General features: G+C 40.1%; 4 protein-coding genes, 2 non-coding genes and 1 pseudogene across 6 annotated transcripts; 5 read left to right on the top strand and 2 right to left on the bottom strand.

The window, feature by feature from the left end:
* Nucleotides 1-15,883: 15,883 nt before the first annotated feature.
* LOC135272164 (small nucleolar RNA U13) lies at nt 15,884-15,987 on the bottom strand. Its single transcript, XR_010340255.1, has one exon. It is a non-coding gene; the product is annotated as a small nucleolar RNA U13 (small nucleolar RNA).
* Nucleotides 15,988-23,459: 7,472 nt separating this feature from the next.
* CLDN24 (claudin 24) lies at nt 23,460-24,122 on the top strand. Its single transcript, XM_012472540.1, has one exon. The coding sequence runs from the start codon at nt 23,460-23,462 to the stop codon at nt 24,120-24,122; it is 663 nt and encodes a 220-aa protein (XP_012327963.1).
* A 1,471-nt stretch (nt 24,123-25,593) lies between these two features.
* Nucleotides 25,594-27,837, top strand: LOC105731009 (claudin-22). The gene has a single exon (XM_012472559.3). The coding sequence runs from the start codon at nt 25,671-25,673 to the stop codon at nt 26,331-26,333; it is 663 nt and encodes a 220-aa protein (XP_012327982.1). The 5' UTR covers nt 25,594-25,670; the 3' UTR covers nt 26,334-27,837.
* Nucleotides 27,352-237,781, bottom strand: WWC2 (WW and C2 domain containing 2). Its single transcript, XM_012472558.3, has 23 exons — nt 237,423-237,781; nt 145,390-145,499; nt 130,858-131,061; nt 129,945-130,021; nt 104,516-104,595; nt 99,162-99,291; nt 95,809-95,955; nt 94,678-94,751; nt 90,729-90,971; nt 85,045-85,134; nt 83,213-83,832; nt 79,641-79,767; nt 78,978-79,058; nt 78,795-78,881; nt 75,379-75,571; nt 73,312-73,473; nt 66,951-67,096; nt 64,761-64,959; nt 63,234-63,398; nt 61,278-61,370; nt 57,605-57,847; nt 33,356-33,483; nt 27,352-30,198 (listed from the first exon to the last, which is right to left on the bottom strand). The coding sequence occupies exons 1-23, from the start codon at nt 237,551-237,553 to the stop codon at nt 30,132-30,134; spliced, it is 3,597 nt and encodes a 1,198-aa protein (XP_012327981.1). The 5' UTR covers nt 237,554-237,781; the 3' UTR covers nt 27,352-30,131.
* On the top strand, nt 70,391-70,494 carry LOC135272169 (small nucleolar RNA U13). The gene has a single exon (XR_010340262.1). It is a non-coding gene; the product is annotated as a small nucleolar RNA U13 (small nucleolar RNA).
* On the top strand, nt 162,863-163,045 carry LOC135272216 (small nucleolar RNA U3; annotated as a pseudogene).
* LOC105730996 (threonylcarbamoyl-AMP synthase-like) lies at nt 205,133-205,986 on the top strand. The gene has a single exon (XM_064364959.1). It carries the CDS (start codon nt 205,133-205,135, stop codon nt 205,928-205,930), a length of 798 nt encoding a protein of 265 aa, XP_064221029.1. The 3' UTR covers nt 205,931-205,986.
* Nucleotides 237,782-288,358: the final 50,577 nt, after the last annotated feature.

Raw genomic sequence — 288,358 nt, forward strand, 5'->3', positions numbered from 1 at the left:
AATTTAACATCAGGAATTCAGCCGATGGTCATTCCCTCTGCAAAGTCTCCATGGAGTCCCGTCTCCCACCCCAGCCTGATTGGGTGTCCGTCCACCTTGCTCCCCCAGACCCCGAGGGCCGCACAGGTTGTCTTGCGTGGTTTTCTTGCCCATCTTCCTTACTGGGAAAAGGGGCCACGTCCCTGCGCTGGATCATAGCAGGCGTTTGATGGCCATCTCCCCAACAAGAGACACCATGTGGCTGACTCCTGCGTGCCAAGCCCTTCACCTGACTCACCTCCTAGTCCTCCCATCAGTCTTAGAGGGTGGGGACTAGTAATAGCCACACTTTTCAGGTGAGGGAGGTAGGCATAGAAGGCTAGAGTAACCTCCCCCATGTCAGACATGTGGCCGGTAAGTGCTGGGGCCAGGCCTGCACCCGGTCAGCTGGACTCCTGGGCTGAGCGAGTAAACGCACGAGTCAAGGCATGCCAGGCAGACAGCTTTCCTGTTGTTTCCTGAGAGTGGAAGGAGGAGAGGAGCCCGTGGGGTTCTTGTTCACACACCCTGGAGTGAGGGTGAGCCTGATGCCCGTGTTTGGCGCAGGCCGGGCAGGTAGGGGCGGGGCAGGTGGGCGGGAGGGAGACGCTGCTCCTCCCCTTCCAGGTCTTCTTGCCTCACGGCTGTCTTGCCAACCCCTTGCTGTAGGGGTAATAGTCATCGATTAGAGGAGCGGACGTAGCATATTCATTGTCCTCAGCTGTCAACAATACGCCCTACTTGTCATTATGACTGCCCCTCAAACATCAGCATCTTAGAAAAAATGCCTCCTCCCTCCAGATCTTCTTCAGACTGAAACTGGACTGCAGGGGCCTCCCACTTGCACGGGGTCTCAGCCACAAGTCATCAGAGGCAGTGGCTCCACAGCTGCCCCCTTCAGGGGTCTGAGGACAAGTCCCTTAGATCCAGGTGGGGATGGAGGGAGAGGTGATCAAGAGGAATGGTGGGAACCAACCCGGTGGGAACCAACCCGGAGGGGACTGAGCCGGCAGTCAGGCTCCAGCAGAGCTGTCCTTTGCTTGTCCAGAGAGAGAACCGCTGCTGGACATCCCCGAAGGGGCGGAGGGGCGGGCTGCAAACTGTGCCCGTTTGACTTGTCTAGTGCTGCGGCCTGGGGCTGAGTAGGCTCTGTGTTTGCCTGTGAAGATAAGCAGGAAGGGAGAAGGGAAGGCAGGGAGAAAGGAGGGAGGGAGGAGGGAAGGAGGAGGAAAGAAGGAGGGGGGAACAAAGGAGGGAGGAAGGAAGAAAGAAGAAAAAGGAAAGAAAGGAAAGAGGGAAGGAAAGAAGAAGGGCAGGAGGAAAGAAAAAGATGATGTGGATGGGAACTGGAGTTCTGAAGAAATGTGCCTGAGACGTGGGGGAGAAAGAGCCTCCAGCCATGGTTAACGCAAGGCAGGCTCACATTTGAGGGTAGGCATCATCCACGTTTTCTTTTCAACATCACTTTCCCACAGTTTGATTTTGTAAGACCTTGGATACACGTTAATTTTCCTGTCTGCAGGCCTTAGACTTTATGAATGGACCAGTTGCCCCACTGGGATCCCGAATGGCCCTCGCGGTCACCCAGCGGCTCAGGGACAGACCCGTTGGCTAGTCCTGGCTGTGTGTACTCACTCCGAGTCTTGTGGTTCAGAACTGCTTGGTTGCCGCTTGAAACATGAAGCTAGTTTGCAACAGTTATGTTTTAATTTTAGGTATAATTGCTTTTTGAATAGAAGAAAATGATTCTGAGATTACAACATAGGTTCCAGAATTAGTTCACTGTAATTCAGTTCCCACAGTTTCACCACAAAGGCCTCCTAATGAGATTAAATCTAAGCATTACACAGTTGCCCATTTATTATTTTTCCTCGGCGTGCCCAGATAGATGGTGATGACTAACCTGAACTCTGATTATTTTACCACAGTAAGGTCAGCTCATTGAGAGCTCATGGCGGAGACCCAGAAAATATCATAACTCACTCAAGATAAGGTCTGTGTCACGGAGTAAATCACAAACTCTGCTTAGAACAACCCTCCCATGTACGCTGATGGTCACTTTCAGCCGCGTTCTTAATCAGCTCTTGCACACAATGCATTCTCTATGTGAAGGGTTTGCTGCTTTACTCCCAGACAATAACGGCCATTCACTTACTCTCGTCCGCAGCTGCCTTCTCGATACTAAAATTCCTTCACTGGAATCCCCCTCTCATTGACCTAAACCATTCATTACAAAGTATTTCAGACAAGCTCTCGATAACCCTGGAGTAGAGGCGGCACCTGTCTTTCCTTCATTTACAATGCTTTTCCTCTCCAGAAAGCTCCGGTTGCCACTCAGAAAGATTTCATTTCTCCATGTTTACAATGAGCAGCTTTGCATGCAGTAACAAAACCCGAGACCACCAGATCTTTGGGTCTACTTACTTATCCAACAAGGTTGACGAGAGCTGGCATGAGGAAGCAGGTATTCTCCATTCCTGATGGGAGTGAAAGGTGATAGATCACTTCTGGAGAGCAATTTTATCATATGTAGCAAAAGCTTTAGAAAAAAAATTATTAATAAAGTATTAATATTAAGTAATTATCCATTACTATTAATAATATCAAAAATTAATTAATAGTTCTAAATTACTTTGGGAGGCCGAGGTGGGTGGATCACGAGGTCAAGAGATTGAGACCATCCTGGTCAACATGGTGAAACCCTGTCTCTACTAAAAATACAAAAATTAGCTGGGTGTGGTGGCGGACACCTTTAATCCCAGCTCCATGGGAGGCTGAGGCAGGAGAATTGTTTGAACCCGAGAGGCAGAGGTTTCAGTGAGCCAAGATCATGCCACTGCACTCCAGCCTGGGCAACAGGGTAAGACTCCGTCTAAAAAACAAAAAGAAAAAGCTGTGAATACTGACAAGCCCAACAAATTAGCTTTTACAAAAATAAGGTATGTATACTTTACATACCTTATTTCTACTTTTTATTTATTTATTTTTTTTTGAGACGGAGTTTCGCTCTTGTTACCCAGGCTGGAGTGCAATGGCGCGATCTTGGCTCACCGCAACCTCCGCCTCCTGGGTTCAAGCAATTCTCCTGCCTCAGCCTCCTGAGTAGCTGGGATTACAGGCACGCGCCACCGTGCCCAGCTAATTTTTTGTATTTTTAGTAGAGACGGGGTTTCACCATGTTGACCAGGATGGTCTCGAGCTCTACTTTTTTTTTTGGTAAACAATATATTGTGGCTATTCATCGAAGCCAAAACTTAAAAATCCATTATCTTTTAAAACTATTCCAGAGACTTCCATACTATAATTTAATTTCATCAGTCCTCTGTGAATGAGATTTACATGAGGCTTATGTTTTCCCTTTTACAAAGTAATTCTGCAATGAACATCCTTGAATAGTGATCTTTGTAAGAATGTCTTCAGAATCAATTTCTAGAAGTGGAAATTGTGGGAACAAATGGTTTATGTATGTTAAATTCTGAGGGGTACTTGGGCCACCTTTTGATACTGGTGAAAGCTTTGGGAAGTTATGAAGAGAAGCGATGGTGGAGGCTGGGTGCAGTGGCTCACATCTGCAATCCCAGCACTTTTGGAGGCCAATGCAGGCAGATCATGAGGTCAGGAGATCGAGACCATCCTGGCTAACACGGTGAAACCCTGTCTCTACTAAAAATGCAAAAAATTAGCAGGGCATGGTGGTGCACGCCTGTAGTCCCAGCTACTCAGGAGGCTGAGGCAGGAGAATTGCTTGAATCCGGGAGGTGGAGGTTGCAATGGGACAAGAACGCACTACTGCACTCCAGCCTGAGCGACAGAGTGAGACTCTGTCTCAAAAAAAAAAAAAAAAAAAAAGAGAGAGAGAGAGAGAGAAGCAATGGTGGAGTCAGGCCTGGGGCTGCTGTGGGGGGAGGAAGTATTCTCCCTTATTCAAAATGTTCCTCTCCAAGAACTGGAGCATTGTAAGTTAAAAGTCTAAAGAATTGGCCGGGTGCAGTGGCTCATGCCTGTAATCCCAGCACTTTGGGAGGCCGAGGCGGGTGGATCACAAGGTCAAGAGATCGAGACCATCCTGGTCAACATGGTGAAACCCCGTCTCTACTAAAAATACAAAAAATTAGCTGGGCATGGTGGCATGTGCCTGTAATCCCAGCTACTCGGGAGGCTGAGACAGGAGAATTGCCTGAACCCAGGAGGCGGAGGTTGCGGTGAGCCGAGATCGCGCCATTGCACTACAGCCTGGGTAACGAGCGAAACTCTGTCTCAAAAAAAAAAAAAAAAAAAAAAGTCTAAAGAATTATAAGTGGCATATTTACAGAGTTTATACATTTCTAAATCTTGAACTGGATTGTGATAGCAATATAGGAGTTTTAAGTTAAATTACATTTATATTACATTAAATTTTCTCAAAAAACCAGCACAAAATGTTTCCATGGGGCCGAGGTTGGCAAGTCTTTGGCATATGATCAATCAAAGGAAAAATAGATAAGTTGGACATCATCAAAACCAAAACTTTTTGTGCTTCAAAGGATACTATGAAAGCAGTGACAAGAAATAACTGGGAGAAAATATTTGCAAATCCCACATCTGATACAGGGCTTGCATCTAAAATATATATAAGTAATTGTTCCAACTCAATAATAAAAGACAACCATGTTTAAAAATGGGCAAAGGATCTGAATAGACATTTCCCCAAAGAAGCCAACAAGCATACGAAAAGATCCTCAACCTCAGGCATCCTCAGGGAAATGCAAACGAAAACTGCTATGAGATCCCCCTGCAGAGTGATGAGGACGTCTAGAATAAAGACAGATCATAACGAGTATTAGCGAGGGTGGGAGAAGTGGGAACCCTCATACACTCCAGTGGGAATGCAAAATGCTGCAGTCACTTTGGAAAACAGTTTAGCAGTTCCTCCAAAGGCTACACATAAAGCTCCCACGTGACCCAGAAGTTCCACTCCTAGGTATGCACCCAAGAGAAATGAAAACGTACATCCACCCAAAAACTTGTGCATAAAGGTTCATAGCAGCATTCTTAATAAGAGCCTAAAAGTGGATGCAATCCAAATGATCAGCAACTGATGAGTGGATTAATACGATGTGATCTCTTCATATAACACAGTATTATTTTGCCATAACAAGGACTAGAGTACTATCACAGGTCGCAACCTGGAGGAAACTTGAAAAGATTATGCTAAGTAAAAGAAGTACAGAGATCACATATTGTACCATTCCATTTATATATGATGTCCAGAACAGGAAAATTATAGAGACAGGAAGTGGATTAGTGGTTGCCTAGATGTGGGGGTAATGGGAGGAGGATGAGGGAGTGAGGGCTAAAGGGTCTAGGTTTCTTTGAGGGGTGACGGAGATGTTTTAAAATTGGTTGTGGTGATGATTGCACGGCTCTGTGATATGCTAAAAGCCATTGAATTATACACTTCAAATGGATGAATTGCATGATATATGAACTATATCTCAAGCTGTTCCCAAATAGGCTTTTTTGTTTATTTTATTTTATTTTGAGACAGAGTCTCGCTCCGTTGCCCAGGCTGGAGTGCAGTGGTACAATCTCAACTCACTGCAACCTCTGCCTCCAGAGTTCAAGCGATTTTCCTGCTTCAGCCTCCAAGTAGCTGGGATTACAGGCCGGCTCCACCACGTCTGGCTAATTTTTGTATTTTTAGTAGAGATGGGGTTTCACCATGTTGGCCAGGCTGGTCTCGAACTCCTGACCTCAGGTGATCCACTCACTTTGGCCTCCTAAACTGCTGGGATTACAGGCATATGCCACTGCTCCCAGCCCAGATAGTCTTTTGATTGGGACCTAATCATAATACAATGGAGAAAGGAGAGTTGGTGGTCCCTGTTTCCAGAAGCCCCCAATTCACACCAGGATTGTTGCTGCTGAGCTTCTCAGCTCTGAGACCTTAAATGTCCCAGATATTAGGTTGTTGCTCATTTTCCTCCAGCATAACTCCTTTCCATTCCACACAGCAAATGCCAGCCCCGCCAGACCAATTGTCCCAGAGGAGGTGGGGGACATCTTAGCCTTCTAAATCAAATGGAAAATTTCCAGCCTTCTTCCTGTTGCCAATTCCTGCCCGGGGCTACGTGCAGCAGGGATGACAAAGGCCCCTTCCTTTGCATTCCTCTGGACTGCGTGCTTGGAGAACAGAGGAGCGTGCACGCCGGCGGAGGGAGGTGCGCAAACATGACGTGAAGTCAGGGACACAGTCATCCGGCAAATGAACGTTCTGACAACACGCATCCCTGGCCATGCCCCCAGGGACCCCATGGTCTGGGTTGATGTCCTTCTAAAGAGACACACATCTGCTTTTGAAAACTATGCTTTGTCAGTGATGAACTTGAGCAACGAAACGAAAGGAAGGATCTAGTGAACATTTAAATTCAACTTATTTCCTGTTAGGCTATCTTGTAACGTTTGTAGAACACTTAAGCATTTAAAAAAATACAGTTACATGCAGCATGTGTGTGCTGCTTTTACATTCTATCATTGCGTCAATATTCCAGTCTGATGCATCAAGATGGTCCTTTCCTTGCTATTTCATTTCCTTCCTTTCTCTTTCTTTCTTCCTTCTTCCTTCCTTCCTTCCTCTCTCTCTTTCTTGAGATGGAGTTTCACTCTTGTTGTCCAAGTTGGAGGGCAATGGTGTGATCTCAGCTCACTGCAACCTCTGCCTCCTGGGTTCAAGCAATTCTCCTGCCTCAGCCTCCCCAGTAGCTGGGATTCCCGGCGCTTGCCACCATATCTGGCTAATTTCTATATTTTTAGTAGAGATGGGGTCTCACCATGTTAGCCACACTGGTTTCAAACTCCTGACCTCAGGTGATCCAACTGCCTCGGCCTCCCAAAGTGCCGGGATTACAGGGTGAGCCACCCCGCCCAGCCCTCTCCTTGCCATTTTCAATGGTCATAAAGCATTTCATGGCACTCCAGAATTTGTTTAGCCGTTCCCTCTATTGTCTGGTTTGTTTCCAGTGTTATATCGTGCGCAGTTACAGCTGCTGTGTATTTATTTGTACATATTAGATTTTTTCTTTGAAATTATTTTCTTGTAGTATATCCTCAAAAGCGGGATTATTGGGCCAAACAGTTCCATAGCTCTTGTACGTATTGTCTGCTCTTTCTCAAGAAAGAAAGAGAGGAGCCCCATAAGAACCCTCCACATACGTGTGTGCTTATTTCCTGAAAGGCCTGCCAGTATTGTGCTTTATTCTTTAAAAAAAAATTGTGCTAGCTTAATAGACAGGAGATTGTTTTAAGTGACATTTCTGTCATTGCTGGGGGTTTGAAATACACCAACTTGGCATGGGCCCAGATGTCCACAGGTCTGTGTGAGGATCCCAGCACAAAAGAATGCAGCCAGCCGCACCCAGAGGGGAATAAAGGGGTCAACTAAGAGGCAGCCAGCCAGCGGTGGCTGCGTTTCCCGACACCACGAGGCACTGCAGGGAGGCTGGGACCTCACGCGTGAGACACACTTGTACTTGGTCCCTGAGGGGAGACGCCAGTAATTCTTTCTATTAGTATTGGGCGTATAGACAGTAAGATCCTCCTTACCTTCTGGAAGGAGGTTGAGGGTGGCAGGCCCAGCTGGATTTTACGGAAGACTGGATTTCGATGGGATCTGCTGGTCTTCAGGGGGTACTCTGGGAAGCCTCACAGGGACTGGGAGCTTGGCTCTGCCCCTCCTTCTACTGAGGATGTGTGCTGAGGCTAAGCCCCTCCCACCTCCAGCAACGTCGCCCCTACAGCTACCTGCCACCGAGACACAGGCGAGCTGCCTGAGTTCCAGGAGGTCTGTGCAGAGGGAGGTTTTAAGCCCCAGAATTCCCAGCTGGGCGCCCCCAGACAGGAGGTGGCCTCAGTTCCGTGCACGTTTTTGATGGCGGAGATTCTCAGGGCCAGCTGAAGTTGATCCCGACTGGAGAGCCACATCACTCTGTGGATCCACAGGCCACAGATCACCTCCAAGCCTTCAGACCTGCTGTTTCGCTGCCTGGGCGCCTCCTCCACCTCACTCCTCTTGTTAAAACCTCTATTTAAACAACAGCTTTTGCAGGAAGCTCACTCCTGACCTCCCCTTCTGGGTTAGGAGCTGCCTTCTGGGCTCCCATCATAGCACCCCACCCTTCCTCTTCCTTGAGCCTGTCGTACTGGATCATGGTGGCTGGAACCACGTCTGACCCATCTTGGTATCCGCCTTAGTACAGTGCCCGGAGCACGACTTGGTTTGTGGAAAGAATGGATGAATATGTCACAGAATGAAAGGGTGAATTAATTAACCCTGAGACTTAGAGTGGCTACCAGCGTCTGTGGTTTGTAGCAATCCCGAGTTGAACCAGAATCTTTGTGAAATCTCTAAGACACATGAGCCATCAGGCTCTCTTTGCTCCAGAACCGCACCATGGAGATGGCTGAGTCGGACTCCCAAGTGGGGAAAAGGGAGGTGGTCTGGGACCTGGCAGGCAACCAGCTCTACAGTTATCTTTCAGCTTTAGTAAAATTAGAATCACTTCTTCCTAACACACGTCAGGCTTTAGCTGTTTATTCCTGCAACCTCAGCATCCCCTTATGGAATGAGGCTAGAAAAAAATAAATAAACAAGAATAGTCAATCAAAACTTTGTTGTGAGGAAGCAAATTTTTTTTTGTCTATGTTGGTCTAAAAAGACCTTACAAATATCCCTGTGTCACAATGCAGCTTAGGTCCCCGAGTCCTTTCATCACCACGCTTCATTCAGTTTAATTCACCAACAGTAATGAGCAGCTCCTCGATTCTGGACACAATGAGAGCCAAGGGTGGGGTTTCTTGGGTTAGGGGTGGGTCCAGAAATTCTAATCTGAGACAATCGCAGGCAATGCAATAAACAAACCAAAAGTGATGGGAGCTGGGAACTGTGCTGAAAGCTAGGTCTAGAGCAAGCAGGGGAAGGCAGAGGGTGGCCGGACCACAGCTGTCCAGCATTTAGTTAACAGGAAAAGAGAGGAAGGGGTGTGGGCGCTGCGGGGCAGTGGGAAGCCGCACGAAGTCTTGCTTTGGCAGCGGCCGCCTCAAAATGGTCTCAGAAAAGCCAACTATGTCAGGAATGGAAAGAGCTTCTAGAAAGGAAGAGAATATGGCCATTTCCTTCAAGAACTTCCTCCAACAGGAAGCAAGGACAGCAGACATGTAATCAGGCCAGGAGTCATAGTACCCAGAATGAACTGGTAAGAACAGATCTGATTTTCCCATCCACAAATACTTAACTTTCTACAGTGATGACACATACGTTGACAATATCTTTCTGTTTAGTAATTTGGATAAGATGCATATTAGTCTTCACTCAAGCAAGAGTTTACTTATCATGCCTTTGACATTAAAGATGGTTGCAAAAATCAATCTATCAATCTTTTAATTTTCAAAATTTTAAAGTTGCACATACTTTGTTGAGAAGAGATAAATCAATAAACTAAAAATTCTTGCAACAATGTTGTTTTGCAGAATTTATAATTGTTTTAGCCAATTTCAGATTCTTTAGAGGAATAGGTTAGGTGAAATATAAATTATAAATTAATTTTATATTTAAAATATAATAAATAAAATGTTGCAGCTGGACAGAAACGTAATAAAAATACGTTTCTTAAGTCAGTGTTTTCTCAAACTGGGGTTCACAAGCATATTATGAAAAGCCTAAAAATTATTTCTCTGTAAATTCTTCAAGTTTGAGAAACATAATACCACATTTTATCATTCAAAGTCCATTCTTGTTTTTTTCTGAGCTTCAAAACTAATGACATATTAAAGCTTTATTTCATATTTTGTAATATTTGCCTGGCATTGTATAAACTCTCTGGTTGTTAAATATTTACTTCGATTTTTCTTTTTCTTGAGGTGGAGTTTTGCTCTTGTTGCCCAGGCTAGAGTGCAATGGTGCAATCTCAGCTCACTGTAACCTCCGCCTCCCAGGTTCAAGCGATTCTCCTGCCTCAGCCTCCCAAGTAGCTGGGATTACAGACACCTGCCACCACGCCTGGCTAATTTTGTATTTTTATTAGGGATGGAGTTTCTCCATGTTGGTCAGGCTGGTTGTGAACTCCCAACCTCAGGTGATCTGCCTGCCTCAGCCTCTCAAAATGCTGGGATTACAGGTGTGAGCCACCACACCTGGCCTGTTTTTTATTTCTTAAAGCACTTTTGTTTTTCCACAGCAGGTCTTAAAATTGGCCAAGAAGTTTTTTTTCTTTTCTTTCTCTGCAGGATCATGGTTTTCTCCATTGTTATTAAAGATTCAAGTAGGAGTCTCATGAATCGCACACGTAAAATTAAATGTATCTCTTTTATTTCTCTTTTCCTATTTATCTTGTCACACAGCATTGCAGCTGCCTCACCTGAGCCACAATAGATGCAGAAGACACGGACACCTCAGAGATTTTATTTGTTCATGCTCTGAAACTCACAGCAAATCTCATCATGCCAATCTCCACTCCCAAATCCCTGTCCAAAGCCCACAATGCTTAGTGTGACATGACTCATTCATTTAACACTTCCTGAGCGCCTAACGTGTGCAGACTTGCTCTGATGGCTCTGGATTCACAGAGGTGAAAGGACGGACGCAGCTCCTGCCCACAGGAGAGAAGGACAAAGACATAAATGTGTCAATGGTCACGTTTCAGATTGTTGAGGTGATGGAATCCAGAGTGACTGAGGAGCTGCGTCGGGAGGAGCCACCTGAGATGGGACCAGGCGTTTGTGAGGCTGGAGGCCATGAAGTCCAGGAAAGGGCTTCTTGGGGATAGGAAATGGTGGGGAGGAGGAATTATGTTTTCTACTAACTTAAAACTGAAATTTAGCAGTTCCTTTAATTATGAATGTGGGCAACAAACCATGTGGTCTAGGAGCACTGCTGGTTTGACACCAACAGAAACCACAGATGTTTTCATATTATATGGCAGTTGTTGCCAATATCTTGAAACGTTTACATATTTCACCACTGAGACACCATGGGACTTGTAGACCCTTTGCTGGATCTCGCTATTTAATGTGTTGAAAGAGGGCATCTATTACTATTTTTTTTTTTTTTTTTTTTTGAGACGGAGTTTCGCTCTTGTTACCCAGGCTGGAGTGCAATGGCGCGATCTCGGCTCACTGCAACCTCCTCCTCCTGGGTTCAGGCAATTCTCCTGCCTCAGCCTCCTGAGTAGCTGGGATTACAGGCACGCACCACCATGCCCAGCTAATTTTTTGTATTTTTAGTAGAGACGGGGTTTCACCATGTTGACCAGGATGGTCTCGATCTCTTGACCTCGTGATCCACCCGCCTCAGCCTCCCAAAGTGCTGGGATTACAGGCTTGAGCCACCGCGCCCGGCTATCTATTACTATTTTTTAAGTGTTGTGATAACTGTATTTCAATGTCATTGGTTGCCTTTGTCATCCTGTGTATTTAATTGCTGCCTTTAAAGACATTACTCTGAGCTGGGCACAATGGCTCACACCTGTAATCCCAGCACTTTGGGAGGCCGAAGTGGGTGGATCATGAAGTCAGGAGTTCAAGACCAGCCTGACCAACATGGTGAAACCCCGTCTCTATTAAAAATACAAAAATTAGCTGGTCGTGGTGGCACGTGCCTGTAATCCCAGCTACTCAGGATGCTGAGGCAGGAGAATCGCTTGAACCCAGGAGGCAGAGGTTGCAATGAGGCGAGGCCACTGCACTCCAGCCTGGGTGACAGAGCAAGACTTCGTCTCAAAAAATAAATAAATAAGAAGACATTACTTTAAAAAAAGACCCACAAACCGCATTTAGTTGCACAAGGGGTTGATGGCTCAAAAAAGAGGCCCTCAGCCCAGCCCTTCCATTGCAGCTGCTGCTGGCGCCCCCGCCTGGGAATCTGCTGTGGCCTTGTGGCCTCACACATGCTGTTCCTTTCCCCTGTGTTGTCCGTTCCCTCCTCTCTGCTTGGCATTCAATTCTGGTGGCTCCCATCATGCTTTGCATGGACATGAAACATCACCAACTTTATGATGCCTCCCTGGTGATGCTGCACAGGATACATGTCCTAGGCAAGTGCTCAGTCTCTCCTCCCACTCCCTCCTCCCCTCACCCCACACTTGTCACACGGCATCGCAGTTGCCTCTTTGCTTGTCTACCTCCTTGAATGGTCTGTGAGCTGCTTGACAGAGAGGACCCCTCTTCTCCATCCCTGATCCCCCGTGTGTGACATGCTTATGACAGGCACTCAACACAAGGACGCATAATGCAGGAAGAATAGATGGAGGGATGGATGGGTGGATGGACAGATGTATGGATAGACAGACAGATGGATAGACGAACAGACGGATGGTGGACAGATGAACAGATGGACGGATGAATAGGTGGATAAATGGATGGATGATGGATGACAGATTCAGATGCAGGTGCTAAGTATTTCACATGTACAATCTATTCAGTGTTTCCCTGTTAGAAATAATATTTTCCTTCCAGCAAAGGTTGGGGGAATCTTTGTGCTGATCACATGCACACTCTTCTCCCATAGCAGGATCTGAGGGAAACTTGGCAAGAAACGCCGCCTCTGGATCCGGCCTCCCAGCCGCAGCCCCAGGTCGGGCAGGTGGGCCGGTGGCCACAGGAACCACGGTCGCTGACCAGGGTATCTGATCCTCTCAGTCTGAAGGAAAGTGAGACCTCAGCACAAACGCCGTGGATGGCACAGCGTGGGAGGGAGCGGCCCACTGGGAAGCACAGAGCACTCGCTTATGTCAGAGGAGGAGGAAGAGCGGGATCCATGGGCAGGCAAGCCTTTTCTATGGAACAAAAACCAATTATAGAAGAATCCAGTTGTATAAAGACTGGAAAACAGCATCTGTTCCACCAGTGTATTACCACAAACAACCCATCCTCAGATGAAATGCACTTTCACAGCCGCCTCTGAAGATGGGTTTGAAAAACCAAATACAAAATAAAAATAGGAACTCCCATTTACTGAGAGCCTACCGTGTGCTGTGAGACCTTCTATGCTATCCCCCATCTCTGCTGTGAATGCTGGCACAGTTATTATCACTATTTTACAGACTGGGCGATAGGCTCAGAGAAGTCATGTTGCCTGAGCCCACACAGGTTTAAATAGCAGAGTCAGAATTTGAACCCAGGTCTTTCTGATCTCAGAGCCCAAGCTCTTCCATTTGCATTCAATTAATCTTTAATGTATGAAAAAGTTTCATCCTCTTGGGGGAGAAATCCACATAATAACTCTGAAATGAGACCATCTTTATGAGTATCAGGTGAGGACTTTCAAAGTCTCTTTTACTCGACTGGGTAAAATGGGGTCCCCTTTGGGGGAGTTTGACCTGTGGGCTCTGCCATTGGGTGGGGCAGTCTGTTGCTTTAGGAGCATCCTCTGAGCTGGACACAGGATTATTACAGACAACAAGGATGGGAGGAGGCCATGACAAAGTCTCACTGCAATCCGGTGATTGCCTTTGCAGGGGAATTTCAGAAACGCCCTTCAGCCCCCGTGAGTGCACTGTTTTCGGAAAGCCTGAGGAACAACCTGTTGAGAGAGCAAGGAGCTCATGCGTCTGTGGCCCTTGGGAGGCCGGCAGCAGCAGGCATGTGTCAGCGGGAGATGCAAGGCAGGCCTCCTCCACAGCCCCTCACGCCCCACACTCAGCCATGCCGGTGCCAGACACCCTGCACTGCTTCCAGCTGGGACTTCACATCCTCCAGGCACTAAAGTATCTGGGACGCAGTCAGCTGCTTGGATGGGTCCCCAGGAAGGCTCGCTGTTCTGGAAAGGCCTGTTAAGCATGTAACCTGGGCTCCTTTAGGTTCGGTGGGTGGGTCTGACCAAAGCAGAGTTTTCCCTCCCCCAGCTTAGGAGGGATTTCCCACTTCTCCCTGGCAAGTGTCGGAGGGTAGTGACTCTGCCAGGCTGGTGGCCGCAGGTCCTGGAAGCGCAGGACGTGCATGCATATGGGTGTTCATTTGCTGTCTTTTCCATAGTTGATTTCATTTAGGCATTGGATATGTGTTTTCTGCCAAACTCTGTCACACTTCAGGCTCCATGAAGGCAGGGACGGACCATGACTGCTTGTTAACTGTATACCCAGGGCCTGACCCTGCGGCTGGCCCTAGATGCCCAGTGAACACTTGTTGAATGAGTGGCTCACACTATAGTTGATCTTTCTGTTTAAAGAGAGAGAATGAGAATGAGGGGATTGCCACCATCTTCTGTGTAAATGATGCACCCTGGAGCTGTGCAACAAAAGTGCTCCAAATAGAAGGGCAACAGCAGAGCTGACTCAGCAGAGCTGACTCAGGCAGTGGTGCAAGTTCCAGTTTTAACTTTTGTGTCCAGTAAGTCCTCGTGTCTCAACTCCTGGCTGAGGCTGGCATGGTCCCAAAGTCTTTCAGATCCTGTTTCCTTCAGGGTCGTTCTAGGAAGCAGGACCACAGCCCTCCTGTTCATGAAGTCCAGGGCTCCCCGCCGTGGTCCCTGGATTGGACCCACCCATGGCCCTGCCTGTGCCCCTGTTGCCTCTACCCAGGGTCAGGCGCTTCCATGTCACATCTTCCCCTCTCTGCCAGCTCCCAGCATTCCTTCCAGGACAGGGCAGGTGTCTGGCTACTGTTTGCATGGTTTAGTCTCTCTCCTGGAGCAAAGGGCAGATATTCTGATTGCTGGGGCACCAGCTGGGGTTGTGGCTGCTTGCTAGAACCCAGCAGCGCAGCAGAGGGGACGGATCCCTGGAATCTGAGTCTGAAGGCCAGGTCGTAGTCTTGACACTGATCCTCAGCTCACTAGAAAATGAAGGCACTGTGAGGCCTGAGGTGTCTCAGTGAGTCTTCAGACACCCACCTCTTCAGGAGCAGCTGCCAAGGCTGTCACTGATTCACAATGATTTTCCCATATGTTAACTGGAAACTTAAAGGAAACATTAGCTACGAGGGTTGGGAGCTTAGATTAATATTTAGAAAGGATTTACAAAGAAAAGAACCCAGTTAATCCCAAGATAGAGGTCTTTTCATTTCTATTTGTGTAGTGGGTGGAGACAGAGTCCCTGGCTAGGACAGTTCCCATAATCTTCCCTGCAAAGCCCCTCTGCTGTGGCAGTTTCTAACTTTACAGCCACGAAGCCAGCATGCGCTTCCCACGGCTTCGGCCCCCACTGCCGGAGAATGCATTCAGGGTTCTGACTCTGGTCCAACCTGACTCTGGGATTGCCAAGTGAGTGCCGACTTTAGCAAATAAAGCTTCAGGACAAAATGGAGAGGCAGCCATGACAGTGGCCTCAGATCACTCTTTACAGCATAAAAGATTAAGGCCTGGACTTCAGTGTGAGACTGGCTTTGAGCTATTGTTTGGCAAACTAATTGTCTTCCTTAAGCCTCAGATTCCTTATCTGTTAAATGGAAATAGAAATGGTGTGTGTATGAGAGGGTTCTTGTGAGAATACGACAGCACTAAAGCTCTTAACCTAATCCCTGGCAAGCGCTAAGTGCTCAATACATACCGGCGATTATCATTACGCTTTTGCTATGGTTTGAATGTGTCCCCCCAAGTTCCTGTGTTGGAATCATAATCCTCAGTCATTGTGTTTAGAGGTGAGGACTTATGGGAGGTGATTAGGTCAAAAGGGTGCTGTATTCATGGAGCACTTAATGCTTTTGTCTTGGGAGTGAGTCATCTTGAGACTGGCTCGTTATAAAAGCGAGTCCCTCCTGCCCTCTCACTCTCATCCACCTTGAGCCCCGGCATGACATGACGCAGCACAGAGGCCCTCGCTAGATGCCAGCGCCGTGCTCTTGGACTTCCCAGCCTCCAGAACTATAAGCCAAATACGTTTCTTTTTCTTTTTTTTCAGATCAGATGGGTAACGTGCTGACGTTGTAACAAGATTCAAGCGTGGCACATCTCACACTTGCAGGTGAACACCTAATCATCATGCTCATGAACTACAAAGGGATCAAGCCAAGTACATTTCTGATAAATTACCTAGTCTCAAGTATTCTGTTATAGCAGCACAAAACAGAGACAGCGTGATTCTGTCTCTCTGTCCCTTGGTTATTGCACAACAGGATGATCCCTTCACTACCCAGAGCCGATGTCTCCCATTATTTCTTAGACATTAGTACCTTGAAAGTTTGGCATAATATCTCAGTTAGGGCCTTGGAAGACAGAAACATGAGATAACGAGGCTTTCAGAAACACTCCAAGCCCATCCACCCAGCTACAAAAAGGGTCTGTTTCCTGCTGCTGGAAATACACGCACTCCTCCTTGCCAGTGTCCACACAAGCAGAGACCAAGTTAATATTGACCAGCATTCCCCTACTTCCTCTCTTAAATGCCATCATCTGAAACGGACGGAGGGCACCTCTGGAGCCACTCACAGCTGAGTAATTACGTGGAGGCAACACATCCTGGACGTCTTCATTCACCCACCCTCTGGATTGGGAGCTGAGGGCAGCAGCAGTGAGGCCTCCTGGAGGGGTCTGCACATACCCCTCTGGATCTAGCCTGGCGATGCTTTGCTGTGCTGTACCTCCCACCACCTGCTATCATTCCATTCACCCCCTGAATGTCCTGGGCAAAAAGGGTCAGGCCAAAGGGAGGAAGTTTCTGCTGGTGCTCCCTAAAGATCCTTTTATGTAGGAAGGCCCTGCCTGCAAGTTTAAAGTCCCAGTTTCCAGATAAGTATTAGTTTATACTTGTTAATGTATTTTTCCTTAGAGTCTCTGGTTGGCTTTTTTTTTTTCTCCAGTGGGCAAGAACTTGGATTTTTTTTTTTTCTTTTTTCTTTCCCCAAACCCTCTGATGAAAGCTTCGGGAGCACTCAACTAATAGATTGGCTGGTAATGATAAAATCAAATGCATCAATTCGAGTAACTGATAAGCACCATCAATCTAAAAGCAACATATATTTTAACCACCAACATCCTTAATGTCTGTGGGCCAAGCGGGTGGTGTTTACAGGATTGGAACAGAAAGGCATAAGGGACCACTTTACATTTCAGACAAGTCACTTGGGCAAAACAGCAAAAATCAAGAGGTAGGCACCACAGGAGAGGGGTTGGCAAAATCCAGACCAGTCTGCCCTTCTGCCTCCTCCACGGCCTAGAGGCTGAGCATCAGCTCTGGGGCTGGGCTCGGCTGAGGATTCTGAGGGGTCTCAGACCTGTGCTCGGGGCAGCAAGGCCAGACGGCCCTGTTCTCAAACTCACAAGCGTCAGTGTGTGTGACGTGCTGGAGGAGCTTGCTAACCTGCGGAATCCTGCCCCCAACTCCCCAGAACCCCCCGCCCCGGACGTGCAGTGTCTGTGCTTGTCATGGATTATCACTTGAACCCAGGAGGCGGAAGTTGTTGTGAGCCGAGATTGCGCCACTGCACTCCAGCCTGGGTGACAGAGTGAGACTCTGTCTCAAAAAGAAAAAAGAAAAGAAAATATGTACAGTAAGATTATAATACTGCATTTCCTCTGCATCTTTTTTTTTTTTTTTAAAAAAGGATGTTCCCTTCACTACCCAGAGCCGATGTCTCCCATTATTTCTTAGACATTAATATCTTGAAAGTTTGACATAAAATACTAGTTAGGGCCTCAGAAGACAGAAACATGAGATAACGAGGGTTTCACTGCAACCTCCGCCTCCCAGGTTCAAGCAGTTCTCCTGCCTCAGCCTCCCGAGTAGCTGAGATTACAGGCACATGCCACCACGCCCGGCTAATTTTTTGTATTTTTAGCAGATATAGCGTCTCACTCTGTTGGCCAAGCTGATCTTGAAATCCTGACCTCAGATGATCTGCCCACCTCGGCCTTGAAAAGTGCTGGGATTACAGGTGTGAGCCACCGTGCCTGGCCTCCACTGCCTCTTTTCTATGTTTAGATACACAAATCCTTGTCACTGTGTTATGACTGCCTGCAGTCCTCAGCGTAGTAACCCACTGTATGGGTTTGCAGCCTAGGACCAACAGGCCGTACCATACAGCCTCGGTGTTTAGGAGGCTACGGCATCTAGGTTTGTGTAAGTCCGTTCTGTGATGTTCACACAATGACAAAACTTGCCCAATGACTCATTTCTCAGCACGTGTCCCCGTTGCTATAAATAGTCACCATTATATGACTGTATTATCTCTTCCTAGCTCACTGCATACTCAGTGATTCCACATTGGTAGCCCGGAATTGGCCACAGTAAGGGTTATTGACACCATGGAAATGGGCAAAGGTTGTAATCCAGGGCTACCAACCAGTTGCTGTTAAACATTTACCGGCACACTGCAGGCAGGGGAGGGGAGAACCCAAAAATTGAGCTGGAATAAGCTCCTCAGGTGGCTTAAATGCAGAAGCTCTGCCTGGAACAACACTGTGTAGTATAGACTCAGAGGTCCAGCCTCAGGTACCTCTGTTCTCTGGGTGTATTAATGCATTTTCACACTGCTGATAAAGACATACCTGAAACTGAGCAATTTACAAAAGGAAGAGGTTTAACGAACTTACAGATCCACGTGGCTGGGGAAGCCTCACAACCATGGCGGAAGGCAAAGAGGAACAAGTCACGTCTTACGTGGATGGCAGCAGGCAAAGAGAGAGCTTGTGCAGGGAAACTCCCCCTTACAGAACCATTACATCTCATGAGTCTTATTCACTGTCATGAGAACAGCATGGGAAAGACCTGCCCCCATGATTCAGTCACCTCCCAATGGGTCCCTCCCACAACACGTGGGAGTTCAAGATGAGATCTAGGTGGGGACACAGCCAAACCGTATCACTGGGAAAGGAACTGAGGTGCTGCCTCCATGGCTCTGTAAATGACCCCATGACCTCGAGCAAGTTACTTGCCCCACTGTGCTTAGCCCTATCATCTGTAAGAGTGATGCACTCAGTATGCACCCCCATTGTGTGATTGTGAGGACTGTTAAAGTCTCAGAACAGTGCCCAGTATGTAGAAGGCTCTTGTTAATTGTTACCTATTATTACAATCTGACAAAAGAAAGTTCATTTTGTCCAGCAGATCTTTTTTCCTTTTATATCATTTTTTCTTATGAGAGTCCTACACAGTCTTTGTAGAAAATTTAGAAAATAAAAATAAAGCCAGGAAAAAAAGCATCCATTTCTAGCATGCTGTGAATATTTTGGGGTGCCTTCAGCCTTCTACTCTTTCTCCCGCACCTAAGAGATGTCATTCTTGATGCCCTTCTGGAAGGGGATGCTCTTGTTCGCTAACGTGTGAGGCTTCAGCAATACTTCCTCTCCCACTCTGGGTGGGTGGTGAGTTCAGTTCTATTTAAGTCCATTACTCATGCTCAGATACTCCAGGACAGCTGGCTTTGTCACCATGATGAAAAGCCACTGGCAATGGGAATGGCATCTATAGTGTTGGCGTTCTATATTTACTTTCATTATCATTTAGAAGGATCCTTCTAATCCATTTATTAGACAAATATTTGTTGAACACATAGTAGATACAAGGTATTGTGCTATGAGGGTTGTGGGGTTGTAAGGGTAACAGCATGTCTTTTCCTTAATAATGAGCTTAATAGAATTAGTATTATGAATTACTATTTAGTAGGATAAGAAATATTAAGAAAAAAAGACTAAATTTTCTTTTAAGGCCGGGCACAGTGGCTCACACCTGTAATCCCAGCACTTTGGGAGGCCGAGGCAGGGGGGTCACAAGATCAAGAGATCGAGACCATCCTGGCCAACATGGTGAAACCCCATCTCCACTGAAAAAAAACAAAAACAAAAACAAAAACTAGCTGGGCATGGTGGTGCACACCTGTAGTCCCAGCTACTAGGGAGGCTGAGGCAGGAGAATCACTTGAATCAGGAGGTGAAGGTTGCAGTGAGCCGAGATTGCGCCACTGCACTTCAGCCTGGTGACAGAGTGAGACGCCATCTCAAAAAAAAAAAAAACCAAAACATTATTTTAATCAGATAAAATCGTGTATGGCAAGAGGAATCCCTCATCTTCACCTATTTATCAAAGTGCCAGGGAGGCCTGTGCCTGCTAGGAGAAAGGGAGGTTCTTCCTGGCAGCATTGCTGGGTGCTGCAGAGGGGAGGCGGGAAAACCTGTGATGTCCCAGGTGTTCCCAGTGCCCTGCTCACTGGAGTCTGCTGCCTTCGGATTCAGCAGATACTCTTCCCGCAGGATCCCAAACCCAGCCTACTTCTTCATTTTGTGCTCAACCTGTGGACCCAGAGTAAACTTGCCCATTGTCAGAGAAGGCCCCAGCCAGCCAGGCTTGGGGAGAGATGTGCATTGACCTCCAGTGCTTAAGGGATTTTTCAAGGGTAATTTTGACAACGAAAGATTTGGCTTCTCCACTGACTTCAGAATCCAAAGCCTTTGCTGGACATCTCGGGCCTCTGCCTTGGTCCTTCCTCAACCCTCTCTTGCAGGGCCAGAGTCCACAGCTGCCATTGCCAGCCGATGAGGTGGGGGCTGCTGACAGCAGCAGTCGGGCTACAGTTTGGCTTGAGGTGGTCTCGTCTGTGTGGCTTTTGTACCCTACATGACAATAGAGGCTGAGCTCCCTGCTGGTAGCCTGCCCTGTGGGCGACCCACCTTGGAAAGGGAGCTTCCAGCCCCCAGTTGGGCTGATGCCACCCAGAGCAGAGACAAGTGGTCCCTGCTGAGTCCCAAGCTGCACATTCATGAGCAAAATACGTAGAAATGGCCAGCTGGGTGCAGTGGCTCACGCCTGTAATCCCAGCACTTTGGGGGACTGAGGTGGGTGGGTCACCTGAGGTCAGGAGTTCGAGACCAGCCTGGCCAACAGGGCAAAACCCCATCTCTACTAAAATTACAAAAATTAGCTGGGTGCGATGGCGTGTGCCTGTAATCCCAGCTCCTTGGGAGGCTGAGGCAGGAGAATTGCTTGAACCAGGGAGGTGTAGGCTGCAGTGAGCCGAGATCACACCACTGTGCTCCAGCCTGGGTGATAGAGCAAGACTCCGCCTCAAGAAACAAAACACACACACACATAGAAATGAGAAACGATTGCTGTTATAGTGCCTAAGTTTTGGGATGGCTTATTACGTGATGTTTATCAACCCTTGTCCTGGACTGAGGCATTCTTCAGGATGGGTGACTTTCAGTACCAAAATCCTGACAGTCCTGGGCAAACTGGGATGGTGGTCATCCTACACTTCCATCAGTCTGCTGACTTCTCCAGTTCTGTTTCTGAGATACGTGTCTACTCCTATACTGTAGATGAACAATCCTGAGACAGACACAATGTAGCCCCCACACCCTGCACGACGTGGTGGTAATTATGTCTGCCGTCCAAATTTCACTGCACCCCCGCTCTGTGAGCAACCTGTCTCAGCAGCTGATTCAGGAACTGAAATGTGGGAGTGGGAACCAGTGGGAACCCTCCCAGCGCCGCATCCAGACTGCCTTCAGGTTTTCCACTCCTGCCCAGATGCCTGCCTCAGGGTTGCATCTGTGCCTCTGCCTGGAACACTCACACCTCAGCTCTTTTGACTTCTTTCAGTCCTCTTGTTTCCTGATGGCCTCTTGCGAGAATGTAAGCCCAAAGGGGAGGGGTTGAATCCATACTGTTCAGCACTCAGTGCCTGCTTGGCAGGAGGGGCTCACAACATATTTTTTTAATGCTGAAAGAATAAATGAGTTGGGGGAGTGCTAAGAGGTGATGTAGGCCCAACTCCCACCACAGCAGAAATCCCCTCCGTGATAACCCTGGCAGGTGAGAACCTGTGGCTTAGATGCCTGTAGCAGGGAGAGCTCACCACGTCACAGAGCAGCCTACTCCACTAGGTTTTCAAAAACTGTTTCAACATGATATTAAGGATCATCTCCCTGTGATCTTGCATGCCTGCTCTCCAGGTCTTCTACCACCCCGACTGCCTCCTGGAAGAGAGCTCTAGCTTGCCACATCTTGTCCACTGGGTGATGAGACCCCACACAGGTCTCTGGCCCTCTGGATCCAGGTATCTTTTTGCACCCTGGAATGACTTATTCAGGATGGTGAGGGCACCAGTATATCCTCAGGAATTCTGAAAATTTGTAAAAATTAAGGAAGAGTTCAGCTGGTGGCATACTTTTTAAACTTAAGATGATGGGAAAAGCTGAAGGCAGTACCACTCCAAATCTAAATCTTATGCAATCTTATCCAAAGTAATTTGGATACATCGGGATCCAGGCTCTGTCTTTCTGATCTAGAGACACCATAAAAGATCATCTCTGATCCCGGACTCCACTTAACTGTTGCAACGTGATAGGCAGTGGTTCTATTTCTCCAGGTTAGAGCCTCCCAGGGCGGCGGCTCCACCTTTAGAGACCTTTCCGTCCTGTGGGCCCATCTGATTTTATCTCCTCGGAGCAGGCGCAGGATGCCCAGGGGAGAGGAGACTCAGAGAGGAGACGGTGCAGCCCTGGGAATCTGGGACAGGTGACCTCTTGTCCTGGCCTGTGAGGCCAGCCCTGTGTTCTCTGAGGGGTCACCCTCTGCAGAAGTATGCTCTCAAGGTGTGGCCTCAACCAAAAAAACAAACAAGATGAAGCCTCAAAGCTCAGCCCCACTGTGGCTATTGTGTTTGTACCAGAGACTTTTGTCTGGGAGCTGGCAGGAGTTTTGAAGCCTGGTGTTGCTGCGTGTAGGCTGCTGAACTGACAATGGGGACAGCTTCAGCTCTGGACAAAAAACACTTCCCTAGACGCTGAGACAACCTGCTTTACCCCCAAGTCCTTAACGAGGATAGAGAAAACCAGAGTGAATGCTGGAACTTCCCGGGACGTTCCCTTCCTCACTGAGTAGCCCCTGGCATCATCAGCCTCAGTCCTTTTCATTTTAATCAGCCCCATAAGTCAGCCTCTACCTTTCAAAGGACTCTGAGGAACCTTCCTGCCAAGTCCTACTGAGTTCCTGCGACACTCGAGGACGTGGGCCAGGCTCTTGTGTAGGTTAAGGAAGTCTGAGAAGAATAGAGATTATAGGAAACAGTCTACCTTTCTTTACAAGGCCTCGTTTTGCATCCCTGAAATCTCAGATTCAGCTCTTACAATGAAGTCCTGTTGTAGAAAGAGCTGGTCTTTTATCACCACTTAAAATCTAATTAATCCATATTGAAGCACAAAGATTTCTGTTGTATTTTAGGGTGAGGGGTCATAGAGCCCTCTTTGTTCATCCTTAGACTTATAATCATCAAGCATTGGGGATATAATTTTACCAAGCAAATTGGAAGGTAACAGATCAAGTCCTTATCAGAAAGCCTAACTCATAGTTTTAACAGAGTCCTTCGTCCTTTACATGAAACATTATATTCAAGAAGAACAAAAACACATTTCAGAGTGCCCAAAGAGTTAATGACCACAGCTTATATTCCAGGCAGCATAGAAACAAGATCGTCACATTACTGTCCACTGCAAAAGACAGCAGCTCCTATAGGGGCGGCAAAGTCCTAAGACTTGTGGCATGGCTTTAATCTTTAGGACAGCGATGCAATTTGTTGGACTTTTATTATCTTTCCTGGGATGGATTTTATCCATTATTACAACTTATTTGCCACACTGGAAGAACCTCAACCTGGACTTAAATGAAATGGAAAACTGGACCATGGGACTCTGGCAAACCTGTGTCGTCCAAGAGGAAGTGGGGATGCAGTGCAAGGACTTTGACTCCTTCCTGGCTTTGCCTGCTGAACTCAGGATCTCCAGAATCTTAATGTTTCTGTCAAATGGGCTGGGATTTCTGGGCCTGCTGGTGTCCGGGTTTGGCCTGGACTGTCTGAGAATTGGAGAGAGTCAGAGAGATCTCAAGAGGCGACTGCTAATTCTGGGAGGAATTCTGTCCTGGACCTCGGGAATCACAGCCCTGGTTCCTGTCTCCTGGGTTGCCCACACGACGGTTCAGGAGTTCTGGGATGAGACCATCCCAGACATTGTCCCCAGGTGGGAGTTTGGGGAGGCCCTCTTTCTGGGCTGGTTTGCTGGACTTTCTCTTGTACTAGGAGGGTGTCTGCTCAACTGTGCAGCCTGCTCCAGCCACGTTCCCCTAGCTTCGGGCCACTATGCAGTGGTGCAAATGCAAACTCAGTGTCCTTACCTGGAAGATGGTACTGCAGATCCTCAAGTGTAAGACTTCGACAAGGCAGGAGATGTATCCTGTATCAACTGTGATGACAAAGCCGTCTTTGTTTTATAGCTAAATCTGTGATGCTCACGTTTTCTCATTTAGTAACCATTTTTCTACAATAGGTAGGCCCACTGCCCCCTAAAATCTGGAGAATAATGAAGGAAAATCTTATGTCTAAAAGAAAATGATTATGGTAAGCATTACATAGGTAGAAGTGAGATGAGCTTAATTGATCTGGTTATTGAAATCAAAATGGTGGTGGTTGTCCAATATAGTCAGTTTCAAGCTTTAAAATGTAAATTTCATATTAGAAAGCGTTTTCTGTTTTTTGTTGTCGTTAGATAGAAATGATCATTAGTTTGTTTCCTAAAGAAAAAAAAACTAATAGTCTGAAAACTTTTAAGTGTTCTACATTAGTAAGACCACATGCTAAGCAACCCCAAAGTGTTATTTTCACAACAGTGACTTTTTTCTTCTTCGAACAGAAGTGGTTTGTGTTTAGGATCTTACCGGGCACTCAGTGTGACAAAATTTTATGAGGCTGAAAGGTTTTCATAACCTCTGATACTCTCAGATTTAAAATACTGACCAATCTCTTCTCTCATCCTTTCCCTCAAAACTTTCGTATTAAAAAAAGAAAAACAATTCCAAAGATATATTTCTTGATATCCAGAAATTCTCAGGTCATCTGAATGAAAACTTTCCTTTGTTCAATGAAAAATTACTAACATGGGGATATATACTTCAGTGGTGAATAAACAGAAATGCTGACTGTAACCTAGAATCCTACTGCTTAATTTTTTCTTCCGCAAAGAAAGCATATATAAGAAAAAAAAGTGTTTATGCACACAAGCATGAATGTGACAGAAAGGCATGCAGACAAGTAAGCTGGATATGTAGTTCAGTATTGCTTCATATGCCATGTGGTATATGTAGCCTGAGGAATTTCTAACACACAGGCCTGAGTTCAGGTGTAGAGAGATTTCTGGTAAGATTGATTTATTTGGTTAAGAAATACTTTTTCCTTGAACTTATTTTTTTAAAAAAATAACAGTATTACCATAACATGCACATTTGAAATGTGAGAACTATAAAGAGATGAAAATCTGACAGGTGCAATTAGTAAGATACAAAGCAGGAGGAGCTGAACCAAAACCATCAGTTAAACATTTTGTATTTAGACTTCTTCATTGTTTGACTCTTAGAAAGGCTGGGAATAACATGAAAGCCATTTTTACCTTACCCATGAAAGGATTATTATCACTTAATTACATTTCAGTGACAAACTGCTTTCTGCAAAATCCAGCCCACGGGACACAAACATGATCTCGGCCACACCTTGGCATTACTGGTTTGCGACATTATTTCCCTATCCTTTTCTGAAACCCATTCAACATGGAATCAAACAATAGCAACTCTGGCAAGAATCCTCCTATATACACAATGAAGAAATATTTCTGAGTTTCATAAGTTATAACACAAGTGTCACACTTCTTTTCACAGCAACCGAAGGGCAGGTGTTAGTTTGGCTAAAGCTCTCGGGATATTATAATGGCTTTAGTATTTAGAACTGTGGCTCAACTAGCTGGAGTTTCATTATCTTTGCTGGGATGGGTTTTATCCTGTCTTACAAACTACCTGCCACACTGGAAGAACCTCAACCTGGACTTAAATGAAATGGAAAACTGGACCATGGGACTCTGGCAAACCTGTGTCGTCCAAGAGGAAGTGGGGATGCAGTGCAAGGACTTTGACTCCTTCCTGGCTTTGCCTGCTGAACTCAGGATCTCCAGAATCTTAATGTTTCTGTCAAATGGGCTGGGATTTCTGGGCCTGCTGGTGTCCGGGTTTGGCCTGGACTGTCTGAGAATTGGAGAGAGTCAGAGAGATCTCAAGAGGCGACTGCTAATTCTGGGAGGAATTCTGTCCTGGACCTCGGGAATCACAGCCCTGGTTCCTGTCTCCTGGGTTGCCCACACGACGGTTCAGGAGTTCTGGGATGAGACCATCCCAGACATTGTCCCCAGGTGGGAGTTTGGGGAGGCCCTCTTTCTGGGCTGGTTTGCTGGACTTTCTCTTGTACTAGGAGGGTGTCTGCTCAACTGTGCAGCCTGCTCTAGCCACGCTCCCCTAGCTTCGGGCCACTATGCAGTAGCGCAAATGCAAGATGATCATCAGCAATTGGAGACGAGAAACACCAACCTGAAAGACTAAGCCAGAAACGGCAAGCATCTGCTGTGCAGGAGGAGCCAGCTCAACACTGGATTTGGTAGGATTTCCCACTATCATCTTCTCACTATGCTTCTGACTTTCTAAAATGCATTTTTTCCTGTGGCTAGTAAACTGTAATTTCTTTCTAGGACTGGTAAACCACTTTTATCTTCTACTCTGAGACCAAAACCAATCAAGACTTAATAGTAATGACACCCATTACCGTGGATGAGTTTTCTCGATTTTAAAATAGCGACTGCATAGAAGTGGTAAATAAAGCATTAAATTAATCCTTATGTACCTTTGAAGGTATTATTCATATCGAGCTGAATCATTTTGGCATTCATGTACTTCTTTCAGGTGTTTAAGGTAACCTAGTACAATAAACCTGAGGTCCTGCTGCATATTTATTTAAAATGCTTGACATCTTATTATATAAAATTATCACTGGCTCTTTAAAAGCTTTAGAAGAAAAAGGTGTAGACACATCTCCTTCAGAGTCAGAGAGCTCAGTGTCTCCATGGAGCCTTTTTCAAAAGGCAGCTGCCTTCAATCATGCCTTCTTTACTATGTCAGAAGCAGGAGGGCGATCTTGTGTTTTGGATGATTCACGTAGACTGGGCCGCACAATCGTGCTTCTGCGTCCTGTGCTCTGTGTTTGATGGGCAGCACTTCTGGCTTCCCCGGCTCTGCAGCCTAGGGGGCGCATGGCAGGCCAGGCCAGGTGTGCGGGTGGAGAACCTGGGAAGGCTGCCTCACCGTGCAGCGCACCGCCAGCCCAGACGGTGCGACAACAGAGCACATGTTCCAGAGCCTTCGTTTTATTTGCACGATGAAAGTACTTCATCCTTTTTATCAGCAATACACACAGTTCCAGCAAGAACTATTCATCACAAACTGCTGGCTGGGGGATTTCTTCATGAAATATTTTGTATTTGCTTGGTACATGGCTCAAGGAAATTCTTGTATTTGTGCCAATCAGGGAAATAAACTGAACAATAAACGACACTGAAATAGCGTGTTAGGCAATATGTATCTTTGTTTTTCGTTTTTTAAAAAAACCCACTGAATTTTTTTCCACCCACAAACACATGGAAAGTGCAGAAACCAAAGTTAATCTATGTGATGTATTTGCATACGTTTACAAACAAGACAAATTAAGACAGAAACATGTTCAGAATTTAACCTGATTAAATATTTAGTTCAGTCCTGAGCTTTTGGTAGTTAATACAATACAGATAAAGCAATAGCAAAAAAATTTAATTAATTTGATTTGCATGCTACAGAGATTCAGCTAAACTTTGCTCATTTGGCTAGCAATATTCTTTTTGTACCTGTAACACTTAAGATTCTGATATACAAAATTGTAATAATATACTGATAATTCAAACTTGAGAACTAAATATTACATTCTTTTTACCCTGTGTGAATAAATTCTACCTTTTAAAAATAGTATTTATCATATTAAGATTCATATTTGTCCATATGGTTTTGTGATCAAGTTATTAAAATGTTTTGTCACTGTGATCATTTAGGTTAGTACAAATATGAAAAGATTATTAAAAGCTGCCTATAAATACATAACACTATTGCTGACTTTTAAAGTGTAGAAAAAGGATTATATTAAAATAAGTTCATCTCTCATGTTAGAAATGAGGAAATTTTGTAAAATACAACACCCAAAAGCATCTTGGTCACAACTGCTAACTACCGGCCTGAGACAGATTTTATTCTTTAATACTTGTCTGAAACTTTTTGTATTACAAAAAGTCAACAGCTAATCTGATGAAAGACTTATAAAGCTGTAAATATTCCAATATAGTCTCTTCTGTGTCAAATATTTAAAATGGCCAGAATCAAACTATATATTAAACAGAACATAAATAAGACTGTAAATAAATAAATGAAGAAAAATAAAATTGTACGGAACAACTACACATAATTCTATAGACATTTTCATGGTCAAACTAAGACTGGAAACAGCTCACCTTCATTTACCTCTATGTTAAATAAACTTCTGCCTTTCACATTCGACCTTGACAAGGGTGAACTGTGTTCTTTTTCTAGTTTTCCTTAGTTAACTAATAGAATGAACTGAGCAGCCTTACAGGACTGTGTGCAGTCAATTCCCTAGGCTGGTTTTTGTTGAAAGTAGTGTCTGTCATGTCCAGTTATGTCTTCAGAGAAATTTGTATTAAGTGGTGGGACATTTAGGAAAAAATAAAGTTCTAGGCTCAGAAGTTGCTTAATTTGAACTTCGATTCCAATAACATGAACTTTCCAAAACATATATAATTGTTTTCAAGAAAGTAAAAATTATTGCTAGTGAGCATTCTAACTTAGGAACACATTTTTTTTTTTTCTTTAAGAGGTCCATACCTTTAGGACAATTTTGCATTTCTTAAAAAAATTGATTTCATTTGCTATATTAGATGGCCAACCCAAAATTGTTTCTGAGTGATAAGTATGGTTTAAATGGCCTAAATACTATTTATTTTAAAAGCTTTGATGCTGTCAGAGCTGCACTGAGGATCTGTTTTTTTAAGATGTGCCTGGGTTGGGTAAGCTGAAATTCTAAACTGGAAGACACATTAGTCAGTTTATATCTCTAAACTTGTTCATCCAAAATCATCTTTTTTTATAAACAACTTAGCTTATTCTTCAGATTAATAATCCCCCCAGGCACATTCTTCCCTTTGCCTCCCAACTATTTACCATAAATTATAGATCGAATCCCCTAAAAATGAGAGCTATGAAGTAATTTCTACTAAATGTTAGAAATCTGCTTGATAAACTCTTTTTTGTTTTTGGCAACTTTAATTCTATCAAGACATCGTTTCCTCTCTTCTTGGTTACACCAAATGAGTGCTGATGCATTTCCCTCCACACCTCCAGCTCCCTCTGTCCTCAGAACACAGGGCCACCACTTGGCACCATGCTTAGACTTAGGGCAAACCACTGGTGCAAGCCAGAAACTCATATTTGAACACTTATGCAAAGTCAGGCTGAGTGAGGGAAAGCAGCTGCTCATTTGATGAGCTTATTTGCGTGTGTCTCTGCATGGCTGGTGTTCTTTCTTCTCCCTGCCCTCAGTGTCATGAACCCCAAGATCTTTAGTGTAGCCAAGGGCAGTGCTGCTTTGTATTCTTATATTCTTAAGAGCATTTGGTAGTTTATATTTTAGTTTTCTTTAGAAAAATACAAAAGGACAAAAAGGAAATTGTTTTAAGAAAATCAGGTGTTCCTGCACAGGTGATGGCCATGAACGCACCACCCATTTTGAATGGACTTGGAACGCTGCACTCCAGCCCATGCTCACACTGCCCTCCAAATGGAAAGCGCTCCTCTCCCTGCCGGTGCACAGATGCCACGTGGCGCTGCTGTCATCGGCGCAGCCTACTCACAGCAACGCAAAGGAGAAGCAAAACTACCTGCTAAACCAAGTTCTTTCTCCAGTCGGCTCAACGGTACACACGTGGGGTCCTGCCTAGATTCCATTTTTACAAAAGAAAGCCCACTGGCAATACGCACATACTGGGCAACATTTGTGTACCAAATTATCCCATTTTTCTTATCAATTTTTTCTTTTTTAAGCATATAAAAATTACACTCAAGGTATTTTACAAATTAATGTGTTGAAAATCTAATGTGAAATAGAAGTTCTTCAAGAGTTGACAGTCATATTACCAAAAACAAAACAAAACAAAAAACAAACACCGAAACAAAAAACAAACAGATCTTCAGTCTTTTACCCTCCCTAAGAAAGTGAACAGATGAAAAATAATTTCTTAAGCCACATAATCACACATCATCAGCCGGCAGGGACGGGATGCTTATCTTTGCTCTGGTGAAGTAGGCAATCTTCTCCCTAGATTTGGGGTGAGAAATAAATTGACTTACATATGATGCTAAAAATTATCTAGGACCATCAAAACAATCCCCACGACCTGCAGTGGCGGTGATGTCTCTACAAGCACAGGCAAGAGCTTTTTCCCTTAAGCAAAACTTCATTTGAAATCAAGAGAGCCTCTGCCTGCTAAAGGTAGGGTATCAAGGAGAACAGCAGCTCTGGCTCACGGAAGTCACCTACGGACCAAGCCAGTAAGTTCCCTTCAGGGAACTTCCATCAGGAGACAGTTTTTAAACTAGTAGGGGTTTGGTCTAGGATGGGTGTTTCCAAACTAGGCAGTAGAGTGCTCAAAAGGCCCAAAATCCTACATGGAAACTTTTCAGTAACCTCACAGGAAAGTACATAATACCGGGAAAATCTTTAAAATCGATACCATGCAGAGGCAGGCACAACCTGAAGAGTGATACCACAACACATATGAAAGGAGGAGGAGGAACTTACTAGCTGAAAGGCAGTAACTGCCCTTGTCCCAAAGCAGAGGAGAAGCTGAGAAAGGGCAGAGTGGTTTTCAGGTGACGAGCATACTCAAAAAAAAAAAAAAAAAAAAAAAAGACAGTATGTCTATTTTCCTACAAAACTTCACACTGTTCATGACATGCAGTCAGCACATATTTCCTGAGGGCATATTACATGCAAGGGGCAAGCTGGCAGCTGAAGAATAAAGCACTGGACCTCTCTTGTGAAAGAACAGTCCAGATGGAGGAGGATGAGGTGCAGGTTAGAAACCAGAGCTGAGGCGGGGTGTTTCGAAAACTAAGAAAGGATAGAGAAGAAAACGAGGAGTGAAAACACTGTGGACACTGGAATGAGCTACCGTTGTGAACAGTGTCCTTGACATTTGCTCAATTCCGTAAGAGGGAAACAAGAACGAAACACGCCTAGAGTGTGGGCATGATGTCACTGGAGCCTTAGGTGCAGCTGGCAACCAGGGTGTTAAAAAATACCTGAGTGAGTTGCCAGTGCCTGCATTTGAGACACTTCACATCAAATTCTTGATTTCTAACTTCTCTTAAAAAATAAGAAGGCCAGGGACCATCGTGCTCCTGACTCCAGGTGGAACAAGCGGCTGGGGTGGTGCTGGGCAGAACGCCCCAGACCCCACCACCCCAGGCCAGGCAACGGCAACTGTGCAAATCCCTCGCACAGGCCGTTGTGATCATTCTCATCACTTGCCTGGTGACATAATGGCTTAGGATCCTAAGGGAAGCTGGGAATGTTCATGGATTCTTTGTATTGGGTTTCAGTAACAACTGCGAGTTGTGTGACTTTCCATGCTCGTCAATGCTGCCTACTCTCAAAGTGACCACAGCACCAAAGGCATGAATGGATTCTCCTCACCTGCAGTTCTAAAACCCAAGTAGTAGCACTCACTAAGTCACAAATGTGGTTCTTTGGCAGAAAAGAGGGTGGAAGAACCTCTCTACTACAAGATGTCACATAAAAACGAAAGGGCCGTGAGCCGACTAAGGCACCCTGCTGCAGTCGCACGGTGTGTTGCCCTGCTCTCCTGCCTGGCACTGGACCCCAGCCTGTCTGCCATAGGTGTCCCTGCTCCACCACGTGACCCACCTTCCCCAGACTTCAAAAACACTCGCTGCGTCTGGGCTTCTCCTGCTTAGCCTAAATGCTTTCCAAAGATGCGTCTATGCAAAACCAACCAAAACCAAATCAAAACCCAGTGTGAGCAAACCTTTTTGCTGAGCTCCCTCCGACGGGACCGAAACCATCCCTGGTGTGCTGAGATCCTGAGTGTACTTTTCAGTTCTCTCCATCAATCTCCTCTCCCTACCCTCCCTACCCTCGGCCCCAGGCCCCCGGTTCTCCTCTGACCTCTCCAGCCACTCCTTCTAGTATCTCTTTTGGGGTGTGCCCTTCAGTGGTTGGTGCCCACCAGGCCTCCTTTCCATCGCCTTCACGTTTTCTGGGATGTCTGCCCCATTTCCATCGAGGGGACCACGTATCGAGGATGAGCACTCCTGTTTTAAAATCTCCATACTGACCCCTAACCACGGCTTTAGATTTTTACTCCCACTTGTCTGCTGGTCATGGTTACCTCGCTGGCCTGCTGGCATTGCCTGGTGTGCCCACGGCAGAGGTCAGCATCGTCCTCATACCCCTGGTCCTCAGCGCTCTCCATCTGGAGTGCTGGTATCACAGGGCAACCACTCCCCCATGAACCTCACTGGGCATCCTTACCCATTTCTCCCCACTCACTCTCCACAATGCCTCTGATATCTGCCCCACACAGAGCCCAACTCCATCATTTACTTTTGTGCAGGGAAAGCCCTGCTGGCTCCCCCAGCATCTGGAACCACAGCTGGAAGCCTGCACAGTGTCCAAGGCCTGTGTACTTTGAGCCCAGCTCTCCCAGGCAGGCTCCCCAGCTGGCAACTCCCCATGCGCCACAGAGCTTGGGACTGACTTCTAAGGTCTGTGCCTCTATCAGTGCTTTTCTTCTTGCCTCGATGTCCCACTCCAAACTGCCTCCTCTAGGTGCCTAAGGAACTCGCAGCCACCCTTTCATGATGGGTTCTCTTATCATCTTCTCCTGCTGGTGCCCGCAGCCCCAGCACCTGCTCCACACAAACAGGCTCCCCCGCATCTCTCACAGGTCCCTCCCTATACCTTTAGTTAGCTCTTTCCACATGCACTGAATGACCTGATTACCCACCTGTCCCCGCTACAGCCCAGAACCCCCCCAGAAGAGCAGAACACACGTTCTTAGCCTCCGCATCTCAGGGCCTGACACGGTGCAAGGCTTATGGGGCTGCCCAGGGAATGCCTGTAAAATGAGTGAACAAAACTCCAAAGATACCTGGGTTTTCTGTACCTTTGTATCCTGTGTGAAGATAGCCCAGTGAGATATGCTAAGAGCTACTAAGAGCTGCAGACACCCTGGGTTCTTGGGGGGAGTTAGGCTTTCATCAGTCTTTAACTCTACCAGTCACATTTATCACCTCAGGAAGGTGCAAACAGAAAATTATATATTCAAAGTGGGGAACAGAGGATTTCTCTCTCAGATCCTAAAATTAACTTTCGCTGCACTGAGGAGAATTCCTACAAAACCAGACCAAGTGAGGACAATGCAAAAGCTGTCCTGGATGGGGCCGTTCACCTGAAGGACTGCACCTGCCGAGGCACCTTCTGGCTCTGCTCCCGGAGCCGACACACGTCCTTGGAGACTTGCCTCATCAATTTCTCTGCATTCAAACCTTGCTTCTGCTCTTCTTTTGACTGTTCAGCCTGAAAAAGGGAATAAAAATGTAAGACAAACACAAAACACTGATTAGAAATCCCTGAACATCCTATGAGGCTTGAAAGACTGTGACTAAAGCAGGAGGGCAAGGAAGGTAGCCAGTGGGCTGGTGCCCCTGTTATCACCCATCAGGGACCAACACCCACGTGCCCAACGCATGCTGAGTGGGAGCATAGGTCAATTTTGGGGCAAATTCATTTTAATCACATTTTAGAAATCAAATTTCACAGGTAATATGTGACAATTTTATTACATCTGAAAAACCTAAGAACTCTCAAAAATAAAACTGAAAATTACTCATAGCACTGTTTTCAAAAAATATCTACAGTTAATGAATGTTTTGGGCAAATATACTTTCAAACTCCTATTTATCTTTTTGACGCTTTTTTCTTACTTAGCCATTTAAAGAGCTGTTTATTAAAGTAGAATTTACCAATCAAAAAAACTGCAGATATACGTGTATAGCTGAAATAAATTTTACAAATTGAACACACCATGTAACCAGCACCAGATAAAGGGGAGAACACTCCTGTTTCCAAAAAGCCCCCCGTGGTGCCCTTCCACCTCCTCCCCTAGGGTTCCCAGCATTCTGACTTCTAATGGCCCAGGTTACTTGTGCCTCTTGTGTCCTTGGTAAGATGGAACAGTAAACAGATACTCTTTAGGGTCTGGCTTCTTTTGCTCAACTTTATGCTCACGAGAATCATACATGCTGCTATATGTAGTTGTAACTCACTTTCCTCATTGCTAAATAATATTCCGTGTGACTTTACTACAATTTATCATCTCTTAGTAATAATGAAAATTTGGATACTGTACATTATACATTTTAAAATAAAAATGGACTCGTAATACTCTATTAAGAGTTGCCTTTTCATTTCATTCTTTCACTCATATTCATTTACTCATTCATTCACCCAATCAAAAATATTGTGGACTGCCTTCTAAGGAAAGGTGGTATAAACTGATGAAGAGCAAACATTCAGGTCATACAGCCTGGGGTCAAATTCCATTTCCACCACTTACCAGCAAGTAAATCTGGGCAAGTTGCTTGACCTCCTGGTGTCTTAGTTTCTCCATTTGTAAACTGGGAATAAGTACTTACTTCAAAGTTACAAAGTTTAAATGAGTAGATATATATGCAAAGTACTTAGAACAGCACCCAACACATCATTAAATATATTATTTCAGTATTAAACTATTACTGTTCCTTATTATTATTATTATTTTTTACAATATGCCAGGCTCTGTACTAGGAGGTGGGGTTATGGTTGTGAATAAAACAGAGAAGTCCATGCTGGGAAGGCAAGGTGGGAAGACTGCTTAAGGCCAGGAGTCTGAGACCAGCCTGGGCAACATAGGGAGACACTGTCTCCTTATTTTCATATTTTAAGGAAAAAAAAAAATTAGCTAGGCATGGTGATATGCGCCTGTGGTCCCAACTACTCAGGAAGCTGAGGTGAAAGGATCACTTAAGCCTGGGAGTTTGAGGCTGCAGTGAGCTATGATCACACCACTGCACACCAGCCTGCATGACAGAGCAGGACTCTGTTTCAAAAACCAAAACAAAACACAGGTAAAGACCAGTGGCAGAGAAAAACAACACCAAGGAAGAGAAATTGTTTAATAATTATTGAAAATCAATAATATATTGTAAATATTTTCTCAGGTTAAACCTTCCTCACATAACATTAAAAAACATAGTCTATTTATTAGAGCAGTTTTAGGTTTAAAGCAAAACTGGGTGGAAAGTAGAGTTCTCTTTCACTCCCTGTCCCCACCCATGTATGACCTCTCCCCCATCAGCATCCTCCAATGGAGTGGTACATCTGTTACAATCAATGAACTTATACTGACACTTCATTATCACTCAAAATCCATAGTTTATATCAAGCTTCACTCGTGGTGGTGTATGTTCAATGAGTTTTGGCAAGAGTATAATGACATGTATCCACTATTACAATATCATACAGAAGAGTTTCATTGCTTTAAAATTCCCCTGTGCTCTGCCTATTCCTCCCTCTCTTCCTCCTAACCACTGATCTTTCCATTGGCTCTGTAGTTTTCCTTTTTCCAGGATGTCATACAGTTGGATCATACAGCATACTGCCTTTTTAGAACAGCATCTTTCACTTGGTGTATGCATTTAAGTTTCCTTCATGTCTTTTCACGGCTTGATAGATACCTCATTTCTCTTTGATGCTGAAGACTATTCCACTGTCTAGATATATGAGCTTATTTAACCATTTCACCTACTGAAGGACATCTTGACTGCTTTCAAGTTTTGGCTATTATGAATAAAGCTGCTGTAAATATTCATGCAAAGGTTTTCATGTGGATGTAAGTTTTCAACCAAGGAGTGCAACTGCTGAACTGTATGTAAGAATCTGCTTAATTTTATGAGAAATCTACAACTGCCTTGTAAAGTGGCTGTACCATTTTGCATTTCTATCAGCAATGACTGAGAGCTCCTGATGCTCCACATCCTTGTCAGCATTTGGTATTGTCTGTGTTTTGGATCTTGGTCCTCTAACAGGTGTATAGAGCTATCTCATTGTTGTTTTAATCTGCAATTTCTTATTGACATATGATGTTAACTATCTTTGCATGTGTTTATTTGCCATCTGTATATCTGCTTTGGTGAGGTGTCTGTTCACGTCTTTTGCTGATTTTTAAACTGGGTATTTGTTCTGTATTGTTGAGTTTTAAGAGTTTTTTGTAATTTAGATGACAGCCCTTTATCAGATATAACTTTTGCAAATATTTCTCCCAAAGTGTGGCTTGTTTTCTCTTTTTCTTGAAAGTGTCTTTCACAGAGAAGTTTTAAATTGTAATGAAGTCCAGCTTATCATTTATTTCCTTCATGGATCATGAATTTGATGTTGTATTGTATATGAAAAGCCATTGCTACATGCAAGGTCATCTAGATTTTCTCCTAGTGTAACTTCCAGGAGTTTTATAGCTTACATTCTACATTTAGGTCTGTGATCATTTTGAGTTAATTTCTGTGAAGGGTGTAGGAGAGTCTATGTCCAGATTCATGTTTTTTTTTGCATGTGGATAGATGTCCAGTTGTTCCAGCATCATTTGTTGAAAAGAAGATCTTTTTAAAATTTATTGTCTTTGCTCCTCTGTCAAAGGTCAGTTGAATACAGTCAACTCTCTGTTATCTGTGGGTTCCACATCCATAGATTCAGCCAACAATGAATAGAAAATATTTGGGAAAAAATGGATGGTTGCATCTGTACTGACACTGTTTTTCCTTGTCATTATTCCATTGATGACATTATTACCATATTATACTGTATTACTGTCATTAAATATAGTATAACAATTATTTACATGGTATTTAAATTGCAATAGTTATAAGTCATCTGGAAATGACTTAAGCATTCGGGAGGATGTGGGTTATATGCAAATACTACACCATATTATATAAGGGACTTGAGCATCTGTGTCCATGGGGAGTCCTGGAACCAATCCCTGCCATGGATGTTGAAGGATGACTGTATATTTAAGTGGGTTGACCTATTTCTAGGCTGTTTTTTCACCACTACCACACTGCCTTGATTACCATAGCTTTATAGTAAGTCTTAAAGTTAGGTAGGGTCATAGTCCTCCAACTTTATTCTTCTCCTTCAATACTGAGTTGGCTATTCTGGGTCTTTTGCCTCTCCATATAAACTTTAGAATCAGTTTGACTATTACAGAACAACTTGATGGGATTTTGAGTGGAATTACATTAAATCTACAGATTGATTTGGGAAGTACCAACATCTTGACAGTATAGAGTCTTCCTATACATAAACATGGAATATCTTCCCATTTATTTAGTTCCTTTTAAATTTTCTTTCATCAGAGTTTTGTAGTTTTCCTCTATAGGCCTTATACATATTTTGTTAGATTTACAAGTATTTCACTTTTTGGATACTAATGTAAATGGCATTGTTTTTAATTTCAAATCCCACTAGTGCGTTGCCAGTATATAGAAAAGTGATGAACTTTTGCATATTAACCTTATATCCTTACAACCTTGTTACAATCACTTACTAGTTCCAAGAGTTGTTTTTGTTAGTTTTGCTTTTGGTCAAATCTTTCAGGTTGTCTACATGGACAACCATCTTACATGCAAGCAAAGACAATTTTGACTTCCTTCCCAAACTTTGTATCTTTTTTTGCTTTTCTTATTTCATTAGCTAAGATTTCTAATGTGATAAAGAAAAGATGTGAGAGAGGACATTTTTACCCTGTTCCTTAGTCTTAGCAGGAAAGCTTCTAGTTTTTCAGCATTAAGTATAATGGTGGTTGTAGAGTTTTGTAGATATTCCTTAAGGTCCCTTCTATTCCTAGTTTGCTGGGGGTTATTTTTAGCACGAGCAGGTGTTGATGTGATTGATTACAATAATTGATTTTGAATGTTGAATCAGCCTTGTGCACCTGGGTTAAATCTCCCTTGGTCATGGTATGAAATTCTTTTTCTGCATAGATGGATATGATCTGCTTATATCTTGTTAAGGAGTTCTGCATCTACATTCACAAGAGATATGGGTCTATAGTTTCCTTGTCTTTGCCTGGTTTTGGTATTAAGATAATGCTGGCCTCACAGAATAAGTTGGGAAGTAGTCTCTTTGCTTCTGTTTGCCAAAAAAGATTGCAGAGAATTAATATAGTTTTTTCCTTAAATGTTTGGTACAGGCCAGGCATGGTGGCTAATGTCTGTAATCCCAGTACTTCGGAGGCCGAGGAGGGCAGATCACCTGAGGTCACGAGTTTGAGACCAGCCTGACCAACCTGGTAAAACCCCATCTCTACTAAAAATACAAAAATTAGCCAGGTGTGGTGGTGGGCACCTGTAATTCCAGCTACTTGGGAGTCTGAGGTACAAGCATCTCTTGAACCCAGGAGGTGGAGGTTGCAGTGAGCTAAGATCATGCCACTGCCCTCCTCCAGCCTTGGTGACAGCACAAGACTCTGTTTCAAATAAAAAAAAAAAAGTTTGGAAGAATCTATTAGTAAATCCATTTATACCTGGTACTTTCTATTTGGGAAGGCTATTAATTATTGATTCAATTTCTTTAATAGATATAAGCCCATTCAGACTATTTCCTGGCAGACTGTATCTTTGAAGGAATTGATCCATTTCATCTTGGTTATCAGAGTTGAGAGTATAGAACTGTTCACAGTGTTTCTTTATTATGCTTTTAATGTTCACAGGACCTGTAGTGATGTCTCCTTTGTCATTTCTGATGTAGTATAATTTGTGTCTTCTCCCTTTTTCCTTACCCTGGTTAGCAGTTTACCAATTTTATTGATTATTTGAAAGACCCAGCTTATTGATTTCCTGTTTCCAATTTCATTCATTTTTGCTCTAAGGTTTATGACTTCTTTTCTTATCCTTAGTTTGGACTTAGTTTGCCCTTCTTTTTCTAGTTTCCTAAGGTGTAAACTTAGATGACTGATTTTAGTTCTTCCCCCTTTTCTAGTATATGCATTCAATGTTATAAATTTCTTTCTAAGTACAGCTTTTGCTGCATCCCAAAATTTTTTTTCTTACAGTAGGAACAGCCTTTACTGGTTGTAATGAGAAGTAGAAGAGGAGAGGATACCATAGTTCCTGCTTCTGGGGCAATGTCCACAGACTCAGTGGCTGTCCTCCAAAAGTCATCCTACAAATTTTGATTAAGTTGTTTTTTCATTTAGTTCAAAATACCTTTTAATTTCTCTTAAGATTTCTCCTGGCCGGGCGCGGTGGCTCACGCCTGTAATCCCAGCACTTTGGGAGGCCGAGGCGGGTGGATCACGAGGTCAAGAGATCGAGACCATCCTGGTCAACATGGTGAAACCCCATCTCTACTGAAAATACAACAAATTAGCTGGGCATGGTGGTGCATGCCTGTAATCCCAGCTACTCAGGAGGCTGAGGCAGGAGAATTGCCTGAACCCAGGAGGCGGAGGTTGCAGTGAGCTGAGATTGCGCCATTGCACTCCAGCCTGGGTAACAAGAGCAAAACTCCGTCTCAAAAAAAAAAAAAAAGATTTCTCCTCTGACCCATCTGTTATTTAGAAGTGTGCCGTTTAATCTCCAAGTATTTTGGAATTTTCCAGCTACAATTATCACTGATTTCTAGTTTAATTACACTGTGGTAAAAGCAGACAGTGTAACTTACGTCCTCATGGCCTATATCTTGGTGAATGTTCCAAGTGAGCTTAAGAAGACTGTCATCTGTTGTCATTAAATGAAGTAGTCTACAGATGTCAATTATATCCAGTTAACTAATAGTGCTATTGAGTTCAATTATGTGTACTGATTTTCTGCCTGCTGGGTGTGTTAATTTCTGACAGAGGATAATAATCAATTTATCCACTTCTCCTTATAGTTTTGCCAGTTTTCTTTTTTTTTTGCTTCATATATATTTGGTACTGTTAGTCATATAGATATTTAAAAATTAAGAACATTTAGGAATTGTTAAACATCTTTATTTAAATTTTTTTTGGTCTCATATATATTTGGTGCTGTCAGCCACACGGATATTTAAGAACTGTTATCCTGGCCGGGCATGGTGGCTCATGTCTGTAATCCCAGCACTTTGGGAGGCCGAGGCAGGAGGATCATCTGAGGTTTGGAGTTCGAGACCAGCCTGGGCAACACGGCAAAACCCCGTCTCTACTGAAAAAACAAAAATTAGCTAGGTGTGGTAGTGTGCATCTGTAATCCCACATACTCAGGAGGCTGAGGTAGGAGAATTGCTTGAACCTGGGAAGTGGAGGCTGCAGTGACCTGAGATGGCGCCACTGCACTCCAGCCTGGGTGCAGAGCTAGACTCCATCTCCAAAAAAAAAAAAAGAATTGTTATCTCTTGGACAATTAACCTCTTTATTATCTGTTATGTCATGCCCTTTCAAAATTTTTTATACTGGATACATTTTTTGCTCTGAAGTCTGCTCCATCTGAAATTAATATAGCTACTCCCACTTTCTTCTGATTAGTATTAGTATTGTATATCTTTCTCTATCCATTTAGTCTATATGTGTTTTATGTTTAAAGTGGGCTTCCTGTATAAACAATACAGTTGGTTCTTTTTTGATCAACTCTGACAAACTTTTTTAATTGGTGTATTCAGACCACTGATGTTTACAGTAATTAAAGAAATAGCTGGATTAATATCTATTAAATTTGTTACTGTTTTCTATTTGCTGCCCTTGTTGTTTGTTCCTGTTTGTCTTCTACTCTTTCACTGCCTTTTGTGTTTTTATATGATGTCATTTTCTTTCCTTTCTTAGCATGTCATTTGTATTTCTCTCTTTTTCTGGTGGTTCCTCTGGAGTATGTATTATACTATCCAAATCTACTTCCAAATAACATTATACCACTTCATGAGTAGTACAAGTACCTTATAATAACAAAATGTCCCTAATTATTCCCTCCTGTCCCTTGCATTATTGCTGCAACTCATTTCACTTACACGTAACATACACAGATGTAAGTGTACATAACTGAATAGGCTGTTGCTATCATTACTTTAAACAAATTATTTATGTGATAAAGAATAAGAAAAGTTCTTATTTTACCTTTATTTATTCCTTCTTCAATACTCTTCCTTTGTTTGTAAAGATCCATGTTTCTAACATATCATTTTCCTTTTCTCTGAAGAACTTCTTTTAACAGTTCTTGCTAGGCAGGTCTACTGACCATAAACGTCCTTAATTTTTGTTTGTCTGAAAAAGTATTTATTTCTCCTTCACTTTTGAAGAATAATTTTGTATTTGGGTACAGAATTCCAGGTTGATTTCTTTTTCCGCTCAACAATTTAAATTATTGCACTCCACTGTCTTCTTGCTTGTATGACTTCTTAGGAAGAGTCAGATGTAATACTTATCTTTGTTCCTCTATAAGGAAGGAGTTTTTTTCCCCTCTGGCTTCTTTCAAAATTGTTTAATCTTTAATTTTCTGCAGTTTGGATATGCTTAGGTGTAATGTTGTGTGTGTGTATTTATTTTGCTTGTGTTTTATGAGCTTTCTGGCTCTGTAGTGTAATGTTTGACATTAATTTGGAGAAAGTCTCAGTCATTATTCCTTCAAGTATTTCTTCTGTTCCCTTCTCTTTCTTCTTATATTCCTATCACACATTTGCACATCTTCTGTAGTTGTCCCACAGTTCTTGAATATTCTGTTCCTTCCTTTTTTTTTTCAGTCTCTTTTTTTCTTTGCTATGCAGTTTTAGAAGTTTCTATTGACATATCCTCAAGAGTTCAGATATTCTTTCTTTAGTCATGTCCAGTTTAGTAGGAGCCCATCGAAGTTATTTTTCAGGTGTGTTACAGTGTTTTTGATCTCTAGCACTTCCTTTTGATTCTTGCTTAGAATTTCCATCTCCCTGCTTATGATGTCCATCTGTTCTTGCATGTTGCCTACTTTTCTCCTTACAGCCCTTAGCATATTAATCACAGTTATTTTAAATTACTGGTCTGATAAGTCCAACATCCCCACCATATGTAAGTTTGGTTCTGATGCTTGTTTTGCCTCTTTAAACTGTGTTTTTTGCCTGTTTGTATGCCTTGTAATTTTCGCTTCAAAACCAGACATAATACAGTAGGTGAAAGAAACTCTGGTACACAGGCCTTTGGTGTTGTGGTGGTGAGATGGGGGTGAAGAGGGAAAGTGTTCTATAGTTCTATGAACAGGTTTTAGTCTTTTAGTAGGCCTGTGCCCCTGGGCTATGAGTTTCACAAGTGTTCTCAGTCTTTCCCCCTCCTTAGGTGGAACAGAATTATCTAGAATGGGCTGGAGTTGGGTATTCCCCTAATTCCACATGGAAGATTAGATGGGGCTAGAGCTGAATATTTCCCTTACCTAAGTCAGTTAAGTTCTGATAATATAGTTTCTCCTGAGGGCAGAATCCTTGCTAAAAAGAACAGAATGTTCTTGTGTGTTTCAAATGGCTACTTTTTCCCTCCCTCTGCCAGAATCAGGGGAAAAGTTTTCTTTCAACATTCATCGTGAGGACCCAGTCAAGCTCCTGGAAGTAAAACTAACAAAAGTGTGGGGAGGCCCCCCTCTCATGACTGGGTACTCCTGCAGTTTTTAACTCTCAGACTTCTCTATAGTGAGTCTCCAGCAGTGTGTTAATTATAGTTTAGGTTTTCTTACTCTAGTATGGGTTCCTGCAGAGGTCACTGCTCATAGGTTCTTGCTCCAGTAAGTTGTGATTCTCTGTTCTGCTTGCCTGTCACTCCAATTTTGGGCACAGCAGTTCGCCCTATGACTTCACCTCTCTGATCTAAGAATTGATTTTTCATTTTGTTCAACTGTTTACTTGCTGTTAGATTGAAGACTTCAAACTCCTTATATGCTGAACCAGAAACCACAGCCTATAACTTTTAATGATTTCATAACATTCTACTTAGTAGCTACAGCTTAATTATCTAACAAACCCTCTACAATCACCCATTTAAATTATTTCTAGGCTGCAGTGTTCAAGTGGGATTTAACATTTAAAAGTATTGGCAAGGGTCGGGTACGGTGGTTCACGCCTGTAATTCCAGCACTTTGGGAGGCCAAGGTGGGTGGATCACCTGAGGTCGGGAGTTTAAGACCAGCCTGGCCAACATGGAGAAATCCCATCTCTACTAAAAATATAAAAAATTAGCTGGGCATGGTGGCCCATGCCTGTAATCCCAGCTACTTGGGAGGCTGAGGCAGGAGAATGGCTTGTACCTGCGAGGCGGAGGTTGCAGTGAGCCAAGATCACGCCATTGAACTCCAGCCTGGGCAACAAGAGTGAAACTCTGTCTCCAAAAAATAAAAAAATAAAAAAAATAAATAAAATCTTGGCAAATGAACATGTGGCTATATTAGATTTGGAGATAAATAAATGCAGGCATGTACTATATCGTTTAAAAAACTCTCCACAATAAGCCTACATCAGTATATTCATATACCTGTTTATATTCCTCCATTATCAGGGAAAAACTAATGTTAATTTGTGCTTTGAGTTTAAAAAACACCTAATATTGTAAAATAGTGAATAAAGCTTCCCTGATATAAAATCCAAACTTACGTTTATTTATTAGTAAGTATTAAATAGAAAGATAATCCTTTAGCTATATAAACAAACTGTGAAATAGAAAATAAGGCTTAAGACCGGGCGTAGTGGCTCACACCTGTAATCAAAGCACTTTGGGAGGCTGAGGCAGGCAGATCAAGAGGTCAACAGATCGAGACCATCCTGGCCAACATGGTGAAACCCCGTCTCTACTAAAAACACAAAAAATTAGCTGGACGTGGTGGCACGTGCCTGTAATCCCAACTACTTGGGAGGCTGAGACAGGAGAACTGCCTGAACCCGGGAGGCAGAGGCTGCAGTGAGCTGAGATTGCACCATTGCGCTCCAACCCAGGCAACAAGAGCAAAACTCCGTCTCAAAAAAAAAAAAAAGAATGAAAAGAAAATAGAACTTAAATATTTATTTTTCTTTTAAAAAAGTAAAATAAGGTTACTTGTTACTCCTCCTACATTCATATTAGAAAGTTATGTAATTCATGGTGAGGACTACTGTTATGCGGTAAAAGGGCCACGATGACTCTGTTCCCCTATTTGCTGTCCTCCACCCAAGGCACCGACTTCCTCTTGTAGGTGTACTAGGAGGCTGCCTAGTTACTAATTTGAGTTATGACTCAAGGTTTGCCTTGGTGGTTGAGATGTTTACACTGGGCCCAAAAGCTTCAGGAGGGCAAAGGATGTGTCTGTTTAACATAACTCATAAAGGCTCAAGTGCTCAATACAATTTTTGAACCAGTAGTTTATTTCTGACAACTGCCTATATTTGCAGAAGTTACCTGCAACATTGTCTTACAAAATGAATTAATTAAATCAAATGGCTGGAGACGTCATTACATAATACATATACATTTAATGAGGGAGAGTGGTCTCATCTTAAATCAGTCTGCCAATACATACTTAAAAACAGTTGTTATCTCCATCTGACAGATACACAAATCCTCTTTTTTTTTTTGAGATGGAGTCTTGTTCTGTCACCTAGGCTGGAGTGCAGTGACGAGATCTCGGTTCACTTCAACCTCCCCACCTCTTGGGCTCACGCAATACTCCTGCCTTTGCCTCCAGAATAGCTGGGATTATAGGCGCCTGCCACCGCGCCCAGCTAATTTTGTATCTTTAGTAGAAATGGGGTTTCACCATGTTGGCCTGGTTTTGAACTCATGACCTCAAGTGATCCACCCACCTCGGCCTTCCAAAATGCAGGCATTACAGATGTGAGCCACTATGCCCAGCCTCCATCTGACTGATATAGGAATCTAATCTAATTTAGTTTATTTGAGTCTTGAGGGACAGTGGGGCCTTATAAATATGTGAGTTGGCTTCTGTCAGTTTTTTGGAAAGCTGCTTTAAGAGAAGGCATTCTAAGCAAAATCTCTGGTGCGAATACAGGGTAACTTTCCTGTTCACTTTCCCTCCAATTCTCACTGGGGATGTTGGGGAAACTAAGCTAACCAGGAGTGCTGTGAGAAGCTGCCTCTTGGTGTACCTGACGAGAGAGAGACAGAGAGAGAGAGATAGAGAGAGATCGACAACTCAGGCCAGAGTTAAGCAATTGACATAAAGAGGTAAAGAGAAAACAGATTAGCTAAAGGTCTAAAGGTGGTGGGTAGCCTGCACCTACAATCTAAGTTGATGATCAGTCCCATAATTGGGATCCTTCCAGACTTGAAAAGCCAGCTGTTTCTGTTACAACTTAAGCAGTTAGAAATTTCAGAAGGAAATAAGACTGGTGCTGGCAAAAAGAGCAGTTAAGCACTTTGTTATCTCATATGCACCCACTGTTTCAGACACCTTTAAGGCCAGGAAATCAAACAAGGCCTTCAGGCTTAAAAGACATGACAAAGACAAGATTGTTGACTACAGTTCACAGACAAACTAATACTATCAGAAATTCTCCTACTACAAATTTATGCTTTAGGAATACTTGTGTGATCAGAAAGGTGCAAAAATATGCATATAAGTGTGTATTTCCACATAGTTTATAATAGAAAATTTGAGACATTGTCACTAGAATAATTAAATAATTATGATATAGCTATACAAGTGAATGCATTGAAATAATGAGTTGTAGTAACATTTACTAATATGGAAAGCTGTTCATTGTATACTATTAGAATTAAGTGAGGGAAAGAAGCAAATTTCAGAACAATTTATCTTTATGACTCTATTTTTGTGTAACTCTTCCAAATAACACTGACACATATGTGGCATAAAAAACAGCCCTCTCTTTCTTTCTTCCTTTCTTCCTTTCTCTCTCTTTCTTTCTTCCTTAAAAAAAAAAAAATCAGTCCTTAACAAAATTAAAAAAAAAAAAAACAGCTGGAAGGACACACACCAAATTGTCAACAGTGGTAACCTCTGGGAAGCGCAACTCCAAGGAGGACTTTTAGTTTTTGCTTTATATAGTTCTGCATCACCTGCACTTGTTATAATAACCATGTGTTAAACACTTAAAAAAAATTTTTAAATATTCTCAAAACAAAAATATCCTAAACTCACTTTAAATCTGTAAGTAAAAATACTGTGGCACTTTTAGAAAAGATGATATTTTACAAAGACTCTTTATTAAGCAAATACTTATAAAAAGTCAATTACATTCACACTGCTTTATGGAACGCTAAATAACCCACAATGGGGCATCCCTAGTACTTTGCTAATAATCATCTACTGCAATAAGTTTTGATTTTTTTTCATTACACTGTCTTTTTTCCAGGTATTTTTTTTTACTGCCCCCCATTTCCCACTCTCTGTTTTGAAAAATTCTGTCTATAAAAGCTGCCTATATTTGGTAAGTAACGGTTCTCTCTTGATTATTTTGTAATTAATGAGATAATTTAGTTGCCACTTGGAGCTTGTGAATTTATGTGATTGAAATACAAGGGGACAAATGTGGTATTTTAGTTACTTTGTGAAGTCCTATCTTTAGCAAACGGATAATTTTTCATTAGGTCCCAGATAAAGAACTGTTGACTTAGCACACACTGAGAAATGACTTTGTCTTGCTATGGTATATCAAATCACTAAATTAGTAAACATGCTAAAATTATGCTGGTATTCAAATTCTTGGTCAAATACCATAAGAAAAAAATCACTCTTAAAACAGATATCTGTTGACTGATTTAACAAGAGATTTATCAGGAAAAGCCATGGAAGAAACTGAGTCATGCATAGGTAAGAAAATCTAACCCACTTTTCTTACCTAGAAGTGTATTTTATCAGATGGAAAATAAGACAGGCCCCAGGATCCTGTTCTCAGTCTTTGCCACCTTTCACGTGAATGGAACACAGAGGTCTATCTTATCCCTTGCAGAGAACTCTTATGACAGTCCCTCTAAGTAGCGTAATGGCTGCTGACATTTCCAACTTCCAGCATTTCTGTGGTGACTACAAAATTACTTTGAAACTTGGCTTTGTAACACAGGAAGCTATTTCCTTCACTCCTGAATAAGAATATACTTTACTGAAGACTGTATTTGTCTTTATGTTTATATCTACATGTCTATGTCTCTGTGTTTCATGTCTATATGTTTTTATGTTTATATCTGTATCTATACCTATATCTTTCTCCAAAAATTCAGGTGGCAAAACATAGAATTATCAGCTGCTAATAATCAATAGCAAACAACTTTGCAGGTAGTTAAACCTCAATGCTGAATACTTCACTGTAATCATTAAGATTTTGTTGAATGCAGAGTATTAATATCTTCGGCATAATTTTTAAAATAGATATAAATTTTAAGAGTGTTAACATTTGCATTATTTTTAGCTTTACAAAAAGTCTAGCAGTTCTGTAGTCTAGCACCACAGAATTTTGGCATTCTGAGAGAAAAACACTCTAAGGAAAAAAAAGAAATTCCTGCTTTGTAAGGACCATGAGGCTCCTCTGGAAGAACCCCAGTCCTCTCTCAGCACGCTTCTCCCCTCACCCCAGTGAGTCATGATAAGACGCCTGGCTCACGAGGCCTGGGAGCGACTTTGTATGCTGCGGACTCCAGAAGGGTGTGATTCACCTCCAGTTTACGTGATGGGAGCCCAACCTGCAGAAAGGCCCAGTGATTTATTCACAGTTGTGTTAAGAAGACTAATGGAATAAAAAGCACAATACAGTCTTAATTTACTGTCCTGAGCTTCTTGCTCTGCTTCCTAAGGGGGTTTTACGATACACGAGGACAATAAGTAAGATTCTGTTTTTTATTCTGAGCTACAAAACAGACTTTGGACCACAAAGGAGGAAGGTTATGTAGTGTAACCCTGAGACCTGACAGTTTTCCTTGACAAGGGAGGCAGATCCAGGATCTGCTGCTGGCTTCAATTCATTGCTTTTCTGGGAACCATATTTTTTATGGCAATTGGCAGGCTCTTTGCTCATCATTAGGCACTTTATGGTCATCTTGCTGAAAACCTCACAAATCCCCAATACTACAGGGAAATGATGGAGATGAAAGGGCAGTGTGTGAGTGTGACTGTGTATGTGTGCATGTTCTGGTATACCCATGTGTATGTTAACAAATGGCTGTGGAAGTGAGGAGGAAGCAGGTGAGAGAAGTCAACAGTTATTACCAGTTTCTGTGGCTATAATGAAAGGCACACAATGGAAAGTCTGTATTTTCACAAAACTGGTTTTTGCAAATTTCAGTGGTGAGAAAAGTACACAACTCTAACAGTTTATATAACCACAGAGTTGGTAAAAATAAAAAAAGTCCTCTGCTCTAGGGAGAATCATATCATTTTGAAAGCAGGATAAATTCACCTTGTTTTGTGAGCTTTTTTCAGTGTTGCTTGATGTGAAACTGCCAGTAGCAGAAGGCAGCCAAGACGGAGGGGCAGCGGGCTTGGCATATGCTATGGTTCAAATGTCTGTCCCTCCAAAACTCATGCTGAAATTCAACTGCCCTTGTAATGGTATGAAGACGTGGAAGCTTTGAGAGGTGAGTAGGCCACGAGGGCCCCACCCACACGTGTGAGCAACGCCTTAATCAAACGGTTTTTTTGGGAGCGAGTTCTCTCCCTCCTGCCTTCTACCATCCACCATGGTATGACACAGCAAGAAGGCCCTTGCCAGCTGCAGCCCCTTGATCCTGGACTTTCCAGCTTCCAGAACTGTGATAAATAAATTTATGTTCTTTATAAATTACTCAGCCTGTGGCATTTTGTTATAGCAGCACAAAATGGAGTAAGACAGCATAGTTTCCTAAAGTGTGATAAATCTGCTCTACATAACCTATGTAAGACTGCACTGTGGATATCCTGATATGAAAAAGTTCCCAGGAATTACATTTCAGCTTGGACTTCAGAATTATCAAAGTACTGCAGGTACCCTAAAGGTTTAGTTCCTTTAGGCCATGCAGACTTCAATTTCCACAAATCTCTCTGAATCCTTATTCACACTGAAAACACATTAGACTTGATCTCAAATAGATCACAGAATTCTGTAACTAGAAGGGATCTTGGTGGCTATCTACTTCAATCCTCTCAATTTATAGATAAGTAAATACAATCATATCAGTGCATGGGAAAAACATAAGCCACAGGTATGCATTTTTATGGCATTTTATAAGGCTGATTTGTTTTTATTTACCTCTTTTTTGATGGGAAAAAGAAAGGAGTTGTGAAGGAAAGCAATGGGGAATGGTAATGAGAAAGTGAAGCCACAGCAGCATCTAAGAAGATCTGACTCTGACACCACAGGCACTCATAGGTCTCCTGGCCTTTCTGTTAGTCTTTCTCTCTTCACTGGGACCCTAAACAGGGACCTCCAGTGTATACCAATGGCTCTTTCCCTGGGTATCATCAGGCTAGCTGAAGAGTTTTGGCCCTACCTTGTGGATAAAAAGGGAGCATTTTGTATAGAAGCTTCAACTCCTCTGACAAATGAGTTTTACACTGAACTATTAACAGCATCCCCATGGTTCACAGTAGTGATCTAGAAAAACAACAGCAATGGCATGGAGAAAGCTCAATACAAATTATTAAGACTGTGAGCTTTTACTAGCCCTTAATTTTTTTAGATGTTATCTTCATGTTCTGTTAGGCCGAAATGTTCTTGGCAAGAACTAGAAAACACACATTTTCGTTCTGAATCAGAGACCTCTAACACATCAGTTCAAATCCTCTTGACTTTTCCCAATGCTCTTGCAGTCATCAGCTCTCTGTGGGTCTAGTGGACTTCATGAAGGTACAACTAGTGTCTCCCCTAGCCCCTGCCATGGTCTTTCTGTTGAATCCAACGTGTGCCATGAGATTGTCTGGCACCTATATGTTCACATGGGTAGAACAATTCTTCCTTATTTCTCCTATGAGATGGCGTTAGCACGGCCTTTGGGCACTGGTCCCAGGGGAGCAAGCAGGCAGCACACTAGAAGCCATCTCCTCCCTTGTCTCTCCTCAGCTCCCCTGGGCTACCTTCAAGGTCAGGAGTTTCAGCCTAGCCAACATGATGAAACTCCATCTCTACTAAAAATATAAAAATTAGCCAGGTCTGGTGATGCACGCCTGTGGTCCCAGCTACTTGGGAGGCCGAGACAGGAGAGCTGCTTGGCCCTGGGAGGCAGAGGTTGCAGTGAGCTGAGATTGTGCTCCTGCACTTCAGCCTGGGTGATAAGAGTGAAACTCCATGTCAAAAAAAAAAAGTGTTTATCTCAGGCTCTGCCATAATCACAAGAGAAAGCTCCTTGGTATCTTCTTTGCCCTTATTATCTTGGTATGCAAACTAATTTTAAAACCAACTAAGTGCTGGTTCATTAGATAATAAAGATCATAAATCCTCTAGGCTGGGTATGGTGGCTCACACCTGTAATCCGAGCACTTTGGGAGGCTGAGGAGGGAGACTTGCTTGAGCCCAAGAGTTCAAGACCAGCCTGGGAAATATAGTGGAACCCCGTTTCTACGAAAAAAAAAAAAAAAAAAAGCTGAGTTTGGTGGTGTGTGCCTGTGGTCCCAGCTACTCAGGGAACTGAGGTGGAAGGACTGCTTGAACCTGGGTCGAGGCTGTCATGAGCAGTGGTCACACCATGGCATTCCAGCCTGGGTAACAGAGAGAGACCCTGTCTCAAAAAAAAATCTTCTATTAAGAAATAATTTCTAAGCAAAATCATCAGTGCAACCTATGTAAGCATGATTCTAATCATTATCAGAAACTTATTATGAGGCTAGAATTATGCACAGGTATCATTTAGTGACTAAACAACTGTAAATTAATATAAAATAAAGCACTATTTTACAAAGCAGAGTTCTGAAGTGTCACTCTTTTTCAGACAGTTTCCAGTTGGAACAAGGCTTGCTTGTATCCTTCATTGGGCAAGACAAAGGAGATTCTGACCCTCTCAAATCTTCGCACTCTTGATCCAAATTGGACAGTTCCATGATCTCTGAATTATTCCTGGGCAGTTCTGAGCTCAAGTGACCAGTTTTTACACATCTAAGAGTATACTGCCACATGGGTAACAGAAAGCCTGTTTTGTGAGCAAAATACATCCAACGTAGCATTAATGTTACCTCTACTGGCAAGGCCAACTTCACTCGTCTTTGTATACAAGCATGTTGGGTTGTGTTGACATTTTAAAGAATCAAAACCCTCACACAGCTATGGTGGCACCTTTACGAAGATGCTGGCTCTGAGGCAGGCCCAGGAAGTGACAGCACCAGTCAGGTATGTTAGCCAGCATTATTTTTAGGTGGTGCCCTGCAATAGGAATAACTAAATGCCAACAATTAGGAGATGGAAGTGAAAAATACCACCATGGTTGCAATGAATGACAGAGATGACAGTTCCCAAACAGGTCACTTAGAAGGTAATTTAGTTCAACCTTATATTATGTCTGAGAAACATGCCTCCCATTCCTATCATTATTTCTGTTACTAAGAAGAGAATGATAGGTTGGCATGATAGGGATGGAAACAAACAAACAAGGGGTGTCAGGGATCTCGGCACCCTGGGAAGAACGAATTGGCCACTTTTTCCCTCCCACTGTCATTACTTTCCTAGATCATGGCTGTGAATATCGTGTGAGATGCTGGGAACAAAACGGCAGAAAATTGTTTCAGAACGTCTGTCAAAAGAGTTGACGGTCAATTTCAAAAGTCTTTAATAAATATTGATTTGATCTGGTAATATCCCTAGACCATGATATTCCTTAAACTTGGTCCCAGGGCCACCAAGGCACAGTTGGACCAAGAGCTCCCTGAGGACAGGGAGCTAGGGCCACTGACAGTACCCACCAGTCAGATTCTCATTATGCTTTAAAGGCTGTACTGATCTATTCACCAATAAGTCAGTGTATTCAACCACTACTCTAGTGGCAAGCAGGAGGCAAGCAAAACTCAAATCATGGCTGGTCAACAAGATGAGCAGCCTGAATGAGGCAAAGGACACTTCTGCCAAGGTTGGATGGAACACCTACTAAGGCACTGTAATACCAAAGAAGCAAAAGTAGCCTCATTGCTTCCCTGGGGAGTTTACACTCTAGTCTAAAGGCAGCATAGGAGTTCAAGAGGAAGGATCTGCATTAGGAGGTGTTTGTGTTTTTACAGAAAATATGTCTGCTCAAGTTTCCCAAGCAACTCCTTAATTTTTTTTCAGCTGAAAACACACACACATTCTTGACTGGCTCATTAAAGGACAAATCATTAAAATGAACATGTGTGTCTCAAACATCAATTCTTACTTGACTGCCAGTTTTCAGAGACTCTGAGCCATGTGTCTGCCCTGATGATTTCCTTGGGTTGCTGGGTTCTAGACTCCTTCTACTTCAACTTTACTTAGAGTAAATCCAAAGATAGCTTTAGTGTGGAAAGAAAACAAAAGTCACCCTATCAGCCCCTAAACCTTGAATCATCCATCAACAACAGTAAAAATCTTAGCAGAATTCTACAATGAAAGACAATAAAAAAATAACGCTCAGGAAAACAGTATTTATGATACTTTTACTTTTAAAAGAAGGTCTTAATCTTCCTTTTCAATCAGTATTACACATACTGCTTGGATCTGCCAAAGTCTCTGACTTTATCTTATGAGAAAATGTCTGACACTGGGGACTGGGATGGGAAGGAGCCTCTGGCTTTAGCCATGGTCACATATACTACTGCCACACTGTCTTTCCAGAGAACACTTTAGAAACCTTCATGGCTCCGCTATTACTCAGGCATCACACATCAATGCTCCACACAGATACCACCCACATCACAAACCGACGCTCCATACAGATGTGTCTGTTTCTGAGCTCTGTATTCATGCCATGACCAACCTCCTAATTCCTCCACAAATTCCTGCTATTTTAGCAGTTTAATAAATCCTGATTTTTTTGTACAGCAAGTCCCTCTTCTTGTTATTCTTCTCCAAAGTACCCTGGCGATTGTTTGACTTTACTTTTTCATTAACTACATCAGTATCCATGAAAAACCATGTGATATTCTGCTTGGAATTACATAGACTCTATGGTACATTTTAGAAAGAATTGGCCATCTTCACATTATTAATTCTTCCTCTAGATCAGCAGTTGGCAAACTATGGCCTGCCATCTGTTTTTGTAAATAAAGTTTTACTGGAATGCAAATACATCATTTATTTACATTTTATCTATGGCAGTGCTGAACAGTGGCAACAGGGAACATATAGGCCAGAGAGCCTAGAATATTTAACATTATTAGTATTTAATTATAATTACATTGTATTATAGTGTAATATTTGATATAATACTTAATATATGATCATTCATAGGAAAGGCTTACTGACCCCTGCTCTACATGAATGTAATAAATTCTCTATGAATTTGCTTTTACATTTCTTCTCACTAGGTTTTCTAATTTTCTTTATAATGTACTGTTTATTTTCATTAAATGTATTTCTTGATATTTGATATTGATACTATAATTTTCTTACTTAGATGTTCTAAGTGTTTCTGGTTGGTGTAAAGAAATGCAACAGACTTTTAGATATCCTTCTATTCACCCATCTTGCTAAACTCTTACTATTTGTAATAAATTACAAATTTTTTAATGTATGCAATGTGACCTGTAGATAGTGGCAGCTTTATTTCTTTCCAATCTTTCTACTTTTCTACTTTTTTTTTTTTTTGCCTTATGGTACAGTTTAGGAAATCCTAATACAATGTTGAACAGAACAATGGTGAATGTCTTGTGTTTGACTGTAAAGAAAATGATTCTAATGTTTATCTATTTATGACCACATTTACTTTAAGTTATTCTTTATCAAGTTGAGGAAGTTCTTGTCTCTAACTTACTGGGATTTTTAAACATGAAGGAACAATGACTTTTCTCAATATTTTTCTGAATCTATTGAGTTGACCAAATGGTTTTTCTCCTTAATCTGTTAAAAGTAATGAATTATATTAACAGATTTCTCTAGTATTAAAAATATCCTTAGACATTTCGACATGGTCAACATGTATTTTTTTAATACATTGTTTTCTAATATTAAAAAAACCTGCCAGGCACGGTGGCTCATGCCTATAATCCCAGCACTTTGGGAGGCTGAGGTGGGTGGACCACCTGAAGTCAGAAATTCGAGACCAGCCTGGCCATCATGGTGAAACCCTGTCTTTACCAAAAATACAAAAATTAGCTGGGTGTAGGGGAGCACACCTGTAGCCCCAGCTACTCAGGAAGCTGAGACAGGAGAATGGCTTGAACCTGGGAGGTGGAGGTTGTGGTGAGCAGAGATCGTGCCACTGCACTCCAGCCTGGGAAACAGAGGGAGATACCATCTCAAAAACAAAACAAAACAAAACCTCTGTACAATTCAACATGGTCAACATGTATTATCTTTTTAATACAGTGTTGGAATCTATTTACTAATACTTTTTAGTCAGAATTCTTGCATCTACATTCATAAATAAAACTAGGCTGGCTTGTGATTTTCCTTTGATAGTATCTTTGTCTAGTGTTGGTATTAGGAATGCTGATTACATAAAATTAGTTGTGGAAGTGTTCTCTTTTTCCAGTGTCTGGAAGAGTTTGTATAAAAGTGAGATAATCTGTTCTTTGAAAGTGTGGTGGAAAATGCCTATAAAGCATTCAGAACTTATATTTTCTTTGTGGATAGAGTTTTAATCACAGCTTCCATATTTTTAAAAGAGTTAAAGAATTTTCTATCCTTTTTATTCTTTCCAAACGTTCATTCTAGCATATTTTCCTAAATATATGTCCAAATTGTAGGCATGTATTTCTTATAGTATTCAATTATGTTTTCCTGTCATGCAGGCTGAAGTGCAGTGGGTGATCATAGCTCACTTCAACCTCAAACCTCTGAGGACTCTCAGGTGATCTTGCCTCAGCCACCAGAACAGCCAAGACTATATACATATGTGCCTCCATGCTCAGCTGACTTAAAAAAAATTTTTTTTTTCATAGAGATGAGATCTTGATATGTCACTCAGGCTGGTCTCATCTTGGCCTCAAGCTGTCCTCCCACTATGATCTCCCAAAGCACTGGGGGGTGGAGGGTGGGGGGGGGGAGGGAGGGAGGGAGGGAGGGAGGCAGGGAGAGAGAGAGAGTGTGTATGCATTTATTATGTATTTATTTTTTAATTTTTCAATACTGATTGACAGGTTCTCGCTCTGTCACCTATGCTGCTGTGCAGTGGCGCAATTACAGCTCACTGCAGCCTCTACCTCCTGGGCTAAAGGGATCCTCCCACCTCACCCTTCCAAGTAGTTGGGACTATAGGTGCATGCCACCATGCCTAGTGAATTTTTTATTTTTATTTACTTGTTTTGTACAGATGAGGTCTCCCTATGTTGCCCAGGCTGGTATCTAACACCTGGGCTCAAGTGATTCTCCCACCTCAGCTGTAATTATTTTGTAAATCTCAAATTTACCTGTAGTCCTGTCCCTGATTACTTTTATAATGTTCTTTATTTGTATATTCTCTTCATTAATTTTGCCAGAGCTTTCTGTTTTTCCTTCGTTTTTTTAAAGAACTTTTTGCTTTACTGAACTTCTCTCTACACAATGGAGAGTGGATAGCAGTCAAAAAAAAATGAAATGCAATAAGAAGCAATTTATGGATGAACCTTAGCATTATGATATTAAGTAAAAAAAAAAAAAAAAATTAAGTCCCATAGTTTTAGTAATAACTGACATCTAGAGATTTGGAATTTCACATCATGACACAGTAGAAATGAACAACCAACCAAAGACCCAAAGATACAAAGTTCTGTTTATATCTACAGTTGTAAAACTCCAATTCAGCTTTGGAAGGCTTTGACCCGTAAGAGTCAAAGATTGCGATGCTTCTCCATGACATTAAAGTAGGTCAAAGTCAACCAAGAGTTTGAAATTACTGCTAATGTTGAGTTAAAAACTCAAGAGTAAAAATTATGGTTACAGAGGTTGCAAACATAAGAGCAAGTCATTTCTGCTTGTAATTCAGTCTTCCGTTTCATAAGACTACCTTCCACCTGCCGGACCTTTACTAATGGAGAGTCTTGGGCTTCTCACCCTATGAAGCTCCACTGCTCACCTTTTTCTTTTCTTTTTTTTTTTTTTTGAGATGTTGTCTTCTTCTGTTACCCAGGCTGGAGTACAGTGGCGCGATATTGGCTCACTGCAACCTCTGCCTCCTGGGTTCAAGTGATTCTCCTGCCTCAGACTCCCAAGTTGCTGCCCTATGTCCAGCTAAGTTTTCGTATTTTTAATAGAGATGGCATTTCACCATGTTAGCCAGGATGGTGTCAATCTCCTGACCTCATGATCCACCCGCCTTGACCTCCAAAGGCACGAACCACCATGCCTGGCCTCCACTGCCCACTTTAAAAGCCAGTTCAAGTGCCACCTCCTCCATGAAACCTCTCCTGACCTCCCCAGGAAGCACTACTCTCATGGACCTGGTGTGTCTGGCACATCTCCTTTATGAAACCAGGGCAATGTCCAATTATCCTATATTCACTGCAGTGGCAAATATAAGGCCTACCATTCAACTCCAGATTAAGCAAACACTGAGGTCCAACCGAATGTGAAGGTTTCCTTCTATCAGGTGGGATATGATACAGATATGTAATACATTTTGTTGCTTAAAGTTTCTTTAAAGATTACTGGTGTCAGTTTGATTCCTGAAATTCATTCATTTAGTTTCTGAGTGCCATCTAGGATGAGTAGTTCCAGTTAGCTGAATAAGTCAAACTTTCCTGATGGTACTATATACTACACGATCAAATAACAACTCTCGGCCAAAAAGAGCAGTTTATATTATAGACAACATTTTCTGTTAGTTTCAGGGAACTATCTAATCTGTCTTACATTCCCATCCAAAGGGAATGAAAGAAAACAATGTTTTGGTATTTGTAATATTAGTATTTCAGCTATACAGAAAATTTTATTTGCTACTACATGGATATGAACACACACTCCTAAATCAAAATATAAATTCTACTCTTGAGAAAGTAAATCAATTTCATATGTATGCAGATTCTTCAAAATGTCAGTAATATTTAGGTAGCAAAATAATGGAAACAGTTTCTTTGAAAATACTCTATTTTTTAATCAGTGATTTCATCTTTATTTGGTATAGTTATTTGTAGGGTGAAAGGTAAGAGAGAAAGCCAATAGCAAAGTATACCTTTTCTTTAAGATAAGAATGAAAGTGAAAATTTAGGAGCATGAAAATTAGCAGTGTATTTCACAATTGATGTGATTAATGAATCTTAAAGAGATATCCATAGAAAAATCGAAACAAAATGTCTCACTTATGCTAAAAGTTATACTGTATTTATTTGCCAAGTCTTATGTTGAGATGGAGAAAAATCCGGAGAAATTATTACCATTTCCCATTTGCCCTCTGGCCACACCCTCACCCCCACTGGCCACACCCATCCCCTGCTGCCACACACACTTTCCCAGCTTCCTTATTCCTTCAACATTTCTAGTTTGGAAAAAAAAAAAGGGCCCATAACAGTGGAGAAAAATGTGTTTCAAGGTGTAGTAAAACATCTAAAGACTTATGCACAAAACAAAAGTGTAAGTTGGGTACCTGCTACATGGCATGCTTTAAAAAAGATGTAAGCCCCTCCAAGATGACAGACCCTGAGCTATGTACCTGCTTCTCAGCTTGCTTCAAAAGCTTCTGGAACCTCTCGTCCTCCAGCACGCCAGGTGGAAGGTCAGTCTCTCCCTGAGCTTTCAGTTCCTCTAGCTTCTGCCGCAAGTCCCTGAGCGCCTGCAGCTCATCATTGAGGCGGCTCTGCCGGGTCAGAGATGCCTGAAGGTCCAGTTCTAAATCTAGAGATGTCCGCACTGGGCACTCTTGTGCTGTTCTTCTAAGGACTGACTGGCAAACCGTCTGGATAGTGAGAAACAGAATGACGAACACCCTGGTTATACAGGCAGCGGTTACTCTGCTTTCCCTCCTTCCTGGCGCACGATGGATGGTGCTTCCTTGAGCCCTGGAAGCCAGGGCCTAAGCTGCCTAAGTGGCAGGAGCAACTTGCTCTGACCCATGGCAGGAGAGTGGGAGGGATGTGCCTTATTTCCAGCAGGAGCCTGTCAAGGCCAGTGTGAGAGGTGCACATTTCTGTGCCTTGCTAGAGGGAGAGCAAAGAACCACAGAGGGAGGCTCCGTCAGCATGGGCCCCGAGTGAGAGAACATGGAGCACGGCCTCCTGCCAACCTGCAGTGAACCAGTAGCTAGGCAAGAAATAAACCTTTACTGTTTTATACCACAGAAGTTTTTAAAGTTGTTACCACAGTACAGCCTGGCTTACTTAGCCTGACCAATTCATTGCATGAAGCCTGCCTCGTGTGATAAATAAATACATTGTAAGACACTGTCGTTTCCTCCATTTTAGGACACATAACTCTACCATTTCCATGAGAGTCGGCCAGAATACAGCTGGTCAATGTTGCTAAGTTTTGACTCTCTCCTCTAATCAGAATGCTTAAATTGAGTTGCCTTCCTTGATTTCCCATTGTGTGCTACTTATTTTCACCACTGAATCACCATGGCTCTTCCCAGGGCCAATCATACCCATTCATCAAGCAATAATTATTGAACATATATGAAATAAATGTCTGCTGGGGCTGTGCAGGCAAACTACTAGGAAGAGAAGACAGAATCTCTGCCCTTGAAGATTTCACCTGCAGAATGACACGAGACCTTAAGTAAGAGGAAGCTGTGAGCGAGGGCAGGAGTGCAGAGGATGTCAGGGAAGGGGACAGGTCACTCAGGGTCAGGGCACATTCCCTTGAGGAAGAGATTTTAAGCAAGGCTGGGTGAGAGGTGACACTCTACCAGCAGAGGGAAACAAGGAGGTATTTCTTGTCTAGGTTACTGGCAGTCTGAATGCAAAATAAATGATCCTTAATAAGAACTGGTACTATTTGATATGAGTAAGGAGGGACTAAAATTCGACAAGTACTCTAGTTTGAAGATCTGAAATAATGGTAGTGCTCAGGTCAGATGGAAGGGAGAGGCCCTATCTATCCCTACTCTGATTTCAGAGCCTTAGCCCTAGTCAGAATAGCTCTTACTGTGTCCTTTTCTTCCCCCACGTCCGGCACATATTGCACAGTCTCTAAAAATTTCAGTGCTAGGCTTCTGTCACATTCTTATTATTAGGTTCCCTTTATTCAACCTCTACCCTCTCTACAAATGCATTACACAGTGAGAATCATCTAGACACACATTCTCTTTGACTGTATTACTTATTTTTCAGAATCAGAAATCTTTCCTAGCTGTCATGCCCACACAGCCTAAGGACTCCATATACAAGGGTTTGCTGGTAGACGTTTAATAACTGGCTCTCTCTGGAAGAGAAGAAAGCACTGACCTGCAGGGTTTGCCAGTTTCTATGCAGTAAATACTCCTACCATAACCATTTTCAAACTATGACTGTGATGTCACTGTCACTCCGATTTAACTGGCAAAAGGCGTGCACAATTGGCTCTTGTGAGCCAGCATGAGGAGGGTGCAGCACACCACTGCCAGTGGGTACCGCTCTAACCTCATCACTCCTACACTTGGCGCTTTGCTCTTCTAATCAGGCGAACCTTTTACTCACCTTCACAGACACTTTTGTCCTCATACACCTCTATCCCTTGCTCATGTTGTAATTCCTAACCAGAATACCATTCCCCACTTGTTCCTATCAAACTGTATCTGTCTACTTTAAAAACCATGTAAAACCATCTCCTACACATGCTTCAGGATTAACCTCTGTCTGTTTCAAGTAGTCCTAATAATTAAGTTTATCAGTAACCCAACTGTTTCTCAGCTCCACTAGATTCATAAACACTTTCGGTTAATTTTCTCTGAAGAGTGCAACTATCCCCTAAAAGTATGGACGGCTTAAGAAGGCAGGCAACTTAGAAAGGAGTTGAGAAGAATTTTCAATCGAGATAAAAATTTGGTGCTTTTAAAGCATAAAGTTTGGTAACCTGAAAAATCGACATCTCACAATTTCCTGAAAATGATGAAGGCTGAATAAATGCCAGCACATCTCATCTGCCTTCAGAAAAAAGAAATATGCTTGTATGCCTTTCAAGTAACTAGAAAGTTAAACCAGGGGTGCCCACTGCTGCCTGCCCAGGCATCTCTTACTCTGCACATGGTGGCATGAGACCAGAGTGACACTGGTGATGTCAATGCATCTGATTTACCTTCCCAGCCTTCACACTTGATCCTCCTGTCCACAGTGCCAAAGCTGCTGGCAAAACCTGACACTCCTCATGCCCCATGTGTCCCTGCTCCCATATCATTTCATGCCACCTACCCACGGCACCCAGTATCCATCACAACCCCATTCTGCCCCAAAGCTACCATTTTCTTTTTGAAAATTTATTCAAGTGTCAAGACCCCACCTCTGCCCCAACCCCCTGCCAATTGAGCTTTTCTGACTCTCTCAATCAGATGGGCTCATTCCCTATCCTACCTGGCACAGCTGTGATGGTCCCGTGTGTGCTGTGTTCTCCTCTAGACCATGGACTCCTGAGGGTGCAAGCTTGCCATCAACAGAGCTCAGCACATTTGGTGCTCTGTACTCACCAAACCAGTGAGTTTGGTGCTTACAAGCAGGTGCTTAATAAAAATATGTTGAACTGAATGAATAAGTTTAAAATTTACATTTTAAGCCAAAATGATCACAGTAAGCAAATATTTTCCTTTAGTATTCTAGCTGTTGGCAAATAAACAGAAATTTCTGAATTATGCGAACAGTCTAACCTGTTAATTCATTTATTCTCTCAGACTTATCTTTAAAGCTCATGTGGAGACCCATGATATCCAGAAAAATGCCACCTGAGTTGCCTACCCACATCAGTTTTAACCTTCTAAAGATATCTGTTTAAGCAAGTCACAAAAACCGTGTGTGTAACAAGTTTACCAGAATGTGTGTCCTTCAGAAAAGGTACTGGGTCTTATACACCTTCCCACAATTGCTCAAGACCTGGACATGGTATGCAGGATGATCAGAAATGTGTTCTACCATCATCTGATACCCCTGTAGGCTCAGCAGGCCCCTTCTCCAGAGACACTGAAGTTGCATATCCAGCCTTAACCATCACAGGTTCCGCACCAATGATGAGTAAATGCTCTACACACCCCCATCTCCATAGCAGCCATGTTATCTGCGTCTCTGTGTGTCCCAGTGGCTGCATTCAGTAGGCTAAGTGCATGGAGCACTGACATTCATTCTGTGGTTCTGGAGTTTGTGCTGTACAAGTCGCAATTTTGGACTGGTCCAGGGACAGTAGGACATGGCTGAGGGAATACATACCCTTTTGACCCTCAAACTGCGCCGTTCAGTGGAGTTTCTCACAAACAGTGATTTTTTTGCCAGGGTTGAACTGTCACTGTCACTCCGATTTAACTGGCAACAAAAGATTGAAAAACAAAAATCACTGCATATCAGAGTACAAGTGGAAGTCTTGAACTGAGACATTTACCAAGTAAAGCAGGTAGTGATAGTTAAGAGTTTATTTCTTTAAGAAAATCCCCTCAAACAAGGTTTTTCCTGTTCTATGTTTCGTTAAATAACTTCGTTTTCTTAATTAATTAATTAATATTTTTTTTAGATGGAGTCTCACTCTGCCACCCAGGCTGGAGTGCAGTGGTGTGATCTTGGCTCACTGCAACCTCCACCACCCAGGTTCATGTAATTCTCTTGCCTCAGCCTCCCTAGTAGCTGGGATTACTGGCGTGCGCCATCACACCCGGCTAATTTTTGTATTTTTAGTAGGGATAGGGTTTCACCACGTTGGCCAGGCTGGTCTCGAACTTCTGACCTCAGGTGATCTGCTCTCCTTGGGCTCCCAAAGTGTTGGGATTACAAGTATGAGTGATCACGCCTGGCCTCTTAAATAATATAAATAGCTGCCTTTTGGTAGTGGTTATCAAAAATCCTATGTTTAAGGTACTTATATATTTCTTGAAATAAAATTATTCTTTGTATTTTTAGTTAATAGATCATTTTTTTTCTTTAAAGAAAGGTCTGCATAAGACTGGGCACAGTGGCTTACACCTGCAATCCCAGCACTTTGGGAGGCCAAGGCGGGCAGATCACAAGGTCAGGAGCTCAAGACCAGCCTGGCTAACATAGAGAAACCAGCTCTACTAAAAATACAAAAATTAGCCAGGCATGGTGGCGCACGCCTGTAGTCTCAGCTACTTGGGAAGCTGGTGCAGGAGAATTGCTTGAATCCGGGAGGCAGAGGTTGTGGTGAGCCAAGATTGCACCACTGCACTGCAGCCTGGGAAACAGAGTGAGACTCTGTCTCAAAATAAAAATGGTCTCCATAAAGCACAGAGCTCAAGAGTTGAGACACAGTCTGTGCTATCTAGAATGCTCTTAGCCCAAGTTGCCCACACTCACTGTCTCACCTGCTTCAAATCTTCACTGAAATGCAGCCTGCATATCACCCCCAACCCCCTTGCACTACTGTTGTCCACAGCATTGATCCCTTTCCAAGATACTTCATAGCTTATTCATCATATTTGCTGCTGTGGTCTGGCTCGACTCACAGGAATATAAACTCAGCCATGGCAGGCCTCTGGGTCTCTTGCTTCTAGATGAATCCCACGTATCTAGGAAAGTGCTTACAAGCAGGTGCTTAATAAAAATGTGTTGAACTGAATGAATAAATATAGAATTTAAAAAGTATTTCTACTGCAGTTTATAATACTATGTCTATCTTACTATATAAATTAGAAATACTTCTAGAAGTAGAATTTGGTAAATTGATGCAAATCTCATAATTTTCTTCACAGAACTATGGATGTCATTCAGTGTTTATAAGCATTATTAAAAGAGGACTTCTGCTCTAAAAAGCAATTGACAATTCTCAGTTCAACAAGACTAACATGGTTTGAAGGACATATGATATAGAATAGAAATATACAGACTACATATATCTCAAAAACCCACTTTATGTTTCTAAATACAGAATGAAGTCCAAATAACGTACGCATACCTAGCACTCAGATCCTTAAACTTCACTTACTTGCCAAATAAACCACATTAGAACCAAGGAGACATTAATTTTGATGGAAAAACAAACCAAGTCAAAAGGACCACAAGTGTGTGATATTCTACATCTATTTTATTGCATTTCCAGTATTTGCAGTTGTAATGTGAAGACTCCCAGAGCACAGTCTCTTGTCCTTTGCAGGCCACTTCCTAGCAGCAGGGAAGAAGCTGCAGTCCCAGCGCCTTGCCACAGCACTGCCACCTTACCCTGCAGATGTACTGGTTCCGCTCTCCCGGAGAAAAGGTTTGTGAGCGCACTATCACACTGCTCCTCACAAAGGGACGCTGTCTAGAGCTCAGGCTACTGCGGTCTTTGGGGCGAACTGCCATATTGTCATTAGCAGCTTCATCAGTATTTGTCTCTTTATCAACCTGTAAGAGAAGTCAGCAATTTGTCAGGAGCTGATAGATCTGTAAACATTATGCTCCTTTCTTCTAAGAAAGAAAAAATATCTAATGTTACAACAGAGACTCATGGAGCACTTTCTTAAGAGAAAGGGTTTGTATTACAGACTATAGTACTTCTGAAATACTGGGGAGAAATTCTGGGGAGAATTTCTCTTCCGTTTTCTACCAAGAATGGTTTTCTACTGAGTTCTTAGGAAGTTCTGCATAATAGGCAGCGTGATCTGTCCACAAGGTTACTCTTAAGTAGAGGTGCTGCCTCCAAAAGGCCAGATGTAAAAATAAAGGTTTAGACGTAAAGTGATTCTAAAAAGAATCCTATTTGAGTATATATCATCATTAAACTTTATTCAACTTTCTGATTAGATTTTTTTCAGAATAAACGATAAAGATAATTATAAGAAAATGAAACATACCACAAACTTGTAGGTTTAAACAGAATATGTAATTATACATGTATAAACATAACTGTTGTGAAGCTGAGTTGTATTTTACTGGATCTTTAGAAATGTAACAAAAATAAAACAAGTAAAAATGGAAGTTTCTCAAAATACAAACTCAGTAGGCAAAGGCAGATGTCTATTTTTTATCAAGACCAGCCTGGCTAGTAGGTATAACTTACTTTATAGGTAGGTATAACTTGATTCTAAACCTGCCTCTTAATGAAAGTTTGCTCTTTTGTGAAAGAAAGTTCTCAGTCAGGGCATAATTATTTCCTCAGGAATAATTTTATTATTTAATTAATTAGAATTTTCTAAACTCTATTACCAATATCCCCCAGTGTGTGAACATTCCCAAAGCTTGAAAATATTTTTCCCCATATGGGGTTGACAGTCTCAATACATCTCTCACTTAACTAGCAAAGTTACCTGTTTAATAACTTGGTTGGCACTTGTGCCTAAATTAAGTCACCTGTTACCTTTCCAATCAGGGCACCACCTAACCAAATGAACTTTAAATGTTTACTTCATGTTTGAAATGGAAATAAAACTTACTACATATATGAATTTGATACAAGACACCCTGCTGTTTTCCAAGGAATTCAGAAAATATTTTTTTAATATTCACAGAATCTTTATAGAGATCTACAGCAGCTAGCACTATTTCTCTTCTTATATATTCTCCAAATACAAGTGGAGAATATTTTGGGCCCACTTTAAAGCATTTACGATGCTTCTTAGAGCCTATTCCCACACATGCCTTTCACAATCAGCTTTTGACACAAAATCCGGACATGGAATTTACACCTAAGGAGACAAACAAGCATCTCCCTAGTCCACATGGTGCCTGTAAAGTATCAGTTTTAAGACAGAACAGTGGAATAGTCACCAGCGTTGGTATTCCAGTAGGTGGCTGACTTCTGAGGTCTTTGGCACAGCTGTTTTCTTTCCTGTTCCTGTCTTCATTCACCTCAGGCACACTAGTGCATGAACTTAAATCTTCTGTACAGCTACTGTCCTCTGGCAATTTAACTTCAGCCTCTTTTTCAGCCACAATTTCATCAGAGGCCTCTCTTAGCATTGTTAGCCTATGGTAAAACAAAAACAAAACACACTTTTGGTAGGCAGGCATGCTCTATGAACACACAACCTGGGCATGCTAAGTTGTTGCCTGGGACTCACACATAATGAGACAAGCCAATTCTTTGGCTGGGGTTTTTAACTAAATGTTTCATAAAAATATAAAATCCTCACTTCACCCTCTAGTAAACTGCAGTATCACCTCAACGTGGTACTAAAAAGTTAAACTCATGAAATTTAACATAATTTCTAGATATTAAAATAGACATATTCTGAAAATCACATATAGAGTTTAATGTTAGCATTTAAAAATATTGACACTCCCTATAAAATAACTTGGTATTCACTATTCATTTATTGTAAAATAATCATGTAACAGAATGGAGTTACTCTCAGCTAAGACTGAATAAAGAATAAGGATTTTAAATACCCATTTTATTGAGTGTGCTCACAGTCTAGCAAGGAGAATCCTATGCTAAGGGAGTTTTTCTTCTAAACTAGCAGAAGACTCTTCTTTAACAAAAGCCCTGGCATGGGCTAAAGCGGCATTATAAGTGGTGCTCCAGAATATAAATACAGCTTAAATAGAATATATAAAGCAGGACTACTAGGATGGTTTAGAACATCTCTTATTTTGTTGAGTTTCATGTTCTCCTAACGCAAACATTTTTTCCATTGATAACTAAATGTTCAGCTTTAATTTGATTGGTGACATAATGCAAACTGGCACAGACCAGGTAATAAATGTCTAGCCATGAAAATGAGCACAAGGGGAACCATCAAACAAAACAATAAATTCATCTGTTTACATATTAAGTGTACTGTTTGGAACTATGTGTAAAACAAATTGTATTTTACCTATATGAGAAAGGCTTCATATTTAAAGATACTATAACGAACCCTATAATCAGTCTCATATTTATTTGTTTTGCAGTACTGTGATTTTTATTCACTATAAAGAACTTTTCATAAGGACAAAGTATATCTACATTTTTTAAAATCACAATAGAAGTTCTTCCTTCTAAATGTCCATATATTTAAAATTAACTCAAATGATTTTATATATATATACATACTTAAAAAGTAAAATATTCACTAAAATTTGTTTTAAGAGAAAAAAGTGCAATCCAAGAAGGACAGCTCTTAATATATACACATGAACCTGGACAAACACTGTAATAACTTCCCCTCCATCCCCACTTTTTAAAGGATTGGGTATGGATACAGAGAAGGACACAGAAAAAGAAGGTAAGAGTGGTAAAAAACCAAAAAATGAGTAATCAGAAGTTATTTTGTATACACTTGCTTTGTCTTACTAGAGCCTAAATGGTACTTCCAGGTAGTTAAAAGCAAAAGAGAGTCACTTTTAAATTTATCTACAACTCTACAATAAGCTACCATATCTTTCAAAATCAAGTTTAGACTTTAAAAAAGAAAAACAGCTTGGTCAGGCATGGTGGTTCATGCCTGTAATCCCAGCACTTTGGGAAGCCGAGGTAGGCAGATCATGAAGTCAGGAGATCGAGACCATCCTGGCTAACACAGTAAAACCCTGTCTCTACTAAAAAATACAAAAACTCAGCCGGGCATGGTGCCATGTGCCTGTAATCCCAGCTACTTGGGGGACTGAGGCAGGAGAATCGCTTGAACCTGGGAGGCGGAGGTTACAGTGAGCAAGATTGAGCCACTGCACTCCAGCCTGGGGACAGAGTGGACTCTATCTCAAAAAAAAAAGAAAGAAAAAAAAAGCTCAGAAAATAGTGTTTTAAAATTACTTGAAACAAGAACAAAGAATCTGGCTAATGTCTTAACTTTGCCCACAAACTGCCATTACTTTCTTAACTCTAATGACCAAGGAAAGACCTTTTCTAGCATTACTTCCTGAAGCTGCAGTGCATTTCATAATTCTGGAATAAAACATGAGCCTACAAAGGTTTCATTCTAAGACGTGTAAACACATCCTTGAGTTCCCAATAGCAAAAGGAAATAACTGTTTAACCAGTCTCCATCTGGACCCCTTTGCTCTTCTTGTCTTGCTTCTTCTTCTGCTTCTGCTTCTGCTTCTGCTTCTGCTTCTTGTGCTAATTCTTGTTCCACAGCTAACAATTCAGCTGATGTTCTTGCAAGTAAGGCTGACACTGCATCCTGAAGAAAGTAAAGCATATGGCAATTCACATCATATACTTGAAGAAATGATTTAAAAACTCAACAGATGGGAATTTACACTTCTGTCTGTAAAGAAGACCCAACTCTCCTGCTGAAAACAAATATGAAAGCTGAATAAAATATAAGCCAAAACAAGCAAAACCTCCCAGATGTTTTAAAGCAATGAAGAGCAACAAAGGCAATCAGGACTAGAGTACCAAGATCCTATAATAAGGTGAGCCATTGCCACTCTTTTCCCTTAGGGTTGTTTGTCAATTCTAGTGGTGAGATAAGTGGGGTAAACACACTGTGGCTGCCTAGAATGGTGGCAGTGTCAGCAGGATGGGAAGACTAAAACAGTCAACCCACAAGGGATTAGAAGAAATGAACTGTAAAGGGAGCTTAATTTTCTTCATGATATTCCTGTCATGGCATTTACCATTCCTAAGCTGCCTATATGCAGAGCAAGAAGCTGAGAAAGCAAAAAACCAGCTGCTATTAGGCTAAAACAGTAAGCAGATATTTCCATTGTCTCATATGGTCTCATGGAAAGAAAAACTGTAATTCAGGTCCCCACATGATTCAGGTAAGCTACCCATATTGTTATTTGCCTTTCAGAAGGCAAATCCTCTCTGGAGGAAAGTATCAGTCAGATATCCTCATATAATATCCAACATTTCATTATGACCTAAAGAGTGAAAGTCAAGAGAAACAACAGCCAAACAAAGCAGACCTATTCTATATGGGCACTGAGAGAAAATTTTAAATTTTTATGAATAATATGCACAAAAAAACAAATGAAATGATAAAGAATTTCACTGGTATAAACACAAAGAAAATAACATTAGCATATCAGAGTGAAACTGCTGAAAATCAAAGAAAAAGAAGAATCTTACGAGCGGTAAAATAAATAATGTATATGAATCAACAATTAAGTTGTCCTCCAAAAGCTCAACAGAATAAATGGAAACTGGATGACAATAAAATGATATTTTTAACATGTTCGAAGGAATAACTGTCAATCTAGAATTTTGAATATGCAGCAAAATAACTGTCTTTCACAAATGAAGTTGAAATAGATACTAATAGATCTATGCTAAAAGAAATATTAAAGAGAATTCTTTGAGCAGAAGCAAGATGTCTCAAATAGAAGCACAATGATGCAGAAAGAAATAAAATGTAACAAAAAGGTAAAAATGTGAGGAAATCTAAATAAATACTGTCAATGAAACAATACGAATATCTTATGAGATTCAAAATATATGACACTTACAGCACAGAAGGCAGAAAGAAAATAAAAAGAAGCTAAAGTCTTTTAAAATCTTTGCATTGTCTGAGAAAAAGTAAAGAAATTAATTTAAGTTGGTTTTTAATAAGAACTCATGCTATAATCTCCAGGGAAATTACAAAAAATAAAAGACTGCAGATCTAGCAGAGGGGGAAATGAAAATTTAAAAATGATTCAAAAAAAGAAAAGAAAAAGAATAAAGATGGAATTAAAAGAAAACAAATAGGAAGATAACAGGGTCAACCCCAAATATATCAATAATAGCATTAAAAGTAAATGAACTAAACATTTCAATTAAAAGATGAAGATTTTAAGACTGGATAATAAATCAAAACTAACTATATAGTGCTTATAAGTAGTATAATTTAAATATAATAACCTAGAAAGGTTGAAGGTAAAAGGATGAAGAAAGATAAACTACGCAAACACTAACCCAAAATGGTCGATATGTAGCTTTACTAACACTAGACAAACTAGATTTTAAAACAAGAGGTATTGCTAGAGATAAAAAAGAACATTTCTTAACGATAAAACGTTCAGTTGAACAGAAAGATGCAATACAATGCTAAAGGTAAATGCTAAATTTACATTTACCTAGTAACAGACTCAAAAAACAATACTTCTAAGTCTAAGTAGACTGAAGTAGAGATAGAATCTGTAAACCAAAAACTCCCCACAAAGAAAAGTCCAGGACTGAATGGCTTCACCTGTGAATTCTACCAGATATTTACAGAATTAATACAACTTCTTCTCAAACTCTTCCAAAAGGTAGAATGCTATCTAACTCATAATATGAGGCGAGAATTAGCCTGATGAAAACCAAAGCTATCATGACAAAACTATGAATACAGACACAAAAATCCTCAATGAAATATTAGCAATCTGAGTCCAACAACATAAAAAGGATCTACACTATGACCACATGAGATTTATCCAAGGAATGCAGAACTGGTTGAATATGTGAAAATCAATTAATAAATTATATCAATTGAATAAAGAACAAAAACCACATGACCACCTCAACAGATGCAGAAAATGCATTTTACAAATTCAACAGCCTTTAATAATTAGAAGTAGTCAACAAAGTAGGAAAAGAAGAGCTTTTCCTCATTCTGATAAAGGGCATCTATGAAAAAGGCACAGCCAAAATCATACTTAATGATGAAAGACTGAAAGCTTCTCCACTAAGATCAGGACCAAGACAAGGATGTCTGCTTTTACCACTTCCTTCAATATTGTTTGGGAAGTTCCAGCTAGGGCAAATAGGCAAGAAAAAGAAATAAAAGGCTTATGACTAGAAAGGAAGAAGTAAAATCATCTCTCTTTGCAAACAATATAATCTTATAGAAAATTTTACAGAATCCACTAAAAAACTATTAGAATTAATAAATGAGTTCAGTAAGGTTGCAGGATACAAGATAAACAAAATCAATTGTGCAACAAACAATTAAACATACAACTGAGAAAACAGTTCCACAGTGGCTGGGGAGAGTAGGGAAGGTGAGGAGGAAAGGGAAAGGTTAGTCAACAGGAATATCAAGTTACAGTCAGATAGGCAGAATAAGTTCTGCTGTTTTAATGCACAATAGGGTGATTGTAATTAACAACACTGTATTATATACTTCATAATAGCTACAAGAAAGGATTTTGAATGGTCTCATCACAAAGAAATGATAAATGTTTCAGGTGATGATTTTGTTAATTTACCCTGATTTGATCATTATATAATGAATACATGTACTGAAACATCACACTGTTTCAGTGGGTCCTCAAACTTTGTTTTAAATGACTAAAACATTTAAATGATTAAATATCTGACATAATTTATTAATTTATTTTCAAGTGTTAAACCAACCTTGCATTCACTTGGTCATAGTGTAGATCTTTTTTATGTTGCTGTATGGGGGTCATGATGAACAAAACTTTTAAAAGCCCAGTTCCATTCACAATAGCATCAGAAAGAATAGAACATTTAGAAACACATTTAACAAAAGAAGTGCATACTGATCCTTTTGTAGTTCCTAAGAATGATGATTAGGTTGTCATACTCATGTGTGAGATATACCTCCCTCAAATCTCATTAGGACATCAGCACATTACCCATCTGACATAAAAATAAAAAAGAAAAAAGGAAAAAAAGATAAAAGAAAGAAATGCAAACTTTGACTCTGAAAACTATAAAAAATTATTGAAAGAAATTAAAGACATAAACAAATGGAAATATGTCCTATGTTTACAGATCAGAAGACTCAGAACTGTTATGATGACAGTATCTTCTGAACTGACCCACAGGTCCAATGCTACCCCTAAGTAACTCCTAGCTGTCTTTTTTTTTGCAGAAATTAGTAAACTGATACTAAAACTCTTATAGAAATGCAAGGGACTCTGAATAGCCAAAACATTCTGTAAAAAGAAAATGAAAGTTGGTACCCACACTTCCTGATCTCAAATTTGACTACAAAGCAATAGTAATCAAGGCAATGTAGTACTGGCTTAAGTACAGACCTATGGATTACTGAACAGGATTGAGAGTCCAGAAATATAAATCCTCACACTTGATTTTCAAGAAGCGTGCCAAGATAATTCAAGAGGAAAGAATCATTTTTGCAATAAATGGTGCTGGGACAATTGCATATCCACATATGAAAAAACAACTCAAATGAACAGAGTTTCATTAACAAATGAATCAGATACCTAAATATAAGACTTTAAAACTGTTAGAAAAAGACACAGGAGTAAATCTTTGTGATGTTAATTTAGGCAAAGCAGTCTTAACTATGATACCAACAGCACAGGATTTTTAAAAAATGGATACATTGGACTTATGAAAATTAAAAACTTTTGTGCTGTAAATAAAACCATCAAGAAAGTGAGAAGTCAACCCACAGAATCAGAGAAAATATCTGTGGATAATTTATCTGATAAAGGGTTTATATCAAGAGTAGGTAAGGAACTCTTATAACTCAAAAATAAAAAGAAACATCTTTTTAAAATAGAAAAAGAATCTGTAAAGACATTTCTCAAAAAAAAAAAAAATGATATACTAATGGCCAATAAACCTATGATGCTCACCATCATTAGTCATTAGGGAAATGTCAATCAAAGCCACAGTGAAATACCACTTCACACTCACCAGAATGGCAAGAATCAGAAAGACAGGTAACACATGGCAAGGGAGAAAATGGAACCCTCATACACGCTGATGGGAATGCAAAATGGTGCAAACACCTAGGCAAGCAGTTTAGCTGTTTCTCAAAATATTAAATACAGAGTTATGATACAATCCAACAATTCTACTCATAGGTATATACTCAGGAGAAATAAAAACATGTACACAAAAACACTTATATACAAATGTTCTTAGCTGCATTTTTCATAATAGCCCAAAAGTGGAAACAACCCAAATGCCCATCAGCTGATGAACAGATAAAATGTGGTACATCCACATAGAATATCATGTGTGAATGAAAAGGAATAAAATACTAATACTGCAACACCATGGAGGTACCTTGAAAATATGTTAAGTGAAAGAGATGACACAAAAGAACAAATATTATATTATTCCACTTACATGAAACGTCCAGAAGAAGCAAATTTAGAGAGACAGAGATTAGTGTTTGCCTTGTAGTAGAGATTAGTGGTTGCCTTGGGGGAAAGAGGTTAGGGAGAACTGGGAGTCTCTGCTCATGTACGGGGCTTCTTTGGGGATGATGACAATATTCTAATATTAGACTGTACTGTTGGTTGCACACACAACTCTGTGAATATCCTAAAAACCATTGAGTTGGGTGCTTCAAATGGATAAACTGTCACACTTTAAATGGGTGAAATGTATGATGTACGAATTATTTGTAATAAATATATTTTTAAGAACTTACATAAAGTGTGACCATTATAAAAGCATTCTTAAGGACTGAAAAATCATATTTTGCCATCTTGTATGCATTGTTTAGTGTCTACCACAAGCCTGGGCATGTAATCTAAACTGTATCGTCATGTTTGTTTCCCTTTCACCACCCACTACACAGTGTCTACAATAGTTTCTCACACACAGCAGATGACCAATAAAACACTGTTGTTTAATTATCTGACCTTTGCTTAGGAAATGCTTTCCTCAAAATCTAAAGTAAACTTGAACTCAGTAACAATATCCACAAATGCCAAATCCATGATGAATGGCCTCACAAAACGCCCCTTTGTAAATTTTTTGAAGTACTGTATTGAAGTTTGACTGCTGGCTACAATCCACCCCACTGCTGGAGTGCAGTGACATGATCATGGCTCACTACAGCTTCAACTTCCCAGGCTCAATCAATCCACCCATCTCAGCCTCCCCAGGAGCTACGACTGCAGGTGTGCATCACTGCACTCAGCTAACTTTTTTGTTTTTTTGTAGAGACGGGGTCTTGCCATGTTGCCCAGGTTGGTCTCGAACTCCTGAGCAAAAGCAAGGAATTACAGGCCTGAGCCACCTCGCCCAGTCTTCAAAAAACAATTTAATAGAAAATGTTTATGACTATTGATGTTGCAAATGAAAAGCTAATTATACTGTTTAGACTTAATAATTTCAAATTTGCAAAATATAAAAGTGCCAAATGTATAACCTGACAGTGGAATCAAACAATGTAAACATAATCCATTAAAAGTACATATTTAAATTAAAAGGTTTTTTTCCATGATCACCTAAAAATAATGAAGCCTTTACGTCAGTTTATTTTAATAAGGAGGTGTGAGCAGAAAAGGATGGTCTTTTTCTAAACCATATTTGAAACAAAGCTGGAAATTAACTTTCTTTTTTCTTGGGAAACTGGGACAAACAAAGTTGTGAAAGAGAAAAGGAAGGATAGTAAAAGTGATAAAAACACGTTGGTCTTGTGGCATTCCACATTTCATATTACTTTCATATTATTCTTTAATTTTGACTCACCAAGTCTATGGAATCTACTAATGGTTGGTTTGGTTGAAATATAGAGTCCTCATTTTCTTCATTCTCTTTGCAAGGCATTTGCTTGGAAGGAAGCAAGTTATACCATAGAGTGAAAACCTCATTGGAAAATGGTAAATCTGCCAGGCTGATCTGAGTTCCAGCCTACGTAAGTGAAAGAAAACAAGAAGAGAGAAAATAAAACGTTTAAATTAGTATTTGCTCTGATATAAAGAAGATTATTGAATGAGCCTGTTTTAGGGTAAAAAAAAATACAATTCTCATGACATAAAGCATTGCTGGATTTTTTAAAACATGGAGATATGTTATATTTTCAGCTGTGACTAAATAAGAAATAACCCCCAATCTAAAAGCTAATCCTGGGATTCGTTTGTGAGATACTATTTTACGAAGACCTAATGACTAAGCATGCCTTTTTTGTAAATGTAAAATTACTATTATTATTATTGTTATTATTGAGATGGAGACTTGCTCTCTCTCCCAGACTAGAGTGCAGTGGCATAATCTCAGCTCACTGCAACTTCCACCTCCTGGGTTCAAGTGATTCTCCTACCTCAACCTCCTGAGTAGCTGGGATTACAGCCACACATGACAACACCTAGCTAATTTTTGTATTTTTAGTAGAGACGGGTTTCACCATGTTGGCCAGGCTGGTCTCAAACTCCTGACCTCAGGTGATCCACCTGCCTTGGCCTCCCAAAGTGCTGGGATTACAGGCATGAGCCACCACGCCTGGCCTCATAGTACTTCTTATAATATGCTGTAAAGATGACTTGATTATTACTCACAAACAACCCATTATCCACTGAAAAACAAATAAAAACTCCCTTTGGTTCTTGAATAAGACATCAGATAGCAATAGTTTTCTTTGGATTCATAAGTTAGTAAAATGGCAAAAAAAAAGTAAAGGATAAAGGCTTTCATATTCTACCAAATCACACATAGCAAAAATCTAAATTAAGTTATACTCTTCTTTAAGGCTATCAATTAACATATTTATGAACTTTATTGGAGCCTCTGACATCTATTATAGTAAATATGACATCTATTATAGTAAACCCTTTCTGATAGCCTAACAAGTCTATGATCTTTGCTTCTTTCTAACTTTATTGTCAGATAATATCATCAGACATTTTTTTCAAGTAAAGAAAACAAGAAATAAAATTAAGAAGAAACCTACCACTCTTAAACTTTGTTCATCATGAAACGTGTGTTTCTGTGCTTCCCACTGGACTGCAGAGAAAAGCTCAATTGGAGACTCACATTGTATTTTGAACACATGTGCACATCTCTAGATGCCTGCATTTGAATACCTATGTAGCTTTACTGGGACCTGGTGGTTTTTTGGTTACTATGCATAACAGTGTGTAAAACTCACAATTAGTGGGAACTCTTCTGCTGTAGCATTTAAATTTCATATTACTCTAAACAGTAACACCATGTCTTCCCAAAACTCCAATACTGTGGTGGGAGAGAATGAGCTGAATATGGGTACTATATAGTACTCAGTGGTCTTGCTTAATTTTAATTTGTAACAGTGAATTATGTGGGGATGTCTTTTTGATACCTGGCTTCATCGTTTACTAGTTGTCTGACTGTAGTATAAATTACCTCTCTAAGCAGCTCCTTATCTGAAAATAGTGGATAATCATCCATTTCATAACCAACCTTCCATCAGGTTGTCATGAGGATTAAATGAGATAATACACACACAGCACTCACACAAGGCTTGACATTGGCACTGGGAGTGATAAGCACACTCCATGAATGATAGTTATCACAGAGGTAAAGTTCTTCTGTGGTTAAAAGGCAGAAATAGCAAGCAGCTTTTATAGAAAATCACAATCTATAAGCAGATTTTAAAGGTCTGGATTAATAGAATGAACAGAAACCACTACAGAAAAAAATGAACAAACATTCAATGTGTCCCAAGATGCTGGGCAGGTCTGTAGGGGTTTCTAGGGCTGGCAAAATAGCAACTACAAAATATCTTCTCAGTCCATCCTATCATAAGTGTTATCTGATAGTGGGAATTATGAAGAATCTTACCAGGCACTCTTCCCTTCGGTGTTTACTGACAGAGCAAAGGTCTACTCTCAGTGTCTTCTGTTGTAAGGCTGTTTGGGAAATGGTGACTCTGAACACATCATTGAACAAAATGGATTCTGTGGGCGGATGAACTTTTGTGCGAAACAGACAGCTGACATCAGTTGAGGAGGGAAGAACAGCAACCCTAAAATATCTGCAAAGAAGAAGAATAAAATGGATTTCATAGGTACTTTAATTATATCAGATTCACAGCTATCATTTGAAATTATCTGCAAAGAGAGAAAATGAGAGATCATGGAGTTCATTATCAATCTACAGTGTTGCTGCCATCATGGGTCCGTGCTCAGCTGCAGAGATGCTCTGTTCTTACCCACCCAAGCTGACTACGCCCCTGAGCATGCAACGGCCCAGCCTCCACTCACCACGAGACTGCAGCAAAGGCACATGATAGGAAAGTGAAGAGGAAGAAAGTCCGTGGGGCAGACGAATTTAACGTCCCACCTGCCCCATGTACAGCCAATTCCAAAACAAGTTATTTCTGAGCCTGGGAAGGTAGGAACACACTAAGTAGATACTGGTGACTTTATCCCAAAGAATCCTCATCCTGAGTATTAAACAAGAGATGCTGATGATCACTTCCCAGGAATGGAATACATTATCCTACTAGAGAAAAAGAAAGGCTAAGTAGCATATTGTTAAGAAAATTTAAAACAGATGAAATAACAGTTCAAAAATATCACTGTCTAGCATCTCCAAAGTCTGATATGACAAATTGTTTTAAAAGAGTCTTGTGCTTTGTAAAATTCAGAGTTATAGAAAAACATTAACTTCTAATACTACTTTAAAGTGACTTTTCTGAGCACACATTATATGAGGACCCACAATTCTTAGAAACAGCACAAGGTAATTTCTTTAAATCCCAGAAAGAGAATACTGCTAACTCTATCCCCTCCACCCTCATTTCCAGGTTTATCTAATCTGTATTCTAAAACATGCCTTTCTCCAGTTAGAAAAACTCTAATTCAAATGCAGAACTGAGGAATGTCATATTATTTTGTATTTCATATCAATATTAATTATGGAGATTCAGCACTGGAAATCTAGTGGGCCTCAGGTCACTGCTGTTAATTTAAGAGCCTTACTAAGACACAGCTCACTGTCCCTGGGAGGCCAAAGATTCAGCAGAAGAAAATCTTTCTCCACTTTCATGCAAAAGTAATAAAGGAGAAGTATAGTAGGGTGGCCATGGAGGGAAGGGATCTTGTGTTTCTCCAGTCTTCATATTTTACACAGTTAAAAGCCAAGTACACAAGGGAAAGAAGGCAGTTCCCTCTCATTCTGTTGTAGGGGTGGGTGTGTATGTGGGATGCATCCCTTCAAACTGGAGTCCAGCAAGCCATGAGCCACTCACAAAAATACTGTGGCTGTTGTCAACCAGACAAAGCATAAACTCTGCTTGTCACAATGAATAATCAAAAAATAACTTTTGAAGTTGGGAAAAAAACAATTTTAAGAATATTTCATAGTAACTGTCATATTTAGCAGTGTCATTATTTAGGCCAAGGCTTTTCTATATGGGTTTAAGGAAAGATTGCTATATATGTCAGGAAGGTTCACACCAACTACAGGCGCCTGCACACCAGCTGGGGAGCAGAAGAGCAACGTCTACTCCTTGGTTGGGCTGAGTATTTCATTGGTCCTACACCACACTGGTATCACCATGCCTCCAGAAGGGACTTTGTGGCATCCTAAGAGGTAAGTAAGAATGGCCATCACTGGTTTAGTTGAAGTAGAGCATATTGTAGGTGTACCCTTACAGTGAGTTTAAAGAAAGTGTGTGTTCTTAGGGTGTTCTGTAGTGTGCATTAGTTCTCACTGTTCATTGTTTCAGTCTCTGGTAGATTTGTCTTCTCCGTGATCTGCTTTATTAAAAGGCCACCAATGGCATGCTCCAACATCACAGCTTATTTATCAGTAGGGAGAAGTCACAGATTATATCAAGCCAGTCTTCCTGGACACCACTGGCAGTGGTTTTCATCTCAGGCCTGGGAAGCAGGCTCTCTGTGTTGATTTAGGCACTTCCATGTTACGCCTGCTCTCCTCACTGGTCTCACTAATGATGTGGACAGCCTATGCCTTGATTCAGGAAGTTCTCTAAGCTCACCCTCCTCCTGGAATCCTATCCTACCTCCAGCTTTGATGCTTGTCAACACATTAAAATCTACTATCTCGACTGGGCTTGGTGGCTTACGCCTGTAATCCCAGCACTTTGGGAGGCTGAGGTGGGAGAGCCCAGGGAGTTAAAGACCAGCCTGGGCAACACGGTGAGACTCCATCTTTAAAAAAAAAAGAAATCCATTATCTCTATTGTCGATTACATAATTTCTATCTAGTTCTTTTTCCCTTAGACCCAGTTTCTTCTGACAATTATTGGAATGTTAGGATGTGAACTTACAAGTCTGTCAGAAAAACATCCAGAACTCTTAAATTTATTCTATTATAAGTCCTATCACTAAGGAATATACTCTATCATTAAAAAAAAACCATTCACCTGGCTGGGTATGGAGTCTTGGGGATCACCCCTCAACAGCTCTTTTTAAATTTCCAAACCTTTACACTGCATATTCAAAATACTATTAAGATCCACCTCTTACAGAAGTTTCAATGCAGAGTAGACATGTATATTCTGGATTCTATGTCAGAGGTGCTAAGTGTAAATCTGGATTCTTCTCGGTACCTTCTAGCCATAAGCCCTTCAGAGTCACTGAAGCTCTGATGTCAGAAAATGTGATTGGTGGTGTCTAAGACTTCTAGACTTATTTGTCATAAGATCTTTAGGCTTATCTATCAGGAAATTAACAGTCTCTAAGCAGTGGACTATGTAGCATTATGTCATCACTTTGTTGGTATTCTTGGTTTGATAAAGTGAAATAACTTTAAGAGCTCACTGGTCGCAAGGAAGTAAATGCTTGATGATAAAAACATGCTCTTACATGTAGCATGATAAAATGTTTGACTGGCAATGTTGTACTGATAAATGAAATTTAATCACTACATTTTAATGTAAAAGATCAGAAAATTCCTTAAACAACAGTAGTAACAATTACACAATAACAAAATTTTACTCATATTTCAATCAAATTCCAACACAGCATAATACAGTATTTCTGGTTACAAAAAAGAGATTAAAATTCTTAGCTTCTATCCTTAAAAAGAATCAGCTGAGTAAGAATGAAAACCCAGTATGCCTTCCTCACATTTTCCTTTTCATCGGTATCTACCATTTATTAGACGTGCTCAGCCCTGCTATGTCTTTTCCACATCCTCACTTTGATGAACTATATGATTACAGTGTAAAATTCTCTTACATGGAAAATTTTAAGTTCCTCAATTTGATCTTCACTGATTTTACTTACACTTTTGAAGTATGAGGTATCAAGAAGGCATGAAGGTTTCGGAGTTGTGCTATAATCACCATGAAACTTGAACCTTTTGCATTGTATCTGTCAAAAGAGAGGCTAAATGAAGTCAGAAATCACCACAGGCCACTCGCCCTGCACAAACGTCAGAACTGCTCCTTTCCCATGCACGTTCCTTACCTGAGTCCTATCTGAACCTGGGCAGTTTCTACAATGGCAACGTCCTCTTCACTGTATGTGACATCTTCAATTTCACTAGGTCTACATGGACAGGGAGTAGATGAACAGTTAATTAATGGGGTTATCGATTGTTATGGTTACAGTTTGCCACTTAGTGATTCTGAATGAAAACCCGAATTAACAGCACTCCTAGGCCAGCCCAGTGGAACTGATGCCAGTGAAAGCTCACTGTTTTAGAGGCTTTCTCTTTTCAAGAAGAGTCTGCCTCTGGGCTTTCGGGCAAAGCCTTTCTGATTACTGCTTTCCTTATTACTAGAAATATAACACACCCTAGAGACATTCCAGGCTTTCAGAAATACACATGAGAAGCTTCATGTACCAAACAGGGTCTGGTGAATTTTTCCAATATTTCCACTAAAACAAAGGTTTTTGTATTTTAAAGAGGGTCAGTTGCCTCTGGGTACACCGATCTGTTTATCATTCCCATGGCTGGTAAGTCATTTTTGACATACTTAAATTTTCAGGCACACTACTTCTTTAATGGCTAAAGTCCTTACTACGCCAAAGAGTGGACTAACAGTAGCAGGATATTTACAGCATGTAACCCACATCCACGGCTAAGGAGATGGCTATAGCTAATAAGCACCCCTGCTGAATCCTTACTGTTTCATGAAAGCTTCATAGACCCCACTGTCTCCAGCCACAGACTCATCAGATACAGCAGCCGACACACAAGTGGTTTTCTCCCCAAGCAGATGGATCACTCTTTTTGGTGATGATTTTTCCACATCTATGAAGGGGAGAGCACTCATCAGAACGTCTTATTCGGAAAAATTAAGTACTAAATACATACACAGTTTGGTCATGAGCAATCCAAAATAAGATTTCCTTCTGGGACTCAAGGATGTTAATATTCAAATCAACAGATGTAAACAGTTTCAAGGCACTATGACTTTTAAGATTCCTGGGACACCAGTTATTTCAGTCATTATTTGGAAGAGAATATGGTTTTTCTTTGCCCTGAAATGCTTTAAGGGAAGGGATGAATTACACAAATTCTCATTGGTCCTTAGTCTCTTTCTTTCAACCATTCACTGCAGTTTTCATATATTCAGGAATAGGAAATGATCTATCTCCCTCAAGTGACATTTCTATCACAGAGAGCTTCTAGCTACTCAGTGGACAAGTTCCCACCTCTTTAGCTCTCCCCTTCTTTCCACACACCACATTCTATATCTCCTGCGCCACTATTATAACAGAAATTAAGAAAAAATGTCTTTGACTTACAGGAACTCCACACCAGCTAATACCATTAAAAAACTTCTTGTGCTACTGAATCTTTAGCACCAATGACCACTTAACTTTTATCTCTAACTCATATTCATACACCAGCATCCTGTAGTGAGCAAGGAGCATTCATTTAAGGCTGTGCTCTGTAGCATAATGAGCTGCAAACCTGTGGTGCTCTTTCATCCTCCAGTGAGTGAGAGTGAGCACAGGGATCTGTATTGGTATGCATTTTGGCCCCCTTCTGAGTCGTGACTTGACATCTTGTTAAGAGGTTTAAGTTTTAAGGCTTCAGATTACAGGATTGATTGCTGCATTTTCCCTTTTATTTCTGGCAGTGGGAATGCTTTTTCCTTGATGATAAAGTGTCTTCTCTTCGACCACCCCCCTTTATGAGGGGTGAAGGTGATGACATGATTTATTGATTACCCCCAGGAATAACCACAGCAGCCTGAAATTGACTTTGACAATGACAGAGACTGAATGTGGAAGGCCTTCGTAGTTATTCCAACAGGGTTGCTGTCATCCAGCAGGGATTGACACTGGAAAGCAAAGTTTACATAAAAGGAACTTGACTTTACCTGCCTAAGCCTCTAGAGCACTGAGGAATATGACAAACGTCCCTGATAGGGAGCTACCCGTCCCCACATGCAGGGCGGATGTCCCCTGAAAAGTGTTGTTGACCTGAAGAGAATTTATCTTTCTTTTTTTTGAGACGGGGTCTCACTCCTGTCGCTTAGGCTGGAGTGCAGTGGTGCAACCTCAGCTTACCGCAGCCTTGACATCCTCCAGCCTCAGCCTCCTGGGACCACAGGTGTGCACCACCATGCCCAACTAACTTTTGAGAATTAGTCTTTGTAGTTAAATATATGCTTTCAGTTGTTTTCAGACATGCTACTGAATATTATCTGCAATCAAAGCTCCTGGATACAGTTTTCTCTTACGGTAACATTTTAACAGCAGTTTTCTAATACACGCATTTTAAAAAGTTTAAAATGGTCTCACAAAAGCTTCAGAGATACCTGTTTCCAGCCACGAACTTTTCAGACACAGCAAGACCCAAGTGTCAGGAGCAAGGCGTGGGCCAACCAGAGATACTTGCAGGACAGGACTCTCAGGCCTCAGGATTACTGGGTGGGTGACAGACCTTAAACCATTTTTTCTCTGATCACTCTCCCCGCTTCTCCAGCATCCAGGCTCACTTACTGCCCCTCCAAATTGACTGAACATTAGAAGTGGTCACTAGATACCACTACAAATACAGAAAGAGCAAAACTAGCTTGAAAGGTCAAGAAATGTTAAGTTCAAAGCACAGGAAGGAACGCTGGCACACAGAACATTCCATTTTCTACTCTTTCTTCTCATAGCTTTCCATGGTTCATGGTAAGAACTGTATTTAGCCAGCTGGTATTACTTATCATCATCACTGTCACAGAGTACTCATAATTACATGAACTATGTGCTGAGTGCCAGATACTGTTAGGTGCATCACATGTATCACCACATTAATCCCTCAGCCTGACACAAGGATTACTGTAGCAACCCCATTTTGCAGATAAGGAACCATAAGCCTGAGCAACTGGGTAGCGTGTTTACCCGAACATGGTGGTGACTAAAATGTGAGTGGAGGCTTGGCTGGTTCCAGGAGTGGTATGTACCCCTGATCTCTTTCTCTCTCTCTCTCTCTCTCTCTCTCTCTCTCACACACACACACACACACACACACACACCCCCGCACTCCTTCCCAGAAGCAGTGGTAAGGCCTCACGCGGCTTTCTGTTTTGTTGGGGCCATTATGTATACACCATTCCCCTGGTTATTTAATTCTTTGTGGTTATTTCCAAAACCCATTACTTGTAGTTTTGACATCTCCCCAGGAGGGGCGCACACACCACACAAATGTCTCATGGGCCCTCCCTCTGCCCAGGCCAGTGGCAGGGCACAGCACTTCAGTCTTCAGTATTTGCAACCACAGAAACAAGCTGGATTTGTCAATGTCTTTAAACATCTGAATCGGCCAATCAATTACTTAGAAATCTTAGGACCATACATACAAATAAAAATGTTTCCAGCAAGAGAGCACTTCTAAAGAGCCCTGCCCCCTTTGTGTGGTCAGTAAAACATGTGCCTATGAACAGGACTCCTGTAGACCATCACCGGAGCTTTTATTTCACATTTTGTCTCAAGCTAGCTCTAGAACAGATCATCCTCCTCAGACCACAACAGTGCTCATCTGCCAACAAAAGTACCATCCTGAGCTCTTTACAGTTCTATCTAACATACTCAAAGTTCTTGCTTTGCAAAGGAAAACAAACAAACAAACAAAAATGATTTCTTCCTGTTTCTGTCTGAATACAAATACAGGCCTAAGAACGCCAATCTCGTCTCTTCCCAGGGCTGCAACTGTTAACCTGGCCAGAAGGTGGCAGGACAATATCATACACTAACCTGCTGTTGCAATTAACTTTCTGCAGAAAAGGAGAGTCTGGCTTGAAACAAAAACTGTATTTATATAGAACTCCCTGAACAATCTAAACACTGAACCTTGGTACTAATCAGCTAGTATGTTAATTGCCTTGGTTTTCATCTGTTTTAGGCCAACTTTTAAAAGAAAACCCTCTTCTTTGCCTTGCTATTTTAGAACCAGAATCTATTTGGAAATATGAAATGTGTTCACAAAGTACGTTCCCAGTCAGCCGCCACACACAGAGTGTCCCGGGACAACTGAACAGGTACTAAATGATTAAGTCTATTAAATAGGGAGGGTGATTTTTATTTGATAATGAAAAATATCTAGGTATATAAATAAAAACTCTTTAAATGAAGCCAAAACGATTACTCAAAAGAAAGAGAAGAGGAATCACACCCTTTGTTTATATGGAAAAATAACCCTCCAATCATTCTCCTTAAACTCACCAAAAGGGATGAAAGCAAAGGTCTGCATTTACCTGCAGTTCCTTCATATAATGGCTCCCTAGCACAGTCATTAAGGTCTTTATCCTCTGAAAGACACTGGGAGGCTCCTCCTGAATCAGAATCCAGCAAGATCTGATTTTCGACGAGACTGAGATCTGCAAAATGGCTACTCAATTCACAGTCTTCAAAGTCAGCAGTGTACTGATGGAGAGAGGCATCATGAGAAGACATGGGAAAAGTGCCTTCCAAAACCAAGGGAGAGCCCGGAGGAGATAAGGAGGAAAGGGAGGACCTCGAGGACAGGGAGGTCACAGACTTGGGGGCCTCAGCCAGTGGAGGAGTGTGGCCTGTTGCTGCAGCTGCCACCCCACAGAGTCCACTCTGGCCAGGCTGGCTGGGGGACTTGACCACCTCATTTTCATGGATGGTGGTGATGGGTCCAGAAGGAATGTAACCACTTTTCTCTTGCAGAAGGAAGTCCAGTTTATACTGATAATCCACATCTATCTGATCACTTGGACTGCTGTAATAAAGCTCAGTGGAACTGAGGGAGTTGAGTGACCCTCTGCTGGAGGTGTTCAGAGAGCCCCGACTTGATGCCAGGGAACCCAGGCTGCTCCCAGATGACATGGACAGGGTGCTGGCGGAGAGGCTGAAAGATGAAAAGCACACATCATAAAATCTGTTGCAAAATGGAAAACCTAATCACAATCCCTACTGGCTCCTATAGATCTGCAGAGGGAAGAAACCTGCTAAAGAGCAGAATCAATGCCCAGGGCCAGAGGAACTCCCTATCACGGCCGTGTGCCAGTTAATGACCGGGTCGCATTCTGAGAAATGCATGGTTAGGTGATTTCATTAATGTGCAAAAGAGTGTCCTTATACAAACCTAGATGGTACAGCCTACTGCACATCTACCCTATATGGTATAGCCTATTGCTCCCAGGCTACAAACCTGCACAGCAGTTGCTGTACTGAATACTGTAGGCAATGATAACACAATGGTAGCATTTGTGTATCTAAATGTAGCTAAACTAGAAAAAGTACAGTAAAAATACAGTATTATAATCTTATGGGACCACCATCATATATGCAGTCCATCCTTGACCAAAAAGTAATTATGCAGTACATAATTGTATACCATGTCTATGCTTATTCACTAACATTTTCAGCCTTGCTCTCCAAATACTCCTTAAGTAGCAAATCTATTCTTATTAAACATTATCCTCCTGTTGCAAAAATAAAAAAAAAGAAAAAGAATCAAATACCTGTTGATAAGTTTATTTGCACAGACATCTAGAAGCCACTTTGCAATTAAAAAAAATATTGAAAGGGAAAAAAAAAAGAAACAGGGCAAAGGTTTTAATGTAGCTTTTTTATTTAAAAAAAAAAAAAAGCTTTTTATTTTTAGAGAAAAGAAGGCAAGCTTATAAAAAGAAAGAGGTTATACAAAAGACCCTTGGGTTCATTCACCTTTCCTGTGTGTGTGTCAATGTAAGGAGTGGATATTTTTCTAATCAATGTAAGGAAATCTACTGCTATTTTAAGGCAAAACTCCTCCACTTTCTCTTTATAAAAAACGGAGCAATAGTGAAAATGTGTTATTTTCCTGAGCATGTTTTGACAGCTAAAACATAACTTCTTCCTACAACATATTTCAAATGTACTCCAAAAATGACACTGGATTCATGTGAAAGAAAATGTGACTTTACATTTGATCACTCAAATATTAACTGTACTAGTATAATGATTTTATTTACTTTTAAGTAGTTGGAAATAAAGTGAAGAGTAATCAAAGATGAACATGAATATGCCTGAATATATTCAGAGAAAAGTTTTCCCCCCAAATATCTGATAAGCTCACCTTTTAAGTTGTGAATGCAAATAAGTAGCTAATTTAGTAGTTTCTTCAAGTTTCTGTAGCAGCTCTTTTCTTCTCTCTTCCAATCTCAATCTAGGAAGAAAAAAAGAAATTAATTCATTTTCAAATGAATATAACAAAATATGAAAACTAAAAAGAGAGACTTTTATTGTACAAACATTACAGATCACAAGGGGGAAATCTGAATGGACTCCACAGACAGAAAACAGGACACCCAGCAAGACGTATTGAAGGCAGAGCTGCATGCAGCCAGGCTAAAGGATGGGGAACGTTATGCCAAATCATCAATGTTACCGAGAATTTAAAATTGCTGGTAGTCTAGAATCTTTTTAAATGGGTAAATAATATGGTCCTTTGAGTTGGGAAGAAGAGTGAGGAGTAAAACAACCATGAAAACAAAAAACTAAACAAAGACTAAGAATCCTGACACAGATCTGTGACTTGGGAATCCTTTCCTAAAACATTTCACAGCAATGGTAAAGGTCATCCTAAATACCGAATTTAGTAAAGCTTGTTCCAAAATAATATTTAGCGATAACATTTCCAACCCTAATTTAATAAGAATTTCAGCAATTAAGAAACAATTTAGTCTACATTACCACTGTGGGCTAATTTGGGCTTAGCCGTTCAAGGAAGAAGATGACCTAAATGTGATTTTCCTTCCAAGCTATAGCACATCTCATCATCTGCATTGGATTATCATAAAATTTCATCCATGTTCAACTGCAAAAGTTTTTTTTTTTTAATTAGAGTATAGCATTATAGAACTGTATACTTGAATAGTAAGTCATTTTAAAATATACTAAGTACCTAGGGGTTTACGCAACTAAGAGTCTGTGCAAGTACAGTCTATGTCATATGAAGGTCTTTAGACATCACTGAAATAAACTAGTTCAGAGTAGTGAGCAGCAGAATGGAATTCAGAAAAAGGGCACCTGGTTTTCAGTCTTGATTTGCAGCTTACTAGCTGCATATCCTTGGGTAAGTCACTGACTCAAGGGTCTTACCTTTCTCAACTGTAAAATGGTGACTATAATTCCCCTGTGTTTCCCTGATAAGGCTGTTAAAGGGATCAATGGCATAATGTATGGGAAAGTGCTCGACAGAAAAGAAAAATCTGACTTGTTCTAAGACTCAGCGTGCCCTGCAAAGTGGTGATATAAAAATTGGCCACTTTTCTTTAGAGAAAAATAACATTTCCTTAATTACCAATCTCTTGAAATGTTATATATGTTTTCGGCAGTAAGAAGACATGCCCATATTTTATTTATAGGTATCCATCCCTTTGATGTGTCAGCAACACTATTCCATTATATGTTAAACTAAAAAAAGTAATTCCTACCATCTTCTTTAATACTTCAAAAGCGTGATAAATTCTTAATTCATGGCTTTCAAAGGTGCATTTTTAAAAGAAGCATTTTTAAAATCTTTCAAATATAAACAAAAACTCAACAAGGAAAAAAGTAGTATGAAGTAGACTGAATTAAAAGGCGCACAAAGGTCTAAAGAAAGCCCTCAATTCTACTAAAATCCATGTCTTCTGAAACCAGAGAAACACTTTGGAAGTTTTAAAACTCAGTATTACTTTTATTAAAATGAAGACTTTCTCTAGTGCTTTCAGGATGCACCAAGATGACGTCAGAATATGACCCTGAGCCACACTAAAACTTTCAGTGCTGCTCCTTCCCTGTCACTAGGGGCGTCCTCAGCTTTCTCCAGGAGACGCTAGACAGCTGCTCTTCCAGCCCTTTAATGTCTGCTTTGAACTACAGATGCCGGTCTTTGTGTTCCTGTTCCCATTTCCCAGTTAGCTCCTACAGTCCCAGAAGGCAGACATCAGCCCTTTCTCCCTGCAGCACAGGGTGACCTCGCCAACCTCCGTTCTTGCTGGTGTTGAGAAGAAACCTTCCCCAGGAGAAGCATGAGGGAGGCACTGGGGAGACCGACAGACACCCTCCCAGTGGGCCGCAGTTGGTCTCTGATGTGATCACCAAAGCATCTCCTAGTGACAGCCCGAAGTCCTCCTCAGAATCCAGATGTATTTCATGTGAAACACCCTCCCCAACTTCCCTGTAACCAGGGGTTATAAGATATTGCAGATATCAGACCTCTCAAAAGGGTGCACACCTATCTCTCTTGAGTTCTTCTCCAGCTCCTGCCTTTTGGTCTGCTGGGTGAGAAAGGGTTTCCTTTACTTGGCCCTTAAAAGAGTCCTCCCCTGGGCCCAGCTGCTCCACATCTCCTTTCAAGCTGCTCTTTGTGAAGTGTGGGGCTTCACACCTGCCTGCCTCTGCCCTCAGTGCCCTGCAGGAGACAAGCACAGCCTGGTTTCTCCTGAACTCAGAACTCTGCACCTAGGGAAAATTTCATGTCATCTATAGAAGCAGAAAGTCTTTTTTCCACTCAAAACTAAATGACACTCATACCCTCACCTACTTCCTTTAAAAAAATTTTCAGAAGCAGTGGCAAAAACATTCAAATAATTAAGAAATAATTAAGATGTCTTAGCAATTACAACATAAACCCCAAATTCTGTGAAAAAACAAGGAGCAATATTAAGATCTTACCAGCTATAGAAAAGCACAGTTTAAGAAATTTCAATAACTGCATGGAAAGAATACAAAAGATGCACAGAAACACCTCTCCTGCAAGGCTTTTTTCATTTGCGAGCAATTTCTCTTTTGGCCTGGCGATCCTTCACCATGAGCACCTCTTTCCCACCACCAGGTGGTGAGCACAGTCGCTGCCTTCAGGCCCAGTGGGCGACGCTGCAGCCTGTGGGGGCAGGAACAGAGCTCGGGGGCTGGAGGATCACACTCAGAGGCTGAAAGTTCATGTGCATCTAGCTCTTTCAGAGACCAACATTCAGTAATGGCTCAGAATCTTGCCAGAGGTCACCCCTGAAATAATGGGGAACGCCAAACTTAAGTGGAAAACAGGAAAACATTGAGGAATGCAGCAGGCAGCTTTGACAGTCATGTAGGTACCAAGAAGAAAGGGAAGGATTTGGGGTTGGTGGCACACAATCTGTTCTATGATGAAACTGACTTTCACACAGGGAGTCCTATTTGCTCCACCCAATCCTGCTTTGACCCTGGTGAGACACTGCTGACAAGGGCATTCTCTTCCCTCTTAAGTCCCAGCGTCAGTGCAACAGCAGTGATGAGCAGAGCAAAAACCCACACACAAAGTAGGAAGACACGGTAGGGAGAAGCATAAGAAAAAATGCCAGAGCAGGGGGAATAGAAAGCAAAACCATGAACGGCAAGAGTAAAACCCAAGGCCAGACGAGGTTGTATCTACTTGGGAAAGAAAGGATTCAGTGTTCCCAACAGCAGTAGGTTCTGCTCTCCTGGACATGTGAAATACTGAGTCACCCTGAGCATCCCAGGATAGGAGTTAGAAAACTTTAAGTTGATCAAGCGAGAATGTCTGAGTCCTTCAACCTCTGATGTCAATGTAAGTATGAGGATTTGCCTTTGGCCATTGACACTGATAAGGAAACTAGTATCCACTTATTTGGAATACTAAACGACCTGGCTCTTCCAAGTAATTCAGAAAGTCAACACACTACATATATAAAATACATCTGTTTCCCTTCCTGCTAACATCCAATCGTAGGAGACAGGGCCAAGGAGGTATCCATACCACTTACTCCCCATATGACACAAACCCAGTGGCTGGATCTCAGTAAATACATGATTTTTATAAAAATATCTTATACCTCTTCTTCCTAATGAGTTCAAGTCTACCGTCTCTTTGGCTTTTCGTTAAATAAAAGAAAGTAGGAAAGAAAGAAGCATACTATTTCTGCTGGAATTTTAAGTTACTATATGTGTGCAAACAAAAGTATAAAGTTTAGGTACTTAGGAAAAAGTCAAAGTTTAGGTACTTAGGAACAAACTGTTATTTTTAATGTTACATCATTAGTCATTTTTTGGAAGCTCTACTCCTAATAAAAAAGGCAAGCATCACCCCAATAAAAGCTGATTAAAACAAACAAACATATTTTCTTTCTCTGCCAGAACAAATCTGTTTATAGGTCCTTCCTAGAGTCACCTACTACAAAGTAGAACAGCTGAGATGGACATGGCACATTAGACATATATAATTATACAAAATTTTATTAAGTTCTAAATAGTAGTACAAAACATCATTGGTGCTTTATCCATGGGCCACATAAAAGCTACCCATTTCATCATAGCTACTGATGACTATTAAATGTTTATCCTAGAAACTTTAGGTACACAAATGTAGACATATCAGGGTAATTCAGAAAACAAAACAACAACAAAACAAAAGAATTCTGCCCTGCCTTCTTATTCTTTTTGCTCCTTTTGGTCTTTGTCAGATGGGGCCTTACTTTGCCAGCCTTAGGCTGACCCTTCCTTAGCCTAACACTTCCTTAGGCTGACCCTTTGGTCAATACAATTAGACAGAAAAGTCAGAAGAAGAGGGGAAGAAAAGAAGGGGGAATGGGGGCAAAGATGAGTATTATTAAGAGGGTGGAAGAATATAGTTCACAGAGGCTTTTCCTTTTGATACATTTTCATGCTCCCTACAGCTATGACACTGAGGCTGCATGTTACCTTGATCAACATTTTAACCCACAGACGTCAACTCTCCTAAAATGGTTAACCTCAGGGTGAGTGAGTCCCCATCCTAACACCTAACTGGGAATGTCAGAGACTTTTTCCTCTCTCTCTCCCCCTACTTTTCAAATGTTTTAACATTATGTAGACACGCAACCTTAAACATTTATTGAGGACAAGGAATTAGAAGGCAAGAAGCCAAGAATTTTTTTTTTAAGCAACTGGATTAAGGCTGGGTGTTTTAAACTTACTTCCAGGTCACTTGAAATTATATCAGTGTGAATCTTTCCCATCACTCTGAAACAGGCACTGCTCTTTACTGGCTGGCCTAAAGGATGTATATGCAGTGGTTCTCAAGGGCTCTATGGTCTGTCATGAAACAGGCATCCAACCCTTTCTGCCATCAAGGCCTGGACACGGGCTCCTATGCAGATGTGTTCATGTCAGACTGACATACAGAGGTCCCCTCACTTCACATTCCAGCTCATCTGTTTACAGAACTGGATTTTTTAGATGAAATAATCAACTCACACCTTCCCACAGAAAGATAGGAAGATTGCCTAGAGTATTTTCCTTACAGTTTCACCTGTTTCACAGGAGGGCTGCAACTGACAAACAAAATGCAAGTGAATATGTTGTGACCTGTTAGGATGTCACAGGTAGCAAGCTGTCTTTTCCTTGTGAAATGAACAGCAATAAGCTTTTGCATTCTTGTGAGTAATAAAACCCAGGACAGGAAGCTTCATTGCTGTAACTGTAGATAATCTTTCTTATCAGAGTGCAATAGTTTACAGCTATTGCTATCAGACTTCATCAATGATGTACATGCCTGGTTTTATGTCAGCATTCCTTAGTTATTCAACATCTGTCACAGGCATTTGCACATTCCTAACAAACACAGAACTCATCCTGCGGGGCATTAGGACTTGACTGCTCTACACAAAGTCCATTTGTGCTGTTTCTCAGTCCACTAAGAACAGATGCAACTGAGATTTCCAAACCCAGGGAAAATAGTATCCGGTTAAGACAGCCCCACAAGAGTTAAGCTGCGCTATTTCCAGAAGGAAAACAAACCTCTCAGCCAGAGCTCTGCTTGGTGCTCCCCTCACCAACAGCAACTCTTCCTCCAGCCGCTGCCTCTTGGCTTCTAGGCGTTCCAATTCATCTTGGGTACGTTTCTGTGGGGTGACGAACTGAAGCTCTTTCAAAAGTTCTTCTTTTTCATTAATCAGCATCAGTTTCTCCTTCTCAATATCCAGTGCCCCGGGCCAGGCCTCACTGTCCAATTTTGACAGTTCAATTTTTAAGTTGGCCATACTAAAAAAAAGAGATAAAAGAGGTATGCACATACTTAAAACTCCCAAGAAAGGTAAACACAGCCTAGGCCAAATTTGGGGTTGACATGCTGTCCAGATTTTCCTAACTTGACCTTACCAGAAAGGGGTGTGGTGTACTGGTGAGAGGCCATAGTGGGAGCAGCAGCCTCGCACGCCAGTCTCTGGGCCTGACCCCGCCCTCCCCTGTCACCCACATCTTTTCCCATGTTTAACATGTGATTGAGCACACCTGGCTATGTGACAAAAGCGTCAAGGCCAAGTACACAGACGCTTCAAAAGCTGAGTGCTCTGGGGGCCACAAGAGACCAGCCCTGACATGTGACTGCCTGTGCAGGTGACAGAAAAGATGCTTAGGTGGTTCCCTTTAAAAAAACTGAGGTCAATAATGTCTGAGATGCCATTACTGTAAATTTTATTCCTCTGTGTTTACATGCTGTCTGCTAGTGAAATAGGAATCTGAGAGCAGGCTGGCCAGAGACTATGGTATGAGTAAGTCAGGGAAGAAGAGGGCAGCAAAGAGAGCAGTGGTGTGACCAACCGGTATGAGAGCGGTTGGGCCAGGTGCCGTGGCTCATGTCTGTAATTCAACACTTTGGGAGGACAAGCAAGAGGATCGTGTGAGACCAGGAGTTTGAGACCAGCCAGGAGAATATAATGATACCCTGTCTCTACCAAAAATATTTCTTAAATTTTAAAAAATTAGCCAGATGTAGTGATGTGAGTGCCTGTGGTCCCAGTTCCTTGGGAGGTTAAAGTGAGATCACTTGAGCCCAGGAGTTTGAGACTGTAGTGAGCCATAACTGTGCCACTGCACTCCTGCCTGGGTGACAAAACAAGACCCTGGGAGAGAGTCAGGGGTTGATCCATCAAGGCTCTGCCATCGCCATGGAGAAGGGGCAGGGCTTGGCCTTCTCCCATTCATATTCTCCTTAAGCTGCATGTGAGTCTCCTCCCCATCAGTGCCCTGACTGGTATACAAGCCATTTACTGAACACTCATTGCACTGACACTTTACAGATTATTGTGCTAGCCCTGTGGTTCCTCTGTACACAGCTATTTTGCAGGCAGCACACAGTGGAACTTCACTAGGCAGCTGGTGTGACACCACTGGAGTGACAACAGGTGCTGAAGTGATGGGAACAGGGACAGGAGAAGGAGGAGGAAAATGCACCAAAGGCAAACCTCACTAGTTCCATAATTTTGCCTGACCCCAGATTTCTCTTTCGTCTAGAGCTTCATAACACATGGTAGAGTTACATTACTCCTGTCTCAGTACGAATGTCCTAACCACCTGAGTCAAATAACTTGCTACGTGACACTGTGAAGACAATCAGGGCTGCTGACACGGTAAACGGCACATGGTTCTTTCGACCATAAGGACAAGATCTCAGCCAACTATGAACTCAACTGATGTCTGCACAAGGAATCTATGTTCCTACAGAAAAATGTTGGATGATTACTCTGGATATTGTTACAGCACACACCAGAATATGAAGAACAGAAAAGAAATATTTTTTCCCCATTTTCATGGGAGAAATTGTAGAAGGGAAGAGAAAAGGTGAACGAAAAACATAATCAAGAGGAAAGATGGAATCAGATCCATACCTTTGTGCCGTAAGGTTCTTGTTCTAATTAAAACTAAAACTGCCATCTTAGACTGGCTCTGCGTATGCAGTGTACTTCTGATTTTCTACCACCGTCTGCGCTTATGATAGATGTAACATCAGCTATTCTTCAGCTTTAGCCACAAACCATAAACAACTGTCTCAACGTACTAGAAAATTAATCATCAAAATGCTAAATAAGCATATTATTAGCTTCATTAAGCACATAAAACAAGGGCTGGATGAGAAAACAGAATTAATAGAAACACAACCTGCCTCCTTACTTATTCACAATCAAGGAGGAAGGAACATTTTCAACATATGTGTAAGCCCTTGAGATTGACCTTCTCATCGACATCACTAGTAACTTTAAAACAAAACCCCAAATGGCATGGCAATGCAAACAGTGGGAAAGAACCAGTGTCTGAAGTTCTGATGTGACCGAATTAACCAACTCAACCAGGAGCAACAACACAATACGGGAAAAAGAGGTGCCTGTTTATTATTTGTGTGATCAGACATTAGGCAGGTCTTAAATTTTATTTTAGAAGGGGTGTGCCAAATTTGGGGAGCAGAACATGAAGAAGACTTCTAGAAGCACTTAGGAAAAGAAATGCCATGTGAGTTCCAGATAAAATTAACTTAGAAGTCAAAGGAGGGTAAAAGCTGAAGTTGATCCATGGGAAGCAGAGTCAAACCCAAAAGAATGCAGGGGCATAGGGCCCAGTTCTCCAAGACTGCTTCTGAGTAACGGCCATTCTCTTTGAGAAAAGCAGACCTAAATCATGGATTTTTCCACAGCACAGCCCAGGTGGACACACAACAAGGGGACTGCATGCAGTATCTACCAAAAGCTGGCACATCACCAAGCCACAAAACCAGAAGTTGATCCTCAATACTCATTGAAGGGAAGGCACGAATCTGGGCATTGAGAAGGAGACAATAAAGCCTACAATTTTTTTCCTACCCTGAAGAAATTTAAAATCTGCCAGAGAAAATTTAAAGGCATTAAAATTAGCTGAGTAATTTGCTGTCCAGATTGACTAAGTGACTTGTTCAAGCTCACATGGTTAATAATTTATGGAATGAAGCTTAGTTTTCTTTCAGGAAGTGAGGAATCAAGTAATATTAAGAACACAGGTTACATAGAGGTGAATATTGTCTTTATTTTGCTTTGTTAAAGCCAGATAACCTCTAAGGACTATAGTCAATTGCTTTTAAATTATCATCATCACCAATAATAAGGAATATACTTCAATATCTGGTTCTTAGCTAAGCTTTTCACACTCATGGGGAGAAACATGATAAATTCCTGTTTCCTGCAGGATAATGCAGTTTTTCCCAATATCCTAAATAATAATCCAATAGCATTTTAAAGCTCTTGTGAGGAAAAAAATGAAATCAAATGTATCAGTATAATCCTTTCCCTCATAATAAGGAGTTCTATATTATGAAAAATATTTGAGTCTATCAACCTGATAAAGATGGTAAAGTCTCTTATGTCTCACTCCAGCAGAATCACAAAGAAAGAAAAAGACAGCACAGGGGTTAAGAAGAGTTTATGAGGTAAAAGAGAGAACTAAGAATCTCTCTTCCTTTTCCCTAAAGTAAGTCGACTGGAACTGACACCTCAGCACCTTCAAAGACTTTAGCAGTAAGACTTCCCTTCAAATCAAAGAAACATGCTTATTTGCTTTAGAACTCTTCAATAGCTATTTAGTCCTATATCTGAACCACTGTATCATACTTCCATCAAAGCAACCAATTTTCTCACTTTTAACTGGGAATTAAGTATTGTACCAACTCAAAGTTCTTTTTTCTCAGAAGAGAAGGAGTCAATTTCATTCCCACACTTCTCATTAATTCTCCCTCTTCTTCAGCTTTGACGGTGCGGGGGTGGAGGGGAGTTGGGGGGAAGAGAAGATGGACCAGAGAGGAAGCCACCCTTACGTGCTAACAACCCAAAGGTAACCTTGGTAAGAATGTATGGGAAGTGCCCAGCAGATGTCATCACAGGAGTAAAGATTAATTCTGAAAAAGAAAATGTTGGAGCCATGCACAAAACGGCTTCTCTGTCATTACCTTCTTTTGGCTTCTTCATACTGTAGGCTTAGCCTGACCTTTTCAGCTAAATTTGATCTACTTCTCACTCCAATCTAGTGGAAAAAAAAAAAAAGGAAAAAAGTCAATTAACTCTGCTAATGAATGAAGTAAATTGCTTTTGTTTCTAGGAAGTATGTGTAATTGAAAAGTTAAAGAAGATAGTACTGAAATTGGGAAACACCAGTTTTAAGACACTTACTTTATTGTCTCAGTAGGGGCAAAACATTTCTTTCAATTCAAGCTCATCTGTTTTTCAAAGACTTTAACATTATTTTCTCTATATGTTAAGTTCAAGATAAAAAAATCTTGATATTGTAAATACCAAGGTAACTGTGTCTGATAACTTAGAGTTTATGAAGGGTGTACAGGTCAATAAAATTTATGAACTGGAACTAATTTCTTTGCCTTTATGAGCCTAATTTCTGTCATTTAGCTTTCAACTGTACAAAATATAAACTAAATAATTTCAAAAATTAATTTTCAAACAGGTAAGCCCTACTGTTGACCTCTACCTGGTTTACTTTCACAGCACATATTTCAAAGTAGCATAAGAAAATATGAAAATAAATGGGAATGTATTGAGAAGTAAATACCTGCTAATGGCATCCCAAAATGGAGAAGGTAAAATAGTTAACAATAGTCAAGCCATATTAAATATTTAAATGGCAGATATAAATCACAAATTAAACATTTTATAATAATCAACTCGGATTTATAAAAACAAGTTTTCTTATTAGTCTTAAAAGGCATGTTTTTCTATGTCTCATTGGCCTAATGTTTACTTGAAAGGACAACATTTCCAAGACTCTAAATGTAATAGGAAAAACTTAAATTCTTATATGCCTCTAGCCTTTCAATGTGTCTCTGAAGAAACACCACATGAGAAAGTTTGAATAAAGCTATTCCTATGGACAAATCCTGATATGTTTGGCACCTAGACAGAAAAGATAAGACTATGATTTTTAAAACTAATCTTACAAGAATGAAACACTCAATGCACAAAGTCAGAATCCAAGTCACATATACTTCTGGTTCCAGTTCACTATCCATACTGCAATTAAGGCCCATCAAGAACAACACTGGGCCAACTCTTCAACACAGATAACTTACATCTCCGGAAATGCTTGTTTGTGACCCAGCATCAAGGGTCTGTCTGGAGAGAGATAAATGAGAGTTCACAGGACTAGATCTCAGATCTGGCTCAGATCTGCCAATGTTCTGATCCAAATGAAACCGCTCCTGCAGCTTAGCAAGACTCTGTTCAGAAAAACAAAGTGTTTTATAAAGCTTAACATGTAAGAGAGCAAACCTTCCCCACCAGGTGAAATTAAAAGGAAAGAGCTAATCTCAATGGAAAAAACAACTACTTTATTTTAGTAGGTACTTACCACTTTATATATTGAAAAAATAATAGGAAATAATTTTGTACCTACATACATGTGACTTTGGAAGTGAGATCATATTAAACCAATTGTCTTATCTTTCCCAAGATAGCATTTTCCTATGAATAATGTTATCTTTACAATACATGCATGTCTTATTTTTAAAAATTTCATTAAGAAGTTGTCTCTTTCAATGGGAACCCACTCACTTTATGCAATAGAAATTCTGGAAACACAGAATATCTGTAACATAATCTCTCATTTTAGATACAGTAAGAGAACCTCCTACTTTGAAGACTTCTTCAATTACGCCATTGTACATCTGGACAGGAGCCAAGAGATTATTTAGCTCACATCAACATTAGGGATTAGGAAACTGAGGCTCAGAAGTTGCTAATGAGTGGCACAGGCCTCAAACAGGCCCATCTGTGTGTGTGTCTACTGCATGGCACTGCCTGTGGTGACATGTTTGGCTTGGTAAAGAACATAATCAAAAGCAAATGTGCCTGCTGTGGGCACTCAGGTTTAATATACTGTGATTTACTTTAGAGGGAGAATATGAACAAGTGAAAGTATTGAAAAGGAAAGACTAATCTGAATCACTTAAAAAAATAAAAAGGAAATCCTACAGTAATACTAATAAAATGGTAAGAAACCATTATTATCAACTTCAAAAAAAGCCTGTATTTAATCCTGATATTTAAATTTTTCATGATTAGGAGGAATTAGAAAATACCAGAGATCTGAAATTTTTTACCTTTATTTTCTTTCAAAGGGATATTTACACAAAATATAAATAAATAAATATCCTCACACATATATATATATGTATATATATATGAGGATAAAACTTAAATGGTCACATCAAATAACAGAAAAGAACAAAAAAAACCTTATAGTGATCTTGTGCAAGTCTTTTCCATTTTTCCATCTATACAGTGAAAAAAAAAATCAGTGTTTTTCAAACTTATCTGTGATGGCAATGCATTCAATCAATTTAGTAGGTTGTTACTAGTATTTTTTAAATGAAATAGAAGATACTAGAAAATAAAATCAGAGTGCATTGCCAGTATTAAGAGTAGGCATATTTCTGTGAAATTCATTTTGAGTGCGTATGTGTGTGCGTGCATGCACACCTGTGTATCTATAGGTACACAACAATTGTGTGTTACTGGGTTTTGATGTAAAATCTATTTCTTACTGTGGTCAAAGAGATTTGAAAGTCACAGAAGTTATCTAAAGTCCCTTCTAACTCTATTGTCAATCTCTGCATCTACTAATTAATTATTCTATGTACTTTAATAACTGAAAAGGAATCTAATCTTTTAATTTAATTGGGCCTGCATATGAATCCAAAGTTTATAGGAAGAATGAAAGACGACCTAAAATTGTTGAATTAGAAAGCTGCAATGTATATTTGTTCCAGTTCCATTAACGTTTTTTTTTTTAAAGGACATGCATTTCTGGAATTACTGACTTAATCAGCAAGACAATTGTGGAACAAAAACAAAATACACACAAGTAAAGTCTTGCACGTGTTATATATATGGTAAAACCACATTAACCCAGACTGCCTGGGTTTGAACCACAGTCTTGCTACTTACCAGCTGTATGACTTAAACTTTAATTTTTCTGTGCTGAAATTTTTTATAAGCTAACAGTGCTTACCTTTAGTGGTTGTTGTGAGGATCAAGGGAATTATTTATATGCAAGGCGGTTAGAAGAATGTCTGGCAGAAAGTCAGTATTTATAAGTATTTGCTATTATGACTATTGTCTTTTCTATTAGATCTCGTCTCGTAAGTTATTTCAAATTTCCCAAAATGCAAAATTACATGGATCCAAGAATATTTATCTATATTCAACTAATATTTTGAAAACCAATATGAAGTAGTTAAACATGGTATTTAAATGCAGATGTTCTATTGAGAATGTAAACATCATCAACGACTCTAAGATTCCCAAAGATGTGGACTAAATTATTCCTCAGCTAAGTAAAGAACTCCAAATATATGAAATAAGAATTCTTAGTGCTTGTGATAATTATGGGATGAAGGAAAGGAGAGGAAGAGAGATACCCTTAAAAATAACTTGACTGGGCCAGGCACGGTGGCTCAAGCCTGTAATCCCAGCACTTTGGGAGGCCGAGGCGGGTGGATTACGAGGTCAAGAGATCGAGACCATCCTGGTCAACATGGTGAAACCCCGTCTCTACTAACACACACAAAAAAATTAGCTGGGCATGGTGGTGCGTGCCTGTAATCCCAGCTACTTAGGAGGCTGAGGCAGGATTATTGCCTGAACCCAGGAGGCGGAGGTTGCGGTGAGCCGAGATCACGCCATTGCACTCCAGCATGGGTAGCAAGAGCGAAACTCCATCTCAAAAAAAAAAAAACTTGACTGTATTTGCTAAGTATAGATATTCAGAATACTGATCACTTAATGGCTATTTTGTTTTTTGCACACATGATGCTGGATCACTGGGAGTTAAGTAAGACCCACAGGCTGAGAAGTGTACAGGTTTAGTAAGGGGATCTATGGCCATTAGCAGCTTTCCTAGGATAACTGTATAGGCATTCCCTTCTGGGTTGGCACTCTCCACCCACCTTTAGCTGGCACCTCAGAATCAACTGGGTCAGAAAGAAGCTTTTCTAAGCTCCTCACATAGCCTCATCTCCAAAAAGCATGCCTTCTACCTACTCACAGCAAATGACATATCCTTTGTGTATTCTGGGCTGTGAATTCTGCTTATCTGGGTCCCATATGAAGTTTTCAGTGAGTTTCAGAGTGCAGCAAAATGTTAATCTCCTCACATGAGCTCCAGGCTCCACCACCCACTATCTCAAAGGACATCCAAAGGCTGCTTACAAAGAAGTGTCCCAGCCACTTGGAATCCTTCTGCTTTCCTCCAAGGCAGCAGGCTACCTTTGTGCCTGCCACAGCCTCCACAGGGCCCATTCCGCACGAATGGGACAGAGATGGAAGGGCCATCCGGACTCTGAGGGAGCACTACTGCCCCAGTGAGAGTTTCTGGGGGCCTAAGAAGGTAGAAGTTTGGCTTAACAAAATGTCTTTAATGTACCTGCATCAGATCTTGTTTTTCTTTTTCTCCTGAGCTAATGGCCTTTCTGATAGATTTTAGTTCTGTTAGAATGGCTTTGGCTTCACTGAGTTCATACCCGCTCTGGCCTCCAGACATTTTTTTATCAATTCTGTTGAAAAGAGAAAAAGAAAGAAAAAATATCAAAGAACGGTAGCATATAAGCTAAACAGACAGTAGGAACTGGCTTTGGAATTGTCTAAGTTGGCCGATTATTTCACTTCTGATTCTTGTATACCAGCAATCATCTTTTCAGGTTGTTTCTCTTCCTTTCTATTCTTTATTTGAGACAGAGTCTTGCTCTGTCATCCAGGGTGGACAGAGCTGGGCTCACTACAACCTCCGCCTCCTGAGTTCAAGCAATTCTCCTGCCTCAGCCTCCTGAGTAGCTGGGATTACAGGCACCCGCCACCACTCCTGGTTAATTTTTGTATTTTTAGTAGAGATGGGGTTTCACCATGTTGGCCAGGTTGGTCTTGAACTCCTGACCCTGTGATCCACATGCCTCGGCCCCTCCTTTCTCTTTTCATCACAGCCAGCTAAGATTTCTCCCATCCCCCACTTCAAACCCAATCCATTTCTAATCACTTTGGGGCTCAAATAAATACATGTCTTTTTGTCTTCAATCTGTTTGAATGATCCCACTGCTGGCTGAACCCAAACCTCATCAAGTGCTGATCCTGATCTTCAGCCAAGAAAGGTAAAAGACATGGGCAAATGCTTTAGCAGAAGAACACAGAGGCAAATAAACTGCCACCTAATTTTACATAATGCTTTGTTATAACGTCTGTGCAAAACCTGGCACAGGGCCTGCAGCTTGGGAGACCTTAAATAAATGGTTAATAAATTATTATTTATATTAGTGAGTATTCTATAATGTTTGGATTGTGTGGTTAGTTTTTTCATTTTTCTCTCTCTCTATATATATATATGTGCAGATGTACATCTGTATATACACACACACACACATATATATAAGTATTTATTCTGCTTTTATGAAAGTTATGAGTCATGATAAAATTGCTTGCCTTGCTGTATGAGTTCAAACTTAGGCAAATGGCAGAAGGGCAGTGGTCATTTCTCAACTCATACTGAATAAACAGCTCTTCAGTGAGCTAATTTATTATCCCTGCAGAGCTGCTTACCAAGTGTCCTTACAGTTTACGTTGTCACTTTAGGCTAGAGGATTTCATGTAACCTAATTCTTTGTGTTTGAAGGGCCTAATCAAATTACCTAATTCTTTTAAAAAAAATAGTTTAATGTACTCTTCATGATCATTCTCCTGGTCCTCTCCAGCTACCTGTGCTGTCCTGGATTCATTATTAACACAGCACGAGTTTTCCTCGTGGGATGTATGGTTATGCCTCTGCCCCAGTCAACAACTCTATACATGTTTACGTGTTTTGAGTCTTATATCCAGAGTCTCCAAAGAAACAATACCTACTGAATCAGAGAAAACAGACTCTGAGCTAGTTTGGTTTAAAACATTTAATACTTAATATTTATTTTTAATGTGAAAGGTATAATCTGAAAAAAATAAAGCAATGCCATCTTAATCACTCTTCCAAACAAAGTCTACTCAAACAAGTACAGTTTGTAGATAACATATTTCCTCAAGTACTATTTTAGTAACTGTCTTATGCTGCTAAACAAGCAATTAAAGACTTATAGAACCTAAGAAAATTGAATAAAATTGATCATAAGATCACCTGATAATAAAGTACAACCAATCAAGTCACAGATTAAACACATGCACATATATGCATGCAGGCGTGCACACACACACACACACACACACACACACACACACAGTGTTTAGAATGGGAAGGGCCTCTAAAGATCCCCTAGTCATACTTCTTGCAAATGAAGAAGCCAAGGCAGAAAGCTGATGCAAATTTACACCCCGAATTGCACAGACACTTAGCTAGTAGGGGAACTATCCCAAAATGACAGATTCAGGACTGGGACTCTTATGACTATCACATTTAGAATATCTGATGGGACTAATGAAGTACTTTGACTATCAGCTAATTCCATTTATTTGGGAAGAGATTTGTCAATGGAATTTCTGACTCCCTTAAGTATTATATCCACCAACTTAGCTGAGGAAATGGTTTATTAAATAAAACAAATAATATTTCCAAATATAGCATTTTGACATTTTCAGATGTAGCACTTTTCAACTAAAAATAAAAACTAAAAACTAAACTGTGAGATTTTATAAAATAGGTTGTAGTGGGGCATCCGAAATTGTGTCAAAGTGAATTTCTAAAGCTCAAGTAATTTCTTCCTGTTTGTGTAAAGTCTTCAGAACATGATAAAACAAATCTTTGATTTGGAAATAAACATAAACTTTATCATTTGAAAACAAATGCAGGCAAGTTGTTTTCAGAAATAAACCTTAACATTTAAAAATAAAAGCAGGACTAGCTCAAGAGTGTTAATTTAAATTTCAGAGAGCTTTAAACACAGGAAAATTTCTTGGCTATCTACTGCTCAACAGAATGCTAAATATGAAGAACATAGCTCAGCTTTTATCATAGAATGTTTTTTGGTCTTTCTCTTTCTTTTGCCTCCTTTGAACTTCTCTAAGTGTTGTCTTTTTCCTTTATTTCCCTCTTTCTTGTTTTTCTCCTCTTCTTTGTATTTCCCACCTTTTCTCTTTTGACCCTAACTTGTCATAAAATAAACCAAAATATGAGCATCATTTGCTGCCTTAAAGAATCATGCTTTTTGTTCTTAACATGAGAAGTGCCATTTTTTTCCTAAAAATTTTTTTGGAAGTTCTTGACTTGAGTGTGCCCTATAACTAATTTTTACTCAATATATTAGTCTCTTCTGAGAAAGAAAAAAAGATGTTCACTTACATTCCTTCTCTGGAAAATGTCTACCCTGAGAACCAAATTTTCATAGAATCTGTTATGCCTGTGACTTGCTGTTTCAGCACTAGGCTATTTTCCAATTCTGAATGCACACTGGAGGCAGCAAATGGAAATACGCATCTTCCTGGTATCCATTTACACATATGCTACACTACTGCTTAGGCCAAAGTCAAATCTGGGACCACAAACTAGAGCGAATAACATAGAGAACAATGCCATATTTGTCTACCCAGCATAAAACTACTGTACCCAGTAAAATGAAAGCTCGAGTTTAAATTATATTGTAATTCCAGATTCAACAAATATATTCCACTCTATTGTAAATAAATGAAAAGTTACAAAAGCCTACAATAAGATTCTATCTAAACCTTTTCTGCCATAACCACAAATATAAGTCCCTTTATAGTATCAGGAATGTGGTTTTTTAAAAAGTCTGGTTGCTGGGTTTGATTGCTGATCATTCAGGGTTTTAGTAGTATGGTGGCTAACATTAGAATAAAAACAGCTTTATTTTGTCTACAGTTAAGATAAACAGGAGAGGTCTCTGATGTTAGATATCATATCTTTCTGCTCTTGGTTCAAGGGATTAGAATCACTGCAAGAGAATGCCTGAATTTCTACAACAAATGTCTATTGTTTTCTTGTGGAATGTTATTGACAGATTCTTAAACATGCCTTAGATTCCTATAAAAATTGCTTGCAAGCAAACTGCTTTTAAACAATACAGCATTGTTACATCAATATAACAAAGACAGCAAGTTTGGCTAACCTTTAATCCCAAGTGGTGACGTGAGTTATAATTTCATGTGCCTTAAATATGTGGAACATGTGGCTAAACACTTTATGGCACTCTTCAAAGTTTGTTTTCCCTCCCTACCCCCACCACAAAGCCCTGCTTTATGCTGATAAACATTTACTAAATAACGCATTTATGTCATTCTATTTCTGCTTGGTTTTCCAGGGAGCTCTGCAACCAGCTGAGGTTCTTACAATATGGCTGTACTTGAGAAGCAGTGGGGATCTCATAACATATACCTGCCGTAGAGACTAGAAACAGTTTATTTTTCTAAGCACTCTCCAGATTATTCTAATGTGCAGTCAGGTTTGAGAACCACTAGGGTAGGAGCATCTGAAGGAATATTAAGGTCATGATTATATGCAGTGAGCAGGCAAAAAAGAAGTCTGAGCAATAAAAGCACGTGGGAAATTAAAGTCACGTGCCTGACTGGTGGTCAAGAGCAGCGCCTGGGTATCTCAAGATATGACTAATCACCCAAACAAGAACAACCAGTTTGTCTGGCCGATGACACACAGGATCTTTAAAGGGGGTGACACCTTGCTGCTTGGAGCATCCCAAATTTCCTAAGAGCAGAAGGCAAAATAGGATTCCACAGGGAAAAGAAACACAGCTGGGTACTCTTTCCACAGAGGTGACGCCTGAGACCAGCTTGGCATTCCTGAGGTGCTACCAAAGGAGATGCTGGGAAGAAAATGAAACCTGTCTGAACACAAAACTGACCAGGGATATCCCTAGAAATACTGTACCGCACTTGGAGGCACCAAGCAGGAGGGAAGTTTTACCTCCTCTCCATGGTCATACAGCTGTGAAAACCATGGACTGCTTCTCTCCCATGAGACCCCCTGTGGAGTAGACTGCAGGATCAGAAAGGCTCAGGTGTGCCTGTCATGCTTTTTGTCATAGGCTGGGCCTCAGCAGCAGGGAGAATAGTGGCTTTCTCTAGAATTACCAATGGTAATAGTGGCTTTCTCTAGAATTACCAATGGTAATTCTAGACTAGCTCTAGAACTAAAACAAGGGCTTTTAAGGGGTCATAACAGTGAATCCATCAGGCGTTCAGTGGCTTTCAGGGGCCAGGAATGGGGAAGGGATATCCTGATCCTATGACCCGTTGTCACCTCCTTTTCCACTTAACCTGGCCCAGCCTAGGGCTCTGCTCCTTTGCTAATAATCCTGACTTGCTCTTGTTCCCCTGCCATCTGTCAGGGTTAGACTCTAGGTCATCCCTGGGGCTGACAGAGAGGGAGACAGACGCACCTCCACCCAAAGGCCCAGGGCAGCTGCAGGCTTACATAGGGGTCAAGTGCAGCAGGTCCAGTCTAATGTGGAGAGGAACTTCTTATGCCTAGTCTCTTAGATCTGCACCACATCTCAGAGGAGGCCAGCAAGGGTCCAGGAGATAAAGGTAAGACAAAGGCTTTTCACTTTGGTATCTTTAGATCTCCAATGATTAATAAAAACTTTGGATCTTTTCAAGTGTAGAGATCTTTCCCAAGTTTTTTATCTGTTGGTTGATTGCTTTATTTTCTTTTGGTGTAGAGCTCTGAAATTTTTAGAGTTTCTTTGAGAAATCTCTTGTAATCTGTACTTCTATTTTCTTTGTATTATTATTAGGGAGCTTATTCTAAAGTTGATTCAGTATTTTCATACTCACTGCTGCAATGTTTCAAAGCCTTGTTCTTTATAGAGCAGTTCTTGCTTCATCTGTGAGAGTTCTCTCTTCAGCTTTTTAACCTTTAAAGAGAAATCAATATAAATATTAATGTTTGCAAATAATTAGCAACATAGCATATTGTTTTAAAAGATAATAAATTAGTAAACTATTAAACACATAAATAAAATCATTAGTTAAAGTAACGTTTACTTTCTCCTTCACATAAATCTGCGGAAGGCATATTAATTAGTTTAAAACTATTAGTAATATGTATTATTACTACTATTTACTTTCATTACCTTACTTAGCAACATTCTTAAGAGTTGGACATCATCATTGTCTTCAGCCATAAAGGGCAGAATAAGAACTTCAGGCCATGGCATCTCCATAAAAGTGTGTGTTTGTCCTTCATTCACTGTGCCCAGGGCTACTGCCCACCCCTCTGTTCCCTGAATGGCCCGGTAGTTCCCTCTGCCTAGAAAGCTCTGCTTCAGATCTCCAGCAGTTGACTCCCTGCCCCTCCAATGCTAGCTGAAATGTTACCTTTTCATATAGGATTTTTCTAGCCTCCTGCCCCTGCCATGACTCTGTTTTATTTAGACCAGAGTATTTTTCAGGAGCTGAAATTCTCCATGTACACTGTCTGTCCTCCATGAGAAAGCAAGCTGCATCCTACCAGCTGTATCCTGAGCATCTACAACCATGTCAAGCAAACAGCAGATGATCAATAAATATTTGTTGTCAAACTGATAAATTTTTCTGTTGTCAAATATATTCTTTGGTAATACAAATTCCAAAATTGGACAGATCAGAAAAGCAACACATGCCTGGTTTAGTCACAAACTAATAAAGGTCTTCATGCGAGGGTTAGAAACTTAATTCCACATATTAAGTTAGAGTCGTAAGGTTTTTGGGTTTTGTTTCGTTTTCTTTTGGGATGGAGTCTCGCTCTGTCACCCAGGCTGGAGTGCAGCAGCACGATCTTGGCTCACTGTAATCTCCGCCTCCCAAGTTCAAGCGATTCTCATGCCTCAGCCTCTTGAGTAGCTGGGATTACAGGGCCCACCACCATGCCCAGCTAGTTTTTGCGTTTTTAGTAGAGAGGGAGTTTGACCATGTTGCCAGGCTGGTCTTGAACTTAAGGGCACAAGCAATCCACCCACTTCAGCCTCCCAAAGTGCTGGGATTACAGGCCTGAGCCACCATGCCCAGCCAGAGCCTTAAGTTTTAAACACGTTCTGTTGTGCAATATTTAAGTGTGCTTTTAAACTTTTATGTTGATTTATTTTGCTCATTCCACAAATACATATTGACTCTACTATGCATCTCGTGCTGGGCCTGAGTATGAACAAAAAAGACATGATCCCTGCCCTGAGGGATCTTACAGACAATGGAACAGCCAGATATTGAGCAAATAATCACCCAACGAAAGAAATCTTACCAATTACCAAAGGCACTCTAAAGGAAAAAGTTCAGGATACTTAGATATGCCAAGAGAATAGAACCTAATTTAGTCTGAGGGCTTGGGTGGAGCCTGTCTGAGGAAACAAATGCTTCAATTGGGAGGAAGGATTAGTGGGGGCTCACTTGGTAGAAGGGGTCCTCAAAAGGAAGAGCTTGTAAAAAGCTCTGAAGGGACAGTGGGGTGAGGGAGTATTCCGCAAACCTCTGGAATTTAAAGAATGCCACTATGGCTGGATTACAGAGGGTGGGGGTGGCAAAAGATGGAACTGGAAAAGGACTGATATATAGATGCCACATTGAGAATTTCTAAATCTTACTCTAAGAACAATGAGAATCAAGGAGGGATTTTAAAGCATGATTTGCTTTAGGATTTTAAATAATCACTGTGACAATGCTGTGGGGACTGACCAGAAGTGCTACAAGGGTCCATTATACCAGCACTGTGGGCTGGCATGTGGGCAAGAGCCAGAGGAGGAAGATACTTCAGAGGCAGAATCAACAGGACTTGGTGATGGACTCAGCATGGAGGGTGGGGAGAGCATCTGACCAAGACCATGTCAGGATTTTGGCTTGCCACCTGGGTAGATGAAGGTGCTTTCCTGGAGAGCAGGACCAAATGTGGAAGAAAGAGGAAGGATTTTCTTTAAGACATTTATTTCTGTGATGTCCAGGAGACTTCAAAGGCAACTGGAATATGTGAACCTGGTGTTCAGAAATGTCTGGACTAGAGATAGATAATTGAGAGTCACTGGCATAAAGATGATATTTTAGATGCATGAGAATAAATGAGATTAGCTAAATTAGGTGTGTATGAAAAGAGAAGAGAGTTCGAGAGCAAGCCTTGGTCATCTTCATTATTCACATGTCTACTAGAGGGAGAGAAAATACACTGTGAAGTGGTGACAAGAGATGTAGAGCATCCTAGAAGACAAGAGAAAAATGTCAAGAGGGAGACTAGGCACTATGAGGAACAACACGACAAGGACAAGACCTGTGTAATACTCTTGTTTGCATACCTTTAGGCACAGTGCTTTGGACAAAGTAGATATTCAATAACGTATCTGTTGAGTTTACTTGAATGTTTATCAGTTTGTGGCCTTAGGTACTTATATTTTATTAGGGCAAAGAAATATAAATAATGGTGTTTCAAGGCCCAATTTATAACTACAAAGAGAGGTATAAACAGTGCTACTGGAACTCAAAGGAAGAAAAGATTACTATGGCTTGAGGATGAGGGTGGAACTCCTGGAGAAGGCTACTTGAACTGGATTTTAAAGGTGCTGTAAGATGAATGAAGAGCAGTGAGCTCATTCACACTATATCACAAAAACATTTCAGTCTTAATATTAAGCTATTATCATATCAAAAGAGCCACAGCAATCAGTAGCTCATTCTACATGTATTTCTATTTAGGACAACATTCTCTAGGACAACATTCTCAAGTGCTTTTTGTCGAGCAACACTTTCATCTTTTGGAAAAAAAAAATGAGTCCAAAAATTGATAGCATTCAAATATCTGGGCTGAAACCTGTCTTTTACCCTTGAAAATACAGTTTGTTACAAAAGCTACAAATAAAATAAAATAGAATTAACTTAACCAAAGAAGTGAAAGATTTCTACAATGAAAACTATAAAACAAGCTTGCCCAACCCACGATGACTTTGAATGCAGCCCAACACAAATTCATAAACTTTCTTAAAACATTATGAGGATTTTTGCTTTTTTTTTTTTCAGCTTATCAGCTATTGTTAGTGTTAGTGTATTTTACGTGTGGCCCAAGACAATTCTTTTTCTTTCAATGAGGCCCAGGGAAGCCAAAAGATTGGACAACCCTGCTATAAAACATTGATTAAAGAAACTGAAGCGGACACACAAAAAAAGGAAAGATAGTCCATGTTCATGAATTGGAAGAATCAATATTATTAAAATGTCCATACTACCCCAAGTAATCTATAGATTCAATGCAATCTCTATCAAAATATCAAAATCCTTTCACAGATACAGATAAAACAATCATTAGATTTATATGGAACCAAAAAAGACCCAGAATATCCTGAGCAAAAAGAACGAAACTGAAGGAATCACATTATCTGACTTTAAACTGTTAAAGCAAACTAAATATGGCCTGAGAAGGACTTCATACTTCTATAGTTGAGACCTTATGGATGAACTGTAACCTAGCTTAGTAGTCAGACAAAATTGAAAACCTAACTTAATAAATACACCTGTAACAATAACTGAGTGTTGGCCAATCCCAGTGGCCATACTTCAACCACTTATAGACTGCTCAATGTTCAAACTGCCTTCAAATAGCTGAGCTGTAACCGATCTCACTGTTTCTGTACCTCACTTCTGATTCCTGTCCGTCGCTGTACGTTTTTTGTCTATAAATTTGTTCTGACCACAAGGCACTCCTGGAGTCTCTATAAATCTGCCATGATTCTGGGGCCACCTGATTTACAAATCATTCACTGCTCAATTAAACTCCTTTAAATTTAATTTGGCTGAAGGTTTTCTTTTTTCAAAATTATACAACAGAGGTATAGTAACCAAAACAGCACACGACTGGCATAAAAACAGACACATAGACACAGAAAACCAGAAAACAAATCCATACATGTACAGTGAACTCATTTTTGACAATGCTGCTAACAACATATACTGGGGAAAGGACAGTCCCTTCAATAAATGGTGCTGGGAAAACTAGATATCCATATGCAGAAGAATGATTGAAACTAGACCCTTATCTCTCTCCATATACAAAAATCAAATGAAAACACAGTTGGTAAAAACAATGGTGATATTAAACCCACTTAGAAATAATGAATTAAAACAATTATTATATCTCATTGACATAAAATATAAGTCAAATCATTTGGATTGTGTGAGATAAATATTATACAAAAAATCATTTGGATTATGATAGGCCAATTTAAAATTTTAAAAATTATTTAAGACATTCTTTATCTTGAAGGGCTATTAGTGCTCCCATGTTCACTGCAGCAGCATGATTCACAACAGCCAAGATACAGAAATAATCTAAATGTCCACTGACAGATGAATGGATTAAAAAAAAACAGTATGTAAACACAATGGAATATTATTCAGCCTTTAAAAAGAAGGAAATCCTGCAATATGTGACACTATGAATGAACCTTGAGGACATTATGCCAAGTGAAACAAGTCAGTCACAGAGGGACAAATATTGTATGATTCCACTTATATAAAGTATCTAAAATAGGCTCATAGAAGCAGCAAGCAGAATGGTTGTTGCCAGGTGCTAAGCTGTACAGAAAAGGCACAGTGCTAGAGGAAATAAAGTTTCAGTTACGCAACATGAAAATTAGTCTAGAGATCTGCCGTACATTGTTTTTATAGTTGAATATCTTATACACTTAAAAATTCTGTTAAGAGGATAGATCTCATGTTAAGTGTTATTACTACAATAAAATAAAAATTGAAGTTTAAAAAAATCTAAAATGGACTTGACAAACTTGGCCTCTGCTCTGTTTAGCTGCTATGAGTGAAATTTTATTCTATGTTGGGTGACAATCAAATAGGAAGCTTTCTTTGTTCCCCACATTATTTAGTTTACCTGAAGATAGCTATATGCTATGCTAGTTTTTATACTGGAGAGTCTTCTTAATGGACAACCTGAATGATTTTTAGCTCCCAAACACCAAGATGGCATTTTATGAACTATTAAAAAGTTTGCTTCCATAAGTGAAATGAGTATTTCCAACCAGACATTATTTCTAGTTGTTTTGGTTTTATCAGTATGGTCTTAATTAGTAGTTCAACACCTTTCTACTCTGGAACCACTTGGCATCATTCTAGCTATTGGAGGATCACTGTTTTCATTCTTCTATTCTCTAACCCAGTCTCAAATGTAGGACAAGAATGTAAAAACAAATGTCCTTAGATCACAACTAGAAGATTAAGCTAATGCTGGCCTATAAGCTTAGCACAATGTAGACTCAATGAGCTAAATTCATAAGTACTTTTAATGTATTCCAAGCACTGTGCTTAATACAAATACCCATTTTCAATCCTCAAACTACTCTATTAGATACAGTTTTCATTCTCATTTTATTGGTAAGGAACCTGGGACCTAAAGAGGATAGGTAAGTAACCTGCTGAAGGCTACACTGCTATCACAGTCTATCTAGAACCAGGAGAACTTCTAAAAATACAATTTAAAAAGTTTTGTTATTAATGGCATAATACATGTAAAAAGAAAGACAAACTAGAATAGTAGCAAAATTACCTAAATAAAATCTGTGACCCTTATTCTGCCTTAGAAACTTCATTATTCCTGTATCCCACTGGAAATGAAGACATGAACAGCCCACGATCCCCAGTGCCTGTGTTTTCTCACATTACTGAATTTAACTACAGCTGTAGCTGACCACCTAATTTTATTTCTATGGAGCCAAATTTCACAACCCCGAGTGCTAAACTGGAAGCAAGAGACCCACGATTTCTGCACATTTCCCACTGTCTATACTGACTACACTAAAGCAACTGCTATTTTAAATTGATTCCAGTTATTTCTGAAAACCAGGAAGATACTATGATTAAATGTGATGACTGAAAATCGCAGAGCTTATTACCACCTCTTAAAATCCTAGTGTCATAGGTTTTATTTTAAAAGAAGGGGAAAGAAGATGACAATGAAGGAAAAGTAAACTCTGGAAATCTGTAGACCATAGAAAGATCACAAGACAGACAGGTTTCAAAAGTGTGCCCTAAAAGTGAATCTTGCAACGTTAAAGCTGTAATGAGTAAAATGATATTTTACTAATGACTACCTTCCCTTTTCACCATTTTCTCCTTTGTCTTGCAGGGAACTTCTTAAGCAAGCCAATAATGGGCAACTGTCGACTGCTCCTTCTGGAAATCTTTCTATTGACTACCACTTCCACCTTACTAAAAATCCTCATCTCCCTACCTCATCTCTAAAGTCACCTTTAAAGAAAATAAGAAGTCAACTCCAAATAGTCAAATAGAATAAAACATATAAAACACTGTTTAACTTTCATAAAGAATAGAGGAAAGTGTATGATAGCTAATAAATGGAATTTGTCATCAGAAATAAGATGGCTGAACACGGTATCTTTTTTTAAAAAAAATCTTTTGTTTAACAACAATAAAAAGGAAATAAAACAAAAGCCAATGAGAAAAATCATATAAAACATTTATGAAATATACTATCAAGATAAAAATAACAGATAAATATTAATATATGGAAGGTCAATGCTAGATATCCACAAATAATTAAACCAGTAAATTATCGCATAACCCAACAATTCTACTTCAAGGCGTATACCCAAGAAAAATGGAAACCCATGTCCACACAAACACTTGTACATGTAGGCTCACAGCAGCATTATGCATAATAGCCAAAAAGTGGTAAGAACCCAAATATCTGCCAACTGATGAATGGATAAATAAAATATGGCCAGGCGTGGTGGCTCATGCCTATAATCCCAGCACTTTGGGAGGCCGAGGCGGGTGGATTGCTTGAGGTCAGGAGTTCGAGACCAGCCTGACCAACATAGTAAAACCCCATCTTTACTAAAAATATAAAAAGTAGCTGGGTGTGGTGGAGTGCACCTGTAATCCCAGCTACTTGGGAGGCTGGAACAGGAGAATCACTTAAACTCAGGAGGCAGAGGTTGCAGTGAGCCAAGATCTCACCACTGCACTCCATCATGGGTAACAGATCGAAAATGTGTCTCAAAAAAATTAAATAAATAAGATGTTTATTTATATAATGGAATATTATTTGGCAATTCAAAGGATGAAGTTCTAATACATGCTACCAACATGAACAAACCTTGAAAACATATGCTAAGTGAAAGAAGCCAGTCACAAATGATCACACAGTATATGATGCCATTTATATGAAATGTCTATAACAACAGGCACACCTGGAGAGACAGAAAACAGTGGTTGTTCAGGGCTCGGGGGATGGAGGAGGCAGGTGTGGGGAATGGGGAGTAACTGCTAATGGGCACAGGGTTTCCTCTGGGGGCAGGGCAAAAATGTCCTAGAGTTAGATTATAATAACAGGCATGTAAATATGAATGTACTAAAACCCATTAAAATGTACATTTTAAGTGGGTGAATTGTATGGTTTCTTAATAAAGCTGTTAAATTTTAAAAAATAAACTAGAAAATGGAAATACACATGCTAAAAAATCATTAACAAAATCACCTCCTAATAGACAAAATTGAAAAGCATTATATCATTACATACCAATTAAACTAGCAAAAATTAAATACAAATAATAAAAATACGGTCAAATGGTTTCCTATTTCAGATGCACATCTACAACCTTTCCAGTGGTGTGTCAGGCCTACATGCTCTTCTGTCTTCATTTCATCACCTAGATTAACTCTCTTCTTTTCTCCCTTACTACTCCCCACTTTCTCTCTCTTTTATGGCCAGTTTTCCCACCAGCAGTAAAGAGTTTCAGTTCTTCTCTACTAAAAACTGCTTTAGTTGTAGCCTACAAAATTTATACATATTTTTATGACCACTTAATTCTATTTCTATATTTCTATTTAATTTTGTTAACCCATGCATTATACTGAAAGTATGTTTAAAAGTTTCCTGTAGGCCAAGGCAGGTGGATTGCTTGAGCCCTGGAGTTCAAGACCAGCCTGGGCAACATGGCGAAAACCCTGCCTCTACAATAAATACAAAAATTAGCCAAGCATGGTAGTGTACCACCTGTGGTCTCAGTTACTTGGGAGGCTGAGGCAGGAGGATCACCTGAGTCTGGAAGACTGAGGCTGCAGTGAGCCATGCTTGTGCCACTGCGCTCAGCCTGAATGACAGAGCAAGATTCTGTCTCCAAAAAAAAAAAAAAGTTTCATGAAGAGTTCTGCATCTTTTGGCTTTTTGTTATTGACTTCTAACTTAATTGGCATCCTGGCTGAACAGTATGCTCAATATAATAATAATCCATTGTATTAATTTTTAAAGGGCATCATTACGACTAGCCTGCAGCTAATTTTTATTAGTAATAGAAAGAAATCTGCATTCATTATTTGGTGAGCTCTACATACAACCATTAGACCAAGCTTATTGACTTAGTTGTTGAAATCTCCCCACCTCAATACAGCATAGGCTCCATGAGAGCTGTTACTTTTGTTTGTTTTGTTTATGCTATACCTCACTGCCTAGAATAGTATCTGAAATGTATCTGTTCTCTGCTATATCATTTGTGTAAAACAGTGTCTGGCATATATGAAGCCCTAAATAGATAACTGCTTAATGAATGAATGACTAAAGACTTCTCATCCTGGTAGTTAATTGCATTTGATTTTTAAAATGTCTCACCATCAGGTTGGCTTTGTTTGTTACTCCCCATTGTTTTCTCAATCTTTTCTTTAAATGTTCTGTGGCTAATTTAAATAAGTTCATGATTGGACTTTTCACATTTAAATCACTCATCCATCTGGGATTATTTTGATGTCAAAAGTAGGGTACTGACTCATCTTTATTTTAGAAATTTCCACCTTTATTTAATTTCTTTTAACATGGGCAAAGAGATATCCTTATATATTCACTGAATAATCCAGTTTTATTCTAATCATAAGGAATGCTACTTTCATCATATTTTAAATTCAACAAGATGTTTCTGCTTATTTGTGGATGTTCAGTTCCATTGATATTCCTATTTTTGTGTCACTATCACACTGTTGTAATTACTGGCAATGTATGTATTTTAATGTAGTAAGATAAGAACTTAAAATTGCCAACTCAGTTGCAATAAACACTCACGCATGTGGAGTGTGGTCTCTAAATACAACATCTTACAAAAAGAATCAGTTTCTTGAATAAATGTCTGATTCCAGGTCTAGTGCAAAAAGAAGTCAAAAACATATTTTCAGGCCAGAGTAAAAGAAAACTCTCAGAATACTAGGATCAAAGGTATGAGGAGCCAATATAAAGAGGCTCCTATATCACAAGATAGGAAAATTTGTGGATGAATAAGCATACAATTATCTAAAACATGTCAGTTATGTTTAAATCTGTGAGAACAAATTGATATTTTAAAACCTTAACAAACAGGCCAGGTGCAGTGGCTCATGCCTGTAATCCCAGCACTTTGGGAGGCAGAGGCAGGCAGATCACTTGAGGTCAGGAGTTGGAGACCTGCCTGGCCAACAAGGTGAAACCCCATCTCTACTAAACATACAAAAATTAGCTGTGCATAGTGGCACATGCCTGTAATCCCAGCTACTCGGCAGGCTGAGGCACAAGAATCACTTGAGCCTAGGAGGTAGAGATTGCAATGAGCTGAGATAGCACCAGTGCACTCCAGCCTGGGCAACAGAGTGAGACTCTGTCGCAAAAAAACCAAAAAACTAAACAAAAACCTCAACTCTGTTGGTAATCTCTGGCAGGTGTTAGATAGAGCTAGGGCACAACTTATCATTTCACCTATCTTCCCAATATAAGCTGAGGATCAGTAAATTATTCCAACGAATATATAAATAAGGAATGGTATACTTAGACTATAATATTTTTGCAATCCCTAATGGAATAATGAATCTAGATGATCATAAATTACTACAATAAAAAAGAGGCATGTACTTCCTGATGGATATATATAGCATAACCCATGATGAATGCCCACCTCCAAAAAAAACTAGATCTCATAATCCTCTACATCTAGTTAATAATTTACAGGAATTACAGGAACAAAGGAATTTGTTCAAGTACACCATGGGGATATAAGATAGAAAAATCAGACAGCGAGGAATTCTACAAATGACCCAGTTTTCTTTGTTGTTGTTGTTTTTTTAAGTTACAAAGAAAAAAAGGTAATTAAAATTAGACTTCAGGCTAGGCTCAGTGGCACACACCTGTAATCCCAGCACTTTGGGAGGTCGAGGCGGGTCGATAGCCTGAGGTGAGGAGTTTGAGACCAGTCTGGCCAACATGGTGAAACTAAAAATACAAAAAGCACCCAGGCATGCTGGCTCACACCTGTAGTCCCAGCTACTCGGGAGGCTAAAGCAGGAGAATCACTTGAACCCAGGAGGCAGAAGTTGCAGTGAGCCGAGATCGTCCCACTGCACTTCAGCCTGGGCGAGACTTCTGGGCGAGACAAAGTGAGACTCTGTCTCAAAAATAAAAAATAAATAAATAAATAAAATAAAATTAGACTTCAGAAATATATTTACCATTTGCAATATGCAGACCATATTTAGACACTGATTCAAACAAGCCAACAGAAACACAAATGAGAAACATAAATATTGATAGGGCATTTGGATGGCAATACAGAATTCTAGTTAACTTTTCAAATATAATAATGGCATTGTAGTTACTTTCTTCTTAGCTTTAAAAATACATGCTGAAATGTTTACAGATGAATGATACACTATTTCAAACTGTCATCAAAATAATTCAGAGGGTAGGGTGAAAGTAAAAGACAAAACGAATGAGATGTGATGGAAATATGGGAGAAAATTATACTATTACCTCTTCTCAGGTATATTGTTTAATATTTCCCATAATAAAGTATAGTCATGTGTCACTTCATCTTAGAAATGAGATGTTGGGCAATTCCGTTATCATGTGAACATTATAGAGGACACTTACATAGAACCAGATGGCACAGCCTGTTACACACCTAGACTATTTGGCACAGCCTACTGTTCTAGGCTACAAACCTGTACAGCATGTTACTGTACTGAAAACTGCAGGCAACTGTAACAAACTGTAACATAATGGTAAGCATTGTATATTTAAACATATCTAAAGATAGAAAAGGTACAGTAAAAATATGGCATTATAATCTCATGGGACCACCATATATATGTGGTTTGTCATTCACTGCCATGTCATTATTTGGACTATATTTTTCATCATTATTTTTTGAGACAGCACCTCACTCAGTTGCCCAGGCTGGAGTGCAGTGGCACAATCTCAGCTCATTGCAACCTCCGCCTCCCAGGTTCAAGCGATTCTCGTGCCTCAGCCTCCCAAGTAGCTGGGACTACAGATGTGCGTACCACCACGTCCAGCTAAATTCTGTATTTTTATTAGTAGTAGAGATGGGTTTTCACCACGTTGGCCTGTCTGGTCTTGAACTCCTGGCCTCAAGTGATCTTCCCACCTTGGCCTCCCAAAGTGCTGGGATTACACGTGTGAGCCACCATGCCTAGCCACATTAACTATATTTTTAGATGTAAGGCAAATTCCCTCTAATAACATGTCCAGATGATATTCTGAAAATTTATATCTTGTTCCCCCTCCTACACTCCCAAATTAGGATTCTGAAACTGCCTTATAATGTTTCTATTTTTAAAAATATATGTCTTTCATTTACTAAAATTTTCATTTATATCCCCTCAAAGATGTTTTATAATTTTCTCCAGATAGGGCCACTATATTTCTTGATAAAAGTTAATTCTAGATATTTTATGATTTGGGTTTGCTGCTGTGAATATGATTTTTTATTTTATATATTACAAATGGCTATGATAGATATGTTAAAAGATTTTACATGTTTTAGATATAAAATACAATAGATTCTATTTATTTATTAGTGCTAACAATTATTCATCTGAATCTTTTCCTCCTACATAGAAAATGGTATTTTAACCATATTTATTTATGATAAACTGCACAAATTTTAAATGTACAATATAATGAGTTTAGACAAGTATATATAATCATGCACCAACAGGACAACCATCAATTATTTCCTCACGCCTCTTTACAGTCTATCCCCACCTGGCCCCTAGCAACCACTAACTTTCACTGCTTTTGAAATTCATCCATGTTGTATCAGTAACCTATTCCTTTTAAATTACATTTTATGAATATACCACAATTTGTTTATCCATTTATCTACTGATAGACATTTAGGTTGGTTCCCAGTTTAGGCTAACAAGTACAAAGCTCTCACAAATATTTACACTCAAGTCTTTGTGTGGGTATATGCTTTCATTTTGGGTAAATCCGTATAAATGGGATTGCTAGATAGTATGTTAAATATATGTTTAACTTTGTAAGAAACCGCTAACTTGCTTTGCAAAAGGGTTGTACCCTTTCACATTCCCATAGCAATGTATGAGTCTTCCATTTGCTAATGACATGCCATTAAGCACTGCTGTAGCTATACTCAGTAAATTTTTATACAGCGTATTTTCCTTTTTCTTTAGTTCAAAATATTTTTAAATGTTCCTCAAGTGCTTTCTTCTTTGGCCAATGAATTACTGAGAAGTATGCTAATAATTTCCAAGTATTTGACAATTTTTCCAGATACATTTATGATGTATAGTTTAATTTCACTGCAGCTATATTCTGTATGAATTTGAGTCCCCTTAAATGTACTGAGACTTCTCTTCATATTCTAGAGTAAGGACTACCTTTGTGATGTTCCATATGTACTTCTGCTGTTTTTAGATGGTATGTTCTATTCTATAAATGTTAATTGGATCAAGTTGGTCTATGGTATGGTGTACATCTTCGACATCATCGCTGATTTTCTGTCTACATATTCTATCAATTACTGGGAGAGGGGTGCTGATATATCCAACTTTAATTGTAGATTTGTCCTTTACCTTGCAGTTGTATTGGTCTTTATTCCAGGCATTTGAAGCTCTGTTAGTATGTGCATATATCATTAAGATTCTTATGTCTTTTGATGAACCGATCCATTTATAATTATAAAATCTCTAGTAATAGTCCTTATTTTGTAGTTTGTCTGATATTACTTTGACAACAGAAACATTCTTTGCATTTGTATTTTCATGATCTATCTTCTTTAATATTTTAATTAACCTATCTAGGTCTTTATATTTAAAGTAGGTCTGTTACAGCTATCATGAAATTGGGTCTTATTTTAACCATTCTGATAATCTTTGCCTTTTGATTGGAGTATTTAGGCCATTTATTAATAGATTTAGTATATTAGCTTTCTTATTGTCATATTTTCTTCTTCTATTCTTGCCTTCTTTTGGGTTAACTAAATTTCTTTTAATGATTCCATTTTATTTCCCTTATTGGCTTAATAGTGATCTCTTTTTTTTGTTTGTTTTTTGAGGCAGAGTTTCACTCTGGTTGCTCAGACTGGAGTGCAATGGCTCAATCTTGGCTCACTGCAACCTCCGCCTCCCAGGTTCAAGCGATTTTCCTGCCTCAGCCTCCTGAATAGCTGCGATTACAGGTATGCATCACTACACCCGGCTACTTTTTGTATTTATACTAGAGACGGGGTTTCTCGATGTTGGTCAGGCTGGTCTTTAACTCCCGACTTCAGGTGATCCGCCCACCTTGGCCTCCCAAAGTCCTGGGATTACAGACGTGAGTCACCGCGCCCAGCCTCTTTTTATTTTTATTTTAAATGGGATACTCTAGGGCAGGAATCAGCAATGACAGCTCATCTTGTGGCCTGGTTTTTTGTTGTTGTTGTTGTTTGTTTGTTTTTTATGGACCACTAGTTAATAAAGGTTTGCAAATTTTTAACCATTATCCAAGAAAAGTAGAAAAAAAGAAGAATCTGCAACAGAGACTGCACAGAAAACTGCTGTATGAGTTTTCTGATGCTGCAAAACAAACTATCATGAAATTAGAAGCTTAAAATTAATTACAATTATTTAATAGCTCACTAGGTTCTCTGGGCTCTCTGGTCAAATTATTGCAAAGCTGAAATCAGGGTGTTAGCCAGGCTGAGTTGTCATCTGGGGCTTTGCAGAAAAATCCACTCCTAACTGCATTCTCACTGTTGGCAGTGTTCAGTTAATTGTGGCTCTAGGACTGAGATTTGAATTCCTTGCTGGCTATCAGCCAAGGTTGCTCTCAGTTTCTTCCCATGTTGGCCTCTCCTTCTGTAATCCAGCAATAGCACATTCAAACCCTCTCATGCTTTGACATCTAATGTCCTCCTCTACAGTAACCAGCCAGAGAAACTGATTTTAAAGGGCCTGTGTGTCACCTCCAGTCCCCCAGGATAATTTCTCTATCTTAAAGTTAACTTTGCCATATTAAATAATGCATTATATTCAGCCAGGAAATTATGAATGGCATGTATACTAGGAAAGGTGGGGGAGGGGGAAATCTTGGAGGACTGGAAAATATTTTCAAATCCTGCTTACTATACCTGCAACATCTAAAATATTTACTATTTGGGTATTTATAGAAAAAGTTCGCTCTAGTATATAAAACATGCAATCCATTACCAATAAAAGTCACTACTTTATGAATAGTGAAAGTGCCTATGACAGCATCCTTCCACTCTCCCCCATTCTTTGTGGTATTTTGTCTTTTATTTTGCTTTTAAATATTCTATAAACATCAACATATTTTTATTATCTTTGTTTAAATAGCCATTTTTATTTAAAGAGACTTCAAATTACTAAAATAGTCTTGTATTTGAATAACATTTTTCATTATTTTATTTAGATCCAAATTTCCATGTGGTATCGTTTTCCCTCTGCTTGAAGAAATTAACATTTATAACTGCATAGTTCTGCAGGCAATTAGTTCTCATATTTGCCTGAAAATTTATTTTATTCTTTATTTTTGTGATAAAATATACATGCAAGACTTACCATTTATGATTCAGTGGCATTAAGTACAACCATCACTGGTCCTTTCCTGAACATTTTCATTGTCTTAAACTGAAACTCTGTACCTATTAAACAATAACTCCCCTTTCTCTTCTTCCTCAACCCCTGGTAACCACTATTCTGTTTTCTGTGTCTACGAAATTGCTTATTCTAGGTATCTTACATAAGGTGAATCATATAATATTGGTTCTTTTGTGTCTGGCTTATTTCACTTAGCATAATGTTTTCAAGGTTCATCCATGTTGTAGCATGCATCAGAATTTCATTACATTTTAAGGCTTAATAATATTCCATCACATGTATGTGCCATATTTTGTTGACATTCACCTGTGATTGTAGGTGATAGGTTGTAGGTATGTAACAGTTAATTTTATGTGTCAATTTAGAGGATATTTTGGGATAAGATTTTTAAACTGGTGAACTTTTGAGTATATAGACTGCCTTCCATAATGCGAGTATACCTCATCTAATCAGTTGAGGCCCTGATGAGAATAAAAAAATTGGCCTCTCCAAGCAAATAGGAATTCAACAAACTGCCTTTGGACTTCATCTGAACTATAAGCTTTCCTGGGTCTCTGCCTGCCAGCCTTCAGACTTCATCTGCATCATCAGCTTTGTTGGGTCTCAAGGCTGCCGCCAGTATTTGGACTGGAACTGTACTACCGGCTCTCCTGTGCCTCCAGTTCGTCAGCCCACACTGCAAATCTGCACTTGCCAGTCTCCATAACTGTGTGAGCCAATTCTTTATAACAAATATTTTCCAAGATTAGAAGACATATATCAAAACCTATACGGATATATATCAAAAAGTTACATTTAGAATTACCTTGTGATCGAACAATTCCATTTCTGGATGTATATTCCAAAGAACTGAAAGCAGAGACTCGAACAGATACTTGTACACCAATGTCCAACCTGTGTCGTCAGTCTTTTAAGTAATAGCTTTCCTAATAGGTGTGAAGTGATATCTCATTGTGATTTTGATTTGCATTTCCCTAATGACTCTAGGGATGTTTATCATCTTTTCATATGCTTATTGGCCATTTGTATATCTTCTTTGGAGAAATGTCTATTGAAGTCTCTTGCCCATTTTTATACTGGTTGTTTTCCTTCAATTTTAAAAGATATTTTCACTAGGTATAGAAACCTAGGTTGACAGTTTTCTTTTAGTATTGGTACTCTTAAAACTATCACTCCATTGTCTTACAATTGGTATTATTTCTAATAAGCAGTCTGTTGTAATTTTTATCTTTATTCCACTGTATATCATGTCTTTTTCTATGGCTACTTTTAAGATTTTCTCTTTATTACTGATTTCTGGCAATATGATTATGATATGTTTTGGTATGATCTTCTTTTCTTTATTCTGCCTTGGGTTTGTTGAATTCCCTATATTGACAGATTTATAATTTTAGTTTCTGCAAATAATTTTTGTGATTTCCTCCCCTGCTCTTTCTAAGAGACTTTAACTACACATGTCACACTCTCTGATATTGAACCACAGGATACTGATATGCTGTTAAATTTTTACCAGGCTTTGTTTTCTCTGTATAATTTGTTTTGAATAGTTTCTATTCCTACGTCTTTAACTTCACTGATCTTTATTTGGTAAATGTATAATCAGCCGTTACTCTCATACAGTTATTTCATTTCTGATGTTGTATTTTTAATCTGTAGAAGTTCCATTTTTATTTTTAAATATATTTTTCTCCTCATTTTCACATTTTCCTTTACATTCTTAAGCATATGTATAATGTTTTAATGTGTTTGCTAATTAAATTGTACCTATCATTTCTTCTTTTTGTTGATCATATTTTCTTGCTTCTTTGCATACCTGGTCATTTTTAACAGCTTTATTGATGTATAACTAGCATACAATACAGTGGATATGTTTAAACTACATACTTTGATAAGTGCTGACACATGTATATGCACATGTAACTATCAATACACTTAGTATAAAGAATAGATCTAACACTCCCAAAGGCTTCCTGATGCCCTCTTGGTAAGCCCTCTCTTTTGCCCCTCCACACTACTCTCATTCCCAACACACATGAAAAATTCTGACTAGATACTGGCCATTTTGAATTTTACATTCTTCATGCTTAATTTTGTTGTATTATCTTAAAGGATCGTGGACTTTGTTCTAGTACACAAATAAATTATTTTAAATCAACTTGATCCTTTCAATGTTTGCTTTCAATTTTTGTTAGAATAAGTCCAATACAGCCTTAGCCTCAGACTAATTTGGTCCCACTACTACGGCATTACCCTTCTGATGCCCCTGTTCAAGATTCTATGTCTCTATGCTGGCTGGTGGGAAACACAAACTATTCCCAGCCCTGTGTGAGCTCTAGGAACTGTTTTTCCTATCACTTTCTTTCTCCAGCCTTATGGTATTTTGTACCATGCATACTCAATCAGTATTCAGTCAAAGATTTGAGGAGATCCTACCAGAAATCTCAGGCTGGCACCTGCCTGCTCTCATTCTCTTCTATCTCTGTAACTCCCTCCTCTCCAGTATTTCCTACATATTCTAGTCACCTCTCCGCCAATGAACTTTTCTCTTCTGTCTCATCAACTCATGCACGCCACTAGACTATGTTTATGCCCTTCTCCCCATACTGCAAATGCTGCAATGCCAGGGCTCACTTCATCTGTTTCCTTTTAGTTAGGGATTACAGTCTTCTACTGTTATCTGAAGTCTGAAAACAGCTGTTTCCTAAATTTTGTACAGTTCTCTAATTACCTGCTGTTAGAGGGCAATTCTCGTAGTAGTTAATCTTTCATGGGCAAAAACAGAAGTAAGCTGGATATTTTAAAATATATTCACATGATTTTGACAGCCTGAATTTTAGACAAAATGTCTCCTTGTTGAGCCTATTTCCTCAATATCACCGTCTCTCTGAAGACACATCTAAAATTGTCATCCAATTGACAAATCTCAAATCACACAACTTTATTCTCTTATATCTTGAAGGAACTAAAATTCTGATGCCTTCATTAAGTAGAAGCTGAGAGTATTGTGTCTACCACCCTCAGTTCTAGAAATATATGTGCACTCGAGGATGCTGAAGATTACAAACATATGCAGAATAAATAGCTATTTCATACTCTCACTGCTGCACTGTCATGGCATCAGGAGGTTGATTCAAAATTCAATGTGAACATGTTAGGTCAATGTATTTATTGTGCACATGTCAAAGAAAAGTAACGAAATATATAAGGAACTGTTGGTTTGACTGTATGCATTATATCTTTATCTTATAACATTCCACAAGGCTTAGCCCCCATGGTCTTCAAAATATGAACAAATGAGCTTTGTAGGCTTTATAGAATCATTTAAAATAGATCATTTATGCGTGATTATTTTCCTGTCAATCCTATTTGCTCAGATTATATATTCTCTAACTGGAGAAATTAATTGCTTTTAATATTATAAAATGCCACAAGCATTATGGATATAAGGGTATTTCAGAATTAAGATGGAGAGACTGACATGGTGGCTTATCTAGGTGAAGAGAAACTAAATATCTCCTCCTCAACAACACAATGTCAATGAAGAATTTCTTTTTTAAAATACATATTTAGCCTGCAGTTTCATACCCTTCAAAGCTAGAAAAGGAGGCCAAACTCAGAAAGAGGGAGAGCAAGAGAAATAAAACATTACAAAAATCAATAAATGTGATTAAGTATTAAAGTTCACTCTATTCAAATTCTGAGTATGCTTTTTGAAAACACACTACTGTGCTATACATTTTAATTATTTCAAGTTACTAGAATGTCATATTAGATACCATCAGTTCTTGCATTAAATAGAATCTCTCATTTTCTGGCTTGTTCTTTTTTTTTCTAATTTCACTCAAAATTCTCATTCCTAATTTCACTCAAAATTCACTAAGACTATTGCACTATATTTTAACCCAACACTAACTATAATAGTTTTCCCTTATTCACAGTTTCACTTTCTGCAGTTTCAGTTCCCTGCAGTCAACTGTGGTCCAAAAATAGATGACTATGATATAATAAGATATTTTGAGAGAGAGAGAGAGACCATGTCCACATAACTATTACTAAAGTACAAGGCTATGATTGTTCAATTTTATTATCAGTCATTGTCATTAATCTCTCACTATGCCTAATTTATAAGTTAAACTTTATTATAGCTATAGATGTATGGGAGAAAACAGTATACAACAGGTTCAGTACTATCCGGGGCTTCATGAACCCACTGGGGGGCCTGGACCATATGCCCTATGAATAAGAGGGGGCTACTGTACAATACAAATTCACTTCCAAACATCCTAAGAATAACTTTATCTACAGTTTGGTGTTGCAAGTTAGCATCATTCTCTTTCAACACCCTAAAAGAAAGCAAGTCACAGCTGAAAGAAGTTGAAATGTAAGCTAAATTGTAAATGTAGTATAAGAATAAGGATATCTCTCATGTGAGAATATTTGTAGCAATTAACACTCTCCAAAGGTATATTTCTTTTAATTTGAAGAAAACTGATACGATTTTTGCTATGTTAGATAATTGGTTACAGTGTCATATTTTGATGTGTACATTAGTAAATTACTTTACTCATACTTATAAACTGAACCTTAAATTTGACTGCCATTCTTTTAAATCTGTGTCCAAGATTACAAATAACTAAGACTGTGGATGACTTTTCTAAGTTCATCACCACTGCTAAAATGAATTCAAACTGAGTCTATATTAACAATGTGTGAGCAGCATATACGTGATAACAAAAGATTGTATACTGTTATTAATAACAGTGCCCACTAGCCAGCTATGTGTTTGGAATGGAGTGCAAATAGTTTAACCAAATGAGTCTTTGCTCTTCACTCTTACAAAATTAAAAGTTGTATTGAAGCACATGCAATGGATACTCAATACACTTTTCAAATACATTTGTATTTCTAAAGACTTTCTTTTACATTTCTAACACTCTAATTAGGTTTAACAAGAGTAAAAGTTTAATAAAAATTTGCCAAAAACTTTCTCCACAAAATTTTCACTAAATTTCACCTATTTGTAAACATCAGTATTGAGTTTTCTTTTTAACAGCAAATGAATTTAAAGTTTAATTTGTGTGAGACAGTTTATATTTTAAGGTGACTATGGTCTGAGATCTATTATAAATAAATAATAAATTTTGCAGTAAAAATGTTTATATTCTTTAAAAAATAGCTGTTGAGATTTTCTCAAGCAATTAAACACTAGTTTTAAAAGTTACGAGTAACTTAAAAAGCATTAATTTATTCATTTTACCATCTTGACAAATAAAAATAAGTTATCAGGAATGATAACTTGTCAATTATCATTTGGTCAAATGTTATCCCATTTGACCAAAGAGGAAACTGAAGCCCAATGATCATCAATACCTATGGCCACAATATACCATGAAACATATTTTAGACAGATGCTTCTAAATACATAATTCCCAAATACTTGACCTACCTAATCCTAATTCAGTAAAACAACTGAGTACACCTGCTTAGACTGTTGCAACAAAACAGTAAAGCATAAAACTAGTGTTTGGCTATGCTTTAAAAATTGTTACTATGACCAAAAATGCACGCAAGTACTCCAAGACACCAAAGCGATGAGTTAGTTGATTCAAGAGTTACTACTCCTAAGGCATTAATTTGTGAAAGGGATTTTTAACAGAGTATACAAGCCAAGAAAGGCCAGATTATCAAAATTTAACAGACTCTGCCAAGTTACCTATCCACTTCTGAATGGCTGGGCCATTCCTAAAGCGTTACCTGGTCAGAATGGATACAGAGTGCATCATCTCTGCCACAGTGTTCAAACCATGACACAGCTTGAAATATCACAACAGCAACATAGTCCACAAGGACCAATCTGCTACGGCAGCATTTCTAAAAAGGCATCCACACTGCCAGGAAGTGTTAAGCAAGCACCGAGGCACTAATGAAAGGGATGAAGCCAGTGTCATTTCTGATATTTTATTTTAGCTATTTATGAACTTTTATTATAGTTATTTATGAATATCTTATCTTCTTTTTGTGAAGGAAGCACCTTCTTGAAGAGGGCATCTCTCTCTGACTCATCTTTGTGGTCACAAGGTGATAAAATATTTTTTATATATAAATATGCAATATATTATTATCTATAAAATACATATTCATATGTGTGTGTATACATGTGTGTGTGTGTGTGTGTGTGTGTGTGTATATATATATGTATATATATATAAAATGTAGGCCTTCTACGTTAACAACAAAATAAACTTGGCATAGAAGCTTAATCTAAGAGATCTGCTACATCAGAAGACAATTCTGGGGAATGTGACCACTTGGGATTGCCTGTGCTGCCCCTGATTGGGATGGGGCTCCATTTCCTTCTAAATGGTTAGTTTAACAAGATATTCTAATACGTTTTTGTTTCTAAATTCCTCCCTCAGTTTGCATATTTCTCAGAGGATCTAAGTGGACAGACTAACAGCTAATTGTGGTTATTCCATTTACAATAGGTCTTGCAAAGATAAGAACTATGAAAAGGATAAAAATTTCAGAAGACAGTAATAATAACTTGCTGAGAAGTGCACAACTCGAGTATTGGAGTTTATTGAGAGTAAGTTTTACAAAAACGTCATTTCCTTTTTTTTAAGATAAGGTATCTAGCCTAGCAGCTCATTAGGATATAGAAATAAGCATAGACACGGTACAAAGATACAGTACCAAGGCATTTGACAAACCACTGCCTGTACAGAGATATGGATGGACTGACAAAGTAAAGGGCCCACGACACCTGGAGCGGTATTTATTGTACGATGACATAGAACGATGACTTCATAAACTGAATCAAGCAATCCAAACCAAAGAGAGCTTTTGCTTCCAGTGAGAGCAGACAAACCTTTTTCATACTCTTTTTCTAATAAGAAATAGAAAAATTATGAGAAAACAAACACACACATCTAGTTGAGGACACTGGAGAACTACTAAGGCAGCAAGAACTTGTATTAAAGATCCAAAAGAGGCCAGGCGCAGTGGCTCACGCCTGTAATCCCAGTACTCTGGGAGGCCGAGGTAGGCAGATCACGAAATCAGGCGTTCGAAACCAGCCTGGACAACATGGCGAAACCCCGACTCTACTAAAAATACAAAAAGTTAGCCAGGTGTGGTGGTGGGCGCCTGTAGTCCCAGCTACTCGTGAAGCTGAGGCAGGAGAATTGCGTGAACCTGGGAGGCGCAGGTTGCAGTGAGCCAAGATGGCGCCACTGCACTCCAGCCTGGGCGACAGAGTGAGACTCCATTTCAAAAAAAAAAAAAAAAGATCCAAAAGATAAGGGAAACTCAGTGTCATAATCCAAACATGGCACTGTTTCTGCTTTTGAGGTATCTGCCCATGCAACAGAGAAAGTGAAAGGCTGGGAGCATGCAGTGACTGAGCACCTGAGATACAGAGAAGTGCTGGTAGCCCCAGAGAGCTAAGGCACAGGAAGGAGATGTGAAGTTCAGCCTTCATCCAACAGAAAGGGCCCTGTTAAAACACCCCAAGAGTTCAACTGGGATTTTGAAGAGCTTTGCCCTAAAAGAAAAGGGAAACTGGAAATAGACCCGCCCTTAGAGAAGGATTGAAGCCCGGCTGCAGTCAGCTCAAATTGTGATTAGATTAAAATTACCTGCTCCAGGCCTAACTACCTAGAACAAAACTAAATCCTCTCTAGGATGACAAAGTGTTCAAAAATTATATATTAATGTGCAGAATTTGGGCAAGTAACTAGAAACAGCTAAAAAATTATCAAATAGAAATTTTGAGATTAAATTTTTTTTAATTTTTAATAGAGATGATGTCTTGTTATGATGCCCAGGCTGGTCTTAAAACCTGGCCTCAAGCCATCCTCCCACCTTGGCCTCCCAGAGTGCTGGGATTACAGGCGTGAGCCACTGCACCCTGTTTCAAATATAAATTTTGAACTGAAAAATAGAGTGAATTTAAGTTGAAGTCAATAATAAAAGAAAATCTCCAAGTGTTTGAAAATTAAGCAATGCACTCATATGAGAAATACAAAGGAAGTGAGAAAATATTTTGGTCTGAATAACAATGGAAATATAAAATTCAAAACTTGTGAGATGTAGGCAAAAGCCTGTGCATAAAGTAGCTCAGAGCCTTAGTGCAGACATGAGAAAGTAAGAAGGGCTGAAACTGTTTGGGAGTATCCACTAAGGTATGTACAGTCAGGTGCCACATGTCCACATTTCCCTGCATATAAGATGGTATGTCTTAGGCCGGGCGTGGTGGCTCACGCCTGTAATCCCAGCACTTTGGGAGGCCAAGGCAGGCGGATCACAAGGTCAGGAGTTCGAGACCTGCCTGGCCAATATGGTGAAACCCTGTCTCTACTAAAAATACAAAAATTAGCCAGGCATGTTGGTGGGTGCCCATAGTCCCAGCTACTTAGGAGGCTGAGGTAGGAGAATCACTTGAACCCAGGAGGCAGAAGCTGCAGTGAGCCAAGATGGTGCCACTGCATTCCAGCCTGGGCAACAGAGCGAGACTCTTTCTCGAAAAAATGCCTTTTCTACCTTTGGATAAGTTTGGATATGGAAATACTTACCACTGTGTATTACAATTCTAGGTACTGAATGTATTTATAATATGTACTTACAGTACTCAGTACAGTATCATACTGTACAGGTTTGTAGCCTAGAAGCAACAGGCTATACCATATAGCCTAGGTGTGCAGTAGCCATATCATCTGGGTTTGCATTAAGTATACTCTGTGATGTTCACGGGACAAAGGAACTGCCTAATAATACACTTCTCAGAATGTATACCCATTGTTAAGTGAGCCATGGTTGTATTTTTTAAAATAAATTTTATTGTGTATATTTGAGGTTTACAACATGATGTTATGGAATACATATAGTTAGTAAAATTACTATAGTGAAGCAAATTAACTTATCTATCAACTGCATAGTTATCATTTTTTGTCACAAGGGCAGCTAAAATCTTAACAAGAATCCCTAATACAATACAATGCTATTCCCTTTAGTACTCATATTGTACATTACAACTCTAGACTTGTTCAGCCTACACATCTGCACCTTTTATCCTTTGAACCACATCTCACCATTTCAACTCCCCTGACCTCTACCCACCTCCCAAGGTCCACTGTTTTATTCTCTGTCTCTGTGTATTTGATCCTTTTTTTTTTCAAGAGTCCACGTATAAGTGGTCCACATATAAGGCATGTATAATAGACATGTACACTAAGGCATAATTTTTAATAATCACAAATTGAAATAAACTTTAATGTACATCAATATTACATAAGATAAAGAATTTATGGTATGTACACAAAAGTGGAACACTATACAGCAATAAAAGTGAATGTGGATCTTGAAATGCTGTTGAGCAAGGTGAGCCATCAAATTAATACATATAGTATCCAGTCTTAGGATGTTCAAAGAAGGTGAAAAATTAACCCTCAGTGCTCATTAGTCTAGTACCACCTTTAGGGAAAAGAAAAATAATGAGGAGGGGTCACAGTAATAACCTAGTTTATGACCTGGGTATTGGTTACATGAGTTTATTTACTTGGTGAACAGCCTTTAATATTCCAAAAATCAAGGATAAACAAGCTCTGGTCTTAACAGCAGTTTGGTAAAAAACATTCTGGCCAAGATTCAGGACACAACTCTTCATGAGGCATTATGAGACCTAGTTAAGTTTGACTTAGACTTTTAAGTTGTGAACACCTTTAAATATTGGTTTGTCTGACAAAAGAGCAACTTGGCTTAACTCTGGAGAGCAAAACTCAGCACAATGAGGGAAAGCAAGTTACAAGGCTCGAATTTTGATGCAATAGTCTAACTACTAACAATAAAACTGCCCAATAGGCTGGGAGCAGTGGCTCATGCCTGTAATCCCAACACTTTGGGAGGCCAGGGTGGGCAGATCACTTGAGGTAAGGAGTTCGAGACCAGTGTGAACAGTGTGGCCAACATGGTGAAATCCCATCTCTATTAAAAATACTAAAATTAATATTGGTGGCATGTGCCCGTAATCCCAGCTACTCAGGAGGCTGAGGCAGGAGAATCGCTTGAACCCAGTTGGCGGAGATTGCAGTGACCCAGCCTAGGCGACAGAGTTAGACTTCATCTCAAAAAAACCTGCCCAATAATAGAACACACTGTCTCAATAATAAAGACTATCCCAAACTTTGAACTTGTTCACATAAAGGTAGAAAGACCACTCAGCAGGAATAAGTGGAGGAGTTTTCTATACCAAATGGAGATGAGAGCTGATCACTAAAGCCCCTTCCACATCCTTCAGACTCTACGCATATTAGTCAACAGAGAACCACAATTTAAAACCTCTTACCCTTAATCTTGTAGTGGAGATCTCAGCTTTTAAAATATCGGGATCATATTTAGTACTGGATGAAGATCCTGAGAATACTTTTTAAAGAGAAAAAAGAAAACCTAATTATTTACAAGTTGCATAACCAGTTCTCAGCTTGCAATTTACTGAAGCTATATATGAGGAAAAAAAGAATTTACTGAAGCTAAAAACAAGATTTATGTGCTTCTGTGAATACTTACTTTTTATAATTCCTTTATTGTCATTCATCAGACACCTAAATATAAAAAGTAATCTTCAAACCTCTATCATTTTTTTAACTCTGTAAAGAGTAATGTCATACAGGCCTTGGTACTTAATTTTCTTCTGTATTTTATATAAACTATGTCCTTAGAGGACTATACTGCAGCAGTATATCAGAGTTTTGCATTATCAAGGAATTTATAATTTAAGTAGAACTTCTGAACTCATCAGAGCTGCTTCTTTAAACAAAGCCATCTCCAAATAATCAATCTGTGAGATGAGGGAGAGGTAAATCAACTCAGGTGGTTAACAGAAATTACACCGTAGATAATAGTTCCAGTTCCTCCCCACTAAAAATATTGTACAAAAGTAGCAAAAAAGGGCCAAATTACTTTCGTTGTTCTGAAAAAGTAAAAATTAACTCATAAATGCATACAGGCAACCTGGCAGAGGTGGGAGCAGAAACAGAAGGCATGCATAATCCCCAAACGGGGCAACTTTTATCTGGAGTTGGGGTAAGGGTTTTACTGAAAAATCTGGGGTATGCCCTTGCCTCTCATGGTTTTGAGAAACTCTTCCTGCTTAGGAGGGAAAAGGACTCAAAATTAAACTCCATAGAAATGTAAGTGGCCTTCCGTTATCTACAATTCAGTCTCCACTTCTAAAGCCTGAATAGTCACACTGTACTTACAGCTTGTGCGAGAACTTGACTTTTCCTTATAGGCATCATTTAATCGCATGTATTCATCCAGGGCCAATGCCAGCCTCTGCTCCTTCACATGGTACAGCTCCTTCTGGGTCCGGAGGGCATCCTGCGCCACGGAGAGGTAGTCCTTCAGCATCTTCTCCTGCTCCCCCCTCCATTGTTTCCTTGGATCTTCTATCTGTGTGGTTTCTGAAAACATTAGGTAGAGGGTTTTTTTTAGAATTTAACTTTGTTTTCTGGATTGTTTAAGCTTTAGGCTAGCTTAAGTTCTTAAGTATCTAGAGGATACTCTAATGAGTTTATTTAGCAGTGCTGGAGTGACTTCCCCAGAAATGTGATAGTTTTATTTTATTTTACCCAGCCCCTATGCCTTCAACTTTCTTCCCCTTTCAGGTTCTCATCAACAATGTATTATCACTATAAATCTACCACACACGATGTTGTCAATCAGATCATTCCTTTCCAGAATTCTGTGGCTCCCCAGTGCCTACAGAATAAAAGCCAAGCTATTCATTTCTGCACTTGAGGCCCTGTATAATCTGGACCCAACCTACCTTTGTTCACCTAATACAGGACTCTAGCCACACTGCCCTCTGCATCAGCACTAATCAAAGCTGGTCTACTCTGCAGACCAACACGAGTCCATGAACCCAACTTTGTGTCTACAACAGTAAGTATAGAAATAGAGAGTAAACGTTTTGTAACCTTTATAGCAACTTTAGTCAGTTATTATCTGTTGATAAACATTTTGCATTTCTTTGTGTGTATATGTTTTCACTTTTCTAGTAATTCACTTTTTATTTTACAAAAATATCAGTGAGTCTGCAGTGGATCTGAAATTTAAAAACAAACAAACAAAACCCTGGTCCTGTTTTACACAGAATGCTCTAGCCTAAGGCCCTGGTTCTTGGTTCTGTACTTCTGCACACTAGAATCAACCAGAGACCCCTTTTTGAAAAAACCCAGATCAATTAGAGTTTCTGTGGGTGGAACCCAGGCACTGTAGGTTTAAAAGCCCCTCAGATGATTCCAATGAGCAGATGAGCCCAAGAACCACTGCTCTGCAACAGCTCACATGCCACCTCCTCCAGAAGCTTCCCCAGTCCCCTTATCTGCAAGTCAGCCCTTTATCCTCTGTCTTCCACAGCAGCTTATGCTCATTTTATAAACTCAAAACACATTCTCTACTGTGTGGTGAAGCTACAGTAGGAGCCACAAAACATGAAGAAAAAAACAAAAGAATCAGATTACCCTAAACATTTTATGTTCTTATATTTTAAAATTGACAATTTTTTTGGCCACATGTTGGGCCAAGGGATTGAAGTGTACTGGGTGTCCAGCAATGGGGTACAATGGTATACCATTGTACAAGAGAATGGACAGTTTTGGTGATGCTTAGTGCAGGTTGCTTAGGAGACATCTCCCTGTGTTTGCAGACATGTACTGGATCCCTCTGCTGTGAAAGAAAGGAACATGGTCATTTTCCAGTAAAGGAAGGGATTCAGAATGGGGCAGAGTAAATAAAAGAGGCTTCCTGGATGCTGATGTTCTATTTTTTTCACCCATCGTGATTACACAGTTGACTTCTAAAATAGTTGTTAAACTTTGTTATTTCAATCTATGCATTTTTCTGTATGTTGTATTCAGTAATGCAATGTTTTAAAATAAAAGTAAAATAGTTCTAAGGCACAAAAACTATGGCATTATGACTTAAGATCTTGTCTGTAGCAGGACATTGTATCTGAGTGGACCCCACCCCCAACAACAGCAAACACAAACAAGAGATAATTTGGGACAAATAGAAGTTATGGCTTTAATACAGAAAACACATGAAGTGTGATACACAAAAGGTTAATTGAAATTTTTAAAAAACAAAGCAAAACACAAAGAAGGTAGAATAATAGGGCCGCTGTAAATAACTAGAAGACAAAGTAAAATACATGAACAATGGTTTTCAGATGCTAGACAACAGGTGGTACAGGATTGTGATCTCTGAAAGAAGGAAAATGAACCCCACGATTATCTTACATTTCTGCTGAAAGCACTTTATGGACAACAGTGCAATGAAGGGTAACTCAAGCAGAGAAAGTAGGTATTGCTAAATTGAAGGGAGAGGAGGCAGATTTCAGGGAAGCCATGACGGGTGGAATAGGTAAAGTAAAGCACAGGAGAAGTTCCAGAGACTGCAGAAGTTTCAGAAATGTGCACAGGTGTCACAAGAAGTCTGTGAGTAAATGCTAAGATGCACAAGGTCAGGAAAGGGGACAACTGGGAAGCCATAGGGAGATAAATTCCCCGAGCTCACACAGGGCTGTGACACTTTCAAATTATGTCCAGCCAGAGGAGAAAGGCCTTAGTTAACATCTAGGGAATACAGTGGAGACCACAGCAAAGTTACACCTTAACAATGGAGCTAAATAAGACATAGGGTAAAGGCTACTCTGAACCTACACTAACAAAGCTTTAAAACAAGATTCTAAAGGACCAAGCTGGTCAGCAAGTAACTTAACTGCCAATCAGAGGAAAAAAAGTATAAAATTTCCTAAAAGGCACAACATCTAGTACTCAATGAAAACAACAACAACGAAACCAACTTTATAATGTTTAGCATCCACTATAAAGTTACTAAATATAACAAAAAGCATAAAAACATGGCCCATAATCAGGAGAAAAATCAGTCAACAGAAACAGATCTGGAAATGTAGAAATGATGGAATAAGCATAATCGGGATAAAACAGCTATTTTGCAATGGAATAGAACCCAAAAATAAACCCACACATCTACTGTTGTCCAAACAGCCAGTAAGCAGAGGAAAAGAGGCTCAAGATCACTAATCATCAGGGAAATACAAGTCAAAACTATAATAGGATGCCACTGCGCACTATGTAAAATGGCTAAAATTTAAAAACTGGCAATGCCAAGTGTCGAAGAGGATGTGTTGCAATTGAAATTCTCATTCACTGCTACTGGGAATCTAAAATGGTGCAATCCCTTTGGAGAACAACATAGCAATTACGATACAATCTAGCAAGACTACAACTTGTTATTTACCCAAGAAATATGAAAATATGTATCTACAAAAAGACCTCTAAACAAATGTTCATTAACAGCTTTATTCATAATAAACAAAACTGTCTATTACAGGTAATGACTAAGCTAATTGTTGTATATCCATACAATAAAGTACTACTCAGCAATAAAATGAAACAAAATACTAAACAGCAATATATAAGACTCTGAAACACATGCTGAGTGAAAGACACCAGACACAAAAGAGCACATGCTGTATGATTCCATTTATACAAAATTTGGGCAAAGGTAAATATAATCCAATGACAGAAAGAAGATCAGTGGTTGCTGGGGCCCAGCAGTACTGAGAAGTACTTGTTACAACAGAGCAAGAAGAAAGCTCTTTTTCAGGGGATGGAAGTGTTCTCTATATTGATTAATGTAATGGTTACATGGTATATACTTGTCAAAACTCAAGAATTGTATAGCGAAAATACATTCAATTTATGTATTTGTATATAATAATAAAGCTGATTTAAAGTTTATTTAAAATATGCTTTGCAAAGTTCAAATGAATGACTGATGAACAGTAAAGAGAACTGAGGTATAATGGAACAGTAATAAAACCCTTTTCCGTTATCAGCTGTTGGAAAAGAGCACTGGTTAGGGACTAAGGCCGTTTGGGTTCCATATCCAACTAACCAGATGTGAGACTCTAGGAGAAGTATTTTACCTCTCTTACTTTCACGTCTCTCAAATGTAAAGAGGGTGAAATATGGAAGAATATTTTCTGATGTAGTCTTTGTAGTGAACACCGTTGGTGTCCTATCCTGGTATTCTCGGGTCTTTCTGCCAGGGCCTGCTCTTTGTTGTTGATGGATGTCTGACGGCTCTTGGGCACTGTGCTAACTCACCTGCAGCCAATAACTGACTACTGAAAAAGACAGAAACAGCTCCCAGGTAGAGCAAACTCTGTAAATTGCACTTCGGAGCCACCGTAATCAGGTGGAGTCAGAGACTTTACAGAAATAAAATCTTGGTTTGATTTTTCCCTTCACTTTCTTTATTTCCTCATTTCCTTACTGATTTATCCCATGATTTCCTTCACAAACCACTTTCACTTAAATTCTTGGCTTAGGGCCTGCTTCTGAGAGAACTCAATCCAACATAACCTTGTATAATCTATGCAAATGGAAATGGATGAAGTTTGATCTTGGACTGTACTTCTCATATCCTCACGTGATGGCTTTTAGTAACACTGTGTGTATGGGCATAGCAGGGGAGAAATGAGAGGAAGAATCACTCTTGAAAATAAAAAAGGAAAATAAACTTGTCCTTAATAGAGAAATGTGACAGCAAGTTCTGGCAATTGTTTTCTACGATTCTAGTAGAGAACTGAATAAATAAGCTGCTCTGGTTATTGTAAAACATAAAATTAGATTAAAGCACAGCCTAATTGCCTCAATAAAATCATTTTTTTTGCTTCATTAATAACAACACTCTTAGATTTTAAGCCCTTGATGTCATATCATACCTGAAAATACTTCCACAGCCCAGAGTTCCACAACCCCTTTCTTAGGGGCAGAGAGTGTACATTAGTCAGCCCAGGCCACACTGGAAATGAAAGGGGTGGATACAGGACTATGGAACATATAGAAGGAAAGTGTTCCAACAAGAACCTCAGCTAAATTTATTACTGGAAAGGGATGAGGAGGTACTGAGGTTCAGGAGGAAGAAGAAAAAAGAAAATGATACGGTTACCACCTGGGCGGCAGGAAGGCTGAGGTACCTGCATTGTGAAAAACTAAACATGAAAAGGAGGGATAATTGTTCCTTTCACCTAATACCTGAATGATTAAAATGATTCCACATTGAAATATACATTGAGAATACTGAGATTCAGGTCATGCTCAAGTAAGGTTTAAAAAAAAGCAGATGAATTATTTGAGTCCTGAGGAAGTTTTAAGAATATAAATACTGGAAAGAAGAACTGAGATGTAATATCCCAGTAGCTAAGATCATAAACTCTGTATTCAGTCTAACTGGGTTCAAATCCAGGTGTGTCATTTACAAATTGTGTGACCTTGAGCAGGTTCTTAAACTGCTCCAGGGTTCAAGTTCCTCCTTAATAAAATGGAGCTGATTCAGGGGGCTGTTTGGAAGATTAAATGAGATACTGCAAAATGTAAAAAGCCTTTAATGCTAGCAATCTATAACAATGTCTCTGATGCTCAGATCACAAAGCAAAGAAATTATAAAGTCACATTCCTTTCCCCAGCCTTGACTCCAGGGAGCATCTGTGTCTAGAACTAAGGCTCCACAGATCACTCTGCACCCATGTTAACCTACCCTGGTTTGAACCAGCTGATGAAAATGGGATACAGTTAGCTGTAACAAATGAATTATATATATACATATGCTCAACACCTCCCCTCAATCTGTGCACATGGAAGCAACACTGGGGGAAAAGGACACCTGTAAGTTATTATAAAATTATATCCACTCTGCTTCCCGTTCCCTTAGTGGAATTTGCACAGGCTACCACATACGCATTTATACAAGATGTCAGGGGCAGATCAGCAGATGAGACTGAAAAACAATCAAGAAAATACTGCTTCTCAAAGTTTCGTAGTATGACACATAATGTTGCACTTTCAATTTGTCAGTGGGTGATATACTGATCATTTTTTAAAAATTTATATATTTTATGATGCTTTGACATCTCAGGGCCTTGCTGTCTGGGAAGAAACTGCCTCTCCCAGGGCTAATTTAATTCTTAGAGATAGCAAATGTCTCCCATGAACCCATTCTTCATATGTAAACCAACAGTTCAAAGCCCATATCCCTAACCTCCTCTTTTAACTAACTCACACTCCAAACCAATTTCTCCTACCCTACATCGCCTTCCAAGGCAAGGTACTGGACACCTAGAGACCATTCCCATAACCTAGGGTTTGCTGAAATTATTCAATCTAGCCAATCCTAAACTTGTTCAGACTTGCCTACCCTGCCTCACTCATTCCTTCCCAAGGAAACCACAATACAGGCTCTGGGCCATGACTTCTCCTCTGTTCCTTCTGCATCCCAACCAACCCAAGTGCTTCCCCACTATGTGTCCCAGAATGGTGTGGTATCACCACTTCCCTTGAGAACTGCAATAAAACTTCCCTCCATGGCACTGACCTCATTCCATCATCACTCAGTCACCTCTATAAATTAAATCCTGCGTATAATCAAAACAAGATGGGCCACAGGGGCTGGCCAATATATGAACATAAGAACCTGTTCCTGATAAATTAGAATAAAAATATTATCAATTTTCTGGACTGTCCAGGGGCATGTACTGTCTTCAAGAGCTTTGCCTGTTAATCTCAATCTTACGTAGTCCAACGAAATATTTCTGGTTGGCCCCAAGAGCTACAAGTCAAACCCTAGAGAATAATCTGAGGGCATCTGACTTGGTCCACTGGAATTTCTAGAGACCAGACTGGTTCTACGGATGTTTAACCTGGCCTCTAGGGATAAGGGATGACTCTAAACTAAAGTGGTTCAGGCTGTGAAGCCTGGGTCTTTTTGAGGCCAAGAGAAGCCCTGGGTGATGAACAAAATGGCCTGAGTCGGACAGGCACAATGCAACCACTGCATCAGACCTAGAGCTCTTGCCTCACATTCACTGGCTAAAGTTGAGCTTTCTATAAAGTAGTATTTTAAACACTAATTTTAAAGATGCAAATATTTAAATATGCAAAAGATGTATTATCTCACCTAATTGTGAACAAAAAACCAAAAAACCGCATGCTAGAGCAGCTGATGTCTAAATGAGAGATGTAGAAGAGAATAGTCCAGGATGGACAAACCCTCCAGCTAAGAATCTTCAAGGACATCAACACCACAAGGCAGCTCAGCCATCTGGAGAATGTGGGAGATAGCCAGAGATCAAATAAGAGTCCAAACTTCTAGGGTTTAAATATTCATTGTAACTGAGGTCCCTGATTATCCTAATATTTAATACCTATATCTATTTCCAATATTTATATATGTGAATGCAACCTGCCTCAAAGTATAGAACTCATCCTCTAACAATGATAAATGTGTGGTCTTGAAAAGTTTTCAAAACTGTAGATGGCTCCCAACAATCCTCATTTCCTAGTAATTCACACCTCTTGAGTATGGGCGAATCTAATGGCTTGCTTCTAATGAACAGAAGATAGATTAAGTGACAAGATATTACTTCTGAGATTAGCTTACAAAAGACTGTTCTGTTGTCTTGCTCATTCTCTCTCTCCCTGGTCCTTCTTGGCTTTTTGGCTCTAACAAAGCAAGCTGCCATGTGAGCTTATCCTATGGAGAGACCCACATGGCATGGAATGACGGAGGCCTCTGGCCAGCAGCCAGCAAGGAAATGAATCCTGCCAACAACTGTATGAGTAGCTTGAAAGCAAATCTTCCTCCAGTCAAGCCTTGAGGTGACTGAAGCCTGGTGGACACCTTGATTGCAAACCATGACAGAGACCTTGAGCCAGAGAATCCTGCCTGGATTCATGGCCCACAGAAGACATGAGATAATAAATATTACTTTAAACCACTAAATTTTGGGACAATTTGTGAGGATGAGATATATAATTAATAAACTAATAAAATAAAGAGATAATAAAAATTAAAAATGTATGTTAGAAATCTGAAATGTTCTTAAGTTGTAATAATTAAAAGATATGTACTCTCAGTTGTCTCTCAATCTTTTGAGGTTTGAGCCAATCATATTTCCCTCCATGTTGGGGACACAGTATATTTCAATAAAATATTTGTCAGTGGCTAAAATGCCACAAAACACTGTTGACACTTAAATGAATAAAGTGCAATAATAACAATGAAAAGAAACTATCAGCATTTGTCTCAGATAGGTCAGGAAAAACACTCTGGTAGACTGGTTTAAACACTGCACATTACAAGACAGTCAGTGGGAAGCATTAACATTTCTGAAATATTGCACAATTCAGATATGAACTACAAGAGGCTTCCCAAAGGCACCTTAGAAGAAGGCTTCATAAAGCAGGATTGTGCTTCATATCCATCGTTATATTTGCAGAATAGATTTGTGAAGATTATTTATTAAATGTAAATACTCAAGTATATTATACAAATCTGGTATTTTTTATTAAGACCTAGTGGCCTTGGGAGATCATGGTGTTATAATGTAATTTGCTGTTGTCTACTATATGAAAGAAACAATATATTACATATTGTTAAAATGCCGTATACCTCAAGGGCATTCACATTCCATCAGTTTTATAGATGTGGAACTTTATAGGTAGAGAACACATGAGTTACAAGAGCTTATCATGGAAAATAACATTAGACTCTTCAAAGGAAGATTATTTTTGTCTATAATGCATATTTCTATTCTCCCTACTGTGCTCAGGAAGAATAAATCAAATGAACATAAGTAAGGTCCTTATCTTCCTTTTTATAAAGTATCTGCTATTTTTATCTATTATTTGTCCATTAATTTCTACAGACAACTATTTGCCATCTACTACATGCAATAGGGAAAATGAGATACTCAGGCATGATCCTTTCTTCCAAGAAACTTACAAAATGTAGAATAAATAGTGACACACACGTAAGTAGAACATGATTAGTGCCCTGAGTGAAGAATGGCTAAGTGCCATGGCAGTTTAGAGACAAATGGGTTTCTTCTGGCTGAAAAGAGTACAGTTCCATGGAATAGGCAGTTTTTAAAGACGGCTTTGAAAGATTCCCAACAAGAAACCCTGGCCCGTTTCCTGCTCCAGCCAAAAGCCCCGGTTATCCCAGTCACACCAGCCTCCAGCTGCACTGAATTTCCTGCATGTCTTTCCTCAAGTCCTGCTTTCTTTAGCCTCTTGAGACCTTTGAATCTACTCATGGTCCTCCTTCTTCCTCATCCTCTTTTTCTACAGCCTGGTTAACTCAGTTATCTCTTGGGTGTCAGCTTAAAGCACTTTCTCCAAGTAGCCACGGCTATGCTCTTTAGAATGGAGAGGGTGCGTCTTCTTATTTCCCTGTGTTCTCCTAGCATAGTGATGGTTCTTTCCTTATTTCACTATGCACTCTCATTTCTTTACCAATACTCCAAGAAGGAATAGCCTATGACCTCTTGAATGTCCAGTGAAAGAACATAAAATTCATTTTGTAAGCAATAATGTGCCACAGAAGGGTTTTATGCAAGAGCACTAAAGGATCTATTTTTTTTTTTAAGAGATGAAGTCTCGTATGTTACCAAGACTGGCCTTGAACTCCTAGGCTCCAGCGATCTTCCCACCTCTCAGCCTCCTAAGTAGCTGGGACTGCAAGCAAGAGCCACCAGGCTCAGCTTCAAAGGATCTTAACTATAGTCCACAAAAATCATCTGACAGAAATGTGAGGTTCCATTATCAAAAGAATTGATATGATGGTGCAAAAAAATTTCTGATGAAAATTATATATTCGATGAAAAAGTTTATAAAAAAGTATATACAATATAACCCCATTTGAGGTAAAATACATTTAAAACTGTGTGGGAGGCAGGGGGATTGCTTGTGGTCCAGTCTGAGACCAGCCTGGGCAACACAAAGAGATGCCATTTCTACCTCAAAAAATTAAAAACAAAATAAGTTTTTAAAACTGTATATATGTGCATGTGTGTATCAATATAAAAAGTCTGGAAGGATACACATCAAAAGATTTAGAATACTTAGTTAACACTGGGTTGTATGAACATAGACAATTTTTCTTTTTTGAGACGGAGTCTCACTCTGTTACACAGGCTGGAGCGTAATCTCAGCTCACTGCAACCTCCGACTCCTGGGTTCAAATGATTCTCCTGCCTCAGCCTCCCGAGCAGCGGGGACTACAGGTGCACAACACCACATCCAGCTAATTTTTATATTTTTAGTTGAAAGGGGGTTTCACCATGTTGGCCAGGCTGGTCTCAAGCTCTTGACCTCATGTTCCGCCCGCTTCGGCCTCCCAATCTTCTTTTTATTTATCTATATTTTCTACTTTTCTCCTATACACCAGAACTTTTTGTTTGCTTGCATTTGAAACACGGTCTCACTCTGTTAACCAGGCTGGAGTGCAGTGGTGTGATCATAGAGCACTGCAGCCTTGAACTCCCAGGCTTCAGAGATCTACCCACCTCAGCCTCGCAAGTAGGTGGGACGGCAGGTACAAACTGCCTCCCGAGTAGGTGGAGCTACAGGTGCAAACTGCAAAACATATTGAAAGAATTATTCCTAAAACTGAACACATCCTTTTATATGAAGTTCCAGAACAGACAAAACTAAGCTACGGTTATATAAAACAGACCAATGTCTGAGTAGAAAGGGGCAGGACAGAACTTACTAGGGTGACGGAAGAAGTTTGTACCTTGATGCAGGGTTAAGTTACAAAAGATTATACATATGTCAAAGTCTACACAAAATAAATGCTTAAAATCTGTGCATTTTTCTGTATGTATATGAAACCTCGATTACTAAAAGAAAGAAAAAAAAACTGTGGTACAACTCTGACTCTACCAAAAAGTGATTTACTTCTGGTTGTATTAACAACATCAAAACCTTACAAACCACACCTCCTTATTATCTTCTAGTTAGTTACAAACATCCCTCATTGATATCTATATCCCCATTCCACACATACCCACCGAAAGGTGAATATGACCATAAAACACTTATGGCCCAAAATAACTTTTACTGTCAAGGTCAAATCTTTTACTTCTAAATATTCAACAGTGTTTCTTAGAAATAGTATTAAACAGCTAAACATTTCTTATTTCATTTTTTATTTAAATAATGAGAAAATGATGCTGAAACTATACAACGTCAAAACACATGTGTGGAACAGCTGTTTGAGAAGATAATACCATTTGTTTCCTAAACAACCTCACAAGAATGTCTTGAAGATTAATGAGACAATGGACCAGATCATTTTCAGTGGGCGAACTATTTGCTGCTGGTAATTTGGGTACATCAGACCACTAGAATACCATTACCATTAAAGCAAAATAGTAGACTTAAAATTTTATATTCTAATAGTGAAGTTTCAAAATATTCAAAATGGTGCTTTCTGAAGTATAGTTTATACTTGAAGTGTACTTTAATTTCTTTAAATAAGAACAGAAAGCTTTTGATTGCTGAGTTAAGCAATAAAGCTCTTCTTTTTAACATTTTAAGAGTTTATCATTATACTAGTCACCTAGAGATGAAAACATAAAAGATGCAGTCAGTACCCTCAAGAGGCTCACAATTTAGTGAGGAAAACATACAAAATATAATATAAATGCAATATGATAATGCTTTTTAAAAAATCCCTATGTACCTGGTCCTCCAGAAATATCTGGAAGGGGCACTCAACCAGAATGTGATGGGACCTGTGAAGTGGAGGGGTGGGTATCAGAGAAGGCCTATGAGAAGCAGTGGCACCTGGGCAGACCACCCCTAGAACTATGTGGCCTTCAGTGAAGAAGGTCTAGGACCTGTGCAGAGAGTGTTCAGGCTAGACTCCATGGATGCAAACAAAGGCAGGCAGCCAGTCAAGGAGGCACAGGGTACTCCTAGAGATCTCCAGACCAGGCAGGGCAGGAGATGAAAAAGGAGATGCCAGTGCAAGCAGACTGGGAAGAGCCTTCTAGCAAGGAATAGAATATATGCATCTGGACTCTGAGAAAGACTTAGATGTGGCAGCCAGCAGCCTGAAGGAAGTAACTAAAGTTATCACCCAAGGAGATCTACAGCATGCAAACAACAGAAGACTATTACAGAAATCCTGGCAGCGGGTCCAGGTGAAGAAGGAACAGGTAAAAGAAAGGTGGGCAGGTGCGGTCAGGTATGTGAACAGTATGTCACAAAATCCAACGAATAAAGAGCAGGAGGGAATAACTCACAGTGACAAGTCACAGAGACAAGCCTACAGTGTTGTTTGGATTTGATAATTTGTGGGTTGTATTAGACCCTTATTGCCTTACTATAAAGGAATATCTGAGACTGAGTAATTTATTTTAAAACAAAAAAAGAGGTTTAATTGACTCACAGTTCTGCAGGATGTACAAGCTCGGCCCTGGCATCTGTTGGGCTCCTGGGGAGGCCTCAGGGAGCTTTTATTCATGGCGGAAGGCAAAGTTGGAGCAGGTACATTATGTGGTGAGAGAGGAAGCAAGACAGGAAGGGGAAGATGCCTCACACCTTTAAACAGCCAGATCATGTGAGAACTCACCACAGTGAAGACAGTACCAAGGGGATGGCGCTAAACCATGAGAAATCCACTCTCATGATCCAATCACCTCCCATCAGGCCCCACCTCCAACGCTGGAGATTATATTTCAACATGAGATTTAAATGGGACAAATATCCAGACTACATCGTGGGGTCTCAGGTGCCCTCAGCAAGAACAGTTTCTGTGAGATGATGGAGAATAATGGAGGAAGTAGAGTTCCTGCAGACTACAGCTTTCAGCAAGTCTGGCTGTGAAGGGAAGAGGAGACAACCAAAGTTGGTGAGGGATTTTGGCTGAAGGATGGTTTTGGGAGGGTGAAGAAAAGGAGTTTAATGCCATCTGTTTGTATTTCTTTTGTGGTTTTGTTTTTGTTTTGAGTTTCCAGTGTTTATATATTAAGACAAAATAATTTATTACTAGAAATGGTGGAAGAACATTTTAAAATCAGGAAAAAACTAGTAAAGATACCAAAGAGGAAAGAAGGATGAAACAGAAAAGTTATTAAGAGGTATCTATAGGGGTGGTGGTATCCAGAGGAATGCCTCTTTCACTGAGAAAGAGGAGAAAGCGGTAAAGGTGGGTTTAGATACCAAAGGGTTTGTAGGTGTTGAGAGGGAAGCTGAGAGGATTCCTTTTCTCATGTTGGTACAAAAAGAGCTTATTTCTGTTGACTTAGGATGGCAAGGTTGGTTTCTGGTTTCCCAAATACTACTTTAAGGAAAGAAAGCTACATAATTATTCATCTAAAGCAAGTAAAGAAGTGAGAGTTAAATAGTTAATACATTTCAGATATTTCACTGAGTTGTTTATTTGCAATGACATAAGGGTGAGACAGTGCTTGAAATGAACTTAATTTTACCAAAATTAGTTCATTTCATCATCATTACAGATGACATTTGGTTGTCAGTTACTGATACACAACAAAACCCAGTATATCAATATACATTTATTAGAAAACACAAAATTAAAAGCTAATTTAAAAACATAATCATTAATTCTTCATAGAACTTTTAGAAACTTTCAAGGAGAGAGAAATAATACCTCTACAAAAAAGTCACATTTCTTCTGGTCATATAAAAGAGGCTAAGGCAACAAATTGTAGAAACTGTTATTTGTATTTGTGTTGAACTAACAATGTACAGTACACATAAAAGTTGGTTCCCAAATTGTGTATGACAGGTGTTCTATTAAAACAGATCAATGACCATATGTGCTCACTGGAGTTTAGACTGCTTACGCTCCTTTCTGCCCCTCTATCTCACCCACCTGGAAGATAGTGCCTCAGAGCCAATAATACAGGCTTTTTTGACCTCTTGAGAAACACATCATCTAGCTACACAAGGGCAGCTGCAAGCCATCACCAATGAGTGAGTATCAAATGAAACCCTTTGCTACAGTGATATTGTTCCTAAAGATATTACAGATTACTGCATATAAAAATTTTAAATATAAGAATAGATCTAAAAGAAATAAGATAATAAGGAATAAATTCATTATGTATTCCCCAAAATCTATAAAAATAATTATTTTTAAGTGAATAAGCAAAATAAATAAGTATTGTATGCTATCATCTGAATAAATTTTTAAAGTAGAGAGCTAGATATTCATATAAACACACGTAAACATAAACACACACAAAGATATAAAAAATACTTCAAAGTATGTGTTTTTGAAAGTCATTCACAGCCACAGTAATCCTCTGCCCTAGACTTACCATGTCAGAGATGTGAAAGATATAAAAGCTGTTAAAACAAGAGGTTTTCCCCTTCCAATGACAAAGAAATCAGGAAACAGAAAGAAGGAAGGGGTTTAGGACTTTTCTCAGCTATGCTGTCTTCCACAGCCACCGATGAGGGCCAACCCCTCTCCAATCCCAGCCCAGAAACCACACTGTGTCAATGCCCAAGTCTTTCTGTGGCAAACATAAGGAAAGGAGGAGCCCAGTCAGAAGGTGCAGTGGCCATGGAAAGAGGAGCCCAACAGCTCTGATCCCCACAGGCTCCAAGACCTGTGCTAAAGGACAATCCTCATTCCTCAGCAGGCAGGCACACAGGCACACGGGTCAGACGCCCCTTCTCCCTCTCCATCCCCATAAGGACAACCCTATATACATGTTCCAAATACTAAGACAGCCATTTCAGTTAAATATTGGTCACTAAGAAAATGGGATTTAAAATAAGGAAATTCACTTTGTAAAATGTTTATCCTTTTGTGTGACTAGGTTTTTGGGGACTGCTTTTCTGGTACGTTTGCTTTTACCAAAAAGGAAAACTTACTGTTGATGTGATCAATGTAGTAGACACCAATCTGAGGGTCAAACCCTGCTTCCCATCCCCACGGCAGCTCATCCCCAACACAATCAGCAAATGACAAGGGCTTCGTTAACCTACAACAAACCAGAATAGACACAACAGTGATTCTCTCAAACAAACTGCATATATCAAAATTCAGCACCATAACCACAAGTCAAGTGTCTAGGTTGCATTTAAAATCTTAAAGAAAAAAAAAAAAACAAGGATAAAACAGAGAGGTATATATCCAAAAAAGTAGGATAAGTCATAATACCCTTTTGAAAGTTCACTCCCTAATATTTGGAGATAAATCTATACAATAAATAAATAAAGACATCCTAAATCAGGGAAAACGCCAAGCTGAGAGTCAGGAAGCCTGGGATCTAGCTCTAGCTCTGCAGTGAAACAGATACCTCATTAAAAAGAAAAATGGGTCCCAGGGTTCAAATACTGGTATCATGAAAATCCTATCAGTAGCTTTGAGACAAGATCCGCATCAGGTTACACCAGTTTCAGACTGAATGCTCCTATATAAATTAACTAAAACACTCAACTGTGAAGTCTACTATAAGTTCTCCTTGAGAGGAAAGACAAATTTTTTTATAAGTATCTTGTACATAACAGTCACCCAACAAAATTTTTAACTGAACCAAATACATAAAGTATTCATTCACATATCAATGTGATCTCATCTTTTAAAATTGCTTTATACCCTCACTTAAAATCATTTTTTCTTTAAGATGCTTTCTCTGTAGGATTTTTCTCTTTAAAACTAACGAAGAAACTATATAGTTACCTAAGCAGAGCACAGGTTTCAGACTTATTACAATAGTTTTTTTTTTTCCTCACATCCTTGCATTTTGTTTTTGAGATTCTCCTTGGCTACTGGAGCAGCAATCAGCAGGTTAACACCACAGATGCCTTGCTGGAGTGCGGCCACCATCAGTCAACACATTTTCTAATTTAATGCACTGGCACCACTAGCATGGTTCTTATATAGAAAATCTCCTGGAATCTCTTTTATCCATGCTAATGACTATCAAAGATCTCATAGTTAAATTGAAATACAGGTCATTTTCAGAATCACATCATTCATCGGAACAACAAAGTACATCACCCACCCTTCAAAATGCTGAAGAATAATATAAAAAGGAGGAAAATTCTTTTTTTCCAGGCCTACTCTGCAACAGTCCTCCAAGGACACAAAACACCAATAGATGAAAGGAAGGGTCTACTTTTCTCTCAACCCTCCCATAGCATGAAATCTCTCTTTCTGGGGATGGCTCCAAAGAAGACACTGGCCTTCCAAACCAGATGAGCAGACAGAAGCAATAATGAGGGTAACCCGCTCTACCACTGACTCACTGTGAGACCACGTACTGGGCACCTCTTCCTACCTCAGTTTCCTTCTCTTTTGAGTGGTGATTATACCTTTATATACTCTCCCTACAATTTAACTAGCTCCTAAAATTAAACTCAGGATAAGAAGAATTTAACTTGGAAGAGCATCCAAGACGTTATAAGTAGTCAATAAATGTCAGTGATTATTAACACAAGCATATGTGAATTCTCTCATTTATCCCTCAGAGCAATCAAATCAGGTAGCACAGTACAGAACTGTGGTTCTCAGAATACAGTTTCCAGAACCAGTAGCATCAACATCTGGACCTGGTTATAAATACAAATTCTGGTTGGGCACAGAGGCTCATGCTGTAATTACAACACTTTGGGAGGCTGAGGCAGAAGGATGGGTTAAGACCAGGAGTTCAAGACTAGACTAGGCAACACAGTGAGACCTTCTCTCTACAAAAAATAAAAAATTAGCCAAGCACAGTGGCTCATGCCTGTAATCTCAGCACTCTGGGAAGCCAAGGTAGGAGCATCACTTGAGCCCAGGAGTTCAACACTGCAGTGAACCATGATTGCACCACTGCATTCCAGCCTGGGCAACAGATTGAGATCCTGTCTCTAGAAAAACTAAAATGATTTTAAAAAAGAAAAGAAATACAAATTCTTGAGCCCTATTGTGGAATGAGAAACTCTAGGTCCCAGCAATGTATGCTTTCCAGGTAATTCTGCTGCACACTAAAGTGTGGGAACGATGGGCTTAGTAGTTAAGAGCTTGAAATTTGGCATCAAAGAGAACTGGGCTCAAATATTTATTCTTCCACTTACTCACTATACAACCTAGAGCAAGCTATTAGCCTTAAAAGCCCCAGTTTCCTATTTTTTTAAGGTGGTAAGAGAACGATTAAGTTTCGATGAAAACTAAACAGTATAATGCCCAAGAAATGGTAAGCTTCAATATATGACAGATGAGTAAAATGAATCTCAAACATGTTAAGCAATGTGCCCAAATATGTCAACTTGCCATGTTTTCTTTGTAAACATGGAGTTTATTTGAATTCAATCTGAGTTCAAATGCAAAAATTTTTATTCTTAGAATTGTGCTCAAATTCTGTCTTATATCAAAAACTGCCCAGGAAAATTGATTTTTCTTTTGACAAAGAATGAGATGCCATATCAAAAATCCCTATACCCTAGGACACCTCCTTGTCTACATACATGGTCTCTTTGACTACCTCAATAAAGCAACTAGATAAGAGCTTCTGTGCCAGGACACAGTCTGTATCACTGTTTGGTGATTCTCTTTCACTAACTCCTTTATCAACGCTGTCTAAAAGGTACATGCATCCTAAAGAAATGAAGAAGGAGGAAACATGAGAACGTTAAGTTTAAGTGACAAAAGAGAAATATTAGACTAGTATTACCTGGGCACCAATTCAATCTGCTTAAGCATGAGTATGACAGGAATATATTTATTGCTTTTAGAATAAGAACTTATAAAAGCTTCAGAGCACGTGCTATGATTACAAGTTAATAGTAACTTGATTACATTTGGAAATAATCCAGTTTGTTCCACTAACTGATTAGCAGATAAGCATTTATCTGTCACTATTTTAAGACTAGAATTGTATCTATAGGTATATATGTAATTGTGAACTCTGAAAAATTCAGAAAATTCCACTCCTAAAATGTTTAATATGAAAATTTCTATGCAATGTTACTTCAAATATCAATTTAATACTTTATTTTCTATATATGGATAAATATGTATCTTTTCTCTATACTCTATCAATAAGTAAAACCATTACATACATATTTGTAAATATTAAAATTTTAGAATTGAATTTTTATGCAAATTATAAAATATAAATAGAATAACATTCTCAGATTCCAAACAAATTAAGCACCCAATTATGGTACTATCCTGATAAAAAGAAAATATTACTATGATGTACTAAAAAATAACATAAAGCAAAAAGAACTGATGTATTCCAAAATTACAAACAACATACATTAACACAAATACAGTGAACTGATGTTAATTAACTTTTAAATTTCTTCCTCTTGTTGTACGCAAGGAATCTCTTACACATTTAAGCTTTCTTTGATGTTAAGTAAGTAACAAAGAGAGTTTGTTTTTTGTTGGTTCCCTGCAAAGGAGCAACAACTTGCAACAACAACAACAACAAATCCTGAAATTAACTAGTCTTTATGCTGAATTCCAGAGATTTCTCTTTACTTAAAAAGTCTTCCTTTGCACCATGCCTAATATGAAGAAAATGGTAATTTACTGCAGCACTTTGCCAATGTTTAGATACAAAATTTAACTCTGCACCATATTTCCTCTCCTTGTTGGCATTGTATCATTCTTTTACAGTCATTTAATATTTATTGTCAATGCACAGATACCTGTCCTATGACATGAGATGACACACAGTGATATATTTGTTCACTTCATAATTACATGATGGTGAATACTGTGTACACATGTACAAGCACAACTCCAGAAAATGTGACTTCGTGTTAATTGCACTAAATGAATAAGCACTTGAAAAAAACATTTCAGATTACTAAAACTCTTGACACAATTCAGAAGCTCCCAAATATATAGTTTAGCACACAACATTAAAAGTCTTAACAGTTATTTTTACTTTGTAGCATCTGTTGTTCTCATTGTTGAGCTAACATAAAGCAGTGCTAATATCGTCAACTGCCTATGATTACTATAGAATCTGCTCACAGAAACATTACTGAATTGCTCTAAGAGAACAGGGAAGAAGTAAAGATGTGTTTCACAATTTGAATTTTAAAGCGAAGACAAAGTACTAGAAATCTTTCTATAGTCCTAAGAGAATCTTCATTTATAATGATGTCAATTAGTTTCCTCAAAACAATTTTTTTTTTTTGAGACAGTCTCGTTCTGTCGAACAGGCTGGTGTGCAGTGGCGCCATCTCAGCTTACTACAACCTCCACCTCCCTAGTTCAAGCAAGTGATCCTGAGATGACTTTTGGATTACAGGCGCACGCTACCACACCCAGCTAATTTTTTTGTATTTTTAGTAGAGACTGAATTTCACCATGTTAGCCAAACTGGTCTCGAACTCCTGACCTCAGGCAATCCGCCTGCCTTGGCCTCCCAAAGTGCTGGCCTGAGCTACCATGCTAGGCCAACAACTTCTATCTATTACTAGATAGGGAAACTACCAACACAAAGAAACAAACAAAGGAGAATAATAGGAAAGAATGGATGGAAGCAACTAGAAAAAAATGGCTTTAAGAAAAATTATACAAACTACTTCAGAAAATAGTAATGAGATTAGTTCCATGTCTGTGAGGAAATCAGCTTAAATTATTAGAGAAGTCATATTAGATAGAATTTCCAGAAAATAAAGATTAGATATTAGAACAGGTCACAATGGGCCAGGTGTGGTGGCTAACACCTGTAATCCCAGCAATCTGAGAGGCCGAGACAGGCAGATCACTTGAGGTCACAAGTTAGAGACCAGCCTGCCAACATGGCAAAACCCCATCTCCACTAAAATTATAAAAACTAGCCAGGCGTGGTGGTGGGCACCTGTAATCCCAGCTACTCAGGAGGCTGAGGCAGGAGAATTGCTTGAACCTGGGAGGCAGAAGTTGCAGTGAGCCAAGATCGTGCCGTGGTACTCCAGCCTGGGCAACAGAGCGAGACTCTGTCTCAAAAACAAAACAAAACAAAACAAAACGCATAAGTCACAATGGGGAGAAGCATCTCTTCCTGAAATCACTTTTATCTAAAGACAAAAAAAATAGACTGGGCAACATCTGGAAGCTCCAGTCTAGCCTCACTCCCATATTCTTCCTGCCATGAGCCCTTTTAGGTGTCTGGAAACACATTATTGTTTATTAAAACAGTTACTCAATATCTTGAATATCATTTTATGACATACTGATTTTTTCAGAAAGGAAAGAAACTAATTTTATTAGTTGTCTATTATGTTCCAAGAATTATGCAAGGTTGTTTCATATGCTATCTCATTTAACCCTAACAACAATCCTTCAAAATGGGTATTGCTATTCCCATTTTTTACAGATTTAATTCTGTAAATGACACATCCAGAATTTTGTGTTTTATGGGAAACCTAAAACACATGTCACAGAGTCCTGTGTTTCAGACCCTGTGTGCATAAGGGGATATAACAAGGACTTGGTCCTTGCCCTAGAGAGCCAAGATGAGGACAACCAGGTGGATAACTAACTTGTCACACTAGGACTTGGCCAGGAAGGCCCTTAGCCTGGTGCAATGGGTTAGGAAGGAGACTGCTGCTCCAGCATTTAAACGATTCACCCAGTGCTACAGAGCTGCCAAGAAACATAACTAGGTAGCCTAGCCAAGATCATTCTTCAGATTAGTTCATGTCATCTTTGCACCTGCTTGGGTCCTCAGACAATTCTCCCCTATATTGGTCCTAGGTCTGGTCCTCCTACAGCTGGCATGAGTTTTGTCACCTGGTACCAAAGAGAACTAGTTTGCTACCTCCTCCATATCATGGACTTTCAAATATTTGAACACAACTGTCTTGTCTCCCAGGGCTGCTCCCCCAGACCCACACATCCCACTCCTCTCTGCATGTCTCATATCCCTCCTCCACTCCAGCCTGCCAGTCTCCTGCCATTACCCCAGCTGCTCCTCTCTACTCTGCAGTCTCATTCTATCTCTTATCATCTGATACTTATCTCTTCTCATATGGTTAATTTTTTCTCCTTCAGTCTACAAATATATTCAATCCCCCCTCCCCTAAAAAAGCCTTTCCTTGGCCAGGCACAGTGGCTCATGCCTGTAATCCCAGTACTTTGGGAGGCCAAGGTGAGCAGATCACGAGGTCAGGAGTTCAAGACCAGACTGGCCAACATGGTGAAACCCCTTATCTACTAAAAAATACAAAAATTAGCTGGGCATTGGTGGCTCATGCCTGTAATCCCAGCTACTTGGGAGGCTGAGGTAGGAGAACTGCTTGAACCAGGACCCAGGAGGCAGAGGTTGCAGTGAGCCGAGATCATGCCACTGCACTCCAGCCTGGGCTACAGAGCGATAAGAGATTCCATCTCAAACAAAACAAAACAAAAAAGCCTTTCCTCAAACCCTTTGACTCTTCTTTTGCCATAATCATTCCTAATCATTCCCTCATCCTAACCTAGAGGCTTTAAACAGGAGGACTTTAGGAGGCCCTATCATAGAATTTCCCCTCTGCCACCTAACACTTAATTCTATAGTTACTTCATGAATACACTCTTGAAAGACAGTATCTGTGGGTGATTTGCCTTTGAAATGGCACATGGTTTATGCTGTTGGGTTGTGAGATCCAAATATATTATTTGCAAAAGCTTCAATGCTTACCATATTCTATGTTAAAGAAAAAGTCAAATTTTACATACAGCAATTATACTAATAATCTAAAACAGTTACTGAATGTTTATCATGTACCACACATGTTCTAATATACAAAAATGTGTGAGTTAAATCCTCATAAAACTCTGCAAAGTAGATATACTTTTTCCATTTGAATAGCCTGTGCAGGAAAAAAAACACTCCTCTTCAAATAAGCCCATGTTTGGGTCATGCACACTTCTCTCTCCAGTCAACATCTCTGCCGCATTGGCCTTCACACTAAAAACCTTCATAATGTTGGCTCTGAAGTAGTAAAAAATAAAGTCTAGTCACAAATAAAAGGAAACATAGCTCATGAAAAGCAAGGCCAAAAAAATTGAAAAAGTACAAATAAAAGGAAAAATATACATCATGGGTATGTGCCTCTTAAATTACTTCAGTATTTGGCCAAAGATCAAAAGTAGCTTTTGAAAAATACTTTCCTCTTTTTAACATGATTTTTAAACTGAATAGCAATTTCTAGGTAAAACTATATGATTTATGCTTTCTTAAATAGGAGGTTATAACATGATTTCAACTTAATTGTTCATATTGTCTGACTACTTAAGCTAAAAAATTTTGGTGCTAATGAGACCAACATTGTGGATTACAACCCTCACAAGGGCTGTTTATCATAGAATCAACCTGAGAATCTTGGTTTACAGTAGCTATTCTGACACCTACATGTGCCTCCAATCTGACTCAACTGAAAGGCTTATAAAAACACAGACTGTTGGGGTCACCCTCAAAGTTTCTGACTCAGTAGATATGGGAAAGACCTGAGGATTTACATCTCTAAGTTCTGAGGAAATACTGATCAGTAAACTTCAGGGACCAGAAGTTCACTTAGAGTGCTATTGTTTAAAAGGCATAAATTAGGTTGGATCCCTAATCCAACCAGGTGACGGAAAAATGGAAAACAAGCTAAAAACAAACCTGGAGGCAAAAGACTGTATTTTAGAAGTACCTCTGTTACGAAAATGATGAAATATTTAAACAGAATTAATAGCTTAACAGTCCTCAAATTTGGAATAGGACACTTTACTTAATTTTATGTAAACATTTCCTTTCTTCCAAGGATACTTAACTAATTTGAAAATAACTTCAAGAGTATGGCTTTCTTTTTCCTTCATTTTCTCACTTACAAATATTAACAGTACTCAACATCATTAGTTATTATGGAAATGCAAATCAAACCACAGTCAAGTACCAGTTCACACCCACTATAATGACTATCATTAAAAAAACATATATACAAGACACAAGTGTTGACAAGGATGTGGAGAAATGGGAACTCTGTACATTGTGGGTGGGAATGTAAAATGGTGCACCCTCTGTAGAAAATGGTTTCCAATTCCTCAAAAAGTTAAAATGGAATTACCATATGATCCCACAATACTACTCCTAGGTCTACTTCTAAAGGAAGTGAAAATAGGTACTTGAATAAGTACATGTGTGTGCATGATCACAGCTGCATTATTCATAACAGCCAAAAGGTGGAAACAGCCCAAATTCTCATCAACAGGTGAATGGATAAAAAATTGTGGTATATACATGAAATGGAATATTAGCCATAAAAAGCAACAAAGTACTTATACATGCTACAATATGGATGAACCTCCAAAACATTATGCTAAGTGAAAGAAGCCAGGCACAAAAGGTCAGATGTTGTATGATTCCACTATATGAAATATCTAGTTCATGAATCCATAAAAACAGAAAGTAGATTAATGGTTGTCTGGTGACAAGGAGTGGGACAAATAGAAACTGCTTACTGGGTACCTTGCAGGAGTGGTGAAAATGTTCTGAAACTAAATATAGGGGTTGGTTCCACAACACTGTGAATGTACTTAATGAATTGATCATTTTTAAATGGTTAATTTACATTAGGTAAATTTCACTTCAATAAGTTGTTTTAAAAAGGAGTAACACATATATAATAATGCCAAGAATCTAAGTGAATAAAGTATTTTCACAAAAGATAGTAAAAGCATGGGAAAATATTAAACATCACTAATAATAAAAAGAAATGCCAAATACAATAAAATAATGAGGCTAAAATTTAAGCCTATTAAAGTATCGAGTTTTGTTTGTTTGTTTTTATAGACAGGGTTTTACCGTGCCGCCCAGGCTAGAGTGCAGTGGGATGCTCACTGCAGCCTCAATCTCCAGGGCTGAAGCCATCCTCCCACCTCAGCCACCCAGGGAGCTGGAACTACAGGTGCACACCAACACGTTTGGCTAAATTTCTTAGTTTTTCCTTTGTAGGAAAAAAGGGAGGTCTGATGCCCAGGGTGATCTCAAACTCCTGAGCTCAAGTGATTCGACCTCCTTGGCCTCCCAAAGTGCTGAGATTACAGGTATGAGCCACTGTTTCCCGCTGTGTTGCTTTGTCTTAGTGATGAAACTCACTCTGGTGAGGATGTGGGGCATCAGCTACTTTCATTTATTGCTGGTGACTTTGTAACTCGATACAGTCCTTTTAAGAAACAATTTGGCAGTGTTAAAAATCCATTAAAATGTTGATTCCGGGTGGGGGAAGGGAGACCGTCAGGGGAAACAGTGAATGCATGCTGTGTTTAATACCTAGGTGATGGATTGATAGGTGCAGCAAGCCACCAGGACACACATTTACCTATGTAACAAACCTGCACATTACTGCACACATACCCCAGAACTTCAAATAAAAATAAATGTTTAAATTTTCTAAAATGTTGATTCCATTTAACCTAGAAATGCTATTCTTAATTGTGCTGCATGAACCTTATTCCACCTCCACAGAGATCAGCTGCCACTTAAGGCATGTTACTACACTCAAACTCAGCCTCTCGCCCAAACTATGAGCTTCTCAAAGGCAGGGACCCTGCCTTCTTCTCACTCTCTAGCACACTGCCTAATTCCTACCTCATATATAGTCAACACATAATAAATGTTTGAATGGAAGAAGAGTAAAAAGGAAGGTAGAAAGAAAACGTCAACTGTATGATGAAAAAAAGTTGTAATTTATTCAAAAATTTTCTATTTATACAGAAGTAATAGTATATATAATTATTCAAATAACAATATGAAGCTGGTATTAGGGTGTTAGCTGATACCTACGTTTCCTGACAATGGAACAAGATACAAGAAAACCTTTCAACATGCATCAAAATACTTTTTTGTTTTTTATTGCATCTATTTGATTCTTCTCTTTTCTTTTTTATTAATCTGGCTAGCAGTCTGTCTATTTTGTTGATCTTTTCAAAAAACCAGCTCCTGGATTTATTGATTTTTTGAAGGGTTTTGTGTGTCTCTGTCCCCTTCAGTTCTGCTCTGATCTTAGTTATTTTTTGTCTTCTGCTAGCTTTTGAATATTTTTGATCTTGCTCCTCTAGCTCTTTCAATTGTGATGATAGGGTGTCGATTTTAGATCTTTTCTTGCTTCTCATGTGGGCATTTGTTGCTATAAATTTTCCTCTAGAAACTGCTTTAAATGTGTCCCAGAGATTCTGGTACGTTGTGTCTTGGTTCTCATTGGTTTCGAAGAACATCTTTATTTCTGCCTTCATTTCATTGTTTATCCAGTCAACATTCAGGAGCCAGTTGTTCAGTTTCCATGAAACTATGCAGTTCTGAGTTATTTATTAATGCTGAGTTCGAATTTGATTGCACTGAGTTCGAATTTGACAGACTGTTTGCTATGATTTCTGTTCTTTTGCATTTGCTCAGGAGTGATTTACTTTCAATTATGTGGTCAATTTTAGAGTAGGTGTGATGTGGTGCTGAGAAGAATGTATATTTGGTGGATTTGGTCTGGAGAGTTCTGTAGATGTCTATTAGGTTTGCTTGGTCCAGATCTGAGTTCAAGTCCTGGATATCCTTGCTGATTTTCTGTCTCGTTGATCTAATATTGACAATGGAGTGTTAAAGTCTCTCACTATTATTGTGTGGGAGTCTAAGTCTCTTTGTAGGTCATTAAGAACTTGCCTTATGTATCTGGGTGCTCCCGTATTGGGTGTGTATATATTTAGGATCGTTAGCTCTTCTTGTTGCATTGTTCCTTTTACCATTATGTAATGCACTTCATCTCTTTTCATCTTTGTTGGTTTAAAGTCTATTTTATCAGAGACTAGGATTGTAACTCCTGCTTTCTTTTGCTCTCCATTTGCTTGGTAAATCTTCCACCATCCCTTTATTTTGAGCCTGTGTGTGTCCTCACACATGAGACAGGTTTCGTGAATACAGCACGATGATGGGTCTTGACTTTTTATCCAATTTGCCAGTCTGTGTCTTTTGATTGGGGCATTTAGCCCATTTACATTTAAGGTTAATATTGTTTTGTGTGAATTTGATCCTGCCATTTTGATGCTAGCTGGTTGTTTTGCCCATTAGTTGATGCAGTTTCTTCACTGTCTCGATGGTCTTTACCATTTTGTACGTTTTTGGAGTGGATGGTACTGGTTCTTCCTTTCTATGTTTAGTGCTTCTTTCAGGAGCTCTTGTAAAGCAGGTCTGGTGGTGATGAAATCTCTCAGCAATTGCTTGTTCATAAAAAATTTCATTTCTCTTTTGCTTATGAAGCTTAGTTTGGCTGGATATGAAATTCTGGGTTGAAAGTTCTTTTCTTTAAGGATGTTGAATATTGGCCCCTCGTCTCTTCTGGCTTGTAGAGTTTCTGCTGAGAGATCCACTGTGAGTCTGATGGGCTTCCCTTTGCGGGTAACCCGACCTTTCTCTCTGGCTGCCCTTAGCATTTTTGCCTTCATTTCAACCCTGGTGAATCTGAAATTATGTACCTTGGGGTTGCTCTTCTTGAGGAGTATCTTTGTGGTGTTCTCTATATTCCTGGACTTGAATATTGGTCTGCCTTGCTAGGTTCAGGAAGTTCTCCTAGATAATATCCTGAAGAGTGTTTTCCAGCTTGGATTCATTCTCTCCGTCACATTCAGGTACACCTATCAAACATAGATTAGGTCTTTTCACATAATCCCATATCTCTTAGAGGCTTTGTTCATTTCTTTTCACTCTTTCTTCTCTAATCTTGCCTTCTCATTTTATTTCATTGAGTTGATCTTCAATTTCTGATACCCTTTCTTCTGCTTGGTGGATTCAGCTATTAACACTTGTGTATGCTTCACAAAGTTCTCATGTTGTGTTTTTCAGCTCCATCAAGTTGTTTATATTCTTCTCTAAGCTGGTATTTTTGTTAGCATTTAGTCAGACCTTTTTTGCAAGGTTCTTAGTTTCTTTGTATTGGGTTAGAACATGTTCTTTCAGCTCAGAGAAGTTTGCTATTACCCACCTTCTGAAGCCTGTTTCTGTCAATTCATCAGACTCTTTCTCCATCCAGCTTTCTTCCCTTGCTGGTGAGGAGCTGTGATCCCTTGGAGGAGAAGAGGCATTCTGATTTTGGGTGTTTTCATCCTTTTTTCACTGGTTTCTTCCCATCTTTGTGGATTTATCTACCTGTGGTCTTTGTAGTTGGTGACTTTTGGATGGGGTCTCTGGACGTCCTTTTTGTTGATGTTGAAGTTATTTCTTTCTGTTTCTTAGTTTTCCTTCTAACAGTCAGGCCCCTCTGCTGCAGGACTGCTGGAGGTCCATTCCAGAGCCTGCTTGCCTGGGGATCACCTGTGAGGGCTGCAGAACAGTAAGGGTTGCTGCTGGTTTCTTCTTCTGTTATCTTTGTCCCAGAAGGATACTCGCCAGATGTCAGCCTGAGCTCTCCTTTATGAGGTGTCTCTTTGGATATATGGGGGTCGGGGAGCTGCTTGAGGAGACAGTCTGTCCCTTATAGGAGCTCAAGTGCTGTGCTGGGAGCTCTGTTGTTCCATTCAGAGCTTCTGGGCAGGTACGTTTATATCTGCTGCAGCAGAACTCATAACTGCCTCTTTTCCCACGTGTTCTGTCCTGGGAATGTGGGGCTTTACTTATAAGTTCCTGACATGCTGCTGCCTTTTTTCAGAGATGCCCTGCCCAGCGAGGAGGCAGTCTAGTCACAGTCTGCCAGCAGAGGTGTTGCTGAGCTGCCACGGGCTCTGCCCAGCTGCTGTGTAAACTTCCTTGCAGTTTGGTTTACAGAAGTACAGTTAGGACTGCCTCTGTGATGGCGGTCTGCCTCAGTAATGGCGGACTGCCTCGGTAATGGCGGTCTGCCTCAGTAATGGTGGACTGCCTCGGTAGTGGTGGACTGCCTCGGTAGTATGGATGCCCTTCACCACACCGAGCTGGACCATCCCGAGTCCAGCTGCACTTGCTGCAAAACTCTCAATCCAGAGCATTTCAGATTGCTGGTCTTTGTGGGGGTGGGAACTGCCATGCCAAATCACCCGGCTCCCTGTTTCAGCCCCCTCTTTTTCAGTTGAATGGGCAGCTCTGACTCCCAGGTTTTCCAGGCATCAGTTGAAACAGCCGCCAGATTTGTGTGTGTTTTTGTGTGGAAACCCACAGCATCTCCAGAAAGAGCCGTGCTGGAAACCAGTGGCACTTTTCAGCCCAGGAATCTCCTGGTCTGTGGACAGTAAAAACTCGTCTGGAAATGCGGTGATCACTCACCCTCTGCGTTGTTCTCGCTGGGAACTGCACTCCAGAGCTGTTCCTATTCGGTCATCTTGGATCTCCTCAATAAATTTTAATGTTTTATAATGGATGTGTATATTTTATGGTAGTAAATAATAAAAGAGTCTAGTATCTACATATATTTTATGCATTCGTGCCATGCCTTTTCCTTAATTTTTTTCAATGTTTGTAGGCTACGTAGTTCATGTAAGTTTTTTCAAATTGTGGAAAAACTCCCTGCCTCCAACCCAGGCAGCCACTGATCTACTTCCTGTCCCTACAGATTTGCCCTTTCTGGAATTGCATATAAACAAAATCATACAATTTGTGGTTTCTTATGTCTAGCTTTTACCATTTGGCATAATGTTTTTGAGATATATAATGTTATTATATAGCATGCATTAAGAATTCATTCTTTTTATTGCTGAATAGTATTTCATTGCACCAATATCACATTTTGTTTATCCATTTACCAGTTTACAGATATATGCATTGTTTCCACTTCTAGCTACTATGAATGATGTTGCTATAAATGTTTGAATCTCAGGTTAGCTTTTGAGAGGCAAAAAAAAAAAAAAAAAAACAACTGGACTTCAAGTTTGGTGGGACTGGCCAGGTTTCAGGACATCATTAGCATGAGTTACAGGCACAGTATACTACAAATACTAAACATCTAAGAAGAAAGAAATGTCAGCTAGTATCAACAAGATACCCTCATGAATACAAGGAAATCACGAGACAAGATGGCAAAGTGCAGAAGTACTACGTCACAGCTCAGAAGCAGGACATCTGCATTTTAGATGCCTATGACACCAACTACTGAAAAATCTATCAATAGAATCCCATGAGAGGTCAAGGAGAAGCCCATCGACCTGATATACAGGTAGTAAAAACATGCTTTCATATGTGCAATTCCCTCCACCTGGAACATCTTCTCTCCCTCCACTTTTCCACCATCCTGTCTCTTTTACAGTTTCATCCTTAAACAGTTGTCTTCTTCTAAGGTTCAATGTCCTTCAATATTAATTCAAACATCATCTTCTTGGGGAAGACATCATGTTCCCAAAGCTGTCACTATTTAGTGACATTGTTAAGCTTTGGAAATATTTTCCCATTCAAATATTTCACAGTTTCCATTTTTTAGCTGACTTTACTGTTCAGTTTACCGAGTTCCTAGTGGTTTTTTCATCTCTGTATGCCAAGCACATACATAGTACATAGTGCTCAATGTTTGCTACAGAAAACAGTGAGTGAGTGATTTCCAGATAGACGTTTCCTTAGAGGTCCAGATTTATCAGAGAACATCTCCCAGATCATTCTATAATAGGGTATCTAATGGTCATATCAAACAACTCATAAAAAACAACTCTTAATTTTCCCTGCATGACCACTTCCCCAGTCCCATTCCTCCTCCAAATGACCTCAGTTTGGAAAATGGCACCATCATCAACCCAGATGCTCACATCACAATCAGGGAGGCAGTCATCCTTGATGCTTCCCTCCCCATCAACATCCTGCAGGCTCACCCTCCAGAACACAGCCCCATTTACAACATTTTCTCTCCACCACCACCTCTCTAATCCAACCTATTAGCACCTCTTGCCTGGATTGACTTCCTAACTAGTTGTTACATTTGTACTCTCATCCTTCTATAACCCATTCTCTACACAGCAGCTGGTAGTCTTTTGAAAATAGTTTTAAAAATCTTACTTTTAAGATTTTCATTAAAAAATACATGAATATACCCTCCTTGTAAAATATTAAAATACCACAGATAATGCTAGATCTCTTTGACTACCAGCTCCCATTCCAGTTCTCACACTCCTGTCTTTAAAAGCAGTATATGTTCTTCCAGACCTTTCTCTACATACAGCCTAGAAAATACCATATACTGTGTGCATCGTTCTGAGGTTTACTTTGTTCATTTAACAATTTATGAGACTTTTCATGTTGCTATCTCATTTTTAATATTTTATTTTATGTCATGGGAGCATATTTTATGATAAGCTTAGACCACAGTTTAGCCTTTACAGTACAGTCTGGTACTGATGACGGATATTTTAATTGTATCCAAAACAACACTGTACTGAATATCCTTGAATGAGCCCTAAGTTAGGTACTGACAAGTATTTTACTCAGACACAGATTAACAAAGTTAACCTCCAAAGCACTGCCAGCTATGCAGCTTCTGCAGTAAGGGGACGTGGAGTCATGGTGCCTTAGCCTTACTTGTAGTTCTTAGTTCCACAGCCCTGAAGCCTGCTGCTTCTAAAGGGAGAGCTCAGCTAGATCAGACTGAGTCCTAGCTCCCAGGCAGCAAGCTCACTGGTCAACAGACAGGCACAGCTGCTGTCAGTGGAAAGTTATAAGACCTAACTCAGCCTTAATAGCTTGTGAGGAAGTATCTGGTGCTTCAGTTCCATCCTCTGATTTTTACTTTTTAAGAGACTCTGGGCAGCACAGCAGACTTTAGGATCTTGTTCTGTTGCCCAGGCTGGAGTGGAGTGGCATAATCATAGCCCACTGCAGCCTCGAACTCCTGGGTTCAAGTGATCCTCCTGCTTCAGCTTCAAGAGTAAGCTAGGACTTATAGGTATGTGCCACTATGCCTGGCTAATTTTTTTTATTTTTTATTTTTTTGGTAGAAACGGGCTCTCACTGTGTTGCCCAGGCTGGTCTCAAACTCTGGGCTCAAGTGATCCTCCCACATTGGCATCCCAAAGAGCTGAAATTACAGGCATGAGCCACTTTGGCCCTGATTTTAACTTTTTTATAGTCTACAGCAAATGTTACATTTAGAGACAAAAATCAATGAATTTTACAATAAATTTCAAAATGTTCATAACGTGAACTTCATGTTGTTTCAGTATATTTCAACTCTTAATCTTGCCTGGATAAATGCAAGAAGAAAGTATGTTGGTTTGGCCACATGAACATTGTGTTTCTGTGGGATTTAACTGAACAAATGTCCTAATGCTATAGTGAGGTGGTTAGTAGGGCCTGGTCCTTAACTAAGAGATCACTACATAATTGACCTAAATGGAGTTTCCCAGCCTTGACTCTCAGTGATCTTCCAGCGTCCCAAGGTGAAGAAGAAATTCAGTTAAGCACGGGCCTTCCAGAATGTGAAGATCATGGAGGCAGATTACTACACAATTAAAACAAGTCTTACTACTTCCCAAAAAAGTTTTGAGAAGGTAAATGAGTCAGTCAATCTCGGTGCACCTGTAGCTTCTCAGGCCAGAAAAAAAGCACATGCTGGAACATTTAACATTTCAAAGATGACTATTTATAGACATCCAAAAAATGTATGCACATGTTCATAAATGTTACTCTGATTTTTTTTTCTAACATCACCTAAGGCTTTTTAAACTTAGATTCAATTTTTATTACAGTCTGTTTCTACAAAAATGTTCACCTTTTTATATATATTGTCTTTATTAAGAAGAGAAAACATCCTTTCTTAATTATTCTTGAACCTTGTTAAACACCAAAGTAGCATAATAAACATTTAAAGCTTCTGACCAAAGGCCCTACAATTTTCTTCTTTGATTTCTTTGTATTAAATTGTTTTCTATTAAATTTACAGGGCCGGCTTTAGCTCAGCGGTTACTTCGACAATCCTTAAATTTTCAAAGGTTCTATTTCTAGTTATTACCATAAATCTAATTTGGCTCTTTTCTGTTATGCGTATATTTCACCAAGACTAATCTGAATTTTTTTCTAAACACATTTTTAGTGACCAAACGATTTCACAGATCATGCATGATCCTCGGCCTTGAGAGTTTTGACTTACGTGATATTTCACTTTATTCTATAGTTGATGATGTAATACGAGCTAGAAGGAGACACCTGTGGAAGTCACAAATTTACAGGTTGCTTACAGCAGAGATGACTAATGCATGAGTCTATTTAAAGTAGTCACTGTCTATCATGTCATGTAGTTTATTTCTTTAATGCTATTATCATGTCTGAATTTTATCTCCTTTATTGCTCTAGTCTTCCTTCCTACCTCCCCATGACTTATTTTGTCCACTACTGTATTCTTTAGTGGCTAGAACAACGGCTGGTGCTCATTCAACATGTGTTCAATGAACCTATCTACCGGTGACCACCACATCTGTTGTGATGACCCTTTCAACTGCACATGAAGTCACTTTTGGGGAACGAAGCTTTTGCAAGTATTTGTTTTGCAGTATTGAAAAACTCCTCCGTGAGGAGGGGGCACAGCATTCTCCCCTGAGTGTGAAGCTGGCCCTTGTTGCTTGGCTGCAGCTGCCATTTACCATTGATGATCATTCTTCTCTTCTCCTGGGAGAGTAAGAAGGAGAGGACACAGTCTGAGTGGTTCAAAAAAATAAAAAAGAACAAAAATAAAAATAAAAGGGCCGGGCGTGATAGCTCATGGCTGTAATCCTAGCACTTTGATAGGCCAAGGCAGGTGGATCACCTGAGGTCAGGAGTTCAAGACGACCCTGGCCAACATGGTGAAATCGTGTCTCTACTAAAAATACAAAAATTAGCCGGGTGTGGTGGCAGGCACCTATAATCCCAGATACTCAGGAAGTTGAGGCAGGAGAATCACTGGAACCTGGGAGGCAGAGGTTGCAGTGAGCCGAGATGGCACCATTGCACTCCAGCCTGAGTGACGGAGTGAGATTCTATCTCAAAAAGATAAATGAATAAAAATTTTTTAAAAATTTTGAAACTACTCATCCTGGCCCTGAGTACAACTAAAAGACAAACTGAAAGAACCACAGATTTTTTAAAGTTCCAGGGCTGGAATTTCAAGAATCAAATAACAGAAAACTAAGAAATGTTCCTAAGCAGTTTAAAGAATGGCACTAACATGCCACAAATCAATCCCATACCTAGTCTTTGCTTTGCTATTTAAACATACGACTGAACTTTTATAACTTACATGGAGACTTTCTTCGGTGGTATTTCCTTGTGCTCTCTAGCCTCTAATTTCCTCTGGCATAGCACCAGATCCTCCAATCACTAAAAATTAGACATATGGAATGTAAGGAATGTTTGATAACTATACTAACTTCAGAGATCAGACCTTAGTCATAAACAAAAATGCATGCCCTTTGAGCTTAGACTCAAATTCAATTTGAAGCAAACATAAGTCATAAGGCTGAATGCTGGCAAAGTATGCAAGGTGAAGTGGGGTGGGTTGGGAAAACTCTAAATATAGTTCCTCATCACAGTGAAGACAAATACTGCTTTTTTACTTTAACTGAATGTGCAAAGCACAGCTTGGCTGAGTTTTAGATTAGCAGCACCTGGGTTAGAAAAACAAACCATTAAAAAATAAAATTTGTTCTGTTTCCCAGTACTTTCACTAATATCTCCTTATTAGGGCCTCACCTTTATTTATCTTTTTCTATAGGTGCTAGTTCTGTTCAAGATTAATTAAAAAAAAAAAAAAAAGTACAAAAAACAAATGCCCTGAGAAACTGTTCTAGTCCAAAAGAGAAATAACAACCAGTTGCAGCATGTTTACCACAATGGGATCGCAACTTTTAAGGGAAAAAAGTTACAAAAGAATTTTTGAGGCCAAGCACAGTGGCTCACACCTGTAATCCCAGCACTTTGGGAGGCTGATGTGGGCAGGTCATTGGAGCTCAGGAGTTTGAGACTGACGTGAGCAACATGGTAAAACCCCATCTCTACAAAAAATACAAAAAATAAACAGGTGGTGTGTGCCTGTGGTCCCAGCTATTTGGGAGGTTGAGGTGGGAGGATCACCTGAGCCTAGGAGGTGAAGGCTACAGTGAGCCAAGGTCACACCACTGCACTCCAGCCTGGGTAACAGAGACCCTGTCTCAAAAACAAAACGATAAATAAATAAATAAATAAATAAGAAATTTTGAAACTACATAATTTATGCTAGCTGTTAGATGATGTTAGATATGCTAGATGTTAAATGATGTTATGGAACTATTTTTTTAAATTTCCATAGGTATGATAATTATAGTCCTGTAAGATAATATTTTTGTTCCTGGGAAATGTATGCTGAAGTATTTACAAGTGAAGGATCATAGTATCTGTACCTTACCTTCAAATGTTACAGCAGGAGAGAAAATATAGACATAAACATATTTATCTTACATATACCAGATATACTTGGAGAATATTACACACACACAGCCGGACACACACACACAGAAGGAGTACAGAGAGAGAGAGAGAGAGAGAGAGAGAGAGAGAGAGAGAGAGAGAGAGAGAGAGAGAGAAGGAGAAGAAGGAGGAGGAGGAGGAGGAGATAAAGAAAACCGGCAAAAAGTTAATTGTCAGATCTAAGAGCAGGATATAAATAATGGTGTCCATTCTACTGTTTTCATTTTTTCTTAAGCTGGGAGGATAAAATTCATTATTAAAGAACTTCTAGTAAACATTGTAGATTTAATATATGTGCTTACTACCTTCATTCCCTCTAGAAAATAGCAGAAAGGGGATTTTTAAAAAGGCATAAACACAAAAGGACAATGGGAACGTCAGCAGATGAGAACAAAATTTGGGACAGTGGGAAGCAAATAGCAGTGTAAGTGATTCAGCAGACGTGAAAAACAGAAAGCCTAAGTCAGTAACAGAGAAAGCCCAGAAGTAGATCAATTTATACTGCAAAAGCCTGAAATGGCTCAGAAATTCCAGCACCAAGGACTTCAGACAGAGGGTGTGACCATGAAGGACGTGCCAGAAGTCTGTTAGAAGCAGAACCCCACCTGCCTTTGCCCAACCTGGGCAGAAACAGAAGGTTTATTCTCTAAAAAGACTTAATCAGATAGGCTGTGGATTTCCAGGCAGCTGGGACTGCTGAAAGGAGTACCTTATTAAAAACATGGAGAGTAAGGGAGTGTGCACACACTGAACAGCAAGTGTCCCAAGCCCCTCTTCCGTTACTTCATTTGCAGAACCCAGGAGCTGGGTTTACATTTGTCAGGCCAGAAAATTGGAGGGTTTTTCCTTGGAAAACTAGCCAAACCAAGAGAAGAGATCTACTGACATTAACATCTGGGAGTGCCTTAACAGAAATGCTGAGCCAGATCACTGCCATATGACTACCCCACTCACTAGTAGAGAGCTTCCAAACAGCTTTTTGTGCCTCATTCTTAAATATGACTGACAGCTGTCTCAGTAAGGACAGGCTAGATAATGCTGCAATAAAAAACAATACCAAAGTCTCAGTGGTTAAAAACAAACATTTATTTCCCATTCAAGCCAAGTCCAAAGTGGCTCTGGATGAATCCCCAAGCAGCTGGCCCCCACAGGGTGGAGCATTCCAGACTGCATCTTGGGTGCTTGTGGCAACTGCAATCTCAACACAAGCATCAATCACCCAGGTAGGGCAGACGAGCACATCACTTCTGTTTGCAATCCACTGGCCAAAACAAGTCACATGGAGGCAGGGAAGTTAATCCTTTCTCCTGTGTCTGGAAGGAGTGAAGAACCAGAATGGCTGGTATTACTTATCTCTAATGCAAAAGCTAAGAATACTAGTCCCCTAAAATGAAAGCAGAAACTAAAACAACACAAAAAATAAAACTGAAGAATTCATTTCTTCAGAGATATTGAAGAAAACTTCAATTAGCATCTTCAGAGACACAGAAGAGGTTACTGTCAAAATAGAAATATGTGGCCAGGCACTGTGGCTCACGCATGCAATTCTAACACTTTGGGAGGCCAAGGCAGGAAGATCGCTGAGTTTGAGACCAGCCTGGGCAACATAACAAGACCCTACCTCCACAGAAAAACAAAGAAATTTAAAATTTAGCCAGCTACTCAGGAGGATGAGAAGGGAGGATTGCTTAAGCCTCAGAGGTCAAGGCTGCAGTAAGCTGTGATTGCACCACTGCACTCTAGCCTGGGTAACAGACCAAGACCCCATGGGAAAGGGGTGGGAAAGGGAAGGAAAAGGGGAAGGGAGGAGGGAAGAGGGAGAAGGGGGAAGGGAGAAGGGGGAAGAGGAAAGGGGGAAGGGGGAAGGGAGAAGAGGAAAGGGGGAAGGGGGAAGGGAGGGGAGGGAAGAGGGACACAAGGGGAGGGAGGGGGAGGTGGGATGGGGAGGGAAGAGGGAGGGGAGGGGAGAGAGAGGGGAAGGGGAGATAAATAAATAAATACATAAATATTTGGAAGAAAGAATCTTAAAACTCCTGGAAATGAACAATACATTGGCAGAAAGGAACCCATCTATTGACAAATTAAAAGATCAAGTTTAAAAATTTTCCCAAAGAATGAGACAAAAGGGAAAGTGAACAACCAATCTAGGAGGTCTAATATCTGACTCGCATGAGTTCCAGGGAAGAGAGAACAAAGTAAATACAAAGAGGAAAATATTATCAAAGTACTAGTGCAAGAAAATTTCCCTGAACTGAATCTAAATGACACTGGTTTCTTGATTATATATGACCTACCTAGCACTATGGTTACAAAAGGCCTACATCAACACCCAACCTTGTGAAATGTTGGAACATGAGGGCAAAAATAAAACCTACAAGCTTCAGAGAGGAATCAGGTCACAAAAACAGAAAGAAACAAATAATAACAACAACAAAACAAGAAACATAAAGGCATCAGACTGCTCAAACACAACATTGGAAGCTACAAGTCAGTAGAGCAATACCATCAAATTTACACTCCAAATTACTTCCAACCTGGAATTACACCCCTAGCTAAAATATCAATCACATATGAGAGCAGAATAATGGCATTTGAGGAGATGCAAAGCCTCAACAAATCTATGCTCCCTTTCTAATGCAACTCCATCAAAACAGAGAATAAACCAAGAAAACTGGAAGACATAATATCCAGAAAAAGGGCTCAACACAGGAAAATGACAAATGAAACCTGCAAAATTACAGTAAATGGAGACCATCGGATGACAGTATGCAGCAGTTACAGTGATTAACCAGGACAAATTGGAGATTAAGAACAGAAGGCGCAGGAGGTTTCAAACCGATAGAATACCCAGTGTGTACGAATGTACTGAAAGGAGATTTATAATTCTGGCAGCAAATTGGTAATAGAAATATAGAGAAGTAAGCCAATGGAAAAAAGAGATGATTATTAACTACAGAGAAAACAAAAGGAAATGCAGTCATAGTACACCAGATAGGTCATCCATGAATAATATTTACATAGTCATAAAAATGTAAACATAGACTACTGATTTCTTTACAAGGTGATAGGAAACACCAAGAGGATGAGGGGAGGGAGGCGCATGTGCATGAGGAAGACACAGTAAGAAGGCTGAATCCTCAATGAGGGCGGGAAGTCAGTTTTCAAAATCCAAAGCTGAAAAGTCAAGATAGATAGATAATGTTATTTAAAAACACAGCAGCAAATACCAAAAGAAACTTTTAAATATGTAAATGTGGTTGACTCTAGAGAGAATCAGGTGTAGGAGAGAGTAGTGGGTCACAGGACACCTGTCTTGCTTTGGGAAACTAGTTGAGTGTGTGTTAATCATTTACAGATATAACTTTGATTAACAGTTTTAAAATCTCCCATTAAGTTTCCAATTTTAATTTTAAAAGTCAGAAAACTTTCCCTAGCATGTTTATTTACTGATTTCAAATTTACCTCTAAAGAAATCTCATATAAAATTTTAGTTACATTTAGAGATTATGTAAAGTTTATTTCAGTACTCTAAAATATAGAATATTAAAAATATCAAGATATTACCAATATAGACTTTTAGTATAACTAAACTCTAGTGAATCTTAAATCAAATTTAAAAACATAAATATTATACCTTGTTCTTCTACCTTTCATTTGGAAATCCTTGTTACAGTCAATACATTGTTAAAAGACACCAAATAATATATATGAAAAGTATTCTGTACAGGGTTAAAGCACAACATAAATGCTTTCATTTTTATTTTTTAATCCTTGACCCTGCTCTCAATGAGGCTACAGTCTAATTGGAAAGATAAGGCACATGCAGAAATGTTTATAACCTAAGGCAGTTTGTGTTAAGAACCCTGTAAACAGTACAAAGAAATGAAGGCCGTTTATTAGAAAAGCTTCCATATGCTTGCATCTGAAATAATGGATGTCACTGTAAGCTTTTACCAGTTATCTTCTCTCTTGATTTTACAAAGTGGAAAACCAAATTGATTTGAAGAAATTACTTTATTTAAATGTCATAATAGGAAACTGAGTCAGGAGAATCACTTGAGGCCAAGAGTTCAAGACCATCTTAGGAAACATAGCAAGACTCTGTCTCTATTTAAAAAAAAAATTAATTAATTAGCTTGTGTAGTCCCAGCTATTCAGGAGGCTGAGGCAGGAGGGTCACCTGAGGAGTTCAAGGTTACAGTGAGCTGTGATTGTGCTACTGCACTCCAGTCTGGCTGGCAGAGCGAGACCCTGTCACTTTTAAAAAATATAAGTAAATAAATAAATAAATAACATGATAACCATTTATTTCTCTTCCGTTATTTCTACCATGCTCTCAATAAATAGTTCAAAAATCAATAGAAATGCAAAATCATGTCACAAACGTGCATCTCAGCACCCAGGCTCCGCAGGTTTCACCTCAGGACTTTTACCTCTCTCCGTGCCAACCCTTTGCAATACAAGTTCCCAAACCTGCTCTCCTCAAAAGTGCTCTTCTCTTTACCCCACCCACTGCCCACATACTCCACAGGCATCCTAATGACTCACTCCAGGACTTGAGAGGTGGAACGTTTGTCTAAGGAAGCCCCTCAAACTGCTGTGAGGTGTCTGAAGAGCATGTCCGGGCACGGCGATGGAATGTTTTAGTTTATATGCTTGGGGCCTCAGTGAGGCTGAAATGGTTAGCTGGTCCCCCACTGTGACTCTAGGTGTCTGCCTCCTGAATCTGTTTTAAGACAAATAATGGATCAAGCATGACCCACTATTTCCTACAGTGGAAATCAATCTCTGGCCAAGGCCACAGAAACTGTTTATCTAATGCTTGTGTCTTTTTAAGTTAATAAACATCTGGAATACTAATCCTCTTAGCATTATTTCTGCTACAGTTTTCTGTCCACTTTTTCCAACAACCCAACTATCCTTTAAGTAACTTGAAAACCTACTTTCCAAATAAAAGCATCCTTTGAATTATACTGTTCTTTTGAAGCTCAAATTAGTATCCATGAGAAAGTACTGATTTATAGCAACTTTTCTACTTATGTAAATGTCTACCTGATTGCTTATATTAAAGTAAGCTAGAAATCGGTTTTTCAAAAGTGTTCCTGCAATGAAAACATAATTTTACATATTTATTTGATAATATAATTATTAGAAATGTAGTAATTCACTGGTTTGAGAGGAACTTGTAGCACTTTATTTAATATTTATGTACAGTAAAATTTCCAAAATTACTTGCTTCTTTAACATAATTACTATATTATATAAACAAATTAGGTTTATATGCATAAAGGTATTCACCCTATTATTTGAGTATACCATGAGCATTCCAAAATCATATTTTTTATAGGGTTTCTCTGATGGCCACTCAAAAATATGATTTAAAAACCATGGCCGGGTGCAGTGGCTCACACATGTAATCCCAGCACTTTAGGAGGCTATGGCAGGAGAATCACTTGAGGCTAGGAGTTCAAGAATACTCTGGGCAACATAGTGAGACTCCACCTCTACGAAGAAAAAAAAAATTTTTTTTTTAAACTTTGAGTCTGTGTTACAGCTCTTTTAGAATTCATCTAGCAGGTTTTCCAGTCTTCTATAAATGTATAAGAAATATATAAAGCATACTTGTCAGTCCTTCCTCAACTCATAACAGCTATATAGCAACACATAAAATTTCAAGAGCATCAATAATGATTAAGTATAATTAAAAGTTTCATGGGCCAATGATTTGTAACCTTATACTTAACTGAACAATTTAGTTGATTTTACAACTTCTTGATGTTTTTTAAATATGCACATAAATTTTATAGGCCGGGCGTGGTGGCTCACGCCTGTAATCCCAGCACTCTGGGAGGCCAAGGCGGGCAGATCACCTGAGGTCAGGAGTTCAAGACCAGTCTGACCAACATGGTGAAACCCCAGTTCTACTAAAAATACAAAATTAGACAGGCGTTGTGGCGCATGCCTGTAACCCCAGCTACTCAGGAGGCTGAGGCAGGAGAATTGCTTGAACCAGGGAGGCGGAAGTTGCGGTGAGCTGAGATCACACCATTGCACTCCAGCCTGGGCAACAAGAGCGAAACTCTGTCTTAAAACATAATAATACTATATGCCATAAAATAATGACATTTCATATTTAAAGACAGTTTTTTTAAAACGCTTGTATTCACATGCCATAATTTAAAACCCTATTTCACTGTATGAGAAGGGTATCTGTTGTTCTCATTTTTCATTTTCATCCTTAACAATTTCTACCATAGCCAGTGCACACAATGGCAATGACACTCAGGGAAGGAATGATTAGTTCCATCACAACTAAGTCAAGACACAGACATTGATGTGACCCCAACAAAAGTAATCACGGCATCTCCAAAATAAAGCTCTTTATTAAATAAAGCTCTAAAGTTAAATACCCACTGCACAAGAAATCAGAGCGTCTAGGTTCTAACCCCATCTCTACAAATAACTTGCTGGGACATCTTTGACATTTAATAATCTCTCTGATTGCCAGTGTTCTTCTTCTATAAAATGATAAAGTTTGACTCAAAGATCCAAAGTCAATTCATGCTCTAAAACTTAGTGATTTTTTTAGGTTTTGTGACACTTCACTGTACACTGTAGTAATTCCTATCTTATTTTCCCACTAATTTAGAAAAATATCTAAATGATCTTTAATTGGCAATGGGTCATAAAAAATTTGTTTTAAATCCATTACCCAAAAGAGTCCTTTCGTATATCTGGCAGTAGATACAAGGATCTTTCTAAATCTTAAAAAAAAAAAAAAATAGTCACAGGTTTCCATGGCCAACTACATAATATCAAGGTATCTAGTCTGGCATTCAGGATACTCAAAAATTTGACCTCAACTCACCTCCCAAGCTTCTTTCCAATGATTTCCCTTTCCTGTTCCCAAAGCTACAGTCAAACTAAGTATGTTTTTTCTAAGTGCATCAAAGTGTTCCATCACCCATGTTTTTTGTTTATGCCATTTATCTTTACGCAGACTGTTCTCTATCTCCATTAAGCCAAGTCTTACCTGATTCTCAAAGCTTGGGAGACCGTATAATTTATCATCCAAATTGAAACAATTTGGACCATTAAGATGTTAACTGGACAGGACATCAGGACATCTGGAGTAAACTAGGGCTGGACCAAGCAGACTGGGAGATATGATAGCTCTACTTAAAGCCCAACTCAAATGCACATCTATCAGATATAACCTCTTCCTCCCCTAAATCTCTGCCAGACTTTCACTTGTATTCCTTTTCACTTATCATTTCTGCATTTATTTGAGCTATGTGTATAAAAGGCTTTATTCTTCCTAATTAGTCTGAGTCATCATTATCCCCACAATGTCTAGCATACAGTAGGTTCTCAATAAATGTCTGATGGATGAATGGTTTCCTAGGTATGTCTAACTCCAGTATATAAAATTAGGTTCTCTCGAATCGGTGCATGCCTTTTAAAAATCAGCACCAGAGTTCACACAGAAAAGAACCACACTCTGTGGCCATATGAAAGGTCTGTCTTCCTCAGAGATGTCCCATGTTCACAAACCATGGTGGTTTGTCCTGATGGGAAACTTCCATGGTGCAAATGACAAATTCACATACGACATCATACAGGCTGGGACAGAAACCATATTGCCCAACCACTTGGTGCCTTGGTAACAACTACATGTCTAAGCTCTGGTGCAAGATTTACAGAGCTCTGTGCTTCTAATTTGTGAAAAGACAGTTAATGAAGAGCACTGTTTCAACTTAGAAGAGCTTCAGATCTCAGGACACAGAGCTGAGAGATTACCTTTTTATCCAACAAGGTTTTGACTACCCTGGATCCTAAAGTATTTGATCTTACCTTTCTTATGATATTGACTACCTTCTAGTTATATATTCTAGACATCTGAGAGTCCAGGGCTGCAATCATTGATCTTTGTATACTCCAGAGTACCCAGAATCACATACATCATACATACTCAACAAATACTGGTTGAATTAATTTTAAAAACAAGTGACTAAATGACTTGAGATTGTTCACCAACTGAAATAAGATTTCCCATGGCCCTGCTGAAGCATGTTTCAAATATACACGAACTTAGGCCTACTTCACTTACGTATTATCTCATTTATATGCAAAAAAATCCTGTGAGATAAATATAATGAGGCTCCACTTTACAAAACACTATGGTTCATAAAAGTGAAGAGCACTGTCCAGAATAAGCAGCTAAGTGACAACCAGTTCTGAAATTGAGACATTCTGCCCCCGCAGAAGCACTGCAATGAACCTGACAGACACAGCATTTATGTAAAGAAAATATTTACAAGTTTGATGGCTATTCTCATCCCTGAATGCCACAGGCTACAGCAGACAATTACCCAAATGCTTTACTCAATTCTATGACTTTCCCTGAAATCAAGGAATTAAAAAAAAAAAGCTTTTATTAGCTGTGTCTTTCAGCCACTAGTACATATAAACCTGGCTATGTCTGGCAAAGGAAGTAACATAAATGAGAGAAAAAAAGAATTTTTAACTTCCCATTACTAGTATAAGATCTCAATTTACTAAATTCCTTTTCACTTACCACTTCTGCATGTATTTGAGCTACGTGTATAAAAGGCTTTATTCTCCCTAACTAATCTGAGTCATCATTATCTATTTAGTAGATACTAAAAGTATTATATCAGTGTAGCACTCTTCATCACAAGCGCACATTAAAATACTGATAGATAAATGAACTGAGTTATTTTGGGGATTCCATAAATGAGATACTTATCATCTGGAATGTCTACCCCAAGACAGACTCCTTTACAACAACGGAAAGTCTTATGAATTAAACAAAAGCATTTTTTAGAAAATTAAACACATTTTTTGTCCAAGTGTATTTCATCATACCACATTCAAATTCCACAATATAAGATTTGGATGAAAAAGCAAAAGTTGCATTTGGTGCCAGTTTTTAAGGTTCTTTGATTACCTACATCATTTCTACATTCTTTGTAAAAGTAATTAAATGTAAGCCTCAACGAGCTTCAGTCCTATTTGCTATGAGTTTGAAAGCATGAGAAGTATGTAGCATTTATATAACAGGAAATATCTAAAAGCATTCTGCTGAGATTTCCTTCCCCCACACCCCCTTCCACACCCATTCCTTAAACTGCCTTCAAAAGGCCTGCTGTGCTCTCTAAAAATTAAACATTAGTTACTAAAACAGCGTACCTATTCCTCAGTTCATCTCCACAACAGTTGTATTTAGCCTGGCTTAAATAGCTTCTCAAGCCTAGCACCTGACTCTTAATGCTCAAATATTTTAATGTCATACAGGCCAAAGATGCTTTTCTGTTGTTATCAGGGTGGAATTCAGGAGGAAAGAAGGCTTCTCAACTCAGCTTTCTATTCTCCACACACCAAACCCTAGTCAAGAGGCCCTTCAAAAGCCCTGACATGAATGTGTCCCTGACACTGCAAGTCAGAAGAGGCCCTTGTACCTCTTCTACCCTCTCTTAACTCCTTACTCCCTGTCCTACCCTCAAATCAACTTTGCCCAACCATGGTTTGAATTCCCAGGCATTTACCCAGTAATCACAAGACTCTGACACAAATGGAATGTGAAATGCACAGACTGAGCAATGTTTGTGTTATGCTAGAGGTAATTACTGTTAATGTAGCTCTTAAGTGAGTCTAACATTTACTATCAGTTATTAGTACCTCTGCAGCAGTACTTATTACTATTAGTTATTATTAGTTATCAATGCCTCTGGTTTACTAAATGCCTAAAAATGTGCCTTTTCTACAGCATACCACTGGTCATAAAAAATCCTTATGGTAACCAGAATGTGGATGTCACTTAACTGGAAGCTGCCACATGGAATTGGCACCCAGCCAACAATAATTTGCCCAGCCTCTTGAAAACATGTGCCCATGTCCCCAGAAGTCAAGCACTGCCCAAGAATACCCACAAGGCTGGGCTCCACCAAGGAGCATCCTCATAACAGGTGAGTCAAGTATGCCTAAACCCAATCCATTTCAGGACCCATACAAGAAAGGACTTACTTCTTTGCTGCTGGTTCCAAAGCCATTCATATCACAAGGTTTTACTCCAACAGTGGCAACTGTCTAAAGAACTTCCCAAACTATTTTTAGTTTTTTTAAAAAAAGGTAAGAATTTCATAATTCTAACTTTCTCTGTCTTTTGAAGATCAACTCCTAATCTCTTTTTTCTGTGCCACTACTTTAAAATACACACACACATACACACACACGCACACACACACACACACCAAATCACATGATGCTGGGGACACTGACCTATGTTAAGTCATAACATTTTCCAAGTAAAATTTCAGGGAGCTTAAGATCATGCAATCTTACTAAATCAAATTAGAGCAGAAGGTGAATCTCTTAAATGGACCTTCTTAATTGCTGTTCACAGAAATTATTTTGTCCAAAGTACAAGAGAGAATTTTAATTTCAGTTCCATTTTCTCATTATCCTCAAAAACTCTAATAGTACCATTTTGTTAAATTGAGTCAATCCCAACTGAATAGAGTAATTCAGGAACTTGACTCAATTGGCCATAGGAACACTAATTTCATTTTATCTAAAATTAATATAACCTGGAACAGTAAAGCTAGCCACTCCCATTAATCTTGCCACCTTATTTGATGATTCAATTCTATCTATAATTATGTTATACAATTATAAGGCACCCAATAGCTAGATCACAAATCACTTTTGTATTATGACCTAGAAAATACCCACCATCTCTTCACAAAATTGAAACTTCTAAATTTTGATAATTTTTAGCACCATCCACATACAGTAACACAATCAAGACAAAAAGGGTACTTCCAAAGTAATTTAGCAATGACCTGTAATATGGGTCAAGTCAAACAACCAAAATGAAAAATAAAGGAATTAGAGACAGATCCTAATTTACACTGAGGTTATGCCCCAAACGCTTATTTGTAGTCAGCCATTTCACACTCAGGTTATTCATTGTGTCAGGCCCCTAAACCAGTTCACAGACGTCTCAACCTCACAGCTTACCTAAATAAAGTTCTCTGCATCCTCCCTATCATGTGACCAGTTTTTTACTGGACGGATTTGTTGTTCTGTTCTTACTATCCCTTGCAGTTACGGGCTCTGGGCTGCTCTTCCGGTGGTGAAAGAACAGGTTTCTCGGCTCCCAGCTGCACTCCACTGATGGATGGCTATTCCGGCAGCCCAGGGCCGAGGTGAGCTGGCAGTGTTGGGTGTACAATAGAAAGAATGAGGAGCTACTAGCAGTCAACATCACCCTTGGCACACTTTAAGTACTACACATCTCCCAAGACACTTATTTTCTAATCTCTCTGTGGCCACATGAATGGGTCTACCTCTTTCCTTTTTACTGTTGACACTTTTTAATATTTCCAATTTTTCCCCTTTATGGGTTCATGGAATAAAGTCTTATAGCTTTGCTCTACCCTCTTTTTGTCCCTAATGGAAATCACTGTTTTATCTCAAAGCTTTTTACTGCTAGGCATTCATGTAAAAGGGCTCCTTCCTTTGAAGTCATCTCATCTCACCAAGGCACTAGAGAGAAGAACAAAAATTGAACACCAGGAAATGAAGACATTTCTTGGAACACAAAAGAAAGATGAATACATTTGAAAAGGCAGCCTTGATAAGGCCTTGGGATCGTGGATGAGACCCTAAGTACATGCTCTAGAAACCAAATAACCACTAACCTAAATTAACTAAACAAGGGGGAAATGATAATGACAATGCTGGAAGGGAAGGAGGGGCCCGTGTGGGGAAGAAGGAATGGGGTGAGAGGAGGGGTTGAATGATACCATAATGGTAGCTTCTTATGAATCAGACAACCTAAAATTCACACACACACACACACACACACACACACACACACACACACACAAAACAGCTGTCAAGACTGCAAATCAGGAAAGAGTCAGGGAAGATGAAGAAATGTCAGTTTAGGAACAGCTGGAGTACAAGGTGCCACAGAGTAAAGGGTAGCCTGCATTGTTAATAGGGAATACTACTAAGAATCTAGGAAGAGTTCAATAAAGACAATAAAACATTGGTAATGTTTGCTGAAGGAAAGTCATGGCAATAAGAGGCAAAGAATGTTTATTTTGGGGAAAAGCAGTCCTTGCTTTGCATGGTAGTGCTGCTTCATAAAAATTACCTTGCAGCCGGGCGCAGTGGCTCACGCCTGTAATCCCAGCACTTTGGGAGGCCAAGACGGGCAGATCACCTGAGGTCAGGAGTTGAAGACTAGCCTGACCAACATGAAGAAACCCCATCTCTATTTAAATACAAAAACTAGGCTGGGTGTGGTGGTGCATGCCTGTAATCCCAGTTACTCCGGAGGCTGAGGCAGAAGAATTGCTTGAACCCAGGAGGTGGAGATTGCAGTGAGCCGAGAGCGCACCATTGCACTCCAGCCTGGGCAACAAGAGTGAAACTCTGTCTCAAAAAAAAAAAAAAAAAACTACCCTGCAAGCTGAAATCATGCAAAGTAATTTTAATAATTAAGAGAAAATAGTATAATTATTACATGACCTTTGAGAATTTTTATCAAAGCATTTATAATTCTCTGTAAGTGTATAGGAAAATGAAAAAAGTAGCAAAAATAATATTTAGTACACTGCAATTTAAAACATTAGAAACATTGAAAATTAGGGTTGACTTCTTTGTAAAAAACTAATCAGGGGTAGTTTGGAAAGGGTTTTTCTTCTGTGTTGTATAACTTACAATTCAGAGCAAGTATCTTTTCTATACCTAGCAAGTTGCAATACTGCTTCCTAAGTGTGGATTTACTGTCAACAATTTTATCCTTTGTACTTTCAATGTCATGTATTATCTCTTTTAAAGTGAAGACATTTGGTAGCATCACTTCCCCTGAGACATCTACATCCTTCCTCATTTATGCTGAAAGATCTGCCCTCACTAAGTTCCTATGAGTACATATCTGAAGTCTCTCAAATGGTGGAACATTCCTTCGCAAAGTCAACTACAGTTATGTATTGCTTAATGACAAAGATATGTTCCGAGAAATGTGTGGTTAGGTGACTTCATTGTGCGAACCTCAAAGAGTGCACTTACACAAACCTAGAGGTGTAGCCTACTACACACCTAGGCTTTATGGTAAGGCCTATTGCACCTACCACGCAAACATATACAGCATGATACTATACAGAACACCATAGGCAACTGTAACACAATGGTTTTAAGCATTTGTGTATCTAAACATAGAAAAGGTATGTAAAAATATGGTATTTTAATATTATGGGACCACTGTTGTATATGCAGTCCATCCTGACCAAAATGTCCTTATGCAGTGTATGGCTGTATTTCCTCTATAACTCTACGTTCAATTCAAATTCTTCAAAGTTATTTGCACAGTGTGGTAAAAGTTTCTGCCATACTGCACACATATTACTCACTGTTACTTCCTGCAATGATGCTTAAATGTTTCTACTGCATGCTTTATGTCACATTTCTTCCAAAATTCAGCTACAGAAATGCATAATCTCTACTTGTAGCAACAATAACCTGTCTGAAACTCCACCTAAGATAATAGGCCTTAAAAGTTCAAATAGCTCCTTGGTTCACTGGCTGGATTAATGAAGTTTCTATTTGTAGTAAAAAGCAAATTTTCACATTTTCTTTCAAGTACTCAAGAGAACTGAGGTGACTTGCAACGTTATCCAACAGCAGTAGTTGTGCTCTAAAAGGTAAAATTATTTTGCCAACCTCTGGACAAAAACACAACTGAAACAAGTCTTGAATCAATGGTACTGTAACCCATGATCTTTTATTTGCATGCCAAATGACTGGTTGAGATGCCTGTTTCATGATTTTTTTAATGCTCTAGGATTCTCAGACTCACAGATAAGCATAAGTTTTATTTTAAAGCTACCTTTTGTGTTGTCTCCTAATCAAAGTGTTACTCTATCTATAACTCCTTAAAGCTACTTCTCCATCTTACATCTTCTGTGGTACAAGTTCCTGATGGAGTCGCCTTACAACTTATCTCATCATTATTAAATATGTGATGATCACTATCGTCGCCTGTCTTAAATGGAACGTGGATGCAAATTTTCCAGCAGATCTTTCTCTGTGCTACAGCTTCACCTAATGGATTCATCAATTCATGCCAACTTCTGAATGATGAAGCTAATCTTTACTGGCAGAATTTCTTCCTCAATCTCAGTGTAATCACTATTTCTTTCAATGTGGCAACTAACTTCAATACATTGACCTTAATGCTAACCAAACTGATTGGGATTTTTTTAATACAGTCTTCAATCTAAAGTAAAAGTAATACTCCATTTTAATCATAAGCAGCTTTCTGTTCCCAGCAAAATTTAAACTAAAATGTAGCGATGTGATTTTACTTTGTTTTTTATATTCATAGGACTGATTCAATATGGTTCATATCACTGCTTCATGCAGGCCTACCTCTCTTCCCATATTTGCTTTGCTATCAATATTTTCAAATCTTCTAATAACTTCCGATTTCACTTTGAGCATTTATCACTTTTCATTTCTTTGCTGCACTTTCATTTTCCTGGCCAATTTGTCTTTCAACTATTCACTCTCATAAAATGTTACATGGGCTTATCAATGGGTGCCACAAAGACGCAATAGACCTACACACTTTGCTGTCTGTGTATGAACTGAGTAACAGATGCAAAGTGACAAAGTACTCACTGAGTTGAAAAAGAAATGTGATCTGTCACTGATCATGATGCACATTTGTTATTTATGTGGGATTTGTGGACTGAAGGATAAAAAGCAAAGTTTGTACTTTATACAGGTGGAAGGTGAAATTTCACTCATGTTGCTGAAGGACTGGTGTCATTTAAGTAAACCATCATAACTGACATATGTGCACATCAAAATCAGGCAAAGTGAGAAATGCCTCATTTCATTCCAATATCTGCTCAAAACTTGGTTTACACCAATTTGAGCTAAAGATTTTCAATTCTTATTGAAATAATGAAACTTTCAGGGAAAGTAGATCCCTACATTGTGATCAAATAGGGTAAATTAGGCATATGGAATACAAATAAGGCATATGGAAGGAGGAAGGAGGAAAAGGAAGAGTTATACATTTTTGCTTTTCAGTACATTACTCTACAAAATTAATGTATTGTGATCAAAATGTTTTTAAAAAGATAAGTTCATCCAGATGCAGTGGCTCATGCCCGTAATCCCAGCACTTTGGGAACGTGAGGCAGACAGACTACCTAAGCCCAGGAGTTCACAACCAGCCTGGGCAACATGACGAAAACTGGTCTCTACTGAAAATACAAAAAATTAGCCAGGTATTGTGGTGCATGCCTGTAGTCCCAGCTACTCAGAGGATGAGGTGGGAGGATCACCTGAGCTCAGGAAATCAAGTCTGCAGTGAGTCAAGATCTCTCCACTGTACACCAGCCTCCTGACAGAGTGAGACCCTGTTTCAAATAAATAAAAAATTTTGAGAGAATAATCTGAGTAGTAGCAGTAATGGCAGCTGTGCAAAGTCAAATCTCCCAACACCTTCTCTGAAAATATAAAAAGAAAATTTTAAAAAGCAAGAGCTGGGCGCGGTGGCTCACGCCTGTAATCCCAGCATTTTGGGAGGCTGAGGCGGGCAGATCACGAGGTCAGGAGTTTGAGACCAGCCTGGCCAACATAGTGAAACCCCATCTCTAATAAAAATACAAAAAATTAGGCGTAGTACCAGGTGCCTGTAATCCCAGCTACTCAGGAAGCTGAGGCAAGAAAATAGCTTGAACCCAAGAGGCAGAGGTTGTAGTGAGCCAAGATCACGCCACAGCACTCCAACTGGGACAACAATGCGAGACTCCATCTCAAATAAAAAAAAGCAAGAACAAGTGGGACTACATAAATCCATGCCTAGTCAGAAGACTAGGGTAATTTCAAATTACCTGTAAGTAAAAAAGTGAACACCAAATCCTAGTGAACTACTATCAGTTCTACTGTAAAATCTGGTTTAAAAACAAAACATTTGGTGTTCAAATGTGATTGATATTGGAGAACAATTTTAACATATTGGAATTTTGCATTTCTTTATGGGCATTTTCATCTGCAGAGATACTAGGTGAATACAGAAAATTGCACCCAGCAGAACCAAGCTGGGAGGAAAACACACACAGGCACATACACACTCCCACAAGCAAACTTCCCATCTTTTCCAAGGTAAAGTGCCATATTTACTGGGTATTTATGTATATCTAATGATTTAACATGGGTAAAATGGTACTACAGTTTTTACTAGGTTTCTGTATTTTTTTTATTTTTATTTTTTTAAATAAAAAAATTTTTTTTAACTTAATTTTTATTTTTTCTAAAGATGGGGGTTTCACCATGTTGGTCAAGCTAGTCACGAACTCCTGACCTCAGGCGATCCACCCACCTTGGCCTCCCAAAGTGCTGGGATTACAGGCGTGAGCCACCGCACCCGGCCTGGTTTCTGTATTTTTTTAATGTGTTATTGATGTTTTGAATGTTGTGACTTGTTATGAGCTGACTTGTGTCCCCCAAAATTCATTAAGTCCTAACCCCCAAAACCATAATCTGAGGTTTAACTATGTTTGGAAATAAGGCCCTTAAAGACATAATTAAAGTCAAGTGAGATGATGTGAGTAGGCCTAATCCAGAATGACTGGCATTCTTGAAAGAAAGGACATCAGGACACAGACCCACAGAGAGGAAAGACCAGATGAAGACACAAGGAGAAGACGGCATCTACAAGCCAAGGAGAGAGGCCTCAGAAGAAACCAACCATGCCGACACCGTGGTCTCAGACTTCCAGCCTCCAGAACTGTGAGAAGATAAATTTCTGTTGTCTAAGCCACCCAGTCAGTGCTACTTTGTTATGGTAGCCCTACAAACTAATACATCCCCCAAACCTCATTTTTTCCCATAAGCACTGTGGTTTTTATTGTGCGATGTTGCATAGCACAATGATTTTCAAGAATGCATATGCTGCATTATAACAGAACTGACTGTGTATCTCGAGTTTCTGCTATAAGCCCTAACAGGAAGAAAAGTATACAGAGAAAAATGGAAGGGAAGAAATAAGGGAGTTGTTAGATGTGGTCCTAAGATTGATCTAAAATCACCACCTAGAAGACAAAGTCCATCTAAATGTGAAAATACTAAAGGGGGAAATTCAGAAGACAGTGAAAAAAAAAAAAAATTTGAAAACTGAGTGACACAGAAGTCCCTTCCCCTTCTCATTTCTGTAAAGCATCCAGTGAAGCAACCACTAGAGGACACTGTCAGAAACCCGGCAGACATTCCTAAACAGGAGACTAAAGCTAGTATCGCAGGGAATGGAACCAAGAAATATCATCATGTGCCCGCTGACATAGTATGCTGAGAAGGACACAAAATTACGTCCAGGGTACTTCTACCAAAAATGCATAATCTGGATCTAATGTTTAAATATCAGACAAACACAAATTGAGGAACCAAATAACAGTCTGTGTTCTTCAAAAATGTCAAATTTATGAAAGACAAAGAAACACTGAGAAAATCATCCAGATTAAAGGGGAACAAAAAGACATTATTACAACCACATAAAACAGGTGAGCCTGAATTGGATGTGGACCAGGGGAAAGAAGGTCCTATAAAGGACAGTAGGGGACAATCTTGGCCAATTTGAATAAATATATAGATCATTATAGTGTGATCATGTCAGTGAATGTCATTGTTTTGGGGTGAAGGGTATCATGCCTGCAATTTACTGTAACGCAGTTCAGAATGAAAATTAATGAGTATAAGAGAAGATATGTATATGTGTGTATAAAGTGCGAGAAGGAAAGAGAGCAAGAGAGAGAATGACAATGTCAACATGGTAAAATATTAACATTTGAGGAATCTGGGTAAAAGGTAAATGAGAATTCTTTGTACTCTTTTTGCAACTATTCTGTAAGTATGAAATTATTTCCATCATGCCTGCAATTTACTGTAACGCAGTTCAGAATGAAAATTAATGAGTATAAGAGAAGATATGTATATGTGTGTATAAAGTGCGAGAAGGAAAGAGAGCAAGAGAGAGAATGACAATGTCAACATGGTAAAATATCAACATTTGAGGAATCTGGGTAAAAGGTAAATGAGAATTCTTTGTACTCTTTTTGCAACTATTCTGTAAGTATGAAATTATTTCCAAATAAGAAAAAAGAGCAAAACATAAATTGTACTTAGCTTTCCAATGTGTACTTTCTGGTCAAGTCCTTAATTCATTCACTGAGAACAGTGAGGCCACTGCAGAGTAGATGGGAGAATAAAGATCAAAGGTGCCGGGCGCCGTGGCTCACACCTGTAATCCCAACAATTTGGGAGGCCGAGACAGGCAGATCGCCTGAGTCCAGGAATTCAAGAACAGCCTGGCCAACATGGTGAGACCCTGTCTCTACTAAAAACACAAAAATTAGCTGGGCGTGGTGATGTGGGCCTGTAATCCCAGCTACTTGGGAGGCTGAGGCAGGAGAATCACTTGAACCCAAGAGGCAGAGGCTGCAGTGGAGATCACACCATTGCACTCCAGCCTGGGCAACAAAGTGGGATTTCGACTCAAAAAAAAAAAAAAAAGAGAGAGAGAGAACAAAGGGTCAGGCATGCTGGCTCACCTGAGGTCAGGAGTTTGAAACCAGCCTGGCCAACATGGCAAAACCCCGTCCTACTAAAAATACAAAAATTAGCTGGGCGTGGTGGTGGGTGCCTGTAATCCCATCTACTCAGGAAGCTAGAGAATAACTTGAACCTGGGCGGTAGAGGTTGCAGTGAGCCAAGATCATGCCACTGTACTCCAGCTGGGGTAGTAGAGCATGACTCTGTCTCAAAAAAAAAACAAAGCAAAACATAAAATACAACGGAATTGGAAAATCACAAGTGACATCATCATATCATCTTAAAAATCTCAATTCGGAAACTTTAAAAATATTATAAACTTGTAAAGTAATCAGGCTCCATAATAAAGACTGAAAAATCCTAGGCCAGTTGCAGTGGCTCACGGCTGTAATCCCAGCACTTTGGGAGGCCAAGGTGGGCAGATCACGAGGTCAAGACTTCAAGACCAGCCTGGCCAGCATGATGAAACCCGGTCCCTACTAAAAATACAAAAATTAGCCAGGCATGGTGGCTCACACCTGTAGTCCCAGCTACTCAGGAGGCTGAGGCGAGAGAATCACTTGAACCCGGGAGGCGAAGGTTGCAGTGAGCCAAGATCACACCACTGCACTCCAGGCTGGGCGACAGAGCGAGACTCCATCTCAAAAAAAAAATTTTTTTTGTTTGTTTTAATTAAAAAAAAAAAAATCCCGATTTAAACCACCAATTTTGACAGATAGAACTGGAAAAAGGTACTACAGCTTCTCCTTACAGGATGTCTTGGCTCAATGACTCTGAGTAGATTCTCTATTAGCATAAGGCACTCACATACAGAAAAGGACTAAGTGAAAAGTCAGCATTACTGTATATGATATTTTCTTAAAGTACATCTTATGACTTTAAAGTATATGTAGTCCAACCAACTGCTAACAGGGAGAATAACAATAGAGTGGCTCTTAACATAATCTCATTCCAATATCAGCACTCTACACAAGTGCCATTATCACCCCTATACCATTATATTATTGTCCAAATTCATCTCCTCCCTCCAGCCACTCTGCCTTCCAAACTCTCCAGCATTCCAACTACTCTTCCAGATTCTTCCTAAAAACCTCCAGGTCCTGGGTTCATCACTCCTTTAGCAAAACCCTTCTAAAGATATTTATAACATAAAGAATCAGGTTCAAGTTTCTTACTCTCAATATCCAAGGCCTCCTATCATCTAGTCTTTAGCTTCTTTTCCAAACTTCTTCTCTCATCTCCCTTCTGCCAACACTGGCCACCACGTCTATCCTGACCTCTAGCACTTTGCCTGCCAATCCTCAAAGCCAAATGTGAGGCCAGCTGACTGCAGGAAGACTGTCCTCACCATCTCAACTCTCTCTGTCTCTCTCTCTCTGCTTAGAAGATGAAGTCATTAGAACTTGCTGCAAATAAGTAAGCGCTTCCAAGTTCTACTTTTCTAATTTTAGAATGTCATTCATGTTTGAATGTCAATTATCTAACTTGTGCCCACAATGTCCCTCCTTCCTCTCATTGTTTTTATTGCTCCTGCTTTGCAGGTGCACTAGCACATGCTTATTCTATAATACAACGGGACAAAGCAGCTGCAAGAGCAAGGCGGTGTCAAAGGAATTAGTGCTTAAAGAAGCATGAAAGCAAAAACAGCACTGAAGGATTGATATCTGTGGCCTGAGAGAGGGGTCAGAGTACAGGTTAGGCAGCAGAGCAGTTCTGAGCCCAACCCACAGGTGGGCATTGTGTTTGCAGCACACTGTCATTGGCTATACAACGTATCTACTATCCTCCTAGGCTCTACAACTGCAGGTAGGGGAATGTGGGGGATGGCTGCAAGAAGGCTAAATGTTAGCAAGTAAGGCCACCATAGACAGAAGAGTGAGTGTCATCCTAATCCAGTTCAAATTATTAAAAATTATAATTAGATAAATCCAAATTTGTGAAATGCTGCTACACTTTCAGACACAGAGGTAGATTCTCTATGCAGGATGTAACCATTTGGTTATAGAAATGGAGATCCTGCTGGTGAACACAGAAATCCGACACTGGGGAAATCACAAGGCTGTGCCTGATCCTTCCCTCCTCATTCAGGACAAGGGCTTCAGGGTTATTACAAGATACTCTCTGGGGACCTTCAGGAATGGCACACAACCCAAATACAGTTTTCACAAATCAAGGTGATCACAGTAACACCTTTTGAGCAGGGATCACTGGATCCTCAAATAAGCCTTTGAGTAAGGTCTTTCTATGACGCCTACTGCACAGATAAGAAAACTGAGGCCCAAAAAAATTAAATAACTTGACCAAAATCACATAGCCATTGAAAGGCAGAGCCAGGATTCAAATGCAAGCAGTCTGTCTGTCTCTGAAGTACATAATGAACTCAACTACTACAAAAATACAAATGAACTTAAAAAGATCAAATAAGTTATGCATTCTAAAAATTAACCCAGAAGTATATTTTAATTGCAGTTTTTTTTTTAACACAGCCTAATTTAAAAGGAACTAAATGACGAATTGGATTTGTTTTTTGTTGTTGCTTTTTTTTTCTTTTTAAAGCTAGCAATTCATTGTTAAAAGTGCAAGTCCACTAATCCTAACTATTTGGGCCAGGCACAGTGGCTCAGGCCTATAATCCCATCACTTTGGGAGGCCGAGGTGGGCAACTGCTTTTGCTCCAGAGTTCAAGACAAGCCTGAGGAACATGGTGAAACCCCCAACTCTACAAAAAATACAACAATAGCTGAACGTGATGGTGCACACCTGTGGTCCCAGTTACTCAGGAGCCTGAGATGAGAAGATGAGCCTAGGAGAGCAAGGCTGCAGTGAGCCGTGATCACACCACTGCACTCCAACCTGGGTGACAAAGAAAAACCATGTCTTACCCCTCCCCCAAAAAAAGACTATTTCTAGGGCAATAATAATTACTAAAAACTGAAATTTCAATTATTAGTCAAAATAAAACATTAGTATGGTATATTTTTCTTTAATAACAATATTTTCTAAATGGCGCACATTTTAAATGTTTAGCTATTTTAGTTATACAGGTGAATTAAAGTGTCTTTTCAAACCAAAATGAAGTAAACACAAATTAAATAGAACATTTCAGCCAGATTACCAAATGTATCTGGTATGTGACACAGTCTTCACATTTCTTTACCTGAGAGGCAATGAAAAGAGGCAATGAAGCAAAGAGGACCAAGTCCAGGCTTTGAAGCCCTGATTGAATCTCCTGCTCTGTAATCTCAGATAAGGTATTTAACCTCTCTGAGCTTTAGTTCACTCAGTTATTAAATGGACATAAATAATATTAACAGCCTAAAAGTCCTAAGAATAAAAACATGTAAGACCATGTGCAGTGGCTCACACCTGTAATCCCAGCACTTTGGAAGGTCAAGGGAGGAGGATAGCTTGAGGCTGGGAGTTCAAGACAAGCTTAGGCAACATAAAGAAACTCTGTCTCTACAGTATATATGTGTATACACACACATATATATATACATACATACACACACATTTTTAATTAACTGGGCATGGTGTGATATACCTATAATCCCAGCTACTACGGAAGCTGAGGCAGGAGGATCACTTAAGCCCAGGGATTCAAGGCTACAAGACCCCAACTCTTTTCTTTTTTTTTTTTTTTTTGAGATGGAAACTCGCTGTCACCTAGGCTGGAGTGCACTGGCATGATTTTGGCTCACTGCAACCTCCGCCTCCCGGGTTCAAGTGATTCTCCTGACTCAGCCTCAGGAGTGAGTAGCTGGGATTACAGGTGTCTGCCACCACACCTGGTTAATTTTTTGTATTTTTAGTAGAGATAGGGTTTCACCATGTTGACCAGGCTGGTCTCGAACTCCTGATTTCAGGTGACCTGCCACCTCAGCCTTCCAAAGTGCTGGGATAACAGGCGTGAACCACTGCGCCCAGCCAAGATCCCAATCCTTGAAAACAAAATTGTATATGCGTGGGTGTGTGTGTTTTTAATTTTTATTTATTTATTTTTAAGAGGCAAGGTCTTACACTGTTGCCCAGGCTGGAGTGCAGTGGCATGCTCTCAGCTCACTGTACCCTCCAGGTCCTGGGTTCAAGTGATCCTCCCATCTCTACCTCCCAAGTAGTTGGAAGTACAGGCACAAGCCACCATGCCAAGCTGATTTTTTTACTTTTTTGTAGACACAGAGTCTCACTATGTTACCCAGGCTGGTCATGAACCCCATGGCCTCCCAAAGTGCTGGGGTTACAGGCATGAGCCACCATGCTGGATTACATAGAATACCAGACCCAAAGGAATAACTTAATAAATATTAAATTCCTTTTTATCTTATGAGAAAAAAGGACAGATACATTGTCTCTGTGCATCTATAAGTCCACACTACACTGATACTTTCCAGAGTCCAAGAGACAAGCCATGTTTCTGCATACCCATTTTCAGTTATGAAACTCTGAGGCTAACAATTGGATTAATAAATCCCAATTCTAGATTCCAATGTATTTGGAGGCTTATATGAAGTGTTTACTTTAAAATATAGTTTTTGAAATTGTTTTGTTTTTAAAATCTTTTTAAATAAAACAAACCTAATACTATATAATGACATCAATGTACAATGTAAAACTCTGATTTTGAGATTAAAATTGATGAACTTGGCCTCTGTGATGACCTTGAACTCTGTGTAAGATGTAAATCTAACTCTGACTTTGACTTTGAGATTATAATTAGTGAACTTGGCCTCTGTGGTGACCTTGAACACTCTGTAAGATGGAAATCTCTTCACCTAAACTACTGACAGCAAGCGATAGAACCAGATGATATTTCGTAGTTTCATACAGCAAAATGAGGTTTTAAGTCTGTCAACAAACAGGAATAGATCCAAAAACATGGGCCGCTTAAATGGGAAGGCACAGAGTCCATTCTTCTGAAGTACTCAATGGCAGTGACAGGCTTGCAGGCCAGGACCTCTCACTCTCTGTCCAACCCAAGAACCAAGACACTGTCACTGGACCTATGCCTATCAAACGGCCCTTTCTAGGTATACTCAGTTTCTCATCCTCAAAGAAATCCCAGGAGAATCCCATAGCTAGGAAATCCTAGCACCCCGAAGCCTCCCAGGTACCCTGTACTACTGGGTAACAAAGAAGCAGATGAAGAGAAACCCCAGTTTATAGAAATGTTTGAGCTAACAAGTGAAAAAGAAATGACTGAATGAGATCATTGTTTTGCAACCCCAAATTAATTCATGGATCTAGACAGTAGATATCAATGGCTGCTAACATCTCAGACACTGTGTGCTTTCAAAATGTTCATATACTTATATTCTGAATGTAAGCAAATCTCTAGATCCACCATCAATTTACAAGAAATACAGACCTGCACAATGGGGATACTATCAGCAAAAAAAAAAAAAAAAAAAAAAAAAAATGATAAGAGAAGATATGGATTTTAAAAATTCTTAAAGATTTATTTTTACTTTTTTTTTTTTTTTTTTTTTTTGAGACAGAGTTTTGCTCTTCTTGTTGCCCAGGCTGGAGTACAATGGCGTGATCTTGGCTCACTGCAACATCCGGCTCCAGGGTTCAACCAATTCTCCTGCCTCAGCCTCTCAAGTAGTTGGGATTACAGGCATTCGCACCATGCCTGGCTAATTTTGTATTTTTAGTAGAGACAGGGTTTCTCCATGTTGGTCAGGCTGGTCTCAAACTCCCAGCCTCCCATGATCTGCCTGCCTCGGCCTCCCAAAGTGCTGGGATTACAGGCATGAGCCACCACGCCCAGTCAATTTATTTTTCAAAAGAAACAACCTACAGTGTTTGTAGTTTTGTCACCCCAGCATGTACCCCTAAAGAAAAGCAAGGAAATGATTACCATAAAGGTCAGGATACTTACTTTTATGAGAAGGGTACTGTAAAAGACTTCCGGGGTGGTTGGCAAACTTTTAGTGTTCTGGTTGGTGTTAGGAGGGTATTCTCTTTGTGACAATTCATTAAAGCTATACTACTTTGTATTCTATGGATTTCTGTATGTTTCCTTTTTTACCATAAAAAAGACTTAAATAAGACGAACGAGATTCTAAAGGTAATTCCAGATTATCCATTAAGCTGACTACGTATGTACTAGGCACTCTGAGCATCAGCAAGTAAGCCCTTCCCTACCTACTCCAATTTAAAAAAATAGTTTTGGGTTTGATACTTAAAAAAAAAAAAAGATATTTTAACAAAATACCATAAACTTGGGGAAAGATTTTAAAAATTCAATCAACTTTTTAGAAAAGGAATTAAAGAGGTCTTAAGAGAAAAAAAGCAACAGAACTCTGCAGAGTCCCTTACTATTCAGTACTCTTTATTTTGAGTTATACTGAAGGGATGAACAATAATCTTAACAATGCCTGGAGCTTTTATTATTTGTAGAGACGAAGGTCTCCCTCTCTGGCCCAGGCTGGTCTCAAAATTCTGGGTTAAAGCAATCCTCACGCCTCTGGATTACAGGCATGAGCTATGATGCTCAGCTGGGTCCATTCTTAATTGCTCATCTATACTAAATGCTTTTTCTAACTCATTCGGGACACCCTGGCACAGGAAAGAAGCAGCTTCTTCTAGAAATTCCTAGTTGAATAAGAAAGTCCTTGCTGCAAGGAGCTCAAATTTGGGACTAGAAGTTGCACAGGAACACAGGTCATTACCTTATGAGCTGAGAGCTACAGCAAAGATATATAGAAAGAAGCAAAGATCTTCGATGATTTTCTGAAATTCTGAGCCTATTTATGTCATTTATATAGTGCCATCTTTGGAGAGGAGGAAAGCCATTTCTGATTTAAGTGGAGAAATGGGGAAGGCAGTGGTGAACACACTCATAGAGTTCAGTAAACATTAAGCTAGCTTAACAAGAAAATCAGAGATGCATCTCAATGTTCTTTACACAATATTAAAATGGGGAGGAGGACATACAAACAGTAGGATAACCTTAAATACATTAACTTAGTTAAAATCTAAGATTCACATCTAATTTAAATAAGGTTAAACAGGCTTCCTAGACAAAGTTTATTAAAATTCAATATTCATCAGCAATGATACAAATAAGGGATAATATCATCACCAGTTGAAACCTTGGATACCTTTTTCAGCAGTATTTTTCAATAGTACTTTATATCAAAAAAAAAAAAAACAAGTTTTGCCAAGTCAGGTATTTTTATGTAAAGGGGAAAATGTGTGTTCCTAAAGTACTGTAAGAGAGCCACAATCTCACACACTACATATATCTTTTGTACTCAGGAGGTAAACCAGAGTTAAAGGGTGGTTTCAGTAAGATCATTTAACAGCAGAGCTGTAATTTCACATAGTTCTAAAATTTCTTATAACCTGCTTTTTTTAACTACTCAAAACAAAAGGATTATTCAGTACAATCACTCTAAGTATTTATTTTATAAAGGCTGTTCTCATTCATTTTGAACAATGAAACAGAATGAAGTATGTTAGCATGTGCAAATATATACTTACCAGAGAAAAACATGTTTTACCTTATTAGGAGGGTATTCTCTTATTGTTCTTATATCTCCCTTGATATGCTTTTATGTTTTGTCCTTATGACATTTCAAAACACAGAACTTAAATAATGCAGACAATCCTTTGTTTTAATATCACTCAAAATCTCTCATAAAAAAATTAAAACTGAAATCCTAAATGAAAAAGGCCAGAAAGTTATGCAACATTTCAGCTTGATCCTAAGCTTTCAAAATTTCATTATTTTTCAATATTCTCTTTTATGACATTTTTAAGCAAAAAGTTGAAGCAGTTTTACAGTTATTTGGCATAACTGTCATGTTTTAGATCCTGGTGAATTTAGAAATCTACAATAACAACAGAGTAATCTGAGTGCTTCTCACTCATGACTGAAGGGAAGTGCTTCTCACTCACTCCCTCCACTGCCTAAATCTTCACCCTGCTGTGCAGCAACTTGTAAAATAAGGGTCTAAGAGTTACAAAAAGGATTTGGCATTAACTCAAAAAACCAGTCATAGCACAGACTGTGTAGCTTTGGGCAAACTGCTTAGCTTCTCTGAACCTCCACAGCCTCACAGAAAACAGAGATAATATGACTTTTATGTTAGTGAGAAGTAAATGATGCTATACACATATATAAGCATCTCAAAAGAACAAGAACTCAAAAGTTCCTATTTCCTTCTCATTTCAGAAATGTTGAGATTGGAGAAGTAGGAAAAGTTCGCCTGTGATATAGTGTAAACACAGAATTGTGGCCCCAGGACCAGCAGCATTGACATCACCTGTGAGCTTGTTGGAACTGCAAATTCATGGCTTGGGCCTCAGGTCAACCGAGTAAATCCGAATTTCTGGGGATGAGTATAGGAAACTATTTTAATAAGCTTTCCCAGTGTTTCTTAAAAACATTAAAGTTGGAGAGGCACTGATCTAGAAAAACAAAATAGATATATGCAGTACCCTCCCATAATTAAGGATCCCATTTTCTGATCCTTGCTTACCTGTCTCCTTCCCTGTTGATCACTCCAGATCCTTCAATTGCCCAGCTGTCCAGATTCAACTTTTGGCTTCACTGGCTCATTTCTCACACCACAGCTGGTTTCTACCCTTCCTGGCAGGGTCTTTTCCTGCTGACAATGTGGTCATTGTCATATTCCCCAGCCCCAGACCCACCCTATCATACAGATAACATCTAAAAGGGCTTAGTGTCCACCCAGGCTGTACACTGCCCACATGAGCAGGCCAGTCTGTGCACACTCAATTCCCGTGATCCTTCCCCATTCTGTCCCAGAAAAGCAAGTTCCAACCATCTTTCTGCAAACCCATGGTCCTTGGGCAAGAAAGAACTCCCCAAAACTCTGAATTCCAAACATCTCATTGTCAAGGCTTTTCCAACAAGTCAATTAAGAAAGGTTTTAAAAAACTAGCTGTTCTGTTTACCGTAATTGAGTCCACCCCTTACCACCCTTAGCTAGAGAGAGAGCAACTGATCTTCAGGTCCTGGCGATCCATATTCTTCCTTCCTTTTATACTCTGGAATAATGCCCTCTCAAAGTCCAGTTCTACTAACACCTAAAGCCAACCATGAAAATGAAATCATGGTCCAACTTGTTTGGCTCCAAGAGGCTGGCTTCTACTAACACATGCTCACCAGTTCCATCAGAATCCCACTCGGCATAAGCCCTCAGACCTGGAGGAAGAGAGGACTGGGACCACCATTCTGGCAATGAATTGTTCCAACTGCTTCCAAAAGATAAGTCACCTCAATTTCTCCAATGGTGGAGTCAGGGTAAGCAAAAGCTGTTACTAAGACCCTCCTACTATCAATATGAGATATCCAACTAAGGAGTTTATTCTACATCTGGCATAATAAATCCTTCAAGTAGACACATTAATCAAGCAAACTTCAAAACTTAGGGAACTGCATGTATCTCTGAAAAGTGAAGTCAGAGTAATGCTCTCAAAGAAAGATAAGAGATGAAGGCAGGCAGGCATGCCCCATAAACTACACAGGAAAACTAGGGTTACAGAAAAATATTTAATGATACATAAAACACCAATCCGAGATTATCTTTTTAGTTATGTTCAGATCAAAGAATTGTTCTGTTTCTCTGCTACTGGCTCCAGAAATATTCAATTAATTGGCAGTCTCACTACTGCTATGCGAGAGTACTTATATACTATTTTTAAGTCTGTCAGTTTTGCAAGGAGAAAACAGTTCTTCCTTATGCATTTAACTTCCTGAAGAAGTTGCTCTGGCTGCTTAGCAGTCCTCTCTTTCTGAGGAAAGACTGCCCTGCCCTGCCCTCTCCCATATGGCTATATTGGTACCACTATGCCCAATTCATTCCCTAGCAAGCTTGCTATATAAATTATGATTTCAGTTATAGAAAACATGCATGCAGGTAAACTGAAATTACAAGCTATTAGGCAATATCTTGAGTTTAACTTTTAAAACTCTTTAATACTGTTGTTCTAACATCTTTTCAGCAATAAAAGAAAAAATAATCCTTCTAAATATATTTTCAAATAGTTTGAAAATAAAAATTACCAGGAATTGTCCTTTAAAATGTCATTTATATTCGCTTACTATGAGGTTCAAATAGTTTGAAAATAAAAATTACCAGGAATTGTCTTTTAAAATGTCATTTATATTCGCTTACTATGAGGTAGTTGTTATTCTAAATGTTTTACAAATGACACATATTTAACCTCTTTAACAACCCTATGAGGGAAAGAGGCAAAGAAACTTGCCACAGGGCTGCAAAGTCAGTCATCTACAGTGCCAAGATAAAACCATAGCCTCAACCACAAGCCCTGCTACCTCCCAACTGCAGCTGCTGAACAGATAACACCTTCTCTCTAACTACAGGGTATCAAACTACTTGAAAGAAGGACCGTGAATTCTATGAGCACAGCGTCTCGCCTACGGCTATACTTCCTTAGGTTGTGATCTTTGACAGATTTCGATAGCTAAACAAAACCAAATCTAACAAGGACTAAGAAAAGAGAGAAAAGCACAGTGGATTCAAGAATGCTCTAGATGTTGCAATGACACTTGTTCCCAATAGTTAAAAGTAATAATGTTTGTTTGCAATATTATCGTCTAATTACAATGTAACGTGTATTTACAATGAACAGCGTTCTGTGTACAATAAACATCATTAAACAAATCTTGCCTGTTATAAACAATTAGTATGAAAACTACTGAACCCAGAACCTCTTATTAGTAAGACATATCGTGAATGAGTAATGACATTTGGAATCATATATTTTCTCGCTACTAAATTTCAATTAGTCCTGGCAGCCATGCACTTAATTATTACCTTCAAATATTAATTTTAATCTTCAAAAGAATGATTTAGCAATGCTCCACAATTATGAAATGCCAAGCAGTTTTCTTCACCACAGTACATCTTAGTACTAATCTCTTAGTACTATAGTCTCGAAATTTGTAATTTTTTTCAACCTGTAATTGAAATTCCCAATAGGACACTGAAGTTTCAGAGTAAGCAATTACTATTTATTCATGTCAAATGGTCACATTTCACCAAACTATTATCTTACATTATCTATGCAACCACTTCCTTTCAACACAGATACAACAAACACCAAAGGAAAAGCTCCCCAATTCAGACTAATGAAAAACTAATAAAATCAACTCACCATTTAAAAGAAACTAACTTGGTTATTTTTCAAATACTAGGTAATTCAAATGGGAGACACAAATTATTCAGAAGTTCTGGAGAAGTGGAAGTGACATACCAACTGTTCCCATTTAAATAGGCTTCTGAAATACATATACCTGAAGAAGATATTCAGAAGAGTTTATTATAATTTCCTTGTTTATTTCTCCATATCCATTCTTTTAATTTCATATTCACTAGTAGTCAGGAAAGAGTTCATGCCAGGAACATAGCTCAAAATACATACCACCTTCAATTTTAGTAAAAGCTTTAAATATATTTTACTTAGTATTCTAGAAATAAAACTTAACATAATTCTTGCCTTAAAATGTTTGCATTTTTTTTGCGGGAAGGGGATAAGATAGGGTCTAATTCTGTTGCCCAGGCTAGCGTGTAGTGGCACAATCTCGGCTCACTGCAACCTCCGCTTCCTGGACTCCCACCTCAGCCTCCTGAGTAGCTGGGACCACAGGCTCACACCAGCATGACCAGCTAAAATCTTTGTATTTTTTGTAGACATGGAGTTTGCCATATTGCCCAAGTTGGATTTGAACTCATTAGCTCAAGCAATTCACCCTCCTCGGCCTCCCAAAGTGCTGGGATTACAGGCATCAGTCACCATGACCAGCCAAAAAATGTTTTGTATATTATTAAAAACACATGAAACTTTAAAAATGATCATCAGAGTTCACTACTTTATAGCACATTTCTAATTACCCAAACAAGGTTCATCGATACTTAACAGACAGAGTTGACAAATGAGTTTCATCTCTAGGCAACTCTCATCAATTAGTCATGACTTCCTGGAGAAGGCTGTTGAGAAAGATTATGAGAAAGCAGATGCCATGACTGGAATGCAAGTCAAGAGTGTAGGGGTCACATCTATACCACCACTGATGCAGTTTTTTTCTGGCAAAATGTCAGAGAGTTCAGCTTTTCTTCTGACCCAAGACCATCTTGAGTCACTTACACCCATTATTGATAAATATTCAGAAACTACTAAGTTGATTTTAATATTATTTCAATAAAACATAATTTAAAAAGAAAATTAGCCTGCAAAAATGAGTGTCACATTATGAATTCCAAAGCCAAATAAACGTGGTTTGGGGACAATACTTGTTGCTACACTTTCTATCTGGTGATTGTCTTCTGACAGTGACAGGATGAATTTCACTGTTCATTCTTGACAGAAGATTGGATTTTCTCATTCTTCACTTTATATTGCTCATTCTGTGAAGAAAACAGCATTTTCTTGGGTTTTATTTTATAGATAATTTATGGAAGGAAGTTGACCATTTGTGTGTTGCTTTACAGGATACTGAACAGTAAAACCACCCAGCCCACACCCTAATGCCCTTGGGTAACATTAGCCTGCTGCTGAATGTAAGCCAGAACATACACCACATGGCTCTAGTCCAGGGCTTCTCATACTGGTGCAAGCAAGGAGTGTGCCTGGGGGCAAGGGTATTCAAATCCATAAGACAGACGTTGCACAGCTCCCCAAACCACTATTTAAAACATCATTCCAATATTAAAATAGGCACAAATATATTCACTAAAAGAATACAAAATTGTCATGAAGCTTTAGAAGAAAACAGAAAGATTACAAAGAAATGTTCTTTTTGGAAGGACCTACACACACACACACACACACACACACACACACACACACACACACACTCTCTCTCTCTCTCTCTCTCTCTCTCTGTCGGGTTCAACCTTCTTTGCATTAAGAGTACTATACTTGGGTTAAAAACTCAGCAACACATTACTCCATTAGTGTGCATAAACTCAAAACTGACTCAGAAAATTTAACCGTTATCTTGATCTTAAAAGGAGAGGGGTGGCAACGTAATCCCTGTTAACAACCTAGCCTCAAACAAAAAAGCCTATTTGGGACAGAAAAATTTGTATTGCAGCTAAATGTGGACCTTACTCATATTAATAACAGCAATATTTAGCATTTATTTAGCATTTCCAGGTAATATAACCCTAGAACCAAGGTGTGTCACCCCTAAACTACTTGTCAAGAATATCCCAGGTAGGGGGCCTTTGTATGTGGTATTTCATCCCTCTGTCCAGAAAATATTCTTTTCTCAAATATTTCCCTGATGAATGCCCATGCTTTCCTATCACTTTTCTAAAAAAGCCCTCCACCCCAGCAAACTGCCGTCCTCAATAGTTATCAGAGCTTTCTGTGTTTTCTTCACAGCACATACACACTGTGCTATGTATTTCTTTGCCTGTTACTTACTAAACACGTGTCCCCTGCTATAGGCTACATGCCATGAAGGCAGGGCCTTGTCTCTGCTAAGTTTTTTGCTGTAGTATTCAAGGTTACAAGCAGTGCCTAGCATACAGTAAGACAAATAGACATTTGTTACAGGACTATTAGATAATATCTATTTAGTTAGAAATGTAAAATAACATAAAGCTATCACATATAATTCATGAAGATATCAGAATTGTATATCTACATAATGAGACACCTCTCAGCAGACAGAAAGATCTACTCCCAGCGTGTTTGTACCTTATTTTAGCAATACACTGGCACCTACAAAAATGCCAAATACTTTGAAATAAGTCTCGCGGTGATACAAAGGTAAACCTAACCACTTGGTAATAATTTTATCTCATTAGAAGTTACTAGAGAAACAATTTTATCTCATTAGAAGATACTAGAGAAACAATCTAGGCTTAGCAGATGTTATATATTTGCCTCTTGGGGTGGCAGTAGGGTGCTGCAGGCTGAATTATGTTCCCACAAATGTGTATGTTGAAGCCCTAACTCCCAATGTGACTGTATTTGGAGACAGGGTCTTCAGGAGGTATTTAAGGATAAATGAGGTCATAAGAACAGGGCTTTGATCTGATAGAATTGGTATCCTTATAAAAAGAGACAAGGGAGAACTGACACCTCCCGCTCCGAAGCTGACATGCATGGAGACAAAGGCCACGTGGGGACACAGCAAGAAGGCAGTCTCTGCAAGCCAGGAGAGCCTTCACCCAAAACCTAATCTGCTGACACCTTGACCTTGGACTTCAAGCCAGAACTGTAAGAAAATCAGTTTCTGTTGTATAAGCCATTCAGTCAACGGTATTTTGTTATGGCAGCCTGAGCTGACTAATACAGGGAAGACAGAAATCAGATGATCCTTAAAAGCCTTGAAATCCTGCAGAAGCTCATTCCTCTGCCTGTTCAGTACTCCCATGTAGTTTCCCATGAATCTGTCTCACCTTCAGCAGGGAGCTGTTCTGGCTAAGATTCTGCAAATTCAATAAAAGCCAGTAACTTTTGGAAAGGTTTTATTGCTACTATATGCCTTTCTAAGACTTAGCAAATATAGGAGATACACTTTATAGGGTTGCTGTGAGGACAAAATTAATCTATGGTAAATGTTTAGAGCAGTGTACAGCACAGAGTAAATACTATATAATACTGGCTATTCTTATTGGGAGCACAATTATCCAATTTTACTTCCAAAATAACACTATGCAGTCAGTGGGCATGATTAGTACCCTCACTTCAGGAAACTGAGGCACAGAGAGGTTACAAAGTTATTAAGCAGAGGGGTAAAAATTTTAAATCAGGCAGTCTGACTCTAGAGTCTATGCTCTTAAATTCAGTGTCTGGCCTAGAGTAAAAATTCAGTCAAGGCTATTGCTTTTATTATACAAACAAGTAAAGAGTCAACAAAGTAATGTATTTTTCTTTTTCCATGGTGTTCTTATTAGGTCTTATTAATTTTATCTGGCAGTAAAACTACAATTCTGCTTATTGAAAATAACGCTTCTTTATATATAGTTTAAAAAAAAAGTTGTTAAACCCAATATATTCTTTAAAGTACTGAAAAGCTGTAATGGTTTATGACACCTATGTGAGTCAGTATCTTCCCATTAATAACAAAAAGGCAAATCTGTGTTGTTTTTATCTATTGGCAGCACCAGACCACTCTCCCCTTGAAGCAGTGGTCTCAAATCTTGTGTATAAAAGAATCACTGCAATAACTGCTTGAAAAGGAAGATTTCCAGGCCTCACATCTAGAAATCCTGACTTAATAGGTCTTGGGCAAGGCACAGGAATCTCTGATTTTAATCAGCAGCACATATGATTCGGATATAGGTTAGACCAAAGTTATAGTTTACAATGTACTCACTGTTTTAGAGTAATATTTGTTAAACATCTATCTTCCTCTCCACTGTACATTCCTAACAGTTCTCAATCCCTAGAGCACAGTATACATTCATTCATTCATTCATTCATTCATTCATTAACAAGTATTTATTGAGCAGCTATATATACCAGGAATGCAACAGTAAACAAAACAAATTCCCAGGCTGGGTACAGTGGCTCACGCCTGTAATCCCAACACTTTATGGGGCCGAGGCAGGCGAATCACCTGAGGTCAGGAGTTCCAGATCAGCCTGGCCAACATGGTAAAATCCCTCCTCTAATAAAAATACAAAAATTAGCCGGGCGTCGTAGTGTGCGCCTATAATCCCACCTACTCGGGAGGCTGAGGCAGAAGAATTGCTTGAACCCAGGAGATGGAGGTTGCAGTGAGCCGAGATCACACCAATGCACTCCAGCCTGGGTGACAGAATGAGACTCTGCCTCAATTTAAAAAAAAAAAAATTCCCTGCTCTCAAAACTGACATTATGTGGTTGCAGATGAGGGGGGTAGGGGGCAGGGGGGAATCATGCATGTGTGTACATATAGCATAATAAACTGTATCAGTTAGGATAGGCCCAGTTATTCTAGGACCACAAACAAGTTTAAGACTCAAACAACAAAGTTTATTTCTCACTCACACTATCATATCCATCACCTGTCAACAGTGGGCTGTGTTCTTTGTGGTTGCTCACGGACCTTGGCAACTGGAAAGAGGGAAAAAGGAAGTACAGAATGACTGTAAAGTTTTTGGCCTGATCTATTGGTGGAATGCTGTTGACATTTACCGAGATGGAAAAGAAAGAGCCAAATGCAGGAGACAGAAGGGGAGTTCTTTGGACATGGTTTGGATGGCTGGCCTGCCAGACATCAAAGTAGACCTGTCAAGTAGGCAATTAGAGTCTGAAGTCTAGGTCAGCAATTTAAACTGGAGATTTCTGAGCATACAGAGGTACAATTTAAACCTATGACTAGATGACATCACCAAGGAAGTAAGTGTCCTCATTCTGCTTACCCCATCCAAACAGGAACGATGATGGATTTCCAGCTTCTAGCTCCCAACTCCCAACTGAACCTTGATTAAAGGGGACAAAAGAATTACCACTGCGATCCTACAGTCTGGGGCTATGAAGCAGCTGGTCCCACCTAGATTTCCTGGCTGCTAAGAGACAGAATCAGTAGTATGTTACTGATATGAACCTCCACTACAGTCAGCTGCCACTCTTCCAATTCCGACATCTACTGCAAGTCCGACCAGAACTCAAGGCACAGAGTACATGTGATATCATTCTCTGCAAACTCATCTATCCAGCTGTTATCTGTAGTACATCCCACACCTGACAATAAATCACTGTGGGCATGTCATAAAAATACATATGTAGAGACTATTTCCAGCCATATGAAGGACTAGATGCCCAGATCAACAATCCTGCTTAAGACACCTTAATGTGTTACTTAAAAAAAAAAAACTTGCCTTTGTCCATGAGCTGACGAGAAAATAAAGACTGTTCAGGCCAGGAACTGAAGCAAAGCAGTAACCAGAAAAGGAAATGGAGCCCTAAAGGAGACTTTCACCTAAATAGATAGGGTGTCTATCAGATTAGTGAGTTATGGCAGGAGTCAACAAAGTTTTATATAAAGGACCACCGAATAAATATGTTCAGCTTTGCAGACCATATGGTCTCTACTGAAACCACTCAACTCTGTCACTGGAGTACAAAAGCAGCCATAGAAAACACATAAAAGAATGGATGTTATTGTGTTCTATTAAAACTTTATTAACAAAAAGAAAACGCCAGAGAAGATCCAAGATGGCCAAATAGGAACAGCTCTGGAGTGCAGATCCCAGCGAGAACACAGAGGGTGAGTGATCACCGCATTTCCAAACAAGATTTTACTGCCCACAAACCAGGAGATTCCTAGGTGGAAAAGCGCCACAAGTCTCCAGCACCGCTGTTGCAGCAGGTACAGCCAGTCTCCACACAAAATCTCACACATATCTTGACAGCCATTTCAACTGGCGCCTGGAACGCCTGGGAGACAGAGTCGCCCATTCAACTGAAAACAAGGGGGCTGAAACAGGGAGCCAGGTGATCTGGCTCAGCAGATCCCACCCCCACAAAGACCAGCAATCTGAAATGTTCTGGACTGAGAGTTTCACAGCAAGCACAGCTGGACATGGAACAGTCCAGCTCTGCAGGGGGAAGGGCGTCTGTGATTACCGAGGCAGTCCACCACTACTGAGGCAGTCCGCCATTACTGAGGTAGTCCACCATTACCGAGGCAGTCTGCCGTTACTGAGGCAGTCCACTGTTATTGAGGCAGTCCACCATTACAGAGGCAATCCGCCATTACTGAGGCAGACTGCCATTACCAAGGCAGTTCTAACTATACCTCTATAAAGAAAACCACAAGGAAGTTCAAACAGCAGCTGGGCAGAGCCCATGAAGCTCAGCAACACCTCTGCTGGCAGACTGTGACTAGGCTACCTCTTTGCTGGGCAGGGCATCTCTGAAAAAAGGCAGCAGCACATCAGGAACTTATAAATAAAGCCCTACCTTCAGAAGACAGAGCACCTGGGGAAAAAAAGGCAGTTATGAGTTCTGCTGCAGCAGACTTAAACGTACCTGACCAGCAGCTGTGAACGGAACAACGGAGCTCACAGCTCGGCACTTGAGCTTCTATAAGGGACAGACTGTCTCCTCAAGCAGCTTCCCAACACCCATATATCCAAGGAGATACCTCATAAAGGAGAGCTGAGGCTGACATCTGGCAGGTAGCCTTCTGGGACAAAGATAACAGAAGAAGAAACTGGCAGCAACCCTGACTGTTCTGCAGCCACCACAGGTGATCCCCAGGCAAGCAGGGTCTGGAGTGGACCACCAGCAGTCCTACAGCAGAGGGACTTGACTGTTAGAAGGAAAACTAAAAAACAGAAAGAAATAACTTCATCAGCAACAAAAAGGAGGTCCACTCAGAGACCCCATCCAAAAGTCACCAACCACAAAGACCACAGATAGATAAATCCACAAAGATGGGAAGAAACCAGTGAAAAAAGGATGAAAACACTCAAAACCAGAACGCCTCTCCTCCTCCAAGGGATCACAACTCCTCACCAGAAAGGGAACAAGCTGAATGGAGACTGAGTCTGATGAATTGACAGAAAAAGGCTTCAGAAAGTGGGTAATAACAAACTTCTCTGAGTTAAAAGAACATGTTTCAACCCAATGCAAAGAAACTAAGAACCTTGCAAAAAGGTTTGATGAAATGCTAACGAGAATAAACAGCTTAGAGAAGAATAAATGAATTGATGGAGATGAAAAACACAACACGAGAACTTCGCGAAGCATACACAAGTTTCAATAACCAAATCAACCAAGCAGAAGAAAGGGTATCACAGACTGAAGATCAACTCAATGAAATAAAATGAGAAGGCAAGATTAGAGAAAAAAGAGTAAAAAGAAATGAACAAAGCCTCCAAGAAACATGTGATTATGTGAAAAGACCTAATCTACGTTTGATAGGTGTACCTGAATGTGACGGAGAGAATGAATACAAGCTGGAAAACACTCTTCAGGATATTATCCAGAAGAACTTCCTCAACCTAGCAAGGCAGGCCAACATTCAAGTCCAGGAAATACAGAGAGCACCACAAAGATAATCCTTAAGAAGAGCAACCCCAAGATACATAATCGTCAGATTCACCAGGGTTGAAATAAAGGAAACAATGCTAAGGGAAGCCAGAGTGAAGGGTCAGAACACCCACAAAGGGAAGCCCATCAGACTCAGCAGATCTCTCAGCAGAAACCCTACAAGCCAGAAGAGACAGGGGGCCAATATTCAACAACCTAGAATTTCATATCCAGCCAAATTAAGCTTCATAAGTGAAGAAGAAATAAAATCCATTACGAACAAGCAATTGCTAAGAGATTTCGTCACCACCAGGCCTGGCTTACAAGAGCTCCTGAAAGAAGCACTAAACATTGAAAGGAACAACCAGTACTAGCCACTCCAAAAACATACCAAATGGTAAAGACCATCAACACAATGAAGAAACTGCGTCAACTAATCGGCAAAACAACCAGCTAGCATCAAAATGGCAGAATCAAATTCACACATAACAATATTAACCTTAAATGTAAATGGGCTAAATGCCCCAATCAAAAGACACAGACTGGCAAATTGGATAAAAAGTCAAAACCCATTGGTGTCCTGCATCCAGGAAACCCATCTCAGTATACACATAGGCCCAAAATAAAGGGAAGGAGGAAGATTTACCAAGCAAATGGAGAGCAAAAAAAGGCAAAAGTTGCAATCCTAGTCTCTGATAAAATAGACGTTAAACCAAAAAAGATTACAAGAGACAAAGAAGGGCATTACTAATGGTAAAAGGAACAATGCAACAAGAAGAGCTAACAATCCTAAATATGTATGTAACCAATATGGGAGCACCCAGATACATAAAGCAAGTTCTTAATGACCTACAGAGAGACTTAGACTCCCATACAATAATAGTGGGAGATTTTAACACTCCACTGTCAATATTAGACAGATCAATGAGACAGAAAATTAACAAGGATATCCAGGACTTGAACTCAGATCTGAACCAAGCAAACCTAATAGACATTTACAGAATATACATTCTTCTCTCCATCCCAAATCCACAGAATATACATTCTTCTCAACAGCACATCAGACTTACTCTAAAATTGACCACATAATTGGAATTAAATCACTCCTCAGCAAATAAGAATGGAAATCATAACAAACAGTCTCTCAGACCACAGTGCAATCAAATTAGAACTAAGGATTAAGAAACTAACTCAGAATCCCACAACTTCATGGAAACTGAACAACTGGCTATTGAATGTTGACTGGATGAACAATGAAATGAAGGCAGAAATAAAGATATTCTTTGAAACCAACAAGAACGAAGACTCAATGTACCAGAATCTCTGGGACACATTTAAAGCAGGGTCTAGAGGAAAATTTATAGCAATAAACGCTCACACGAGAAGCAAGGAAAGATCTAAAATCGACACCCTATCATCAAAACTGAAAGAGCTAGAGAAGCAAAATCAAAAAAATGCAAAAGCTACCAGAAGACAAGAAATAACTATGATCAGAGCAGAACTGAAGGAGACAGAGACACAAAAACCCTTCAAAAAATTAATAAATCCAGGAACTGGTTTTTTGAAAAGATCAACAAGACAGACCACTAGCCAGATTAATAAAAAAGAAAAGAGAGAAGAATCAAATAGATACAATAAAAAACGATAAAGGGGATATCACCACCGATTCCACAGAAATACAAACTACCATAAAAGATTACTACAAACAAAATGCACATAAACCAGTAAACATGGAAGAAATTGATAAATTTCTGGACATTTGCACCCTCCCAAGCCTAAACCAGGAAGAAGTCAAAACCCTGAATAGACCAATAACAAGGGCTGAAGTTGAGAATTATATGAAAAAAATTCACAAACTAGAATTCATGGTGAGAGATTTAAAGCAACTCTTTTAGTAACAGAGATGAAACAGCCAAAAGGCAACAAGATAAAACACCTGAACAATACAATTAGCAAGTATGATCTGATGCACACATATAGAACAGATGCTCAACACCTGTACGATATACATGATTTTCAAGCACACATGAAACAGTCACTAAAACAGCCATATAACAGGAAATAAAGTACGAGTCAATGAATTCGAAAGACTGGCACTATACTTACTCATTCTCTGACCCCAATTCAAATACATCAGGAATCAAAATCAATAATAAATCCTAATTGTCTGTAAAGCCAGAATGGTACTTTTAAATAGTTAGGAGTACAAGAAAATTAAATAACAATTACAAAATTTGTAAAACTAAATAATAAAACTCCACATATAAAAACATAGGAGATTCAAGTAAAGTACAATGTACTTAGGTTTATTATCTAATAAGCATAACTTTTAAAGAGAAAAGATCAACATCTTCTATGCTCCTAAGCGTCCCTTTTAAGAAGTTATAAAAAAAACAACAACAACAACAAAAAAAAAAAACAGTAAAATCAACCCAAAGTACAGAAATATTAATAGGCACAGAAAATAATGAAACAGCAAACTATGAAAAAGATGAACAATGTCAGTGTCAAAACTTAGTTCTCTGAAAGAATTAAACTAGCATCTAACAAAAGCAAACAAGAATTGCAAAAAAAAAGATAACATGTTATGTAGATTAATCATATATGAATTTATTAAGTTATTTTATGCTAACAAATTTAGACATACGGATGAAATGAACAAATTCCTTTAAAAAATGAAATTGAGGAGCGAGGGGCCTGCTGGTTCCCGGAGCGGCCGTCTTCTCCTCCCGCTGAGCCCCGTTCCGGCGGCTCCCGGGGACCGGCTATTGTGGCTCCCGGGGAGCGGGGCCGTGCAGGCCGCAAGCCCGGAGCGCGCCAGCTGGACCGAGGCGCTGCGGGCCGCCGTGGCCGAGCTGCGCGCCGGCGCCTTGGTGGCCGTCCCCACCGATACGCTGTACGGCCTCGCCTGCGCTGCGAGTTGCTCAGCGGCCCTGCACGCTGTGTACCGCCTCAAAGGCCGCAGCGAGGCCAAGCCTCTGGCCCTGGCCGTATGCCTAGGCCGCATGGACGACGTCTACAGATACTGCCGCGTGAGAGTACCCGAGGGACTCCTGAAAGACCTGCTGCCAGGACCAGTGACCCTGGTGATGGAAAGCTCAGAGGAGCTCAACAAGGACCTGAATCCTTTTATGCCTCTTGTAGGAATCCGGATTCCTGATCACACCTTTATGCAAGACTTGGCTCAGATGTTTGAGAGTCCTCTTGCTCTCACTAGCGCCAACCTCAGCTCCCAGGCCAGTTCTCTGAATGTCGAGGAGTTCCAGGATCTCTGGCCTCAGTTGTCCTTGGTCATTGAGGGGGGACAAATTGGGGATGGCCAGAGCCCTGAGTGTCGCCTCGACTCAACTGTGGTTGATTTGTCTGTGCCTGGAAAGTTTGGCATTATTCGTCCAGGCTGTGCCCTGGAAAATACTACAGCCATCCTCCAACAGAAGTACGGGCTGCTTCCCTCACATGCATCCTACCTGTGAAATTCTGGGAAGCAGTAAGGCCCAAGGCGTGGTGCTGGATGCTATGTGTGTGTCCATGACGACTGGCAAGGCCTCATTCGCAGGGGCCACTGGAGCTAGGGCACTGGCCTGACTTTTTAGGCAGCATGTCTTTCTCAGCACTGTAGACCAAGCCCTGGAAGCTGCTGATTTAGCCTTGCACCTGGGGAAAGACTATTTATTATTCATAATTTCATATATCAGCCAAAAGCTGAATGGAAAAGTTAAGAACATTCCTAAGTGACCTTATTCTAGTAAGTTTCTTCTGTCTGTTTTTCTTTTTAATTGAAAAGTAATTTAACATTAGAATCTAGTGAGAGCCTCTTTTCTGGTAGGTGGTGGCATTTAAGTTTCCAACCAGCTAGAAGTGCTGGTGCTGTTTAAAAAGTCTCAGGTGGCTCATGCCTGTGATCCCAACATTCTGGGAGGCCCAGGCAGGAGAACTGCTTTAGCCTAGGAGTTCAAAATCAGCCTGGGCAACATAGCAACACCCTGTCTCATAAAAATTAATAAGTAAAAAGTCTCAGGTGACCAAAGGCATGGGTTGGGCTCCTGAAGCTAGAATCATGTTAGGATAAAGATTGAAGAGCCACAGGCCACTCTTCCCTCTGAGCCATTGGGCCCAGTGGTGGTGTGTATTATAATTGCTAGCAGGGAGAGCATTCTTTTTGGTGAAATAGTGGCATGTCTGCTCAGTTGGCAGGGGTTGGGTCCAAATTGAAGAATATTGGGAAATAAACCTCCACCATTCTTTTCAGCCAGGAACTCTTTTCTTATTTATTCATAAAATAAGTTATAGTTCATTATACCCATAGCACCTTTATTTAAATCCAGTGTTCTCTGCAGCCTTTTGTCTATTTATATGTGTAAAAGTGTTAATTGCTGGGCATTTGAACTTTGTTTTTCTTTAATGTAAAGAAATGCTGCTATTAAACGTATTTGTAAATAGTTAAAAAAAAAAAAAAAAAGAAATTGAAAAGAACAGAATCAAGAAGAAACAGAAAACCCGAATAGTTTTGTAAGCAATAAAGAAACTATCAGCAGTTAAAATGCCACATCCATATGCTTTTATGGGCTTGTTCAACCAGTCAATAAATAAATATTACACCAATAATTCCAGAGTCTAGAAAATGTGGGCATGTTTCTCAATTCATTTCATCATGGTGCATAGTTTTAATGCCAAAATTTGACAAGAAAAACATGAGACCAGGCACAGTGGCTCACACCTGTAATCCCAGCACTTTGGGAGTCCAAGGCAGGCAGATCACAAGGTCAGGAGTTCAAGACCAGCCTGGCCAACATGGTGAAACCTCGTCTCTACTAAAAATACAAAAATTAGCTGGGCGTGGTGGTGGGCACCTGTAATCCCAGCTACTCAGAAGGCTGAAGCAGGAGAATCATTTGAAGCCAGGAGGTAGAGGTTGTAGTGAGCCAAGATCACTCCACTGCACTCCAGCCTGGGCGACAGGGTGAGACTCGGTCTCAAAAGAAAAAATGAAAAACATGAGAAAGTAAAATTGTAAACCAAGCTCACCTGAGAACACGGATATAAAACAAAAAAATCAGTACACTTAATTGGCATTATGACACACATTTTCAAATCTCTAAAACCAGACTACACCTTAATCTATGGCATCCTATAACTATCATTTGCCATTTGAAAAAAAGAAAACACACAGGCAAGGGGGCATGATCCTATAGTCCCAGCTACTTGGGAGGCTGAGACTGGACAATGGCTTGAGCTCAGGAGTTCAAGGCTGTAGTAAGCTAGTATCACACCACCGTGCTCTGGCTCCAGCGTGGGCAACAGAGCAAGATCTGGTCTCAGAAAAAAAAAAAAAAAAAAGGAAGAAGAAGAGAAGAAAAAAGGGATAGAAAAAGGGAAGGGAAGAGGAAAGAGAAGAGAAAAGAAAAGAAAAAAGGGAAGGGAAAAAAAAGAAGGGGGAAGGGAAGAGAAAAGGAAAGAAAAAAAAGAAAACTTAATATCCCTGAAATAGAGATGCATTTTAAATTTGGGAATAGGGGCCAATAATAAAGTATTGATAAGTCAAATCCTAGCAAGTGCCATAATAATAATAATAATAATAATAATTTATCACCAATTTTGGTTAATTCCAGGAATGTAAAGTTGGCTTGACATTAGAATATAAATTAATGTATTTAATATAACTTGTGCTATTCGCAGAAAAAAAAAATCATTTGATTACCTCAAAGGAAACAGAAAACCTTTTTATAAAATTCAACATCCATATGTTAAAAACAAAAATCTCTCAGCAAGCTAGGAACAGAAAGTAACTTCCTTAACCTGATAAAGGGTGTCTACAAAATATCTGTTTACATTGAAAGTACTCCCTGTAGGATTTAGAACAAGACAAAGATGCTCATTATTACTACTTCAATTCAACACTGTACTGTGAGTCCAAGCTAGTACTGAATGGCAGGAAAACGAAATAAAAGGATTAAGGATAAACAAGGAAGAACAAGAGTGTCATTATTTGTAAATGTCTTCAATAGAAACTGTCTTCACATAAATAATCTGGGAGACTTTCCCTACCAAATATCAAGATTTGTTATAAAACTATAATATTGAAGACAATGTGATATTGGCAAGAGGAATGAATAAAGGAACTTAACTGCAACACAAAAACAGACCCACACAAAGTTGGAGACTTGATTTATAGAAGAAATTGGTGTGGAAGAGGCATCATGGCTGCTCAGTGGGAAAGGGTGGACTTTTCAATACACAGAGCTGTGATGACAAGTTAGACATACAGGAGAAAAAAATGAAATCGGTCTCATCCTATAACCCATACTCAAAAATCAAATCCTAGTGATTTGAAGACCCAAATATAAAAGGCAAATCTCTAAAGCTTTGCAAAGATAATGTAGTATAACTCATTATGACCTCAGGGTCCAGGATACAGGTTGCTTGAACAAGAAACAAAATGCACAAGCACAAATGAGAAGATGGACAAATCTGACCATATTAGCTTCAGAACTGCCATTCATCAAAAACTCCATAAAGGCAGTTAAAACACAAGCAATAAAGTAGAAGATATCTGCAGCACATAGAACTCACAAAGATTTGCTTCTCAAATACTTAAGGAACTTAGAAGAATCAATAAAAGACTGACCAGTAAGATGATGAGCTACCAAGAAAAACAAAAATTCCATCCAGGAATTTCAAAGAAAAGGGAAACAAATAGCCTATGAACATACAAAAATATGTTCAACTTCATTTTCTTAGCAGCATCATTCACAAGAGTATTCAATTTTGTTGAAGTCTAAGTTACCATTTTTTCTTTCATGAATCACACTTTAGCGTCATGTCAAGAACTCTTTGCCCAACAGAAAGTCATGAAGATTTCTTCTGATGTATTTTCTAAAATGTTTATAATTTTATATTTTACATTTATATCTATGATTGACTTTGAGTCAATTTCCATAGAAGATGTGAAGTTCACATGGGGGTTTGTTTTCTGCATACAGATGTCCGATACCATTTGTTAAAAAGAGTAACTTTCCTTCATTAAACAGCATTTCAGCTTGTTTTGAAAATCAAATGTCCATATTTGCGTGGGTCTATCTTTGAATTTTTTTATTTTGTCTTACTGATCTATATGCAACTTTCACAAGTATCATACTGTCTTGATTGCAGTGATAGTTCACTTTATGTGTCAAACTGGCTAGGACATAGTACCCGGATATTTGATCAAACACTAGTCTAAATGTTGCTGTGAAAGTGCTTTTTAGATGAGATTTAACATTTAAATAGTAAATTGTGAGTCTTTTTTCAGGAGATAGAGAAAAATGCCCAATGTGACTTGGATGTATATTTGCAGGGAAAGAAGGTGACTTGTTATGTACAATCTAGAGAAGCAGACAGGACCTGGCATGACACCTGGCACGATGCAAGCACTCAGACAGTGGCTGAATGAATAAATACGTGGACAAATGAAGAAACTGGGCTCAGATCCAGCTTAGATACCTCCTGGCTAGGTCACCTCAGACAGATTATTTAACTTTTCTAAATCTCTTTATAAAACAGAAATAGTCACACTTACCTGTGGGACTGTTAAGGACTGTTGCTGTTAAGGACTAAATAAGGTACCAAAGAATCAAGTACATAATCAGTGTCCTGTGGAAGCCAAGGAAAGACCACAGCACTCACAGAACAAACTGAACAGATCCAAAGTTTGCATCCCTTTAAGTGTAACTGCTCTGCCATGAAGATCAGAATAAACACCTTTGTTTAGCATAAAAACCCAGCCACACAGATTTTTTTTTTATTTTATTTTAAAGGTTCTTAGGAATAAAGAAGAGTATTACACCAAATAGAGGTTGCAAGAGCAGATGCTGACATTTCCAGGAAAAGAAGAACAGATGCTCGAAGTGGCAAAAAAGGCCAGAGACAGAAAACACAAGAGCCCTGCACTCTGCTGAACAGAAAAGAGGGAGCTGTGCTGTAACATAAAATGAACGGGTTCTGCAGCTGGTGTAAGTGATCAAATGACTGCAGAGATAGAGCTATCACAAAAGCCATCAAAGATATGGATTCTACTCTTCCCTAGTAAAAGGCCAGAGGTATCCAAATGATTAAACTAAATGTAATGAGAACATGGACATCTGCATAGTACATAAAAAGAATAAAATACCCAAACATTTGATGGATTGGTACAAATCAATTCATCTAACCTGTACATTATCAAGACTTAAAAAGAACAGCTATACAGATTCTTGGCATCAACAGTGATGAGAAACATACTACTTTGTAAGGCAGCCCTTATATTCTTCAGCAACTGAAGAATTGGATTATGGCTTGTTATCAGGAAAAAGATGCCGGTCTTGTAGTTGTGTCCACTGGTCCTATTTCTCCCATGAATAAGGTCTGATCTTTCTTTCACAAGACAAACCTTGAAATATTTGAAGATAAGTAGGTAACCATGTTTCCATTTGCTAAGGCAGTCCTAGTTCATGCCCTTCATCCCAGGATAAGCATAGATAGTGCTGACCTTCAGTCTCAAAGAGCCCTGGTTTGAACAATTATATGATCATCCAGTCATAGAGATATCCTTCCCCCAAAAAAATTCTCTTCTTCAGGCTAAGCATTTACCTTTCCACCAACCATTCCTCTTGTGACAAAATTTCCAGTCTCTTTACCATCCTTTAAATCGTTAGTTCTAAATGAACTCCAGGTAACTGCTATCCCTAAACCAAATGCAGTATTCCATTTATAGTGTCATAGTAAAAAGCAAAACTTATTCTTCTGATCATATGAAATCACCTTGGCATTTTCAAAAATCAGGTCACACTCTGCTTATGTTGAGCCAAATAATCAATTAAAACATTTAAGTCCTTTCCCTTTATATGTGCACCAGGCAATACAGTACTTATATAATAAATCACTCAATTACTAGTATGCCTAACTAAAAGGTTAGTAAGTCTATATATCACTATGTTCTGCATAAGAATGTTATATATAGTTTGCTCAGATACACTACATCTATTGCATGAGATTGTTTTGGGACAACATTATTTTGGAGGCAACATCTGAATGCCAATGTGGAAATATCCTGAAAACAGCTGGAGAACAAGGACAGAGGTACATTCATCCATTTGTTTAATAAATACAGTTTCTCACATGTGTCAAGCATTATGCTGGCCCTGACTATACAATGGTAGCAAGATAAATGGCCCCTACCTACCGAGAATTCTGAAAAACACTCATTTTTAAAGGGTTGAAAGACACAACCAAAAAACGAGTAGAAAGTAAAAGATTAAGGTGGAGAACAAGGAGGATGTCTTATAGCAAGAGCCACAAAAGAGACATTTTGATTTCTTAAGACAGGAACTTGCTCTGTTGCCCAGGCTGGTATGCAGTGGCACAATCACAACTCACTGCAGCCTCCACCTCCTGGGCTCAAGCGATCCTCCCTTCTAACATGGAGAGAGGAACATGGGAATGAGCATGAATTCTTCTGGAATACCAAAGATAAATAAAATACCTACAGATTCAAATAAACTCAAAGACTGTACAGAATTTTCTACTTGATATTAAGACAATTCCTGAAAAGGCATACTAAGTTGAGTATGAAAAGTTTTCAAAGGGCTTAATGTTATACGGGGGCTGGGAGGAGCAAGAAAACTAGACAATATTATAAAACTTTAGACCCAGTATTACACCATGCAATACCAAACTAAATCTTTTTCATTTTCTTTCACAACTGAACACAGACAACCAGCTTCAATCAAACAAGCATTTGATTGAAGCAAAGAAATCTTCATGTTTTTCACTAGAAATAACATTTTAGAAAATGTTTTAACATTCATTTTTGTAAGTGATAAATAATTTAAGTATTACAATAACTATAAGCTACGAGCAATGATAGCTACAATACCAAAACAGAACAGCTGTCTGGGAGCACCTATATATAGCTAGAAATATATGTCAGATAATTTGAACACAGCACCTAAAAGCAGATTTCATGGTACCGTTGAACCAAGTCATTTGCAAATTGAACCTGTAAAAACCAAGGATGCACCTACATCTTCACTCCAGGAAACATGCCTTATTTGATATAAGAGCTTCCAGCCCTGAGGCACTGTAGGCATGAAAAAGCCCTGAAGGAAAGCCTTTAACTCCAGCCCTGATCCTCACATTGGTCCCACACATTACAAGCAGCCCTAATAGCCCCAGGACCACTCCAAACACCATTGCAGTGGTGAGCACTGAGAACACTTCCTGCTCTTGGGAAAATTTACTTGGCCACACATTCCATCAAAAAACTTTAGTGTGTCTAGTCATTTCTATGCTTTTGTGGAGGAGTCTGAGCTACCATAGATTCTAAGTTCTGAATAAAGAATTCAAAACTGAAAATTTTTGATAGTATAAGATAACAAAATCACAACATAGCAGAAGCTCTGATATAACTAAAGCAGGGATCAGTGATTTAAAAATAGTTCATAGCTTTAAAAGCTAATAAATAATGAAGATAATTTAAGCACATCTAAAGATTGAATAATTTGTCAAAAAATGAAAAAGAGGGCCGGGCGCAGTGGCTCACACCTGTAATCCCAGCACTGTGGGAGGCCAAGGCGGGCAGATCGCGAGGTCAATTCAAGACCAGCCTGGCCAACATGGTGAAACTCTGTCTCTACTAAGAATACAAAAAAGTAGCCAGGCGTAATGGCACATGCCTGTAATCCTAGCTGCTCGGGAGGCTGAGACAGGAGAAGTGCTTGAACCTGGAGGCGGAGGTTGCAGTGAGCCAAGACCACACCACTGCACTACAGCCTGGGTGACAAAGCAAGACTCCATCTTGAAAAAAAAGAAAGAAAAACAAAGCAGAAGAAAAACATAAAGACAAAAGCAAAAATTACTGAATTAGAAAAAGAGTCATTTATATCAATAAGTCCAAGAGCTGGTAACTTTAAGAAAAAAATACCCAAATAACTGAGGAGTTAGGTAACCTAAACTAGAGAAAGGAAAAAAAGAAAAAAGCATAAAGACACAAAGTTATAAATGAGAAAAGGAAAACAATTACAGTTATAGTGAAAAAGAACATTGAAGGATTATCTTGTCTAATACATTTGAAAACACTGAAGACTCTTTTCCAGGAAAATGTAAATACCAAACTGACCCCTTAAGACAGGAAAATCAGCCATATAGATACCAAAACAATTATCTGCTACCAAGCAGATAACTAGCAGGTAACTGTCTGGGTATCTATATGGTTATCTACGAGAACAACCCCTTCCCAGAAAAAGTACAAGATCTCAAAATCTATGTATGTGATTTCTACCAAACTGCAAAGAGCATATTTAATTCCAGTGATACTTAAACTGTTTCAGAACATAGAGAAGAATGAAAGTTCCAAATTTTTTTAGGAAGTCAGCATAACATTACAACCAAAATCTGGTAAACAAGGCATCAAAAGAGGAGGAAAACAAAACTAGACTACTTCCACAAATATTAATGTAAAAATCCTTTAAAAAATTAACAAATGGAATCCACCTTCATATCAAAATTCAAAATTAGAAAATCTATTAAATTTACTAATAACATTCATCACATTAATAGTGTAAAGCACAAACTATATATAGTGAAAAGGCATGCAGAAAATTCAAAATGCATATTTAATATATGTCCAAAAATACAGAGGCAAATAAACATGTATGACTCTAATACCAAGATTTAAGAAATGATATTATGCTATATTTGCTCAGATTTAAAATATAAAGAACTGTAGATATCTTTCATGATAGACCCTCCCCCTCCGCCACACTCTTCCCTCCCCAGAGACAATTACTATCCTGATGGTGGGGTAGAGTATTCCTATTCTTAAATCTTGACCACCTATATATGTATCCATAAATGCTATATACCTGTTTTCTAGGGTTTTAAAATTTACATGAATATATATACACACACACGCACACACACACATCTGAAACTTGCTGTGTTTCTCTAAACACTGTCACTGAGATTTGTCGATGTTGGTATTTGTAGGAAGATTCTAGTTCATTTATTTTAACTGCTGTATAGCACTCTATAACCAAACCATAAAAATTGTTTAATACAATCTCCCATTGACAGACATTTGTATTGTTCAAAATTTTTTGCTTTTACAAATTAAGCTACAATGAACTTACTTGAACACAGATGCAAAAGTTTCTCTAGGATATACAAGTGGAATCCTGAGCCGAACAGGATGCAAATGTTTAACCTGACATACATTGTGCCAACAACAGCTCTCCTTAGTGGTTAATATCAACTCACACTCCTATTGACAATGATGAACGCTCCTACTTTACCTCCTCTCCACACCTGATGTTATTAGCCCTGCTAATTTCGGTAAATTTCATGGAAATGAAATGGTATTTCACTGGAGTTTTACTCTGTGTTTATCTTACTACTAATAAAATTGAGATCTTTTCATATATTCATTATCATTCTGTTCTCTTCTGAGAACTGTTACTTTTACCCCCATTGTCTTTGTTCTCATTTACTTATTAAAATACAGATCTTGGCCAGGCATGGTGGCTCACACCTACAATCCCAGCACTGTGGGGGACCAACTTAGGTGGATCACTTGAAGCCAGGAGTCAAGACCAGTCCGGCCAACATGGTGAAACCTCATCTCTACTAAAAATACAAATTTAGCCAGGGGTGGTGGTGCATGCCTGTAATCCCAGCTACTCAGGAGGCCAAGGCATAAGAAGCACTTGAGCATGGGAGGCAGAGGGTACGGTGAGCCAAGATCGCACCCGCACTCCAGCCTGGGCAACAGAGTGAGACTCTGTCACAAAAAAATAAAAATAAAACACAGATCCTTATTCATTCAGGATACTAATTTTTTATTGATTATATGCAAACATCTCCCCTTTTTGTCTTTAATTTGATTTCTGCCTTTTGTCATGTCAGAGTTTTAATTTTATTGTAGTATTGTATACTACTATGAAATACAGATATCCATCCACCTAAAATTTTCTAACAGCTTAAAATCTGTTTCTCTTTGTTGATTTTAGGCATAAATCAATGTACAATTTTTTTGTGTGTGGGAAGACACAGGGATCTGATTTTTATTTTTAATATATTAACAGATGGCCTACTGTACCAGCACCATTTATTTTAAACAATCCATTCTTGCCCCACTGATTTTATAATTTGCCTAATACATAAATAACATTTACAAATCAGCAAGAAAATAGCAACTATCCAATAAAAATGAAGAGTAAAGAATATGAAATCTAGTTCACAGAAAAAACATGCTTCTTAACAAGTGAAAAAATGTTCATCCTCACTCATAATAGGTGAAAATGCTATTTCACTATAGTTATAATTTGCATTTCTCTCATCAGTTTTTGAAACATAATGATTGACAAAGGTGTGGGAAATAAGCACAAATTCATGGGCTACTGGGAATATATATTGGTACAACCTCCATGAAGAGCAATTTGAAACAATCTGTCAAAATTATAAATGTCTACCTCTGATCCACCTCTATTAGGTGGATTTTATAATTTCAAAATCCAAAATCCAAAATACTCCAAAATCTGAAACTTCTGAACATCGACATAACACTCAAAGGAAATGCTCATTGGAGTATTACAAATTTCGGATTTTTGGATTAGGGATGCTCAACTAAGAAGTATATAATGCAAATATTCCCAAATTCAAAGAAATCCAAAATCTAAAACACTTCTGGTCCCAAGCATTTCAGATAAGGAATACCCAAACTCTCTATTAGCACAACAATCATCACAAAATTACACATCAACAATTTAATTATTTTCCTCCACAATGTTACTTTTTTTTTGAGATAGTGTCTATCTGTTGCCCAGGATGAAGTACAGTGGTAGGATCACCATCACAGCTCACTGCAGCCTTGACTTCCCACAGTCAAGTGACCCTCTCACCTCAACCTCCCAAGTAGCTGGGACTACAGGTGCGCACCATCATGCCTGGCTAATTTTGGTATTTTTTCGTAGAGACAAGTTCTTGCCATGTTGCCCAGGCTGGTCTCAAACTCCTGAGCTCAAGTGATCTGCTGGCCTCCCAAAGTGCTGGGATCACAGGCGTGAGTCACCCCTCCTGGCCACAATGTTACTTTTTAAAATGTGTTCTGGCTGGGCATGTGGTCATACCTGTGAGCCTAGCACTTTGGGAGGCCAAAGCAGTAGAACTGCCTCAGTCCAGGAGTCAAGGCTGCAGTCAGCCATGATCGCACTACTGCACTCCAGCCTGGGCCACAAAGCAAGACCTGTCATTAATTAAATAAATGTATTTCATTTGTTCACATCCAACTTATACCAAAGTCATTCAAGAGAATTTACCCAAAACTAAAGATAAGGTAAAATTAAATAATATTAAATATTAACAGAAATTTAGGGAACATCAAGATTTTGACTAATGCTTATATGTTCTCTATAATTACAAATTTGAATTATTTGAACGTTTTCTTCTCTATAATGGAAATTTTCATTTGAATTAAAATTTTTAAACAGTACAGTATACACATAATCATTTCAACTCACCCAAAAAGTAATTCCATAAACTCCAAGTTGTTCCCCTAGTCCACAGTTTCACTCCCCAGAAGCGGCCACTAACAAAGATGTCTTGTTCGAAATGGCTCTAGTTCATAAATATCAGCATCAATCTGTGTACATGCGTGAACCCAAACATAATCACAGTAGAGATCTTGATATTTGAGCATTAATACATCTTTTTTGTTATCAATTCACAGTATTTCATTCTATATGCCATGATTTAATTAACATGAATAAAGGTGTTTTTCAATAAAATTTTTATATATTCCCTTTCAGGCAGCTGACATTGAAAATTTTTAAACAACTGATTTTCCTACTAACTGATTCCTCATTTTCCTCTACAAGGCCAAAAAGGATACCAGCTTTTCTGGTCTTTCAGTCCCTAAATTAGAATCATAAAATAGCAAAGCACCCTTTCTACACCTATAAAGGTAACTTGTCATCTCTCTCCTTCTGATATCTTGATAAAACCAGTTGTTTAAATGATTTCCATTTACACTATGGCTTTTTAAAAAACCCAACAACAAACTAATTTAAGTTCTGTGAATGAACTGTTTAAGAATCATAATTATCACTATGGATGTACATCAGACTAACTAACTCAGAGGTTAAAGGCTGACCTTAGAAGAACTAAAAATTGTGGAAAGAAAATGAACTTAGTACCTAAGTGACATGGTCTTCCATGGTTTACACATAAAAAAACTTTCCTCAATGGTTTAAATAAACGTCCATCCCAAATACACTACATGCTCATTTTAAGTTCCCACCCATAACTCAGAATATCTTTTGGAATTAATATCCTAAGTTATATCTGTGTTTTAAAAACTGACATCTTAAACAAAAAAAAGTCCAATTTAGGTTTCCAAAATTAAAACTTTTGTTTTAAAAAGTCACTGTTTTCCAACATACATGGGCAAAGTGCATGGTTACACAGAGAAGCAAATATAAGGAGAGGCTTTATACCCCCTCTTGAAGGTGAGGCGCCCAGCAGGTTCTTCCAAAATCTTAAAGAAGCAAGTCATGTTTTCTTCTTGCTGTGTACAAGACAAGTGCTTCAGGGTTCATTCTCAATGAGCTGAAGAAGAGGCGAGAATGCAGGAAGAGAACAAAGGGCATCTCTACACTGCATCTTATATTCTCAGTGGGAGAATTAATTACATTATCACTATAAATGCTTAAACTAAGCCAGTCCCAGACTCCACACCTTTAACTAGGGGAATTGGCCTCCGTAGTCCAGCCAAATTCCTAAAGCCCTTCTGGAGAAGGAATGCACAGAAATTTGTCTCAACGGCAGGGCAGGACAATGCTCTTGATTTTCATTCAAATGGGCCAACCTGTGTCCTTCACTACCACCACTAATTTAGGTAAACACTGCTAGTTTAAATAGCACAAAGGAGTATAATCAAAAATCACACAACAGAATCAAATAGCAAGTCTAAGCAATCACTAGGAGTCAGTAAAATTTAGATTGGAGAATGGTGGAAAGCAATGAAGCAAACACCATCAGGACAAAAGGAGTCTTTAAGAATGAGGAAAGTGTTGTCAGGGGAGGATGAGAGACAGGATTTTAAAAAAAAAGTTGAGATATTTCAGATAAATCATGGCCTTTCTATGCAAAGCACTACACACAGCTTCTTTTTGGTCACAATAGTAAACTCGGACAGACCACTGGCTAAAAGGACTCAACGCTTGGCTACTTGGCTACAGCCCCATAATGTCTTTCCTAATTTGAATAGTATTTCAGGAATGTTTTGTCAATGTGTCTGATGATTATTCACTTCTACTGCATTCTTCCCTTCATCAGGATAATTATGGTCACAGTAACAATTTATTTTATAGCCAGAACATTCACAATGCTAAATGATGACTTTTAAAAAAATCTGTTAGGACTCATATATTTGTCCACATTTCCTAAAAAAGAAAAAAAAAAAAAAAAGTTAATTTTAACAATTGTCACTCATAGCCACATAGGAGAAAAGATTTTTCACATGCATAATCTAGGCATTTAATTAAAATTCACAAACTTGGATCTCAAACCAAGTCAAATGTAGAAATGTAGGGAAACAAAGAAACAGATATGCAATATATTTTCAGCTGCCAAAAGACAGGGAAAAAAAAAGTGCAGCAACCTGTGACAGGGATAAGGAATGTACAAATGAAAAGATTCCTCTGTAACCACCGTTTAGTGACTGCCTGTACACTTCCAGGTAACTTTCATGGCATAAGTAATCAAACAAAAACATGCCACACTCCCTCTGAGTTTTCATCACTTCCTATTTATGAAGGCTCTTTACCCTGAATCCAAATCTAAGCTGTCCAAAGCAAACTATAATGTGCCAATTTACTGAAAGAAAGTATTTTTCCTCCAAGACTGAGGCTTGACTACAAGAATAGAGGTAAAAAAGATCCGTAAACAGCTGGGCGTGGTGGCTCATGCCTGTAATCCCAGCACTTTGGGAGGCCCAGACGAGCGGATGAGGAGGTCAGAAGTTCAAGACGAGCCTGGCCAAAGTGGTGAAACCCTGTCTCTGCTAAAAAATACAAAAATGAGCCAAGCATGGTGGCATGAGCTTATAGTTCCAGCTACTCAGGAGGCTGAGGCTGGAGAATCGTGGGAAAGCAGTGGTTGCAGTGAGCCAAGATCATGCCATTGCACTCCAGCCTGGGTGACAGAGTAAGAATCCATCTCAAAAAGAAAAAAAATCCCTAAGCAAGGTCTGCAGTTTGGGCATGGTGGCTAACACCTATAATCCCAGCACTTTGAGAGGCTGATGCAGGAGGATCCCTTAAGCCCAAGAGTTCAAGACCAGCCTGGGCAACATAAGGAGACCCTGTCTCTGTTTAAAAAACAAAAAGACAAAAAGACGAAGTTTTTTAATTTACATGTTTGTGGGAAAATCAAGGCTTTCTCAGACTATAGTAGAAACCCATCAGGGTTTAAATTACAAAGCACTACAGAAAATAATGTGGAAGAGCTAGAACTCCGCGTTATCACTTTGAAAATTCTCTGTCCTTCATGATCAGTTCAACTTGTCTCGAAAAGGGAGGTGATATGCAGAAGTGCAGGTGGTGTGAGTGGCACATTTGAAAAGGAAATGGTTCCACAGAAGCCTGGATCAGGAGGAAGCTGTGGTAAAACATCAAACCATTTTTAGAACCAGACACAGGACAGGAATGAAAAGGATTTAGAGCATATAAATCTTAGCCTCTAAAAGAAATGAAAACACTGGAACGAGGCAGAAATGACAGAATCAAATTAGAATTTATTTGAGCAACTAATATTCACAAGACATTGTGCTGGGTATCCTGCAAGGGAGGATAAATAATACTGTGCATGATTTAACTAAACAGAGCCTATGACCTAGTTTGGGAAAATACAAAGTAAATTCTGAAAAAGTAATAGTTCAATTCAAGGAGTCAAAACAGAATACACATGTAGTTTCAATATAGATGCTAAAAACAAGTAGCATAAGAATTAAGTACTAGAAGACTATGTGTAGCTAAGTTGTTAAGGCAAACTTTAAGTGATGGAACTTCAGCTAAATCCTGAAGGAAGCAGTATCTTCCAAACCCAGATAGGAGGCCAATGGCCCTTCCTAGCAGTAATCAAAGGCAGTACATTGTTATATGCACAGCTTGGAAGTCAGACAGACACGCTTGAGTTCTGCCACCACTTAACAGCTTTGTGCCCTTAGACAAGTCACTTAAACCTCTTAAGTCTTCAGTTTCCTAAAATGGGAATAATGGTACTATCAAAGTTTCTTTTATTCAATAGTTACTAAGAACCTGCACAATGCTGAGCATTGGGAAACAGTGAATAAGACAGACACAGTACCTGCCCTCATGAAGCTTGAGATAAATATGTGAAGTGCTCTTCACATAACATATGTTATGGTACTTATCATCATCTTTAGCATAGTGGTGAAAAGTCTAAGATATGTTCCAATGATGCTGCAAAAACAGACACATACACCAATGGAACAGGTTAAAGAAATCAGAAATAAAGTCACACATCTACAACCACCCGGTCTTTGACAAAGTTGACAAAAATGAGCAATGGGAAGAGTACTCCCTATTCCATAAAAGGTCCTGGGATAACTGGCTAGCCATATGCAGAAGACTGAAACTGGACCCCTTCCTATAACCATATACAAAAATCAACTAGAGCTGGATTAAACACTTGAATGTAAAACCTAAAACTATAAAACCCTAGAAGAAAACCTAAGACATATCATCCTGGACATAGGTCTTGGCAAAGATTTCATGACAAAGGTGCCAAAAGCAGCTGCAACAAAAACGAAAACCAACAAATGGAAGCTAATTAAAGAGCTTCTGCACAGCAAAAGGAATTATCAACAGAGCAAACAACCTACAGAATTGGAGAAAATATATGCAAACTATGCATCTAACAAAGATCTGATATCCACAACATAAATCAACAAGCAAAAAACAACCAACCCCATAAAAAAAAATGAGCAATGGACATGAACAGACACTTCTCAAAAGACCATACATGCTACCAATAGGCATATGAAAAAATTATCAACATCAGTGATTAGAGAAATGCAAATCAAAACCACAATGAGATACCATCTCACATCAGTCAAAATGGCTATTTTAAAAAAGTCAAAAGATGCTGGCCAGGTTACAGAGAAAAGGGAATGCTAAAACACCACTGGTAGGAATGTAAACTAGTTCAGCCACTGTGGCAAGCAGTTTGGAGATTTCTCAAAGAACTTAAAACAGAACTGCCATCCAACCCAGCAACCCTTTACTAGGTATATACCCAAAGGAATACAAATCATTCTACCATAAAGATACATGCACATTTATGTTCACTGTAGTACTATTCACAATAGCAAAGACATAGAATCAACCTAAATGCCCATCAAGGGTAGACTTTATAAAGAAAATGCGGTACATTTACACCATGGAATACTATGCTGCCATACAAAAGAATGAAATCATGATCTTCGGAACAACATGGATGGAGCTGGAGGCCATTATCCTAAGCAAATTAACACAAGAACAGAAAACTAAATACTGCATGTTCTTACTTATAAGTGGGAACTGAACATTGAGTACACATGGAAACTAAAAGGGAACAACAGACATCACAGCCTATTTGAGAGTGGAAGGTATGAGGAGGGTGAGAATCAAAAAACTACCTACGAGGATTAATTGGGTATGGTGGTCCATGCCTGTATTCCCAGCTATTTAGGAGGCTGAGACATGAGAATCACTTGTACCTGGGAGGCAGAGGTTGCAGTGAGCAGAGATCTCACCACTGCACTCCAGCCTAGGCAACAGAGTAAGACTGTCTCAAAAATAAACAAACAAATAAACGAACAACCTATTGGGTACTATGTTTATTACCTGAGTGATGAAATAATATATACACCAAACCCCCACAACATGCTATTTACCCACATAACAAATCCACATGTGTACTCTGTGAACCTAAAATAAAAGTTGGAAGAAAAAAAAAAAAGGTATGAGTAAAAACCAATAAACCATTTTAGCTGAAACAAGATTTCACAAAAAATATTGCCATGTCTCAAGGCTAAATTCTGGAACCTCTCCTTTTCCTCTCTTCCAATAATCTCATTCCATCCCACAACTTTAAATACTACCTATGTATAACCCAATTTAGTAACTCTAGCTCTGAGCTGTCTTCTGAACTCCAGATTCTATACCCAGGTGTCTACTAGATTTCTCTATTTGTATGTCTTCATAGGGGTCTCACACCTTGTATTAACCCATTCTTACATTGCTAAAGAAACACCTGAAATGAGGTAATTATAAGGAAAAGAGGTTTAATTGGAGCTATGACTTCTGCAGGCTATACAGAAAGCATGGCCGCAGCACCTGCTCAGCTTCTGGGGAGAGCGTCAGGAAGCTTACAATCACGGTGAAAGGCAAAAGAGAAGCAGGCACATCACATGGCCAGAGCAGGAACAAGAAACGGTGGTGGTGGGGAGGTGGTGCCATACACTTAAACAACCAGATACGGCAAGAACTCATTCACTACTCGAGGACAGCACCAAGCCATGAAGGATTCGCTCCCATACCCCGAACACTTCCTAGCAGACCCTACCTCCAACAATTAGGAATCACAAATTAAATATTGGGGACACATATTCAAACTCTATCACACCTATACATCAGAAACAGAACTCTGGATTAGCAATCCAAATAAATACCTACCAACTACATTCTCCCTTTGTCTTTCCCTAAGAGTAAATCTTTCATTCTCTCTTTTCCTCAGGCCTCATGTACCCACATCATGAGCAAGTTCCTTCATTTTTACCTAAAAAACACAGGCCAAATCCATTCACTGCTCCCCACTGCCAAAGCCATCATTTTGGTGCAAGCTCTGATTGTTTCTCACCCAGATTATCTCACTAAAAAAAATCTATAATTCCTTCTCCAAAGAACAGTGACGTCTTTTTAAAAATAAGATCTTTAAAAAAAAAGAAAGGTCAGGCACAGTGGCTCACACCTGTAAATTCCAGCAATTTGGGAGGTTGCAGAGGGAGGACTGCTTGAAGCCAGGAGTTTGAGACCAGCCCGGCAATATACTAAGACTGTCTCTACAGAAAAACAAAAATGAGTAGTTCATATTGCATGCATGTGCATGCACATTCACACGCACACACACACACACGGGCCCACCATACCTTGATTCAACTTAAAACTCTCCAATAGCTCCCAGATAACCTTAAAATCTTGATGCTCTACAAGGCATACATGATAGGAACACTTTCTATAGATTGGTGCAAAAGTAATTGCAGTTTCTGCCATTGAAAGTAATTACTTGCAATTTGCCCCACTAATTTTTGTATTTTTTTAAATTATACTTTAAGTTCTGGGGTACATGTGCAGATCGTGCAGGACTGTTACATAGGTCTACACCTGCCATGGTGGTTTGCTGCATCCTTCCCCCCATCACCTACATTAGGTATGTCTCCTAATGTTATCCCTCCCCATTCTCCCTACCCCTTGCTATCCCTCCCCTGTCCCCCACCCCCAACAGGCCCCAGTGTGTGATGCTCCCCTCCCTGTGTCCATGTGTTCTCATTGTTCAACACCTACTTATGAGTGAGAACATGCGGTGTTTGATTTTCTGTTCTTGTGTCAGTTTACTGAGAATGATGGTTTCCAGCTTTATCCACATCCCTGCAAAGGACAAGAACTCATCCTGTTTATGGCTGCATAGTATTCATGGTGCATATGTGCCACATTTTCCCTGTCCAGTCTATCATTGATGGGCATATGAATTGGTTCCAAGTCTTTGCTATTGTAAACAGTGCCCCAATAAACATATATGTGCATGTGTCTTTATAATAGAACAATTTATACTTTGGGTATATACTCAGTAATGGGATTGCTGAGTCAAATGGTATTTCTATTTCTAGATCCTCGAGGAATTGCCACACTGTCTTCCACAATGGTTGAACTAATTTACACTCCCACCAACAGTGTAAAAGCATTCCTATTTCTCCACATCCTCTCCAGCATCTGTTGTCTCCAGATTTTTTAATGATCGCCATTCTAACTAGAATGAGATGGTATCTCAATGCGGTTTTGATTTGCATTTCTCTAATGACCAGTGATGATGAGCATTTTTTCACGTCTGTTGGCTGCATAAATGTCTTATTTTGAAAAGTGTCTGGTCCTATGGTTCACCCACTTTTTGATGGGGTTTTTTTTTTTTCTTGTAAATTTGTTTAAGTTATCTGTTGATTCTGGATATTAATTTTTCTATTTTTAGTAGAGACGGCATTTCGCCATGTTGGCCAGGCTGGTCTCGAACTCCTGACCTCAGGTGATCCACCCACCTTGGCCTCCCAAAGTGCTGGGATTACACATGTGAGCCACAGTGCCCAGTGGAACTAACTTTTTAACTTAATTTTAATTAGTTTAAATTTAAATAGCCACACAACACTCCTAGAAGGCACATAGTTGAAACTGCAGGGCTAGTACTTCTACTTAGCCTTTTTTTCTGCCTAGACTACTCTTCCCCCCTCATTCTCACATGAATGGCTCCTTCTTATCCTCATAGCTCAGTTGCCAGCTCCTCAGAAAGGCCTTTCCTGACCACCTAACCCAAAGCAGCTCCCACTGACACTACTTCACCTTGGTTATTTTAATCAAAGCACATTCACTACTATCTTTATAATGTGTTTGCCTTCCCCAAAGTAGAATATAAAATCCACAAAAATAGGCTGAGTGCGACGGCTCTTGCCTATAAACCCAGCAGGAGGTCGAGGTGGGTGGATCATGAGGTCAGGAGTTCGAGATCAGCCTGGCCAAAATAGTGAAACCCTGTCTCTCCTAAAAATACAAAAATCAGCCGGGCATGGTGGCACATGCCTGTAGTCCCAGCTACTCAAGAGGCTGAGGCAGGAGAATCACTTGAACCTGGGAGGCGGAGGTTGTGGTGAGCCGAGATCGTGCCACTGCACTCCAGCGTGGGCAACAGAGCAAGACTCCAACTCAAAAAAAAAAAAAAAAAAAAATCCATGAAAGTAGAGACCTTACCTATTTCATTCAACACTGTGTCCCTGAAATATATGTGCTAGGCATATAGTGTTTCAATAAATGTGTGATGAATAGTTTGAGTGAGTGAGTGAGTGAGTGAGTGAGTGAGTGAGTGAGTAAGTGAGTGAGTAACTAAGCAATCAAGTCAGTAAAGTAAGCTGGGGACAAATTATGGAGGTTACTGGAAGAAGAAAAAAGTCCTTCAAATGTATATATTTCATTTCTATGGGTGTACACGGCTCCACCACGTTCTTGAGTGTCCCCATGGGGACAGGCAATCTAAGCAGAGAGCATGAAGGAGCACACACAAAGCAGGTCTCTATCCTCAAATAACTCAATCAATTTTATGAAAACATTATTGATGCAGACACACACAAGCTCCTTACATGAGACATTAGGAAATCTCTCAAGAATTCATCTACATACATTCTGCAGGCATACCTTCTACGGGTAAATAAAGGACTGAAAGTGGAGTCAGACGATCAAGTTAGTTTTGTAGTCTTTCGATCTACAATAGCAAACCAGGGCACTGATGTTAAGTTAAACATTCTGTCAAGTTAAATACTGGTTTATAGTCATGCTGTCTTATGAGAAATATCATTAGCTATGTCATTCAGCAGGGAGGCAAAGAGAGAAGAAAGTAAATGATCTGGTCGGGCATGGTGGCTCACGCCTGTAATCCCAAGCACTTTGGGAGGCCACGGTGGGAGAACTGCTTGAGGCCAGGACTTGGAGACCAGCCTGGGCAACATGGCGAAACCCTGACTCTACAAAAAGTACAAAAAAACTTAGCCAGGTTTGGTGCTGCACCCCTGTAGTCCCAGCTACTTGGGAGGCTGAGGTGGGAGGATCACCTGAGCCCAGGGAGATTCAGGCTGCAATGAGCCATGATCTCGCCACTACACTCCAGCCTGGGCAACAGAGTGAGACCTGGTCTCAAAAAAAACAGAAAGTAAATGTTCTATCAAATTTAAACACTGATAACCAGCAGATAAGAAAAGAACACATAGTGTGGACAGAATTACTGACCAGCCCAAAATTACACCTAGACCAGTAAGTCAACAAAACTGATAACCCAGTGATACTATGTACAAAGTAGATTCCACACATTCATTTACTGTCATAGTTTCAAAGAAAAAAAAAAAAGACTGGAATTCTAATGCATCTCTATTAAAAACCAAAATGCTAAGGAAAACTGCAGAGTAGATTCAAGTTTCACACTAAATGAAACTGCATGTTCTTCAAATCTTTTGCAGTCTAAGTTGTCTACCACATTTTAAACTTCATTGAATATCACTGCCACTTCATAAAATTACCTTCTTATAAAATGCATAATTGTCAATAAAGTGAATAACATGTTCTACAGTCCATTAGTAAGTCAGAATTTTAATCAGGAGTTTGTAGCACCAATTTCTGTAACTCAACATTTACCTCTGCTGTCCACATTCAGACCTGGTGACCAATACAACCCAGGCCACACTAGAAAAACACACTTCACATGCAGAAGGAGCAAAGTTCACACCAAAAGAAAGCCTCTTTGCCTTCCAAATCTTGACATACTTATTTTCACAAAAATACCAGGGACACTTAAAGTGATGACTATTTTCATAATATAATGTCTGCTTCTTTAAAATTAAAATTGCTACCTCCACTCCTAGTAAAACCAAAGTACAAATGTACTCCTTAATTGAAAGGCTGTATTGGAACCATTGTAATTCCTCATGAGCTACAGGAGTGAAAAAACAGCTCCCAATACATAACTCTGTTAGTGCAGGACTACCCCACTTCTAAGCTGGCTCCATTTTGGAACCATGATTTCTTTACTGACATTAGGGCAAACAGTATAGGAAAAATCACTGACAAAGAAAAATTTAGCTCTACAGAGCAGCATTTGGGACATGCTTGAAGGTGACAGGCATCAGCTCTGTACAGTAAGGATAGCATATGGGATAATTTTTTGCTTGATCATCACCAACTTTGTAATTTTATAAATATTATCACTATGTCACAAGAAAGTCACTATTTCTAACTACCAAAGCATAATACTATAATATTTATACTTCCAACAGTAAAGTATAAACAAACAACTATGGTACTTCCAAAAATTCGTTTTGCCTGTTTTTCTCATGTCCTTACGCACAATTCTCAAGAATTACATAGCAGCGCCTGATATCTGGTAACTTTACTGAGTGACCAGGGTTGAGCTGTCTCTACACCACAAAAACTATCTCTACTTTATGCCCTGCCGTGGCAAAGCCAGGTTCCCAAAGATGTCTCTTGATTTTCCATCAAAATAATCATGAGGTATACAGAATCTACAGGCTGCTACATTTGACCAGGGACCCATGAACTCACTCTCACCTTAACAGTAACAGACCTATTTCCACTACCATCAGGTCCAGCCACTTCAAAGAACCAGTTTGGAAAACTAAGTAACATGTTGCATTCCCTTGTTTAAAAAAAAAAAAAAAAGTAACATGAGATACAAGATGACTCCTCAAGCTCAGCACCCATGTCTGACTCACCTTTGTCCCACACAGTACCTAGAGTCCAAATCCCTTGTGCATACATCGGAGGTTCCCAACCCCCAGGCCACACACTGGTACCAGTTAGTGACCTGTTAGGAACTGGGCCACACAGCAGGAGGTGTGTGGTGCAAGCAAGCATTATTGCTTGAGCTCTGCCTCCTGTCAGACCAGTGGTGGCATTACATTCTCATAGGAGAGCAAACCCTATGATGAACCACACATGTGAGGGATCTAGGCTGTGCACTCCTACGAGAATCTAACTAATGCCTGATGATCTGAGACAGGAGTTTCATACTGAAACCATCCCCTGCAACTCCCCCATCCCATTCTGTGGAAAAACTGTCTTCCATGAAACGAGTCCCTGGTGCCAAAAAGGTTGGGGACTGCTCGCATAAAAGAACATGCAATGATCACTGATAAATGTGGCATTTTATCAGAAAAGGTTAATATTTATAGAAACATTTAAAAAATATTTCTATAAAATTTTTTAAGACAATGGCAAACTTTTTCTGTAAAGGGCCAAAATAAACATTCCAGGTTTTGTGAATCACATTCAGTCTCTGTCACATATTCTTCATTTTTGTTTGTTTACAACCTTTCAAGATCTAAAATCCATTCTTAGCTGCAGGGCTAAAATGAGGCCTACAGAGCAGAATTTTCATATAAACAAACAAACATGGTTACACTTCCACTAAAGAAAACCATTTTGTTTTGTGTGATTTTTAAGAAGTTTTTTAAAATAAACTTTTTTTAAAGAAGTTTTATCCACACGTCTTTGTTCAAAAAAAAAAAGTTTTAGATTTACAGGAAAATGACAAAATTAGTGTAGAGAGTTGCCATATACAATCCACACTTACTTTTCTATTAGTAAGGTACATCTATTAAAATTAATAAAATTAACTACATCCATACTTTATTCAGATTTCCTTAGTTTACACCTAATGTCCTTTTTCTAGTCCACGACTCCCCCTACCCCCGGGGCACATGACATTTAGTCTTGGTGTCTCCTTATGCTCCTCTTGGCTGTGACAGTTGCTCAGACTTCCCTTGTTTTTGAGGACCTTGACGCTTTTTAGGAGTACTGGTCAGGTATTTTATAGGATGCCTCTCTACTGGGATCTAGTAGGTATTTTTCTCAAGATTAGACTGGAGTTACTATGGTTTTGGAGGAGAAACACCACAAAGACTAAACACCTTGTCATCACATCACATCAAGGGTGTATCAGCAGGACTTAGAGCCCTTGACATTCCCCTTGATCACCTGATGGAGGCAGTGCTTGTCAGGTTTGCTCCAACCATGTTTTAAAAAACAATGAACAAAAATAAATTTAATTATTCACATATATAACTAGCTAAAAGGAAAAGCCTTTACATGTCAAATCATTTTGAATAAGCTGATGTATATATACACTGCATATGTGATTGACACCAATGCCTCATAAAATGTCACATTTAAAAAAAAGAAAAAAATTAATACACACTTTAATATTATATTATATTAATACAATATATTAATTAATATTATATTAATATTATATAATATTGTATTATACTGTATTAATATTATATATATTAATACAATATATCCTGCTTTAAATCCTTTCAACTGTTTTCCCTCTGAGTGTTTAGTAAGAAGGTACCCATAGGTTGAATTATAGGAATATAGAGAAAATTTAACAGACAATACACAAAATTTTCTTTCACTTTTTAAATGATGATTATGTGCACTAGATTGTAGGCAAGCTGAGCTAGGACCAAATCTCATCCATCTTTATCTCCCAGAGTCCAGGGTAGCTGGCTGGTTGATACAATAAAAACTGTTAATTAATGTATTTCCACAATGTCAGTGTTACATCACTCAAAGCAATCAGATAGGGGGAAAAGGGAAGAGCAATGTGAGACTGAAAAAACTTGAATTTCTCTTACCTAATTTTTTATTGGTCAAGTAAGAGTGAGAGCACACAAACAAAAAGGTGAGCAGAATAGCAATGGCTATAAAAAGCTAGAATAAAGAGAGAAGACTTGGGTCAAATTAAGGCTATCAAAACACTATGAAGAGAGAAATGCAAATCAACACCCACTAGATCCTACCTCACCACCCACTAGAATAACTTTAAAAAAAAAAAAAAAAAGAAAAAGAAAAGAAAAGAAAAGAAAGAAGTCAGGCCAGGTGTGGTGGCTCACACCTGTAATCCTAGCACTTTAGGAGACCAAGGTAGGCAGATCACTTGGGGTCAAAAGTTCTAGACCAGCCTGGCCAATGTGGTGAAACCCCATCTCTACTAAAAACACAAAAATTAACCAGGAATGGTGGCTCATGCCTATAATCCCAGCTACCTGTGAGGCTGAGGTGGGAGGATCTCTTGAACCCTGGAAGCAGAGCTGGAGGCTGCAGTGAGCCGAGATCACCACTGCACTCTAGCCTGGGCACCACTGCACTCCAGCCTGGTCAAGAGAGACAGACTCCATCTCAAAAAAAGAAAGAAAAAGAAAAGAAAAGAGAGAGGGAAGGAGGGAGGGAAGGTTGGTGAGAATGCAGAAGAACTTGCACACTCATGGGAATGTAAAATGGTGGAAAACAGTCTGGCAGTCCCCTCAAACAGTTAAACACAAACTTGCCATATGACCCAGCAACTCCACTTCTAGATATGTATATACCGAAGAGAACTGAAGCTACACATTCATACAAAAACTGTACAGGGATATTCACAGCAGCATCATTCATAATAGCCAAAGAGTGGAAACAACCCAAATGCCCATCAGCTAATGAAAGTACAAAATATGGTATGTCCACATAATTGAATATTATCAAGTCATGAAAAAGGACACAGTAGCACCAATAAATACTACAACATGAACCTTGAAAGCATTAGGCTAAGAAAAAAGAAGCCAGATACAAAGGGATACAAATTTTATTATTCCATTTATATAAAATGTCCAGAATAGGCTAATCCAGAGATACAAAGTAGATCAGTTGTTGTAAAAGGCTGTAGAGATGGGAGAAGAATGACAAGTGAGTTCTTAATAGGTATGGGGTGGTTTGTTTTGGGGGTGATGAAAGTGTTCAGGAATTACACAGTGTTTATGGTTTCATAATAATGAATATACTAAAAACTACTCAGGTGTAGTCTTCAAAATGGTTAAAAATAACAAATTTTATGCTGAGTGATTTTTTTTTATCTCAGTAAAAATAAAATAATTGGGAAAAATCACTGAAGACATTGAAAACATTGTGAACCTATATTTTGATAAATCATTTGTAACCACAACTTATGTACACACTGAGCCTTTTAAAATCCCTTTCCTCTTCTATGTTATTCTGCGGTAACTTTTTTAATAACAGGAGTTTCAAAAATGCGTGAAGAAACAAGTCCAAAATTCTAACGCAAGATCAGTTCAAACAATTTCAATCAAGTTCATAGGAATCAGGGCATATACATATACAGACTCAAGCCCTATCAAAAAGAATTCAGTGTATTAGGGCCAACACTGTTTCCTGCTAATTTAATAACTCCTACATCAGCAAGAATAAGCCGGCCATGCCCCTCCAAAGTGATAACCTCATTTTCCTACAGGCACTTACTGAAAATAAGTAAGCAAGAGTCATTTACAAGGCAATGCAGGGCCAGGCAGTGTGGGCCAGCAGACAACTTCCAGGCTTTTCCTCATGCACTGCTTTTCCTAGTCCACTGGGGCTTCCACTGATTTAATTTAAATCCAACTTCCTTGAAGGCCACATGTCACAATGGCTGACAATGTAGATGAAGCTTAGGGATTTGCAGCTCAAAATAAATAACATATTTAAAGATAATAGTCTTTCGTGGCTGGGCACGGTGGCTCAAGCTTGCAATCCCAGCACTTTTGGAGGCTGAGGCAGGCAGGTCACTTGAGGTCAGGAGTTGGAGACCAGCATGACCAACATGGTGAAACTGCATCTCTACTAAAAACAAAAATTAGCCAGGTGCAGGGTGGTGCACACCTGTAATCCCAGCTACTCAGGAGGCTGAGGCAAGAGAATTGCTTGAACTCAGGAGGCACAGGTTGTTGCAAGGAGCCAGGATTGTGCCACTGCACTCCAGCCTGGGTGACAGAGCGAACTCTGTCTCAAAAAATAAATAAATATTTGTTTTATTTAAAAAGCAATTATTGTCCTGAGTCTTTCAACAAAATTAAACTGCAAGCTATAGACTATTAATGTCACTGAAGAAATCTAAGTCCTTCAAATATACTAAGCAACTATAGTACTGTTCACTCCAGCAAGCATTATACCAAACTGTGTTAAAAAGAATATTTCTTTTGGAATTTTTGGAAGACAGCATCGTTTAAATTAGTGCTTCCTAGAGAGATTTTTTTTTAAATCCTCTTTTAACAACCTCTCCACAGTTCAAATACTATAATCACTCAAATAATTCACAGTAACCACTTGGCACCCAGACTCACAGCCTGCTGGAAAGGAACAATTCCAGCAGTCTATGACAATGGTAGTTGTGATTAAGACTATCAAGGCTCATTTTGTTTTTTTTGCTCTTGTAAGTAATTCTCCTATTTATACTATTACTCAAAATGTAGCAGCTCAATTCTCTCATTATTTTAAATCTAACTGGAAAATCAATTGTCTCTGTTGATGGTTATGGGTTTGTTTTTGAAAGCCCAACAGAAAGAAATTAGAAATAAGACAGTAGCTTAACTAAGATTCTTTCATTAATTTAATAAACTGTCTTCATTAACTAACCAACATTTATTTAATATCTACCATGTACAAAAAATTCAAAAAGCAGGAATAAGCAATTAGGGACTCAAGGAGTTTATACTCTAGCAGTGGGTTGATAGAAATTATATACTTTGCCAGCCTGGCCAACATAGTAAGATCCCATCTCTACCCAAAAAAAAAAAAAAAAATGGCCGGGTGTGGTGGCTCACACCTGTCATACCAGCACTTTGGGAGGCCCAGGCGGGTGGATCATCTGAGGTCAGGAGTTCAAGACTAGCCTGGCCAACATGGTAAAACTCCATCTCTACTAAAAATACAAAAATTAGCCGGGTGTGTTGGCATGAACCTATAATCCCAGCTACTTGGGAGGCTGAGGCAGGAGTATCACTTGAACCCAGGAGGTGCAGGTTGCAGTGAGCAGAGATTGCACCATTGTACTCCAGCCTAGGTGACAAGAGCGAAATTCCGTCTCAAAAAATATATATAAAAAATTAGCTGGGTGTGGTGGCAGGCGCCTGTCATCCACCTACTCTGGAGGCTGAGGCAGGAGAATCGCTTGAACCTAGGAGGCGGAAGTTGCAGTGAGCCGAGATCATGCCACTGTACTTCAGCCCGGCCAACAGTGCAAGCCTCTGTCTCAAAAAAAAAAAAAAAGGAAAGACAAGGGCGAGTGTGGTGTCACACCTGTAATACCAGCACTTTGGTAGGCAGAGGCAGGCAGATCACAAGGTAAGGAGTTCGAGACCAGCCTGGCTAACATGGTGAAACCCCATCTCTACTAAAAATACAAAAAATTAGCCAGGCGTGGTGGCACGTGCCTGTAATCCCAGCTACTCAGGAAGCTGAGGCAGGAGAATCACTTGAACCTGGGAGACAGAGGTTGCAGTGAGCCCAGATTGTGCCATTGCATTCCAGCTTGGGCAGGAAGGAAGGGAAGGAAGGGAAGGTAGGGAAGGAAGGAGGGAGGGAGGGAGGGAAGGAAACAGTTCCTCAGATCAGTGTGGAGAGCCAAAAGTTAACTGTGACATCAATGATACACCCAGCTGACACCCCCTTCCTCCCTTCTCACCCTCTCCACCCCTCAAAATTCTTTTATTCAATTAAAAGGTATAGGTTGCTCAACATCTGACCCTAGCCATAGGCCACAGATTAGCATCTATCAATAGGTTTCAATGTAAAGTCATTTTGTGTGGTGTGAAATCTTTCAGTTCAACTAGACAGAGTCATTGTCTAGTTGAATCCAAGTAACATTCAATCCAAGGATAGAAATGTTAAGTTAGTAAAGCCAACTCACTCCATCTCTGAGGCCTGCCCACTTTAGCTCCCTACTCCTCCAAAAGGCAATAAATCCAATCCATCCCACCTTTTTCTTTGTTGAATTAAAAAAAAAAGCACCAGGCCATTTGGCCAAGACCTATGGCCTACCATAAACACCAATTGGTATGGTCAAAAGGTGTCCATAGTGAGCAAAAAAAAAAAAAGCTTGTAAACCAAAAAATAACATTAGGGGAGTGGGCCCATGCAGGCAGGGTGGGGATTAATCACAAACAGGGAGATTTCCCTAGAATTAGCCTAGTCAATCAGCCTGAAAAATAAACGCTAGGCAAAAAGGTTCTGCCCCTTCCATGTACTCCACCCAAAGACCCCTGAACATGCCCCAGTGGCGAGACAATTTAAAGGAATGATTAAGGACACATGCTGTAGAGTTAAGCTGTCTGGCTTTAACTCCTGGCTCCACACTTAACAAGGGCTACTTCTCTGTGACTCAGTTTCCTCATCTGTAACTGGTAGATGACAAGTGTACCTATCTCATAGGACCAATGGGAGAATAAAATGAGATCACAGTTAAAGAGCTTAGCATGCTGGCTAGCACACAATAAATACTGAGTAAATACTATTCATGCTAGTATTTCTAACATTTCCAGGGTCCCTCAGTTCTTAAACTGAAATGTCAACATACACTAATACAATTAGGCTGGGCCCTAATTGTGAGCCCAGGAACATCCTTATGATTGTGAGCCCACAAACATCCTTATGAAGAAGATGGCATTATCCTCATTTTAGAGCTGAAAAATGGAGGTTTAGATGGATTCAGAAACTCAGCTAAACTTACTCAGTCAATAAGCATAAGAGGTGGAGCAATAAAAGCTTTGCTCACATTCCAGCAAAGTTTGCATGATGTCATTTACCTCCAAAAGCTTAAACGCATGCTTTAGCATTCTGGCATGACAACTTCTTGAATGAAGTTATGTTCTTATAAAATCCCGTAGCCTCCCCTACTAAATCAGCATAATTATCTATAGAATCAGAAATATTCTACAAATTCTGACTATCAAAAACACAAAATTCTTTTTCTTAACAGAATAACATAACAAATACGCAAGGTAAATCATCGTGACCATTCTAATTAAACGGCTTTAATAGTTCAAAAGTACTGCAGACCCATAGTATATCAAGTTGTCTTTCTTTCAGGATTTGTAAGTTGATCCTGCAGAAGAATCCACACACTCCTATTGGCCTGTGTAACATCTCTCTTTCCGTATGTTTGGTAAGTGTGTAACAAAACTGACAAGAGTTAATAGTTACTCCAAGTATACTTTCCCATCATCTCTTACACTATTTATTAAGATTTATTCACTTAATTGCCCTAAAAGAAAATATAATCAAATTTAAATTGAGTATATCATGGTGACTCTGATCTCACAGAATACCTTTTAAAACTCTAACACTGAGATCCAGAAATATTTGTAAGTCGTCAAATTTATGTCTCTAAATATTTAAGACTGAACAGCTGCAAGGAAAATTGGGAAAATAAAAAGCCATCTTAGTCAAAACTATTTGTCCCCATTCAATGAACTGTTTACCCAGTTTCCTGAAAACAGTTCATAGTAATTACTAATCCATTAAGAGTTTAAAATAAAGGACATGCTTGACTTGTGAAAAAAGTAGTGATATGAATACACCAAGTCATATAATTTTACTCCACTTTCTGTTTACTTTACCCAGGCATTACATATTCTTGTAATGCTTTCTGGTAGACACAAATGAGATAATATAATAAAACATGTAAATTGAAGAAGAGAACCTAGAATGCCTAAATATTTCAGGAATTTATTGCTATTTCAATAACCTGAACCGCCAAGTATCAGAAAGCAGAAAGAATTACCACACAACTGTAAAAGTCAAATATTTATACAGGTGCCTTAAAAGCCGCAGTTGGGTGCACACCATCAGCACTGACATTTACTATCTGTTAAGTAGTTTCAAAGTGCAATGGCATAAGTCAAATACCTGGCTTGGAGCGTGAAGTTTACGACAACAATGTAGCATGTCTGGAGAGACCGTGAAGGTGTGATGCCTGTCATACCTTTCATCAGGCCGGCAATAGGCAGCCAGACTGTAACAAGACAGAACCTCATCACAGGTGCCCTTTCTCATTTCAGGAGGGAAACCTAAGCCCATAGCTTCATGGATAATTGAACAAGGATTGCTCCATAAATTTATAATGTCATTTATGACTTTCTTGTAATTGCTTTTTAGTAGCTTTCAAAAACAACATTTTTAGGGCAAAAGTAACTGAGAATACAAAGTACTTAGGTATTTCAGCTTCAAACTGAGAAAAGGGAAAATGTTAAATAGTTAAAGCACCTAAAAAGGTTATAAAGCCCAAAGCCTACATTCAATAAAAAGTTAGAACTTTCAGAAGTGACAAAAGTCTGAATGTTGAAGTTATCCCTGGTGGTATGTTATCTAAATTTACAATTAGGAATATCTCCTTAATGGATAATTTACAAATTTATAATTAGGAATGCCTCCTATTAATTTTACAATAATTCTAAGAAACTTCCTTCTAAGGGTAAAAAGAAATAGGGGATACAGAAACATTTGTGAAACTTCAGCTCCTGAACTAATTTTAAAACAAACAAAGAAACCAGGCTAAGTAAGCTAAGTCAGAGTTCCTCAATACCCAACGTTCATTCCACTACATCTTCCTTCCAAAGCGAATACGCCTGTTCCCGACCTGGGAGTCGGTTCACGTTTTCAGGTGAAGACTAACGCCAGGCAGTGAAACCTCCAAGCGCTTTTCTAAACTCTGAGGGGCAAAGCCAGTCACACCCACTAGCAGGGCCCGACGGGGATCGGGAGCCCCTTCCTAGCTCGGTACCTCCAGCCAGGCTGGGTGCCCCCGCCAAGAGCTCGCAGTCCAGGCTCGGGCGCCAAGGACGGCCCGAGGGATGCCACAGGTGGCCCGGGGGGCTCGCTCCCCACCTGGCACTGAGGCCCGAGCCCACCCCCGGCGCCCCGAGGCCAAGGTGCTCTTCAGCCTCAACGTGGGCACCTCGCAGCCGGGGAGAGTTCTGAACAGAGCTCAGATGGCCCCTGGGGTCCGACAGCCGGGTGTGCCGCGTCGGCCCGGGGCAGCGACTCCAGCCTCGCCTCTGGGCCAGGCGCGTCGCAGGGTCCCGGAGGGGCGTCGGGAAGCGGGTGGGCGGAGGGGCCCGGGCACCGGCGGCTCCGCACCCCTCCCGGGACCCCTAGGGGCACCGCGAGCTGGCGCCACCCCCGCCCCCCGCGCGGCCGAGTCTCCGGGACAACAGCCGCCGCGTCCCAGAGGGCCCGCGCCCCCGCGGCCGGCGCCCACCTGTCCCGGGGGTCGATCCAGCTGGTCCTCCTGGTGTTGTGGTCGATGTAGAAGACCTTGCCGTCGTAGTCCCTGGCCTCCTCCCAGCCCCGGGGCAGCGGGAGCTGACCGCTCCCGGCCCTCCTAGGCATGGTCGGCGGCCTCGCCGGCGAGCGGCGCCTCCATAGGGACCCGGCGCGGGACGCGGCGGGAACGCGGCTGCCCGGCCCGGCCGCCAACCAGCGACGCGGGCGCCGGCGAGGGGCCGAGGGGCGCGGGGCGCGGCGGAACCACGCGCGGGAGGCGCCTCAGGAAACGCTGCTCGCGGCCCCGCTGGGGATCAGTCCACCATGTCTGCGTCGGAGCCGGCGAGCGAACCCTCCTCCCCCTCGCCGCCGCTGCCTCCGCCTCTTCCTCCTCCTCCGCCCAGTCCCCCTGTGGCCGCCGAGGGTCGCGGCGCCCAGGCTGCCGGAGCCGCCGCCGTCTGGGCTCGGATCCGGGAAGCGGCGGCGCGGTCGCGGCGGCGGCGGGCCCCTCATTTGCATGCGATTAGCATGCGCCCGCCCGCCTCATCTGCATGCGCATTCCTCCCGCCGCATTCCTGCGCTTAACCCCGCCGCTGCCAGCGCCGCCGCTCCAGCCTGGGCGCACCGCCCGGGTGGGGCGGGGGAGGGGCCGCGGCTCCAGGTGAGAGGGAGGCGGCGAAGGAATGTGCTGCGGCCTCCCTCTCCTTGACCCCAGATAGTTCCCCGGGGCCAAACGCCTAGAGGTTTTAGAGTTTCTTGACTGGGAATATTGCAAAAAGTCTCCGCAACCTTCTCAACCTCTCGTCTTCTAGGGAAACCACAAAACTTTCGAGAGGAAAGGGGATGGGGTGGGAGCTCTCCTCGGAAGGAAAAACCCCCAACAAGCGGGGAGGGCACAAAGGCTCCCCACGCCGCGCCCGGAGGGCCTCCTGCACCCCACGGGCGGACCGGGGCGGTGGGAAAGCGCCAAACCGCGGGAGCGCGTCGGTGGGTCCGGGACGGCGGGGCCTCTGCAGGGCGCCTGGCCCTCGGTGACCTCGGCAGAGACCGCGGGCCGCGCGGCGGAAAGCGGCTCCCGCCCAGCCCTGGAGCCGCCCAGGAGCTACTCGCCGCCCCGCCGCGAGGCCCCGGAGGCTCCCCGTCCCTGGCCTCCCCTGCTGAGTTTGGGGCGGTTGGCCGTGGGCACGCCCCGAGTCCAGTGCCTTCCGTCCAGCCGCCCGCCCCGAGATGTCTCCCCCAGCACAGCCCCGCCGTGGCCACCGAGGTGGGAGCGGCCACGCCGGAGGGACCCACGGCGGCGCCGGACGCCAGCCCTCCCTAGGCCCCGGCCCGGCCGAGGCGGGCCGGAACCTTCCCTGTCGCGCAGGCCTTTATTTATTCAGCAGCTACTACGTGCTGGCCGGCACTGCCGAGGGACCGGCGCCCGGCCCCAGGCGGGACAATGCCGGGAGCAGCGCCGGCGGGGCCTGGACCCGGAGCTTCACTGTCCCTGGCCCCTCATTCTGAGGCGGCGCCCCCCAGGCCCAGAACTCCTCTTGAGCCGGGTTTACACCGCCGCGTCCCGTCTCTTCTTCTGGGTTACTGAGCAGTTATTTTAAAATAACAACACCGAGGAAGGCCCCGAAGCCCAGTCTTGCACCTCGTGGTGTGAGTCGTTTAATCCTGCCCGCTAAAGTGTCAAGGGTTTCCCCCGTGTGCAGGACCCGGCGCTGGGCAGGGGCTCCCGCAGGGTTTGGATCGACCTCCGCCTCCCCTGCAGGTTCACAGGCCGGCGAGGGAGTCGCGTGAAGGAGATTCGCGCTGTGCGGGGCTGGCCTGCGCTAGGGCAGCCGCTGCCCCGGGGTGAGGGCGGCTTTGCTCCCGAAGCCATCCCGTCGGGGCATCTGCGGCTAATCTCGAAGGTGGAGAGGCTCAGACTTGGAACAGACTTCACGGAAGGGGTCCTAGATGGGGAAGGGGAGTCGTGTTTGCCCTTAGAGCAACCTGGGCGTGAAGCGGACACTTTAAACCACCAGAAACGCTGGAGAGCTTGGAGCACCTGGGAAGGAGCCACCGGAGCGGCCGGAGGTGGGGAAGGAAGGCACCCACGGCGACCTCGCTCGCTTTGACCGCCTTTAGGTCTGCCGCTTGTGCGGCCAGGCTTCTGGAAGCTAGGCTCTGCGCTTGGTGAAGAGAAGCCCCCACCTCCGGATCTGGGTTCTGCCCCAGAGTCCATTATCAGGAGGTGATCACACAAGTCCAGCTTCTCTAGTTCCCGATGGAATGAGACGCCTGGTGGGGCCTTAAGGCTGAACGTTTGAATACTGCTAAAAAAAAAAAAAAAAAAAAAAAAGGGCCTGTGTACAATTAATATCTCACTATGAGCGAATGTGCGTTGTTTTGGACTTCTCCAAATTGCCCCAAATGCATGGCCAACACTTGCATTGTGGTGTACTAACAACATCATTCAGCACTAAACCAAACCATTCTTATTTAAACCTTGCTTGCTGGCTTACTTTTTCCCCCCAATTTGAACACATTTATTATACTAAAATGTCTGTATCTTACTATTTAAAAAAAAAAAAACACACTTTGCTGCTGCCATAATTTATTTTACTGAAATGAACTATTCTACAATACTTGCAATTTCAAATGTGTTAAGCTTTCAGCTAAATAGTTTTATCCAAATTCTAAAACCAGTGAGGAATCCAGAATAGCGTGCAGCATTAAATGAAGTTTATTGTTCCATAAATCTTCAGACTTCAAAAAGCAACGCTAAATAGACAAACAGAACTCTAAAACAATTAAGAGACTAGCTAGCTGCTTCTTCCCCACTGACTGGCACAGGAAACATTTGGTCATACAAAAGCTGTTAAAATGACAGAAAGGAGAGTTGCCACCCTCTAGCCTTTTTTGTTCTGATCAAGTTTGAACTCTGCTGTTCTGAGTTCACACAATTTACGTAGTAACAGACCTTCAGAGAATTCCTAATGGTCAAGACAATGAAATTGCATTTATATTTTTATTTGTGAAAGGAAAAGAAATATGAAGATTATCCCCATATCCGAGATGGACACGTCTGATTTGGGCTCCCGTTGATCCTTGGCAAAGAAAAATGGTGCAATCGCTGTCCAGGACGCCATTTTGCCCTGGTCTGGAACCGTGTTCTAGCCGCTGAAGAGCCGATTCCGTGGCTCTCAAAATATTCTTTTCCTCTGGCTTTATGTTTTCTCTCCAGCGCTGGCTGTGGGGATAAGCCTCCGTAAGCAAAGCTCCCACTGTCAATATCCTAATCTTGAGTGGCAGGAAAATTAGTAATATCAAAAATGGGAGTAGACAGTGAAATTTATTTTAAAAGATAATTTTATTATCTACAAATTTAAAATATATCAGGTGGCCCAGTTGCAATGGTTCACGCCTATAATCCCAGCACTTTGGGAGGCCGAGGTGGGCGGATCACCTAAGGTTAGGGGTTGGAGACCAGCCTGGCCAACATGGCAAAACCCCGTCTATACTAAAAATACGAAAATTAGCCGGGTGTGGTGGCAGGCACTTGTAATCCCAGCTACGCAGGAGGCTGAGGCAGGAGAATCGCTTGAACCTGGGAGGTGGAGGTTGCAGTGGGCAGAGATTACGCCACTGCACTGCAGCCTGGACAACAGAGCAAGACTTCTTCTAAAAAAAACAAAATTAAAATAAAAAATAAAAATAAAATATGTCAGGCACACCTGTAGTCCTAGCTGCTCAGGAGGCTGAGGCAAGATCACTTGAGGCCAGGAATTCAAGGCACTATGACCGTGCCTTTGAATAGCTACTGCACTCCAGCCCGGGCAACATAAGACGACCCCATCTCTTAAAAAACAAAAAAAGTGTGTATGTGTGTGTGTATTAAATAGGAATATGTAAAGACACACACACACACCTTTAATCCAGCAATCCCAGTACAATTATTTTCCTATGACATTAAATTTGCTCAAGATATGCAAGGATATTCACTGCAGCATGTTTGATAATAACAAAACCAGAAAAACCACCAGTAGCCATCAGTAATGGACTAATTAAATGAATTATGAATTATCCATAGTTAGCAGGCATTTTAAAAGCATTAGATAAACATATATGTGCTGGTAAGGAAAGATCTCCAGGACATGTTAAGTGAAAAAAGCAAGATGCAAAAAGATACTGGGCTGGCTAAGTTCAGTGGAGTTACAATCCAGTTCTGGAGATGGGGCCAATCGTAAAATGTAAAGAACACAGCTTCCTGTACACTCCTTCATGCCAAAGGAAGAACACAGATAGTAAAGGAAGGAAGTTCTTATAGAGGATTAGTGCTGTCAGGGAGATCCATCAAAGACGTATCATGAGGTAAATAATCATAAAGGAAAAGGGATGGGGAGAGATGAGCATAGACTCTAGGCTAAAATAGACAGGCATGGTGGGGCATGTTTGAGGAAAGAAATGGGTGTGCAAAGTTCAAAGATGAAGCTGGCATGAAACAGCCCAAGACTGGCTGGAGCCATCCAGTTAGGAGGCTGTTGTGATAGTATAAGTATGAGACAGATAAGGTCTGGATTAGAAATAAAGCAATGAGGATGAAAAGAAGTGGTTTGGCAAGAATTTGCAACTGATTAGATTAGGAAGGAGAGAGGCAAATATGCTAGAAGCAGGAATCTGAGGTGATTCCAAGATTTTAGACCAAAGAGCTGGAAAAAATGAGGAAGTCCAAAGGGGGATCTGATATGCAGTTTGATTTTAGAAGTTAGAGATACCCAGCAGAAAGTTAAAGGTCAAGACTAAAGCTCGAAGCAAAGGTCGGGACTGCAAATAAATGACTGAATGTCTATCGCTAAAAGTCTGTAGGGAACTGAATATTCAGGACTGAATTTTGGGAAGGAAACATCAGTGCAAGTCAAACAGAATTAAGTAACCCATCTATAATCCTATTTTTGGCCTTCCATAATTTGGTATAATTTTATTTCTTTGTATAATGTGGTCTCCATTTTCAGTTATGTGTGTAAGAATTAGCTGTTAGTGCATAAACCGTCTCTGAATGAATTATTGTTATAACCTTTATTGTTATGCTAGAGAATCAGCTCTGTGTAAGACAAGATGAACTGGTTTTCAGTACTTTAATAACTCCTGTTTCTTCAAGGAGACCAGGGATTATGCAGACTTCAAATTCTAAATAAAAAGAATGATCTTTATTTCTTAATCAAACTATCGGCCTTTTTTTTTTTTTCTTGGCAACTGAACTGGGTAAAACAAATATCTCTAATTATTGTGATTAGGAAACCATAAGCCACAATTCCTAAATGTTATTGTCTGGGCAGTCCTTAAGAAGAAAGGCACGTGATCTTTAAGAATTACCAGTGCTCGGGCCGGGCGCAGTGGCTCACGCCTGTAATCCCGGCACTTTGGGAGGCTGAGGCGGGTGGATCACGAGGTTAAGAGATCGAAAGCATCCTGGTCAACATGGTGAAACCCCGTCTCTACTAAAAATACAAAAAATTAGCTGGGCATGGTGGCTCGTGCCTGTAATCACAGCTACTCAGGAGGCTGAGGCAGGAGAATTGCCTGAACCTAGGAGGTGGAGGTTGCAGTGAGCCGAGATCACGCCATTGCACTCCAGCCTGGGTAACGAGTGAAACTCCATTTCAAAAAAAAAAAAGAAAGAATTACCAGTGCTGGCCGGGTGCAGTTTGGGAGGCCAAGGCAGGTGGATCATTTGAGGTCAGGAGTTTGAGACTATCCTGGCCAACATAGTGAAACCCCCGTCTCTACTAAAAATAAAAAAATTAGCCAGGTGTGTTGGCGTATGCCTATGATTCCAGCTATTCAGGAGGCTGAGGCAGGAGAATCCCTTGAGCTCAGGAGGCAGATGTTGTGGTGAGCTGAGAACACACCACTGCACTCCAGTTTGGGTGTAAATAAAAATTAAATTAAATTAAATTAAAAATTCCCAGTGCTGGGTCAAACCAGAATCCTCAGTTACCATAACCACTTCCCCTGCAGTTAATGATTACACCAACACCTTAGGCAAAAAGTCATTCTCATTTATTAATAAGCAACATCAAACAGATTCCGTTTCACCTTATTCATTGCAGATGGGAGATTAATATTGGGCAAATTCTATGGTTGCTAAAAAAAATAGTGAACACATAAAATCTCTGTTTCATTAGTGAAAAGAAGCAGATGCTGAAATACCACATTTTTATACATATAAGGGTCTCAGAGGGCACCTTCTGTATTCTCTGTAGAGGAGGGTTTTAGGGTAGTTCATGTATAGTCTTTTATTATTGTTATTTTAAATTATATAAAAAATAGAGATGGGGATCTCACTATGTTGCCCAGGCTGGTCTCAAACTTCTTGCCTCAAGCAATCCTCCTGTCTCAGCCTCCCAAAGTGCTGGGATAACAGGCATGAGCCACTGCACCTGGTTTACATTATTTCTTATGTAACGAAACAATATGAGGTTCTATTTTCCTTTCACCATCTTTAATTTGCATCTTTTTTTTTTTCTGTTTCAACTTTATAGTGTGTGAAAAATACCTTCTTTAAAAGACAGGATTCAGCCGGGCATGGTGGCTCATGCGTGTAATCCCAGCATTTTGGAAGGTTGAGGTGGGCGGATCACTTGAGTTCACGAGTTCAAGTCCAGCCTGGGAAAGATAGTGAAATCTCATCTCTACTAAAAACACAAAAATTAGCCAGGTGTGGTGGTGCACACCTGTATTCTCAGCTACTCAGGTAGCTGAGGTGGGAGGATGGCTTGAGTCCAGAAAGTGGAGGTTACAGTGAGCCAAGATTGCACCATTGCACTCCAGCCTAGAAGACAGAGCCAGATCTTGTCTCAAAAAAAAAAAACAAAAAAAAAACAGGATTGTGTTCCTTTATCCTTGTCTTTTAGAAACAACTGTCCAGGTATGGTGGCTCATGCCTGTAATCCCAGCACTTTGGGAGGCCGAGGCTGGAGGATCACGAGATCGGGATATCGAGACCATCCTGGCTAACATGGTGAAACTCCGTCTCTACTAAAAATACAAAAAATTAGCCGGGTGTGGTGGTAGGCGCCTGTAGTCCCAGCTACTCACACCTACTGAAAATGGAAAATTAGCTAGGTGTGGTGGTGCACGCCTATAATCCCAGCTACTTGGGATGCTGAGGCAGGGGAATTGCTTGAACCAGGAAGGTGGAGGTTGCAGTGAGTCGAGCTCAAGTCATGCACTCCAGCCTGGGCGACGAGAGCAAAACTCTGTCTAAATAAATAAATAAATAAATAGATAAATAAATAAATAAATAATAGTTAAATAAAATAAAATTAGCCAGTGTGGTGGTGTACACCTGTAGCACCAGGTACTTGGGAGGCCGAGGCAGTAGGATCACCTGAGCCTGGGAGGTTGAAGCTTCAGTGAGCCATGATCATACCACTACACTCCAGCCTGAGTGACAAAGCAAGACCCTGTCTTAATAAAAGAAAAAGTAAAAAAAGAAAAGAAATTTAACAATATAATCTCCCAAATTTATCTGGGGATAGTCCAATTAAATGGGGAGAAAGAAGATCTATGTAATAAAACATGTTCAAAGAAATATATCTTGCCAATAAATATATGGAAAGGTAATCAACATTATTAGTAACCAATAGAATGCAAATTAAAACCACAGCAAGGTACTATACACAGTCTCTAGAGTGACAAAAAGTAAACGGTTGGCCAAGTGCGGTGGCTTACGCCTGTAATCCCAGCACTTTGGAAGGCTGAGGTGGGCAGATCATGTGGTCAAGAGTTTGAGACCAGCCTGGCCAACATAGTGAAACCCTATCTGTACAAAAAATACAAAAAAATTAACCAGATGTGGTGGTGGGTGCCTGTAATCCTAGCTAGTCAGGAGGCTGAGGCAGGAGAATCACTTGAACCCAGGAGGTGGAGGTTGCAGTGACCCGACCCAGGTGACAGTGCGAGACTCCACCTCAGGAAAAAAAAAATTAACAGTTTAATAATGCAATTGTTTCTGGTGTTGGCAAGAACATGGAACATTGGGAATTCTCACCAACAATGGCTGGGGGTACAAATTGGTACAAACAACTGGGTAAAGAGAGCAAAAAACAAAGATTTGTATACTGTAATTTCATTTATACAAAGTTCACAAAAACCGATAAAACCAAACCATGTCCATTAGAGATGCATATGTAAGGATGAAAAGTATAAAGAAAACTAAATGATTATCATAAAGGTCAAGAGAGTGCTTACCTGTAAAGGGAGAGATGATTTTGAACTTGGGGAGACGAACATGTGAGGGTGATTCTCACCTTCTCACCATGTTCTATTTCTTTACCTGTTTGTTCTTTAGTTGTTAAATGCCGTGTGTATGTTGCATACACTTTTATGTATGTATGCCTCATTCCACCCCCCATCTGTCTCTTTCTCACACACACACATAGAGAAATACTCCAGTTTTATCTTGAAGTATGAAGAATACCCAACACCTGGGAAACATGCTTTCATGAATAGATTTAAAATATTACTTATAATTAGCACATTTCTTTCTTTTCTTTTTTTTTTTTTTTTTGAGACAGAGTTTCGCCCTGTTGCCCAGGCCACAGTGCAATGGCCCAATCGCAGCTCACTGCAACCTCTGCCTCCCGGGTTCAAGCGATTCTTCTGCCTCAGGCTCCCTAGTAGCTGGGATTACAGGTGCGCACTACCACGCCCACTCGGCTAATTTTTTGTATTTTTAGTAGAGATGGGCTTTCACCATGTTGGCCAAAGTTGGTCTCAAACTCCTTACCTCATGATCCACCAGCCTCAGGCTCCCAAAGTGCTGAGATTACAGGCGTAAGCCACTACGCCCATCCGTAATTAGCACATTTCATACGTAAATGCAAATGCTGCACTAAAGAATATTCTTTTAAAAATAGACCAAGAGTTCTCTTGTTTATTTACTTACAGATTTGGGGACATATATACAAATATGATCCAATTACAAAAACTCTGTAAAACAAAACTATATTCTTAAAGTTGTTATCCTGTCTAGAACTTTTTAAAACCATAACACATTCTGCACCACAATAAGCCTACACAACAACCGCTCTATCTGGTTTCTAAACAGTCGCAAACTCAAATGCTGTTCTACTGGCTTCCTGTGGTGGTGGTGTGGTGTGGGGGTAGGGGGTAGAACAAGTTGGGCCAGGCTCCCCTGAACTACACTGTGCATACCAGTTGTTGTCACTTGTATCTTTCTGTTCACCCCACGTCTTCTTACATAAATCATCCAAATTATCTCTTCTAGGTGTTACTGGAACCATCAAATCCCAAAACAAAACAAATTCCTCACTTGTCTATTCCACATCTACTGAGCCCATATTACACGCGGGGTTCTGGAGACTAACTGGTGAATAACAGCACTTTTCCTCCTGGATTGTAATACTGTTTCAGTATTTTGGTATTCACATATATTGTGCTGTTTTTATGCCTTTAAAGATCTGTAATCTTGTTAGTATAATACTGTTACTTTTTTTTTTTTTGAGATGGAGTCTTGCTCTGCTGCCCTGGCTGGAGTGCAGTGGCGTGATCTTGGCTGACTGCAACCTTTGCCTCCTGGGTTCAAGCGATTCTCCTGCCTCAGCCTCCCGAGTAGCTGAAATTACAGGTGCCTGCCACTATGCCCAGCTAATTTATATATTTTTAGTAGAGACGGGGTTTCATCATAATGGCCAGGGTGGTCTCAAACTCCTGACCTCAGGTGATCCACCCACCTTGGCCTTCCAAAGTGCTGGGATTACAAGCGTGAGCCACCTCACCCAGCCTATAACCATAATATTATTGTCGAACCTAAGAAATTAAAATTGATGTAGTAAATATTATCTAGTATATAGCTGAATATGGTTGGGATTTGTGTCCCCGCCTGTATCTGATGTTGGATTGTAATCCTTGGTGTTGGAGCTGGGGCCTGGTAGGAGGCGATTGGATCATGGGGGTGCATTTCCCCTGGGTACTGTTCTGGTGATAGCGAGTGAGCTGTTGTCATGAGATCTGGTCATTTAAAGGTGTGTGGCACCCCTCCCTTCTCTCTCTCTTCTGTTCTAACCATATAAGACGTGCCTGCTTCCCCTTCACCTTTTACCATGGTTGTAAGTTTCCTGAGGCCTCCCAAGCCATGCTTCCTGTACAGCCTGCAAAACCATGAGTCAATTAAGCCTCTTTGCTTTATAAATTACCCAAGCTATGCATTCTTGATAGCAGTATAAGAACAAACTAATGTATAGATCATATTAAAATCTCAATTGCCTTAAAATGGCCTTTTTGTGTAAAACAGGATCTAGTCAAGGACAGCACATTAAACTTGGTTGTCATGTCTCTTTAGTCTCCTGAAATCCTGATCATTTACCTCCTTTAAAAAAAATTTCATGACAATGACATAGAATCTAGGCCAATATCCCACAATCTGGTTTTAGAGTATTTCCTTGTTAGATTCAGGTTAGAATTTTTGTTAAGAAAACTTTTTTTTTTTTTAAGACAGGGTTTTACCACGTTGGTCAGGCTGGTCTCAAACTCCTAACCTCAGGTGATCCACCCGCCTCAACCTCCCAAAGTGCTGGGATTACAGGCGTGAGCCATCACGCCCAGCAAGAAAACTTTATGGTAGGGCCAGGTGCCGTGGCTCACGCCTGTAATCCTAACTCTTTGGGAGGCCAAGGTGGGCGGATCACAAGGTCAGAAGATGGAGACCATTCTGGCTAACACAGTGAAACCCTGTCTCTACTAAAAATACAAAAAATTAGCCAGGCATGGTGGCATGCACCTGTAGTCCCAGCTCCTCGGGAGGCTGAGGCAGGAGAATAGCTTGAACCTGGGAGGCAAAGATTACAATGAGCCGAGATCGTGCCACTGCACTCCAGCCTGAGTGAGAGAGAGAGACTCCGTCTAAAAAAAAAAAAAATTTCCCTTCATCACATTAAAAAGTTCATAATGCCAGTTTTGTCTCATCATTGGTGATGCTAAATTTGATCATTAAGTCATACCTGACAGGTGTATCTGACACCATTTTAAAGGTGTCTTTTCCCTCTGTAAGTAATAACTGTCTGTGGGGATGATACTGTAAAACTGGGAATATCCTCTTCCTCAATCAAATCTTTCACTCAAGGATTTGACATCCATGGAAGATCCGTGGTCGAATTAATTATTACATTGATGGCTCCAAAACGGCAGGATTTCTTCTGCATTTATGAACCAGCATCTTTACGTGCAGAGATTTTCCTATCCCTTCCTGCTATTGTTATTATTATTTTAATCATCAGGGGCACTGGGCACAGTGGCTCATGCCTGTAATCCTAGCACTTTGGGAGGCCAAAGCAGATGGATCACTTGAGGTCAGGAGTTCGAGACAGCCTGGCCAACAAGGTGAAACCCCATCTCTACTAAAAATACAAAAATTAGTAGGGTGTGGTGGTGGGTACCTGTAATCCCAGCTACTCCGGAGGCTGAGGCAGGAGCCAAATCTCGTCTTGAATTGTAACTCCCACAATTTCCACCTGTTGTGGAAGAAACCTGGTGGGAGGTGATTGAATTATGGGGGCAAGTCTTCCCTGCACCGTTCTTGTGATAGTGAATTCATCTCACGAGATCTGATGGCTTTAAAAACAAGAGTTTGCCTGCACAAGCTCTGTTCTCTTGTCTGCCACCATGTGAGATGTGTCTTTCACCTTCTGCTGTGGTTGTGAGGCCTCCCTAGCCAGGTGAAACTGTAAGTGCAATAAGCCTCTCTTTTTGTAAATTGCCCTCTTGGGTATGTCTTTATCAGCAGCATGAAAACAAAGTAAGACAGTTTTCTTTCCATGTTCGGAACTCCCTTCTCCAACAGTGAGAAACCTGACTCTCCTTAACTTTAAAATATGTATGTATTAAATCAACACCCTTAACATAACCAATCTCCTGAGGCTGCCACTGCCCTCTCCCCAAGGAGACGTCCTTCTTGCCCCTTCAGGCCTCCATATCTGGTGCCTGGTTGACCTCCTCTTACCCTCGGTTGGCTCCCACACCTCGTGCAGTCCACCCCCTTGCACAGGCACCCTCTCTCAGCACCCATACCAGGGCCCCCTGTTCCCTCAAATGCATGATCTCCTCATCTTCTGGGGCTTTGACACCCACACAGGGGCACTCCTCTATGGGGACACCATCTTCACTCTGCCTGTCTTACTCCCCATCCCTGTGGAAATTTTTTGGATCCCTCTTGAGCTCTAATACCCTATGCTCAGCTGCCCCTCTGTGTAGCCCTTTCTGCCCTGTGCTATGGTTTAAATGTCCCCTTTAAAATTCATGTTGATGGTACTAAGAAATGGGACCGTTAAGAGGTGATTAGGTTTCAAAGGCCCTGCTCTTAAATGAATTAATGCCGTTATAGTGGGGGTGGGTTAATTATCATAGATTTCAGCTCAGTTTTTCTCTTATCTTCTGTGCATGCTTCCTTGTGATGCAATGGATTCTGCCATCTGATGATACAGCAGGAAGGCCCTTATCAGATGCAACCTCCCAATCTTGGACTTTACAGTCTCCAGAACTATGAGCCATATAAGTTTCCATTCATTATAAATTACCCAGACTGGGTACAGTGGCTCACACCTGTGATCTCACTACTTTGGGAGTCTGAGGTAGAAGGATCCCAGGAATTTGTTAAGAGCCTGGGCAACATAGTAAGACACCATCTCTATAAAAAATAAAAAATGAGCTGGGCATGTTGGTGCACACCTATAGTCCCAGCTATTCAGGAAGCTGAAGTAGGAAGATTGCTTGAGCTCAGGACTCTTCCCCCTGCTTCCCTTTGTTAGGGAAGCATTTCTTACAAATTAGTGAACGTAAGCATCTCTATCTATTTCTTTTTCTTTTTTTCTTTTCTTTTTTTTTTTTTTAAGAGACAGGATCTCACTGTGTCATCCAGGCTGGAGAGCAGTGGTGTGATCATTGCTGTATGTATCCTCAAACTCCTGGGCTCAAGTGATCCTCCTGCCTCAGCCTCCAGAGAAGCTGGGACTACAAGCACAGGCCACCATGCCTGGCTAATTTTTCTTATTAAAAAAATAGGGTCTTATTATGTTGACCAGGGTGGTCTCAAATTCCTGACCTCAAGTGATTCTTCCACTTCGATTTCTCAATGGGCTGAGATAACAATTGTGAGCCACCACACACAGCCAGAGTTTCTTGATGAGCTTGTTAAAATGCAGAATGCCAGGTCCCACTCCCAGTGATTCTAGTTTAGTTGATCTGAGACATTGAAATCTACATCCTCAGCAGGAACCATGGGTGCTTCTAATTCAAGTGATCTGAATGAAAACTCTAAGAAGTATTATTTTCATCTGGAATTACTGGGTCAAAGGATAAGCACATTTGGAATTTTGATACATATTGCTCAACTGTCTGCCTGAAAGATTGTACCAATTTACAGCTCGACCAGAAATTCATTGCAATGCATTGTCTCAAAACTTTTGATATATTTCTATTGTACTTCCATAATGCCTCAGAAGTAGATGCTTAATGAACATTGGAGGGGTAGATTGTCTTCCCTCTGGGCCTCAGTTTTCACATATTAATCGGGATCTTGGATTGAATCCGTTTTTCGGAATTTGCCTGATGAGCATTACTTGGAACTCTTGTTTAAAATTTTGATTCAGGCCAGGCACAGTGGCTTACAGCTGTAATCCCAGCACTTTGAGAGGCTGAGGCAGGTGGATCACTTGAGACCACCCTAGGCAACATGGTGATACCCCATCTCTAAAAAAAATTACAGAAATTATCCAGGCATGAACACATGCACCTGTGGTTCCAGCTATTTGAGAGGCTCAGGTGGGAGCATCACTTGAGCTTAGGAGGTTAAGGCTGTGGTGAGCTGTGATCATACCACTGCACTCCAGCCTAGGCAACAGAAACAGACCCTGTTTCAAAATAAATAAATAAAAATACAAATAAAATTCGGATTTATGGCCAGGCACAGTGGCTCACACCTGTAATCCCAGCACTTTGGGAGGCTGAGGCGGGAGGATTGCTTGAGGTCAGGAGTTTGAGAACAGCCTGGGCAACAAAGCAAGACCCTATCTCTATTAAATACAATAAAATTCTGATTCACAGGCTTAGGTTTATTATCTCAGGCTCTCCAGGGGAAGGGAGTGAGAGTCTGTGTGTTTAACAATGACCTTGAGCTTCTCTTGAGCAAATTCCACATTACTCCTTTGATTAAATGAGTTTTATACATTTAATGTATAAAAAAATTACCCTGATTGACTCTGAATATTCTCTTCCATTCTACGATATTTTGATTTTGCCCAATTAAACAAGACTTTATTTAATTATGGACCAATAGCCATGATCTTTAATGAAAATGGTGCAGGTTGCATACAGACATACAGAGTAGCTATCATGCTCAGATGACATACATGTGAATGATAGATTTGGAACATAACTTTTGTACCTTTGTCAAAGCTATTTCAGATATTTTTACTTTTTTTTTTTAAGACTATGTTTCTCTCTGTCACTGAGGCTGGAGTACGGTGGCTTGATCTCGGCTCACTGCAACTTCTACTTCCTGGGCTCATGAGATCCTTCCACCTCAGGCTCCCGAGCAGCTGAGACTACAGGTACAGGCCACCACACTTGGCTAAGTTTTGCATTTTTTTTTTTTTTTTTTTTTTTTTGGTCGAATGGGGTCTCACCATGTTGCCCAGGCTGGTCTCAAACTTCTGGGCTAAAGTGATCCTCCCACCTTGGCCTCCCAAAGTGCTGAGATTACAAGTGTGAGCCACTGAACCTGGTCTATTTTTCTTTATGTATTATATTGATTTATAAATAACAGATGCAAACACTCTTAAAATTTTAAGTTGTCAGGTCCCCGTTGGCTATTGACATTTCAGTCAAATAAATCTTCTGGTATAAACTATTTTTAAAGTTAACTCTTGAGCACTTACCATGAGACAGGCCTAATCCCTTCCCTCTTGAGTGTGGGCTGGAGTTAGTGACCCATTTTTTAAAAATAGAGTAAGGAGTCTGGGCACGGTGGCTCACGTCTGTAATCCCAACACTTTGGGAGGCCAAGGCGGGCGGATCATCTGAGGTCAGGAGTTCAAGACCAGACTGGCCAATATGGTGAAACCCCAACTCTACTAAAAATAAAAAAATTAGCTGGATGTGGTGGCAGGTGCCTGTAATCCCAGCTACTCTGGTGGCTGAGGCAGGAGAATTGCTTGAACCCAAGAGGCAGAGGTTGCGGTGAGCTGAGATTGAGTCACTGTACTCTGGCCTGGGTGACAGGGAGACTCCGTCACAAAAAAAAAAAAAAAAAAAAAAAAAATAGAGTAGGGAAAACTAGTAACTTTACAGTGGAGTAATCTGGCAAATGCTACCTAATGAAGTGATGAGGTTGATATTACTAGTGATAAGTCATGTTGGTAGCATGCATCCCTGCTATGATGTGATGAGAAGGATATTCCGCCCTGACGCAGGCTTCCCCCCAAATCCCTAACCCCAGCCTAATCCTCAGAAAAGAGTAGATAAACCCAGAGTGAGGAACGTTCTATAAAACAAGTCATGGAAGACAAGGAAAGACTGAGAATCAGTCACAGAACAGAGCAGAGTGAGGAAATGTGATGACTAAATGCTATTTAGATTGGATGCTGGAAAAGTAAAAGATGTTGATGAAATCCAAATACAGCCTGGAATTTAGTAAACAATAATGTACCAATGTTAATTTCTTACTTTGACAAATGTGCCATAGATTCGTAAGATTTTAGCATTAGGGAAGACTGGAGGGAGTGTGTATGTGAATGGTTCATCCTACAACTTTTCAATAAGTCCAGAATATTCCAAAGTAAAGACTTAACGAAAAAAAAAAAAAAGCTTAGGTAGACCTAAGGCAACTGTTTTTTTTTTTGTTTTTTTTTTTTTTTTTGAGGCAAACCCTCTCTCTGTCACCCAGGCTGGAGTGCAGTGGCATAATCTCGGCTTACTGCAACCTCTGCCTCCCAGGTTCAAGCAGTTCTCCTGCCTCAGCCTCCAGAGTAGCTAGGATTACATGTGTGTGCCACCATGCCCAGCTAATTTTTGTATTTTTATTAGACATGGGGTTTCACCATTTTGGCCAGGCTGGTCTTAAACTTCTGACCTCAGTGATCCACCTCCTTACCCTCCCAAAGTGCTGGGATTACAGACAGGCATGAGCCCTGCAAGCAGCACTTTTTTTTTTTTTTTTTTTTCTTTGTATTGTATATATATGTGTGTGTGTGTATATATAGCCATATATGTGTATATATAAATGTATATATATATATCACAGTTTATTCATCTTCTCATCAATTGACAGACATTTGGGTTAGTTCCATGATTTTGCAATTGTGAATTATGCTGTTATAAACATGTGTGTGGAAGTATCTTTTTTGAATAATGACTTCTTTTCCTCTGGGTAGATATCCAGTAGCGGGATTGCTGGATCAAATGGTAGTTCTACTTTTAGTTCTTTAAGCAATCTCCACACTGTTTTCCATAGCAGCTGTACTAGTTCACATTCCCACCAGCAGTGTAGAAGTGTTCCCTGTTCACCACATCCATGCCGACATCTACTGTTTTTTTGATTATGGCCATTCTTGAGGAGTGAGGTAATATCGCATTGTGGTTTTTTTTTTTTTTTTTTTTTTTTTTTTTAGAGAAAGAGAGAGAGAGAATAGGAAGGAGAAAAAAGGAAGAGAAAGAGAGAGAGAGAATGGGGAGGAGGGAGAAGGAAAAGAAAGAGGGAGAGAGAATGGGAGTATTGCTTTCTTGCCCAGGCTAGAATGCAATTTAGTAATGGGTATTGAAAACCTCTTTTATACTGATAATTATACTTAATGATGTAATCAGGAAGGAGTAAGGGAAGAAGATAACAAACAAACAGCCAACCAATATTTAATTTAAACCTATGAAATGCTATGCGATTACTGAGGAGTGATTTACTTCCAATTATATAGTCACCTTTGGAATAGGTGTGAGGTGGTAATGTATGTTTTGTGTATTGGAAGTGGAGAGTACTATAAATATTTATTAAGTTTACTTGTTCCGGGTCTGAGTTCAAGTTCTGAATATCCTTGTTAATTTTCTATCTCGTTGATCTATAGAATCGTTAGCTCTTCTTGTTGCATTGATCCTTTTGCCATTATGTAATGTCATTCCTCGCCTCTTTTGATCTTTGTTGCTTTAAAGTCTACTTTATCAGAGGTGAGAATTGCATCTGCTGCTTTTTGTTTATTAGTTTATTTTTACTCTCTGTTCAATTGGTAAATCTTCCTCCTTCTCTCTGAGTCTTTGTGTATTGTTGCATGTAAGATGGGCCCGGATGCAGCATACCGATGGGTTTTGGCTTTTTATCCAATTAAAATATATGTAAGTTTAATACCAGCATTTGATGCTAGCTGGCTGTTTTGCCCATTAGTTGATGTGAATTTTTTATTGTGTTAAAGTTCTTTGCTTTTTGATATATTTTTGGAAAGGCTGATATTGGTTGTTCCTTTATATGTATAGTGCTTCTTTCAGAAGCTCTTGTAAAGCAGGCCTGGTGGTGGTGAACTCTCTAAGTACTTGTTTGTTCGCAAAAGATTTAATTTTTCCTTCGCACATAAAGCTTAGTTTGGCTGGATAGGAAATTCTGGGTTGAAAGTTCTTTTCTTTAAGGATGTTAAATATTGGTCCCCACTCTTTTCTGGCTTGTAGGGTTTCTGCTGAGAGATCTGCTGTAAGTCTGATAGGTTTCCCTTTATGGGTAACCTGAACTTTCTCTCTAGCTGCCCTTAGTATTTTCTCCTTCATTTCAACCCTAATAAATCTGGCGATTATGTGCCTTGGGGTTGGTCTTCTTGAAGAATATCTTTGTGGTGTTCTCTGTATTACCTGGAGTTGAATATTACCCTGCCTTGCCAGGTTGGGAAAATTTTCCTGAATGATATCCTGAAGAGTATTTTCCAACTTGGATTCATTCTCTTCATCACATTCAGGTACACCTATCAAACGTAAATTAGGTCTTTTCACATAGTCCCATATTTCCTGGAGACTTTGCTCATTCCTTTTCATCCTTTTTTCTGCATTCTTGTCTTCTCGTTTCATTTCACTGAGCTGGTCCTCGACTTCTGATATCCTTCCTTCTGCTTGATCAATTCGACTGTTTAAACTTGTGCATGCTTCGCGAAGTTCTCGTGTTGTGTTTTTCAGCTCCATCAATTCACTTATATTCTTCTCTAAATTGTCCATTCTCATTAACATTTCGTTAAACCTTTTTTCAAGGTTCTTAGTTTCTTTGCATTGGGTTAGAATAAGTTCTTTTAATTCACAGAAGTTTCTTATCACCCACGTTTGGAAACCTGCTTCTGTTATTGGAATACCGGTGTAATCTATTAAGCCTTGTTCCGTTACTGATGAGGAATTGCAATCCCCTGTAGAGGGAGAGGCATTCTGATTTTGAGTATTCTCTACCTTTTTACGCTGGTTTCTTCCCTTCATTATATATTTGTCCGTCTGTCGTCTTTATAATTACCGACTTTCTAACTGGGTCTCTGACGTCCAACTTGTTGATTCCCTGCGCCGAAATCTGAGCAATCCACTGAGCCGGCCAAAAGAGCGGTGTTAAGATTGATGGTGCTTTTCTGCCCGGGAATATCCGGACTCTGCACCAAGAACTGGCGTGCTAAGGCACCAGCAAAACCGCCACGCCGGCCACAAGAGTCGCCCTGGCGACCCGTGGAGCTCCTCCACTGGGAATCTCGTGGTCCGTGAGCAACTAATATTCGTCTGAAAGTGTGGCGTCCTCTCGTTCTTTGCGCTTTCACTGGGAGGTACGTGCCCGAGCTGCTAATCATCAGCCATCTTGGATCTCTCTCCCTTTTTTTTTTTTTTTTTGAGACAGGATCTCACTCTGACACTTAGGCTGGACTGCAGTGGTGCAATCTCAGATCACTGCAGCCTCAACTCTCAGCCTCAATTCTCCCACATCAGCCTCTTGAGTAGCTGGGACTATAGGCATGTGCCACCACACCCAGCTAATTTTTTGAGTTTTTTTGTAGAGATGGGGTCTCCCTATGTTGCTTAAGCTGGTCTTGAACTCCTGGGCCAAGTGCTGGGATTAGAAGTATGAGCCACTGTACCCAGCTGGCAACAACTGCTTTTCTGTAAGATTAAATATTGTACTGGAACAAGAAATCAAGTGATGTGAAATTGAAATATCCCTTTCTGAAGATATATATATATATTTTTGAGACAGGGTCTTACTCTGTCCCTCAGGCTGGAATGCAGTGGCATGATCATAGCTTACTGTTGCCTCAAATTCCTGGCCTCAAGTGACCTCCCACCTCAGTCTCCCAAAGCTCTGTAAATCTGGAACCACCTCACCTAGCCCTGGCAATATCTCGAAATGTGCAGAGGCAACCATCTTTGACAGCAGGTCAGTTAATCTACTACTAGGGGAGGAGGCTGCATCATTTGCTGTCGTGAGATTTCTTCCAGTTCTATGATTCCAACTTAATAGGAATTTAATTTAATTCAATTTATGCAACAGTGGCTAGTAATCTATGAATGCTAAGAAATATTTGTCATATAGACTATTTTGAAATAGAGTATACTTAGTAATAATAACCTTTATTATATTATATAACCAAACCTCATGAAATCACACTTTTTGGTACAAATAACAGTAATGAAAAGAATTTTAACAGACATAAAAATCTTTTACTAGTACTGATTCTAAATAATTTTGCTTGCTTTTCTAGTTTATTTGGACTAACAATGTCATTCAAACATCTAACGTTCTTGAATGGCTGTTTTGCATAAGATACTGTGTAGTGTGTTAGGTGAATTGGTGAGAGTCATGGATTAAATGCTAGACAAGATAATCACAAACACTAAATTCACTGAATTATTTCAGATATAAAAACGAGGTTCATATAAATGCCTATTTAAATATGTAACACAAGACATCTGTGTACTATCCTCAGATAAAAGTTTTTTTTGTTGTTGTTCTTAAAAGTTCAGTATGATGTAGAGGAAATAAAGTCCAACCATTCAGACAGCCAAATAACAGATGAAACAGATGGACTCTGACCGGCCATAAAGGCCAGAAAATTCTCCTATTTTGGCTCTTATATTGTAACAGCCATAAAAAGGTCATTTTTCTGCCATTGTGGTTATAATTTGTGTAGCTGCATGTGTTTTCATTCTTACATACAGACCCATTAAAGTCTATATTATGAATAATAGAATAACAGTTTATAAAGCATCCACTTAGAATAGATATGAGAGACTGAGTACCATAATTAATTTGGGCTCAATGCCTGGAGAAGTCACATATTAAGATGTTCTTGACTGAGACATATACACTAGAGCCACATATTAGCCAAACCTCTTGGTGCATTTCTGTTCGATGCAGTGAAGGCGGACATGTGTATCACAACACGAATATTGATTCATACTGAACGGTAAAAAGATTGTCCAACTAAAATGATTTTGTATGCCAGTATACACAAGGCAATATACATGTATGTTTGCAAACATACAGTTAAAAGTCACAGCCATCTGATCACTGTTAGCTTTTAAACAACCTGGCCAGCCTTTGATTTTTTAGTGAAACAGCTACAAAGTTCACTTTGGCGTTTTACTCTGGTTACTCAATGCAAAAAAAAAAAAAAAAGTGTTGACAAGAGATGTGGTAGTGAGACAACAGGGTCTTTTCCTTTTGGCAGAGGGCATTCTTGGCCTGTTTTGAAAAGTCCAAGGTGCAAGCTGGAAGACTCTTCTTACAAAGCTGCAAAGGGTTGAGGCAGCCTCCCACCTGTCAGCCTAGTTGAGCTTTCGACTCCATTCATGGGTTCCTGGGGTGTGAATGCCTTTGCTATCCTGGCTTCACTGGGAATCAGTAACTCCCGTGCCTGAATGTCTCTGCAAATGCCCAGAACCAGGACCCTTCACGCGCAGGCACAAAGAGCTGTTGACGTACTGTGAAGAATAGATCAGGCATAGGCAGGGGTGGTACCCTGAACCCCACAGCCCTGGTACATGGAAAGATGCAGCTAGAGAGCTTAACTATTATTCCAGAATCCGCAGAATTCTCTCCCTTCTTACTTCTTTTTCTTTCAATGACATAGAGATAGCAGTATCCCCAGGCATAAATTTGGAGATATGCATTGTATTCTTTTTTCTCATTTATCTTCTGGTTGTATTTCTTTTAGTGTACATGCGCCCCACAACTTTTCTTGGGAGCAGTAGGCGAAACTATAGTGGCCTAGGAAAAAGTCGTGGGCTTTGGGATCAGACAGATCTTTATGAATTCCTAGTTGCTTGCTTACTAGGTGGGTGACCCTCACAGTCATTTTACTTTGTGTTCCCATCTTACGTGTTACACAGAAGCAAAAGCACCCACCTCACAGAATCCCAGTGAGCACTGAGACAATGTGTCTGTCTGTTTCTGACATCAGGTGACAGTCAGAATTAGTTCACTGTCCCGGCTCCTGCTTCACCATCTTCTGCCCTCTAACAATCTTGTCTGTCTTTGCTGTCTCTCTCTGTTTATCTCCTTCCACAATATGAAATCTGCATATTCATGGCCCCCAAGAAAGTATGTTTTTAGTTTAACCTCACCAAATAAATGTAAACTTTTAAAGTTTCTAATTTAGAAATCTTGTGCCTTCAAACTTTTCAGTGTCTCTGAAAATACGTGTTTAAAATGTGTAATGAACTTCCTTTTTCTGGTAACATCTCAACCCTTTTCCTAAGTTTGGGTATCGCCTGGCGCAAGAGCCTTGATGGAAGGCAGGGAATGCCTCCCCTTAGAGGGCCAGAAAGGGGATGCAGGCAGTAATTTAGTCCAGCCTATCAGATGCTCCCAATGTGCTGCTGAACTGGATTCAGCCAATCAGATGCTCCCACGGGAAGTGACGCAAAGACGAAGAGTTCAAAACTGGGAGAGCAATGGCGGCAACAACACCCACCTACAAGTAGTGCAGGGTTCGGGGTGCAGGGGTACGCCGACCTAGCTCAAGGGGGCTTCCCCCACTCACCCACAGGTAGTTTCATTCAGGCTTTTGTGGCTTCCTGCTCCATGCAATTACACTGGAAAAAGATTTAAGAAGTGAAGATTGAGACATTTTAGAGCCATTTCCCAGCTTTTGTGCCATTGTCCTGGGAATTCTCTTCTCTTAGATAAAAGTGACAGGCTACCCAGCTTCTCTCAGGAATTCTCACCAGAGGGTCCTGTTTGAATTTTAATTTTAGTAACCCGATTTTTATTTCTTTTCCTCTCACTTCTTTCTTTCCGTGTATCCATGTTTGAAGGTGTGTGCGCGCATCTCTGTGTGCCTGTGTGTTTCTTTCTCCCCACTCTTCTCATGTTAAAGGCTAACCTGGAGTTAAAAGAGTTCACAAAGTCATCTCTGGTTAAAAACCAATAAAGTCAAAACAACAGAAAATATAGAATTTAAGAGATGCTTTTACATATTGCAAGTCAAAAAACCTTTCAGTGGGCTGGGCATGCTGGCTCATGCCTATAATCTCGGCACTTTGGGAAGCCGAGGAAGGAGGATCATTCGAGACCAGCCTGGCCAACATGGTGAAACCCCATCTCTACTAAAAATACCAAAATTAGCTGAGCATGGTAGTGTGCACCTGTAGTCCCAGCTACTTGGGAGGCTGAGGCAAGAGAATTGCTTGAACCTGGGAAGCAGAGGTTGCAGTGAGCCAAGATCCTGCCACTGCACTCCAACCTGGGTGACAGAGTGAGACTACATCTCAAAAACAAAAACAAAAACAAAACAAAAACTCTTTCAGTGTATAAATGCATTGTTAAATACTTTCTTAATGCGTTTTTTTTCTTTTGAGACAGGGTCTCACTCTGTCATCCAGGAGTGCAGTGGCACAGTCACAACTCACTGCAGCCTTGAACTCCTGGGCTGCAGTGAGCTGGAACTACAGGTATGAGCCACCACACCCAGCAAAGTTTTGTATTTTTGCAAAACAGGGTGTCACTAAGTTGCCCAGGCTGGTCTCAAGCTTTCGGGCTCAGGTGATCCTCCTGCCTTGGCCTCTCACAGCGTTGGGATTACAGACATGAGCCACCACACCTGGCCTTCTCATTGCATTTTACAGTACTTTCCAGGACCACAACCTGAAACGTAAGAAACACAACTTAAATAAATGCACATGTTTGAAGTCATAATAGGGTTGCTCTCTTTGCTTTTTAAATCTGAGACACTTTCACCACCTATTAGTTATAGTTTATTTTCCTTTCTCTTCAAGCTGCCACATCTACCTGCAGAATTCACCTTATACCTCAGAGAGAGCCTGCAGTCAATGGGAGCTGACGGCAAACGCATCTCCTGCATTGAGCATTCGGCAACATCATTACTTCTCAGGTACTGTTGCTGGTGCTGATGAAATTCCCCGCGTAGAAGCCAAGCTAGTGTGTTCTGCCACTTAGTGTCTTTGTGGCTTTGGGCAAAGTGTCTCTTGGTGTCTCTGTTTCCTCCTGTGGGAGAAGAGGTGCTGATAATAGTACCTACTTCATAGGGTGCTTGTGAGTGTTAAATGGGCTAATACATGTGAAGCACTCTCCACAGAACCCGTCAAGTAGCATGTGCTGAGGATGGGCTTGCTATTGCCATTATAATGCATATCCCGCAGTTGGCGAGTGGGGAACTTCCAGGTCTTACAGCCTGGTACGGGCTGAGCTGTGTCTCCCCTGACAAATTCGTATGTTGAAGGCCTAATCTCCAGTAACTCAGAAAGTGATTGTGTTAGAAATTTAGGGCCTTTAGGAGGTAATTAAAGTCAAACTCGCCGGGCGCAGTGGCTCACGCCTGTAGTCCCAGCACTTTGGGAGGCTGAGGCGGATGGATCACCTGAGGTCAGGCGTTTGAGACCAGCCTGGACAACATGGCAAATCCCCATCTCTACTAAAAATATAAAAATTAGCCAGGTGTGGTGGCAGTCACCTGTAATCCCAGCTACCCAGGAGGCTGAGACGAGAATTGCTTGAACCCGGTGGGGTGGAAGTTGCAGTGAGCTGAGATGGTACCACTGCACTCCAGTGTAGGCAATAGAGTCAGATTCTGTCGGAAAAAAAAAGAGGCAATTAAGGTCAAATGAAGTCATGTGGGTGGACCCTAATCCAATGTGATCGATGTCCTTACAAGAAGAGATCAGGACACAGACACACAGAAGAAAGGCCAGGTGAAAATATAGGGAGAAGATGGGCACCTACAAGCCAAGGAGAGAGGCCCTCAGAAGAAACCCACCCTGCTGACACCTTGATCTTGGACTTCTAGCCTCCAGAGTTGAGAAAATAGATTTCTGTTCTGTCAGCCCCCGGCCGGTGGTGCCAATATCTTGCTACTTTGCTTTGGCAGCCCTAGGGAATGAATACACTGCTCAGTTGCAGGCTCTGTTCTTGCAACTGGCTCCAACCCGGGGTTCTCTGCCCTTGAAGCTTTCTGATTCCCCCATCCGTCTAGATGCCCCTCAGTCCATCTCACAGCTCCCTTCGCCACTTTCTCTGCCCTGGAATGTAAACATTCCCCAGGCTCCTCCTCAACACTCTTTCTTTCTATATATTTTCCCATGAGCATGAGCTGATTGTCCATTTTCACAGATCCAACTGCCACTTTTATGCCCGAGTCCTAAACTGTATCTCTAACTTTACTCCGCTGAAGTCTACACAGACGTTCCAAATGCCTGCTAGGCGTCATCTGCATATCTTGCTAATATGCCCCCACCAAGCTCCTTGTCTTTTTATCCAGATTTTTCCTCCTGCTTCTCTTCCCTCCCTTAATGACTTTATTATCGCCTTAGTGGCCCCTGCTATGAAATCCTTCAACCATTGTTTTCTTCTCTCACCCTCTTACCCCTAAGCTCTCTAACTCCTTTCCTGCAGTTTCCTTCGCTTCTCACTCTTTCCCCATTTCCTGTCACTACACAGATCCAGGATTCATCATCTCTTGCCTAATATTTTTCAATTTCTTTCTAATGATTTTCCCTACCTTTGGTTTCAGATCTCCATTTTTCAAGGATTTTTTTTCCCTAAATGACAAATCATATTATTTTCCTCTTGAAATATCTTACTGATACTTTGTTGCCTAATTTAACAAAGAAAGCCCAAAATTACTCCCATGGGCATTCGTGATTTCCATGATCTTTTAAACATCGTTTCCAGCTTGAGAGGATATATTTTGTACAAATCGTGGCTTCTACAAAGTCACTCAGTACACTTTACGCTGACTGCTGCCATATCAGACTAGCATAGAATCAGTGTACATTGGTGATCCTACAAACAGTAAACATGGTAATCATTTATTTTCTGCAAATGGTAATATGTTGCCCTTTTCTTCTGTAGATGACAACACTTCCCTTCAAAGTAGGTCCTATATGGTGAATGAAACAAAGGAGAATTCAGATTTTTTAATAAGTGCTTTTTTTTTGTTTCTTAGAGACGGGGGTCTCGTGGTGTGACCAGGCTGGAGTGCAGTGGGCAGTGGTCTAATCATAGCTCACTGCAACCTTGAGCTCCCAGGCTCAAGTGATCTTCCTACCTCAACATAAGCCACGGTCCTTGCCCAATAAATAGTATTTTTAACTCCACGGATCTTCAGCACATCTTATCCAGATCACTCTGCAGGGCTGAGGACAGTGGTTTGGAGGAATGCATCCCTCATGTATCTTAGGCCTATTTCTAAAACTCCACAGTCACCATGGCCCTGTACCACCATATCTGATGGCCAATGCCCAGTGCCACTCTTGGAAAATATCGAGAACCTAAGATTGAAGTCTGTGGCAATGAAATGGATTTCCAGTGAGGCTAATGACCCTTCCATAAATTGTTCGAATTCTTGTGTGAAAACTCTTAGCAGTAATGATGATGAAATGGAATCTCACTTTACTTTTCTTTCTGGGGGCTTCCAGACCCTCAGGTTCACCATTGCAAGTGTTCAGTAGACAAGTGCTGAGTGTAGGTACCTGGAAAAGAGATCGGAGTGAGGAGTGCAGTTTGGTGTTTTCCACACCCAGGAGAGAGACAGAACTGTGCCAGTGGATCCACTGTCAGCCATGGAGAACAGGAGGGGAGGGCCTGACCCTGCAAGACGCACTCGGAGAAAGAATTCATCAAAAGTGGTTGTGACAGTGCAGAGCAAGCACCGTAGCTAATCGCACTTAAAGGAGAGAAGCATGTATGTCAGTTACATTTCCTGTCTTCTCAAGGGTTTAGCCAGATCTCTGTCAACACATCCTAAGAACATTTTGTTTTACTTTCTAATTATTTTCTTTAAACTTTCAAACTATTTTGGTATCATTCTTCAGCATGGGCAGAGAGAAGATTTTTTAAAAGGGGTTCTTTGGGGACCATTAAATATAGTTTTTAATCTGTTTTACTTGATTTTTATTTTAGCGATGCTCAGAGGAATATTCATGCATGAATAAGCCTGAAATAATAAAGCTTGGACTAATTTTATTTTTGGGAAATAGGTCAATTCACAGCTATAAAAAGGCAAAAGGCAACAACTAGTAGCAATGGTTCTTTCTGAATGTCAGTCATCTAGATTATTGCCAGGTCACACATTCCATGTGTTTCTAACTTGATATTAATGGTTAGAAATGTAGCAATGTAGTTTTTTGGGTAATTTTTGAAGAATGATGATTTCAGGTTACAATATGAAGGGAGTTTGGGACCTAAGTTCCATCAGTAAGATTCCTACAGTTGTCCTTCACCTGATTTGAGAAAAGTCATACAAATTCTTCCCAAATTATGAGCACTTGACTAATAAACATCTATTCACAAAAATCTCCTGGTAGTAGTTGGGCTTCCTACCCATCCAGGTTTTACCTGGGACAATTGAGGGGTCACGAGATCATGCTGCCACCTGGTGGTCAACATGAGTAACTAACATCTACCCCCAAACGATTTTCTTGGGGGCAGTTCAGTTTTGCTCTGTTCGATAAACCTTCATTGAGCTTGCATGAGGGCCAGGCATTGTGATCCTTACACAGGGGATGTACCTGTCTCTAGCTACTTTTCCTTTGTGTTTTGCCATTTATGATACAGTTTATTTAGTCTCATGTAGTTGCTTCGTTGGCACTCATATTCTCTTAGACCTTCCTCTTCCTCCTTGCCTCTCTCAACCCCTGCTTGACTTTCTTAGAAATGATGATTTCCCCGGGGAAGGCCACGATGGCTCACACCTGTAATCCCAGCACTTTGGGAGGCCGAGGCGGGCGGATCACAAGGTCAGGAGTTCGAGAGCAGCCTGGCCAACGTGGTGAAACCGCGTCTCTACTAAAAATACAAAAAATCAGCCGGGTGTGGTGGCAGGCACCTGTAATCCCAGCTACTCATGAGGCCGAGGCAGGAGAATCACTTGAACCCGGGAGGTGACTGTTGCAGTAAGCCAAGATCACACCACTGCACTCCAGCCCCAGGCAACAGAATGAGACTCCATCTCAAAAAAAAAAAAAAAGAAAAGAAAAAAGAAATGATGATTTCTCTTCTTCTTTCTTGGGTTCTGTGTGTGCAGCAGTGATAACACTAATAACAGCTTTAAAGCAAGCGTCTTACGGTCTTAGACACTTTTATCCCCAGAAAAAAGGAAATAATACATTTTATGATTTCTCCATGAAGTCATAAAGGCCCCCAAAAGGGCCCAGAGTTCTACAAAAGACTCTTTCTGTCTCTTACCTGATTGTGTGTCTACATTGCTTTTACCCACTTTTCCTGAGGCACTGACATTGAACAAAAAGATTTATTCTTGTTCTTATCCACTTTCAATTTTCTGGAAATAACAAATGTTGCTTTTTACTATTTTTCATCACAAGTGTGGACCATTTCAACTCATTGTGGGTTAAATCAACTTAAGATTATTTGTGAATATGATCATTTTTAATAAAATGATTTTTAGGGAAAATTTATTCACAGTTCACATGGGCAGCTTAAAAGCTTTTGAAATGCAGTCCGCTTCAACATGACAATTTCATGCAATTGAAAAACAGATGTATTAGAGGCTATTTTGTTTATAATAGGAAAACGTTACTTTACAGAAAAATTTATCATGGAGTTTTAAATATGATCTCATTACATTTAAATTGTGACTCAATCATAAAGCATTTAGAAACAGAAGTAGTCATAAATTTAGTGGAGGTGAACACAGATTGAACCAGGAATAAGCAAAGAATTTGGAAGAATTACAAGACTTAAGAATTTCATTAGTTCCAGTAAGTGTCCACATATCTGAAATGCACTTGCTTGCAGTCAAAACAACTGTGAAGACTAATTACAATAAGAAATATTCAACCTGCAAATAAATGCCTACAATTCTTTGTGGAATTGCTAAATCAAAGGATATGAACATATGTAATTTTGATAGATACAGTAATGCTAAATTTTCCTCCATAGAGATTAAGCTAATTACATTTCTATCATTTATTTTTTAATCCCCCAAGACATCATTGTTTTTGTTGTATACAGTCAATGTTAGATTTATCGACACATTTAGAGTTACCTGTGTGCTTCATTCCTTCATCATTTCTGGATCTCCATATGGGATCATTTTTCTTTTGTAAAATATGCCCTTTAGAATTCCCTTGAGGGAGTTTCTGCTGGTGGTAAACTCTTTGTTTTCTTTGTCTGAAAATGCTTTTATTTGCTTCCTTCCTGAAATACTTTCAAGTTGACAATTATTTTCTCTTAGCACATTGAAAATCTCATTCTTTGTCTTCCAGTTTCCACTGTGGCTGTTAAAGAATTAGGTGTCACTCAGTCTGACTGTTTTAATGTGCTCTAAGGTAATTAGTTTTTTTCCCTCTGGCTGCTTTGAAGTTTTGTCTTTGCAACTTTAAAATAATTTTATTGTTTCATGTTTTTGTTTGTTTTGTTTTAGTTCTGCTGCATGTATCTAGATGTAGATTTTCTCCCCTGCTTAGGATTTGATGAGCTTCTTAAATCTATGGATTTATCTTTCTTATATGTTATTAGTTATTATCTTTTAAAATATTGTCTTTTAGTTTTTTTTTCTCCTCTCTTTTTAGGACACTTATTAAATGTATATTAGACCTTCTTATTTTATCTTCTATGTGTTTTAACTTCTTTTCTGTATTTTTTGTCCTCTGTGCTACATTCTAGATAATTTCTTTTGACCAACATCCAGCTCACCAATTTTCTCTTTAGCTCTGTCTAACCTGCTGTTAAACTATATTTGAATAATTAATTTTAGTTACAGAGTTGTTTCTTTTTTGGAAGTTCTATTTGTTTATTTGTGTAATTTTATAGTTCCTGATTCCCCAAAGACATTTTCTTTTCTTTTTTCTTTTTTGAGAGAGGGTCTTGCTCTGCTGCCCAGGCTGGAAGGCAGTGGTGAGATCATAGCTTACTGCATCCTCAACCTCCTGAGCTCGAGCAATCCTCCTACCTCAGCTTCCCAAGTAACTTGGACTACAGGCACATGCCACTGTACCTGGCTAATTTTATTTATTTTTTATATTTTGTAGAGATGGAGTCTCATTATGTTGCCCAGGCTGGTCTCAAACTTCTGGCCTCAAGCAATCCTCCTGCTTCAGCCTCCAAAAGTGCTGGGATTACAGGCATGAGCCACCATGCCTGGCTCCCAGAGATATTTTTCAAGTAGTCGTTTACTTCTTAATACGTAAAAACAGGTCAGGCATGGTGGCTCATGCTTGCAATCCCAGCAATTTGGGAAGCTGAGGTGGGCGGATCACTTGAGGTCGGAAGTTTGAGGCCAGCCTGGCCAACATTTTTTTACTAAAAATACAAAAATTAGCTGGGTGTGGTGGTGGGCTCCTGTAATCTCAGCTACTTGGGAGGCTGAGGCATAAGAGTCACTTGAGCCCAGAAGGCAGAGGTTGCAGTGAGCCGAGATCATGCCACTGCACTCTATCCAGGGTGACAGAGTGAGACTCTGTTTTAAAAAAAACCCCACAAATAACATAAAACAGTTGCTTTATAGTATGCACCTGCGAATTCTATATTCAAGGTGTCTGATGTAATGACCACAAAAATGTGCCTTTGAGATCTCTGACTGCAGGGAGCCTGAATGGCTGATGGCCCCAGGGGCTGTGATCTGATCTCCACTACCAGGATCATGTAGAGGACGTGTCTCCCCCAGGCTCCTCCCAGCCAGTGTCTGGGCACAGCAAGGACTCTGAGGAAGGCCTGTTTCTTTTGTTTGTTTGTTTTTGAGACAGGGTCTCACTCTGTTGCCCAGGCTGAAACGCAGTGGTATGATCACAGATCACTACAGTCTCGACCTCCTCCCTCAGCCTCCCAGGTAGCTGGAACTACAGGTGCATGACACCATGCCCAGCTGATATGGTTTGGATTTATGTCCCTGCTGAAATCTCATGTCAAATGTAATCTCCCGTGTTTGAGGAAGGGCCTGGTGGGAGGTGATTGAATCATGGGGGCAGATTTCCCCCTTGATGTTCTTGTGATTGTGAGCAAGTTCTTATAAGATCTGTTTGTTTAAAAGCGTGGAGCACCTCCCTCCTCAGTTTCTTTGTCCTGCTCCAGCTACGCAGGACATGCTTACTTCCCTTCACCCTTCACCTTCCACCATGATCATATATTTCCTGAAGCCTCCCCAGCCTTGCTTCCTATAATGTGGAACCGTGAGCCAACTTAACTTCTTTTCTTTTCTTTTTTTTTTTGAGATGGAGTCTCACCCAGGCTGGAGTGCAGTGGCGTGATCTCGGCTCACTGCAACCTCCACCTCCTGGGTTCAAGTGATTCTCCTGCCTCAGCCTCCCTAGTAGCTGGGACTATAGGTGAGTGTCTCCACGCCTGGCTGAGCTTTTGTATTTTTAGTAGAGACAGGGTTTCACCATGTTGGCCAGGATGGTCTTGATCTCCTGACCTTGTGATCTGCCGCCTTGGCCTCCCAAAGTGCTGGGATTATAGGCATAAGCCACCATGTCCAGCCTGAACTTCTTTTCTTTATAAATTACTCAGTCTCAGGTAGTTCTTTATAGCAATTCAAGAACAGACTAATATACAAGCTAATTTAAAAACGTTTTTTTTTTTTTTTTTTTTTTTTTTTTTTTTTGTAAAGATGGCATCTTGCTGTGTTGCCCAGGCTGGTCTAGAACACCTAGCCTCAAGTGATCTTCCTGCCTGAGCCTCACAAAGTGCTGAGATTACAGATTTGAGCCACTGTGCCCAAAGCCTGTTTCTAGGAGATGTGGGACTCTTCTGACAGGTAACTTTGGCTTCAGGATTCACCATCAGTCTTACTGAACTTTCTTAGAACTGCATTGCAGCTCAAGATTCTTCCTTCTGGCCTCCCTTCTTCCCTCTCTCCTGCACAGGGACCTGCACCATAGTATAACTCTCCACAATTCCACAGTTCCCTTGGCGGTTTCCCCACTTTCTGGGACAGGCATTTTTCTAAGAAATTCTTGCATGTCTAATTCTGTCTTTGTGTTTGCTTCTTGTAGAACCTGGACCAACATAAAGGGTACAAGGAATAATTGAAGAAATCAGATGATAAATTGGGATTTGTGATTGCTTCATGCACTGCCAGGTGGGCAAAGACAATGCTATCCTGGTTGGCAGGAGGGGTGAGTATAGTCCGTGGCACAAAGTGAGGCTTAATTACTAGAGTTGTCACCAGTAATGATGTGAAAAAATGTCCCAGTGAAGGGGCTGTAGCAGAGATGCAGGCATTCAAAAGGTATGGAGTAGGGGCAGGAAGTCATGCCTACCAAGACAGCTGAGTGACTACTTACTGCTAAACTGTACTGGTGCCCTGTAGAGAGATAATGAGAAACTGGGACCCTTAACAAATTATTCATGGTTAACTGTAGGAGCCTCAGTGGTAACTTACAAAGGGGCCCTGTCTCCTGCAGTGGAGGAGAATGAATGGAACCCACATGATCCACTTGAGTGCATACTGGTCTGCCTTTGCCCTGTTGTAATTGCGAATGGACACGTGCAACAAGCCCAGCCTTAGGAGAGTGTGATCATCCAGAGCTCAGACCTCTCAGGAATTAAGATTTGGTTCACAACATCAGGTGAGCCACCAAGAGCTGCTGAGATGATTGCTGAAGGTGAGGTGAATCCCAACTGGGGGAGGAGTAACAGCTGCAGTCCTGAAGTCAACTGCAGTGATGGAGACGTCATTTCCCCAACATCCCTCTGTTAAGTTTCCACTGTTTGTTTCTCTTGAGACAGAGTCTCTCTGTCACCCAGGCTGGAGTGCAGTGGAGTGATCTTGGCTCACTGCAACCTCTGCCTCCCGGGTTCAAGCAATTCTCCTGCCTCAGCCTCCTGAGTAGCTGGGATTCTAGGCATGAGCCACCATGCCTGGCTAATTTTTGTATTTTTAGTGGAGATGGGGTTTCACCATGTTGGCCAGGCTAGTCTAGAACTCCTGACCTTGTGATCTGCCGGCCTTGGCCTCCCAAGTTGCTGGGATTACAGGCGTGAGCACCGTGCCTGGCCAAGTTTCCACTTGTTAAGAATAAATTCCCGTAGTAACCAAAGAGGAACTGCTCCCTGAACCCATGTGGAGAAGTGCAGGACAGTACAAGGGGTGGTGGCTGGGAGATACTTCTCTCAGGTCTCCAGGTGCAGGGAGTGTAACTGACTGACGGCCTCAGTTTCTATGCACTGAGTCCATTTCCATTTGCTGCTCCCAGCTAATGCCCAAACAGAGCGGGGATGTTAAGCTGGGTCTATCACTGGGAAACACAAAACTCCTCTGATGGGCACCTTTGGCTTGGGGTTTCCTATCAGCCTTGACAAGCTCTCTTAGAACTGTACCTGCAGGGTAAGACGCTTCCATCCCCCACTTTTTCCTTCCCTTTCTCCTTTACCTGCGTCACAGTCTGATGGCTCTCCCCATCTTCCCTGGCTTGTGCCCATCGTCCCTCATTTCCTGCAGTGGAGAAGTATTAGGTGTTTCCCCTAATAAATCTCTTGCCCATTTAACCACATCTTGGTGTCTGCTTTTTTGGAGCAGACTAACAGATCTGCTATTTGTGTTGTTCTCATTCATGGTGACTTATTTCCTTGTGTTCCTGGTTATCTTTGACTGTGTGTTCATCACTATCATTAAACTATTAGTTGAGGGGTTTTCCCTGGGATCTGAGATTAAGGTTTTCTGCAAAAAAGGTGTTCATTTGCTTCTGCTAGGTGCCTGGAAATACCACTGGCCCAGGAGCACCGTGCATCATATTGTTGGCTTCAGGTCCTCTGGGATCTCTCCGGTAATGTAAATCTGGGCTGCTCATCTCAGGGCAGGTGAGACTTCTCCTGAGAATCTGATTCTATTCTTAGCCTCCCACCTTGTTCAGACCCAGGGCTTCCTTTCTTTCCCCTTTGTCCTCTTCAGCTTTCTAAATGAAAATTCACAAGTGTTAGGATCCACAGATAGCTTTTGGGCAAATGTAGCCTATATACTCCACATACTGTTCTGGGTTTCTGTTTCCCCTCCAGCATTTGCAGGGTGATTCCTCATGATCAGGTGAGGATTTAAAAAATATCTTATTTAGCATTTTCAGTTGTCTTCAGATGGATGGTTGGTGGAAATAACTTAGCCCACCATTACCGGACAACAAAAGTCAGATGTGTTTGTTTTCTCCATACGAATTTAGAATCAGCTCTGTCTGATTGCCAGAAAACATCCTGTTGCATTTTTTTAAAACTCAAATATATTAATTATTTATAAATCAGTTACACTTATTGACATATTCTATCAAATTTTGTGTTCACTTTTATTTCTTGTAACTCACGCTTTTCTCTTGGGATCAGATTTCTTCTTGCTGAAGCATGTCTTTCAATATTTCTTTTAGTACATGTCTGAAAATGTCCTTAATTTGCTCTCATAACTGTGTGAAACTTAAGCTGACCATAAAATTGTAATTCAAGTTATTTTCCTTCAATTCCTTAAATTTATGACTTTTTTATTCTGGCATCTATTCTTGCTGCCAGTCTAATTGTTGATCTTTTGTAAATAATCAGTCTTTTATCTTTGGTAGCTTTTGAATTTACTCCTTCTCTTCTTGTCCTTTAATTTCAGCTGAATGTGTCTCCATGGGACTTCATCCTAATCTTGCTTGTTAGTCAGAGTTCACTCTCAATGTGAGGTGTGTCACCTCACACCTGCAGTTTTTGGCTATTCAAATATTGTTTCCCTGCCATTCTTTCCTTTTTCTTCTGGAATATATGTTGGAGCTTCTCAACTATCCTTTTAAAAACTTTTTTGTTTTGTAAAGACAAGGTCTTGCCATGTTGCCCAGCTGGTCTTGAAATCTTGGCCTCAAGCAATCACCCACCTCAGCCTCCCAAAGTGCTGGGATTACAGGTGTGAACCACCACACCTGGCCATCAACTACCTTTTTCCATTTGTTAACTGACTATTCACTGTTTATCTTACTCAGATGCTTCCACTTGGCTTCAAGGCCCCCATCCCCAACCCAGAAGTGTATCTAGTCTTATCATGACATTCTGGGGCTTTTGTGTTGTAGTGATGTTGAATTGCACGTTGTCTTAGTTTCCTGGGCTACCTTAACAAAGTACCACAGACTGAGTTGCTTAAACAGCAGAAATTAATTTTTGTACAATTCTGGAAGCTGGAAGTCCAAGATCAAGGTGCTAGAGGGGTTCGTGTCTCCCGAGGCCTCTCTCCTTGGCTTGTTGATACTGTCCTTTTCCTGTGTCTGCGCAATGCCTTCCTCTGTGCATATCTGTGACCCAATTTCCACTTTTTATAAAGACATCAGTCATATTGGATTAGGACCCATCCTAGTGACCTAATTTTAATTTAATGATCTCTTTAAAGGCCCCTCCTCCAAATACAGTCCCATTCTGAGGTACTGGGGAGTAGAATTTCAATGTATTAATTTTGAGGAGATACAGCTCAAACTGTAACACAAATCTGATTCTTCTGCTTGGTCAATGCTTGGTGCATTCACTTTTTAGAGCTACTGTAACAAATTACCACCAACTGAGTGGTTTAAAACAGCAAAAATTTATTGTCTCACAGGTCTGGAGGCCAGAAGTCTGCAATTAAGGCGTCTGCAGGGCCTCACTTCCTCGGAAGGCTCTAGGGGAGGACGCTTCCTGGCCTTTCTAGGGACCGCCTTGTGTTTTTTCAGTGTTCTGTAAGGGGCCCCCAGGCTTTCCTTAGCTTCTGGCGGCATCTCTCCCGTGTCTGCCTTCATCTTCACATGGTCTTCTTCTCTCTCTTTTTTTTTTGTAGAGTTGGGATCTTGCTATGTTGCTCAAGCTGGTCTGGAACTCCTGAGCTCAAGCAATCCTCCTTCCTTGGCCATCCAAAATGCTGGGATTACCAATGTGAGCCACCTCACCTGACCTCGCTTCTCTTCTTTTTTTTTTTTTTTTTTTTTTTGAGACGGAGTTTCGCTCTTGTTACCCAGGCTGGAGTGCAATGGCGCGATCTCAGCTCACCACAACCTCCGCCTCCTGGGTTCAGGCAATTCTCCTGCCTCAGCCTCCTGAGTAGCTGGGATTACAGGCACGCGCCACCATGCCCAGCTTATTTTTGTATTTTGAGTAGAGACGGGGTTTCACCATGTTGACCAGGATGGTCTCGATCTCTTGACCTCGTGATCCACCCGCCTCGGCCTCCCAAAGTGCTGGGATTACAGGCTTGAGCCACCACGCCCGGCCGCTTCTCTTCTTATAAGGACACCAGTCATACTGGATAGAAGCCTATCCTAACTTCATATTAACTTCATTACATCTGCCAAGACTGTATTTCCAAATAAGGGCCATTCATAGGTACTGGGGTTAAGACTTCAATGCATTTTTTTGGAGGACACAACTCAATCCACAGCACCTGGTGGTTAAGGGTTTCCATGACCATCCACTCCTTAGGTCTGCAGTTTGCTAAAAGATTTATCCCTAGGTTGTGTTTGTTTTAAAATATAGTCTATAAGTAGAAAATTCGAGGTAAAGTAAGGCCAACACATCAGGAGAGGACTGACACTGCAAAGAGAGTTTGTTACTCACAGCTCCCAAGAGAAAGGGCACACCATGCCAGGCAGGGCTATATGAAAAACCAAGTTGCTCAGGAGGCAGAGGAAGGGAGGGGGAACTGTGGACAGAGTCTTTGCTGTAGTAAAGGCTTAGGATGGCTGGCTTGCATCATCTCACTAGGCTCTGGGCACAGTGGCTGGCCCTAGTTGCCTGGTACCTGGTCCTGTGGTGATTAGAGCAAGGGGATACTAGCTCAGAGTATGGGAGCCCAATACAGGGCTTGGCTTGTTGGCATTTGAAAAACATGCTTATGGATGAGTTGTTTACTATCTCTAAAAATTGGCTTACCCTGGGGGGAGCAGTCCCTACAGGGTCAACCAGGTCCCGGATGTCTAAAGCATCAGCATACAGAAAATAAAAGAAGTGGTTAGTACAGTGTGCAGGGACAGCTTTTTTCCCACCTCTTTTCACATGCCAGGGAAGCCCCACCCCAGGTCCTGGCCTTGTTGTTGAGCCTGGCTTCACCTCTTTATCACACAGGAGTCAATCCCAGCGATACTATTCTTCTCTGGAGCTGCAGCCCATCTGGCCTTGCTTTGAAGTTCTGTTCTATTTCCAGTGCAAAGAGATGTGGATTTTTGTTTTGTTTTCTTTTTGAGTCTGGTTTCTATTTTTACATTTTATCTCCCATGACTAAGTTTCAAGAAGAGGAGTGCTTTAAAGCATAAATTCATTACACCATCTTGATCGGATGTCTGGTTTATTGTTTGGATACTTGTGCTTGTGTTTACTTGTTTGTTTGTTTGCTAAGGTGGGAGCTGCTAGAACGTGATTGTATGATTCTGGGAAAGGCCGAATTGAGCAACAGTATAGGGGATAATTGGTGCACTGAGCTTCCTGAGGGCTCATGGGAGGGCACTATCAGGAGGGATACTCCCTCTAAGGAAAGGAGAAAGGCTTGGCTTCGGGTCTGGGTGGCTTCTGGTTTCAATGACTGAAAGTTGGGGTGGACACATGATAGTTACTGCCTGTCTCTATGAAACAGGACACGAGGCTATCAGCTGAGGGGAAGAGGTGATAGGGCGGGAGGAGTGGAGGTTGGCAGAGAGACATTCTAAAATAGGAATTGACTCTTTAAAATTCTAAAAAATACTGAAATCCTGGAGTTGATTGAAAATGCATAAATATATTTTGAGAATTCTGTAAGCAAAATGGATTTTGAATGGCTATGTGTCATATATGAGAAATAAAGATATTTCTGGTAATATTTCCATTTTAAGTAGCTCTTCTAATGACCTGACACTTTTGACTACACCTCAGAAGAGTGACCATGGGAAAAATTCTCTATTTCTTTTTCTGAAATCCAGTCTAAAGAAATCCACAAAATTTCATATGAAGGTTAGATAGCTTTAAGACTAACAGGATTTGCCTATATCTGGTTTTCTTGATTACTTTTATTTCATTTCTATATTTTACTTTGGATCATTTAATAATAGCTACAGAATCAGCTTGGCTGGTTTTTAATCCTTGCTGCTCTATTTATCACCTATGTGAAATTGAGGAAGTAATTTTTTTTTTTGAGACGGAGTCTTGCTCTGTCACCCAGGCTGGAGTGCAGTGGCGCAATCTTGGCTCACTGCAACTTCCATCTGCTGGGTTCAAGCAATTCTCCTGCCTCAGCCTCCTGAGTAGCTGGGACTAGAGGTGCACGTGCCACTGTGCCTGGCTAATTTTTTTTTGTATTTTTAATAGAGATGGGGTTTCCATGCTGGCCAGGCTGGTGTGCAACTCCTGACCTCAGGTGATCCACCTGTCTCAGCCTCCCAAAGTGCTGGGATTACAGGCATAAGCCACCACGCCCAGCCCGAGGAAGTAATTTAATATCTTTGTGTCTCAGTTTCTTCACCTGTAACATGAGCAGAGTAATAATATTTACCTCATGGAGCCATTGTAAGACTCAAACCAGATGATTTATGGAAAGCATTTAGGACAGAGCCTGGTACCTAGACAATAAAGATGAGCTGTTCTTATCACTTTTAATGGCTGTAAAATATTCTGCTGTATGTCTCTGTAATAATTTATTTAGCTGACTGCCCATTGATAGCAGTCAGCTATATTGGGTTGCTTCTAATATTTTTTACTGTGACAAAAAACGAAATTTGGTGATGCCTTAGTCTGTTTTCTGCTGCTGTAACAGAATACAACAGATTGGGTAATTAAAAAAAAAAAAGATTTATTTGGCTCATGGTTCTGAAGGACTCAACACGCTGATTTTCCTCCTGCCTCTCCCATGAGCTCAGGGGGCTGAGGAGGGAGGATCGCTTGAATTCAGGAGGTGGGGGCTGCAGTGAGACAAGATTGCACCACTTCACTACAGCCTGAGCATCAGAATGAGACCCCTATCTCAAAAAAAAAAAAAAAGAAAAGAAAGAAAAGAAAAAAGAAAATGTGGCAAATATATATACAATGGAATATCATTCTTCTTTAAAAAGGAAATAAATTTTGACACATGCCGCAACATGAATGAACTCTGAGGACATTATGCTAAGTGAAATATGCCAGCCACAAAAGGGTATATACCGTAATTCCACTAATTTGAGGTACCTAGAAATAGGCAAATTTGGAGACAGAAAGTGGAATTGTGGTTGCTCTGGGAGTTGTGTAATGGACACAAAGTTTCTGTTTTGTAAGACAAAAAGAGTTCTATGGCTGCATACTGGTGATAAGTGCATAACAAGGTGACTGCACTTCATGTAACTGGATTGTACGTTTTTAAATGGTTCGGAGGGTAACTTCTTTTTTTGCGGGGGGGACAGAGTCTTGCTCTGTCACCAGGCTGTAGTGCAGTGGCTCAAACTCAGCTCACTGCAACCTCTGACTGGTTCAAGCGATTCTCCTGGCTCAGCCTCCCAAGTAGCTTGGGTTACAGGCATGCGCCACCATGCCAGATAATTTTTGTATTTTTAGTAGAAACGGGGTTTCATCAGATTGGCTAAGATGGTCTGGATCTCCTGACCTCGTGACCCACCTGCCCCAGCCTCCCAAAGCGCTGGGATTACAGGCATGAACCACTGCACCTGGCCTCAGAGGGCAACTTTTATTTTACCATAATTAAAAAGAAAGAAGCATGTCATAAGACAACACATACAATAAAATTCTACTTACATAAAATTGCATTCATAGATGGTAGAACTGCAAAGAAAAGCAAGGAAATGATTCTTATAAAAGTCAAGATGAATGGTTATTCTTTCTAGTGGGAGATGGAGTGGGGGGGTTGGGTGCTGATCAAGTTCTATTTCTTGATTAGGTTGTTATGTGGATATTCACTTTATAACTCTAGCTGCACATATATTTCAGATATTCATCTCTGTCCTTGATGTATTTCACAGTTAAGAAAAGCAGACTGGGTGCATTGGCTCATGCCTGTAATCCCAGCACTTTGGGAGGCCGAGGTAGGTGGATCACCTGAGGTCAGGAGTTCGAGACCATCCTGGCCAACATGGTGAAACGCTGTCTCTACTAAAAGTACAAAAATTGGCCGGGCATGGTGGTGTGTAACTAATCCCAGCTCCTTGGGAACTGAGGCAGGAGAATCACTTGAACTCGGGAGGTGGAGGTTGCAGTGAGCCAAGATCACACCACTGCATTCCAGCCTGGGCGACAGAGAAAAAAAAAGAAAGAAAAGCAAAGCAAAGTGTAAATAAAGCATGCCACTGCTCTATGGTTGTTCAACCAGACAATACTGTGGCAAAAGCAACTAACACTTTTAAGGAAACTACTTCGCAGCCTCCCGCTGAAACCCTAGGATTTCTCATTCATTCTTCCTGGTGGGTCTGGAACTGATAACTCTCCAGCCACCAACATCACAGGAGCTCGGCCTGGCACTGTGGCAAAAGGTGGGAGAAGCTAAAGGGACACACACCGCAAGGCTGGTCTCTGAATTGGATTTGGGGCTTGAATTTTACTTTTTTAACTATTCATGATACTTCATTTAATTTGTGATTAAAAATCAAGTGGTGAAATAAGCCAGACACAAAAGGCGAGATATTGTATGATTCCCTGTGTATGAGGTGCCTAGAATTGTCAGATATGTAGAGACAGGACGGAGAACAGTGGCTTCCAAGAGCTAGGGGGAGGGAGGAATGGGAAACAGCGCTTAAAGGGAACGGTTCCTGTTTGCAATGATGAAAACGTTCTGGAAATGGATAGTGGTAATAGTTGCAGAAAAATGTGAATAGACTTAATGCCACTGGATTGTATACCTAGGAGTTGTTGAAATGGTAACTTTTCTGTTATGTCTATTTTACCATTTTTAAAAAAAGATTAAGTGAATTTCTTTAACCTCAATTATTCAATTCAACGGGGAAAAGAAAGATGTGCTTTAAATATATCTAACTCAAAACTCTGCTTTGGAGTGTTTCTGGTGACCGGCCAGGCATCATCAGTGTTACCACACACAAGAATTTGCTGACCACTCACTGTGGGCCTTATCTGAGATAAGTTCTGTGACTGAAGGTGAAAAAAATGACTTAAAAGATATTATTTATTACTAGTCAAGCAACTCTTAGCATTCCAAGAATTTCAAGAAAGTATGAACAACCATAGATTTTCTTGAGTGCCAAAGACAAAAGTAATATACTATGTCCAAAGTATTTAAAGAGCTAGATGTTCACTCCTGGGGTGCAGAGGATGGGAGGCACTGTGGTAAATACAGAGGATTTGGAGGAGGTTATTGTCATAAAATATGGCGCAGAAACAATAGAATCAATCAATCAATCAATCAATCAATCAATCATGGTATGGTGTTACTATATAGCAGCCCTAATGAATGAGTGAAGTTACTCATGACCAAGATGAACGAATGCTAAGGGGAAAACAAATCACAAAGCAATATAAACATCATTACTTTATTTTTTAATATTTATTTTATTTTATTTTTGAGACGAAGTCTCGCTCTGTCGCCCTGGCACAATCTTGGCTTATTGCAACCTCCGCCTCCTGGGTTCAAGCAATTCTCCTGCCTCAGCCTCCTGAGTAGCTGGGATTATAGGCACGTGCCACCACCTCCAGCTAAGTTTTGTCTTTTTAGTAGAGACGAGGTTTTACCATATTAGTCAGGCTGGTTTTGTACTCCTAACCTCATGATCTGCCCGCCTCGGCCTCCCACAGTGCTGGGATTACGGGCGTGAGCCACTGCACCCGGCCAACATTGTGACTTTATTTAAAGCTCCTTAAAATGTTCATAAATAGACAAAGGGATTCTCTGTTGTTTAGAGTGCACACATGGAGGAGATAAAGAGCAAATAAATTGCTACCACAAGTCAGGAGAGGGTGACTTCTGCAGGGAGCCGGTGGGAGGTATCAGGAGTGGCTCTGGGACAGCTACCACAAGCTTTCCTTCACTCTGGTCACGGTGACACCTGCTTGCTTTATAACTATTGGCTAAGCTCTACATGTATAGCTATTCTATCGCACAAAGCAATAGTGAAAAGCAGAGGAGCAGCTCTGTCTGCACAGGGCTGCTTTACTGAGTGTGAGAAACATGAAAGGGGATCCCATCACATTTTGCTATGGTGATTTTTCCACACAGCTACCCTGACACTTCTAATTTTTTTTTTCTTATTGTGTATACATAAGGTATACAACATGATGTTATAAAATGCACATATACACCAAGTGTGATGGCTCATTACTGTAATCCCAGCACTTTGGGAGGCTGAGGTGGGAGGATCGCTGGAGGCCAGGAGTTCGAGACAAGCCTGGCCAACATGGAGAAACCCTGTTTCTACTAAAAATAAAAAAATTAGCTGGGCATGGTGGTGTGCACCTATTGTCCCAGCTACTCGGTAGGCTGAGGCTTGAGAATCATTTGAACCCAGGAGGCAGAGGTTGTAGTGAGCCGAGATTGTGCAACTGCACTCCAGCCTGGGCAGCAGAGTGGGACTGTGTCTCAAAAATCACAACAATAACAAAAAACATAAAATACATTTATAGTAAAATAGTTACTATGATGGAAAAAATTAATAAACACGTTTATCATCTCACATAGTTACCTGCTCCTCAGCCCCACACTGTCCTTGCCCTCAACTGGTGACAAGTACAACTATAACCTACCTATCTAGCAAAAATCCTGAATATAACACACTATTTTAAAATTTTTTAATTAATTAATTTTTGAGATGGAGTCTCACTCTGTCTCCAGGCTGGAGTGCAATGGCACAATCTCAGCTCACTGCAACCTCTGCCTCCTGGGTTCAAGTGATTTTCCTGCCTCAGCCTCCCGAGTAGCTGAGACTACAGGCATGCGCCACCATGCCCAGCTAATTTTTTTTGTATTTTTAGCAGAGACAGGGTTTCACCATGTTTGCCAGGATGGTCTTGATCTCTTGACCTTGTTATCCGCCTGCCTCAGCCTCTCAAAGTGCTGGGATTACAGGTGTGAGCCACTGCGCCCACCAACACACTGTTATTAACTACAGTCCTCACATGTGCGTTGGATCTTTGGACTTGTTCATTTTGCATATCTGCTATTTTGTATCCTTGGACCTACATGTCCACCACCCTAATAACCATGGTTTCATTCTCTATCTCTATGTATTTGACTAAAAAAAAAAAAAAGATTCCAGATATGAGTGAGATCATGCAGTATTTTTCTTTTTCTCTCTGGCCTTGTTTCACTTAGCATAACGTCCTCCAGGCCCCGCCACGTTGTGGCAAATGGCAGGATGTCCTCCTTTTAAAAGTCTGAATGACATTCCTTGTACATATATGCCACAGTTAAAAAAAATCCATTATTTCCTTCATTGATAAATACCTATATTGTTTTCATATTTTGGCTAATGTGAATAATGTTACAATAAACATTGAAGTACAGATATTTTTAGAAGGTGGTGATTTCATTTCCTTTGGTTATACACCCAGAAGAGGGGTTGCTGGGTCATATGGCAGTGCTTTTTTTTTTTTTTTGAGATGGAGTCTTGCTCTGCCAGTCAGACTGGAGTGCAGTGGCGCGATCTCGGCTCACTGCAAAATCTGCCTCCCAGGTTCAAGCGATTCTTGTGCCTTAGCCTCCCGAGTAGCTGGGATTACAGGCATCCACCACTATGCCCGACTAATTTTTGTATTTTTAGTAGAGACAGGGGTTTCGCCATGTTGGCCAGGCTGGTCTCGAACTCCTGACCTCATGTGATCCATTTGCCTCGGCCTCCCAGAGTGCTGGTGTTATAGGCGTGAGCCACTGCCTATTTTTAATTTCTTTATGAACCTCCATGGTCTTTTCCATAATGGCTGTACCAATCTAATGTGGACCCTTGAACAACGTGGGGCTTAGGGGAACTGACCTGCCTGCATAGTCAAAAATTTGTGTATAACTTTTAACTCCCCCAAAACTTAACTATGAATAGCCTACTATTAACCAGAAGCCTTACCAATTACATAAACATTCTATTAGCCCATGTATGGTGTGTTACATGTATTATATACCGTATTCCTATAATAAAGGAAGCTAGAGAAAAGAAAGTGTTATTAAGAAAAGTCATAAGAAAGAGAAAATATGTTTACTATGGACACAGAGCCAGGATGGTCTCAATCTCTTGACCTCATGATCTGCCCACCTTGGCCTCCCTAAGTGCTGGGATTACAGGTGTGAGCCACCGCGCCAGGCCAGGAAAATATGTTTACTAGTCATTAAGTCGAAGTTGATCACCATAAAGGTCTTCATCCTTGTCTTTTTCACATTGAATAGGCTGAGAAGGAGGAAGAGGAGGGGTTAGTCTTGCTGTCTCAGGATTGGCAGATATGGAAGAGGAGGAGGAGGTGGAAGAGGAGGCAGGAGAGGCAGGCACACTAGGTCTAACTTTATGGAAGTGCATTGCCATTTCTGCCTGCCTTTTTGGCTTTTTCATTTCTCTAAAAATATTTGCATATGGTACCAATCATTTTTCCACCATGTGTTTTAGTCTCATTGCCTGTATCATAGAAGGGTAAAAGAGGTCAAAAGCAGTCTTCAATAATCAACCCCTTCTGCCAGATCATCTAATGCCAATTTGTTTTCTGGCACTGCCTCATCATCTGGTGCCAGTTCGGAAGCACGCATCTCCATCATCGCTGCCTGTTAATCCCTCTAGTGTGGTGTCCATTCACTCTTGAATTTCTCCTAGATCTATATCTTAAAACATTTTTGGGGGAGGCTGAGGTGGGTGGATCACCTGAGGTCAGGAGTTCGAGACTAGCCTGGCCAACACAGTGAAACCCCATCTCTACAAAAAGTACAAAAAAATTAGATGGACGTGGTGATGCATGCCTGTAATTCCAACTACTCTGGAGTCTGAGGCGGGAGAATGGCTTGAATTCGGGAGGCAGAGGTTACAGTGAGCCGAGATGGTGTCACTGCACTCCAGCCTGGGTGACAGAGCGAGACTGCATCTCAAAAAACAAAACAAAACAAAATACAAAAACTTTTTTTTTGTGTTTTGTTTTTGTTTTCCAAGATGCACATCTTGTAACCCTTTACTCTCTAGCATTTTTTTTTTTTTGCCATATCCACAGTCTTTTCTTGATTTCTTTTATTGGCTCTGTTGTAAATTCTGTGAAGTCATGCACAACATCTGGACACTGTTTTCTTCAGCAGGAACTTACTGTTGTGTGCTTGATGGCTTTCAAGGCTTTGTCCCTAACAGTGATGGCATCTTCAATGGTGTAACCTTTCTGAACTTTCATGATGGGGTTCTCTTCCATAGCATTGATAATCCTTTCCATAGAATTGCAGTGCGTAACGAGCCTGAAGGTCCTTGTGACCCCCTGATCTAGAGACTGAATTGAAGATACTGTGTTTGGGGGCAAGTGGACCACTTTGATATTTTTGGTGTTAAACTCATGAGGTTCTGAGTGTCCAGGGAGCATTGTCCACAAGAACTTTAAAAAATAATCCCTTACTGTAAAGGTACTCCCTGACTTCAGGGACAAAGCACTGATGGAAGTAATCCAGAAAAAGGGTTCTTGTTGTCTAGGCCTTCTTGCTGTACTGAAAGACTGGCAGCTGTGCTAATGTTTTCCCTACGAGCCTTGGGGTTTGCAGTTTTATAGATAAGGGCAGTCCTGCTTTCAGAAACTCAACCAGATTTGCCTAAAACAATAATGTACTCTTGTCCCTTCTTGCCTTAAATCCTGTGCTTGCTTCTCTTCCTTACTGATAAATTTCCTTTGTGGTATTTTTTGCTTGCAGAATAGGGCACTTTTGTCTGCATTAAAAACTGATTCAGGGCCAGGCATGGTGGCTCACGCCTGTAATCTCAGCTCTTTGGGAGGCCGAGGTGGGTGGATCACTTGAGGCCAGGAGTTAGAGACCAGCCTGGCCAACATGGTGAAACCCTGTCTCCACCAAAAAATCCAAAAATTAGCTGGGTGTGGTTTCATGCGCCTGTAGCTGGGACTCCAGTGACTCAGGGAGGCTGAGGTGGGAGAATTGCTTGAACCCGGGAGACAGAGGCTGCAGTAAGCTCAGGTCACCACTGCATTCCAGCCTGGGCAACAGAGTGAACTCTGTCTCAAAAACAACAACAACCACAAACGTATTCAGTCAGGTATCTCTCCTCCTCAATGATTATCTTAATGGCATCTCAGAACTCATCTGCTGCCTCTTGGTCAACAGAAGCTGCTTCTTATCTTGACATTTTAAAAGCCAAACCTCTCTCCAAAATTATCAAATCATTCTTTGCTGGCATTAAATTCTCCACCTTTATTATTATTTTTGAGACAGAATCTCCGTCTGTCACCCAGGCTGGAGTGCAGTGGTGCGATCTTGGCTCACTGCAACCTCCAGCTCCCGGGTTCAAGTGATTCTCCTGCCTCAGGCTCCTGAGTATCTGGGTTTACAGGCATGCCCAGCTAATTTTTATGTTTTAGTAGAGACTGGGTTTCACCAGATTGGCCAGGCTGGTCTTGAACTTCTGACCTCAGGTGATCTTCCCATCTTAGCCTCCCAAAGTGCTGGGATTACAGGGGTGAGCCACCACACCTGACCAAATTCTCCGCCCTTGGATCCTTCACCTTCCTTTTTATTTAACTCATCATCTAATGACTTCGCTTTTCCCCCAGTTATATTAGAGCCTATAGGTATGCCCATTTTATAGCAATCCTGCACCCACGTAAGCTGCATTTTCTATATGAGACAAAAAGGCATTTCACAAAAAGTGCAAGGTTTTCATGCCATTTGGTGTAGCTGTAGAGACAGCTTCACAATTTCCTTTCCATTTTTTTTTCCACACATGGTCTGAATGCTGGATTCATTTATTTTGAAATGGTGGCAACCACAGCTGCAAACCTCAATCTACGGTACATATCATAGCAATTCAACTTTTTCTTATAATGTCATGATTTTTAATTGCTTCTTGGGAGAACTTCCAGCATTACTAGTGGCAATTCGTATGAGTCCCATGGTCTTATTCAAGGTTTATGGTATTGCATTAAACACAATCAAATATACATGAGAACCACAAGAGATCACTGTTTACTGCAATACACAATTTACTGGCGAGACGAACTGCCCACTGATCAGCATCACATGCATTTTAAGGGACATTCACAGCACTTGAGCTCTGCCACAACAGCAGCAGGAGGTGGTTACAAAATTATCACAGTTTCACTGCAGGTAATTTTATGCTGTTATGATATAATACTGCATCTTGACATTTGTTTGACCATGAATGGTGCCAAGTACATTCTGTGTTTAACTTTTTATAGTAGACTTGTGTATACTTTATGGTAGTAAATGGTAAAATAGACTAGGATCTACACATGCTTTATGCATTCATGACATTCCTAACTTTTTCTTATTTTCTTATTTCTAGGCAACACAGTTTGCAAGTTTTTTTGAATTGTCACACATCTTCAAACATGTCTTCAATATGCTTGCTTTAAAAAATCCACACAGAAGTGGAGCCAAACAGTTCAAATTTGTGTTGTTCAGGGGTCAACTGTACATTCCCGTCAACGGTTTACAAGTGTTCCTTTCCCCCATATCCTCCCCCAAACTTGTTATTTCTTGCCTTTTTGATAATAGCTATTCTAACAGGTGTGAGTTGATATGTCATCATGGTTTTGATGTCTATAATCATTAGTGTTGCTGAGAACCTTTTCATATACCTGTTGTCCATTTTTATGTCATCTTTTGAAACATTTTTAAATCCGGTTATATGAGATTATTTTTAAATCAGGTGTATGAGTTCTTTATAAATCTTGAACCTTAACCCCTCATCTGTTATATAGTTAGCAAATATTTTTTTTGAATCTGTAAATTGCCTTTTCATTTTGTTGATTACATCCTTTGCTATGCAGAAGGGTATTTTTAAATCAGGTGTATGAGTTCTTTATAAATCTTGAACCTTAACCCCTCATCTGTTATATAGTTAGCAAATATTTTTTTTGAATCTGTAAATTGCCTTTTCATTTTGTTGATTACATCCTTTGCTATGCAGAAGGGTTTTTGTTTGTATAGTCCTATTTATTCACTTTTACTTCTGTAGCCTAGAGTTTAGTGTGGTATTCAAGAGATCATTACCAAGGCTTTGCCCTATGCATATTCTGGGAGTTTTATGGTTTCAGGCCTTACCTTTAGGTCCTTTATCCATTTTGAGGTTTTTTGTGTGTGTATGGTGTGAGATAAGAGTCCAATTTCATTCTCTCGCATGTGGAAATTCTGTTTTCCCAGCACTATTTATTGAAGAGATTATTGTTTCCCCATTGTGTCTTTCTGGTACCCTTTTTGAAAGTTAGTTGACCATATGTGTTTAGATTTATTTCTGGGCTCTCCATTCTGCTCCACTGGTCTATGTGTCCATTTTTATGCCAGTACCATACAGTGTTGGTTACTGTAGCTTTGCAATATAAATTTAAATCAGGAAGTGTGATGTCTCCAACTGTTTTTTTCAGAATGGCTTTGACTATTCAGAGTTTTTTTGTGATTCTATATGAATTTTAGGATTGTTTTTTCTATTTCTGTGAGGAGTGTTGTTGGGATTTTGGTCTAGATGCATTGCATCTACATGTTGCTTTAGGTAGTATAGACATTCAACAACATCAGTTCTTGGTCCATGAGCATGGAATAATTTTCCATTTATTTATGTCCCTTCCCATTTCTTTCATCATTATTTCGTAGTTCTCAGTGTACAGATCTTTTGCCTCCTGGGTTAATTTATTCCTAAATTTTTTATGGTATTGTAGATGGGATGCTTTTTAAATTAAAATTTTTTTTTAAATTAACTACTTTCATTCATCTTTCTTTTTTCTTTATATGAGCATCATGATCTATGATTTTTGAATTTCTTTTTCAGCAAAGTTACTATTTGTGTGTAGAAATGCCATGGATTTTTCCATGTTGATTTTGTATTTTGCAACTTTACTGAATTTATTCATTGTATTTAACAGTTTTTGGTGGAATCGTTGGGATTTTCTGCATATAGAATAATGTAATTTGCAGATAGAGATAATTTTGCTTTTTTATTTCTGATTCAGTTAGATTTTATCTCTTTTTCTTGTCTAATTCCTCTTGATAGGACTTTCAGTACTATGTTGAATAGGGTGGTGAGAATGGGCATCCCTGCCTTGTACCAGGTCTTAGAGGAAAAGTTTTCAGTTTCTCCCCTTATGATGTTAGCTGTGGGTTTTTGTAAATGATATTTATAACCTTGAGGAACTTTCTTTCTATATCTAAACTGTTAAGAATTTTTATCAGGAAAGAATTTTAAACTTTGTCAAATGCTTTTTCTGCGTCAACTGATCTGATTGTGTAGTTTTTATGTTTTAGTCTATTAATGTAATATATCTCATTGATTGATTTGCATATGTGAAACCAGACTTGCCTGCCAGCAGTCAATCCCATGTGATCATGATGTTTAATCTTTTTGATGTGTTGTTGAATTTGATTTGCTAATATTTTATTGAGTTCCCAGATACTTCTAAGATGCTGACTTTTATGATCTAGAAAAATCTTTTTTTATCTTGATCACAGTACAGGGCACATCAACAGGGGAGCTTTTTTGTTTTATTTTTTAACCTTCTCCATTACTGTTGTTCTTTGGCCAAAAGGGGAGACATGAACCCAATATTATCCTTTTCCAGATACTTTGATTTAAAAAACAAACAAATATGTGTGTGTGTGTCTGAGACACATAAAATTAGAACCTTTTGAGACTGCCACTATACATAACATATCACTAAGGAATTTATTGCTAAAGATATTCTGAAAAGCAATTTGTATCTTTAGTGTGTTCAGGAGTTTGTAATGTGCATTCCACACAGGGTTACCTGGTTCATAAGGTTATTGGGAAAGGGATTTGCCAGAATTTATACTTGGAAACTATTGGGAGCCTGCCTGTCTAGTGCAGAAACATTTTATTTCTATGAATCATTTAGTATTTTAAATGTCTATGCTGAGTCAATATTTTGTAATAGCAGCAACACACTTGAAATTGAATAGTATCTGAAATTGTGTCTACATAAGAAAATGAAAGCTGTAACAGAAACTCATAAATGAAAAAATTATCTCCATACCATTTTTGAGAGAAAGAGAGACATATTCTGCTCAGTGTAAAAGTGGTTATTAAAGTTATTTTGAAAAAATTTATTTATACAATACATTTTAGAATTTACTGAAGACTTTTGGGAGAGAGAAAAGTTATACATGATAGAGTCACAGAGAAATATGATCTGAGTCCAGAAAGGAAAATTTTGTAAAATAAACTGTAGATCTAAGACTTCTGGCTTGGCAATACTGTGGACCTAATGTTTTCAAAACTCTCCTCTAAAGAACTACAAATGCTAGTAAAAATAGAACAAATATTTTCTAAAATGTAGACCTGAGTGCTCAAGAGAGCATTGCCCAGAGAAAATATCTAGAAAAGGCAACCAGAGCTGCTAGCACATGGTCTGAAGCAGCAGTAGGCGAACGTCCCTGGAGAACAGGGACTTGGGTTTAACGTTCACGCAGGCACAAGGAATGGAGCCTTAAGCCTACTGTTGATAGAAGGTAAGAACTGAGATCCCTGCATAAATCTGAGAGCTTTGAAAGGCAATAACCTCGAAGAAAAAGATCAGCATAAATCCACAGTCCCAGCTCAAGGACACCAGTTTATGTTCATTTCTAGGCTTGGGAACACCACTACCACGTATTTACCTTCACAGGCTCATTGAAAGAAGCATTTGATTTTCCTCCTCAGGAAGAAGATGATTCTGCTCAGAAAAAAAGACCAAGTTACAAGAGTAAATAGAAAGCAAAGAAATGTATAAATTTTTGGCTAAGTCTAAAAAGCACCATGTCAAAAAGCAAATTCAATAATAGCTAGTTTGAGAGTGTAAAAACAATCTTGTAACTAAACTACTGGAAATATAACATATAAGGTTTTGGGAGTTTTTTTTGTTTTTTTTTTGTTTTGTTTTGTTTTTTTTTTGAGACAGAGTCTCGCTCTCTCACCAGGTGCCAGGCTGGAGTTCAGTGGCACCATCTCTGCTCACTGCAACCTCCACCTCCCAGGTTCAAGCAATTCTCCTGCCTCAGCCTCCTGAGTAGCTGGGATTACAGGCACATCTCACCATGCCCAGCTAATTTTTGTATTTCTTAGTAGAGAAATACAAATACGTGGGTTTCACCATGTTGGTCAGGATGGTCTCGATCTCCTGACCTCATAATGCGCCCACCTCAGCCTCCCAAAATGCTGGGATTACAGGCTTGAGCCACCACGCCCAGCCAGTTTTGGGAGTTTTAAAATGCATTTTTAAATCCGAATGATGTTTGGGAAACAAGCAAGTGTATTGATTAACTTTTGGTTTTAAGTCAAATATACATCTAGAACATGTAAGGGTAGTTCCCAAAGAATAAAAGAGAACATACAACTTTAAAATGAGTTGAAAATAAAAGGGAGGGATGATGAAAATGGTTAATTTGCTAAGAGATGAGAAAGGAAAAATAAGAAGCGAAG

This window comes from Aotus nancymaae, unplaced genomic scaffold, assembly GCF_030222135.1.
Source record: "Aotus nancymaae isolate 86718 unplaced genomic scaffold, 86718_ANA_hifiasm-v0.15.2.pri h1tg000006l, whole genome shotgun sequence".
Classification (NCBI taxonomy): Eukaryota; Metazoa; Chordata; class Mammalia; order Primates; family Aotidae; genus Aotus; species Aotus nancymaae.

Coding starts and splice junctions, on each gene's coding strand:
- LOC105730996 (XM_064364959.1), top strand. CDS start 205,133: ATGAAATTGAGGAGCGAGGGGCCTGCTGGTTCCCGGAGCGGCCGTCTT.
- CLDN24 (XM_012472540.1), top strand. CDS start 23,460: ATGGCTTTAATCTTTAGGACAGCGATGCAATTTGTTGGACTTTTATTA.
- WWC2 (XM_012472558.3), bottom strand. CDS start 237,553: ATGCCTAGGAGGGCCGGGAGCGGTCAGCTCCCGCTGCCCCGGGGCTGG. Junction 130,022..130,857: donor GTCAAGTTCTCGCACAAGCT/GTAAGTACAGTG, acceptor CTCTTTAAAAAG/TATTCTCAGGATCTTCATCC. Junction 75,572..78,794: donor ATACCTCATACTTCAAAAGT/GTAAGTAAAATC, acceptor TCTTCTTTGCAG/ATATTTTAGGGTTGCTGTTC.
- LOC105731009 (XM_012472559.3), top strand. CDS start 25,671: ATGGCTTTAGTATTTAGAACTGTGGCTCAACTAGCTGGAGTTTCATTA.